This window comes from Mustela erminea, chromosome 12 (assembly GCF_009829155.1).
Source record: "Mustela erminea isolate mMusErm1 chromosome 12, mMusErm1.Pri, whole genome shotgun sequence".
Lineage (NCBI taxonomy): Eukaryota > Metazoa > Chordata > Mammalia > Carnivora > Mustelidae > Mustela > Mustela erminea.
The window spans coordinates 24,876,342-25,138,175 of record NC_045625.1 but is presented as its reverse complement, the minus strand read 5'-3'; the positions used below and the strand labels follow the sequence as shown (position 1 = coordinate 25,138,175).

General features: G+C 43.3%; 1 protein-coding gene, 1 long non-coding RNA gene and 2 pseudogenes across 6 annotated transcripts; 2 read left to right on the top strand and 2 right to left on the bottom strand.

Annotated features, from left to right (window-relative positions):
* Positions 1-29,509: 29,509 nt before the first annotated feature.
* On the bottom strand, positions 29,510-29,667 carry LOC116571196 (annotated as a pseudogene).
* Positions 29,668-51,248: 21,581 nt separating this feature from the next.
* Positions 51,249-199,658, bottom strand: LOC116570197. 4 transcript variants are annotated; one of them, XR_004277317.1, is made up of 5 exons: positions 198,299-198,386; positions 195,524-195,553; positions 182,763-182,876; positions 181,856-182,061; positions 168,760-170,029 (listed from the first exon to the last, which is right to left on the bottom strand). It is a non-coding gene; the product is annotated as an uncharacterized LOC116570197 (long non-coding RNA). The 4 variants fall into 4 exon arrangements; XR_004277315.1 differs by lacking the exons at positions 168,760-170,029; positions 195,524-195,553 and adding an exon at positions 51,249-51,340 and having other exon boundaries at positions 198,299-198,383; XR_004277316.1 differs by lacking the exons at positions 195,524-195,553; positions 198,299-198,386 and adding an exon at positions 199,383-199,658.
* On the top strand, positions 141,192-141,376 carry LOC116571290 (annotated as a pseudogene).
* On the top strand, positions 198,642-245,204 carry RAD23B (RAD23 homolog B, nucleotide excision repair protein). Of its 2 annotated transcripts, XM_032306949.1 has the most exons (10): positions 198,644-199,095; positions 216,986-217,067; positions 217,386-217,465; positions 220,387-220,655; positions 226,051-226,106; positions 230,813-230,940; positions 233,621-233,753; positions 235,716-235,843; positions 236,599-236,769; positions 242,715-245,204. In XM_032306949.1, exons 1-10 carry the CDS (start codon positions 199,030-199,032, stop codon positions 242,826-242,828), a joined length of 1,227 nt encoding a protein of 408 aa, XP_032162840.1. In that variant the 5' UTR covers positions 198,644-199,029; the 3' UTR covers positions 242,829-245,204. The 2 variants fall into 2 exon arrangements, with proteins under 2 accessions (XP_032162841.1, XP_032162840.1); XM_032306950.1 differs by lacking the exon at positions 236,599-236,769 and having other exon boundaries at positions 198,642-199,095.
* Positions 245,205-261,834: the final 16,630 nt, after the last annotated feature.

Here is a 261,834-nt window from a genome sequence, read left to right as displayed (position 1 = left end):
CTTACTGTACATCCTGCACTGGTAATTTTTATCATTAAAATATTCTTTGAGCTACCCTGTTATAAAAACAAAGGAAAAATTAATAGGTCATGAAAACTAGAGGAAGAGTAAATTAAAATTAGCACCAGCTGTAAAACTCAGCTGATTTATAATGTCTGTCTTCACCAGGGTTAGAGGAAAGGTTCATTGATCTTTTGTCCAGAGCACATTCTAAAAATGTGTTCCTCACCCATTCTTTGTCCCCTTTATCTCTTCCACAGAGGAAAATTTTTAAGATAAGCGTATAAAACAAAATGGGAAATAGATAAGTCAGAACCTAAAGGAAAAAGGAGGATTGAGTAGCAACATAATTAGAGAACTGGCAAAAGTGCATCCCAAGAGACCATGCATAAGCCATGTATTTGGTTCAGAGCTTCCTGGCAGGCAAAGCAATGAAAGATCAAGAATCACATTTCTAGTAAATTTATTACCAAATGCTCAAGAGATACTCAACCTTTTCTAAAACTAAAAGTTAGGAAGTTTCTTCTATGTTTTTCTAAAGAAAGCAATGTAAAACTTGTCCCCTGCAAAACAGCTCTTATGGTCACCATCAAATATTTAATGAACAGTGTTTTTACTGAGTTGATGTCTAATCCATATTCCCACTTTGTTTTGTGGAAGTGAAGTGGAATTTGCTGATAGGTTAGTCATGGTAGTGGCTACAGCAAGGCAATTCCTTGGAACCATATAGGTATACCTCCATCTGATATTGCCATCTGAACACATGAATCCTGGGATTATTGTTGAGAGCTTTGGGTGATCTACTTCTGTGCCTCACCCAGGAAGTAGCACACCTCACTTCTAGTCTTGCTGCAAGGGCTAGATCTGTTCTAGCCTTGTCTACCCGTGTCCCCAGGAACTTAATAGATGTTTCCTTTTTAAACAGTAGTGGGGGACAGAAACCCTCTATTCTTAAAGCGCAAGATACTGGTCTCGTCACCTATGCCCTTAACCGGTATTTTTTTTTTTTTTAAGATTTTATTTATTTATTTGACAGAGAGAGATCACAAGTAGGCAGAGAGGCAGGCAGAGAGAGAGAGGAGGAAACAGGCTCCCTGCTGGGCAGAGAGCCCGATGCGGGACTCGATCCCAGGACCCTGAGATCATGACCTGAGCCGAAGGCAGCGGCTCAACCCACTGAGCCACCCAGGTGCCCGTTAACCGGTATTTTTGAGCAAATATTTGGTGGTGGTCACTGCATAACAACAAATGACCAACACGGCACCTTCTCCTGATACCTCATGAATGATGAGGCCAGAGGGACAACGTGGGAAAAATGAGCAGCACAGGAGGTCTGGGACTTGCAAGACCACTAGCTACCTCTGTGGGTACTGGTCACCCTGGGGGAAGATGGCCTTGACTATGAACGCCTTTTCTCTGTCTAAAAGCTCACATTTGATTTAGTAAAAGCATACGAGAAATTGGTTCCCCATACACATTTGGAGGGTCTTTAGCCCTGGGTTTAACAAACATTACCATAGGACGTGTTCTTCCCTTGTAACTCCCTATTTCAGGGCCAGGGGTGTGATAGGGGACAGCACTCGGTCACAGACACTGAGATGCTTGGAGGTATTGTGCTCATTATTCCGTGAAAATGCCAGTTCTTTTCCAAACACCCTGCTCTGCACATGCCGTTCCCTCTGCCTTCAGTGAACTCTTTATTACCCGAAATTACCTGCCCTTTAAGACCTAACCTCAATATAACTTCTGATGTGATGCCTTCCCGGACTCGACTCTACCACCGTCACCCTACTTATCACCTGTCCCCTGCCTTAATAAACACTTATTGAAGACTTCTCCTCCCCACCCCACCCTCTGCTCAGACTTTAAGTAGCTGAGACACATTGCTGTCAGATGCAGCTAGCCTTTTTAAATTCAAATATATTCCTGTTGATACCAAGTGTTACTTCTCATCTGATTTGGCATCGATGTTACATTTTCTTTCAGAGCCTGAGATTGCTTTTTTAAATATCTAAGTAAAAATATGCAGTTTGGTAGATGAAAAATGTCTTTGTCTGAAACTCTAGGCTCTCTGAAAAAGCATCAGAACACAACACCAGCAATCCCTCTCAAGAGGTCACTTTGGCCATCCCCCTGCTGTCTTGCTCCGATGTGAAGAGGAAAGGGATGGGGAGGTCCGCTTGGTCTGAAGAGGAGGCATCGGTGGTGCCTGACAGGGGTGTGGGGTAGGGGGAGCAGAAGCCAGAACTGGCAGTGATGGTGGCAGAGATGTGTGGCAGTGACAAGGGGGTAGACTGGGTGAAGAAGCAGAGTGGTGAAGGCAAGCCTCAAGGAGGAGGAGGGTAGCTCCAGAGGCAGGGTTGAGGAAAGACGTTTTCTTGGAATGGGAGACAGTTGGACACGTTTATCATCCCGAGGGAAGGCAGGGTAACTGGCAAGCGGACTCATCCGGGGATCCTGGCCATAGGAGAGGAATGGGCTTCGCAGATGGAGAGGGACTCTTTCCTCCTAGGGGGTTGGGGGGAGGGAAGGAGGAGGAAAGGAACGCGCTCTCCGTGTGCATCCACAGGTGGAAGATGCAGGTGGGGACTGGGTTCATGCTGGTGAACCCAGTCTTTGAGGCGGGATCCAAAGTGGCAGGTGGGGGGTGAGTTGGCAGAGAGATGGCGATTTGGAGCTTCTACAGAGGGCCACGTAGAACTGAGTGGAGGGGACAGGGAAGCAGAACAGTTACTATATGCTCCATAGGACAGAAACGGCATACTCCGAAGCTCTGGGGTAATAGAGCTTTCTCTAGGACTTCCCTCACCACCACCCCCCCTTCCCCCGTACACACCACAGCCTCCATCACCACCTAATAAAGAAAGGAAATGGACAGACAGGGAGAGCCAGAGCTCTTGGAATCAGAAGGGATACTTCCTTTCTCCGCCTACTTAATTATCTGGCTTTTTGAATTACCAGTGGAAAGCAAACTTGCCTTGTTTCTATTCAGTTTCTCTCTTGAGTTTGCTCCCATTAATGAAACAGCTTAGTTTGGTTTAGCTAACTGCATGCATGACTTCCAAAAACCACATCACAATGCGGGAGGAATGCAGCCTCTAGCAGTCCTACAGCAGCTTAACCACACTGTTTAGAGAGAGGAGCGGGGCAGTGCCAGTGGCTCTGAAATCCATTTAAGATGTGTGAAAACACAAGATTGAAATTCTGACCTTTTCCCCAAGCTGAAAGAACCTACTCCAGGGGGCTGTTTGGATGACTGTGGCTGCAAGCCTGGGCCCATCCATGGCTCCCCAGGACCCTGGCTGCCAGTGGCCTGTCCAGCTGGGAAGCCCTGCCTCTCTGTGTCCATCTGTCCCTGACGAGGGCACCGACCTGAAGGCTGCTGGGCACTTTGGACAGGGAGATGCTGCTAAAACAATAGCACTGAGGCCGGAAGAGGTGGGAGGTTGTCAAAGGGCAAAGAGAGGAAATCCTTATCTAAACCCTGTGGGTCCAGGTCAATGGTCACCCACAGCCTTTTCAGATTTGCATCAGAGAGGGAACACTACCCCATGGGCTTGCTGCTGTTAACCCAGATGTCAAAATGTTAGAGGCATCCTGGGGCAGGAAGAAGGGCATGGAACTTGGAATTAGTCACATACATGGTATAATGATTTCATATACAACTAGCACTTAGCACAGCTCATTTTTCATATTCTGTGCCCAATTGATATGAGCCACCATCATCCTTGTCATGTGATCAACTCCTTAATGATCTGGAATCTTTGCTTCCCCGTCTGCCGATGCCAACGAAGTCTTTTCCTTGAAGTGGCTTCAGATGAACATAGGTGAGAAAGAATGTGACATATTTGGCCCCTGAATCTATGAGCTACTGATTCTTCTCCTGCTGGGCCCTACAAAAATGTAAAGGGTATGGTTTCTTTAGATGGAATGTGTCATAACAGAAGATCTTTAGCTCACAGTACAGGCTCTGGGGTCAAACAGAGCCGGGTTTGAGTGTCAGGTCATTTTCTTATTTGCTTTGAAAGGTTTGACAAGTTTTCAGCCTTTCTGTGCCTCGGTATCTTGATACAGTGAAGACAAGCAGTGTGTACTGTGAAAAATGCAAGGGGATGAGGCAGAGTCTAGAGCAGAGGAGGTCCACACGATGAGAAATACTGCTTCTTGAGAGCAGGGGCTCTCTTCAACTTCCTGTGGTATTCCTACACTTCTGAGCACACCCGGCCCATTGGAAAGGGGCTCAATAAGAATTTATGGCCTGACTGAGGTGTGAGGCAGGAGAATATCGGTGCCAATTTCTGAAAGGAGGTGTGGCCCAAGGTGACCTCTGAATTTTACTAGTAGCTCAGCTGGGTCAAAGCAGTCTTTTCACACTCAAAGCCTTTGGTATATGCCTGAGTCTTTTTATTTTTAAATGCAATTCTTTTCAAGCTTTCTGAAAACAAAAGTATTCTTCTGCAAGCCTGTGTCCCACAATCTACCCAGCTTGCTTCTCAAGGAAGTGGTAAGGGCAGATGGTAATACAAACCTCTGGTAATACAAACCTCTGAGGGGTCTTAGAATGCTGGTTCCACTACTGACTAGAATTAGAACCATGGGAAAATCACTCACCACCTCTGAGTCTTGTTTTCCTTACCTATGGAATGGGGTGTTCATAAATAAAGCAATGGCAGGGACTAGAGCAAGACGGTAGAAGAGTAGGAGATATAAACTTCATCTGGTCCCAGGAATTCAGCTAGATAGTTATCAGACCATTCTGAACACCCACCAACTCAACAGATCGAAGAAAAGAATAGCACCAACTCTATGAACAGAAAAATGACCACTTTGTTAAAGGTAGGTTGTGCAGAGAAGAGAATCTGAGGTGATATTTGGGAAGATAGACTGTGAAGGGAGGGAACCTTTGTCAGCCAGTTCCTGGCAACTGATAGAGCAGTGGAGCACAAAATTGGAACTTTTAGAAGTCTGCTCCAGTGGCTAAGTTGGGGGGAGGGGAGTGAAACCCTTGCTGGAACAGTGTGGTCTCAGGACCCTTGGGTGTGTGGTATCTGACTCAGGTGCTTGAGTGCGGCAGAGTCCCAAGCATCAGAGTGGGGAAGCCAGCTGCAAAGACAGAGCTGAGGAGTGAGCTCTCAGCTCAGGGTTGCCGTAGACCATGATCTGTGACACAGCTGGCTCACTGCTCTTTGAGAAGCAAGCGGCAGATCCGGAGATACTCGCTTTCCTCCCCGCCGGAGGAGTGCCACGGGAGTGTGCTGCAGGAATCTGCTGGGTTTGCAGGCACTGAATGGGGCTGTGTGCTAGAGAGAAATGCTCAGTCACAAGCTGGGTGAGCACAGAGAATGGCCGGAGACCAGAGAGACAAGAGTGATTGATTGCTTTTCTCTGAGGGTACACTGAGGAGGGGGTTCCTGAGCTCTAGGTTTCTCCAGGCCGGAGATCGGGAGGCCACCATATTCATTCCCATCCTCCAAACTGTACGGAAAGCTTTCAGGGAACAAAAGCTACCAAGAGCAAACCTGAGCAGATGACTTAGCCTGGCCCCTGGCAAGGGGAGTGCAATTCCAATTCAAGCAAAGATATTTGAGAATCACCGCAACAGTGATTGTGGAGATTGCAGAGAATCACCACAAGCTCCCCTACAAGATCAACCTCCCCTTACACATCAATGAGAACTGTAAAACTCCAGTGCTAGGGCAATATAGCACATAGAATTCATAGCTTTTTTCCCCCATGATTCTTTAGTCTTTCAAAGCTAATTTTTTTTATTTATTTTTCTTTTCCTATTTCCTTTTTTATTTTTCTTCTTTCCTTTTTCAATCAACTTCCTATCAATTCCTTTGTAAAAAATTTTTTTAATTTTCATTTTACAGTCATATTCTATCCTTTTATTGTATTTGACTTTATTTTTTGTATACATAAGTTTTTCTTTCTTCAAAATTTTAGGATGCAGTTTCTTCTAACAAATTAAATATACCCTAAATCTGGTGTATGGCTTTGTTCTATTCACCCACCTGATCACATTCTCTCCCCTCCTTTTTTTTTTTTTTTAAGTTTTCTTCCTTCTTTTTTCAACCAACTTCTTATCCTATCAATTCCTTTTTTAAAATCTTATTTAAGTTTCATTTTCATACCTATATTCCATCCCTTCATTGTATCTACTCTTATTCTTGTATATATATGTTTTTCCTTTTTTAAAATTTTGGGAGGCAGTTTCTTCTAAAAGACCAAAACATAACCCCAAATCTAGTATGTGTGGCTCTGTTCTATTCACCAGCCTGATCATATGCCTTTTTTTTTTTTTTCTCCTTTCCTTTCCCTGGTTTTGGGTATCTTCTGATTTGTTTAGTATATATTTTTCTGGGGTCATTGTTACCCTTTTAACATTTTGTTCTCTTGTGCATCTATTCTTCTCTGGACAAAATTACAAAGTGGAAAAACTCACCCCCCGCCAAAGAAAAAGAACAAGAGGGAGTACCAACTGCCAGGGACCTAATCAACACAGACATTAGATGTCAGAACTAGAGTTCAGAATGGTGATTATAAAGATACTAGCTGGGCTTGAAAAAAGCATAAAAGATACTAGAGACTCCCTTTCTGGAGAAATAAAATCTAACCAAATTGAAATAAAAAAGACTACTAATGAGGTACAATAAAAAAAAAATGGAGGCACTTCTTCTAGGATAAATGAGGCAGAAGAGAGAATTAGTGATATAGAAGACCAAATGATGGAGAAAAAAGAAGCTGAGAAAAAGACAGATAAACAACTACTGGATCATGAGGAGAGAATTTGAGAGATAAGTGATACCATAAAGTGAAATAATATTAGAATAATAGGGATCCCAGAAAAGGAAGAAAGAGAGAGAGGGACAGAAAGTATATTGGAGCAAATTATATCAGAAAACTTCCCTAGGGGCACCTGGGTAGCTCAGTGGGTTAAAGCCTCTGCCTTCGGCTCACATCACGATCTCAAGGTCCTGGGATAGATTCCTATATCGGGCTCTCTTCTTGGAAGGAAGCCTGCTTCCCTCTCTCTCTCTCTCTGCCTGCCTCTCTGCCTACTTAATGATCTCTGTCTGTCAAAAAACATAAATAAAATCTTTAAAAAACAAAAACAAAAACAAAACTTCCCTAACCTGGGGAAGGAAACAGGTGTCAAAATCCAGGAGGCACAGAGAATCCCCCTCAAAAATCAATAAAAATAGATCTATACCCATCATCTAATAGTAAAACTTTCAAGTCTCAGAGACGAAGGAGAAATCCTGAAAGCAGCTCAGGATAAGAGGTCTATAATCTACAAAGGTAGAAATAGTAGATTGTCAGTAGACCTATTCACAGAGACCTGGAAGGCCAGAAAGGACTGGCATGATATATTCAGGGCACTACACGAGAAAAATATGCATCCAAGAATACTATATCCAGCTAGGCTGTCATTGAAAATAGGAGAAGAAAAAAAGCTTCCAGCACAAACAAAAACTAAAAGAATTTGTGGCCACCAAACCAGCCCTACAAGAAATATTGAAAGGGATCCTCTAAACAAAGAAAGAGCCTAAAAGTAACAGAACAGAAAGGAACAGAGACAATATACAGTAACAGTCACCTTACAGACAATACAATGGCATTAAATTCCTATCTTTCTATAGTTACCTGAATGTAAATGGTCTAAATGTCCCAATCAAAAGACACAGGGTATCAGAATGGATAAAAAAAAACAAGACCCGGGACGCCTGGGTGGCTCAGTTGGTTAAGCAGCTGCCTTCGGCTCAGGTCATGATCCCAGCGTCCTGGGATCGAGTCCCACATCGGGCTCCTTGCTCCGCAAGGAGCCTGCTTCTCCCTCTGACTCTGCCTGCCACTCTGCCTGTGCTCGCTCTTGCTCTCTCTCTCTCTCTCTCTGACAAATAAATAGATAAAATCTTTAAAAAAAAAAAAAAAAAAGACCCATCGATATGCTGTCTGGAAGAGACTCATATTAGACCCAAAGACACCTTCAGATTGAAAGTAAGGAGGTGGAAAACAATTTACCATGCTAATGGACATCAAAAGAAAGCGGGGGTGGCAATCCTTGTATCAGACAAATTAGATTTTAAACCAAAGACTATAATAAGAGATGAGGAAGGACACTATATCATTCTTAAAGGGTCTGTCCAACAGGAAGATCTAACAGTTTTAAATATTTATGCCCCTAACATGAGAGAGGGCAATCATATAAAACAGTTAATAAAATCAAAGAAAGACACTGACAATAATACAATAATAGTAGGGGATGTTAACACTACCCTCACTGAAATGGACAGATCATCTATGCAAAAGATCAACAGGGAAATAAGGGCTTTAAATGACACACTGGACCAGATGGACTTCACAGATATGTTCAAAACATTCCATCCCAAAGCAATAGAATACTCATTTTTCTCTAGTGCACATGGAACATTCTCCAGAATAGATCACATCCTGGGTCACAAATCAGGTCTCAACTGGTACCAAAAGATTGGGATCATTCTCTGCATATTTTCAGACCACAATGCTTTGAAACTGGAACTCAGTCACAAGAGGAAAGTTGGAAAGAACTCAAATACATGGAGACTAAAGAGAATCTTACTAAGGAACAAATGGGTGGGTCAACCAGGAAATTACAGAAGAATTTTAAAATTCATGGAAACAAATAAAAATGAAAACACAACTGTTCAAAATCTTTGGGATAATGCAAAGGCAGTCCTACAAGGAAAGTATATAGCAATACAAGCCTTTCTCAAGAAACAACAAAGGTCTCAAATATACAACATAACCCTATACCTAAAGGAACTGGAGTAATAACAGCAAATGAAGTATTAGCCCAGCAGGAGAAGAGTAATAATAAAGAACAGAGCAGAAATCAATGAAATAGAAACCAAAAGAACAGTAGAGCAGACCAACAAAAGTAGGAACTAGTTCTTTGAAAGAATTAATAAGAAACATAAACAATTATAAAAACATATTAGGAGCAAATACATGCCAACAAATTATACGATCTGGAAGAAATGGATGCATTCCTAGAGATGTTTAAACCAGTTTGGGGTTCAGTTCACCAAAACTGAACCAGGAAGAAATAGAAAACCTGAATAGTACCATAACCAGCAAGGAAATTGAAGCAGTAATCAAAAATCTCCCAACGAACAAGAACCCAGGGCCAGATGGCTTCCCAGGGCATTTCTACCAAACATTTAAAGAAGTAATACCTATTCTCCTGAAACTGTTCCAAAAAAAAAAAAATAGAAATGGAAGGAAAACTTCCAAACTCATTTTATGAGGCCAGCATTACCTTGACCCCCAAACCAGACAAAGATCCCATCAAAAAGGAGAATTAAAGACCAATATCCCTGATGAACATGGATGCAAAAATTCTCATCAAAATGCTAGCCAATAGGATCCAACAGTACATTAGAAGGATTATTCACCACAATTAAGTGGGATTTTTTCCTGGGCTGAAAGTTTGGTTCAACATCCGCAAGTCAATCAATGAGATACACATTAATAAAGGAAAGAAGAACCAAATGATACTCTCAACAGATGCTGAAAAAGCATTTGACAAAGTACAGCATCTTTTATTGATCAAAACTCATCACAGTGTAGGGATAGAGGGTACATACCTCAATATCATAAAAGCCATCTATGAAAAACCCACAGTGAATATCATTCTTAATGGGGAAAAACAGAGACTTTCCCCTAAGGTCAGGAACATGGCAGGGATGTCCACTATCACCACTGATATTCAACATAGTACTAGCACTCCTAGCTTCAGCAATCAGACAACAAAAAGAAATAAAAGGCATCCGAATCAGCAAGGAAGTCAAACTCCCACTCTTTGCAGATGATATAATACATTATGTGTTAGCCAAAAAAACTCTTCTGCCAAACTGCTAGAACTCACACAAGAATTCAATAAAGTGGCAGGATATAAAATCAATACTAGTTGCATTTCCATACACCACCAAGACAGAAGAAAGAGAAATTAAAGACTCGATCCCATTTATAACTGCACCCAAAACCATAAGATACTGAGAATAAAATTAAGCAAAGAGGCAAAGAATCTGTACTCAGAAAACCATAGAATACTCAAGAAAGAAATTGAGGAAGACACAAAGAAATGCAAAAACGTTGCATGCTCATGGATTGGAAGAACAAATATTGTGAACATGTCTGTGCTACCTAAATCAATCAACACATTTAATGCAATCTCTATCAAAATACCATCAACTTTTTTATGTGAGACAGGAATCCATCAAAATTGTTAAGGAGAACACAGATAACAACCTCTTCGACCTCAGCTGCTGCAACTTCTTCCTAGAAACATCGCCAAAGGCAAGGGAAGCAAGGGCAAAAATGAACTATCGGTACTTTATCAAGATCAAAAGCTTTTGCACAGCAAAGGCAACAGTAACAAAACCAAAAGACAACTGACAGAATGGGAGAAGATATTCGCTAGTATCCAAAATCCATAAAGAACCTATAAACTCAACACTCAAAGACACATAATCCAATCAAGAAATGGGCAGAAGACATAAACAGACATTTCTGCAAAGAAGACATCCAAATGGCCAACAGACACATGAAAAAGTGCTCCACGTCATTCGGCATCAGGAATATACAATTCAAAACCACAATGAAATACCACCTCACACCAGTCAGAATGGCTAACATGAACAAGTCAGGAAACGACAGATGTTAGAGAGGATGCAGAGAAAGGTGAACCTTCCTACAGTGTTGGTGGGAATCCAAACTGGTTCAGCCACTCTGGAAAAACAGTATGAAGGTTCCTCAAAAAGTTGAAAAGAGAGCTACTCTATGACCCAGAGATTGGGTATTTACCCCAAAGATACAAACGCAGTGATCCGACAGGGCACATGCACCCCAATGTTTATAGCAGCAATATTCACAATAGCTAAACAGCCAAACTACAGAAAGAGCCCAGGTGTCCATACACATACATACATACACATATATGCAATGGAATATTATGTAGCCATCAAAAATGAAATCTTGCCATTTGCAATAACATGGATGGAGCCAGAGGAGGTATTATGCTAAGTGAAATAAGCCAATCAGAGAAAGACAATTATTATATGATCTCAATGATATGTGGAATTTGAGAAACAAGACAGAAGATCATAGGGGAAGAGAGGGGAAAATGAAACAAGATGAAACCAGAGAGGGAGACAAACCATATGAAACTCTTCATCTCAGGAAACAAACTGAGGATTGCTGGAGGGGAGCAGGGTAGGAAGGATGGGGTGGCTGGGTTATGGACATTGGGGAGGGTATGTGCTATGATGAGTGCTGTGAAGTGTGTAAGACTGATGAATCACAGACCTGTATCCCTGAAACCAATAATACTTATATGTTAATAAGAAAAATAAAAATAAATAAAGCACTGCCTCCCCTAACTAAAAAAATGGGCTTCTGAAAACTGCCAGAGTAGAATTGTGGTTTGGAGAAATAAAGACCTCCCAGAGAATTGGGGAGAAGAAGGAACCACATTAGCCACAAACCTATGAAAAGTCTTACGAATATAGATTTTTAACTTTTTCTAAATAGAGTAAAAAAAGATACAAAATGTCAGTGACATTTAACACATATTAAAACACTAATAGCAAGTGCTATCCAATTAATTTCTATTTACCATCCCTTGCTTCTAAGAAGATTTTCAAGAGCTCCTTCCCCTCAAGTTTTGAGGAGGATGCTGAAAACTCAGATGGCAGTTCAGAGACCACAGAAGGGGAGAGTCTGTTGGTTGGCCTGTTGTTCTCATGTTCAGGTCTCTATACATACATGCATTGTCTTCTCCTGATTTCCCGGGGCATTGTTCTCTCTGTTCCCCAGAGACCCCGGGCTCAAGGCACCTCAAAGAAAAAACCCCAGGCACCATCTGTGCACACAAGGTGTGCTCCTCCCCTGGGATACCCTGCCACCCAAGAGGAAGTCTGTCCACTGGCCCTGGCTCCCCCCTCACACCAGGTCTTCACCTTCAGTCCCCAGGCCCAGTCATCCACAGCCCAGTACCCCTTGAATCCATCTGCCACTTGAGCCCAAGTGCTATAGCTTAGCTGTCCTTATTTATTAAGACTGCTGTGACCACATCCTGTCTGGTTCCCTCCAACCAGGCCACACGAGGCACCCAGAATGGGAAGCAAATCCCACTCTGTCACTTCCTTTCTTAATACCTCTCAAACCCCTCTAGCTCTGTCAGCCAGGCCACTGCCCCTCGACGCCAGTCACAACCAACACCATGCAGTTTCCCAGCTCCTGCTCATGCTCTATGGATGGAAGCTCCTCGACTTCCCACATGTGGCTCCAGTTGCTGAGAACTCCTCTCTCCACCTCCAAACTAAGTCCTCTTGCCGTTGCGTACTCAGCTCAGGTTTAACCACTTGGGGATTCAGGGTTTTTAGTCCCATTGAATGAGAATAATGGTACCTACTTTACAGGTTTTTGGAAGGAATAAATGAGTCAATCGATAGAAGGCATGAAGATCTGTCCCTGGCAGTTTGACAAATGCTAGTTATCATGTATCCTTTCTGGGTAGCCTTGACCCTGAACCACACTCCCCAGGTTATGTGTTTCCATATAGCCCCACACTTCCCTCCTCACGACCCCTAACAGATGGAACTCAAACTGATCACTGGAGTTAACATTCCTTGAGATCCCACCTGGGGTCGTATTTATCCCTGTCATTGTTCAGAGCAGGGCCAGCAGCCTTGCAAGGATGTTGTGTTACTCAATGTCAGTTGAATGAACAAATGTTCAGGCCAAGAGACCTTTTTACCACGGCCTGAAAGTCACCCAGGGTGACTTACAGAAACCACTTCTCACTAGGGCTTCTGAAAAATACCCTGCCCATGCTTGAGCTCCTACCTGGCTCTCCCTAACCACAGACAACCCCGTCAAGGCACTGCATTGGTGGCATGATAGGTGTTACTCTCGCTTTCACTTAAAAAAGGAAAAAAAAAAAAAAAAAAGAAAAAGAAAAAAACCAAGAAGAGGAAAATGACTTAGTCATCACTGTCAACCTTGGCAAATAAACATTGCTATTACATACTCCAGAACTCAAGGAGCAACACATAATTAGGCACAGGTTCAATCAGCGGCGAGAGGCAGATGGGTGAGCCCGGAGGGTGAGTGGCTCATTTGCACCGCAGAAGAGGTGGGGATGCTGATTTTCATGCAAACACTGTCTCTACGATTCCCAATTAAATAAGCGCATTAATATTTTTAAGGCCCAACGCAGATGAAATGCTTTTGCTGAGAAAAGCAGCAAGAAAGTTTGGGTGGCTGTGTTTCTGAGTGGTGGCAGCAGATTTATTAGGACTTTACCTGTTTTCTCATTATAAAAGTAATATATTTTCATTGAAAGTACCTTTGAAAATGCGGAACCAATAAAGAAGAAAATAAAAATCTCTAATAATCATATACTTATGGTCCTATCATCCATTCGATTCACTCTATTTCCATTCAGTAACTCACTCAGCAAATGGTCTCATTAGTCCCATGGCTTTAAATGCCATCTTTATGTTCATGATTCTCAAATTAATATTTCCCGCCCCATTCACTCCAACCAGCTCCAGGCCTAGATGTCAGAGAGACAGAGCCTTGTGGATATTTCATAGCGTCAGAAGTTCAGATGGTCCACGGTAAACCTCTTTTATATTTTTTTAATTTTTTTTTAAAGATTTTATTAATTCATTTGAAAGAGAGAGCATGAGCAGGGGAGAAAGGCAGAGGGAGAGGCAGACCCCCCTTCCCTGCCCCTGCACAGATCTGGGAGCCTGATGTGGGGTTTGATCACATGACCCTGGGATCATGGTGGATCTGAAGGATCATGGTGGAACTGAAGGTTCATGGTGGAACTGAAGGCTGACGCTTAACCGATTGAGCCACCCAGGTGCCCCTCACAGTAAACCTCTCGCCTGCTCCATATCAGTAAATGCCACCCTTCTCTGCCTGGGTGCTTCAGCCAAAAGCTAGAAATCTCACTGAGGAAAAAACAGGTAGGGCGAGATAGGGAGAGAGGCACAGGGCCGTGGTATCAGGCTCACAAAATTCCAAAAATGCAGAGGTGGAAGGAAACCAGAGATAAGGAAACAAACCAGACCATCCTGTTCTAGGTGTCCGAGGCAGGGTCTTATTTTAACAGCAGCTTGTGACCAGCAAAAGAATGACCCCACTCTAAAAAGCAAGTAAGCCATTAAAGGTGTTTAATCACTCATTCTTGCTCAATGGTGATATCGATAGAGATGTTTAAAGGATTTAAGTGCCTTGGTTAGCTTTCACTGAAAGACCGACCCTAAAAGCCCCCAGTGGCAACCCTGTCAGGACCCCTCACCCCAGAGAGCTCTTTCTGTATCCCTGAGGAATCAAACTCTATCGCTTGACTCACCCTCGCTTGTCCACAAGATTCACTCTTCCACTCAAGGGACAAGAACCTCGCTCTCCCACTTCGGCGACAACCTACTCTTCACATCCAGTTGGCCCATCAGAAAGTCTTTTTTTTTTTTTTTTTAAAGATTTTATTTATTTATTTGAGAGAGAGACAGTGAGAGAGAGCATGAGCGAGGAGAAGGTCAGAGAGCGAAGCAGACTCCCCATGGAGCTGGGATCCTGATGTGGGACTCGATCCCAGGACTCCGGGATCATGACCTGAGCCGAAGGCAGTCGTCCAACCAACTGAGCCACCCAGGCGTCCCTAGAAAGTCTTAATTGTAAAAGGACACGCCAATCTCCCACGTACCTTCTATCTGCACTGCCATTACCCAAGTGCCAGAGGTCAGTATTTGGCACAAGGGGTAGAGTGTGAACAGAGCCCTAACTTGTGTCTCCGCTTTCTGTTCCTTATATGGCAGTCAGAATGGTATCTGGTTATTTTCTAAAGCCGGATACCTAAAAAGCAGGATTGCAAAACCAAATAATTTAAGGTCTTGATTCTCTATGTATAGCTATCCAAGCAGACTTACAGAAATCACCTCCCAGTATTGGCCACTCCTGCACAGTCTGAGGGTCTGGATTTTAAGATCATGTCCATCCCCAGATGGACCCCACCCTTGGCCAAGAGCAAGCTTGGTTTTTTTTTCGTTGCTTCACATTTCTCTGTTACTGATGGAAGTCATGATTAGCTCTTTGATCATGTCCTATCTACATAGGTACAATCTATGGCACAAGAGAATCAAAAATTTCACTTTTAAAATATTTCCCCTCATAATCAAACTTAGCATCTGTCTGGAACCCCCACATTGTCTAGTGGCACAAAACTCAAATCTATTTAATTCTAGATAAGCTCAATCACTTGGGGGTTTTCTCTCTCTCCTCAGGTTTAGATGCTGCCGGTTTGGATTTTCTCCAACCCCTTCTTCTGTTCATGACCTGGGATTTATCTAAATCAGTTGGGATCATCGGCTGGGGAGGGGCTTTATAGAAAAGCCCCAGACAGGAAGAAAAAAAAAAGTGGGGGAAGGGTGAACTGGGTACAGTGGTCATTTGCCTTTGCTGGGATCTACTAAAAAAATCTTTACATTTTGTGATCTTTGGTGAATCCCACTTTTATCAGCTGAAATGTCCCCTTCACCACCATCAACTCCCGTGTCCTTTGGCCCAAGAAGTCCATGCCTGAGTCTCTTCGGGTCACAGCAACTTTTCAGACATTCCCCCACGGCAGTCTGGGGCCATGCCAAGACAGAAGGAGCTATCTGGGGCTCTCTATGCGTCCTGTAACCATTTTCTCTTTACTTCTAGTCCACCGTACTGCCTCTCTTGGGTGGAACATGGGCTGTTCTGCCAAACCTCTCTGGCTGTTCTATTGTCTCCTGGCCTGGGGTTAAGCTCAGCCGGGAGAGGAATAGCATGGTCGATGTGGAGACCCACAGCTGCCCTGATCTTCTTTATGGAAGGACCAGCTGCAGGGAGTGAAGCCAGATGAAGACATCTCCAGCTCTCAGCTCCTCTCAGATCCTCTTCCCACCTGGTACAAGGTCATGCCTTCTCAGAGCAGCTTGCACCAAAGACTGAGTAAGGTGGAGGGTGTAAGGTCTGGCCATTTCACCCAGCAGAATCCCCTTAGTGAGTAATATTTGCTCTGGAGTTCCCTACCAGCAAAGGCTTGTCTCTCGGTTTAACTTCTCCCTCTGCAATCCTGCTTTCTTTCCCTTCCTTTCTTACAGTGCTAATTCCTAATCAGCATTTTGCACCCCAAACTTCATCTCAGAGTCTACCAGAGAACCCAATTAGTAACGTTTGCTAAGCTGAGCCATGTGCAATGTCCCTTGTCAGAAACACTCACGGAAACTCTGATTCCCCATAAGAACCACCCCCCACTTCTTAACTCAGCCCCTGGAATCTCTACAGATTCTACAGAACTAGATCATTCCCTTCAAAAATATTTTAATATATTTTTGTATTTTAAAATTTTATATATTTCTTTGTAGTTCCTATATTTTTACATATCACACATTCTCCCCAAATCTATTGTAAATAGCATAGCATATGGCTTTTGGCACAAGAAAAGCCAAGCTTTTGAAACTCAAAAACCTTTTCTATTAACCTGTTTTCTTTGCCAGGACTTTGAAAAGGCTCTTTTGAAACTCAAGATTGAGAACTGATGCCTTTGTTCTCTTTTGTTTGGCTGTGGCCTCCCTTCCTTGAGGCAATGAATTTAGAGGGCCCTAGCTACAAGGATAGAGGGTTTCCAGGGTCTAGTAGAAACGCGGAGGGCTGTGTGTGAGGAATATGGAAAATACTTGGGTTAACTCAAAAGTCTTATCCTAGCGTAGTTGCCAAATACCTGTTGTCCTCTAAACACCACTGAAAACAGCTGGAGCTCAAGTCTGTGCTGGTTCTGAAACCCAAATATGGAAGGAGAAGCCAGACACAGCCAGAGAGCTCTATCATCACAGGTGTCAGTAGTCAAAGCTAAAAGATGTTCTACCAGAAACTTGGAAATAAATTTTCTCCCGAAAAAAGATATACGAAGTCACCTGGAAGGGACAACCGCATTCCGAAGGGTAGGGCTCTGTTACAACACAATATAGATAGGACAGAGAACTTGGAAGATGGAGTTAGAAACGTGACAACAGTATCCAGAGAAAGAGTCTGAGAAGCAGTTGTGGACATTCCTATTGGAAAGCCCTTACCTGCTGTGTGAGTCAATGGATGTAAAATGTTCGTAGGATTCTGTTATCGAAGGGTGGCCCTCAATGAAGCACTCTGGTTCGCCCCTTCCCTTGAATCTGGGCTGGTCCTGTGACATGCTGTAACTCACAGCCAGCAGAAGTGATTAGGCGCCAGCCGTGGACTTAAGCCTGAAGATCTATCAGCGGAGCCCTGAGCCCCCCAGGCTAGGGGTCTGGCAACGCTGCTGGGGAGACCTATGGAAAAGCCACATGGAAGGAGGGGTCCTGAGATCCTACGGAAAGAGGAGGTCGAGTCATCCCAGTCTCCCAGCTCAGTCAAACCCCCGCTGACCAGCAACTACAGCCACCTGTGTGACCTTCAGTAAGACCAAGAGAAAAACTGCCCAGCAGAGCCCAGTCCATTTTGAAGAACTCAATGAATCGATATCATGAGCCAATTGTTGTGGTACTTTGCTGTGCAGCTTTAGTCAACCGCAAGGAAGCGGTAGCTTCCTCAGGTCTTGAGAATTATGAAGTGGATTTATCAGGCGCCTTAACTAATGCCATTAAATAATCAATTCATCTTACTCGCTCTGTGCTAATTCCTGGTTCACCCAACAACCTTCCACTGCAACCCCAATACCCCTAGTCCCTGCCCTGCAAAGCAGTTCTGACCTAGGGGAGAGAAATCACTGGGTAAAGACTGGTGAGAGCTCTCTTCCTGGCTTGTGGATGGCTGATGTCTGTGTCCTCATGTGACCGTTCCTCAGTGCGTGCTGAGAGACAGAACACGCAAGCAGTCTCTCTGGTCTCTTCTGATAAGGACACACTCTTATTAGATCAGTGCCCCACCCTGGTGACCTCCCTTAATCTAATCACCTCCCCATCACCCCTATCTCTAAATATATCCATCCTCAGCATTAGGGGTTTGACAGACGGATCTTGGAGACCCACATTCAGTTCCTAACAATGGCTCAAGACCGGGCCGTTGGGAAGCAGAGAGAAAGGGAGTTGAAGAAGTTTCTGTTTGTGGCCATTATTTTCTGTGACCCAGGACGCAAGAATGTCTGTTGACAATAAGGGGTATCAGGAGATGGAGGCCAGAGGGAAGGAACAGAGTGTTGGAATAGAGTAGTGGGCAACAAGGGAAGGGGGAGTCAGGGAGGGCTGAGAGCCCGCTGGCAGGTGAAAGTATGGATTTGAAATGACCCCGAGCATCACTAAGCACTTTAATTTGGGAGCAGTCAACAGTTCAGATGCAGGAGCAAGGTGAGAGAGTCCTAAAGGTATCTCAGAAGAGCCACTTGCGTGCGCATGTGCGTGACTGGGGTGGAGGTGGGGAAAGAACGAGGGGGTTGAATGCAGTTGAAATACTGCCCCCTGGGATCCAAGTTGGGTTAGGAAAGGAGCAAAAGTCTGGGTGGGATCAGAAATAGTGGGATAAGAGTAAGTGCCTGAAAAAAGCCTCTTATTTCACAAGAACTCAGGAAAGTTAGTGGTTCCCTTTGTGTCTCCAGTGGACCAAGCTGGGTCTGGAAGCTGCTTGGTTCCCCGTTCCTACTCTGTGCCTTTCTCTCCCAGGACGGACTGCTGAGCCTGCACCCTCAGGCACTGGATCATTTTTGTTGCAAAGCTAAAGAGCTAATGGGAGATTTGTATGAAATTGTATTTACAAAAAGAGGCTCCTCAAAAAGAACAATTCTTGAGAATTTCACCAAGTCAAAGAGATACGTTTCTTCAGCAGAGAGAGAGGATCAGTTGAGGTGTTTGTGATCTAATAATTATGGGTTAGTGGTAGGAGAACTTTCCCTGGATTGCCCCCCAGTCATGCCCAGAGCCGTGGCCTCATTTAAAGGCCACCAGCTCTCCCACTCTAGACAGGTGACCTTGGGTAAGTCGAGCAAATTTCCTAAGTGTTTCCTCATCCTGGGAATGACTTCCCTCCCAGGGCTGTCACAAGGGCAGAATGAGATAATATGAACTAGTCCAAGGGTGAGTCATGATTACTTTGTTCAAGTGGCCAATCCTTATAGGTTTCCTTGAGGCTCACCTTTTTCAGAGCAGACGTACCTAAAAGGATGATGGCGAATGGGTTCTCTGCTTTAAATGAAGTGGCTTCATCTCCCATCCAGATCCAATGAGGACTGCCGAAGTGTAGTAGAGTCCGTGAAGGGACAAAATCTTGGTACCCCTGTCCGAAGCAGCTCCTGGGACGAAAGCTGGGTTCCTCAAGCTTTAACAGAATCATTTGGAAGGCCTAGTAAAACGTCAGTGGCTGTCCTCCACCCCCAGAATTTCTGGGTCAGTGGTGCCGGGGTGGGTCCCAGGTATTTCCACATTTAACAAGTTCCCAGGTACTTCTGCAGCTGCTATGCAGGAGACCACGCTTTGAGAATCACAGACCTAAACGAACTACAGATCTGAAATCCTGTGTTGCTTCCCATGCTGCCCCTTTCCACAGCAGAGCCAGAGAGACACGTGTTTCATTTCATGAATTAGTGAGAACGCTGGCTCCGTCTCTCCCAATCAGTGGCCAGAAGTGAAAGGCACTGGCTCTTGTTTCTGGAATGATTGTGTTGGGGCCCCGGTCGCACGGCACAACGTAGGAGGAGGTGAGGAGTGGTCTTGTTTGCTCATGCTGGGTTCAAAGGGGCTTTGGGAGTCACAAACTGAGGTGCACAGAATAAACCGGGTTTTTAAAGTAGGGAAATCAGCACTACTGACAGGTGACGGTGAAGGAAATATAAAGCGTTGCTAAGTTGGCCTCTAAACTTCTTTCTCATGCTTGAGAACTACCACACTTGTGAAGCTGTGTTCAATTCCCACAAAACTAAAAATAAACAGCACTTCCCTCCTGGCTGTCCCTGCATTTAGGAGACCCGATGGGGACTCTGTCCATCCGTGCACTAACTTCAGACTCCCCCAGAAGTTAAGGACCCAAGAAGTAGGAATCATTGAGAACCTACCTGCCAATGGGTGGGACAACTCTACTGAGTTTCTAGAAGCATCGGACAGCAGTCCCAGAGGCATCACAAGGCATGTTGGTGGTTTCAGGTGTGCGTGCCATGGCCCCGAATATCCAGGGAAAGCTGCACCTGTGCCTTCACCAGGCCGGCGCTAGGACCGCTTGGGCGATGATATTCCTGCCTAGAGAGTGCCAAACCCTCATGCCAGAACTATTTAGGGTTTTTTGTTTTGCTGTTTTTTTTATTAACTTTTGCAGCTAAGAGCCCTATTCAATTCAGAACATGTTCAAAATAAACTCTGAATTAAAAAACCTAGCTTTGAATTCTCCTTGTCCATTTGGGGGCCATTTTGTGCAAATCTCTTAGACTATCTGAGCCATAACCCTTACACAGTAATAGGGAAGAAGAGGAGTTTTTTGCCTATAGGTAGTGGGTGAATAAAATGAGATAAATATGTGAAAATGCTTTGAAAACCAAACCACGCCGTAAAAATGTGAGTCAGTATTTATATAAATATGGCCTGACACACATGACCTCTCTGATACTTTACTTTGGCCCTTCCTCAAAATCAGTGGTCCTTTGGTCTCTGTGTGACCTCCATCCCTCCAAGTGTCTCTACCAGAAGCATTTCCACAGTGAGTTGTTTATATCTGTCATCCCACTACACTATGAGTTCCCCACGGGTAGAGTCTTACTGATCTCTTATTTTCCCTCTGCTGTCTATGGTTATATAGTAGGTTTACAGTAATTGTCAATAGGATGAAAAAACATTTTTTTAAGACTTGCTGGGGCCTCCATGCGTGTACCAGGAAGTTTCCAGCTCAAGAGCAACACTCACTTTCTTCTTTTGCAACACTTTGAATCTGTCGCCGAGTGCCCCAGAGGACAAGGGAGCGATCAGATGGAATATGCTCCTGGCGAGGCGACCAGTTGTCCTACAGGTGCAAGTGACGGACACAGCAGAGGAAACGCGTCTTAATTGGTAGCGTGAAAAACATTTCCCAGGTGCTAGGCTGGGTTGTAAGTGCCATCTGTCCTGCCACAGAGGACTAAAGGGAAGAATACCTTTCTCTGGATGCTGGGGACAGTGTAGGCATCAAGATGAGCTGTTGATATTAACTTGTCTGTGCTTCACCTGGATAATTGCGGGCGAGGGAATCTGTCTGGGATTTCCATTTTGAAATCAGATGGATGATGCGGTGGCAGGTCTCTTGTTCCCAGGTGTTGGGTTGCATGTGTTAAAGGGTTTTCTGGGGAGAACAAGAATTAAACATTTTTCGGTCTGTCCTGGAAGGTTTTATGTCAATATACTCCACACTATTTGATGTTTGATCTCCCAGTGGCAGAAGAAATGAAATGTACTTCCTCATTCTTGCTCTGTCTTTTCTTAAACAGCCCTTTTCTTTCATTTTATTCACCCTACTACCGCTGAGCTCCATGAAAGGGCCAAGCACTGTGTTGAGTCCTGTGGTCACTGAGGAAGATATGACCTTGTTTCTAAGGCCAGGACATTCACTGTCTTGGATGTTAAGAAACAAAACAGATGAACACGGGGAAGGGAAGGAAAAAATAAGACGTCAAGGGAGAGGGAGGAAAATCATAAAGAGTCTCTTAACTTTAAGAAACAAACTGAGGGCTGCTGGAGGGGAAGAGATGGGGATATGGGGTAACTGGGTGGACATTAAGGAGGCACTTGAAGTGATGAGCACTGGGTGTTAAAGACAACTGATGAATCACTACATTCTACCTCTGAGACCAATAATACAGTATATGTTAATTAAATTGAATTTAAATAAACAAATTTCTTTGGAAAAAGGGTCCCTGTGAGATTGGCTATAAGGGCACTGAGAAAGAGAGGGCTGCTCTCTACTGAGACCATGCCCTGTAGCTGGCCATAGAAACATGGAGCTGCTGGAGGCCTTCTGTGTTAGGCAGGTCTGGCTACTACTATGCTGTGGTAACAACTTCCAAATCTTAGTAGCCAATAGCAAAGATTTATGTCTTGTGCATACGACTGGTTCACTGTGGGTCAGCTGAAAGCTCTGTTCGAGTTCCCTTACATGGGACTCAGTAGCCTTTAATTCAGGTTTTGCTGGTCACTATAGCAGAGGGAAAAAAGATCACGAGGTGTCATGGGCTGCTAATTAAATGTTCTAGCCCAGAAGTGACACATGTCCCTTCTACTTACAACTCATTGGTCGGAACTATTTTAATGCACCCTGTCACAAGGGGTGCAGGAAATGTAAGTCATCCTTGTTCCCAAAAGGGGGGATAATCAGAAATACCTGGAGGACAGAAGAACTCATATATGGGACTCTGTGTGTGTGTATATATATAAATGTGCATGTATATATAGATGTGTATATTTGTGTATATGCATATGCATCTACACATATAAATAAATATGTGTGTGTGTGTATATACGGGGGGAGAATAAGAGAGAAAGAGAGAGAGGTGTGTATGTACGGATGGATGTAAGAGGGAGAGAGGTCCCTGTTGGCATTATAAGCTAAAAGATCCCTTTCAGCTACTTTGGCCAATAAATCCTCTCTTGTCTAAGGTAGTTTGCTTTTGATTTCCTGCATAGACAACTCAATGAGTCCCGACAAACACAGGAATTGCATAAGGTGCTCAGATCAATCCACATCTAAGCTTTAGTTTCTCACCTGTTGGAGGGCTGGGGCTCCAGAAACGGGAAGGGCACAGCAGCCCCATGAGAGAACAAAGGTGGCTCCCGACTGCGGAGACGCTAGATGCAATGGCATTTCACAGCACGGTCTGGATGATTCTGAACACGCACGAGTTTGACAACCTCTGCTTTAGACAATACCCAACTCCTCGCATCTTAACAATCTCCCGACTCTGCTACTTCATTAGAGCAATATTCTAGAACCTTCATGCCCATCCTCCATCACACTGGCCCTGGGAATTGGTGCCTTTTAAACACATTTAATCACATATCCTTAGATTTCAGGGACTGTCAGCTTCTTGAAAGAAGGGCTAAGCAACTTATTTCATTGTTTTTCCTAAATGAAGGGAATTCCTTTCCTGAGACTAAGGCTGGCACCTGTGGTTGGGCTAATGCGTCTGCCTGAGAGTCGCAGGTGGAGAGTCAATGAATAATGAATCTGCACACACAGACATCACTGCTAAGTTGTTTCGGTTTGCTTTTTGGTGGGAGGAGGCGCCCTACACTTCCATAATCAGGATGTTAAATACCCCTTGTCTAATCTGGGTGTGAACTATAGTGCCTTACACTGCATAAAGTAAATAAAACTCAGTGAAGTTTTATTTATTTCAGAAGCAGCCTCATCTTCAGTAATAGTGATAAAAATAATACCATCCATTTATTATGTAACTTCTCTGTCCAGCTCTATGCTGGGTGTTCACATGCTTGATCCAATTCTGTTTTCAGAACACTCTTGTGATAATTATGGTCATTCCCATTTTAGACGTGAAGAAACTGAGGCCCAAGAGAGTTTAAATAATTTGCCTGCAGCTTGGGGAAGTCAGGATAGGAATCTAGGTGTTCCGATCCAACACACCTCTCTGCCTGTCCAATTCCCCAATTCTCTAGCTCCAAAATCCACTCTCGGTGCACAATGCTGGGGGCGTGAGTTTCTGGCCCTTGTAGCTTCTGCAGTGGGAGGCGAGCTTCCAGCAAAGAAGCTGGGAAAGGGAGAGGGGATGGCTGTTAGGAGGATGGCCAGCAGCAGCTGCCCCCCGACCCCATGTCACATGGGACAAGGCTGAAGATACTCAGAAGTGTTTACTCCAGAGGGGAGAATAATGAAGAGGCTGTGGCTGTCCTCTTCAACATCTTCAGTCTGTCCTACAAGCACTTAACGCTAAGCCTAGGACCATGGTGATGATGCAAACGAGCATCTTCTAGCACCCATGGTGAAGAGAATAGGCTTGAACAGAGGGGAGGTAACTCGGGGTGTTCGGACAGATGGAAAGGGGACAGGCTGTGGGGAAGGGAGAGCATTTGGTGGTCAGACATGGAACATCTCAGCTCTGCAACACAGGACAGATTATAAACTTCTAGCCTCTCTTCATTAAAAATTAAGCCCAGGGGTGCCTCGGTGGCTCAGTCGGTTAAGTGACTCTTGGCTTCGGCTCAGGTCATGATCTCAGGGTCCTGGGATCCCGCCCCCTGTCGGGCTCTCTGCTCAGCAGGGAGCCTGCTTCCACCTCTCTGCCTACTTGTGATCTCTGTCTGTCAAATAAATAAATAAATCTTAAAAAAAAAAAAAAAGAAGAAGAAGAAGAACCAAACAGGAAGAGTGCAATACTAATATGTATTGCAGTAAATAATACATTTATTATGCATTATAGAGAACCCACAAGGTAAAACGTCTTTATTAATCACGACTTCCCAAAACGGAAACAATTTTCTTGGTGATTCCAGGACACTTTTGAGAGTCGATGGGTAAGGGGAGGGAGTCGTCTTTTTACAGGAACTTTTTTCTTGGTGTGTGTTGTGGGAGGGAGTGGAGAGGTTCCCCTGTTCTGTAAACCTTATCTCCAGTAAGGGATCAAGTTACTCTTGGACATAACCGCAGTGAGCCTGTTATCTAGCCTTGATCTCTATAAAATTCTCACCACTGAGTTTAACAGTTGATTGATTGTTCATTCCACATACTATAATTGCTTCATTAGCGGCTTCAGATGGTTCATTGTGTTGGCAACTTCCTATCAAACTGTCTGCACAATCAGGGCCAGACACATGCCACTTGAGTCATCAGAAACCGAAGCTGTTTGTTTGTTTGTTTGTTTGTTTGTTTGCGTGCATGTGTGTTTATTTCCAAAAGGCAGCCTATTAAATGGGATTTCATTCTAAGGCCGGGTGGGGGGTCCCACCAGATGGGGAGCAACCTGTGGGCAAACAGAGTCCCTCTCTGCGTGATCTCAGCCACTGAGGAGTGGCCGCCACCACTCACTTAGCGGTGACTTCCTGATTCCCAGCTCCAGTCCCCGTGTCTCTCCCGAACTTCACACTGAGATAGGCACATACGTCCAGACACTGGACCCCCGTCACTTGGATTACCCCGCAGGTGCCATCTACTCAATATCTGCACTACTGATTACATCCTGCCCTCCCCCCCGCCTCCGAAGACTGTCTCCTCTCCAGTTCCCCATCCCAGGGAGCTGAGCTGTCGTCCACATGGGAGCACAAGCAGGTGTCTGCTCCTGGTCTACACGGCCACCTTCCCCTTGGCTCTGCGTCCAAGCGCCAAGCCCTGTGAACTACTTTGACTCCATTTTTCTCAGTGGGTCCTCCTGCATTTTCACAGTCACGTCCTTGGCCTAAGCTACCACACTTTCTTCCATGGACTATAGTGACAGCCTCTTCCCCTCGGGCTGAGGAAGGCAGAGCCATCATGCACAAGCTCTTCCAAAACTTTCTGACGTCCTTAGCACAAATCTGAAGAGACCGTGTTATACCAGATGATACTTCTGTCAACACTGAGCATTCCTTCCTCTCCTTCCTTTAAAAAAATTCTGTATTTCTCATAACCCTCTCTACCCTGATATTGGGGCTGCGTCTTTCTCATTCATCTCGGATTAACCTCTGGATTAGCAGGCTTCCCGCCACCGACAGGGAGCCAGAGACCTATCCATGGACCTGTGGTCGTGAAGAGGAAGCGGGCGGTATTCCCGTGAGCTGGCTGCACACCCCCTGTGCCAAGGTGACCTCGAGGAGGCAGAGGGGGACACTTTGCAAATCAAGTAGGCAAAACATAACAAATCAGCCTACTCTGAGAGTGGGACACAAGGCCCCTCACAAATGTGTCTCTCCCACCTCAGCACCCCCGAGTCCTATCTCTTCTCCCACATCTATCACTGTGTCGTGTGTGCTCATGCGACAGGAGTGTTCTCTGTTTCACAAGCATGCCCCATGAACTCCTCACACTCCTGCTTTCACAAATGTTGTTCCTCTGCCACGAGGGCCTTTTCCCCTCTTCCCCACCTGTGAAAATTCTACCCATGCTCAAGATGTCGGCTTGGTTCTCCTCAGGCATCTTCGTCAGCGTGGGCTGCCAGAAAAATACTACCATAGATACCACAGATACTTATTCCCCACAGTTCTGGAGTCTGGGAAGCCCAAACTCAGAGTGTGGGCATGGTGGGGTTCCAGTGAGGACTCTTCCTGGTTTGCCTCGTCACTGCCTCCTCACATGGTGGGAGGGGAGAGATAGCCAGCGAGCTCTCTGGTGTCTCTTGTTATTAGGGCACAAATCACGTCACAGGGGCCCCTCATGCCTCATTTAACTCTAAATCCCACAGGCCCCACCTACAAATATCATGACATTGGGGTTAGGTCTTCAGCATATGACTTTGGGGCGAAACACAACAACCTTCTATTCTACCTTCACGCTCTGCTACGTACAATCATTCGAATGCCTGTGAAAATCGTGCCCTTGCTATGGGCTTCATGTCCTTTATTTCATTTAATTCCCACTGCTATCCTAAAATGTGGTGTTTCTGTCTCCATTTTGAAAGTGAGGACCAAGTTTCCAGGTGGATAGACCACTTTCGCAAAGTCACACAACCACCAGTGGTGGCTGCAAGCCTGGAATCAGAAGCTCCTGACCCCACAGCCGGGGTTCATCCACTCTCCCCTACCGCTGAGACCAGGAGTCGGTGACTGTTTTCTGGAGAGGCCCAGGTAGATGATATTTCAGGCTTTACCGTCCATACATTCCCTGTCACAACTACGCAGCTCCGCCATTGTATGCAAAAGCAGCCACAGGCAATAAATAAATGAACAAATAAACATGGCTGTGTGCCAATAAAACTTAATTTATGGACTCTAGACTTTGAATTTCATATAGGTTTCATGTGTCATGAAATAGTCTTCTTTGGATATTCCCGCCAACCATTTAGAAACATAAAAACCACGCTGAGCTCACAGGCTGTACACAAACACGTAGCTCGCGGATCCCCGTTCTAAACAACGACAGGGAACGTGAATAGTAATTATTTTCTGAACCACGTCTCTCCTCTCTAACATCTCTTCATCCCCTCAAACAGGGACCCATATTCTCCTGCCATGTCTCCAATGGCCCTCTTAACATTTCCGACCTCAGGGCCTTTTCACTTGTCACTCCTCCGCCTGGAATGTGCCCCCCACCCCATGCATCAGGGCTCCTTCCTCCCCTCCCCCCCTGTTCAGAGTGGCCTTCTCCGCGAGGCCAGCTGGCCGCGCTGTCTAAAACTCCGGCATCCCTCTCTGTCATTCCTTGTCTCCCTTACCCCACGTCTTCCTCCTTAGCCCTTACCATCATCTAAGCAAGCATATATTTTCTCCATTTGTCCCATTTATTGCCTCACCCCCATTAGAATGGGGGCCACCTGTAGCAGGGCCCTCTGCTTTGTTCCCTGCTGTAAAAGCAGAAGTTAGAAGAGTATGGAGCCCACAGTAAGAGCCAACAAATATTTCGTTAATCTGCTCTGCATCCAAGCCATTCACGAACATCCGACATGGACTAGATTCTCAAAAAGCTTGGATGAATAGATTGATGAAGTGTACATCAAGTTTCTCCAGAGATCTTACAATTTGGGTTTGTAGACAATCTCTCTCGTTGTCCATGGAGTCTGTACAGGGCAGAAACAGGCTCTGGCCTTATTTCTCTGGCCTCCCCCTTAAGCAACGATCTGTGCTGAGATTTCTTTGAGGTGTGAACTCCTGACCCTGACGCTTCTGGAACGCGGAGCTGGAGGCTCTCAGGGAGAAGGCAGGACGCGGCTGGAGCCTGGGCATCAGCCTCAGACGGGAGCAGCAGATGGAGCTGGGGACAGCTTGGTGAGGGAGGCACAGAATTCTGGCAGAAAAGGAAAAAGGTGTGTGCCAGGGCTCCTGGGCGGGCTGGCAGAGGAGGACGGGCTTCTTGTTAAGTTAATTGAGGTAATTTTTGCTGCCACCTTTTGGATAGTAACAAAATTCTCCTTCTACCAGCCACTGATCATACCTCTACCTCCTGCCACATTCCATTGTAAAGAGACAGTGCTCTAAATTTAGCTACATTTATTTAGCTATTCCTTAAAACTTTGTCACTTAAAAAATAATTATAGGATTTCTCTGACAGACTGTAATACATGGAGTGCACCAAATTACAGGTATAATTTGGAGATCCAGCTGGGATCACCAAATAAAATTGACAGCAGCAGACTAATTCCAGAGTAATCCATGGGGCAGCTGGAGAGACTTTGTTCCTTGGGCCCCTCTCCTTCATCTGCATATTGAGCCAAAAGGTCAAAAGAATTGGAAGAAACTAAAAGGAGGGGTGTCTAGGCCAAAGAACGGTGCTCAGGCATGGCCAGGCTTTGTTCCGCTTACCAGGGCCCAGATCACTCCGGCCTCGGAAATTCAGATGTGCTCACCCTGAGGGCAGAGAGAGTTAGAAACCCTCTGTCTTTCTACGTAGCCAAGGGGCTGACATAGATGACCTCTAGGAGAGGAGAGGGGTTTTTTTGCTTTTTTTTTTCTTCTTCTTCTTTAAAAAAACAAAGTCTTTTGAGTTTTCTATGATTGTTAACTGCAGAAAGCAAAGTCAGTCTCCCAGGGGGGAAAAAAATGATGCCCAGGAGAAAAAGAATGGGTCCCTCTGGGAAGTGATAACCCCACTCAGCAGACCCCTGGTGAACATAAAAGCCACAAGAAGATAAATAATTCTGTTTCTGATTCATCCCACAAACAGCGCTGAGCCCCTGCTGGGCTCCCACTTGCACAGAGCCCCTCTGCCCCCAGACCCCCCAAATCAGAGGGATAAGGGAGATCCATTCAATCTGAAACCTTCTGTAGACTCCATGGAGGAAGGGTTCAGGAGGGCCCGAGAGGGCCCAGGGAGTAGTGCATAGGTGAGCGGTTGGGTCTAGAGACAAGGAATTGGCAAGGACCGCACTCCCCTGCCGGTGATCAGTGACATCTGTGGATTTCCCTGAAGTGAGACTCCTTTGGTACATCGTGGCTTGCTTTGGGGGTAGGAGGAAAGGGCTCTCTGGCCAGGTATATTTCTTGCGGTTCTGGGTGGAGGCTAGGGTCCAGGGCTCTAACTAGCCTTTCTGAAGTTACCCCAGGAACGCGTCGTGACCCAGAGCGCCCCCAGCATTAAGGCTGCCGGCTAGGCCAGTTGGAAGGAATCTTCCAGGTTTTCTAATCCAAGCTCTGTGTTTGGCAGGGTGGTGGACTCAAGCCCAGAGCAGTTAAGAGCCTTGTGGGGCCACAGAGCGAGATGGTGGCCACATCTGAAAAGAAGGCAGCTCTCTGCATCTACTCTTTTATTTTTTAGTTTTATCTAAGTTACCTCTGCGCTCAGAGTGGAGCTGGGACTCATGACCCCGAGGTCTGGAGTCGCGCACTCCTCCAGCTGAGCCAGCAGGGCCTGGGGCCGCCTTTTTACAGCAAGTCCTCGGTTTGCAGAAAGAGCACCGACAGCAGAGCTAGCTGTCCTGAGGTGTAAATCCAGACCCTGCCACCCAGGCTCAGGCAGGTCTTCCAATTAGCAATAATCGCGCCTCGGATAAACCTCATTGGCTACGATACTGCCACTTCCAAAGCTGGGGCTTCCTCATCTGTAGAGTGGGGATGTCCTCCCTGCTGAGCCTCCTGCAGGTCCAGGTGTAAGGATCGAATGATGCAGCCCTACAACCTGTAAAGCGCTGAGCAAACACGGCTCACCGCTGTAGTTTCTCATCCCTGGCTCCGGTCCCCAAGGGACCCAACCTGCTGACTTCAGCCAGAGAGAGAACGACACAAGGTAGCAAGGTGTGGCCGCTGGGTGCTGAAGTCGCTAGAGAAGCAGAAGGCAGGAAGGAAGCCCCTGCGCCGTTCTGTGGTCCGTCCCTCCCTCTGCCCGTCCCTGTCTCTTCCAGACAGGGCAGGTGAGGGAGAGTCCCAAAGCTGTCCACTTTCTGGAGCAGCTCTGAGCCCCTGGCTCGACAGGAGCCAGGAGGCAGATCTTGGGCATTTGACCAGTTCTGCTGCTGTGGATGTCTCAACTGCCAGCCTTCTCCTCCCGACTTCCTGAGGGTTGAGGACATGCAGAGGACCCCGTCCCCAGCTATCTGACTCCTATAAAACCTGAGGCTCTCTGGATTCTACCCTGTATCCTGGGAGGGGTAGCAGCCGCCCCAGCCAGCTCGGAGAGTCCCAGGCGGAGGTGGCTGACGGCTGGTGACAGGCCCACAGATTTCCCCAGCCCCAACCACTGCTTCCACAGGCTGTGACCAGAACCACCAGCCCTGCTTGGGGGAAGGCGGCGAATGGCAGAAATCCCAGGACTCCGCATGGTCACACGCTCTTCAAGTATCTGACCAAGCAGAGAAGCCTTGGGCTGCCCCTGCAGATGACCTCCTAACTGGCGACCACCTCTGAGCCCAAGGTGCTGCACTAACTTGACACAAAATTAAAACTCACTGAGCACCAACTACATGCATGACCACATGGGTCCCCCAGTACCTGCTGGGAGGAGGCCACTGTGAGTGACTGAAGAGTAGCATAAAAATTAGGTCAAGGTGAGAAAAATCAAGGTTGCTAGGTGGGGGATGGGGAGTTAAAATTTTTAATAGGAAGATCAGGGTAGTTACAATGAAGCTGACAATTGAACAAAGGTATGGAAAGGTGATGAATTTGCCCAGAACTATCAGCAATAAGGTCACTCCAGACAAAGGAATTGGCGATCTTGAAGGCCATAAGGTTGGATCGTGCCTGGCATATCTGAGGAATAGCAAGGAGGCCACTGTGAGTGACTGAAGAGTAGCAGGGAAAGAGGTCACAGAGGTTAAATGAGTGGCTAGATCATGTAAAAGCTTAGATCTCCCTCGGCGATTCTACAAACGGGGTTCTCAGGCTCCACCCCAAAGAGTCTGATTCCGCAGATGTGGGAAGCCCCCCCCCGCCCCCCCCAGTGAGGCTGTGTCTGTGACACACGCCCCAGACACGACGTTCCCAATTGCTGCCTGCTGCCAAGGTCTCCAACTTCGAGATCTGGTCGGTGTCCATCTTCCATCCCCAACTTCTGTCCTCACAACCAGAGCTGTCCTCGCCTGTGTCCCCTGGTGAATCTGGGGGCCTCCCCTCTATCAGCCTCACGAAGGCAGCCAGCACCACGGACCATGTCTCCTCAGTGAAACTTTCTCTAGAACATCCCTCCTCTCGTGGTTTTCCTCCGACCACGCTGGACCTCCCCTTCTTAGCGTTTTTTTTGTTTTGTTTTGTTTTGTTTTGTTTTTTTACTTCTCTACCTCCTTCTATCCCTTCATCTTGCTGTTCCCAGAACTCTGTGCTCAGCCGCCTTCTTTAGTCATCTTCCTTGCCCAGGGTGACCTCATCCACCCCATGGCTGCAGGGACCCCCTTCGTGGTGCTGAAGCACCTCACCTGCTCAGAGCTTTCCGAGCGCACCAAGGCCCGTGAGCGTCTGGACTGTCCACCTGGCTGTGCCACAGGCCCCTGACAGGGCTGGAAGCGAATACACAACCTTCGCCTGCTCCTCCCCATGCCTCCTCTCCGTGAAGGATCGTTCATAGGTCACTGAAGGCAGAAAACTGTTGGTGTTTGAGGTGAGGTACATCCCCATCTCCTCCTATATCCTGTTATTACCACGATCTAGAGGTTGTAGCTTCTAAATATCTCAGAAGCACCCCAGGTCCCCATCCACATGGCCGCCAGCCCACGCTTCCTCTCTTCAGTGGCCTGGTGCATGACTCCGGTGTCTCCCTAACCAGGCTCGCAGCCACCCAAGCCACTCTCCAGCCAGAAGCCAATCAATCGGGCTGTCCCACTTCCTTATTGAAAAGCCAGTGTAAAATCTGAGCCTTTGATGCCCCCCCACCCAAAGCACTTCCTGAGGGCTTTCCTTTCCAGCCACATCTTTCCAGCAGGATCTATGCTCAGGCACTTGGGCCTGTGCACAGTTCTGGGAAAGCTTTGGGATGTTTTGATTTCTTTACAGAGGCTATTCCTTCTGGAAAACTAGATCCTACTCTATGCTCATTCTGCCCATCTCCCTAAGGAGGCACCTCCTCCAAAAGCCCTCCCTGACTGCTGGCTTAGCACCAACCCTGAGTCATCACAGTTGGCCTGCCCCTCTCACCAGACCAGCAACATCCTATCTGCTGCCCCTTCCAATCTCCAAGGCCCAGAATGGGACCAGAGGCTCTTAATGAATGTCTGCAGACTAGTAATGATAGAAATAAGAACCGCACCGTTCATTGAGGACAAGACTGCGATCCTATGCCCATTCATCATATCACTGAACCTGCACAACAACCCTAGACAGTACTTATTTTTTTTTTTCATTTTACAGACAAAGAAACTGAGGTGTGGGAATGTGAAAGCATTTTCCCAGGGTCACATGTTTGGCCAGTGACAGAGTAGAGACCAGACAGCCCAGAGCCCAAGTGAATGAATGAGTCCCAGACTGAGGAAACCATGATTTCAAGAGGCAGAGTGATAGAGCCTCTGCTTAGAATTTAGATAGGACCACATTCCAGGAGTAAGTTAGCCATGTAACCTTGAGTACATCTGTAGGAAATGAGCTCTGAATTCACCATGGCAGAGAGAAGATCATAAGCTCTTTAAAACTGATCAGTCAGGGGCGCCTGGGTGGCTCAGTGGGTTAAAGCCTCTGCCTTCCGGCTCAGGTCATGATCCCAGAGTCCTGGGATGGAGCCCAGAGTCCTGGGATTGAGCCTCGCACCGGGCTCTCTGCGCAGTGGAGAGCCTGCCTCTCTCTCTCTCTCTCTCTGCCTGCCTCTCTGCCTACTTGTGGTCTCTGTCTGTCAAATAAATAAATAAAATCTTAAAAAAAAAAAAAAAAACTAATCAGCCATCCCACAGCTCTGAGGGCCTGAAGTACCCATATTCCTACGAGAAGCCAGGTAAGAAGGCTCTTCCTCACCCGTCCCCTTGCCTGCCACAGCCCAGTCCTTATCCTCCTGCCTGTCCACCGAACAATTCCCAGCACCACGTGACTTCTTGGAAGCAGCACTGGCTGTGGGCTGAGCACCACAGACCCCATCGCTCCCTTCAATTACCCCCAATTCCAGGCTATGCCGGGAACACACGAGGGCAGAACAGTCTTGAAATCTGTGTGCGGGAGAGGTTGGGAAGGTTGAAGAGAGCAATTTTTGTTTCACATCATTCCTTTGTATAATGTTGTATCCTTCTGACAAGTCCGCATAATACAGTTTAACTTCACCAATTGCCGCCTTAAGAGAAAACAGTGAAGACCTATCTTTAATGTCAAATGAACAATGGGCAACCTTCCAGAGGAGGAAAATGACTTGCTTTGAAGGAGCTGGAGAAGAAAAGTGCACAATGTTCCAGCTTAACGTGAGGGGGGAAGAAAGTCAGCAGCTGTGTGTTGGCACGTCAGCTTCCCGGCTGCAAGACAAGGGCGGCCTCCGCCAGCCTCATCTGTCTGTCGAACCACAGGCTGAGGAGGAAGCCTTCTAGCATGGGAGGGTCTAGACAGAGGGTGTTTATTCCTGGGGAAAGTCGAGCTAGCCCCCTCAGCCCAGGTGTGTCCATGGGAGCATACAGGGAGCCCCTGGGGACTTGAGCCCCTGGTTCTTCTTCTGCCAGAGCATTTTGTTTGCACCTGATTCTCCTCAAACGTGGCCACTCTCCAGGAGGCACTGAGATGAGGGTAGATTCTCACCAACCTTGGCACAAGGGCTTGGCTGACCAAACAATATTTAAGTGATTTAAATTCTTGAGGCTTTTCTCATGAGATAGAGAGTATCTCAGGATGGCTTTCCAGATTCAGATTCCATAACTGATACTTCAGCCACAGCAAGCTTCTTATAATTCCCTGATGGTGCAGTGTCATACCATCTGCTGTATGCCACAGTGCCTTTGCACATGTTGCTGTTTTGGGTCTGAAGTTCCCCTCATTCTTCAAGCCTCAAACTCCTTTAGAAGTTCTAGCTGAGCTCCTCGGTGAGTTTGCCACCCACCTTCTTTGGGCTCCATGCTACCTCTATCAGATCAGACATAACCTTGTATGAAATTTATCAGTGTACATGACTTCTCCTCTATCAGGTGATGTCTGCTGCAGGAGCAGAGACCTTTAGTCATATATACAAGCACATATGCATATGAATTCACATATCTATGCATAATCATGCCCCGGACCTAGCTTGGTGCTTGGTACATAGTTTCTTCTCAATAAATGCTTATTAGATTAGAAAGTCTACAATTGAGGTTCTCAATCCCAGCTGCAGATTAGAATTACATGAGGAATTCAAAACAAAACAGAACAACTAGCATCCACAACGACTTGTTAGAAATGCAAAATCTTGGGTCCAGGTCAGACCAACTGAATTAGAAAGTCTGGGGTGAGGCTTAGCCATTTATGCTTTTATAAGCCCTCCACATGATTCAGAATAAATTTCCTTTGTCTAGACACTCAGGACTAAATAACGTATTTCTTCACCCCCAACACATATGATACACAGTGGTAAAGAAAGAAAAAGGTAACAATTAAAAACTCCTTGGGAAAAAAGGGAGAAGGGAAGCAAAATAGTGTAATCACTAGCGTACAGCATGTACACAATAGCATGAATGGGTGGGGATAATACAGAGAGGACAGGGGGATAACCAATATGTCTTTACCTGGTGATGGAAGACGTTCCTTGGCCAGACTCCTCTGGTTCTATCTTTTGGCAGAAACTCTCTCATCTATTGAAACTGTGGCCATAACTAAGGGGGACATTGGGCAGCTTTCCCTGCTTAGGGATGCTCACTTTCTCTTAGTGTGTTCATGGGTCTGGGATGGCCCTTGGAGTTGATCACTTAGTTTCAGATTATCATGTTGTCAGACTTTGTGTTTTTCAGGCATGACAACTTTCTAGAACCTTAAGAAGCTCTTGGTTGCTTTGTATCCAGTCAAACCCAAAGTCAGAATTAGGAGTCCTTGAATTTAGACCACTGTCTGAAGGTTTCTGTCCCTCAGCAGCAGGCAATTCCTGTCCTGTCTATTGTATTAACAATGCACTGAGTTGGGGACAGGGGTGCGTGCATGGGGTGGGTAACACTATAATTCCTTTGGCTTCTCTCCACATCCCAGAGGATGGTTTTTTTATGCTGTAAAGATATTAGGAAATGTTGGCACATCATGCTACCTCCAGGTTCCCATCTTTCCCCCTCCTCTGTGTTTTCACCTCCCATCACTTCACTTAGGCCAAGGTTAGCATGAATATAGAATTTAGCTATTCCTACTCACAGCACTCCTCTCAGCCAACCTGAACAACTGACGGAGACCATGTGGACTCCCCTCAGAAAGGCTGTTTCCATTCCACTCAGCCCTCGTTAGCCTTATGGGCTATTACTGAAGGCCATAAGAAGTGGCCAATCTTCTCCAATATAATCGTATTTTCTATCTCCAGAATAGAACATAGTTGGAGTGTCAAGATAGCACATGCGACAGTTCATCCCAACAGCCATGGAAGACATGACTGGGATTTCTGACTTTTCAGACAAGAACAGAGGAGTTCTTGGTGCTCTACACCCCACTGTGATTCAGCCAGTCCCACATTTTAAGTTATCATGTGTCAAACGCCACTTCCAGAAGCCAATGTCATTATTATTTAGTACATTTCATTACAAGTGGAAGAAACCCAACTTTAAATGGCTTAAGCAAAAAGGGGGAATATATTGGCGCACCTGAATAGAAAATCCAAGATGTCTACTGCCTTTAGATGTGGTTATACCTAAGGCATGGAATTAAGCCATTGGTCCACTCTCTCTTGTTCCCTTAAAATCTCAGCTCTGTCTTCCTTTGTATTGAGTTCACTCTCCACTGTTAGTCCCAGGTTGCTATTTAGGCAACAAAAAAGAAAGTACCACCTTCGTGCAAGTTCCAGGAGAAGTGCCATTGCCGACTCTCATCAGCCCGATGTTGTCAGAGGGCCATCCGTAAACCAGTCACTGGGGCTAGAGAGCATGTCCTACAATGACAGATCATGTGCCCAAACTTGGAGCCAAAACATGAGAACAGGCCCAACCTAAAACACGCAGTCTGAGCGTGGGAAAGATGTTTTCCCATGAGAAAAGAGTGGTTCTGTTAGCAGAAGAAGAGATGGCAAACAACAAGGGCAAACAACAGAAGTTCACTTTAAGGACCATGACTGTTTGTGCTGGTTATTGTGCCCCCAAGAGTTCAGTACAATGCCTGACACTTAGGACATGCTCTTTCAGTATTTGTAGAATGAATGAATGAATGAATGAATGAATGAATGAATGAATGAGTGAATGAATGAATTCGGACACTATCTTTATATTCCATTTCCTCCTGGGAGAGTTCAATGGAACACGAGTTCTTTAAGAGCTTCCAGGTGTTCTAGTGGATAGCCTAATGTTAACGATCCCTAGATTTGCTCAGTTGGAGAAACAATCCTTTTCTCCCCATAGGGATCCCTTTTCCCGATGTGGTCTCAGAAGGAAATCTGGCAATATTCCACCAAACTTAAAAATACAGCAGATAGAGGAAAAAATGAAACAAGATGGGATCAGGAGAGATGCTAAGCATAAGAGACTCTTAATCTCACAAAACAAACTGAGGGTTGCCAGGAGTAGAGGGGTAGGGAGATGGTGGTTGGGTTATGGACATTGGGGAAGGTGTGTGCAATGGTGAGTGCTGTGAAGTGTGCAAACCTGGCGACTCACAGACCTGTACCCCTGGGGCTAATAATACATTATATGTTAATAAAAAAACTAAAATTTTTAAAAATACAACAGATATTTCTCTGAAGCAGCAGAGCAGTACATTGATTCTTTTCAAAATTCATTTATTCCGTTAACATTTACTGACCACCTATTATATGTCATACACTATGCTAGGTACTAGAACATAGGTATAAAAATTCATAACCTCTTGCTTCAAGAAGCTCAAGCTTAGTGGAGACACCAAGTGACCCATCAACTGGAGGTAGCCTATGGAGTAAAAGATTACGGGCTTTGGGTCTGACCTGGATTTGAAATCTGGCTCCACCACCTCATGACCATATAACATCAGGAGAGTTATTCACCTCTTCAGGCCTCTTTTTTCCTTATCAGTTAAATTAGCTACAACAATATTACCAACTCCACAGAGATGTCATGTGAATTGAATGGTAAATACATGTGTACAACATGTAGCTAGAGTCTGGAACAAACGAGAGTGCTTCTAGTTGATGCAGTAGAAGTTCTGAGAAAGAGCAACTCATCCTGGAGAATTCAAAGGGCTGGTGGCAGAGGTAAGATTTGAGCTGGAGATCACAAAGCAGAGGGCCTAAGGGGAGTGCATTCTGAGAGAGGGAATGGTTTATTCAAAGCTTTAAAAACCCAAAGAGAGGGGTGCCTGGGTGGCTCAGTGGGTTAAAGCCTTTGCCTTCAGCTCAGGTCATGATCCTGGGGTCCTGGGATTGAGCCCTGCATCGGGCTCTCTGCTCAGCGGGGAGCCTGCTTCCTTCTCTCTCTCTCTCTCTGCCTGTGTCTCTGCCTACTTGTGATCTCTGTCTGTCAAATAAATAAATAAAATCTTTAAAAAAAAAAACAAAAACAAAGAGAATTGGTCATTTATAAAGCAACAAATATTTCCTGATGCCTTGTAGATTGCTGGAATAGTGATGGTAGTGGAAAGATATGAAATACTGACATTCAGAGAAAGAATAAGGATCCTGGGACTTCTTTGTCCATTGGGAGTATAGGGCACCTGGGAATCCTTCCCAATTACGGTAAACCTTGGTGTTCCAGGTAAATGGGTGTCAGAATAGCCATTATCTCCTGTACGCACATGAAAATGATGCCTTTCAGATGGATGGAAAAGTTGAGGATCCACTTACATTTCCTTCCAGATGACTTGCAGTAATTCACAGTATTTATTATTGAGAATCTGAGTGAAGCAGAGACAGTGAGTTGGTGGAAGTTGGGGGACTAGGGGATGGCTTGACTCCTTTGGGGGGGGTGTTGGGGGGTTTAATGAGATGATATCCATAAAGCACCTCTCCCTGAGGCGCCATGCTGTACCTCCTATTCGGGAAATGTGAGATCTGGTGAGAGAGTGTTTCTAAGTAAAGATGCCAGAGTACAGGAATGCTAGACAGAAAAAAGTGGGAAAAAGACTTGCTCCTTAAGTAGTTTCCCTCAACAGCATCAAGGCTGGAACCAGCCATCACAGCAAGCACAAAGAAATGCCAACTTGCCAATTCGGGGACTCACGTCCAGACACTCAGTCCTACACAGCTTCTTTCACCAGAAAGGAGCCCACCCCTTCCTGCCCCAGGCCAAATGCCAGGCTCACATCAAACAGGGCTCCTGAGCCTTCCTCTCAGCTGCGGTCCTGACCCTTTCTCTCCAGCCCAGCTCACGTCCCTCGTCCCCACCTAATTCAGATTGCCAGTTGTGACAGAAGGAAAGAGGGCCAGCTTCCAGAATTCCAAATTTCTGACTAGCTGCTAACTGATGCCAGAGGTCCCTCATGGGCGCATACCATGCAGAGGATGGGTGGAGGAGGGTAGGGCTGGGCTGTGTGAGGTAATGTTCTTCTCTTCTCTTTCCCTGCTGCGTGCCTCCTTTTTCTAGATCATTCCCTCATCCCTACCTGGCATTACAGAGACACAGGAGAAGCTCCAGTCCCATGAAACTCTAGACGCTCAACTGTGTGCCCTTTAAGCCAGATTTTCCCGTCATGTTCCACATGAATCCTCTTAGATCCATATCAGGGCAACTGGTTAGCTCTTCGTCCAACCTATTCATGTGTCCTGGAGAGAAACCCAAAAGGATGAAACAGATAAATATTCACAATGAAGGGAGAAGTTTAATTCTCTTTATGCCCTCGCCCAAAGTTTGCCCCCTTTCACCATGACCCGGTTTTAAGACCCTGATTACTCAGTTTGAACAGGATCTATTTAGAATTTCTTCTCCTTCATATTTCTATCAGAATGAAACTAACTGCTGCAACAAATGGACTCTAAAATTTCAGAGGCCTGACTTTGTAAAAAGCTTATTTTTTATTCACGGTCAATGTGTGTGTTTTTCTGCCATGATAGGGGCAGGGAGTGGGGGTGGTATCACCTAATAGGTCCTCAGTGTCAAGGCATTAGGAGATGGGATTTCCTGTGGTGATAAGGTCATGAGAGCAGAGACCCCAAGAACAGGATTAGTGCCCCAACAAGTGACATAAGAGAGAGGACCTGATTCTCCACCATGTGAGGACATTACAAGAAGGAATCTATCTGCACCCCAGGATGTGAGCTCTCAGTAGGAATCACATTGGCCAGCCCCTTAATCTTGGACTTCCCAGCCTCCAGAAACATGACAAAAAGATTTCTGTTATTTAAGCCACCCAGCCTATGATATTTTGTTATAGCAGCCTTGAAGTGACTAAGACAGAAAGATCATGTTTCTTTCAGAAATTCAAGTTGTCACCTTGAATAGCTCTGCCATCTTCATCAGGTGGCTTTCAAGGTCATCCTGGGTATCAACATTCACTTTACAAAGGGGGAGTAGCATGAAGGATTAGAGGTTAGAGACCATGGCAGGCCAGGCCTTGAAAGGGTGTAGCTCATGTCATTCACATCCATGGACTAGAAAGCAGTCACATAGCCCTCAGGTAATCGCAACAAAGGCAATTCGTTGCTGTAGTTTTGCCTCAGCAGCAGGAACAAGAGTCAAGAGATTGGATGAAGAGCTAGTCAGTTGCCCTGATATGGATCTGCAAAGATCCATATGGAACATTAATGAGGATCTGGCTCAAAGGGTACACAGTTGAGGTGTTGGAAGGAAAGCAGCAGCACTTGAAGATCTGGGTTAAACCAGTGGTAACCGGCGAAGATGTAAGGAAGATGAGATGTTAGTCCCAGGTCTCGGAAGCTGCTTGCAGGAAACTTATGCGCTGGGGAGTTGGACACAAGGCTGAGGTCCTAGAAGCCCAAGGCAATGAATGCATCCTTGCATATTCTAAGCCTTTGAGGAAGATGAAGGACACGTGGGAGGAGAAGAGGTCTGTGAGTCAGTATAAAAACACTCCACGTGAGAAGGGAAATGGCACTGGGATTGGTAACTCATGTCCCTGGGGTTAGGCAAAGAGCAGTGGGATTGCCTTAAAGAAGGAGATGCAGAAGAAAAGAGTCAGATGATGTTCTGGACAGGTGAGTAGGGAGGTATGGGTATCCTAATGCCACTGATGGTCCTGAGGTGGAAGGTGTGAGAGGGTGAGCAGCCTTCGCTTGAGAGGGCCGTGGAGCAGGGCAGCTGCCCTGGGTCTGGGTTCGGGTGAGGCCGTGGAGGCTCTTACAGAGGTCTAGCACAGAGCTCCAAGGGGAGAATGGCCTGGCAATGGGCCAGGGCTGAGCTGGTTGGGACTTGGAAGGACTAGGAGAATACAGGTCCCCAGGTGAACCTTGGGCTGAGGGAGGCCATGAACCCGGTGGGATGATCAATGCAATCCACCATATATCAATTACACCAATTTATTTAAAAATGGAGTAAAAGCTCCCAAGGGCAGTTTTTCAAATTACGTAAAATTTCATAGAAAAGTATCAGCCACTTCCTCCCAAGTGAAGAGGTTTGTGTTATATAACATTTTGGTAAAGGCATAAACTATGAAGATAAAATTACTTTTAAAATGTATATAAATGGCTTATAGGTGAACAATAATGAATATTTTATTTATCTGTTTATTTAATTTTTAAAAAAGATTTTATTTATTCATTGGACACAGAGAGAGAGCACAAGTAGGCAGAGAGGCAGGCAGAGAGAGAGGGGGAAGCAGGATCCCTGCCGAGCAGAGAGCCAGACTCGGGGCTTGATCCCAGGACCCTGAGAGCATGACCCGAATTGAAGGCAGAGACTTAACCCTCTGAGCCACCCAGGCACTCCTGTTTATTTAAGTTTTTAGAGATTTTATTTATTTAAGAGAGAGAGACAAAGATGGCCACAGAGAGCGTAAGCGAGCACAAGCGAGCACAAGGGAGCACAAGCTGAGAGAGGGAGAAGCAGGCTCCCTGCCGAGCAAACGAGTCCGAAGTGGGACTCGATCCCCGGACTCTGGGATCATGACCTGAGCTGAAGGCAGACGCTTAACCGACTGAGCCACCCAGGTGCCCAATCATGGGTATTTTTAAAAAGACCCAAACTCAGAGAAACAAACCCTTCTGCTGCTCTTTCCCTCACTCACATTAGGCTTATCGGAGCCGGCGAATGTTTCAGCTCAGGTTGGAAAGGCCCGACAGAGAAGTAGAAAGCGACTTTCACTGGGGGAAAGAAAAGGATGGATTCTACTTTAAAGGTTAAATTTCGATCTGGGAGCTGTAACAGCACTGTCAAATAATTATTATTGTTATTTTTACAAATCTATTTCCCTTTAAAACAAGTTGGGAAATTTGTGACTTAGTTTAAATGAGACCTCAATTCTCCCAGGCCTGATCAGCCACCTGAGGCAGGGTCTCCTGCTGGAAAAGTGCTGTGCTGAGTCATTAAAATGGCAGCTCCCACTGAGAGAAATAACGGAGCCAGATTCTCCGGGCAGAGCTGCTGAGCAGTAGGGGGAGGGAGCGAGGGAAGCTCATTTTTCCAGGCAGATCCGAACGCTCCTTTTTCTTAGGCACTCTTAGTCAATATTTATCTAGCTATTCACGGAATTATAACTAATCATTTATCTCTTTTCCTTTTCATTATATTTCTCTGCCTCTTTGTGGTATGCTGAACTTGAGCAACAGAAGGAAGCTGTGGCCTCTCCGCTGCACATCTGAAGACGTCAGAAGTTAAGCTTCTGGCTGAGGCATGATCAAATTGTGAAACTCAGTTGGGGCAAGACCTATGAAAAATAAGCCTTATCCAGCCCCCCCTCCTTCTGTGTGTAGATTTATAGAGAGTTAAGTTTTAGGAAGTATGATTTGTTTTTCTAGAGTCTTTTTTATTTTTGTTTTTTGCCACAGTACCATTTTGGGGTGTTACTGCCCAGTCGTCCTCCGACTTGGGACATTAGAGTGGTTTCCCTGGGAGAAGAAACGTTGTTTCCCATTGTGAAGTGCAGGGGGATGAACCACAGAGGTCATCTCGACAGGAAAAGGTCTCAACTTGCATTTCTATAAGAATCCTGGGAGGAGCCAAGGCCTTCCACAGAGCCTTTCTGATGGGAGGGGGACCCCCGGAAGTGTCTGATCACAGTCCCTAGAGGACAAGAAGCCAGAGCATAAGAAGTTAAAGGTCAAGGTCCCTGGGAAACACTGTGAAAAGCCATTTGTGCTCAGACGTTTTCCCGGGAAGGAAGTGAAAGGAGAAGGGCTGGGTGAGTGGAAGGGACGGTCAAACCGGGAGGCAGCTCCAGCGGACCCCGGGGGAACTCTGAGGTGACTCTTCGGTGAGGTCCAAGACAGGTGACAGGACTGGGCCCCTATGTCCAAAACTCCTTATCTAGGCAGGCAAAACTGCACCAACCCTGTCAGCACCTTCTGACTCCAACACAAGGCATCTCAGATGGATCCCAACACCATCTCTTCTCCTCAATGAAGCATTCCTGGAAGGATCTCCCAAGACTATAACCTCTTATATCTTCCTGCATGGACTCGGGGCCTTGGGTTGGGAGAATGTGTGGAAGGGATCCCTTGCCTCTGCCCAAGGAGAATGAATCCGATCATTACCTATGGGGCAAGGCCCACGAAGAACATTTCCTGTGGATCTGCAGATCAGTTCTGCCTGGATCTCCTCATGACAATGGTTATGTACCTGACCTTGACTTCACATCAGTCCCAACTCCCACACTTAGTTCCAAAACAGGTCTTAAATCACTCAGGAGCCAAGCCAAGCCAGGCTCAGAGAGGAAACAGCTTTGGCCAGGTCTGTGTTCCAGCACAGTCTACAGACATCAAAACAAAGACAGGCTAAAATCTAATGAAATCACTCTCAAACAATGAAAGCAAGATGTTGACATCCTCTTCAGGGTCTGGCCCAACTTAAGATAGTGATGTCCATGGATAAGATAGGCAACTGAGTCAGAAGCCTTTGGGGGGCGGTCTAAGACATGACCACAGTCTTAGCAGCTAAATCAGATGATGGCAATTACTGGACATTACAAATTTGTGAGTTAAATGTTTATCTGCTTTGGGATGTCTGTTTTGACACTGTGAGGCCACCCCCAGAATGATTAACTTAACAAAGGCCTCTAGGGTGGCCACACCCACTTGTATCGCCTATATTAGCTTTTCTGTACACACTTCCCTCTAAGAAAGCAGCCTTGAACCTGACTCTACTGACTGGCTGAGGTCTGGTAAGCATACTTTACCATTGTCTTTCTGCTTCTGCATTCATACTCAACTTCCTATAGAGGAAATGTGTTTTAGTGCTGGTGTCAGATCCAATCTGTTAGCTCCAGGCTACAAGGAGACCAAATTAGTCACTCAAATGCTGAGTCTTCATCACCTCAGTCCCTCCCTTCCCCCCATCATTTGATTCAGGTAAAGTGGCTTGCTTAGTGTTCTGCAAAGATCCTCTGCAGATTACATCACCAAGAAAGGACAGAGGTCAGACTTGACCAATGTTCTCTGAAGAGCTCAAAAGCTCTTTTATGAGTTCTGTTCAGAATTGGACTTTAGAAATGTGGCCAATATGTATTAAATAACTTGAAATTGGCCAACTTCAAAAATTTCATATTATCTTAAGAAAACCATCATGAGAAGTGTCTATAATTTTCCCAGAATAACCTATCCAAGATTCTGATGGTCAAATATTTTAGAAGAACTATAACAATAAGTTGCTAGATCTCTTAAGGATCTTACAGTCCCAGACCCTCCTATTTTCACATCTAATATCAAACTTTTAAATGGGTATCCTTGTGGGGAATGTGATTGAGAATTTGAATTAAATGGAATCTGGGTAAAATGTTCTGACTATAGCAGATTATCCCACTCAACCCTTGGCTGCTTGGTGACCTGCAGAGCATTTATTTATTTTGTGCTGCAGCAAGATTCCTTCTGTGCATCTTTAAGGAGAAGACCTTGTCTGACAGATTACATTTAGTTGGCAAGTCTTTCTCAGAATCACAGGGCTCTGGAAGCTAGAGGTATTATAGGACATTCGTAAAGGATTATTTCTGGATTGCTAAACCACTTAGTGACCTATTTTGAGGTTATCCGGTTAAGACTAGGGTACTATCCTAAGAGGAAAAGGAAGCTCCAGGGGTAAAGATAACCCAGACATCCCACGCACACCACTGTCACCCATCTCTCAACCCTTTTGAGAACTGGGGAAGGGAGACCTGTGACCAGGTATTGGAATTTTGCCTTCACAAGAGTCTGCTAAGTCCTTATTTTATACCCAGAGGTCAGCTTTGAGGGCCTGGGTATATAGTATAGTAGGGTAAAAATGAAGAGAGAAGTCTACAACTCTCGCTATCCAAGGCCTCTATAAATGAGAGAGCAGGTCCCCAACCCACAAATTGGAACTCCTGGCCTTAAGATGGGCAATCCGTCATAAGTTTGGGGAATCTGTGTAGTGGGTCATGGGGCATGGTGACTCAGAAAGGGAACCTGTGCTGGACTGCACATCCTCCTGCTTATGTGTCCACTGGCTGGTAGAAGCCAGAAGCCAACATATAGGAAATACGTGGGTGATGACAATCACTGTGCCCGCTATGTCAGGCTGAGCCCACCGTCCGCTGTCACCCTGATTACAGGAGGGAGATTGTTTTCGGTGTATGAGTTTGAACCAGAACGCAGCCAATGAAGGGAAATTCTGAATGCCACTTGCTGGGAGAAAGCTGTCAACGAGAGGAAGTACAGAAGTCTGAGAAAACCCCAAAAGTGGAGATTGTGGCTTCTGACTGGCAGATACAACTGTGTTGGGCTCTGTGGGGGCAGTTCTCCTAACCAGATCTCTGGACGATCCAATATTTCATGGCATCACCGTGACTCTCCCTGGTCTCATCTCCTGCGCTTTGAAAACATGCAAGGGTCTGAGTCTCTCTCACCTGAGTTAGGGTGTGGCCCTTGGTAGTCAGCTCTTTTGCACTTTCTGCATTACCCCAGACTCGGCAGCAGCACTAGGTCCCCTAGTTGCCTTAGTTTGGGATCCTAACGTGAACAAAGGTCATAACCAAGAGCTCTGGTTGACGAAGGCACTGACCATGGCCCCACAGACTGGCCAGGGCAGGACGGGCCGTTCTGGGAGTGTAGCCGTCATCCAGCTTGGCAATGTTTTCTTCCCCCTGAATGAATATCGCCAATACCCAATCTGTTTGTAGACCTTGCAAGACAAAAATCTAGTCACTGCCTGAGGACACCTCCAGCCACACCACAGGGCACACATTCACTCTGAGGGGCGCTGCATCAACTCCTGGTATAGGAAAGAAGCTAAACTTTGGAGCTGGCCAGGTTCGCCCAAGTGGCCCTGAGTTTGGAATGGAGGGAGTGGACATACCTCTGACACAGCCTGAAGATGAGAAGGCAGATGGAGAGCAGGGCAGTTCTGTGGCTTTACAATGACCGCAAGCCTGTGTCGAGTGCTTAGTATGGGGTAGGCATTGTCTAAGCATGTAGGATGACATCATTGGCGCCTCCCAACCATCAGACAAGGTAAGTACTCTTTTTGTTCCTACTTTATAATAAGAAAAGGGAGACACTGAGAAATGAAGGAATCTGACGCGGATCGTGAGGGGTCCATTGGGGAGTCAACCCCTGGCTCGTGGCTCTCATACCCCTACTGCTACACGACCCAGACCCTGGAAGCACTCTATTTCACCTCTATCTTAGAGTCTTTCCAGGTACCCTAGAGCTTTACTAACCCCACTCCACAGAGAAGAAGTTGAGTCTCAGAGAGGTTAAGTAATTTGTCCAAAAAGCACAGGGTTAGCCAGGACCCAAGCAGGGATTTTAATCCCTGCCTCCAACGCCCATACTCCTCCCCCCCGACCCCCCACCCTCATCCATCACACAGCACACTCAATAGGTTCATTTTCCAGAAATTTTGAAACCAATGAAGATGAGAGAGAGAGAAAGGGGGGAGGTGGGAGAGAAAATGAGAAGGGAGGGGGGGAAATGGCTATGTAGGGAATAATTAAATTAATGAAATGTTTATTTTTCAGACATGTTCTGGATCTGGAGTTATATCGCATGAGGTTCGGCACATAAAAATATATTATGTGTTACTTGTTTGGAAATCAAATGTCCATGCCTCGTTCGGTTAATGACATAAAAGCCTAGAAAAGGATTGAAACAAACTGGGACAATTTAAAAATAAACAAAAAATAAGCCCCTTAGGGGATGCAAAAAACCCCAAAACACGTTTTCCGCTCATTTAAAAAAATGGTCGTGGTTTCTGCTCTCTGGTTGTTAAGGGCTCTGCAGCAATCACAGACAATTTGCAGTTGACCGTTTGGGAGAAAGTATTCTGGCCCCACTGTGCAGCCTCCCTGCTTCACCCACAAAGGGTGGCACACTCCGGGGAGCGACTGCCATTCATCAAACGGGCTCGGCTTTTAGACTCAGCTTTTAGAGCCACCCCACGGGGAAGGGCAATTGTTCCCCGTGGTCTCAAGGGAAGACATCAGTTTGGCGGTGACAGTCCCCAAATCGCATGCATAATTGTTCTGAGGGAAGTATTATAGGACCAACAAAAAGAAATCTGTGCTGTATTATTTTGCAGGTTCCAACTGGTTGGATATAAAACAAAACAAAAAAGAAATTACATACTCGATGGGAAATTAGAGCATTTAACATTTCTGTTTCTTTTAGACATTTTAATCTATTCCTCCATGAGGATAGCTAATGGTTGTCTAAAAAGCTTTTGCCACTTTTCTACTGCATGTTAAGATGCCTATTTTCTTTAGCGGGTCCTTCCAACAAAACCATGTTCATTTTGTTCTTAGGATTTATTTCCAAGGATACAGTTCTTAGAGTAATTTAGGAATTATCCAAAGAATTATTAAAGGATTTAAGAGTCTTAATATAGCAGTATTAATTTACTAAGGGATCCTTCAGGAAATTTTTTTGAAGGTCTCATGGTGAAAAAAATCTTAGAAAAAATATCAGAGCCATAGGCTTCGAAATAATAAGAGAGATGGAGAAATGTAACTGTTCTAAAAAGAAGTTTTTTCATATATAAATGTCTATGTGTATAGATTACACTTATATCAGGCATATTCCCTTGATTGTGTTGGGCTAATATTTTACCCAAATACATTATATTTTTCCATCATCATGAAGAGATACATGATGTGTAAGCTGATCTACAAGGAAGGGCGATGGGCTCGTTCATGAACGCTTCTTCTATTTACAATTCTACTTCTAAAGCTAATTCAGTCCTCTGATTCTAGACCTAATAATAAGAACCATTTGGGTTTGAAAAGTCATATTTAATATCAGAAAACAAGTCCTTGTAGTATTTCCTTGTGCTAGCTACTGCTGAACGGGCCAGATGGTTTAAATTAAACAGTCCACTTCAAGCCTAGAAGCGTACACAGAAGCACAGTCCGAGACTCTGCCCATTCTTCCTACTCCTTAGGCACATTTGCACGTTTTCATTCATTGTGTATGAGGTGCTTCGCCGTCCCTCCCATATCACGCAATAATGAGCAGGACATAGAAATTCTTCTCCACAGAGCATTTCTATAATCTATGGGCAAAAGCCATGTATGTGGGAGCAAGCGCCCAGAAGCCGTGCTCCGGTGTCAGGGAAGAGTCATGACTCGCCTTAGAAGGTGGCAGCTCTGCTACCCGGCCAGCCTTCTCTTTCACGGAACCGGGGCGGGGTGGCGGTGGGGGGGGGTACTTTAGAGAGAGCATCTGGGGCAGAGCTGAACTGTGGGAAGGGAGAGGGTGGCTACATTTCCCTTGATACCAAAAGAGAGGAAAGAAGGACCCCTTGTAGGTGGGCAATAGAAAGAGAACCGAAGGCAGGGGAGATGTCTGAACTTGGGGTTCCAGGCGGAATGCTGCTTCATGTATGTGCCAACCCCCTTTGTTCGTTACACAAGGAGCGGACTGCTCACACGTGCTGCTGGGCGTGTGAATTCTATAGAGGAATTCAGAGAAGAGGACAGAGAGCGAATGTCCTGGTTATGTTCTCACAAAATCCATACAAGTAGCCATCCCAACCCCTCAAGTCTGCGAGCTTAAAAATGAGTTGAAAAGTTGGAAATGGTGTTCTGCTTTCTCGGAAATGAATGGCGGAGTATTGACCCCAAACTCCTTCCCAGGTAACTCAAGAGGAGGATCTATTTTATAGTGAAAGTGTTAGAGATTAAAAAAAAAAAAAAGTATATCATTATAAATTTGTTGAAACCCTAGAATGTATATCACAGAGAGTGAACTGCAGTCCAAATCATGGACTCTGAGTGGGAATGATATTGTCAGTATAGGTCCATTATATACACCACCCCGATAGGGATAGTGGCCATGCACCTGTATGAAAAATCTCTGTATTTTCTGCTCACTTTTGCTGTGAACGTAAGACCGCTCTAAACATAAATTCTAATTTTTAAGAAAGCAGCCTCAAGAGGCACCTGGGTGACTCCGTCGTTAAGCATCTGCCTTCAGCCCAGGTCATGATCCCTGCTCAGCGGGAAGTCTGCTTCTCCCTCTCCCACTCCCCCTGCTTGTCTTCTCTCTCACGCTCTCTCTCTCTCTCTGTCAAATAAATAAAATCTTTTTAAAAAATTAATAAGAGAGTAAAAAGCAGCCTCTACCTTTACCTGAACTAACTTTGTTTCAGACTATTTCTCATAGCATTTCTATTACAAATGGCTGTTTTTTATTATTTATTATCTGATTCGTTTTTCTCTCTCTCACTACAACATAAGAAAGGGACTTTATCTTTTTTACCATTGTATTTCCAGCACTTGAAAGATGCTTGGTATTTAGTAGGTGCTCAACAAGTATTTTTTGAGTAGACAGACAAATAATAGCAAGACCGTAAATATATGTGATCCCAAATGAATGATCTTTGGTAGAATTCAGTAATTTGGTAGGCATATGACCACAAGCAAATCATCTCCAGGACTGATTTTCCAAGTTGTCCAATAAAGAGTTTTGCCTAAATCAGTAGTGAGCGATCCTTGGTCTGAAGAATATATGTGGCCCACCTAGTTATACATATGATCTAATTTGTGTGTTAATTTATGATAAGCAATATCATCCTTGATCTAATTAGAGCATGAAGTTAGAAACTAAAAAGCTGCTTCCTTGTTGCAATTTCTCCAATATGCACAGAAATTAACATCTTAGTGACTAGAAGGCAGTGCCAAATTTTTCATTGGCATTTTTCTATTTAATAAGCAGCTAGCTTGAGTGGTTAAAATATACATTTCTCCACAGGAATCATTAAAACTACTTTTTTTCTCATTCTGACTGACAGAAAACCTGTGCATACCTTTTTTTTCCCCCTCAGTTGGTCCTGGTGCAAAAATAAAAAGGTTGCTCATACTTGGTAGGCTCTCTCTTTTCGGAGATAAATGACTAAGGCTTATCAGAGTGGACTTGGAGGTGGTATGCAGCCAATACATCTCAATTAGTCTACAGTAACTCTGTACTATCATTACAAATCAGGGGCTCCTAACTAAATCCCCTGGAACAATTGTGCCTCCTACAATTCATTAACTGTAACGTAGTGGTAACACATCTGTTCTTCTGTAGGGTGATAGGAAGACGGGTAAAGGGGAGCAGCTGGCAGGAACTTGTGTCTTTGTTTTAACTCTGTATCTGAAGACTCTTGCTCTGTGAACTTTCTTTATGGATTCCGAACTTCACGTGTAATTAAATCTCCGAAGACAAGAAGGATGATTGGCAAGTTACCACTCTAGAAAATACGATCGATTGAACAATGCATTTCCATTTGTTCTCTCTGCTTCCACACTGTTCCTCTTCCAAGTCATACTAAACACAGCCATCATGATATCCTACCTAAACCCAGATCTTATCGTAATGCCTGCCTGCTCAGATACCCATGAAGTCTCCCCAACACCTGGAAAAATCCAACCTGGGATTTTAGCATGGCCTTGACGCTTCTCGTCTTCACAGAATGAATGGTCTCCTCAAACTTCATAAGGCTCTGAATGGATCCTAGATGTTCCTCCTTCCCTATGTCTCCTCCCTTCCCCTAGACTAAACTTTCCTCTCTGTCCCCCACCCTGCCAATGCTCTAGAAATTCATTGCAGTGCCCTCCTTTTCTGGAAATCTTCCTGTAGACCTATAATCACACATTCACTCAAGTGTTTTCTATCTCTCAGATGGACAATGACACATTTTGTCTTATAATAGATGTAATTACTTATATTTTACCCATTCAAGACTATAGGCTTCCTAAAGTCTGGAACAAAGTCTCATTCATCTGGTTCCCAAACTACATTCTTTCCACAGCTTCAGATTGCTTCTTTCCTTAAGAGGAGCATCTCAGCCACATGGCAGGAGTATGTCTCCCCGAATAGGAAACATTCCACCAGTACTGTAACTTCTCTTTAACTTATAGGTGACCCTTAAGTCTGTCTTCTGTCACCCATTAAAGAAAGACTATGAGTCGTAAGAGCAAGACCCCTACCGTCCCACCCCCTACTGTGAGGCCAGCACATGGTAAGAAAGCCCAGTAAAGACTGCCTACACCAGCCCACCCCCCTAGCTAAGCCAATACATTTGTAATCCAGAGAGGGCTGGAGGGGATCCCCTTCTCTTTGGCAATTGTATAGTTTGTATGGTTGCTGTAAATAATACTATGCACTGGGTGACCTGTAACAATAGAAATTTGTTCTCTCACAGTTCAGAGACCAAAAGTCCAAAATCAAGGTGTCTACATAATCTCTCTGAAGGCTGGAAGGGAGTCCTTCCTTTTGTCTTTCTAACTTCAGGTGGTTACAAGCAATCCTTACTGTTCGTTGGCTCATAACTGCATCAGTCCTACCCTTGACCCTGGCATGGTGCTCTCCCGGCATGTCTCCAGCCTCTGTGTCTCTTTTCTTTTATAAGCACACCTGTCACACCAAATTGGACCCAACCATCTCAACTTGATTACATCGGCGCAAACCCATCTTCCACATCTGCACAAACCCGTCTTCCAAATAAGCTCACATTCACAATTCCTGGGGGTCTCGAGCATACTTTGGGGGGGACACAATTCAACTCACCACAGCATCCAACCCCTTGCCCCCTTGCACAGATTACTATTCACCGAGAATGACATGTATCATTGTCCGTGGTCCTGTGAATGAGCTTCAGTCTCCCACTCTCCACTTTCCCGCCCAGAGACGACACGAAAACCAAAACCTTTGAAGAGGAAACAACGATTCCTTTTTTAAAAATGGAATTTTCATTTTTTACATTATTATCTTTAATGTATCTTTAATGTGGCGAAAAATATATATAACATACAAATTTACCCTCTCCACCATTCCTAACTGTCCAATTCAGGGGCATTTAGGAACGTTCGCGTGTCTGTGCAGCCATCACCACCATCAACATTCAGAACTCTTCGTTTTATAAAACTAAAACTCCGAACCCATTCAACAACCTGCCGTTCCCCTCTCCGCTGATGGTGCTATTAAACACGGAATCGATTACGAATGCATGATCCTTGAGTTGCTTTAACCCAAGGTGTTGATTATATAGAACATACACAATACAGTGATTTATAATGTTGTAATACACACACATATACATTTGTGTACACACACATACAGTGATTAGAAGTAAAATAATAGTCTGGTGATAAAGTCGCCACTAGAGGAAGGTAAGCTAGTCTGGTGCAACTGAGAAGTGTTTTCTGCTGCTTGTCCCAGAATGTGACCCAATTCCCTTATTCGACTGATGAAATTATTGCCTAAGCAAAAGTGACGAGAGCCCCTTGGGGATGTTTGTGGTAAGCCCTCGTGGGAAGGTCTCACTGGTCCCATTTGAAAGTGCATTCAAATCAATGCTACATTTGTTTATAGCTCTCATCTGTGCCAGACGTTACTCTAAGCACCGGGACACGGAAATAATACATTCCCAACTTTAAGAGCTCAAGTCCTTAGGAGCTAGAGATAGTCAATACCAGGAATATCCAGTATGTTTCTTTTTTTAAATACAGCTTTTCCATCTTTTAAATATTTTTTTTCAAAGGATGCTACATGTCAAATGTACTTTAATTAAAAAAAAAAAGGGGGGGTATTAAAATCTTCCTTTGGGCAACATCCTCTTCTTTACTTCTCTGCGTCATCAGTCCCAGACCCCTGGTATTGTACTTTTTAAATATTTTTCAAGGAAGGACGAGGCCTCTGTGGGCATTAAGGAGATGCTGGAAAACACAGATCTGAAGTTCAGGAGAGGTTTGTGTTGGAAGAAAGGTTTCAAAGCAGTTAGCCGGAACTGGTCAGAGGACTGCTGGTGGAATTTCTCCCCACAAGTGTCCTATCTAGGGCTTCTGCAGTCTTGCCTGGCCCGAGAGAGTGCACACTCCTTCACAAAGTATACTGCCTGCCCAGAAGACTGTGGTATACCCTCTTCCAGGAAGCTCTTGGACATCCTGAATCTTCTCTTTGCCTGTTCTTAGCTGTCGATATTCTGTCCTCAGTCCCTTTTTGATGGTCACTTTATACCGTCTTCCTGGTTCATCGAATATAATCCCGGAGCTGGAATTACTGTATATAACCTGATTAGTTCAAAACGTAAGTTACCAACACAGGCTTCATTCCTCAACCTTAAAACCACAGATCCAATTCCTAGGGGCATTTTCACTTAGAACTTCTACTGGCATATTCCTTGAGCAGGTCTAAAAGTTACCTATCTCCCACTGCCAAATTTCTCCAAGCCATGCTGTGCTGTGTGTGTGTGTGTGTGTGTGTGTGTGATCTTGGTGAACTGCACTGGCATCCATGCCTTTTTCCTCCTCTATCAGTGAGACATGGAGAGAAAACAACATCACTCAGAGTTCAGTGTTAATGCTTTTGGGATTAGATCATCTTAAATTCAGGGGTATGTAAGAACACATTAAAGGTTAACAACACACTCTCCAATTCCCATGCCCTTAATGTTATGTTCCCCAATTGCAGTAGTGCGTCAGAAACTAGGTAAGATTGGAAGGAGCACAGACTACCATTCCAAGAATAGGTACACTAGGAAAAAAACAAAACAGATCAATATTCTAAACTCCAAAGCCGGGATTTTCAGAGCTGTTCACTCGTGAGGCAGTGACTTTTAGTCCTTAATTTGATTAATGGGTTTTAGCGACTATCTATAGCTAATGAGAAGACCAAGAAAAAATGTCTTTATATAGTTTGTGGGATTTTGTCAGTTTGATTACTTATACTTTTAAGTGTTGGATAAAAGAAAGCAAGCAGGACAAGGGCTGATTTACTTGGATGATGCACTTGTTTCTGGTGAGATCTTGGTGGAATATAATACTGGAGGGCTGGACTTTTGAAGAAAAGTATATCTAATATTGCTCTGATATTATTCTGTTTGATCTCACTCAATGTTGAGTATTACGTGTCAAGAACTATCTTAGGTAATTGACTTCACCCTTCCTACATTTAAAGTTCTTGGAGTTCCACGGAGATTTTGAAAAGTCATTCCAGAATTATGAAACCATAAATGAATTTATTCAGAGCTATCAGGTCAAACACCCAGAGGCAATGAGATCCAGGACAACTGGACCTGGGGCCTGGCCTCTGCATTATCAGACAGGAAGGTTATGGCCAGGCCTTCAGGCCCCTGGTGGATCATTTGAGCTTCGTAGGTCCAGGGTTTCCTGTTAGGATAATAAAAATATTTTGGAACTAGATGTGACATTATGAATATACTAAGTGCCTCTTAATTGCTTACTTTAAAATGGTTAATTTTATGATGTATAAATTTCACCTCAATTACACATTCAGAAAGGCCTGTCAGTTGATAGTGGTTGAACTTTCCTGCTCCAACAACTTCCTAGTTCTTTTGCAATAAATCCTCCATCCATTACCATGTGTTATAAGATGCTACAAATCCGGGCCTGCCTACTTCTCTCACCTCTCTTTGCACTCATGGCTGCTTGCTGTATGCGAGTCACACAGTCTTTTGGGTTCTTAAACACAGCAAGGTTGTATTCTTTTCTTTTCTTTTTTTTTTTTTTTAAGGTTTTATTTATTTATCTGAGACAGAAAGAGAGCGTGCACAAGCGGGGGCAGGGGGAAGAGCAGAGAGAGAGGGACAAGCAGACTCTACACTGATCACGGAGCCCAACTAGGGGTTCAATCTCACGACCCTTAAATCATCACCTGAGCTAAAATCAAGAGTCACACACTCAACTCATTGAGCCACCCAGGCCCCCCTCAGCAAGTTTGTTTTCACCTCAGTGTTTCTGCACGAGCTCTTTCCTCTTCCCAGGATACCTATCCCTTGGCTTTGCACAGGACCACCATTTTCTTATCGTTCAGGTCTCAGCTCAAAGCCACTTCCTCAGAGAGTGTCCTCTGATGATCATATCTAAATCTGTCTGTCCTTAGGCTTGGGTTTTTTCTTCTCGAGCACTTCTACCATATGAAATTATTTTTCATTCATTTTTTTACTCATTATTATCTGTTTCTCTCCACTAGAAAGTACATTTCATGTGAAGAGGAATTTTGTCGATTCTGTTCATTTGTCCACCCCTACTGCCCAACACATGAAGGCATCAAAGATTCTTTGCTGCATTGGGGAGCGTGGGTGGCTCAGTTGATTAAGTGTCCAACTCTCCATTTCGGCTCAGGTCATGATCTCAGGGTCATAAGATCAAGTTCCACATCGGACGCCACACTCAGTGTGGAGTCTGCTTTAGATTCTCTCTCTCCCTCTCCCTCGGCCCCACCTCCTCCTCCTGTCTCTCTCTCTCTCTAAAAAAAAAATCCTTTCCTGCATAAAGGATTGGAAGGAAGGAAGAAAGGAGGGAGGGAGGGAGCAATGAAGGATCCAATGAAGACAGACTCTTAGGTCACATCTAGGTAGAGGTGGTCCAGATTTCTGTGATAGATTAATAAAGTCTGCCATGAGTGTAGAACAGCACTAGTGAGTTACAGAGACAATGGTGTGCTCATAAATGTTTAATAACTAGCTCTCAGAGGTGAGGCTGGAGGTGGGGAGTGATGTCCTGACTTGGGGCATTTATCTGTTTACATGGTTTAAACATTCTCACTGTGGCTGATTTTAAGAAATCAGTAAGTTGTGACTTGGCTCATGAAATTCCTGAAAATTTGCTCATCAGCCCTTATGAGCTGGTACGAGCCAATTCCAGCACACCACCAGAGAAATGGCGTGCATCTGCCGCCCCTGAGATAGTCCTATACTTTCCTTTTATGGAGAGAGAACCTGAAACCTGGAGAAGAAAAACCGCTGGATCAAGATTAGATGGCAAGTACACAGCAGAGGCCAGTTCCTTGTTTAAAGGCTGTTTTTCTTTGTAAAGACCTTCAGATGCTGTCAAAAGAAAAGCCCCAAGAGGCACACCACAGATTTCTGCCTTGAGAGGGCTTATTGAAAGAGCTGTGAGGTTGTGTAGCTAAAACTTCTGGCAAGGACCCAAGCAGGTTGACAAACTCCTTGCTTGCCAGAAGTTTGGCTAGCCAGGGGGATTTTCAACACTTGCATTTTGCTTGGGGGAAGGCTCTGCAGTGTACTGTGGGCTCCCCCCACCACCCCCAAATCCAGTTGCTTCTTCGGGCCACATGAACCTCAGCAAAAGGGCTAAGGAACTGACCGGCTATAAATTCAACTTTCATATCTCTAGGAGTAAAACTGAGGGACATTCTTAAAAATTGGCTTTTGTTGTTCAAGACAGAACTTAATTCGGAATCCAAAAGAACACCTAGGGAACACACACACACACACACACGGAAAGAAACACCAAAATTCACCCCTCTGCAACTATGTCCCTTTTCAAGCCATGCCCCCTTCTATTGTAACAGTGAACATGATGTTCGTTTCCCAAGGATATTCGTGTGGTAGACTGTTGGCTCTTCAACCATAGAAAATTTCTCTCTCTTTGTTTCTTTCCTCAGTTTGAACTCTGAGAATCTCCCAGATATCTAGCACAGAACCTGGCTGATTGACTTGTGGAACTGAGAAACGTGGAACCCCATGAGCAGGCAGAAGGACACCGCAGGTGGGAGGCCCGAGCTGCAGCCCATGCTCTCTGACCTGAACACTAGGGACTGAGACAACCCATTTCCTCTCTTAGAGCCTCAGTGTTCTCATCTGTAAAATGAGGCCATGGGACGGCAGAATTACCAAGGTCTCTCTTGTTGCTCAAAATCTCGGAGAATAAGTGATCCGAAGGGGCACGTGCACCCGAATGTTTATAGCAGCAATGTCTACAATAGCCAAACTATGGAAAGAACCTAGATGTCCATCAACTGATGAACGGATAAAGAAGATGTGGTATATATACACAATGGAATACTATGCAGCCATCAAAAGGAACGAAATCTTGCCATTTGCAACGACGTGGATGGAACTAGAGGGTATCATGCTTAGCAAAATAAGTCAATCAGAGAAAGAACTATCATATGATCTCCCTGATATGAGGAAGTGGAGAAGCAACATGGGGGGTTAAGGGGGTAGGAGAAGAATGAGTGAAACAAGATGGGATTGGGAGGGAGACAAAACATAAGTGACTCTTAATCTCACAAAACAAACTGAGGGTTGCTGGGGGGAGGGGGTTTGGGAGAGGGGGGTGGGGTTATGGACATTGGAAAAAAAACAATCTCGGAGAATAGCACAGTTTTCAGATTGCATTAGTATATTCCCGGAGATAGATAGGTAATGAGCTACTTCTGAATGCAGCCCTGTGCTCATCTGCGAAATGGAGTTAAGCAGCATGGAGTAGTTGAAAGCCCACGGTCTGTGGAGCCAGGTCGAATCATACTTTTAATCTTGCTCCTCTCCATGCTAGCTGTATGACATCTTGCCAATTACTTCACATCTCTGAGCTTTGCACCCCTCATTTGTGAAGAGAGGCTCTGAACCTCTTTATGGGGTGGTTGTGAGGAGTAAGTGGGGAAAGACAAGCGAAGTGCCCAGCACCTAGTAGGTAGTCTGCAAATATTCACTTCTTGGCTGCTTTACTTTTCCCCCCTCCATGTCCAAGTTCAGAGTATATAAAAGCAAAAGGGATACTCTCACTGAAATATTTTTGGAATAACTACATCTGACATTTGGGTTGGATTTGTATAAGATAAAAGGTCACTGAAACTCCCCCTGATGTGGCATGGAAGCTTGCTATAGTGAGAAACCGCGCTCTTCTCTTGGCTGCTGAAATCGATTTCTCCATTTGCTAGTTTGTTAGTGCCTTTTCCACCTAGCAAGGCTTGTCTGTAAAATGGAAAGTTCCATAGGTTAAAAAGAAGGAGGGGAAGGAGGAGGAAGAGGAGGAGGAGGAGGAACCAAGTGGAGAGTTGCGGGGGACATGGCTGCATCCGGCCCCCTCTGAGGGTTAATGTGTGCGGAAACATGCCGAGAAGGAAGGATCTAAGCTGATGACATTACTTGAGTGGTCTCTGGTCATTCATGCTTGTCCTTCAAGGTCAGCAGTTAGAAATTTCATCTAGAACTAGGGTCTTTTTTTTTTTTCCTTTTTAAAGTTCTGTTTCATGTGGTCTTAAAATTATGAGACCATTCACCATGATGAAGCATAGGAAAATAAGAGAAGGAAAAAAATCCATCGTTTGTTTACAATATTATATTTGCTTTTCATTTTTACTCTGCATTTAGATAGCATTACATTGACATCAGTGGGATTACACTCCATGTCATGTTTAATGACTTGCCTAGCCTCACTCAATTAGGAACAACAGTTTCTCTATCAGTAGAAATCAACATTGCCATCCATTGTGCGGTGACTTATTATGATGTCATGGGGTGTAGAGATAATTACTTAACCAGTCCGCATGATAGGACATTTTGATGTTTTCACAACTGCGCAGGCCCACGGGAGCACTTTGAAAGAAGTCAGAAGTCAGTCCAAGCCCAGGGAACAGTCTCCAGCTGCAGTGGCCCTTGGAACTCCGCTCTTCCGAGCATCTGGCCCTCTAACTACAGAGTGGGAGAGGGGCAAACGGAGTTTCTGCAGCTGCCAAAAATTCTGCAAGAATTTTCTCCTTTTCAATGCCATAGACCAGGACTTGACCAAATCCAGCCCTCCACCTGATTTTGTACAGCCTGGGAGCAAAGAATGGTTTTTGCAGTTTGTTGTTGTTGTTGTTGTTTTTAATGGCTGAAAAAAATCAAAAGGCTAATACTTTGTGACACATATGAATTATGGGGTTCAAATTTTGGTGTCTATAAATAAAATTGTTTTTCACCTTGCGTAGTTACCAAAGTTTTATGGGGACAGGGTCAGGCTCATTCATTTATGTGATGCCTATGGTTGCTTTGGAGCTGGGATGGTAGAGTTGAGTCTTTGCAACAAATATTTTATTGCCTCTGGTACCTCCTACACGCCCTTTGCAACAGTCTGCCAATGTCTGCCAGGGTCTATTTTGTATTTAACATGACAACTTCATGTGTTCACAGTGATATCTAATAATCATTAAAATCTGGGGCTTTATAATAAGTTCTAAGCTTGAAGAAATCTTGGGCTGTCGACCTGCTCTGGCACTGATGAATTTATGTGACTCGTTTCTCTGCTCCATGCCTCAGGTTTCCAGTCAGGGAAATAGGCAGATTGAATTAGATCTCTAGGGCACTTCATTCATTTCTCCCTTCAGCAAACATGTTCTTCATGCTTACGACATGCCAGGCTCCATGAAAACTCTGGAGCTTCCTGGTAATGTTGATGAAGTGGGAAAATATTTTGTGGTTCTCACTCAGTAAATGACTACTAATAAGAAAAGGAAGTATGAAGTCTACCAGGAAGAAATCCAGGAGGGTCCCTTGCTGTAAAGGCAAGCAAATGACTTCTCCCTGAAATTAAATTTAGAGTCTCAAGGAATTTCAAATGCAATAACTTCTTGTAGGCGACTCTGAAGAGAAAAGGGTGTGTTTTGTGCCAGGACCCTCTCCTCTCTTAGCCTTTCTCCCCCTCCAGTCTGCCAGGGGAGCTTTTCCAGAAAATACAATCATAAGACTCAATCATAGGACTCTAAGGGACTTCTTCATTTGAAGGAGAGGAGCTAGAGCAAACCTCTTTTTCATCAATGTTTCAGATCTTTGTGACTTTCTGATTCAGCAATCACTCAGGGAGCTCCTGCTGTTGCGTACCTCTGTGGCTTGGGGCGTGCTGGGTCTGCGGGGAAATCCTGATACGGCGTCAAAGCCTAAAGTTTCTAAAACATTGATTCTCTGTATCCAAACTGGACTCCTCAGCGGACAGCAGCTCAGGCTGACTTTCTAAGAGAGAAAGGCTGACCTTTTCTAGATTTCTCAGGCATTATAAACCAAGGACCTTTGAGGCTGTGAATGCATTTTTATAATTATTAATATAATGTATTATATATAATATGATATTATATATTATAATATATAGAATATAATTATAATGCATCTTTATAATTAATAATATAATATATTATAAATAATATAATAATCATAACAGCTCATGTTATTAATTAATTAATTAATTATGTTCTAAGCTCTGCATTATGTTATATGCATTTTTGCATTTAATCTTCCTAATAGCCCCCAAGGTCAGTATTATCCATTCACTTTCCAATGAAGAAACCAAGGCTCAAGGAGCCTAACTTAATAGGTAACTTGTTTAAAGATGCGCAGTTAGCTAGAGATACGCCAGAACCAGAAGTCAAAACCCTCCGGCTCTGAAATCCTTGTTTTTAGTACTAGAGCATATTACAGTTTTATTACCCTCATTCCTCTGAATGCATACACTCCTGATTCCTTCAAATTGCCCCCACCTTTTGCAATTTGATTCAATTCAATCCAATGATATTTAAGTTTTGACCCGAGTTTCCAATAAACAGCACATTTCTGATTCCTTTGAACAATTTTCTGCTAAGCCTTTTCCTGTGTATGCTTTGACTAACAGCTGGTCTGCAGCAGACACACAGAAGATCTCAACTCAATGATGGTCTAGCACCCCGCATCCACTAGACCATGCTCCTTAACTTCAGGGACCCCCTGGACTTCTCTATCCACAGAGCTTAGCCCCCTGCAGGTGTCCTGGACTAGAAAATCATGGTTACAGTCACATCCCTGAGCCCCTCCTGAGGGATCTTGGACCTTCCGCAGACCCTGCTGAGAGCTCACCCTTGGGCTGCCATGTTTTATGATGGGATCTTCTCTCTTTTATTTATTTCTTTTTTGTGGGGGGCTTAACGACAGAAGTTTATTCCTCACAGTTCTGAAGGCCGGCCAACTCCATCCCTGGTGAAAAGCCTCTTTTTGCTTGTCCTGCTGTACCCCTACCTGGCACCTTTGCTGTACAGCCACTGGGAGGTTAGAATAGGGTTAGAAGATGGGGAGGAGGAGAGAGAGAGACTGAGAGGAATACCCTGGAGATAAAGGTGAAACTTAGAATGACAAGACCTAAATTGGATCGTTTATCCAAAAGATTAGATGGAGAGAGGGAAACAGCATAGCCTCAGAATGCAGTTAAAAGGCCTGCTTGTCTGTGAGTGAGAAGAACCGGGCAGGGCCCACAGAAGGGGGTCTGGGGAACCCCTGTGGGGAAGGAGAAAACCACTATCTATAAGGCCCTAGAAGAGGTGGGCACAGAGCAGTCAGGCTCACTCACAGGGGACAGTGGAATGCACCAGAAGGAAGGGGGACTTGTCATGTAATGACAGCCCCATTAGATGGATCTGGAACACTGGATCACTCTGAGCCTCTGTTTCCCTCCTCTGTCAAAGAGCTTCTAGTAATAGTTGCTTGCGGGGTTGCTCTAACAGTTGAGAGAGAAAGGGCTTGCACACTGTATACATCTGGTTTTTGCCCTTTTTTTTTTTTTTTGAGGGAACAATCACAAGAAAAATTCTGATTTAGATGAGGAACACCCAGTCTCCTTTCTTCATGGTATTGTGAGAAAGAATGCTTTTGCCTTTGGTCGCACTTTGCTTGCAATTCCCACAAATGCTTCCATTACCAAGCACTCAGTGGTTTGGTTTCCGTGTCTACTATCTGCATCATAACAACCGTGATGACTATGGTCTTAGACTATCGTTCTTCTATAGATTCCAGAAAAATGTGCGGGCTGGGATTTTGAAGAACCTTCATACAGACTTAGAGAGAGTTGACACTTCGTATATACTTGATACTAGTATTAAACTAGAAATGTGAAATGGAAACCATGAGAAAGAGATATGCTATCTTGCAGCTTAGTATAGTTACTATAGGTAGACTTCAGATTTGTCTCTGAGTTTCCTGGCAGCCAAGTCGAAAAGGTAAGTTTGTTGGATTACTTAATTCTCACTGCATGGGAGAAGGTATACCAACTCTTTTTTCTTTTCTAAAGATTTTATTTATTTATTTTCTTTTTGAGAGAGAGTGAGAGAGACAGAGAGAGAGCACAAGCTGGGGGAGCAGCAGAGAGAGAGGGAGAAGCAGACTCTCTGCTGAACAAGGAGCCCAATGCAGGACTCTGTCCCAGGACCCTGGGATCATGACCTGAACCAAAGGCAGATGCTTAACAGACTGAACTCCCCAGGAGCCCCAGGCATTCCAATTTTTAAGACAAATTCTAAAACAAATTTATTATAATGAAAATAATGTGACATCTTCAAAAATAATTTTATCCAAATACAGAAATATTTTGAAGGTGGCTGCTTCTCAAATCTGCCCTCAAATCTTTCCTCAAAGGGAAGATTTTAAAGAATAATTCCAAACCTTTTGATCATTAAGAAGCTAAGGTCATTATCAAGGATAATATGGCCCAGTAGCTTTTACTGGTCCAGCTCCCTACAAGGGCAGAACTCGGAATCTGGTACAAAACCAAGAGTGTGGTGCCATCGTTAATTAGCCATATCCTACCCTGGATACACATGTGAAAGGTGGGGCCTGGAAAGAGCATATTCTCTGAAGATTCTCCTAGCAGTGCTGATGTGAAGCCACCTTTAAAAACCTGGCAAACTATCTTTGCAAAAGAGTTAAGTAATACTCCCAGGGAGGTCAGATCCTCCCAAAAGGACCATGAAGCATTTACTGTTGGTAGCTAACCTTTTAAAAAAATATAAACATACTCTTGCTTATCCAGATCATTTCAAAAGTGTCACTGCCTGCATTTGATGAGCCTTGGTGCCCCTTCTTTCCATGGTTTTTCAAACATGAGATGATTGTGCAGTTATGGACTTAGAATCCCAGCATCGGAGCAGTTATGCTCGTTCATCCTTGAGGACTTCATTCATGCTGCTACTCCGTCGGATACCTCCTTTCCCTGCTCACCTGACTTCACTCCATCCATTCCAATCCCCCACCTTCCCAACTCCCACTCATCCTTGTGACCTCCATTTATTTTTTAAAAAGACTTATTTGAGAGAGAGGCGGGGGGAGGAGCAGAGGGACCGAGAGCCTCAAGCAGACTCCCTGCTGAGCATGGAGCCAAACCCAAAGCTTGATCCCACGACCCGGAGATCACAACCTGAGCTGTAATCAAGAGCTGGACGCTCAACCGACTGAGCCAGCCACCCAGGCATCCCGTGACCTCCATTTAAATGTCATTTCATACAGAAGGCTTCCGTGGATGCATATTTGGACAAGGTCTGCCTACCAGTGGCTCCCTCCTGACCGTCCTAAGGATTTGGAACCTCCTGTCTCTAGACAGGTATCTTCTCTACTCTATTGTAAGCTCTCCCAAGGCAGACCCTGTTTGGTCTTCTTCACCCTGTTTCTCTGGTGCCCAGCACAAAGCCGGGTTCATCATAGATATCTAATAAGTATTTGTGGTGGGAATGAATGAATATATGGCCTGCCATATTGTATACATGCAGAAACCGAGGACCAGAGAGGCACTCAAAGTTCAGCCGAACATCAGTCACAGAACCTGGATGAGAAATAATGAAGACGATAAAAATGCACTGACCCTTTGCTAAGTTCCTGGCACTGGGCTGAGTGCTGTTTATCCATTATCTAGGTCAATCCTCATCAGATGACTATGAGGTAGTTCCTAAAACCAGGTGCCGTCCTGGATTCTCTCCCACACCCTCTCATCTAATCCCTCATCAAAATCCTCCAGCCCTACAAAATACATTTGTGTCTGACGTCTTCTTTTCACCTCCACCATACACAAAGCCTCCGTAACCAATTGTCCAAACTACTGCAACAAGCAGCCACCCACCGATCTCCTGGCTTCTGTTCTTGGCTGCTCCAGAACTATTCTCCAGCAGCAGCCAGAAAGGAGCTGCCATTGCCAGGGAGGCCACACTCTTCTGCTTAAAACCCTCTGGTTTCCATCACACAGGATTGAGAGAGAAGTTCTTTACTGTGGCCTGTGAGACCCACAAGGATCTGGTCCCTGCTAGCTTTCTGACCAACTCTACTACTTTCCCATCAGCTGCTTCTCTCACCACACTGGGCCCCAGCACCCTGACTTCAAACATGTGTTTCCTTCTAAGTCTGTGCCCAGACTGTGCCCTCCACCTGGAGCTCTCCTACTGTCTCACTGCCTGACTTCAGCCCTCATTAAAATGTCACCTGTTCTGAGGAGTCATCCCTAAATTTCTCCAGCCTAAAGGAGCCCTTTACCCATCACATTACATTGCTGTTTTTGTTTATAGTACTCACCACTATCTAACATCTTTCTTGTCTAATTTTTTATTGGCCATCTGCCTCCACTGTCAAATTGCCCCCCTGAGTTATTATCAGCCCCCAAGATCTCATCTGTGTCATTGACCACTCTACTCCCATACCTAGAACTACAACTGTTCATTGCTTATTACAAACTTTCTGAATTAATGGATCAACACCCATTTTTCAGATGCAAAAACTGCAGCTCAGAGAAATCCAGTAAGTTACTCAAGATCATGCATTTATAAAGGGGCAGCACTGGGATTCAAGCACAGACAGCTTCCCACCAGAAACCTCACTCAACCCTAAAATCTAGATTCTGTAGCTTTGAGCCCAGTGTCCAGTTCTCTCCACTATTCCAGATTCTTAGAAGGGAAGGCCTATGTGGTTTTTCCCTCTAAGGTGGCTGAGATTCCCAGATGAATCGGGCTTTGAGAAACCATCCCCCTTACTATGGACTTTGAGAAGCATGGGGACAAGGCTCTAGCAACTAATCCCTGCTGCCCAACCCATATATGAAAACACTTTGATGGTCCCCACTGTGCCATTCAGGGAAACAGTCCTCATATAACCCCATCCCTGGGCCTTGGACGGTAGATAAGCCCATCCCTGGGCCTTGGACGGTAGGACTATTTCCATTCTCCCTGCCACAGAGCCACTGGGGAGACGGTGACGTATATAAATAAGACATAATTGTATCTGAGGTTGCAGGAGAGCTCTCCCTCTAGAACATTCAGGTGTGAGAGGCCTGGAGGTCACCAAAACAGAGAGGTGAAGTGGAGTGGGGAGTGAGGGCAGTCCTGGGGACGAACCTTGAGTTCCAGAATCCAGGCTCCATTTCTGCTGTCCTGGGACTCTGTGTGGTCAGAACAGGTGACAGAGAAAATGCTGGTTCTACCAAACACTGCATTTATTAGCTCAAGAAAGACATTTCGCAAAGCCTCAGCTTACTCATTTGCAGAATAGTGATAGCAATCCCCACTGCACAGCCCCGGATGGTGGTTCGTATTCTAGTCACTCAGGTGATAAAGCTGGTAGGGAAGAGACAGGAAGGGAAGTTATTGCTGAGGATATATTTGAAGGGGAAGAGAAGATGAGGTGGCAGGAATTTGAATAATAATATTCCATTCCCTGGTATTGCACTGTCGCTTTACAATGTACTTTCGTGTCTATATCTCTGCGACAACTCACAGCCTTCTAATACGCACATTACTATTATCATAATTACCCCTAACTCACACAGACAATATCCTCCAAAGAGAAGATACTGAGCCTGATATATAGAATCATGTAGTAGGAGGAAGCCATAAAGAGAAGATATTTGTAGTTAAAAGATCTGTATTTAAATTTGCACTCTACCATTTCGATCCTTGTTAAAGTCTCTGAATATCAGTTCCCTCCTCTGTAAAATGGGGACAATCGTTTCTCCCAGAGCTGTGATCTTGTGGGTGAAATGCTTTAAGATGAATGTCACAGTTCTATAAAGTAATGTTATAACTTATCCCACTGGGGGATGGCGCTGGCTTCCCATTTCACCCTTTTATGAAGGAGAACTGATTCTTTTGGAAAGCGCAGTACTTCTTGGCTGCCTTTCAGGATCCGGAGGAAGGGTTTAGCATACTCTGACTTAGGCTGCTAGTCTTGGGGCAGTTTAGCATAATTGCAGCCTTGAGAAGACACGAATGTGAGATTTCAGAAGCTTCCTAGCTATTCGCAGAGGGCCCTGAGTCCCCACTGGGCCATCATCCATGGGTCAGCCGTTGTCCACTTTTAGAGAGGTCTGGGAAGACCCAGGGCCACAGTCCAGAAAGCATCCAGAGAAGGATAGCTTTGCCACAAAGCCAAGGGGCTGGGCCTGCTGTGGCAGAGACCGGGGTTGCCTCTGTGAGCTGATTCTGCTCATTGTCAGACAGAAGGGGCCAGAATCACTTCTCGTCCACCCATTGCCTACCTGCCCCCGGGGCTGAAGGTGCTGTCTGCTGGCCCCACAGCAGCTGTTCTGTGCCCAACCTCAGGCCCAGTGCACAGTTGCCCCTGGCCTCCTCATGCTGGCAACCCCTTTTTGTGCTGTTGAACAGCAGTGAGAGGAGCTGTGGCCTGCCCTGCCCTGGGGAGTGTGTCTGCAGCAGGAGCAGGCCCTGAATTGATTTTCAAGATTAACTGTCATCCCCAGCTGTGAAGCAGCCCTCACAGGAACTGAGCAATCTTTCTGGGTTTTCTCCTGCTTCAGAAATCACTTTCTCTGCCAGGTATCTGGGAAAACAATAGATTGGTGGGTCCTAGGAGGTCTTTTTCTGGCCATTGAAAGATAAAGCCCTCCGAGGATGAGCAGGAGGAGGCACTGAGAGAGTCTCCAGTAAGAAGGGCTCCCCCTGTGCACGGGACTTTCATCTTTGCTGTATGGTCCTAAGCGGATTGCTTAACCTCTCTGACATGTCAGATCCTCACCGCCCCCCACCAAAAGAAAGTATTCACACTTATCTTATCACGTGCTTATGAAAATTAGAGAAAACAGAGATGCACAAAAGTGCCTGGCCCAAGAAGGCCCTCAATAACATGAATGGTGGTCATTTTACAATTCCCACCTCACCCAGGGCTGTTCTCCCAAACTGGGGGGGAAATTTTCAACAGGAACTCCACCAAATAATAAGGGAGGTCAAAAAGGAAATGAAGAGGGGGGCCTGGGCCGCTCAGTGGGTTAAAGTCTCTGCCTTCAGCAGATAAATAAATAAATAAATAAATAAAATCTTTAAAAAAAAAAAAAAGGAAACGAAGAAATAAATATCTTGTTTGAATTAGAAAACCATAACATTTTCATAGTCCAACTTTCTGCTGGTTTCAGACCTTGGTGGCTGAGATCCACCATCCCCACCAAGTTCACTTGTCCATCTCACTTCTAAATAATCCCCAGGTCATTCTAGGTCTCCCAAACAGATCTAGGGATTTAGCTCATCCTGTTTCTTGGACCAGTGCCAAAGCTCCTTATGAATTTCAACCCATTCCCCTTGGAGTCTTGCATACCCCAGGAAGGCTCCCTCTGGTACAAGATCCCTGGTGCCCCCCGTTACTTGCAGGAGTCTGAGGTCCAACTGTTGAGACCCAATGTAGGTCTGGGCTATTAGCCATGCCTGCATGGGTATGTCACAGTGTGCTCACTCCTAGGAAAACCAGCTTCCCGGACCCCACTCATAACTCAGCCCTCAGTGCACGTCACCTAAATCAAGATCACACCAGATGCTTGCTAAAGATGCAAAGTCCTAGGCCACATCTGTGCTGACCCACAGAGACTCTCTAAGGGTGAGGCTAGGAATCTGCCCATACAAAAAGCCTCCAACTTATTATCATGCCCATGAAAGTTTGAGAGCCACTCAAGCACAGGAACAGGAAGGGACTTATAAAATTTCGCAGTCCTCTCTACTTTTATCTGAGAGGAAGAGGGTGTAAACATCTGAGTGAGGCAATCCAGCAGGCAGAAACACCTGCTATCTGTGAGGTGCCCCACATGTTTAAGGAATCGTGAGGACGAATCTTAGGGCAATAGACTAGTTCCATAGTCACTTGATCTTTAGTATCATTTCATGTAGGGCAGTGCTGGCCAGCAGAAAGTGCGTGCTGGATGTTGATTTACGTCCGTATGATGGGGAAAGGGGATGGAGGTGCTCGATTTTTATTTGAATGTTGCCAAAATGAATTAAGTTTTATAATACTACAGATGACTTGATATCCACAGAGAAAGGATTTGTATACACACACACACACACACACACACACTGGCTACCAGAAACATGCCTAGCATTTTTATAAAATTTTCTCATACAATCCTCCCAATTCCCTTCGTAGGTATTATGAGTTCTATCTTTGGATAAAAAGCGTGGCACACAGAGCTGAATAATTTTCCCTCTTTCCTTTTGCTATGAAGTGGCGTGGTCCATCTTCAAACTGGAATCTGACTGAGTTAAAACCTGTACCCTTGGTCTTTACCCCTTGCTTCTTTCTTAATTTGTAGTTGTGAGCTTCTTCATACTTAACAAAGTATGCCTAAGGAGATCAGGATCTATGAGGGAGTATAAAAGAAAAGGATGAATATCTATATTAGGAGGTTGACCTGGATTTGTAGAGAGATGTGGTGTAGCAGGGGTTCCAAGGAGGTGGCACTGGCATCTCATTGCCAAGATTTGGGATTGGCCTGGAAGCACAGGAAAGACTGCTCCAAGGGAGAGAGAGTGAAAGGGTATATCAGCTGGCAGGAACAGTCTGAGTAATTGTGTGGGGGTGGAAATAGCAAAGAATCAAGATTGACTGGAGCAGCAGCTAAGATCTGAGGAAGGAAGAAAGCATGGGCTTATAATATGGCCACGGGGTGTAATTTTATACTTCTTCAGCAGTACCCTGCAGCCCAGCAGACTGGAGGCAAAGGAACAACATTGGGACTGTTTAGGCAAAAATGACCAAATGGCAGCCCATCGCGGTTGACCGGCAGTGTCCTACTATTGCAACAGTTGACTCTGGAGCCCTGATAGGGCTATAAAAGCAGGAGGAGATTGGGATGGATCATGAGAACATGACGGACTGATGATTTCAAGAGTAGGCACTCATGAGGTGTTTAGCAATTTGTATGCTTCTAACTGCAAAGAATAGAAAACCCTAATCAAGTAGGCTTATATAGCAAGGGAATATCTGAGTTAACCCACACCACGAGAAGTCCATAGGTAGGGCATCACTAGATGAGGACTGTGAGGGCTTTGACTCTGCTTCTCTTACAACCTATGGACTCTGCCCTTCTCCAAATACTGGCTCAGCCTCCAGCCAGTAGCTAAACAAACCCCAGCAACTGCAGAGGTCAGCTTCACAGAGGACAGTATCCAGAGGAAAATGAGGATTGTCTATTTCTTGCATCTGTTATCAGAAAGAAGAAAAACTCCTCCAAAGCCCCCCAGTCGACTTCTTCTCATGTCCCATCAGCTAGGATTAGGTCACTTGTTTGTGCCTCAACCAAACACAGCAGAGGGTTGGATTTCTCATGACTGACATCACCTGGAGCGGAATAAGTGTTGGGGACTCGACTAAGCAGCCCCTACAGGGGAAAAGGAAGGAACCCACAAGTTCCTTCTAAACCCCTGGATGTTTCTCGAACATCCCCTCTTTTAATTCTCTCCTCCACTCTCCAGACATGTGCTGTTACCTTTTCCGGGTTAATAAGAAAACAGAGGCTCTGGGAGTTGTCACTGCCCAGGGTCCCACGTCTCTACTGCGCTCCAAAGCCCCTGCTCTTTGTATTACTCTACACTGCAGACTCAGAGTAAAGCGAAAGACAGACGCTGTGCTCAGAGAGGGGATTTCAGTGTTAGACACCTTACATGTGGCAACATTTCTTTTGAAGTACTACACGCTTGGTTGGCTTCAATGAAGACCTCTAAGACTGAGGACTGTGAGGGTGAGAGTTGAAAACATCATCAAAACAGACTCCTCAAACAGGGAGGCTTCCCTGGGGAATAACCCCGGAGACACCCAATCAGAGTGAGGAGGGTGGGTCAGGTTCCAGACGCTGAGAGGTCCCCATGAGGTACCACACAAATTGAACAGTGGGTGAGGGAGGCTGGATGAGGAGCCGGCCGGCCTGATTAGGTTGGCTCAGACATCAATTTTCTTTTCCTCCTCCTCTTACATCACACCAAATACGGAAAAGGACACTCGCCTACCATCTGTCTGGGAAGAGATACAGATCTACAGTTCATCCTCTGGAGGTGGGACCCAGATGGGGTGACGTTTTTGTTTTTTCCTGGGCATTCACAGACTGGGAAATCTGTGAGCTGGAAGCAACATGAGAGGTCATCTAGTCATTTGGAAGTGGAGAAAAGTTGGGATTCAGAGAAGATAAATTACCTGTCCTGCGGTGGTAGCAGAGCTAGACTTGAACCAAGTCTTTCATCACCCAGACCCATGCCCTTTCTACTGTACTCTGCTGCCTTCCATTGACTAGTTGACGATCAAAACTGAGAGCAGATGTCATTTTTCCTGAGAGATTCCCAAGCTCACTGCAGTTGATGTCCCAGTCTGGATGAACAATCTCCCAAAGTCCCTACTGTATTGACCATTAATACTTCTTGGGGCTGATAATGGCAGAACATTCACCATCTTTCCATATTAGCATTTATAGAGCAGGATCTGTATGGAGTGCATTTCACTTTTTACTCTATAGTTACTTCCTGTGTTGTGCCAATAGTGTTCCTTTACCTCTAGGAACTAAATATAATTTTGTTCATTAGACATTAAATTTCCACTGCATATTAACAACACAAGGCTAAGCCATGAGGATTTATTAGGTTTGAAAACATGCAGTCAGAAGGAGCCTGGAATGACAGCTGCTCTTTATTTAGGGGCAAAGGTGACCATAATTCCTAAATGGCAATGAACTGCATTTTGAACTCATAGTCAGTCAAAACAATGGGAAGATTGGAAGGATACCAACCCCCATCTTGGATTCTAAAACTTAGAAAGTTATAGGGGATGCTCTGCCATCCTACACTCATCCCAAGCAGTTGAAGCACCTACCTAGCTTGACTTTGAATCCTAGTGGGTCTTGGTGATCAAAGATGAGACTCTGTTGTAGAAATTACCAGAACTAGCCTCCAGGACAATTGTACCAGATTCTGGGACCTATTCAACAGGAAGAAGCAAATAGAATTAGTAAAATCCTATCACTCATTTAAGAAGACTTTCAGAATGCTGCCAGGAGTATCTGATGTTGAGTTCAATGGAGAGTGACAGTAGAAGGACTTGGGCATAGTTTGGTTCTTCTCTTCTCCCACAGGAACACTGACAATGTCCAATACTCCTAAAGTCACTTCTTCAGTCAGTGCCCTGTGTAGGGGTTAATTATAACTCTGTCTACTCTCTTCCCCTCTCCTCACAGCTCATCATACTTTAAGGGTGCTGATTCAAATTGCATCTATCCTTTACTTTCCCAAAGCACCCCTCAGGGTCTGGAGTAGGATGAGGCAAGCCAGGCAACTAGACCACAAAGTATAGGAAGTAGTCATTCTGAGTGTCATTAAATTCTAGGTGTCTGGCATGCCTCACTCTATCCCTTATGTGTTCACCCTCATAAATATGCAGGAGATGAGTAGTGAGTCTTTGTTTGCATAGTGCTCACTTCTTTACTGGTAATCCTCAGATGTCTCCCCAGCATCTGTGGGACATACTTCAAACTACCAAATGTGGCCTACATAGCTCTTTCTTTGTGAGCTGGTTCCTGTCCCCATCCCTGCTTCAGAGACCTACACTCTTTGCCTTATATTACTCTCCAGCAATCCTCAACCCCTTAAGGTCTAGAACAGACATGGTACCCACAGAAAGAATGCCAAATGAATAAATATGTGAGGCCTGAAGAACCATGAATACACTGATGCTGAATGGTAGAAGAAGTGGAAAACCCAAGGAAGAGGTGTGATGGTGGCTTAAGAGGGCTGGCTCTGATGTGACCTTGTCTTCATCGGAGCTGTGACCATGGACGACTGATTTTTCTCTACGCCTCGGTTACCTTCTTTAAAAAGAAGAAAAAGAAATAAAGAAAAGATAACAGAAAAAATGCACCTATTTCATTGGTTGCTGTGCAGATTAGGAAAAAACGTTCACGTAAATCCCATCACAGTGGTTGACACCTATAAGTGCTCAATAAGTGGCCGTTAATGTTCTTACAAATTGGAAACAAAATCCAATCTTAGAGAAGTATTTATAAATCTACTGACTGCAGCTGAATTTCAGGAGGTGACAGTGACATATAGGTAGCACTTAGATGCAGCCAGTCATCCTGAGAAGTCCAAGTGCTCTCTCTAACAGGTGCTTGCCAAGACCAGGATAGAGATACCTTTCCAGACTGCAGACTTGTTCTGGAAGGTACCACAGAAGAATAAAGGTACAGAGTCTGAGTTTCCATGTATCGGGAGCAAGACCCCACACCAGAATTTGTTACCTCATTACTTAGTGTCTGAGCCTTGAAGAAAACATGTAAATTATGCAGAAAGGCACCATATTGTTGGAGGCAAATGAGACCTTCATTATCCCTGTGTGAGTATGGCTTAGCCAACAGAGCAGAGAGAAACAGTAAACCCATCAAGGTCTGGCAGCACAGATGGGCGCTCAAAAAGGTTCCAGGGACCCTCAGAGGAGGGCCAAATGCTGTCGTTATTCAAGCAGTTAACACATGGCTAGGCACGTGGTGTGTCCCTAATGATTCTGTTTCTCTGCAGTCTTCTCTAGAGGAGGCTGTTCATCTGCCCACAGTCCTCACCATCATGCCCTTAAAAACACAGCCTGCAACCCAGGGGGCTACTATTCTCCCAGTCACCCACTGCCATTCACAGGAATTTCCATTCCCATGTGATTTAGAAATGCTCCTGTCTCCATGGTCACACTATTAGGCTACACCATTATCTCCAACTCCCTTCCCTTTTACACACCAACTATATTCAAATTCATCCCTTGTGTTCAGTGGGTACCATGGCATCCAGTGCCTGGCGTGAAGTAGATACTCACTCAACATTTGCTGACTGTTGGCATTGATTCAGAGCCTTACTCTTCACCCCCAATCACTATTGCTGTCTCAGATGCCCTCAAGTTCTGTTGAAGGATTCTTACAGTATCTCCTTCCAGCGTCTAGCTTTACCTATTTCCATAGCCTTCTCTGCCAGTCCAGGAACTTGGATTTATGGCCTGCCAAGATCTACCTCTAAAGTCTTTACCTCAAAAATTTATCTATCAATCAATCCTTTAAATTAATTAATTCATCTTTAAAATAAATCTTTTATTTTTTTTTGTCTTCCATTCTACATGAACTTGATCCAAACCACCACTGCTCTTCTCAAGTCCTGTGTTACATCTATTCTCCTGTTACCCCAATTATCTGTCACTTCATCCAGTAATAGTCATCACGTATAAATCCCTCCCAGATCCCTTCCCATTCACCTCCAAAATTAAATATATTTTCATCTATTATTATTTCCTCTCCTGTGGTCTCTTAGGAAGGAAACTTCTTTGAAAACGAACCCCTCTACTCTCGCATTCTATCATTATCTTCCTGAAACAGCATACATTTCAGCAACCTGACTTTTTCTTCTATCACTCTATCTTTAAAGTTACCTCCTATTTGTCAAACCCAATGAACTATTAGTTCTAAACCGTAGGTGGTTAACCTGAAGCATTTGAGAAAGTTGACCACATCCTTCTTTGGACCCTCTTCTTTTTCTTCTGATCTAGCACTCACCATGGGTTTTTCTCTTTCCTCTATATTCAACCTTGCTAGTAGATCCCCCTGGATCCTTTACCTTTATTCTCTAAATTTTGATGTTCCTGGGGCTTTGTCCCTGCTCCCCTTTTCTTCTTAGTTTGTATCCTCTTCTTGGGTCATGGTACCCATTTGCATGGCTTCTACTGAATTTGAGCCCATATCATGATTCCCAAATCTGTCTCCAGCCATTACATCTCCCTTGAGCTTCAGACCCATATACCCAACTATACACAGAAGCCTCCGCCTGGTTGTCTCTCTAGACCTTGACACCCTCAAGACTCTGGGCAGTCTCTTCCCTATCATATCCACTCTGTTCCTGAATTCTCCATCTCACTTATTGGTACCATTGTCCATGTAGGTGAGACTCAGACATGTGAGTGACCAGGCCACAGTCTGGTCTAGTGTTTTTACTTCTCTCCCTGATACTGGGTGAGGAAGCACTGGCCTGCCCTGGACTGACTGCAGCAGTTAGCTATAAAGTGGCTGACCATCAGGTCAGCTTTCATTTAAACAGGGAGATAATTTCAGCCTGGATAGAAGGGAGGCTGTAACGAAGATTTTGGCTGGGACATAGGGACATCTTTGTAGAGAGAAAGAAGCAGAAATTGAGAAGTGATCCCAGCATCTAACCAGCAAGAGGCCCTTGTTATTGACTACCATCACCGAAAGCTATTGTTTTAAGAAGTTCTATCCAGTTTGGAAGATATACTTTATTTTTTAAAGATTTTATGTACTTGAAAGAGAGAGAGGGAGAAAGAGTATGGGCAGGGATGGGAAGGTCAGAGAGAGAGAGAGAGGGAGAAGCAGACTCCCCACTGAGTGGGGAACCTGGCATGGGGCTCAATTTCAGGATCGCAAGATCACGACCTGAGCCAAAAAGATGTTTAACCAACTGAACCACCCAGGAGCCCTGGAAGATCTATTTTAAATGCCTTAGTATTGAGCTCTCAGGTCAGGGAAAACCAAATTGTGGTCAGCTTCTCCACAGCCTCCCACCAATCCCGTCCACTTACCAGATACAACTTGTGAAAAGCAAAGAAAACTTCCCGTTTTTACATGAAGATCAAAACTAGAGCCAAGGACATCGGCAAGAAAGTCCTATGCTAGCAAGATCCATCTTTCAGACCCTACTTCTGTATCTTTGAATGGCTGACTTAAATGTTCTGCCTTTGTCGTGTTGCAGGTATTTCTATAAGGATTCAACAGGATTTATGTAGCATTATTAGTTTAGAGATGAAGATAGCATTATTATTTTAGTACTCCATATCAGTCCTAGGTCATTCACTTCTTCAAGTGAGCAATGATGCATATAAAGCGCCACATCAACTTGCTGTGCCGCCCAGTTTGAGGACTCTGAGAGCAGCCTCTGCATGTTGATAGAACTCTCTGAGTTCCAGTTGACTGAACTTCCTCATGGTCTGAGTGATCCAAACATCAGGCAGTGATGCACATTTACCAGAGTGCAGGTTATCATGACTATTTCTGCTGTGATGACATGGTAGGAGAGTTATGTATCAAACAGAGCACATATTTTTTACTTTGCTTTAAGCAAATAGCCAGCTCAACAGATTATGCAAATGAAGAGTCCCAAACACATCTCCAAGTAAAATGGGTAGGCCTATGCATGACAGCCGAGGAGGTACGACTCTCATTTCACATATGCAAGGTTACAAGTGATATTACATTTTTAAAAATGTCTTTTAACCAATGATCTTAGTCTCTGCTCTTCCAAGCTGTGGAGAATTCAACCTCAATCTTCCTTTCAGAGGGCAGGGTGCAGGGATTGTATGTAGTTCTATGGAACATGGGATCCTCTCTTGCCTAAAATCGTTAGCTAGCAGTTCACACTGTTAAGTCTAAGACACCCGTTGTCCAAATGCGCATGGTCCCTTTGGGTCCATTGCTTCTGCTGCTTCTGGGGCAAAATAATATTTATCAGGTCTGGAAATCATGCAGCCATTCTCCTCTGAGGCTTACCCCGTTCTCATGAAACCCACTGCCCTCTCTTTCCCTCATTTCCATAGATCCCTTCTTTGGGCTGTCTTTCAGGGTTTCATGGATAATAGCACCTCCTTGAACTCTCCCTCAAGGAAACAGGGCATAGTCTCCTCAGTGGATTTAGACTCTGGAAAACAAAAGCCAGGAAGGGAGGTCTCTTGCAGGCCACTCCTGCTTTCTCTTCTATCACAAACCTCTGTTGAGGCAAGAAAACACAGCTTCCTCCCTGTGTAACTGAAGGGAAAGAAGAGAACACACAGGAGAAAAGTATCATTTTGCATCTCCAAAGCTGACTTCACCATTTAGAGTTTCCACTGGTGTGTACTCCGTGTGACAGGTCAGTTACCACAGGACAAGTAAGATGAGATCCTTTGGGGACCAGCTCTTGGACAGGGTCAGGGTGGGCTGTTACCACTACTGGTGAACCTACTCCTGTAGGCTGGCAATAAAAGTGACATCCTGCCTTCTGTTCCAATGTAAGACCTGTGTCTTAGAGGAGGATTTTTTCATGTATATTATTTCACCAGAGCTCTGATGGCCCCACTGTGAGAAAAGCTGAATTATCCCCATATCCCTGATGGAAAGACTGAGACTCCAAGAAGTAAAGCCAACTAGCAAGTGTGAGGAGATGGGATGTGAACCTATGTCTGTCTGACTCCTGGATTCCCTGCTCCTTATGTTCCCTGCATATTTATCCCTTTTTGTCTCCCCCATAGTCGGCAGGGCTACTCATAGCAAAGCTTAAAGCCCAGAAAGCCAGATGGTCATCACTCCACCATGTGAAGTGAAGCAACACATCTTCCCGAAGCCTCCTGAGAATCCTTTCCCCACCCAAGTCCAGCTCAATGCCTTCCCCCTTGATTCACCTTCCATAGGTTGTGAGCTCTGTCTCCCTACATACCTAATTTAACCAACCATTCCTCCATAGTGATCTCCTTTGTATTTTGGCATTTATACACATATCTCATGTCCTCCAGGACATAATTGACTCTGGAGTGACACCACTGTATGATTCATAGCCACCCTCCCAACACAAAAGGCCTGACCCCAAGGAGATACAAAAGAAATCCCTGTGAAACAGAAGGGTGAACTGGAGATGAATGAATGTAGGAGGAAAGGAAGGAGTGAGTGGATGAACTAAAGGACTGAGCTGCAAATGAAAACCCATGGATGATGGCAAGAACCCCAAGCAGCCGTTATAGACAGTGATGAGCTAGTATTCGCTACAAAACCTGAGAGAAGAAACACCCCGGGATCGAGATGGTGCCAAAATGCAAATATGATTCAAGGTCTGTGAAGTGGGAGAAACACACCTCAGGCCCCAATAATTCCATAGTTCACTCTGGATTCACTTTATGGGTACTGGTTTCTGGAACTATTCATGTTTATAAGGCCCTAAACCCTCTTTCAGATCATTAATAAATAGCCACGATGCAATAATGCTGCAGTGGAGAATAATTTTGGTGAATTCACACTGTGCCAGGCATTTTTTCCAAGTATCTCATTTAGTTCTCATAACAATATGAGACATGTACTGTTATTTATCCCATTTTACAGATGGGAAAACTGTACAGGCTTAGAAAGGTTAAGTAATGTTGCAGGCGACTCATCTAATAAATGGCAGAGTCAGAAGGCAAACAAACCCATGTCATCTGATTTCAGTGCCATCCCTCCGAAGGACTCTCCCATCTAGCTCTCCAGCAACATGGCACCACGGCTGGGTATGACAGCAAGGTTCCATTCATGGAGCACTTGCTATGTGATGCACCGAACACTCTGTGGACTATGAATTCATAGAAATCTCATGGCCAAGACACTGTTTTGATCCCCATTTTATAAACAAAGATCCTCAGGCTTGTGTGACTGAGTGACTTACTAGAAAGTGACAGAGCTGGAATTCAAATGCAAGTTGTTTATTCCAAAACCCATTTCTTTACCATAATTATTATATCCCTGAGGAAGCACTCTCTCTCTCTCGTTTGGTAGGTGGTCATGGGGTCCTAGGAAGAGCACTGTATTTGAAGTTGGGTTTTTTATGTTCTCATCTTGGTTCTTCCACTTGGGTTTGTACTTTGGCCCAGACATTTCTGGGCCTCAGTTCAGCATCCATAAAATGGAGCCAATCATGCCTCATGTAGAGTTATGATGAAGGTTAAATATGGAGTCAATGCTGATGAGCACACTGTGCAAACCTCTATTTCTGTGAAGTAGAAGGGGGTCAATAGATATGATTATACTTGTCCTGGAAATGGATAAAAGGTGTCTCACAGAGATGAAGTGCCTGGTCTAACGATCTCACAGAGAGTCCGTTCATTAGGCCAGGAACAAAGCCCAGATGTCCCTAGGCAGTAGTCCATGTGCCCTTTGCTAGGTGGCTAAGGATCATTATTTGCACGGATGAGATTCTGCCAGCCCCACAGTGCCTATTTGGTTTCAGTGCACCTCATCCTTTCCCCTCCCACACCACCCAGCTCTTTTGAGGCCCCTTGACATTCAGGGAAGAAGTCTTTTTCCATCATTCCTTGGCTTAACAGTTGAATTAAGTGGTCTTGTTCTGTGAAAGGGGTCCACCCAGAGTGAGCAGTTTGGAAAGAAGGCAGCATGAGCCAGGTCAGGCTTGCTTGTCAAGTGCTTGAGCTCCTCTGCTAATGAACACCGTTTTGGAGCTGCTCGGGATTAAGCCATTATCTGTGCGATCTTCACCTGACCCTTTTTGGACCAAAATTCATTCATTCCAATTTCATGCTTAACTAGGAAGGTTTTACAACTCCTTTCTCCCCTGGTATCATTTCTCTTCAATCTCCGGGACCCATTATGCAGCAATTTTGCTTCCTCCAATTTCATTTTCACTTTCAAAGTGAATGTCATTTGTCAGGCAAACCACATATTCTTTGGATCCCTATCTGTTAAATTATTTCTGAACTTGACTTTTTGGGGCCCCATTCTGGCTGACCTAAATTCTTCTCTGTCTTCTACCATTTCCCCCTTCTCTCTGAAGACAGCCATTTGAGGCTTAGTTGCCTGAAGAGGCTGTTTCTGGAAGCACTTATCTGTTACCCCAGTTGGATAGTTATCATTCCTATCTAAATTAGCTAGCCTGATCTTTTATCTGAACTCCAGGCAGAACCAATCCTTTGTATGAGAACTCCCCATCAGGTTTCAGACTCATCTGCAGCATCATTCTCAGATGATTCTTCTTGGAACTAAGATTTAAGTCCTCGATGTTTCGAATGCAATGTTCGTCTTTGTAGCCACTTTTCAAAAGGACATGCCACTCTTGCAGGGATGGTGCCTAGAATCCCAATTAGGCCGTCTCTTGCCCTAAGACCATCTCAGAGGAGGTGCCCTGCAAGGATCCCTGGTCTTTTCTGTCCTGGTGTTGCCAACTGCAGAGAGAATGTGCCATGGTGGGGAGGGGGATGTGAAGAGGAACAGTTACAGAGTGGCCGAGAGTGACTTCCTACAACTCACCCTCGGAGCAGCAGCAAAGAGATTTTGCAGTGAAACCATGACTGTTAACACATGTTGAAACTGATCTTATGAGGAGATGGGCAGCCCTGCTCTACCCCAGGTGGCCCGGACCATGGATAGAGTATTGGGCTGGGTTTGAAATGCCCTAATTCCAGAGGACCTGACTACATGCAAATTGCACAGAGAATAACCAAGCTTGTGAAGAGGCGAAACGGTGTGAAGGATGGTTAGAAGAACTGAAATGTTTAGCCTGGAAAGGAAAGCCTTTTGCGGGGATAAGCAGGGTGGAAAATTCTATCTCAGACTCCTGTTTTACAAATTAGAAACCTGAGACTTGGAGAGCACAGACCCAGGGCATAAGCAGAGTGAACTTTTTAAAGAATAAATGAGATCATTTTGCTTTGCTGTTTAAAACCTGCCAAAGACTCCTGCTGCTGTTAATAAAAGGGCCAACCCCAAGCCATGGCCTCCAAGACCCCACATGATGGTGCCCCTGAACAAGGGAGAAAAGCAGCTACACTGGAACAATGAAGAGACCCCCTCCCCTCCCCAAACCATTGCTTAACCGAGGTAGAAGCTTATTTCTTTACCTTGCTATAAATGATACCACAAGTTGCAGACCAGACCATGACTCAATAGGGGCCAGTTAGCAGCAATTGTCAGCGGATACTTCAGGAATATACCCATGAATGGAAAAGAGACCCCTGCCTGCTTTGTCTACATGGTGAAGAGAAACAAGAGGAGACCGGGCCAGAAATTGGAGGGTGGCCAATAGCTCGAGTGAAGACGAAGCACATCTTAAAGGAACAAAGTGTAATGATGATGCTAATGTACTCTGTGCCACAGTTAAGCCCATAAAGACTGCTAAACTGTACTATAAATTAGAGTTTGAATGACGAAGAAAGTCAGATAGGAGCCGGCAGGGGCAGGCAGGGACACTCTGTCCTCCTCAGTGTGGTGCTTCTGTGTCTGGGTGCAGGATGGCACCAGGAGCCGTCACCTTTCAGTATCTGCTTCAGTGGTGGCTCTTCAGGAAGCCACTCCCTGCCCACCCTCTCTGAAGGAGCTAGCCCGTCATATAATTTACCTCAGCTCAGGACCCCGCTTGCTTCTTTCAGAGCACTTATCACAGTTTACACTTATTTATTGACTTGGCTAATTTTCGTCTATTGTTCCTCTTCATCCCCATTCCACTGGACTAGAACCTCCACGAGGGTAAGAGATCTTGTATGTCCAGCTCACTCCCATATCAGCTCTCTATCCCTGCCTAACAAGGAACTCTACAACAGAGTAGCCTAAAATAGTAAACATTTATTATCCACCACATCTGTGGGTGAGGAATGCTGAAGCAGCTTTGATGGGTGGTTCTGGATTGAAGTCTTTCATAACATTGCAATCAAGCTGTCAGAGGGTCTACAGCTATCTGAAGGCTTTGCTGGGGCTGAAGGATTTATTCCAAAATGGCTTACTCATATGGTGCTGATATTGTTGGTAGGAGGCCTCAGTTTTTCCCACTTAGGTCTTCTAGCTGCTTGAGGACCCTTATGACATGGCAGCTGGCTTCCCCCGATGCAAACAATCCAAGAAAAAGCAAAGCGGAAGCCTCTGTGTCTTTCTGACTTAACCATGGATGTCACAGACAATCATTTCTACAATGTTCTATTGGTTACATGGGTCAGCCCAATTCACTGTGGGAGGGGACCACACAAGAGTGTGACTATCAGAAAACAGGGATCACTGGGGGCCATCTTGAAGGCTGATTACCATAACTACTCTATCCCTCAGCAGAAGACACAGAACTGACATACAGTAGGCATTTAATGTATGTTCAGTGAATCAATGAAGGAAGGAAGAAAGCCCAAATAAACTCAGAATTATCAAGATTAGAGTAACAGAACTCAGTCTTGACATCAAGTCTTCGGTCTCCTGCTAATTGTTCTTTTCCTATACCACAAGGACTTCTCTAGGACTTGGCCAACCATGCTTTTTTTTTTTTTTTTTTTCCTAGTACTCTAACACACAGCTCTGGCTCTCCCAGCCCATGTCAGCCTGTAACTGACCTTGGTGATGGCCTTTCCAGTAAAGCCACTGGATATTTGGCAAGGAGAGAGCAGGAATCCTGGAAGGCTGAGGGGATGTGAGGGTCTGTCAGATTCATAAGCAGCATTTGGCAGTCTAAGGCCATGGTTTAGAAACTTTAATTTGAAGAAGATTCAGCCGGGGAGTTGGTGACAGTCTAGAGTGGAACGCAGGATTCTGTCGTTAGGCGGTCTGGTGAGATGTTCTCATTACCCATAGTTACAGAGCAAGCACCCTCATTTTTTGGGTTCCTTTGCACCAGGAGCACAAACTGCCAGAGGGTCCATAAAGGGTGGGTGGGTGGGCTTGGGGAGGGGAAGCCCAGCCTCAGAGCTGCCAGGGTAAGAAGATTCAGACAAGTTCAGGACAAGCTATCACTTCCTGGCCAACAAGAGGACAAGAAGTTCCTTAGCAATTTATTTGTATGTAACACATGTTGGGTAATTGTGGTTGTTTCCCTCCCTGACACTGCAGGGCATGTGTGTGTGTGTGTGTGTGTGTGTGTGTGTGTGTTAGCTTCTTCTGGTATCCAACTGGGAGCTTGATTCATTTAACTTGTTCAGCGTCAGTTGCAATAAACCAGGTGGTTTTGCATTGCTCATGCAAATCACTTTCTCCCCACACATGGCTACAGTCCCAGCTGCCAAAATGTTGTCATGTTCTTGTCTCCAGAGCCTTAATAATAAGAAAAAATACAGTCTGTAGCACGTATGTGTTCAACACTCTCCCTAGCTATCTCTGAGCCTGTGTGGCCACTGCTAGCCCTGTCAATGAGCCAGTTCAAGCCAGGAGAAGAGGTATACATATGCCGGTGAGCTGAAGAGCCAGTGCTCCAGCTCCTCGGGTCACAGATTTTGCTGACCTATTCAGAGTGTTCCTTATTAGAGCCAACAACCTTGGGTATGGAGGCTGAAATCCCAAATTCCAATCCTGCCTTTGTATTACTGACTAGATTTGGGATCCACTTAATAGTGCCTCCATGCCCTAATTCTTGTGGGGAATAAGGTGAGACAATCAAAGTCAAGATTTAGTTCATGCTGCAGAAACAGATAAAGCACACAGGGATAAACATGAAAGGTTGCTCATGGCCAAAGATAATCTTTAGAGGGTTTTGGTTACCACAGCCTCTGCCCATCATTCTTTAGCTAAGGGATCAATGCCTCATGGTAAACTGACTGGCTGAGGGTCACTCAAATTAGTGGCTCTCCTAGAAACGTATGTGGTCTTGTGTCATGCTTTAGTTAATGAGATGGAAGCAGAAGTGACATGCCACTTCCAAGCAAAATCTTTAGGAGTCAGTGTAAAACTCTGCCTTGCTCTTTCCTCCTATTACAGTGATCAGCAACTTGTAGATCATCTTAAATACCAAAGTAAAGACTGTATGGAGCAGAGTCACAGCAACCAGGGTTGCTGGATGAACAAGGAATGAACTTCTTTTGTTTTAAGAGATTTGGGGATCATTTGTTACTGCAGCAAAACTTTTCCCATCCTGATCATGCCATGGCACACCTGATGGGACCATTTGATCTCAAGAAATGCTCTAATTGGAGAGTTCCAGACAAATGTTAGCCACTCACTGATACAAGCACCAGTGGAATATAAATCCTTTGATTTTTCTATCAGTTTGTCCTCTGGGGGTTCAGCTTTATCCCCAAGCTTATAAAGAGATGACTGAAAATTCCAGTTATCATACCCATACAAAAATGAAAAGTATTTGGGGATTTGTTACCTCGGCATGGCCTAGCATAGTCTGACTAATATATCTGCCAAAGCCCCTGTCAGGCACTCTCATACCTATTCTCTTCATTGAGCCATCCCAATGAGCCTATGATAAACACAGGGCTTGGGAAGGAGCTTACAGACATGCACATAGTTTGTAGGTGACATAGATGTAACTTGAGCCAATGGGTATGGGTCCAAAGCCCATGTGTTTTCTATCCTGCCATACTGGAGCACATCCTATTCCCACCACAAAACCTAAAGTATCTGGCCATGGGCGGATAAGAAGCATTGACTTCTTGAAGCATTGGGAGGGATACAGAATTCTAACTGGTCAAGGTCTTCATTGGGGGTCCAGGGCTTCAGATTTGTTGCTCTGACCTCTCCTTCAATTTCTTTTTCCTTTTAGTTCTGGAGGCAAAGTAGCCCTGTCATTGAGAGCATAGATTTTTTTGGAGCTCTGTTGCTCATAAGCTGTGTGACCTTGACCAACATACTGTACCTCCAATTCAGCTCCAATTTCCTCATTAGCAAAAATGAGGATAGAAGCATGTACCTTATAGGGTGCTTTTAAGGATTAAGTGAGATGCTGTCTGTCTGCAAAATACTCGGTGTGGGGTCTGACACATTGGAAATACTTGGTAAACAGTGGCTAATAAATGTGATGGCCCAAAGCAGCCATTCATGTTAAGGTATAATGGATTATTTTTCCAACAAATGCTTTCTCCAGGAGCTAACTGTTTAAATAGCCTTGAGACATAATGGGACCCTAGTCCTAGCCTGAGAGGCAGGGGACATCTTTTCAGTTTGCTTTCCTCTCCCATGCTTAAATTCATGCCTACATTTTATTCCCATTGTTAGTTTCTCTGCTCCTAAAGAGCTCTGGACGTGGAATCAAGCAGGCTGTTCCAGGGACATCTGGGTCACTCAGTTGGTTAAGCATCTGCTGTCAGTTCAGGTCATGATCCCAGGGTCCCAGAATCAAGTCCCCCTTGGGGCTCCTTGCTCAGCAGGGAACCTGTTTCTCCCGCTGCCTGCTGCTCCCCCTGCTCGCTCGCTCTCTCTCTCTCTCTCTCTCTCAGAGCATCTTTTAGAATAGAAGTTCCATCACAAATCTCAGGAACCTCAGAATCAGTTCCTCGCCTACAAAATGGGAATGCCAATATTCACTTTACAGAGTTTATAGGAGGATTCAAGAAAATCCCATCAAGGAAAACTTGTCACCCTGTTCCTAGTAACAGACATTTAGTTAACTGAGCAATACGAGTCTCCTCACCTCAGAAGGGAAGTACCCTGGAGATAATGGTGAAAGCTCAGCTGTGTCCTGAGGAACACACATGCCTTTATTTTTTATGATTAGCATTTTTTAACTGTAGTAAGAACACTGAACATGGGGGTGCCTGTGTGGCTCAGTGGGTTAAAGCCTCTGCCTTCGGCTCAGGTCATGATCCCAGGGTCCTGGGATCGAGCCCCGCATCAGGCTCTCTGCTTGGCAGGGAGCCTGCTTCCCTTCCTCTCTCTGCCTGCCTCTCTGCCCACTTATGATCTCTGCCTGTCAAATACATAAATAAAATTAAAAAAACAAAAAGAACACTGAACATGAGATACACCCTCAACAAATTTTTAGGTGCACAATTATAGTAACGTAAGCTACAGGCACAAGGTTGTACAACAGATTCTAGAACTCAACCATGTTGCATAACCAAATACCAACTCCTCATTTCCTCCTCTCCCTCCCTCCTCTTCAGCCCCCAACAGCTACCATCCTACTTTCTGCTTCTGTGTGTCTGTTTTTATAAGCCTTGTACAAGTGATGCCATACAATGTTCATCTTCCTGTGAGTAGCTTCTTTCTCTTAGCATAGTGACGTCAAGAGTCATTAATGTTTTGAATCTGGCAGGATTTTTTTCTTTGTGATGCTGAATAACATACAGTCTTTTGATAGTGATGACAGAGAAATTAGCATTTTAATATTTAATAATTTTAACTTAAAATTGTTTGTATAATTTATGCTAACTAGAAAACTTAGGAAAATTCAAATAAACCCCAAAGGGGGAGAAAGGAAGACATCCCATAATTTTGACAGTAGAGATCCTTAGATACCTTCCAAGCATTTTTTAGGCACGCATTATCGTTTCTGGGTAATCATAATGTATATTGCTTTATAACCTACTTTTTGCCCTTAACTATGTTTTGGATCTATCTTTACACATTGGTAAGTGTCCATAACCAACTGCTGCTTACTACAACAGCTGTATAGTATTCCCTTATATGGTTGTAGCTTGGACTATAGGTGGTTTCCAACATTTTGCTATTGCAAGCAAAAATGTGATTCTCAATGCTGAAATAATCATAAGGCAAAGCACCCCACTCCTGACTCCCTTCCTTGTCCATATTATAAATAATTAAAACGTTTTCCAGTTAAACCTACCTAGTTACATATTAATGGTTCCTAAGTCAAAAGATCATTGCTGAGATTAATTACAACAGAGACACTTGTTCACAAAAAAACCCAGTCCTTATTTCATATCAGCAACAACACATTAATCTACAGACTGAATTTCATAGACCATAATGATCTTTTACAACAAACAGATGTCAAGCAAGGCCTTTTTTGGCAAGGTGGGAATTACATTATTACTTAATAATCCAGACAGGGAAATGAATTCCAAAATAAGGGAATTTGCTTATGAGAGCAGTTTCTAAATTATAAGTGATGTTGCAAAGTGGACAGTCCAAGAGATGGGGTCAAATAAAATGAGGTTAACATTGGCATTGATCTTTATTTACTGTGTGCTCTTGAGCAATTTACTTAACTTCTCTGAGCTCCTTCATGTATAAAATACTTAACTTCTACTGTAGATGTTACCCCTCCTGGACTGTTAAGACAGAGAATAAATAGCTAGAGTGAAGTCTCTCTACCACTTAGAAGAAACTGTCTTTGGGTCCAATTCTATATTTGATAACTCAGGCCAAAGGAGTTCTCCATTAATAGGGTGGCCAAAGAATTTACATCCACACTGGGACACTTTTGAGACTTAACTGGGGCACTATAAATAGTTAGCAAGGACAGCAGGTGCAAACTTGAGCTCCCCCAGGCAGACTGGCAACCCTACTATTAACTAGATAATCACCAGTCTACATGAAGCAAGTAGGAAAATCAGGTCATTTCATTTTGAAGTTGTCTCAGTTGTTCCCCATGTGATCAAGAAAAATTAATCCACTCACAGACTGAGTATGCACAAAGTTTATTTGTCCTGTCCAGAATGACCCTTTTGAAACCTTCTATTTGAATTATCAGTTCTGTTATTAGTCTTCTCAGAGCTAAGAAAACTTATTATGGGGAACCCATAAATCTTATTGTGCAATTTTATATGATTTTTTGTATAGTTTTCCATTTATTTGACATTTTTTTTCCACATTTATAATATGCCAAGCCCCAGCTTAAAATTAAGGGAACTAAGGAGATGGCTGAACCATAGTCTCTGCTTTCAAGAAACCCACAGTTAAGACAGGGAGACTAACACAGAAGTCATTCATAAAAATGTACCACATGAAAAATTCCAACATGGAGGTGTGTGCAAAGCACTATGGGACATAGAGAAAAGGGTGATTGATTCTCCTCTACAAGACAGAAATGGGACCATCTGAGACATCTTAAATAATATTTTCTAAGTAAAGAAGTGTGGGGAGTCACGTGTAGGTGCAAGTTTAAGGAAGCCGGAGTGTGGAATGTGTGAGGAACTGCTCAAGACAGAGTGGCTGGAGGCTGCTGTGAAGTAGGGAGAGTGCTTGGCCTGCAAACTCCTCTCTCTGGGGTTTCTACAACCTTCTTCAGCTGTGGAAATCTAAACTAAGCAGTCTTCCAGCTCCTGTTGCCTCTCTAACAAAACTTCCAATGGCCCCAGAACTTCTCAGAAAGCTCCAACACATTGTCTTTGAACTTATTTAACAGTGATGCTACTGTCTCTCAATTTCTTAAAGTGTGTGTGTGCGCACGAGCGTGTGTGTGTTTGTGTGTGTGTGTGAGAATGTTACCAGATTTTTGAGAACTGCCCACTAAATGTTACCAGATTTTTTTTTTTAAATGTGGAGCAGGCTCCCTGCTGAGCAGAGAACCCGATGCGGGCCTTGATCCCAGGACCCTGGGATCATGACCTGAGCTGAAGGCAAAGGCTTTAACCCACTGAGCCACCCAGGTCCCCCAGTGCTACCAGATTTTTGCCACCATTTTGTATTTTGTGAATAGACTCCACACACTGATTTTTAAGACACCTATGTAAGCGATTGATTTTTAGAATCACAGCATTCAAAACTGGCCTATTCATATCAGGAACCAATGTGAGACTGAGACTCTCCCTATATTGAGCTTACATCATTTTGAGGTGGGTTTTTTGTTATCATTTCTGTAAGGTAGGAAAAAAATCAGTGTGATTCTAAATAATTCTGACCTCTTTAGAGGCAACAAATGTTTCATTTGATTCACAACAATCCCTATGCTTTAAAAAAAAAAAAAAAAAAAAAAGCAATTGAGAAGAAAAGGCACACTCCAGCCATATGGAGGTAGGATGGCTCGAAGGCAGCCCTTTTCAGAGGGGCCCATTACTCACCAACCCAGGGAGTGCTCTCGTGGAGAGTCGAGCAGGTATGTCCAGATCATTGGATTTGAGGGTAGACGGAAGGGGTGAGAGGGTGTCCCAGAGTCTTACAAATGGGTCTCCATTAAGACACTTGCTTCTAAGTGACAGAAACTCAATTCAAACTGGGCTCAAGAAAAGCAATTTTAAAGGATTTATTGGATTTCTTGGTCTAAAAAGTCTGGGGTAGGACTGATTAGACCTGAAGTCCATTACTGAAAGGTACCTCTTCCTACCTCAGCCTTGCTTTCTTATTTGCTATCTTCGTTCTCAAGCATACTCTCCCATCATGCATACAAAATGGTTGCTCACTGCAAGACAGTTGCCCTGGTTCATAACTTTACAGCTCAGCAACCCTGGTGGAAAGAGAGGTTCTCTTTGCCACTGAAGTTCTAGTGGAAATCTAGTATTGACTCTCACTCAACTGACGTGGGTCATGTGTCAGTACCTGACCCAATCATCATGGGCAAGAGGTGAAGTGAGCCAAGTGAGGTAACTTATTGTTATTATCCAGTCTGATGATCCTGGATCTTAGATGAGGGGGATGGAGAATCAGAAGCAGGGAACCCTATCTGGGCCTCGTGGGCTGAGAGATAGGGAACAGTGGTTCCCCAGTACTAAGACAATGCCTGTCTTTTTCTTTCCTTAACCTGTTTTCTTCCTATACACACATTCTAAGTAATGTTTCCAGCATTCTTTAGAGTGGGTGTGTCCATGTGACTGAGTTCCAGCTAATTGAAGATGAGAAGTAATGGGTATCCCTTCCAGGCCCATCGAAACCACACAGCCAACTTTGGAAGCTGTGACTAGAAGACCATGGATGCACAAAATGGAAGGAGCCCAGTCCCTAAATCTCTACCACTTAGAAAAAAGCTGTACCCCAAATAGGAAAACACGTTGTAGATATTCCATCATGGTTAAAACATTAGGGATTTGTTTGTTACAGGAGCTCATATTAACTAACAAAGGTGCAAATATAAAAACAGGGTGGGGGGGGGTGCACAAACTGAGCAGCAAAAACAGTTCATGTCTGCTACAAAGCTTCTTTGTGCTCGGTGCTGGAAATTTCAGACAGCCTGATGGGTCTAATCAGTCAGTAACCATGGCCAAGGAGTCAGAAGACATGGGTTCAAGGACAGACTCTACTAGTGATAGCTGTCTGGCCCTCGACCTCTCACTTCTCTCGAACCCTTAGTTTCTTCATCTGTAAAATGGCAACCATGATATCTGAGGGACCACCCAGCTGCGGCAATCAGATACAATTATGTGAGTTAAAGTGGGGTGTAAGTTATTAAGTCCTGGGCTAGCCTTTATACAAACTGAAAATCACGGTCATTTATCCCACTGGTTAGAGTAAAGCTTTAATGAATCCCCTGGTCCTCACAGAAAAAAAAAAAATTTTTTTTTTTCCATTCAGAACCATAAAGATTAGCACCAGGAAAAAAAAAAAACCCTTGAGTCCAATATACATCCTGTCCAAGGACAGAGACCAGTGCTGCTGGGTGGCCAGGTCTGCTGTAAGGCAAGCTTGAAGCTTCTCTCCTTCCGTCTTTCCTTCCTCTCCATTCACACAAATCCAATCCACTACTCAGCCGAATGCTTGTTTCTGTTTTCCAACGCTGACCAGTTCTCAGGTCTCTTCTTCTCTCTCTTGGACTAGTAAAATCCAGACCAGTCCACCTTCCTCAGGGCTGCTCCGTGATCCTTCCAAAATGTAACTGTGCCATTTCTCTGGGACCAGAAACCTCTGTTGTTTATCCTGAACCCAAGACGCATGAAGCCCCTTCTGCTGGGGCTCACCATCAGCTCTCAACCTATACTTTGGAGTCTTATCTCCAGTTCAGACCTTCTTTCCATTCCCTGGGTGTTCCTGCTATTTTCAAGACTCGCCTCTGCCTGTACAGAGGTGCAGGGCACAGATGAAGAGTTAGATGGGCAGAGTCTCTAGAGAAGGAAGAGCTGGAAAGCTGAGGCTGTGAGGTAAGCAGGCAGTGCAGGCAGAGAAGAGAAGGGGCATGGGGAGTAGAGTGCAAGGAAAGAGGGAGAGGAAGGAAGTTCTGCGAAGACCAGTGTTTGGGGTAGGACTATGAGCTACAGGAGGAAACCACAAGGCAGAAGAAAAGTCAGCAGAGGCTGGTGTCGAGGAGAAGCAGAAGAGAGACGCAGAAGGAATGAGAAAGAGAAAGTGACAAGAGGGAGGGAAGGGTCACCAGTATCAAGTGCCCCAGGAGAGGTCAGAGGGACAGGAGTAGGAAGGAGGAAGTCACTGGATTTAGGCAGGAGGGAGCCACAGAGTGTTCTCAGTGGAACGGCTGTGGTGGGAACCCATCTGTAGTGGGTTCAGGGATGAGGAAGAGGGGAGGAACTAGAGGCGAAGCTTTTGGAGAAAGTCTGGAAGTAACCTGAGCCAGCTCCCTAAGAGGTAGCCCACTCCGCCCAGCCCCTGGTGGTGAGGAGCCGCTCTCTGCGCCACCAACAGAGACTTGAGCGGCCACCACCTGTCCCCGGTGGCCCCGCCAGACTGCTTGCGCAGGAGTCGGTTTCCACCCTGGCTTGAAAGCAACCGAAAAGCCGGCTGAAAACCCATCGACTTCTGAGCTCCGCCCTTCACTCACCTGGCTCACAAACACCGCCCACCCCCTGCTGCCGGGGCCACGCCCCACAACCTGCTAACAAAGAGGCCACGCCTAGGGATGGCCCTGGACAGGACGCACGCTGAGCACAGAGCCAAGGGAATCAAAACACGCTTCCTCTAAGTAAGCAAGGCCAGTCCCAGCCTCAGTTTCTTCCTGCGTCACAGGACAACAGTTCTTACTCCCGAAGGCAGATGTGAGGATCAAATCAGAAACCGGATATTCAGCCTCAAGGGAAATTGTAAAGCTTTGCGCGAATATTCATTGTTAAGAGTGTCCTGATGGTGGAAATGCACATTTACCGGGAGCTCCTCAAGTGTTTCATCCTGCATTCCTCTCTTTCCCTCTCAACACACATCCGAGGCATCAAAACTCCCACCGGCTCGACCTCGAAAACATACCGTGAATCTCAGCACCTCAGTGCTCTCTCTGTAGCCAAGCTGGCATCAAGGCTCTCTCGGGAAATTGCAAGAGCTGTGCCATTGGTCCCAGACCTTACACCCCTGCCTCTCCTTCCTACTGCCTCTTCTCTCAGAGCAGCCGGAGCAGCCTTTTTCCAAATGCAGCTATATCTTGCCAGCCTCCCCGTCAAAACCCTACGGTGGTTTCTCCCTGCATGTACAAAACTAGTCCACAGTCCCAACTGTGCCCTGCCTCCCGCCATCCAGTGCCTTCTAGCTGCGCCCTGAGCACGCCACACTTGTTCCCACTTCAGGGTGTCTGCTCTGAGCTATGACTCACTCCCGTATTTAATTCAGGTCTTTGCTGCAACAGCAGCTCCCTGGGGAGGTCTCCTGACTATTCTCTTTCAAAGGGCCCCCTTTCAGCACCCAGTCCTAACCTCGCTTCTGCTCATTCTTTATTCTCCTACCTGCTGCATCTGCTTTTGTAAAAGCCAGAACCCCTGTTCCTGTTGGTTTGTTTACAATCCACTCACCCCCATCCCCCAGTTAGCTGCAAGTTTTGTTAGGACCGTGGCTTGTCTCTGTCTTGCGGTCCTCAACACCCAGAAACAATGTCTAACAGATGATAGTCCCTTAATGCCTATCTGTTGCATAAAGAATGAATGAAGAAAGGTTCTTCCCGCCTCCGTCTCGGTCAGCCGTATGCTCAGTTCTGTCCAGCCCCCTCCGCACAGCCCAGCTCCACATCCACACAGATGACTTCTGCTAAACCCCTGATGCTGGCCGCCTTGACTCCTTGAAAGGGAAGGAGCAAGTTGCTTAATTTGATCCATGGAACAGTTTTTACCAGCACTGGTTTAACCTTTTGAGTGTCAGGGAAAGGTGCGATCTTCTACTATTTTTTTCTTTTTAAGGACTTTATTTTTTAGAGTAGTTCTAGGTTCCCAGCAAAACCAAGAGTAAGGGGCGGAGACTCCCCCCTAGTTCCCTGGCCCCCCCACATGCATAGTCTCCCCATCATCAGCAGCCCCGGCCAGAGTGGTCATTTGTCACAGTCGATGAACTTATGCGGACACATTATAATCACCCGAAGTCCATTGTTTACATCAGGGTTCACTCTTGGTGATGTTCATTCTGTGAGTTTGGACAGATGCAGAACGACCTACCTCCACCATGAAGGCCTCATACCCAGTACTTCCGTTGTCCCAAAAAGCCGGCCAGCCACTATTCATCCCATCCTGCTGAACCCCTGGCAGCTCCTGGTCTTTTTCTTTTCTTCATAGTTTTGACTTCTCCACTCTAGTAAGAAGTGAAAACATTCTCGTCGACAAACAGTCCAACAGCACATTCCTACAGACAGTAAGTGATGAAAGTTCCTTCCCTTCACCTGCGCTCTTCCCATCCGACTTCTCATCCCCCACCAGAAACGACTGTCGATGTTTTGATGTGTTTCCTTCGGGAACTTTTCTATGTACTGACACACACATAAATCTCCCTTTCTAAAAATGGTAGCACGTTGTGCATTATGCTGCAGTGTGCCCTCTGACTTTGCAATCCATCTTCTGGATCTTTCCATGTCAGTTCACATGGGTCGTCTGCATCCTTTTTAGTGGCTGTATGGTATTCCCTAGTATGGATATAACCGGACTGCATTTAATGTGCTGTGAAACATATAGGTCACCTCCCAGTTTGGGTTATTCCAAACACAATGAGAGCCAACATCCCTATACATACCATACAGTACACAACTGTATTTCTGTAGAAGAGATGCCTAAAAGACAGAAGGCCATTCTCAATGACATGCATGAACATTTAAAAATGGAAATAATGATACCATAATCTTTTATTAGAACAATAACACCATTTCTCAAAGACCGAACATAAAATGTGATCAGGGAGGAGGAATTACCATTTCATCAAGGCTCGTGGAATGCCTGAGCACTTGACAGGGTGGGTATCTCTGTTGGAAGTGAGGAAGCCGGGGCTCGGGGAGGAGACCTGCCATGCCCAAAGTCCCCCGAGGACTGAGTGTAGCGCTGAGACCCACGCACAGTCCCGTGGTTTTCTCTTCACCCTCCTTTCCCTACTCAGTAGAAAGGAACACATTTTGCTTATGAAACTGGCTGATCTGCAAGCACACATTCCAAGTTGCTGGTCTTCGAACCTAGAAACCAGCCTCCTGCTTTATTTTTTGCTCATTACAGGAACAAAAAGCACCAACTGAAGAGTCCGTACCTTCACAGAAAAAAACCTCTCCAGGTCCTTCCCTGGGAGGGAGGAGAAAGGCGCTTCTGTGAGGCTCTCTTGACCAGGGGAAGCTATTAGCAACTCTCCTAGCTTTGATGGGTCCATGCCAGGGGCTTCTTGTAGCTCCGCCCAGTCCTGGAGAGGGTGGAGCCCTGAGGAAACGGATCCCACAACCTTGTGTGGAGCCAAAGGAAGCACTTTCATGGTAACAAAGGAGGCTCCAAGATGTCTTGATAGCTTTGCTCTCGAATGGCAAAAGAAAGCCAGAAAAGGCAGTGGGGGTGGGGGGGTGGGGGGCAACACGCATCCATGAAGACATCCAGTGTTGGGAGTTTGGGGACCAGAGTGGTGTAAAGGGAAAAGCTGAGAAGTGGTCGGATATGCAGAAGCAGAGGCCCTGAGTCAGAGGGTCCCCGCAGAACAGGGCTGGAAGGAGTCTGGAAGGTCTGCTGGTCTAGCTGCCCAGCCAAGCCATGGGCATCTCCTGCAGCTCTCCCGCCGGAGAGTCAGACCCCCCAGCTCTTGCCCTGCTCACTTCCACGGACATCACTGCCCCAAACATCAAGGTCCATCTGCGCACGTCTCTGCCTGTCAGAGAGCTCTTCCTAACAGCATTTGGAAACCTGCCTCCCGTTTCCTTCCACCCACGGGTCCTAGGTCTACTCCCCCAAGACTCCAGAGAGCCCAGTCCTGCTTCCCAGAGTCGGCCCTTCCAGCCCTGAGAAATGCCCAAATTCCCCAGCGGCTGTGAAACCTTCACAGCAGGTCTGAAGGGGGCTGCAGGACAGAAGCCTTCTCTTCCTAACAAACAGGTCTAGCCTTTCTGGTTAGGAGAGCTGTCTGGACAAAGAAAACCAATCCTGCTTGTCTTTTGAATCTGCAGCCGGATGGGAAGGGAACAATAGCCCTGGGAGAAGTGGGGGGAGGACCTGACTCTTCACATCTTAATGAAGGTGTGAACTTTGAAGCTTTATTATGAGCACTTGAAAGCCTACCCCTGGTTAAGCTCCTTTCAGCTCCTCACAGTCACCCTGGATAATGAGGCCGCAGCTGTGTGGGAAGCGCTGGGGCAGGAGAAGGGGAGGACCAGGGTTATCTGGAGGCAGGAGCCTCGCTGGTCCTGGCAGAAAAGCCACCCTTGGCTGCAGGCTCTGCCCCGTGACAGGCTCTGGTGGCTTTCAGGGACAAGGAACTCTCTGTTCAAGCCTAAGGAGAGCAGTAACCCTATTAAGGAAAAAGAGTACTGAAGAGTCCTTTAAAAAACAAAACGAAAAAAAAAAAAAAAGAAAGAAAAAAAAACCTTCCTAGGTCATAAAATAATGACTCACACCTGGATAGTATCTTCCATCACCACACCATCTTGATTCACACAAAAGGCTCTGTGAGGCAGAAGGGACGGTGGCTCAGAGAAGTTGGTGCCCGGGCATGAGGTCACTTGGCCTGTCGATGGCAGGCCAACCCAGATCTCTTCCCACCTCCCAACCCACACTTCCCTGGAAGCCTTCAAATCAAGTCTCAAGGGGTCCGCTAAAGGTCACATCATGAGCTTAGGCAAACATGACACAGTAACGGTCTAACATTAATCAAGTGTTTCCTGTATCTCTAGCCCTGGACTTCACCTCCCTACAGACATTACCTTATTTAATCCCCATAACAACCAAACGGCCAAACAAGTTATTATTAGTATTATTATTGGTGGGGAACCTGAGGCCTGGAGAGGGGAAGCAACTGATCCAAGGTCATATGGCCAGCAAGTGAGAATGTATTTGTAGAAATCTCAACTCAAGCGGTTTAGAAGTTTATTTCACATGTCCCCATTTGAACTATAATACCTGTTTATTATGGAAACTGGAAACATCTGTAGAAAAAAAATCCAAATACAAGTGCTATATTCACACCTTGGCTTTATGCACTTGTGTTTTACATGTACTCATTCAAGATGAATTTATTGAGCATCTCCTGTATGCCAAGCACCATTCTGAGTACTGGGGATCCAAGGGTGAACATGACCAGAGGGTCCCTGTCTTCCAGGTGTGGACCCCTGGGAGCATCTGCCTGGGTGTTTCAGTGACCCTCATCATCTGCCTGGTGCACGGGTCTCCTGCATCAGCACTCCCTCACCCAGGGTGCCAGACAGTGTGTAAAGAATACAGTCACAGGACAAAGAAGCTGTAAAGGTTATTTGAATGCTCATGTGACTCCCACCTAGTATCTCTGTGCTCCGTACCTCTCTGCTAATGGCCAACCTGGGAGCAAGTAATGAAAGTGCTGGATTTTTCCCACTCCTGGTCTCAGTCCCCGCAGAGATAGAAAGTTACTCTGCTGCTCTGAAGGGCACAAAGTAGTATTTCAGTCTTGTGATTGTAAGACAGCAATTGGACTATAAGACACCACCGATCCCTTGGGCAGAGAGGCTCAGTGTTTAGCATGTGGAGGCAGGCCTGCCCTCCCAGCTGGGGCAGGAGAATGGCCTCCTAAGTATTAACCTCCCATTCTCTAAATAGGTAAACTGAGGCTTATAGAATAAAAATCCATTTTCCCAAAGTCACCTTGAGCTGGGAATCAAAGTCAGGTCTATATAGCCAGGCCAGCTTTAAAAGCCAATAGGGATAGGGATTTTCTGTATCTGAGGCACAGGGGACCTAGTAACCACCCCAGGATGGAGAAATCTCCACTGAAGGGATCTACTCTGTTAGAATCCAGTCAGCAGCTGACCCTTTGGAGTGTGGCTCTCAATTTTTTTTTTGGTTCTCAGGACTCCTTTAACACTCTTAAATTTTACTGAGTCTCACCACACACACACACACACACACACACACACACACACATCCACACACAAAGGTTAACCATGCTAACTTGGTAAGGTGATAGATGTGTTAATTAATCTTGCTCGTACTAATGATTCCACAATGTATACATGTGGTATATCAAATCATTACATGGTACACTCTAAGTATATACAATTCTGTTTGTCAATTATTCCTCCATAAAGTTAAAAAAATTATTAAGGTCCTCAAAGCATTTTTGTTTATGTAGATGATATTTATCAATACTGACTGCAGTAGAAATTAAAACTAAAAAGTTTTTAAATGTTTGTCAGTTTATATTAAAATAACAATAATAAGCCCATACTGATTAACATATAGCATATGTTTATAAAAATGACAATATTTTCTGAATCCAAAGAATTTGGTGAGAAGGATGGCCTTGTTTTACATTTTTGCAAATCACTTTAATGTCTGCCTTAACAGACAAAAGCTGGTTTCCCGTTTCTGCTTCTGCAGTCAATCTGTTGTAATACATTGTTTTGGTGGAAATATATGAAGAAAAATACAGCCTGGCACAGATATGTATTTGGGAAAGCGAAAAATGTTTTAAGAGTTTTTTCAGGTAATTGTTGTTATTCTTCATTGGTACCTCACCAAAACTCAATACAGAGTAGCCTTTTAAAGATGAATTGCATTGTAGAATCTGAGAGCAAGTCAGAGAACTTTCCATATTCAGGTACATTAAAATCCATTGGTCTATCTTGGGTTTTGAATGGCTCTTTCACACATGCATGTTTTGTAACATCATGCATTGGTCATTTGGAAAATAATGGTTTGCTGAGTTATGTAGATCTTCCCAGATGTTGACACATTTCATTATAATAGCCTCTGGAAAACCTCACTGTATCTCAGGAGAGAATGAAAATGGAAAAAAGACAATATCTTAGCATTATTATGAACATAGTTTTGACCTTGGAGATCCCCTGAAAGGGTCTTAGTGACCCCCAGAGGTTCACAGACCACTTTGCAGAACTACTGCTCTGGCATAAGGAACAGTGAAGACCACTGAGAAACTCAGGTATGGGTGGCAGAACTCCAGCCCTCTGAAGGCAGGAAATACTGGGAAGCTGAAACCGAGACGAAGGCCAATCCCTTTGCTGGGGAAAAACAGAGGAAGAGTGCTTGGACAGGTGTTCAAAGGTCATTCCACATGAGTAGCAAAAGATATTTGAGAAGCTGCAGAGGGGCCCAGCAGACAGGATACAGTCACTAGATCCCAGCCAGAGAGTTCATTTAAGCCCCACAGAAGGTACTGATCCACCTCAGCTAGACGGTGTCAGGGAGTGGAAGGGAATGCCAGATACACAGAGCTAGCTCAGCAGAGGCCAGGAATGAAGTGTTCAGGGTGGATGCCAGGGAAGGTGAACCTATGTGAAAAGAACACTTCCAAGTCCAATTTTGTCTTTGGGGTTGGAGTCAAAATAAGAAGAGTCCAGGGGTGACTGGCTGGCTCCTTCGGTTAAGCAACCAACTCTTGATTTCAGCTCTTAATCTCAGAGTTGTGAGTTTGAGCCCTGCTTTGGGCTCCATACTGGGTGTGGAGCTTATTTAAAAAAATAAAATAGGGGCACCTGGGTGGCTCAGTGGGTTAAAGCCTCTGCCTTCGGCTCAGGTCATGATCTCAGGGTCCTGGGATTGATCCCCGCATCGGGCTCTCTGCTCAGCGAGGAGCCTGCTTCCTCCCCTCTCTCTCTGCCTACTTGTGATCTGTCAAACAAATAAAATCTTAAAAAATAAAATTAAATTAAAAATTAGAAGAGTCTAGAAAAAATAGGATCAAGAGATATGGGATGACATGAAAGGAAGAGAGAAAGGGTGATTGGGAGCCAGTAGGCGCCCCGTTTCCCCTGTCATTTTTGCAGTCTTCTGTGCCACAACACAGCCCTTCCCAGAAAGGGTCTCTTGTCTTCATTCTCTGTCACATCCTCTATCAGGATCTCATCATCTTCTTTAACTGCTTTCTCTGCTTTTAGGACCAGCTCTCCAACTTATGCCCAACTGTCAGTCGGAGCTATCTTTCTACAATACACATTTGCTCATGTCTTCCCCATGCTTAAAACCTTAAGCATTCCCTCTGATTGTCCACAGGGTCAACTCCACATTCCTTAGGGTAGCACAGAAATCAGGCACCACCTGGCCTCTCTTATCCTTCATGCTCATTCCTTCTGTTCGACCACTGACTGAACCCTTTGTTCAGCCCTCAGCACCACCCCTCAAACACACCAGCTTCCTCCTCACCTTTTGCCTTCAAATACATTCTCTCCAGGCTGTGGAGGTCCTTGTCCTCTAACACCCAGCTCAGTTACCACTACCACCAATACCTTCCCAAATTCCTTGCCAATTCATGATGTATCTGTAGAGTATCCTCTGAGATTTGGGGGTTGTTTGTTAGTGTGGCATGCCCTAGCCTGACGGAAGTGTGATTAAAAATGGCCGAACTGAGGCACGGGGCTGGAGGACAGGAAGATGGGAGGCTGAGTCCTGACCCAGAGAAGAGAGGGCTTTAGGCTTACTCCATTCAGGCTTAGGAAAGGCTCTCATATACCAGGCTGCTGTTTCTCATGTAAGCTTTTGGTGTCTGTCTGAACTTTGTAAACTGTACTTGTATGTTATTTTGAATAAGAATGGACATTAAAGGGTGCCTGGCTGGCTCAGTCAGTTGGGCATTTGCCTTCAGCTCGAGTCATGATCCCAGGGTCCTGGGGTTGGGTCCCGCATTGGACTCCCTGCTCAGTGGGGGGCCTACTTCTCCTTCTCCATCTCCCTCTGTTTGCATTCCCTCTATCACTGTGTCTCTATCAAATAAATAAATAAAATCTTAAAAAAAAAAAAAAAAAAGAATTGGCTGAACTACCCTGGTTCTGAAACAAAGCTGAACCAGTCAGTACCCAACAAAGGAGTATATGCTCCAGCATAGTGGAGGCTGGATGGCCTGCTTTTGTCATACGAAATCTGTCTGCTTCCCTGATTTAGTCCTGAATTTCTAAAATATGAAGGTTTTGCTTGTTTTCCTAAATGATCTCATGACTCTGACTGAGTTCTCCAGAGCCACTGTCCATTTAACCAATAAATAAAAAAGGAAAGCCAAAGCCATAGCATCCAGGGTGCCTGCCACATCTGTCCCCTCTCTGTTTCCAAGATGGCTGGGGGACTGGGATTAAAGGTGTCCAAGGAAGAGGAACAACAGCCAACACAAACGTTGGGAGAAAGCAGGGTTTGAGATTTTTTTTTCTTCTTTTAGATTTTATTTATTTATTTGACAGGCAGAGATTACAAGTAGGCAAAGAGGCAGGCAAAGAGAGAAGGAAGCAGGCTCTGAGCAGAACAGAGAGCCCCACTGAGCAGAGAGCCCGATGTGGGGCTCGATTCCAGGACCCTGGGATCATGACCTGAGCCAAAGGCAGAGGCTTTAACCCACTGAGCCACCCAGGTGCCCCAAGGGGTTTGTGATTTGAATGCTAACTCTGATATATCCTAGCTGTGTGACTTTTGGCTAGTTGCTTAAATTTTCTGAGCCCCGGTTTCTTCATCTGTAAAATGTAGATGGTAATGCTTACTTCCAGACAAGATCACGTACAGAATGTTCCCAATACAGTACCTGGCATACAGGAGCATACAAACAACAGCATCTAGTGTGAGTGGAGCACAAAGGAACACAGCATATAAATTTCATGTTGGCTACATACTCTAACCACTAGGGGTCACTCAAGAACCCCCTTCATTTCATCCCCAAGGTAGAGACTCTTAATCTTTGTTAGACCAAGAACTCAGAAGGACATCATGCTAGGGTATGAAGTCTTGGGGGGGGGGAGGGGGAGCGGGCGCGAGGCAGGAGACAAATGGAAGAAGTTAATGCTCCTGTGTCAAGAGTTGATTTTCGGATCTCTTGTTCTTGGTAGCGTTTCTCTCCTTCTCTCCATGGCTGGTCTAGTCAGGTGGTCCAGGGGTAATGGTGTACTAAAGCCTAACCAACTGCTAAATTTTCAGGAATTCTGCAAGCTGGTTGCCAAACAGCCATTAGTAAATATCAAATTATATAAGTTTGCAAATAAATCATATTAAAAATAAAGATAGTATTGAAAAAATCATTACTTCCTAATTATTTTATCACATTCTACTATTAGCTATGCTCTTGAATTATTTATGTCTATTGTTATCCTTACAGAGGAAATATAACTAATGCGCTATCACACATCTCTTCCCAACTCAGCATTCAGTGATGTCAAGTTGGTAGCTTGAAATCTACCAAGTGGGGGTATTTGTACCACATAAATGGGCAAAGACTACCAATCTGGGCTTGACTTACTGTTCTGTTGATAGTCCAGAGTAGAAGTCAACAAAGTACAGTCCAGGAGCCAAAACCAACCCACTGCTTATTTTGTACAGCCTACCATGAGCTTATAGGCTAGTATGGTGAGTTACAGAAACCAAGCTACACATCGCCCTGTGCCCAGTGTCCCCCTCTGCTCCCAGCACCTGCCTCCCTGGCTGGTGGCCACACCTTGCCACTCCCCAGATCTATGCCGGTTGCCCTGACACACTGGCAACTCTGTTGTTGGAAACTGCTGAGCACTTAGCTGTAGAATCTCAGTCTAGGAGTTGGTGGCTTGGGGAGTCACTCTTCCTCTTGTCAGCTACCCAAGTTAAGAAGGCTGGGCTCCCTAGGAGAAGACATGGGTGCCTCGGGATCTAGGTGTCCCTGGGAGTAAGACTGACCTTGGCACTCATCATGAGCTGCTGCCCTTCTTCTGGGCATAGTCCTTGTGACAAAGCATGGCTCCTGTGTTGGAGGACAGCCTCTACCTGAGAGAAATGTAGTGCCAGAGGTGATAATAGCTGGTTTGTCAAGCTGGAGACCAGCTCAGTCTAGCAGGCAAATATGCAGTTATAACCCAGCTAGTGAGTACCGTAGGACTGAGGCATGCAGGTAACTGGCTGGATCCAAAAGTATGGAGAGAAGGGGTGATATAACAAAAGGAAAAAGCTGTAAGGGAGCATGAATACTGAATTGTCCATGAAGTTCTGCTCTACACCAGTTGGACCAGGCCCAAATGTTCAAAGATGAGCATCATCTCAGAAGGAAGATTCCTTTATCCTCTTTGGGGGTTAGCACATTATACTAGAATTTGGCCAAATCCTGGCTTGCCTCATCTCCCAGAATTAATTTTAATGGCCTCCCCGAAAGATTTTCACACTTCTTTAACAGGAATTCGGAAGTTCCCCAACAAGAAGTAGAAGTGGATGCCCTCCTTCTAACTGAGGGTGTGTTGGCTGGGAGAAAGACACTGGGTGGACCCACATTCCTTCTGAAAGGCCCCAGAGCAAACCCTAGGTCACTCAGGAGGTAAGAATCTATGCTATCACCTCTCAGATAAGGAGTACTTCACTTCAGGTTTGTAATATGTTCTGGATTGCCCGTGTATTATCATGGTTACCCAACTTGGCATGGAGGAATGAACACAGCTTCTAAGAGTATGGGTTCAAATCCTACCTCCGTCACTGACCATGAGAACCCTTATAAACAAGTCCATACGTTAGAACCTCGTTTTCTTCATCCATAAACTGGGATTCATGATAACTCCCCAAAGGCATAGCTGTGAGGACAAAATGAAAACACTTGTGAAGACTGAGAGAGGACATAACAGACCCCTACTAAATGGTGCCCATGTGTGCTGGAACCAGCAGGCACACCACAGCCAACGATTACAGATTCTGAAAACTGGCCAGCCAGTGATTAAGCCATTAGTAGCCTGAAATCATTCACCATGTTAGTATTTACACCATAGAAATTGGGGATTGCCACCTATCATGGTTTTTTCATTTTGGGGGAGACTTAGTTTTCCAACACACCGTTGTTTTTATTATTTCCTTTCTCTTCCTTATGTCCTAGAAAAATCCCTGTGAGGTAGTATCATTATCCCCAGTTCACAGAGAAGAAAATGAGATTTAGGCTAAATGACCTGTCCAAAGTCAACAGGTCATAAATATCCACTTTTTTGGTCTACAAATCTAGGTTAACCTTCGTTCTGCCATAGCAGTGTTAAGTCTCATTTTGAGGACACCCAGAGTCTATCTTGGCTCCTGGTACCCTTTTTCCAGCCATTTCAGAGGATGCGACCTGTCAGGGGCCAGACCTCCCTGTAAACAACTTGGTTTTACCTTCACAACAGAAAGCCAAAGCTCTGTGCCTACTGTAGATAGATCCCACTTTGCCTAGAAGGTTTCCCATTTGTTCATTTTACTGTGTATTTATCACTACATTTCGACAGCCACTTTAGTGTCTCTATAGCATCCTTACGCTAAGTGTTTTCAGGGGCTCCAGAAACATTATCTCATTGTCCCTTTACTTCCTAATGGAGAGGGTTGGAAACTAGAGCCCTTATTTCACAACGGAGAAAAGTGACTTGTCCAAGGTCGCCTGAGAAATAGGAGGCAGTAGCAGCCACCTGTCCTTTCTCTCCTGCCTAGGCTGCTCCACCCACCAGCAAAGAGCCTTGTAGCAGCTTCAGCCTCTCCCGTGAAGGAAGAGAGAATGTTAAGGGCTATCAAGACTCTAGCTGCAGGGGACAAACTCATTACCACCTAGGGTTAAGGGTAAAAAAAGAGAAAATCCTCTGTATGATATACTACTGTCCCATTACGAGCGCCAGCCAGGCTTGAAGCAGTTGTCATTGTCCACAATCAAGATTCTAAACCCCTTCTGAGATTGAGTCTTTTATGGTTTGTCTCCCTCCCGATTCCAACTTCTTTCATTTTTTCTGTTCCTACCCCCCAAGCCCCCCACATTGCATCTCCACTTCCTCATATCAGGGAGATCATATGATAGTTGTCTTTCTCCGATTGACTTATTTCGCTTAAACCCATTCTGGATGAGGATGTGGTCTCCATTTGCTGGCCGTGGGATGATATTGAAGTAGGTCCAGGACAAAATAAATACCATGGAGAGAGATAGGTTTATGCTGCCAGATTATTCGAGCTGACATTATTACTATCATGCCCAGTGGTTAAGAAGAAAATAAAAGACAGCGTCCCACTTGCCTAATTTGATTATCTGAGAAGCTCTGCATTGATGACCAACGTCTGCTTGCAGTTGGGGCCAGAGAAGAGGTATCCAACCAGCTAAGAGCTGGGAAATCACACACAGGAGCCCGGGGTCTGTGTAAATGAAATTTAATAATAAATGGATGTGCTCCCAGGTAAAGAGGTAAATAACAGAGAAAAAGGAGACTCAGATGAGATAGGTGGGAAGGAGATTCCGGCCAACCTGACCTATTTGGAGAAATGGTCTGTGTTGAGAGAGGAAGACAGGCTCAGGGCAAGAGTAAAGTGAAAGAGGCAAAGGAATGAAAAAGACAGTGAATCAGATGTGAAATTACGGTGTTGGTCTCAGGAGAGGTGATTATAAGTACTGTTGCAGGCTGTGTACAAGAAGCCTTCAGTGTATCGAGAGAAAAATGTGGCCAAATAAGAAGGACCCCAGAGCCAAGCAGAGGAAGGTTGTAAGATGGGGGACTCGCTGAGCATCTGCTTGTAAACCACTGGCAAGGAAAGAAGGGGGCAGGCTCAGAGTATGACCTGTCCCAGCACATTAGGAAAGAGCTCACTCAGCCAGGGAACTGTCCTGGCTGGGCACCTGACTGCAGGGGTGGCCACGCCGTCACTTCAGGATACTGACCACATGCGCAACCTCCACTTGAATGGCCCAAGCAGAACACTTCACACTGATGAAGAGGTGCTGATACGAGGGGAAATGATGGGCATGAGGTCCAAAGACCAGGCTCTGTCCCTCCTCATCTGGAAAAGGGGATAACAATATAGTTCGGACTTGGGAATGGAGAGATTGTGAGGGAAGAAGGCAACTTAAAATCAGGGGAAGGAGGTAGCCGTCTCAAGATGAAAACAGTAAAGTCGGCATTTACAGGTCCAAACACTAACAGGCAAGGTTACATGAAAGTGATGGAACAAGTCCCCACACTGAGCAAGATTTTGCAACCAAAGGGGGCTTGGTGGAAAACGGAAGCATGACGAGAAGGAGCAGCGGGGGCCGTGCCCCTTCCAGGCGTTTCCTGTGGTATCTTACCACAGACGTAGAGAATTGTGGTCTCAGGGACAAGAACACACCTACTGTGGCCATACTAAGATGAGGCTCTCAAATATCCCAACTACCCAGCTCTATGTCTTGGTTCCAAGTTCAAGAGTCCGTCTTCAACTTGGCTTATTCTGCTGGGGAACCGCTCTGCTAATTTAAAAGATATTTATGTATGTATGAATTTAGGTAGGGGTGTGTGTGTGTGTTTATTTGAGAGAGAAAGACTGAGGGCACGACCAGGGCCAGAGGCAGAGGGAGAAGCAGGCTTCTTGCTCAGGAGGATCCCAAGACCCTGGGATCATGACCTGAGCTGAAGGCAGATGTTTAACTGACTGAGCCACCCAGATGCCCTCACTCCACTAATTTAGTTTCTCCTGGGTCAGGCCTAGAAGAATGTGTTGGCTTTACTTGGAAAGCAAGACCACTGTGTTCACTGAGCGTTCCCCCACGTGAGCAGATGGAGGAGGAACCCTGCTGCCTGACCAGTGCTCTCCCACACAGCAGTGAGGTTCTGTTCTGCCAGGAACCTGCCGGGCTCCGAAGGTACAGAGCTGTACCAGTCATGGTCCTTGCCTTTGAAGAACAAGCTGATGGAGAAGCCAGGCATACCAAAAATAGAATGTGGAAAAGGCCAATAGAGACCTGGAGATAAAGGATGCTGTGCCTCTGCGATCCTCGACCCTAAAATGGGATAATGGCATAAATGAGTTGATATATGAGAAGCACTCAAAACAGTGCCAGGAACGTAACAAGCTCCCAATAAATGTTAGCCATGAGCAATGACTGGGTACAGTGGCATGGGTCTCCACTCCGCTGGACCTACTGTACAGCCTCTTGACTTTGGAAATTTTTATTCTCTCATGCCAATTTTACAGCTGTACTGTCCTTTCTCATTATTAATATTATATGATTACCAGGATATAAACACTATGGTACATGCAAAAGAGAAAAAAAAAAAAACAGCTTTGTTCAAGACTGAAATAATAATTTATAAAGTAGGGAACAGAAAGATCTTCTAACACATTCACAGGTTATTTTAATACTTTCCAAATAAATGTCAAGGAAGGCAGTGTTTATAAATAGCATTCAAAACAGCCCCCTCCACTTTCTTGGTGAATGTGCACCAGCTTGTCAATGTCCCCATTGTGCAGGGCCCAGAGCTGGATATAATTAAATCCTATTACCCAGGAAACTTGCAGCATAGTTGGTCTGACACATTTAATGATCTGTTAACTCAATCTGCAAACATAATTGGAATAACTCCGTGCCTGGGAGAAGAGGGATGAATGTGATGGTAGAGCGCCACGTCTGCCCTTAAAGGGCTTATAATCCAAGGGATGGGCTAGACATGGGAATGGCTAAATGGGATCTTGGGCAGAAATAAATGAACACTAGGTCAACATTCAGCAGCTGGAAGCACCAATCTCTGAACTCTTCGAAGGCAAGGTTTTGTCTGTACCCCTTCATCTGCAGAGAAAAGAGGACTTAGCACAATTACTGGAGCTCTCAACTCTGAAGTCAGCTCAGCCAGGTGTAAATCTCAGCACAGGCTCTGGCCAATTGTATGAACCCGGTTTCAGGAGCTGGGTAACTTCTCTAAACCTCAGTTTCCTCATCTTTTTAAAATAATGATAATTATAATAACTATCTCACAGGGATATCTCATTAGGTTAATAACTCTTATCTCATAGTAACTAACTCATTAGACGAAGGTTGAGATCATGGGCATGAAACGCGCATCACAACACCTGCCACATAATACATTGGTATTAAAATTATTCTGCTCACTTCCCCAGCCCCTAGCATAGAGCTAATTCATAGCAGAAACCCCCAGGAAATGTTGGCAGAATGGAAAATCTAAGAACACCATAAATAAAGAGTAAATAAATTATTCAATTAATGAGATAAATTATTGTGTGGGAATAAAGGTAGAAAAGTAATTCTTCTCACTCAGGGAAATAAGGAAGTTTCTTAGATAATACAGCATTTGAGAGAGCCCTAAAATATGGACTAATAAGGAGCCCAAGCCTACATGGTGTCTGTAGAACAGGGTAGATACGCATGGAATGAGGTTGGAATCTTGGAAACAATCTACCTATAGCGGAGCTTCTTTCTGGGGAAAGAAGGGGCAGTGGAGAATTTAGTAGAGGGGGTTCCTAGAATACCTGCTTTTTTAAAGTGCCATTCTGGCCATAAACAAAGAATGACGTCACGGGAGAAGAGAGTAGAAGCCAACACAAGAGCTCAGGCAACAGACATGGGAGTCTGACCCAGGGCAATGGCAGGGGGAACAGGGATGAGGCAGAGAAGGCTTACGGGAATGCATGGGATGTGAGGGGTAAAGGGGAGGGAGCCAGCAAATGAAGATTTTAAGGTGTCTCACCTGGCTGATTAACATAGCCATTGTTATCCAGAGAGATTATTATTAAGCCACAGAGAGAAAATGGTGCCTAACGGTCAGTTATTTCTTCTGAATCATATAATCCTAGATTATCATGGTGGAGGAGACCAGCCCCCCAAACATTCACCATCTGCTGCATCAATTTCACTCATCTGTGTCCTAATTCCAAAGCAGCTTCAGGACATCTCTTACTCTTAGAAAGGCTGGACTCATACTGAATTAAAACCTGCTTTCCCACAATCTTTGGTTTCAGTTTGGCTTCTGGAAATACAGATCAGATTTGGACCTTCTTCTCTTAGACCCTCCTTTAGATTCAACTGGCCAAATCAGAATTCCATGTTCATTGTTCTAATTTGTCCACTGAAACAGCAGGAGGCATTTCATCAAATACTTCGCAAAAATCAAAATACGCTGCTTGCCTCCCTCTACTATTCTACTAAACCCGTCACAAGATGCGGAGAGGGTCTCGTTATGCTAGTGCTTACAAACTAGACACTAATGACCATCAATTTTTGTATAGGTGCCCAACAATTATATATTTAATAATGTATCCTAGAATTTTCCTCCAGGTCACCAAGTTGACCACCCAAGTTCAACTGTAATGAAAAAACTCCTCTGGAATCTCCCAGTGTCCCCGTCACTTGAAGGAAAAGCTGATGCTACTTTTGTGATCTTGAGCATACCAAACCAGATTTACCCAGCAGACATTTGGGTTTGCTGGTCCTTCTCAGGACACATTCTGGTTGTTTCCCATCACTCAGATTTCGGTTTAAATATCCCTTCCCTATCTACGTTCCTCATTACCCGACACTTTCCGATTCCCCTATCTTCTTGTTTGTGTAGCATTTAAAAACCATTTGCAATGACTTTGTTCATTGGTTTGGTTGCCTCCTGAGGATAGGGATGTTGCCTTGTGACGTAGGGTAATCCTAGAACCAAGAATCATGCTGCCTAGCACGGAGCCTGTGCTCTATAAGCGGAACATGTGTGTGAATGGCCAGTCACTGCCTTTGAATTCTAACTGTCCAGGCTCCAGCTTTCACAATCCCCAGGATCACATTGTTGCTTTCTCCCAAGGTCCCTGTCACATCCACTTTCCCAAGCAATTTTTCCTAGTTGGTCAGAATTAGGTCCAGAACAGAAGTTCCCCAAATCTCTTCCGCTTCTGGCTGAAAAATGAAATTAGCGGCCAAGTCAAGCAAGGCAAAATGGATCAGATGCCCTGCGTGAGGCCAAAGGAAGCTCCCGGCAGCCCCTGCCTGCACACTGCTCCTCAAGTGGGGAGCGCTCACCCCCCAACGTCTCCTGTTATTGTACACACCCCCAACTTCAAGAAGAGGGTGGGTCTGCTCTGTCACAGCAGCATCACCCTGACTGGCTGACTGCCTTCTCTTCCCGACTCTGGCTTGTGCTTCTTGGCTTTACTGATGGACGTTAGACCAAACTCTGACAGCAGCTCTGACGGCGAAGTTGCAGTCAATGTCATTATGTCATGGTGGTGTGGGTCAGAAACCACTCAAACCCCTCCAGAAGTGGAGTGACTGAAGATGAACAGAGAGTCTCGGGGCACTGTTGTCCCTGTCTCTGCCTCTCCCCTGTCTCTGGGGTCACATGCTCTTGCGTCTCTCCTTCCTTCTACAGGGCTAACTCGTGCTCCCTTTGCTTACAGACTGGCTTCCTCTCCTTGATTACGGTTTCCGCCTTCTCCCTAAACTCTGATCCACGTGTGCCGTGGGTTTGCTCTGTCACTTTGCAAACTTCATCTCAAGTCCCGTATGACCCTCCAGCTCAAACGCACACTGCTGATTGACTAGCCTGTGTCTAGCCTTTTGATTCAATTACTCAACAGAAAAACATCTTAAAGGTCACTAGACAGCCAATGAATTATCTTTTTATTTCAGGGGTTTATCTTTTTATCTTTGATTCAAACGGGTCTGGGTTGAGAGGCCATCACCTGGTTCACAGGGGCGCTTCTCACGAGGGTGGTACGTGGGGTTTCCTAAGGGGAGGGGTGGGTAGAGGCAAGGGAGAGATCCCCAAAACATCCTCACATCCTTGTTAAAGGGACTGTTTCTTACTCAGCCCTGCTTTGTCTCTCTGGGTTGGAACCCAGTTCAAACCTTCACACCATCCTAGACCTGAACCTCTTTCCCCAATGAGGAAGAGGACCCCATCTCTGCCGTAGTTCTTTGTTCAGCCCTTATGCTGCTCTGAAGCTGCATAGTGTCAGCCAAAGCGCTGTCACATCCCGGTGCTGACGTTCCCTGCACTGGGGCAGCTGGTCTCAACCATGGGAGGCACCACCACCACAAACGAACGGAGCTTTTGGGTTGATGCGGATAACTGCCGCCCTTTGGTGGGCAGAGGCCAGGGGTCCTGAACTTCCTTGAGCATGCAGGGCAGTCCCTCTCAACAAAGACGTCCTGTCCAAAGCGCCAGCAATGCCTCTATGGAGAAACCCAAGTAAACGGACAAATCCATGTAATCATCCACGGGGATGTTCAACATCGTTACTGCCAGGCTTCTCTGAGAATGCAAAGATAAATAAAGGACAGGTATATTTATTTATATATGATAAATATATATGTTAAACATAATCCTTGTTCTGGAGGTTCTCAAGGCCCGAAGGGGAAGAGAGTCCTATAAAAATAAAACCAGAACACCTGGGTGGCTCAGTGGGTTAAGGCCTCTGCCTTTGGCTCAAGTCATGATCCCAGGGTCCTGGGATCAAGCCCCACATCGGGCTCTCTGCTCAGCAGGGAGCCTGCTTCTCCCTCTCTCTCTGCCTGCCTCTCTGCCTGCTTATGATCTCTGCTTGTCAAATAAAATGAGTAAAATCTTTAAAAAATGATAATAATACCAAATGGAAAAATTAGGAAAAACACAAATTTTAGATTTAAAAAAAAAAAAATACAAAACACTCCCTAAGAAAGGAAATATAATCATGGTATACTATTTGATTCAGCAGGGAGAGATACGTAATCAGAATCACATAAACTCTCTCAATTTAACAAGAAATGAAGATGCAATTATTTGGGGAGGATAAAGAAAATAAGAAGCGGGGTGGTGTTTGTATAAGAAAATCAAATCCTCACCCACTATAAAAGGAGGTCAATAGATAATTCTAATAAATTGTAGCATGGCTGTATAAGCACATTATTTAGAAATATGGAAATAAATTTCAAAAGACAACATGGAGAACTGGATTGGTTGTCTCTGGGGAACAGGGTGATAGGGCAGAGGTCAGCTGGTTTTTGGTAATAAGCCTAGGAGAGAGAGAGAGATTTTTTTGATCTAGGTATGTGCATTATCCTTTGACATAATATTTAATTTTTAAGTTATTACAATATAGGCTATGTAATTATTATGAAGCCTACCTTGGAAGAACATACAAGATGCTATGCATTTATTCTTAAGGTTATAATGTCTGTAATTAGTGAAGCTGTGAAAAGGTTTCGGTAGGCTAAGTGTGCAGGTCTGTGGAAACACACCAGCAATCCCCAACATATGGTTAAGGCATGTTCCAAAGGCTTATATATATTTTCTTAGCACCTCTGTTGGAACATTCTCTGATCAGCCCACCTGGGGCAGAAAGCGGAACCTCCGGAATTCCAGCATCGGCTGCCACTCAGGCTGTGGAGGAAAGGGTAAGCTACAACTCATACCAGGGGGAGAGGAATTAGGAGCCTAGGAGAAATCCAAGAGAGAGAGGTTGAGGAGAGAGGAGAGACCAAGAAAAGAGACCCAAGAGGCAGCAGGCAGGGACAAGGACAGGGCTGTCTATGAGACCTCCAGTCCACTCCAGGGTTTCCCAGTTTCCCCCTCGCAACTGGTCGTTTATCTGCCTCCTCCTCCATCTGTAAGATCCTAGCCAGCAAGACCCACACTCAATCAGCTCTGAATCCCCTGCATCTGACAGGGACCCCCTGCACGTGCTTCCTAAAGAGCAGAGAGTTCTTGAGCATTTATCCCCGCTGGGTATTGTTCTAATGTATGAGATGGGTGAGCATATAATACAGATGCTGTCTCCGTATACAAACACATTTAGTCTTGACACACATCCAGGGCGGGGTAGGCATTGTTAATTTCATTCAACAGAGGAAGAAACTAAAGCCTCAAAGTTCAGAAACTCTAAAGGAAACACATTAAGCTCATCTGAAATCCTAGCTTTTTTTTTCTTCTTTGTTTGCATTTTTAATTGGAGTACAGTTGACAAACAATGCTACAGTAATTTCAGGTATATTACATAGCTATGTGTTAAGTTGGGTTCACTACCAATGCAGCTACCATCTGTCACCATACATTGCTACAACAATGCCATTGATATATGAAATCCTAGCTCTTAATAAAAAATTACCCTCATTTTTGGGAAACTGCCACACCAATATAGCTCCTTTCTTCTAGTTGTAAAAATGCAATAGAGGGCAAATAGGAAAAAAAATTGAGTTAATATTTATTAAGCTTTTTTTTTTTTTTTTTAACGTGCAAAGAACTTTGCACTTGCTATCTAATTGAAACTTTACAATGATCACTCTAAGCAAGTGTTATTTATTTCTCATGAAGAAATTGCGGGTCAAAGAAATGAATGAGATTTTTCTAAGATCCTATTAGTTGCAGAAGCAAAATTTGAGCCCAGATCTGTCTGATGACCATGTTTTTCAAGGCAGCTGGCCTCCTGCATATCCTGGTGGCAAGTCAGGCCAACCTTGCCAAACCAAGGCTGGGAGATCTCAATGCTGGTGATACGGGCTTGGGAAGGCCAATATTTGGGGATCTCTTCTCGCCCGTGATTCACAGTCTCTGCACATCAGTGGAAGGATCACCTCACCATTTAAGATGTTTCTTCTGAATGTTATGCAGTTCTGGGCAGTGAGGACCATCTCTGAACCCACGGAACTCTGGTGTTCCGCAGGGTGGATGAGGTGTCAGCTGCCAAAAAAGCAATACAGTGGGCATTTCCCCATTCATGGGAACATGTTAAGCCAATGTTTGGAAATTTTTCAAGATGCTCGTCCGTGCTAGCATCTGGTATTGAATGATGTCTTACATACTTAGCTATTTTAAATTTCATGTATCAATCTTTTCATGGTGTTCCACCAAGTAGCCCAATTCAAGACATAGATATTGTCAGCCCCACTGCCTCTCCTGTCCGTCTATGCCTGCCCACAGCTCAGGATACATAGTAGTTGTGAAATGAAGACACTGACTCATACTTTTCTTTCTTTAAAGGAGGAAAAAAAATTGTTATGTCCACATTTCTATGCCCAGCTCTTCCACAATGGGTCCTATCCAATCCTACATGCTCAAGGACCTCACTCATTTCCAACCAATGCCTGTTTTTCAGGTACTCTTTTCAGAAAATCTCTTCAAAGTTGCCATCCAGGCTTGTTGTCACCTCTTCATCTCCTCCCGTTCTCTTAAAGTCACTCTAATCAGGTTTTAGATCCCATCATTCTGCTGGAAGACCTCTTGCAAGGTCACCAATGATCTCCACGTTGCAAAATCCCAATCCATTCTTAGTTTTCTTTCTTAAATTCTCAGCTTATTTTACTCCCTCTCTCCCAAAATATTTTCTTCACCGGGTTTCTAGGACATCATTCTCTGTGGTTCTCTCTCTGCCTCACTATTACTCATCTTCAGTGTCCTTCCCTTGCTGACCCTTGTGCCCCAGAGCTTGGTTCTTGGGGTCATTCTCTTTTTTTTTTTTTTTTTTAAGATTTTATTTATTTGACAGAGAAATCACAAGTAGGCAGAGAGGCAGGCAGAGAGAGAGATAGAGAGGAGGAAGCAGGCTCCCCGAAGAGCAGAGAGCCCGACGTGGGGCTCGATCCCAATCATGACCTGAGCCGAAGGCAGAGGCTTTAACCCACTGAGCCACCCAGGTGCCCCGGGTCATTCTCTTTTGTATCTACTTCACTCCCTGGATGATATTCTCACCCTACTCTGTCTTAAATGCCATCTATCTGAAGGTAAAGCATTCTAACAAAAACGTCTGTAAGCCAAAATGGCATAAAGCAAAGAAGCAATGACCATTCATCTATACAGAAAAAACTTTTTTTTTTTTTTTTTTAAGATTTTAAGTGATCTCTACACTCAACGTGAGGCTCCGACTCACAACCCAGAGGTCAAGAGTCCTGTGTTCTTCCAACGAAGCCAGCCAGGTGCCCCTCTATTGGAAAAAAAAAAAAATGTTTACTGTTCTCAGACCCCCCAAAATAACCTCTCTGAGGCTTTTCTGATATTTTAGAACAAATCTTGCTCATGGGTGTGAGAACTAAATCAAGATAAGGCACCAATGTTCACAAACACAGCTGACCCTTCCAAGCTTTGGGGATTGGATGCTGCGATGCTGCGTGTCTTCCACGGGACAGAGCCTGGCGGGGCTGCCGCGGCTGCTCACAGCGGGCTGCCTCGAAATCAGCTCTCTGCAACGCCAGCCCCGAACACCGTGCTTGCTTTCCGTTTTCCATAAAAGTAAAAATCTTCAGATTTCCTTCAGTTAGTGGAAACGGGTGCTGATGTAGGTCTTCTGTAAAAGGGGAATGGCGTAGCATGAACTCTCCAAAAGTGGGGGATACCTGCGCCTGTTTTATGTCTCTGTTGTTACCTATTTGTTGTCTCCCAGTCCTAATGCTTTGCCTTTTCCACTCGCTACCTTATCCCTAGCACCTAGAATAGTGCCTGACTCAAAACAGGCCAATATATTCTTGGAGAACAAACGAAGGAGCTCAGTTACAAGAAGGAAAATAGATGCGTGAACGCAGAGCGGGGTGAGATCCTCCGTAGAGTAAGAACGAGCCCGAGTAGCCTTGTCAGACAACGTGGCACGATGAGCTTTCTAGGACAAGTTTGAGAACTACCATCTGCTAACGAAGGAAGCACCATGCCCACTGAAGCTTGAACTTGACTCCAGTTCAAATATCACCACCCACAGGCATTATCTCATTGGTAAAAGAGTCACATGTTACTCCCATCCAAACTTCTTTCACGTAAGAGAGATCCTGACTTTGGGGCTTCTTTCCGGCACCCAGCAGAAATGAAGGCCGACGGCTGTCAGGGCAGGGCAACTTTCCTGTCCCTGGTCCAGCCCACATTAGAAGATGAGCAAGAAAGAACATTTCCTCACATGTTTAAAGGACACACTGGGCCAAACCCAACTTGCAGGAGGCTTAACATTACTGGGACTGTTTTGTTCCTCCACTGGAACGGAGGCAGGGTAGCACTTTGAGAGAAAGGAGTCCGGCCAGGATGCAGAGGGGGCACTGCCGGGGCTCTGAGAGACAGCAGGTTAATTTCAGCCGCTGCCACTAGAGGTCTATTCGCAGCCAGAAATCAGAAGAGCCTTCATTCCTGCAGCCGGTTCTGGACTCCTAGGGAGTCTCCTGCCCTAGGGTCGACCCCCCGAGTCTGCTGATCTCACCTCCCAGCTTCTAGTCCCTCCACTGTGGCCTTTTTATCAGCTCGTGTTGGGCCCCATTGCCCCCAAAACCATGGGAGGAAAACACTTAGAAGTGCTGGCTGTGGGGAGTCCCTGGTGAGCGGGTGGGCAAATGAGGAGGTGGCTCCTGTGAAGAGAACGCTGCTCCATTCGGTCGGAGCCACGCAGTTACCCAGGGCAGGGCTGCTTCTCACGTTGCGCAAGAAATAGTTCCCGAAAGATCTACCTAGGAATAGAGATGCAAAAGAAATGAGTGCTTACAACCTGAAGGAGTCCTGCCCGACTCCTGAGTGGTGAGAGGGTGATTCTGAATGATCTGTTTGGTAGATGAACGCCTCAGGACTGCTTTACGTGGCTCTCAGGTTCGTCCGTAGGTGAATTAGAAGTATCGGCCTTGTGTGTGTGAGAGGCTAGTTCCACTTTTCGTGCAGACCTGCTCTGTTTTTGAACGGAGGTAAAACTTACATGACCTAAAATTCACCATTTTAACCAACGCACCAGGACATTCATGATGTTGCAGAACCACCACCACTAGTTCCAGAACATTTTCCTCATCCCAGAAAGAAGCTGTACCCATTAAGCCATCATGCCCTCCTTTGGGCCCTGGCCGTCATTCATCTGCTTTCTGTCTTTATGAATTTATCTATCTGGGCATTTTATAGAATTGGCATCATACGGTGCATGGCTTCTTGTGGCCAGCGTCTTTTACTTAGCATAGTTTAAGGTTCCGCCAGGATGTGGCAGGTGTATTTTGTTCCTTTTATAGTTGAATAATAGTCCACTGTATGGACATACCATGCATTGTTTATCACTCACCAGTGGGTGGGCATGTGGGTTGTTTCCACCTCTTAACTATTATGAATAAGGCTGCTACAGGCATTTTTGTACAAGGCTTTGTTTGGACATCTATTTTCAGTTCTCTCGGCTCTATACTAGAGTGGAATGCTGGCTCATTTTTGCACTGAACACCTAGTCTCTAGCAGGCACAGGAGCACAAAGAGGAATAAGACGTGGCCCCTCCCTCCCACCAAGTAAATTCCCTCCATCCTCTTTGCTGTTCACTTGTTCAACAAAGGTACACCAGGCACCGCAAGTACATCCCAGAACAAAAGGCACTGAAGTCCCAACTCTTATGGGGCTCACAGTCAAGTGAGGAGATAGGAACAAGAGCAAAACAAAAAAACAGATGAGCAGACCATTACCAGATGAGGGTTGACAGATATTTTAAGTAGCACAAAGATTCAGTTGTGTACTGGGCAATTCTCAATTGCCACAAAAACACTTGATAATTAGCATGTCTAAAGTTGGACTTCACATCTTTATCCCTCTTTGTACTTAACCTGGTTACCTGCCTGGTTTCCTTAATTCTCCTATTGATCTATCTAACCAGGGATTTAAGCCACCATCCTATAGTCCTCAACTGTCCCCTCTCCCAGATCCCCACATCTAAGTGCTCCCGAGTTTTCTGCATTTCCCCTTCCACATCTTGAGTCAGTCTTCCTAGCTCTGTGACCCTTGCCTCATCCTGGTTTAGAGAACTATCATTGCTGAGTTTCTGAATGGTTTCCCATTCCCCCTCCCCCGTCACACCACCATCAAGTCTTCATGCCCAGAATTATCTTTCCACCACGCAAAGCCAATCCTGCTGTCCTCCAGTGTAAAATCTTTACTAGTTCTCCATTCCACACAGTGTCAAGTCGAAACTTCAGTCTGGCACAAAAGGATTTCCATCAGCCAGGCCCTGCCTACCCCTCCACCCGTCTTTCCTGCGGGTCCTCACATCACCTTCTCTCCCACAGAAGTAAAATCCTTTGCTGTCTTCAAATCCTACCATAGTTGTATGCTGTTCTTCTCCCTCTGACCTGACCTTCTGTTCTCACCCACCTCGTCCTGTTAGAAGCCTCCCCACCCTCCCTGCCCCACCCCCGCTGCCACCAGACTGAATTAAATTCAGCGCTGTCTTCTCCAAGCTTAAACTGATTAGCAATTGCTTTTGTTAATCTGCAAGGGTTGATTTTCTCATAGGAGAGGCCCATGTCTGGTTACTTCAAAGGCCCTAGGGCTGAGCACTTCCTACAAGGTATACAATTTAGCCCCTCTGAACCTCAAGTTTCCTTTTGCAGAAAGGAGTCAATACTATGCACTTTACATGGCTCTTATGAGGATTAAATGAAAAACACTTTATAAAACAAATTAACAAGCAAACAAACAAATTAAAAAAAAAAAAATGCCCAGAACATTAGAAGGCACACAAGCCTTGTCACTATTTTTGCCCATCACACCACATCAAGAATTTCTTCCACCGTCCAACTGCTGCCTCAAACAGCCTCTCCCCAAGGCCTTTATATTTCCAGCAGTGAAAATACTATGCAAATCACTTAGGCTCCAAACTCCTCTCTCTTCCATTTCTACCTGCATTCATTTGTTCATAGGGACCTGTTGAATTTTCCTTTCACAGTATTTCTAGCAACAACACCTCGCTCTCCGTTTCCAAACTCAACCTATCCTCGTTTAAAACCTGATGACCTCACGTTTGAGTTATTTCTTGTGATCTCCACTGGTTTCCCTACTCCCACCCCTACCCTCTTCAAGCCTTCTCTCCCTCCTCCCTCACCCTCTCCAAAACCCCCTGTACTACAGTAACCAAAAGGGCACGATTGCCAAAGTTTCCCATTCTACCCATGCACACACACGGGTGAAATGTGGACTGCTTAATCATATTAAAAAAAGTCCAAAAACCATATCAAGAAAGTGTTGTTGATGACTTCCTGAAGCTAAAGGACTACTTCTTCTTCTTCCTCCTCTTCTTCTTCTTTTTTATTTAAAGATTTTATTTATTTATTTAAAGACAGAGATCACAAGTAGGCAGAGAGGCAGGCAGAGAAGCAGGCTCCCTACTGAGCAGAGAGCCTGATGCAGGGCTCAACCCCAGGACCCTGAGATCATGACCTGAGCCAAAGGCAGAGGCTTTAACCCACTGAGCCACCCAGGCGCCCCAAAGCTGGAGGATTTCTGTTCCTCTTTGCCTCTGTCCTGTTCAACTTTTGGTCAGTGTGATGACTGAATTACAGAGAAGACACATTAACCAAATTGTAAGTGACAGAAAAGTCAGAGGGATTGCAAATATGATAGGTATTTTTTTCTAACCATCTAGAATGTGGAGTGAAAATGAATAAGCTATTGTAAGAATCCATGAGGGTTTTTTTTTTTTTTTAATCCAGGAGTTTTCTATTAAGATTCCAAAAACCAATTGCATACACGCCCAGCCAGGGTGCTCTTGCTTAAAAGTGGCTCATGTAAACAGATGGGGTGATGGGACTGCTGGGAAAAAAGGTGAGTCACAAAAGCTCGGTATTGCAAACGCCCATTGTTTTTAGCTTCAAGCACAGGATATTGGGAATGTATGGGACCATATTTGGGGAGGAACATGAACCACTTCCACAGTGTCCTTGAAGGAGCCATCAAAATAAAGAGGGGTAAAAATACCAGCAGTGGAAAACAGACATCACCATTTATTTCCAGGCTGTAGATGGAGCCTCAGACATACGTCACATCATTATACTAAAGGCCAATTTCGTCCAATGTCAGTAAAAAGCAATAACCTAAAAGACAAATAATGTGAAGGATCGTGTTGGCCAAAATGGTGTCTCAGTGTTGCCTGTAAACCTCCAGAGCTGCTTCTACATTTGGGTAAAGTTAAATATTCATTACTGTTGTTGCTGGTTTTCATCTACCTGAAAAAGTGGAAATCAACCCTGCTGTCCGTCAAACTGTGATAAATTGTGTTTCTAACCAAACAGAAGCAAGGCCATACTGGGGTTGAAAAAACTTACTTACTTCTGAGAGATTGTTGCTTTTTTACCCAGCCCTGTTTTGCTCTTTCTAATTCCCAAGCAAGGATTTCTGAGATACCAAGTTGCCGACTTACCCTCGGGTCCTAATAGCATCCAATACAAAACTGGTTCCTGTCTCTCTAGTCTTTCCTTAGCATCATCCAAATCCTTTCATAAACCCCACCAACACTCTCATATCAAGGCACCATGTGTTCTGCCGCACTGCAGCAAGCTAAATAAACCTAAGGTTGTTTAACTCTAGACGTGTTCTTGGAGGTCTCTGACTGGTGGACTTTGATACAACAAATATTTGTGGAGCACCTTTTAAGTGTTAGGTGCTGCACTAGGTGTTGGAGGAAAGCAAAGAGTTGATTATCAATGAGAAGGAAGAGGAAGCTGGGTCAATGCCAGAGCTACGAAGATAAGAAGGAAAAAAAAGAAATCAGGAAATAAACCACAGTAGCAGAAGTTGGACTGACTGTGTATGTGTACCAGAGTCCCTGGCCTGCCCTATCTCCCACCGCAGGTCCCTGCTGAACAGACATAGTCAGACTCGGTACCAGGTGGCACAGAATAAGGGTGAGCACCAGCCCCCCACAGGGACTGGCCTCTAGACTAGGAGCCTAGGACTTGTGTGGCCTTGCTCAAAGAAGATGAGCTAGGCCAATTATATTCCTATTTCGGGATGTTGTGCTAAAATTCACATAGGCCAGTTCCAGCTGGCAATGAAGTCAAAAGAATTATCAAGAATCACCCCATTGTATAGGGAACTGGGTGGTCATTATGGACCATCCGCTACTGAAGCCAGGAAGAAACTGATACTAGACAGGTGAGACTAAAGGTCATGAACAGAGGGCAGCAGGGTTGTCTTAAGTGAGGCCTTGAAGTCATCAAGAGATAAAGCGGCCTTTTTGTGTGATGATATCCCCATTCAAGTCCCCACCAAGCCTGGAAGAACTTGGGCTCCTGTCTTGGATTCTCATGAGCCTTTCTTTGCAATTGATGCCCCTCTTGTTAAGCTAGCTTTATTACTACAATTAGAGCACGAAGCAGGACAGGAAAGAAGGAACAGGGGATCCTTAAACAACATCCCAAGACGAGTAACCTAGAAAGCAAAAAGGCAAAAGAAGGGAATCAGAGTTCGCACAGTGGCTTCTGAATTCAGCACGGGACCAGACAAGGAGATGCATACATAATGAAGGAGTGTGTGTATGTGGGTGGGTGTGGGGGTTTAAAGAGATATATGTATGTAAAGAGATTTGTTATAAGGGATTGGCTCACATGATTACAGAGGCTGACAAGTCCGTACATCTGCAGGTGGGCTGCCAAGCTGAAGACCCAGAAAAAGGCAATGTTTTAGTTCAAGTCCAAAGGCAGGAAGAAAGCCAATATCCCAGTTCACAGGCACTTAGGCAAAAAGAGTTCTCTCTTATTCAGGGGAGGGTCAGCCTTTTTATTCTATTTCAGGCTTCAGCCGATTAGATGAGGCCCACTCACATAGGGAAGGCAACCTCCTTTACTGTCTACCAATTCAGATATTATGCTCATCCAGAAACACTGTCACAGACATAGCCAGCATAATGTTTGACCAGCTATCTAGGCAGTCTGGGGCCCAGTCAGGTTGACACAGAAAACTAACCAAGGGGTGGGGGGAGGCGGGGTTGGGATGGAATTTCTCTTGCTCGCTTTGTGTTTAGGAAAATTTTATGGTAACTGGGCAAATAGGTTGTTTTTTGGTTTGGGTTTTTTTTTTTTTTTTTAACGACTTAGGGAGTTGTCCCAACTTTGCCTGGGCTCAGCCTTCATCTCTTGCCTGGAAGGAAAGAGGAAAGAACAGAAAGAATGGGGTGAAATCCATCCATTCTGGTTCAGCACATGATTCTCCTCGTGGCACAGTGAACACTGCCGTTGCTGCCGGGGTGCTGGGCTTCCACTGACTCACTCAGATACAAAGAGGCGGGTGGGAAGAGACCACGAGGACTGGAGCTGCCAGGCCCTCGAAATTCTAAACCACACGAATCTGGGTCCTTGGTTATTCCTAGATGCGGTCATTGCTAACCCTGAAATTGCTGTTTTGCATAAGACTAAATGTCTTCATAAACAGATGTTTTGCTATTTCAAAAACTCAGACTCTGGCCTCCCAGCTTAGAAAACTACTATTAATTCCGCCTCTGGTAAGATGCTCACACTCTTTGTGCCTGGGACAAAAGGACTGTGGCACGCTCCTGCCACCTGGTGGCAACATGTTGAAAATTGCACAATCGCTTTAACCCTGATGTTGGGATTTGGGCAAAATACAGGACAGGAAGGACATGCTTTGAGACTTGCATTAGTGAAACCGATTTATAGGTCAATAAAACAATCAACCTGCGAGGGAACTTAATGATTACGGAGTCCAACTAGCACAATTTTTGGATGACGACAAGGCAGAGAGATACTTTATGATTCACTTAAAGATAGATAGGCAATAAGGGATCAGAGCCACCTCATTGTCTCTAATCAAGTGTCATTTCCCCTCCAACCCAACTCTCAAAAACTATTTTTTTTTTAATTTGAGGCAACTGAAGACTTGAATAAGTGGCAGAACGGTGAGAAATTAAGTATGAATATACAAAGCAAGCAAGGGGACACATTTCTATTGTGAAACCTCTTTTGTAAAAAGCACCGGTCTTTGTACAGAGACTATCTTTTCAGAAGCAATGAGATTGTGCCAGGGCTGAATTCTGAGCTTGCTTTCTCAGTTTAAATGAACAGAGATGGGGGTGACCGGGTGGCTCAGTCAGGTGAGCGTCCCACTCTTGATTTTGGCTTGGGTCGTGATCTCAGGGTCTTGGGGTCAGGCTTTGTCCGCTCCACACTTGGCATGGTATCTGCTTGGGATTCTGTCTCCCTCTCCCTCTCCCCTCTCACTCATGCATCCTTTCTCCTTGTAGACTAGGTAAATAAATAGGTAAATAAATCTTTACAATAAATAAATAAATGAACAGAGATGGGTGTGTATCAGCAAAAGCAAGTGAGTGTTTGCTTCTCTATAGGAATGGGGTATTGTTTTTTCCGTTTATGCCTTTGTTTATGAAATTTGTATCAAACATCACTATGTGGTATTAGGTGCTGTGCTGGGCACTGGGGATACAACGAGGAGAAAAATGATGAGACTTCTGCTCTTGCGGAGCTCACAGTCCGGTCAAGGAAGACAGACAAGTTAACGCTCAAATACCGTGCAAGGTCGTAACAAGGATGTTGCACCTACGGTCAGGGCGAAGCAGGGATCTAGGACCACGGGGGTAGCGGGCGACAGAAACAGAAGTAACCGCAGCTGCTGGTCCTGGAGAGGAAGCAGGGTCTGATGAGGGAGCCAGATTCCGAAACTGCTCAGGGCCACGTGAGCCAAAGGAAGGATAAAGATGGTAGCACTGTGAAAACTAAAGAGGCAAGTGAGAGTAGACAGCAGGTAGAAGATCCCTATGGTCTAGTATGCCTCCTTGGCTAGGGAGAACTCAGCTCTGGAATGTCAAGTTCTGGATGTGATTGTCACGACAAACAGGAGGAAAGGCAGAGGGAGGCGGTAACAGAGGCTGGACTGCTGAGCCCCAGGTTTCAGAAGACTTGTCGGGACAAGCCTATGTCAGGATTGTCTCAAGGACTGGCGTTAGGCTGAACCAACCGGCAGTGGGGCAGCCAGCACAGATGGCTTCTGGGGTGAGGGTGCTAGCAGGCTCCAGATGGAAATTCTGACCATAATGCTAATTCAGGCCTCTGTGGTTTTCTGTTCAGACAAATGTGGGCCTCTCGTGGGTTTAGCTTAAAGCCACTGGCTGTGTGGGGCCAAGGCCCTAACTCCTTGATTTGCTTTAATTTCCAATTCCTTGATAGTGAAATTTAAAGGAAGAGATGATCAAGAGTCCTGGCTACTGAGAGGACACCTCGGTGCTTTGGAGAGCAGTTGGGGAAAACACTAGTAGGTCCCCTGGGAGCTGAGCTACATCCCAGCCTGGGAAACTCATTCTGTCCTCCTCATAACGCAGCACCAGTCTGTGAGGCTCTAGGGCAGGTAGGCAGTGAGCCCACACCCTTTAACATGTCCAGTCCGTTGTCTCTGGGGATGACTACCCACCCTTCCCTGAGGAAAGCTGGCTTGCAGCAAAGAAAGATGGAAGACGGAGCTTGGTTGATTCACGGCGTCATGTTTTGTCCACCTGTTAGATTGGGTCCTCCTTGAGGAACTCTCTACACCCCGAATCTGCTCTGGGACATTGAGTTGGGCCCTTTGAAGTGCACTTTGGCCCCGTTGGCAAGAGATTTGTTTCTACCAGGGCTTGGTCACAGACCAGTCCTATGACTCCAAGATAGTTCTCACTCACTGACTCAATCTCCTCAGCTACTCCTGGGATAATTTTTAACACCGAGGGGAAAAAAAAAACCAGTGTCAGGGCCAAAAATAAAAACGTTATGCTGGATATTAAATGTCGTCCAAGAGACAGTAAATTTAATGGCCCCAAAGTGGTTTCAGGCCTCCGAGAGAATTTTACTTCTGGAGCATGGGAGAAGCTAAGTGCAGCCTTCTATTTCTGTTCTGCATTCGCAAAGTCATAAATAGTTAACTGTGTGAGTCCTTTTTTAAAACCTCCCAGGAGCGTCTAAAAATAGCCTCTGGGGGCTCAATGCATACTTCCTCAGGTCCTCCTCTTAATCTTTCAATATTGGTGGTGACGATTTACTGTTCCTGTCACCCACGAACTTGCACAGACAAAAGCAGCTAGGCTGGAAGGGAGAGGGAGGTAGCTTGTCGGGAGGCTCCCTTGGGAGTGGAAAGCTAGCATGGATGCGCTAGATGCACACCGGGGGTGAGAGATGTCACCTCTCCCTGACTTGGTTTCCCTGCTAGTAAAAGGGGAGCGCTGGGGAAGGCTCCGTCTTCCCCAGGGTGCGGCAAGACCCTACCCTTGAGTGGGGAGTTTCCACAGCTCCAGTAAAGCAGGGCCTGCCAGCAGCCAAGTGTTATTATGACAAGTCAAGTCCACACTCATTATGTGCCTTTGCACCGCATGTCACCCCTGCCGTTTCCCATCTTCAGACCAGAGTGGGGCTCTCCTGCCAGATTTCCAGCCCAGTGGCATGACCCGAGGCTGACTGTCCATCACAAGCTTGATGGACAAGGGCAGGAAAGCCAAGCCCGACAGAGCCGCCTGCCTTTTCTTTGCAGCCAGGCCTCTGTTTTCTTCATGCTTCATCACAACGGTTAAACACCGCTTCTCTCCAACTCTCAGCCTATCTCCTTGAGGAAGGCACCCCTTGCAAACAGACCACCAACCCGGAGCACTCCCGTCGCCCCAGAAGGAACAGTAGGGCAGCACATACCAGGCGGCCTCCGTGCCCTCCGTCTTCTTTCCAAACACTCCCGACAATGCACGGTGATTAGCTGCGTGCCGGGTCCCCTGACACCCCTTAACCTGGAAAATCAGGCAGACTTTTCGCGACAGCAATCAGCTCCCAGACACATCGAACCGTAATGTGATTACGCCATTTACCAAAATGCAAAGAGAGATACTTGAGGCGTTTCTGATTAGGGCTGACATTATCCCTCTAATGGGCCACCGCATTAATCAGAGCTGTTGCTATGACTATGGCGATGGTGGGGAAATAACCCCAGCTTGATTCTGGGCCTACCAAATGCCGCCAAGGAAGAGGTCAGCTTTTGTCAGGGACACAGCAGAACGGCTTCTTCCTGCTCGAGAAGGGCTTTCTATTGAAATCATACCAGCAGCCAGAAAGAGGGGCCTCTGTTTTCTTTCACTACGTTGGGGTTTTCTGGTTCCATTGCTCAAGATGACTTGATAGCATTGTCCTAGGAGGACCAGGAGGAGTGGGGGTTGGGGAGGGGGCATGGAGGCTGATTTGTGGGGCTGTCAGAGCCTTCTGTTTTCCAGAACTGTGTCTTAATTGCTGGTGGCCCCCTGGGAATCATGTGGGGCATGAGAACCTGCAGGCAGGGGGAGGGATGATCTGTGCAAAAACCCAGCTTTTCCCATGGTGTAAACACTCTGGGCTCATGCTGCTCTCTCTCTTCCAGAGCCTCTGAAGCATTTGGCAGAGGCAAGTCCCTACCACACACCCTGTGACAAGGCAGATGGAAAAACAGGCGGGAATGCAATGGATCTGACAGGCCCGTATGGAAAACCCCTCAGTGTCTGCTCTGTGCTGCAGGGAACCCAGGAGTGGCAGGGCTGGGCAGAGGAGCCGGGCAGTGGGTGCTGGGGACAGAGCCGTTGGAAGCTTGTTCTGGCTAGTTGGCAGCAAACTGTTCCATGGACCCACGGCAGCCTTCTCCCAGGCACAGATACGCTCTGAAAGGGGAGCCTGCAAGGCCAGCAACATGGCATGGCCCCATCCCATAGTATCGCAGGCCCAAAGCACTGGAACAGAATCAGGAAATGTGGTTTCCGGTCCAAGTCCTTCTAGAATTTTCTCTGAGCCTTGGTTTTCCCATCTTCAGAGTGAGGGCAATGAAATCGACTCTGCTGCCTTCACAGGGGAGTAAAATTCAAATTACTTCATTTGGGGGAAAGTGTCATGTAAACTCCAGAGTACAGATCTTCAAGCTTGGCCGCATTCTGGAGCCACCTACGGAGTTTTTTCAAGTTCCAATGCCTGGGCCCCAGCATCTGACACTCCAGTTTCACTGGTCTGGGGGGCAGCCAGGGCAGGGAGACTTTGCAGAGCTCCCGCACGCAGCCAAGACTGAGAACCATTGCCCCCAGGTGCTGTGGGGAGCGGTACCCCCTTGGAGGCTCATTTCCAAAGCTAACCTATATATTTTTTAACGAGGATGAAAATTTTTATAATAAAAGGCTTTTGTGGGTTAAAAGTAGAAAATATATGAGAGTGCATAAGGTGGTGTATCCCAGATTCCTAATTAATGCTGAAGGCTCTCATTAGAGGCCACTGTCTTCACTTCAGGGGAAAAACCCTTGTCCCCAGGGCTGAGACCCCAGCCAGCACCTCACACCTTAGCAGTGTGACAGCAGGCAAGTTACTGAATAACAGGGAACATCTGCAACACCCATAGCCCTCCACAGGCTTGATCTGGCTTAATTATAGCAATCACCTGGTGAGGCGGGCTCGGACCGTTGTCACCAACCGTCTGAAGCGACATCATAGGTGATTCAGGCAGTCAGTGGTGGAGCTGGGATTTGAGTCCAAATTTGTCTTGTTCCGAAACTGGAGTTCTTTCTACGACCTTCTTGGTTAGAACTGACCCGAGTCAATTTTGTCATTCACCATGTACATGCATGAGGTCTTCAGGCCACAGGTCTCTGTATGTTCTAATGAAAGCAGGTGTCAGGTAGAATTCTGCCACACAGACTCTCATTTATTAGCAAGCAGGGGCACACACAGGCCTGTGGCTTGCTGTGTGAACTCAGTGATATCCAGAATCATTGTCCTTTTAGGTGCCCCAGCAGAGCCTTGCATGAAAGCCTTGCTCAAGGCAGAGGTGACATTTTTAGCCCCAGGATTCAGCTAACCTTGTCGTTGGGTCATGAAAGAAAAATTCTCTGCTAATCAGCCCAACAAACACAGGATCCATTTGGAGTCCTAAACTCACGGCGCTGCTCCGTTTAGCTAACGCGGCAAGACCGATCAGAAGGCCACCAGAACATTTCAGCCCAGGGTTGACAGAGGCCTTTCCCAATGGCTGTGAGGAAGGAAGAGAAGGGGTTAGAGCATTCATTGAGCCAACCGAGTGTGTGGGGCACTGGACAAGTTTCCTAGGGCTGCTGTCACTAGTACCACAAATTTGGTGGTTTGAAACAGCAGAATAGATTTCCTCACCATTCTGACAGCCAGCAGTCCAAGACCCAGGTTTCAGCTGGGCCATGGTCCTGTTGAAGACTCTAGGGAAGGGTCCTTCCTTGCCCATCTCATAACATCTGGTAGATGCCAGCAACCTTCGGCATTCCCAGGCTTGTAGCTGCATCACTGCCATCTCTGTTTCTGAGGTCAAACGACGGTCTTCTCTCTGTGTGTCCTTTCTTCTTCTTCTTAGGACACCCATCATGGGGAATTAGAAACCCACCCTACTGCAACGTGACCTCCACTTAACTAATTACCTCCGCCAAGGCCTCATTTTCCAATGAGGTCCTATTCTGAGGTTCTAGGTGGACACATCTTGGGGGGGGTGGGGACACTATTCAGCTCAGCTCAGGCAACTACATCATGCCAAGTGCTGAGATAAGACAACGGTGAGTAAAACCACCCCGCACGTGCGTGGCTCGCCCTCCAGGGAGGGCGAACGGCAGGTGGCTGAGGGCTCTCAGAGCAGTAAACACATGCAGCTGGTGGGACATGAAGGAGGCATCGTCCCCGGCTTCGCAGGGTGAGGGAGGTGACCGCTGAAGGCCTGGCGGGAGGAGGCCGGATGGAGGAGGCTGGGGGGGGGGGGCGGCACCGGCCACGGGAGGGACGTGGAGCCCAAAGGTCTGGTTGTAGAGGCAGGAGGACTCGTTCCTGGAGACAGGAATGTGGGTTCTGACACAGGCGAGAGGGGCCCAACGAAGCCAGACTGTTGGGCAGGGGCAGGTCAGGAAGGGCCTCACAGGCCAGTATGAGACCGCTGGATTCGCATCCTCCGTAGCTCAGGAAGCCAGCGGCCTCTCTTAAGCGAGGGAGAAACGCAGTCACACTTGCACATTAGAGCAATCACGCTGAGGCAAGGAAAGGGATACACTGGAAAGGTTAAGATAGGAAATGGGAATTCGACAAAAGAAATGACCAGGTTCTGCCTCTGGCAGCAACTGTGGGGATGTGGAGAAAAGAGAACTGATTTAGGGGCGCCTGGGTGGCTCAGTGGGTTAAAGCCTCTGCCTTCAGCTGAGGTCATGATCCCAGGGTCCTGGGATCGAGCCCCGCATCGGGCTCTCTGCTCAGCAGGGAGCCTGCTTCCTCCTCTCTCTCTGCCTGCCTCTCTGCCTACTTGTGATCTCTGTCAAATAAATAAATACAATCTTTAAAAAAAGAGAGAGAGAGAGAGAGAACTGGTTTAATATTTATTCAGAAGAGGAAATTGGCAGAACTTGCTGATCAATGGAGTGTTGGTTGTAAAAAAGATGGAGTTGGCAATGGCATCCCAAGGTGTTCTGTTTGGGTTTTTTGTTTTGTTTTCCTTTTGGTTCTTGAGGTCGTCCACAAACTATTTGGGAATGGATCAAGGGCTGAATCCTGGAAAACTTCCACATTTAAGGAGCGGAAGAAGAAACCCAGCTAGGAAAGGATTCAGAGAATAAAATAGTCGAGTGACAGGAAAAAGCCAGAACCACACTTGGGGAGCATCAAGCAGAGGGCCCCTGGGACCCAGCTGGAGCTGGTGTTGCCGGGCAGGACTCGCTGAGGGGAGGCCCTGGGGAAGAAAGGATGCTGGGAGGTTTGGAAACCCAGGTGGGAGGGTGCAGTGCACACTAGGACTGAAGAGCTTCATGTTGGGAGACTTGGCCAAGTCTTGGTGTCCCCAAGAACAGCTGCATCAGGGAAATTCATTCATTTGGTTAGTTCACTAAGGTGACCTGGTTTGCCCAGGACTGTTCCAGTTTTAACACTAAACACCTACATCCCAAAAACCCTTCTGTCCCGGGAAAACCAGGATGGTGGGCCACCCTAGTTAACAAACATTTCCTATGCATCTGCCACATGCCTCATACTGCACTGGATGGTATAGAGGTTACTAACCCTGGGAGCAGGTGTTTCCTTGCCCCACAGCCTGGAGGGGAAATAATGGTTTAGAAGAGCTTAAAATCGGGGGCATCTGGGTGGCTCAGTCAGTTAACTATTGGACTCTTATTTCTGCTCAGGTTATGATCTCAGGGTTGTGCGATTGAGCCCTGTACTGGGCTCAGCAATGGGCATGCAGCCTGCTTGAGATTTTCTCTCTCTCCCTCTGCCTGCCCCCCCCACCCCTACACCCCCTCCCCTGCTTGCCTGCACGCTCGCACACATGCATACTCTCTCTCTCTCTCTCTCTCAAAGAAAGAAGAAGAAGTACTTAAAATCTGTCCAAGGGGGCACCTGGGTGACTCAGTGGGTTAAGCCTCTGCCTTCAGCTCAGGTCATGACCTCAGGGTCCTGGGATCGAGCCCCACATTGGGCTCTCTGCTCAGCAGGGAGCCTGCTTCCTCCTCTCTCTTTCTCTGCTGGCCTCTCTGCCTATTTGTGATCTCTGTCAAATAAATAAAATCTTTAAAGAAAAAAATCTGTCCAAGGGTAGGTTGAGATTCTTCTCTCATACTGCCAAGGGCAAGTTCAAGAAAGGTGGTTTGAAAAGAACTTAGTCCAGAGATAAAAAAATATTCTTGGCAAAATAAGGCTATGAGGTGAGTTCATAAGAAAGTATGTTAATAGGAGAAATATTAATTTCTTGAATAAACTTGAGGAGGACAGAAATTATGCTGATTCTGTGTTTTTAATCCAATAAAAGCAGTGTGGGTTTTCAAGATAATAACTACATTAAAATGAGGAGGAACTTCTCTTCCCAAGCTGGGCACAGCCAGGGTCAGAAGGAAGGGAAGAAGTCCACACAGGATGAAATGTGCTTGGTTTTAGGTACTCCAGGAGAGGACCAGTGACAATTCGGAAAGGAAAACTGTCAAATCTTGCCTTCAGTCCCCTACATTAGCTTCCTGTTGCTGCTACAGCAAATGACCATGACCCAGGTGACTGAAAACAGCAGGAAGTCATTCTTTCCCAGTTCTGGAGGCCATGAGCTCCAAATCGGGGGTCAGTAGAGCTACACTGCTTCTGGTCCTGGTGGGGCAGGGGTGAGAGTCTATTCCTTGCCTCTTCTCGTATCTGGTGGTTCTTGGTGAATCATTTGGGGGTCCTTGGTTTGCAGGTGTATAGGTCTCTGCCTCCATACTGACATGGCTTTCTCCCTGTGTTCCTTTCTGAGTCTTACTCTTCTGCCACCCCTCTGCCTTACTTTTACAAGGACAGCTGTCATTGGGTTTAGGGCCCACCCAGGCAATCCAGATGATTTCACCTCAAGATTCTTAAGTTATAACTCCATTGCAAGAATGCTTTTTCCACAAAAGGTCACATTCACAGGTTCCCAGGATTAGAACTTGGACATATCTTTTGGGGGGCCACAATTCAACCCACAACACCCTCTTCCACCCTCATTAATATAATCCAAGCCCACTGTCCCCACCTGTGTGCTGGGAGGGACAGGGAGAGCCCCCCAATCCTGACAAAGAGCCCACCCTTCCTCGGCCCAAGCTGTATGTGAGAATAAAAGCCAATGATAGGACCTCTATGTATGGTTGTCCAGTTTGTGAACTGCACAAAAACCCTTGAGTGGGGGATAGGGAAATACAGCATGCTCTCTGCAGTCCAAACCATATGCCTTGTCAGCACTTCACCCACGGGGAGTAAGGAACACCTTTCTCTCTCCCACAAAGATACTGCTCAGGTCCTAAGCATTGTGCCCACTCAAGGGGGCTACTTTTTCTAATTTGAAAATAGGTACTGTATAGGCCAGAGAAGAACCTGGCCATTGATAAGCATTACTTCAACTATGTTTGCCAATGGCCAATTAGAAGTGATGGTACCATCTAATTAACTAGAATCTTTCAGGACAATGTGAAATCTGCCAGACATTAAGAAAGATTGAAAAGAAACTGGTCATTTTTTTCAGAAGCAGCATCACAGAGGATTTGAAACAATGGAGAAACTGCCACAGGTTGTGAGTTAAAGGGAGACAGTCATAAGCAGCACAGGAAGGGGATGGGTGATCTGGGGAGCTTTCCAGGCCAGAACAGACTCCATATAAGGATATTCTTATCCTCACCCATTGCCCCTAAGCAGCGAGGCCTCATCCCCTCTGTGATAGCAAGGGGCACTGTAGCGAGGTTGAGATCTGTTCCCCAAACCCACCTCTGCCTGCCCCATGTTCTGTAAAATTCTGAAGTAATCACCAGGACACCCTGCAGTAAAGACCTGCTTGAACATTCATTGGGAACCCACGCACTTTGCTTTGAAGACAGCTGAGCACTGTGGGATCTGAGCCTGACAGAGAAGAGCAGTGATGTCCTCATCGTGGCTGACTGTGCGTCTAGCAGCAGATTCCCACAGGCAATGGACCTCCTGGAAGAAGAGCAAGACCCATCGCCACCTCGGTCTGCCCAGAGACCAGTCAGACACCCATCCGGTAGAAGGGGACAGGAAAAAAGGAGCTTCTCCTTCCAGTGACACTGCCATCCCTTAATGTGTACAACTCCAAAGCCTTCCTTTTTTTTTTAATTTCAAGATTTTACTTATTTATTTGAGACAGAGAGAGAGAGAGAGAGAGAGAGAGCATGAGCAGGGGGAAGGGGCAGAGGGAAATGGGGATGCAGACTCCCTGCTGAGCAGGGAGCTGGATTCGGGGCTCGATCCCAGGACCCCGAGATCATGACCTGAGCCGAAGGCAGACGCTTCACTGACTGAGCCACCCAGGCGCCCTACCCCACAGCCGTCTATAGCCACAATTCACTGGATCCTCCCAACAATGTCCTACTGATAAGCCCATTTTACAGATTTGGAAAATGAGGCTCAGAGAGGTGATAGTCTTGCTCAGAGGCCAGACTCCCTACTTTTGTCATTCAGGGTAGTGATTTTCCATTCCCACTCCTTCTGTGTCAGAAATGCTGAGAATCTTAAAGCTAGGTTCTAATCTAGACTCTCCCTTGCAGAGGTCTTGGGGACTGCCACTTAACCCTGTGGCACCATTTACTCTGTAAATAAAAAGGAATAACAATTATCTTCCCCATGATGTCACTGTGGAATAGCCAATAAAAAATGATTAAAAAGCAATTGCCAACAATTGAAATCAAATACATAAGAGAGTAAATAGCTGTGTTCTACTAACTTCCATGGGAATTTAGATATAATTAAAAAAAAAAAAAGACCAATCCCTAGATATCCATGCAAGTTAGAGGGAAGCATTAGTGAGATGGAAAGAAAAGTGGATTTTCCTGATGGTTTTATTAATAAGAAAAAGGGTAGATGTGTATTGTTTGTCAAAAAAATGAGATTTTCAGGAGCATATGGCAAATTAATCATTAAGACTCTCTTATGGCTCAGACCCACTTAATATGTTCTCTGTGGTGTGTGTACAACAAACTTGCAAAATTACATTATGGTGGCTATTAAATGATTCATCAGGGTCACTTCCCCAGTAGATTTAGAATCTGGTGCTTATTCATGCTTCCCCCTCGGTAAGCTTTATTATCTTAATTGTGTTTGCCAGTGGCTAATTAAAGGTGATGGTACAAGCTAATTGCTAAAATTTTTCAGAACCACGCGAAGTATTTATTTTGAGAGGAGAGGGAAATTACAGTTCCGTCTTTGGCAGCAGAAGGGATGCACTGTGATTTTAACAAACGGTGTGGTTTGCTGTTCCTTAAGCATTCAGCATCGGTTTCATGCGCAGAGTGATTGGCTGACAGTGTGGACTGGAGCCGAGAGCTATTATCACTCCCCCTCTCCAGGAACATTCAGGATATAGCTACGCTCAGGATAGCTTGACATTCTCATTGCCTGGGTTTGGTCCATGAGGACTTTTTCTCTCTCATAACCCTTAACATAGTAAGAGGGGACAACCATGGGTCTGGCAAATTGAACTAGGCTCATGGGGAATGTCACAGGCAGGATAGACCAGAGCAGATGAGCTCCGGGTGATAGGAAAAAGTACAATCTGGAGGTAAAGGGCACACTTCAAAGAGTAGAGGAAAGTTCTTTGGCAGCAGGATGCAAAGACAAGAGAGCCAGGAAAGGCAATGCATAGAAATTCAGGTTGGCAGCCCTGAGAAATCCGGCACCAAAAATCAAGTCTCACCCTAGAATGGGGGTTGGGATTGAGACTGGTCCCTAAGGAGGAAGGGGGTGGAAGAGGAGAATGAAGGCTGGGGTTCAGATACAAAGAGTCCCCTAGCAGCAAGAGGGCTAATGTCGAATGCTACAGGAAGGGAGCAGGATCTCTCGTTCTTGATCTACATAGCTACATAGCTACTCCTACAGCAACCTTCACTGTCATGACATTTTGTTGGGCTGAACCACAGCCAATGCTCTCAGCATCATTTCCCACTCCTAGTACACTTTCCCTTCAAAAGAGGCTGGAAATCAACATTTCCACTCCATGGCTCGCTTGCCGTTAGGGTTTGCCTACAAATTAGGTTCTGCCAATTAGACACCCACAGCCAGGTGTGAGTGGAGGAAGTGAAGTGAAGACCATTTTCCTGCTGTATTTACTCTCTCTCCAGACAAGAAAGATCATGAACGTAGAGGACTGGGGAAGCCAGGAGAACGTGACTCTCACTTCTCCACTGCAAAGTCTGGGAATGACCTAGCTCCCTGCTACTGGGCTCTGCAGTCCACCTTCACATCACACCCGGAGGCCAGGCTTCCCACAGGCTGAGAATGATCTCCTTTGATTGATTCATTGATTCATTGATATAGAGAGATTTTATTTATTTTAGAGGGAACGTGCACCTGCGTGAACTGGGGGAGGGGCAGAGAAGAGGGAGAGAGAACCTCAAGCAGACTCCCTGCTGAGCTTGGGGCCTTCCAGTACCTCTATCTCACGACCCCGAGATCACAACCTGAGTCAACACCAAGACTCCATGCTCAACCGACCACACCACCCAGGCAGCCCGTATCTCATTTTATTTAATTCTCACAGTGAAGCAGTTCTTATCATTAGCCCCATTTCATATCTGAGGATATTGTAGCTTCAAGAGATTATGTCATGGGGGCCTCTGGGTGGCTCAGTGGGTTAAGGCCTCTGCCTTCAGCTCAGGTCATGATCCCAGGGTCCTGGGATCGAGCCCCGTATCGGGCTCTCTGCTCGGCAGGGAGCCTGCTTCCCCCCCTCTCTCTCTGCCTGCCTCTCTGCCGACTTGTGATCTCTGTCTGTCAAATAAATAAATAAAATCTTTAAAAAAAGAGAGAGAGATGACATGTTACCCATGTCATGCTACATGGGTAATAATGGGCAGGTTCTGCTGCCTGATTTATTGTGCATGTACTACATGTCACGTGCCAAGCCAAGACCTACACGTCGGTTATTTCACACGCTCCCCACTATAAAGGCAATGCCAGCACCAGGATTTCAGTAGGGGCAGGCTTAGAAGGATCTCAGGAAAGGTTTATTGTTGACTTTTTTTCTTTCTTTTTATTTTTTTTTTTTAATTGTTGACTTTCTTTTCGATGCTGTTGTCACATCTATAATAATTAAGATTGCCAGGTAAAATAGAGAACACCCAGTTATATTTGAATTTCAGATAAACGATGAATAATTTCTTTAGTGTAAGTATGCCCCAGGCAATATTTGAACACACTTAGACTAAAAAATTATTTGTTGTTTATCTGAAGTTCAGATTTACCTGGGGGTCCCATGTTTATCTGTCAAATCTAACAAGTCTAACAACAATGAACAAACCCGTACTAAAGAGACAGGGAGAATGCTGTCGAAAGCTATGGGGTAAGAAGAATTTCTAAGCGTTTTCTAAGATGCAGAGTCAGCCATTCTTAGGAGAAGGATAATAATGGAAGCAATAGTTATTTTGTTGAATACCTTTCTCCTTGGCAGCTGCCTTACTTTCATGAAATAACTCACTCTGAACTCACAACAAGCCAGTGGCATAGGCACTAGAGTTCTTCCCATTGACAGACAACCAGGACAGACAGAAACTTGCTCAGTGGGATTCCAGCCATCATGGTCAGTTTCCAACACCACAAGTTAAACCACCACCCATTGTCATAGACAGCAAGGCTCAGTTTGCCAAATTATACAGAGAATATTTGATTAAGGGCTACATAAACATCCTAGATTTCCTCTTCATTTGTTTGTTTCCAATTACCACCAATTTAGGCCCCGTTTTCCTCCCTAAAAGATACCATACCCGTTCTCCCCTGGTCTGATAGCAATGTAACCAGAGCTTGTTTTGTTTTGTTTTTTAAGATTTTTATTTACTTTTTTTTTTTTTTTTAGAGAAAATGAGTCGGGGGGAGGGACACAGGGAGAAGGAGAAGCAGAATCCCGGCTGAGCAGGGAGCCCGACATGGGACTTGATCCCAGGATGTTGGGTCTGTGACCTGAGCCAAAGGCAGAAGCTCAGCTGACTGAACCACCCAGGTGCCCCAGGGTTTATATTTTTAAAATACAATTTTCTTATTTAAAAAGTACTGCAGGGGCACCTGCGTGGCTCAGTAAGTTAAGCTTCCAACTCTTGATTTCAGCTCAGGTCATGAGATAGAGCTCCACGATGGGCTCACACTCAGAAGGGAGTCTGCTTAAGATTCTGTCACTACCTGTCCCTCTGTCCCTCCCCCTGCCTGTTCTGGCATGCGCGCATGTCTCTCTCTCTCTCTCTCTCTCTCTCAAAAAATGAATTAATTAATTAATTAATTAAAAATACCACATGTTAACCTTTTAAAATTTTGGAATACAAAAGATTACTGAAAACTACAAAAAGTATAAAGAATTAAAATCACCTTAATTTCTATTTTTTAAACATGCTGTCTAGTCTTCAGGTCTTCCTGTAGATGCATATGTTTTCTTCTCACTTGCTTTCTAGACAACATCTGAATCATACCATACACACTGGTGGTGGCTTCAGTTACCAATATATTGTGTACATCCTTCTTCTCCACAAGCGGTCTTCAAGAATGCTATGGGCTGAATCCTATCCTCCCAACATCCGTATGTTGAAGCCTTAAACCCCCAATGTGACTGGGTTTGGTATAAGGCTAAATATGATCATAAAGGGAGACCCTAGTCCAATGGGATTAGTGTCCTTATAAGAGACACAGGAGAGCTGGCTCACACTCTCTGCTTCCTAAGGACACAGCAAGAAGGCAGCTAGCTACAACTGAGGAAGAGACCCTCCCCAGAAATCAATTCTGCCAGGTCTTCCTAGATCTGAGACTTCCAGCCTCTAGGACCACTAAAGAAGAAAATGAATTTGTATTGTCTAAGCCACCCAATCTGTGGTATTTCAGTAGGGCAGCCCAAGGTGACAAATACAGGGAACATGAGTTTTTAGGACTAAAATACTCCATCTGATGCATACACCAAAATTTGCTCAACAGATTCCCCATTGCTAACTCTGTAACTTGTTTCCAAGTCTGCACTTTCAGGATGAACACCTCCTATCCAAAACCTTTCCAGACTTGTTTAACCTGGGGACAGATATCGAGAGGCGGAGTCACTGGTAGGTATAGTCCACTGTCCTGGTTTGCCCTGGACCATCCTGGGTTTTGCAATGGAAACGTCAAATCCCGGGAAGCCCTCAGTTCCGGTAAATCGAGATAGTTGGTCACAGTATGCCCCGGTCAAAGGTAATACGCGTTCCACGGCCTTCCTACACATGCTGCTGGACCACCCACCAGACGTGTGCTAATTTCCACCCCCAGCACACCAGTGCTTTCCCTTCTGAAGTATAGTACCTTATCTGTCATTGACATCCACATGCCTCAGCATAGATACTGACAAATATGAGGTGTAAATTAAAAGTAATCTATACCCTAGAAACAGTTAATTAATATGTGAAGTACCCTAATCAAGAATCCACATTCCAGAGGTGTCTGGTTAGCATTTGAAAGACCCTAATCAGGAGCCCCCGCTCCAACTCCAGCTACAAGCACCGTGACAAGTGCTTGCTTTAAATACCACTATCTGAAGCAGCACATTGAGCTTGTTAATTAGCATGACGGATATTAGAAATAATGTTTCAGTGGCAAAATGTGAGCTATTCAAGAAGCATTCTGCCTTGCATTAACGGAATATTTTGACAAATCTGGTCTCAAAATCCTGCAACCTAACACCTTTGGAGTGAGACTTTCTGTAAAGAACCCCATTTGATCCCATTATCCCTATATTTATCAGATTACAGAGATGTGGAATTGTGGGGGCAAGGACATTCCGGGATCATCACAATGACTATGGGATAGTAGTTGTGGGGAGGATTGCTAAGAGAACGTGAATCCCAGGTTGCAAAATATCCTATAATACCCAGGGAAGTCCAGCACCCAAAATACCAGGGATGCTGGAAAAGTCTAGCCAATGATCAGAACCTTGCGGCATTTTTGCCTCAAAGCAAGCCTTTCAGGTTGTAGAACCCCAAGGCCAGAGAGACCACACTTCAGTGGGCTCACCAAACAGACTGATCTTTGTATCTATTTTCTGTTCTGGTTTTGATTGTTTATTTTTTTGTTGTGGCTTAATTTAGCTCAAGACTTGCTTGCTTCATAACACATCAGCCAGAAGCAAGGTTTTGGGCAAGGAGACCTACTGCCCTCACACACCTCTAACCATTGGAAACCAGGAGCATTCAACAAAAAGAAGCTAATCATTTTGACAGGCAAATGAGCCTAGGTCAGCTCACAACAATGGATAACTTTAATGTTTGCTTAATTATGTCAAGATCCCTTTTAGTGCTTGCTATTAAATACCAAGAAAAATGAAAAGCAAAGAAAATAAAGCTGGTAAATTCCTCTGTTTGATTTAAAACAAAGCATAAGGCAAAATTGTCTGATGCTACTGTTTGCTGAAAACTATGCCAGATGAAAGTGAACACATGTAAATGTGCATTCTTCTTGGTTAATCCAGTTATGCGTGTGTCCATTTTCTTTAAGTAATGGACCAGCTTTTTAAAAAATTTTTCTTATTTATTTGTTTGAGAGAAAGCACGCATGAGTGTGAGCGTGAGCAGGGTGAAGGAGTCAGAGGGAGAGAGAGAAGCAGACTCTGCGCTGAGCAGAGCTCCATCCCAGGACCCCAGGACCCCAGGATCATGACCTGAGACGAATGCAGACACTGAGCCTAAAGCAGTCACTTAACTCACTGAGTCACTCAGATGCCCCATTGTGATGGACCAGCTTTAAACTTGATCCTCCAATACGCAGGCTGAAACTCAGGAGCAACACCATTACTGAAAGGAAAAAGGTCCTCCCCCCCAAAAAGAGAGGTCTCCCCATAGCCAGAGAGCCAGCAGAGGCTTGTGTGGTAGAGGGCAGGTTCTCCACAGTAGCAGATCTCAAACTCATAGCAGATCTCAAACTTGACTGAGCACCAGAATCCCCTGGAGGAATGAAAAGACATCACTGGGCCCTGCCTCTCAAAATTCTGATTCAGGAGGATTGGCATGAGGCCTGAGAACCTGCATTTCTAACAAGCTCCACTGTACTGTGGATGATTCTGGTCATATGACTACCTTTTAGGAACCACTGCCCTGGTTCTCAACCTGGGCTGCTCACTAGAATCACCGGTGAGATTTAAAACAATCAAGACTCAGGCCACACCCCAGAATGATTGTGTCAGAATCTCTGGAGTGGGGCCCAGGCCCCAGAATTTTTTTTTTAAAGATTTTTATTTATTTATTTGACAGATCATAAGTAGGCAGAGAGGCAGGCAGAGAGAGAGAGGAGGAAGCAGGCTCCCCACTGAGCAGAGAGCCTGATGCGGGGCTCGATCCCAGGACCCTGGGATCATGACCTGAGCCGAAGGCAGAGGCTTTAACCCACTAAGCCACTCAGGTGCCCTCCCAGAATTTTTTTGATACTCCTTAGAATAAATATTCCAAAGTAAAGCCAATGTTGAGAACCGTGCTTCCAGAAGGAGACCAGAGTCAAGCTGGAATTCCCAAGCTGGATAATAATAGCAGTAACAATAACAAAAATGTAGTTTATTAAGTCTGACTGTACGCCAGTTTCTGTTCTAGACCTCCTACATGGAACCATGAGTTAATCTGCACAAAAACCTATGAAATTAGTATTTTTGACCTTTTTATTTTAAACAGATGAAACTCGGGCTCAGAGAGGTCAAGTGGCTGGCCAAGATCACTTAGGAAACAAGTGGTGAATTCAAACCCAGGAGGATGTGACTCCAAAGTCTGTTTCTTAACAACCCTGTGATACTCCCTCCTGTCACCCCTTTAAAGGGGTAGGGAGGAGCCAGAGCTACACGAAGTATTTAAAGCGGGGTGGGGTGGGGGTGCGCCTGGGTGGCTCAGTGGGTTAAAGCCTCTGCCTTGGCTCAGGTCATGATCCCAGGGTCCTGGGATTGATCTCTGCTCAGCAGGGAGCCTGCTTCCCTTTCTCTCTCTCTGCCTGCCTCTCTGCCTTCTTGTGATCTCTGTCTGTCAAATAAATAAATAAAGTATCAAAAATAAAATAAAATAAAGCAGAGGGAAGCAAACAAGAGGAGGCTGGGGCAGTTTTGGACGTGGTGTTGGTGCCCAGGGTGCTACACTTAACCATCCTTGTGTAGACTGCATAGCCAGACGGGGTCCATTTGAAGGGCCAAGGTACACGGCATGTAAAGGGAGAAGGACTGGAGATGGGGATCTTTATGCTTCCTACCCCATGTTCCAGGTCATGTGGAGACATCTACTCTAACGGAGGTCTGGGATGAGAGCATAATGAGGAACTAACCGGTTTAGGGAGAGGAGAGTTGGCACTGGGATACTGGCAAGATACCCCAGCATCTAGAGTCTGGGAGCCTGCAGGGAGCTAAGTCAGACCCTGCCAACCACAGGAGATGTCCCTCAAATCACACAAGTGGGAGCAAGCTACTTTTCTCTTGAGGTTCTTCCTTTCCTGAAGCCTACAGTCATCCATACTTAGCCCATACAACAGACCCACACAGGCTGCATATTAGAGCCACTAGAAACTACTTCAGGTGCTAGTGTTCAGGCCCTCACCCCTTAACTCTAACTTCACTGGTCTGCGGTTAGATCAAAGCATCTTTTTTCTTTTTTAATGCTCCCCAGGTAATTCTTGTGGGCAGCCATTTAAAGACATTCATAATTTACTTGACATCACCACAGACAATGTGATGTTATGACATCTTTGGATTAAGACAATGGTTCTTGACCTGGGCTTCAGGCTGAAGTCACCTGGGGGAAATTTTTAAAAACACCACTGCCCAGATGCCACCTCCAGAGAGTCTGATATATTTGGTCTGTAGGAGGAGCAGCAGCACAGATGGCTTAAAAAGTTCCTTTAGGGGCGCCTGGGTGGCTCAGTGGGTTAAGCCTCTGCCTTCAGCTCAGGTCATGATCTCAGGGTCTGGGATCGAGGCCCGCATCAGGCTCTCTGCTCAGTGGAGAGCCTGTTTCCCCCTCTCTCTCTGCCTGCCTCTCTGCCTACCTGTGACCTCTCTCTCTCTCTCTCTCTCAAATAAATAAATAAAATCTTAAAAAAAAAAAAAAAAAGTTCCTTTAGGTGACTCCAATAGATGGTCAAGAATGAGAGCTACTGGATCAAGTTCTAGCCCAGAAACTGATAGTATCCTGAAGTATACAAAATTCAGGGGTGGCCAAATGTCATTCTAATCTAGATACTCATTCTTCAAGATCTTCTAGATACTCATTCTTCAGGTGGGAGGTACTCCATGTTCTACATCCAATCTTAATAAAAAATAACTGAGATGCTCTAAGTGTCTCCATTTTGTTTTGTCTCCCTTGTTGCAACGAACCAGTTGCATTAGTTTTCTATTACGTGTTACCGTATAACATGTTGCCATAAATTTAGAGGCTTAAAGACAGTAGAAATGTATTATTTCAGAGTTCCTCTGAGACAAGAGTCTGGGCATAGGCTAGCTGGGTCTTCTAAGTCTCTCACAAGACTAAAATCAGGGGTCAGCTGGGCCTGTGTTCTCCTCTGCAGGTTGGGGTCCTTCTAAGCTCACCCAGGTTGTCAACAGAATTTGTTTCCTTGTAGTGGTAGGACTGAAGTTCCATTTCCTTATTGGCTTTTATCTGTTAGCTATTGACCGGGGGTCATTTTCAACTCTGAGAGGCCATTTTCACATCTTAGCTACATGGTTCCCTTCCATAAGCAGTTCACAACATGGTTGGGTTTCTTTCCCAGCCCAATTGGATCATCTCCCCAATGTTTCACTTTCCTTCGGGGGCTCACTTGATTAGGTCAGGCTCACCCAGGATAATCTGCCTTTTGACTGATTAGTAACTTAATTGTAGGAGTGACATTCCAACATTTTCACAGGTCTCACTTAGACTGGGGTGCAGCGGACTGTATAAGGCTTGTCCACCAGGGGGCAGGAATCTTGGGGGAGCATCTGCCTGCTACACCAAGAAACCTAACTTCAACTACAAATGTAAATGTGTTCCTGATGATCTTTGGCTGAAAGGTACCAACACTTTCCAGCTATCATTTTCTACTAAAATGAGCCTAAAACATGTCCATGATCAGACTACATCCAATCAATTCCTAATGACAGGATGGGATACCAAGGCGCAGACTTCCCAGGAGACTTTACTGAGCCCCATCCAAACCATCTGGGTGAATCACAACCCTTTTTCATTGGCAAAGACACTGTAAGCTTCTCCACCAAAAGGCACGTAGAGCTGATACCCAGAGGAGTAAAAAGAAGCCTATTTGTTCAATGATCTATTTGCCAAATTTGAAATGCTTGTGAAATGATCTATTTCACAATCTATCACAATCTATCACGATCACAATCTATTTCAGGATACATTTACTAAAATGTATCCTGATGAATATTCCTGAGTATAGTCAATAAATAATAATACACGCACCCCCTTTTATGTGGGGAATTTGTTCCAAGACCCCTAGTGGATACCTGAAACCACAGGTAGTACCAAACCCTTTGTATGCTGTTTTTTCCTATACGTACATATCTATGATAAATTAGGCAGAATAAGAGACTAACAACAATGACGTAACAAAAGAGAGCACTTCTAACAATATATTACAATAAGAGTTACGTAAATGTAGTCTCTCAAAATACCTTATTTACCCTACTCACCCTTCTTCTTGTCCTGATGTGAAATGATAAAATGCTTACTTGAGATAAAGTGAGGTGAACGGTATAGGCATTGTGCCTAGCATCAGGCCACTACTCACCTTCTGACAATATGTCAGAAGGAACATCCTCTGCTCCCAAATCACAATTGACCTCAAGTACCTGACACCACTGAAAGCAAAACTATGGTAAAGGGGGAACCATCTTATATACCGTTAGATACAGGAATGACTAGCAATGCTTCCCTTCTGTTAGGAGCAAATAATACTTGCTTAATGAGTAAACAAATGGTATATCCACGATCTATAATTTTTAGTACCTCCTACCCTAGAAGTCCAATTTAAATGATCCCTATGGAAGAAAATACCAGAATGGGTGGGCACCTGGAATTCACATCCAGTTGAAATATCTCTATGAATTACAACAGGCTGATTAACCCTCTAAAGAGGCGTCCTCACAACCCCCATTATATTTTAGTTTAGTGAATCCTCCAATTACCCTCTTTTACTCAACTATCAGGATTAGTCATATATTCATTTGTTGAATAAATCTAACCTGAGCACCAACTATATGTTAGGTGCTCAATATGGAGATACAGCAGCAGACCACAGAAATGTCCTCCTCGACAAACTATAAGTGACTCTTAATCTCACAAAAAACTGAGGGTTGCTGGGGGGAGGGGTGTTGGGAGAAGGGGGGTGGGGTTATGGACACTGGGGAGGGTATGTGCTATGGTGAGTGCTGTGAAGTGTGTAAACCTGGTGATTCACAGACCTGTACCCCTGGGGATAAAAATATATTATATGTTTATAAAAAATAAAAAAATTTAAAAAAAGAAATGTCCTCCTTCATGGAGTTTCCAATGTAGCAGAGACACAGATATTCAACAAATATTCAGCAGCAACAATAACAAAAATCCAAAAATTATCACACACAATTACAAATTCTGATGACTACTGGGAAAGAGAAGTGTAAGAGAAAAATAAGACCATGTGGTTGTGCTATAGTAAATATGTAGTAAAATCAAGTTTGGACATGTTCTCATTTCTCTTTTCTCTACAAAGACTGATTAGAGAGAGACGCCCAAGAAAAGGAAATCACTATTTCAAAGAACGTTCACTGCAGCATCATTCACACTTGCCAAGACATGGAAATAACCTAAGTGCCCTTCAATAGATATATGAATAAAGAAAATGTGGTACACAGACACGCACACTGGAATATTGCTCAGCCATAAAAAAGAACATCATGAGAAAAAAAGGGGGAAAAAGGACATCCTGCCATTTGTGACAATATGAATATGGAATGAAAACAAGGGCATCATTCTAAGTGAAATAAGTTAGAGACAGACAAATATTATACGACCTCGCTTTTATGTAGAATTTTAAAGGGCTGAACTCATGGAAACAAAAGAGACTGGTGGTGGTTGCCAGGGGTTGCGGGGTGGGGGGGGTCAATAAGGAGGGATGTTGGTCAGAGAGTACAAGGTTCCGGTTACAAGCTGAGTAAGTTCTGGGAATATAATGCACAGCGTGGTGACTATAGTTAACAACACTGTATTATATATTTGAAAATAGCTAAAAGCGTTGTGCAGTGGCAGTATCATAGCCAATGATGTTTATCCAAGGTGCGATTATTGCTAATTAAAAATAGCTAAAAGAAGAGATTTTAAATCCTCTCACCACACACACACAGTATAATTATGTGAAGTGATGGATGTGTTAGGTAAACTCACTGTGGTAATCATTTTGCAATATACACATGTATCAAATCATTACATTGTATACCTTCCACATAACACAATCCAATATGTCTATTATATCCCAAGAAAGCTAGGGGAAAAAGCAAAAGACATCCACTCTTGGAAATGTGAAAGACAATTAGGAATGTGCCTACCTGTCCAAGGAATAAGGGATCAACTTCATCAAGTTTATTTCAGGAATGGAACAGGTCAACTGTGTGACCATGACCTTCTACTCACCTCATTTCAACTGGAAAAACTAGAACACCCACTCTTCAACTGAAAGGTCTCCACTCCTGATACTACTTGCTCCATCAATCTTTGTTGTCAAGTCAGCTAAGTGAGAAGTGCTTATCCCGCTAATGGATTAAAAATATAAAGACACCTATTCTGAATATATTTAATGCCCATTAAAACTGTGTATGAAAACCAGGAATATCTCATGTTTAAATATTTACCAAACACAGATAAGTCTTGGGTCTTAAATAGAATGGTATAATTTAGTTCAGTTTCATTCATTCTAAAATAAGGATTTTCCACTGTAATTATCCAGGTAAAAAGTCAGTTACTCTAAACCCTTCCTGGATTCCCCCAGGCACAGTTATTAATAGCTACGTCCTTCCTTATTTTCCCACAAGACTACTATTATAACTAATTTTTGCACTGTACCATAAATATCTTGAAGTCTTTGAAATTACTTTTCTGGCTCTCTTACTCAACTGAGGCCCTTGAGAAGAACAACATAGTTTTATTCATCCGTGCACTTTGGTCCCTGGCAGAGGGCCAGGTTCATAGTAATAAACCTCAATACAAGTTTGAGTAAATAAACAAAAAGTATTGTACAAATCTCATCTTATTATAACCAATGCAATAGGATGACACTTGACTCTTGGCTTGGGCTCCGTATAAGGAGATGGCCATGCAAAGATCTAGTCAGGAACAGCATTCCAGAGAGAACTGCTGGTGCCAAGGGGTGGGGAGGGAAGAATACATAGAAAGAAGGCTACTGGGTAGAATGAAAGACAACAGAGAACATGAGGTTAGAGCAGAGAGATAAAGAAACACCGAACGAAGAGGCCATTTGCAGGTAAGGATAAGAAATTTGCATTCTATACTATGTATTACAGGATTCATTGCAGCAGGATTACATCCTACAACTTGAATTATCCAAACACTGCTCTGGCTATTGCTTGGAGAACAGAGTGTAGAGGTGTGTGCTTGGGAGCAGGGAAACCCTAGAGCCTAGTGCAGTAGGTCAGGCAAGAGACAATGGTGGCCGGTTCTGGGGCAGCAGCCACTGAGGTAGATGGAAGGTAGCCAGATGTGAGATACTTTGGGATGTAAAGGCAACAGAAATTGGTAAGTGGATGTGGGCAGGACAGCTATTTAGCTCACACAAGTCTTTGGAGAGTCTTCCCAGTGGCCAAAATATCGAAATATTTCTATACCAGTTGGTAAACAGTCACAGCAGAGAGCTCCCAAGTGGTGCCCCCAACCCAACACCCCAATACACCCAGACTTCCTCTAGAACCAAGAAGTAAAATATCAATGCTTGGCATGGTAGGGACCCCACTAGACAACTCTACAGTCTGAATTTGTTCTGATTGGTGGTTCCCATGCTGCACTGTTTGCTAAAGATCACAATGGTATTTAAAATTTTTTAAGTTTGAATTCAATTTAATTAACATAGACTGTATTATTAGTTTCAGGGGTAGAAGTTAGTGATTCATCAGTTGCATGCAACACCCAGTACTTATTCCATCAAGTGCCCTCCTTAATGCCCATCACCCAGCTACCCCATCCCCTAACCCACCTCCCCTCCAGCAACCCTCAGTTCATTTCCTATAGTTAAGAGTCTCTTCTAGTTTGCCTCCCTCTCTGTTTTCATCTTATTTTATTTTCCCTTCCCCATGTTCGTCTGTTTTGTTTCTTAAATTCTACATATGAGTGAAATCATATGGTATTTGTCTTTCTCTGACTAACTTATTTCACTTAGCATAATACCCTCTGTTCCATCCACATCATTGTAAATGGCAAGATTTCATTCTTTTTGATGGCTGAGTAATATTCCATTGTGTGTGTGTGTGTGTGTGTGTGTGTATAGCCTCTTTTTTATCCATTCATCTGCCAATAGACATCTGGGCTCTTTCCATAGTTTGACTATTGTGGACATTGTGGCTATAAACATTGAGGTGTATGTGTCCCTTTGAAACAAACACTATGTTTGTATCCTTTAGATAAACACCTAGTAGTTCAATTGCTGGGTCATAGGGTAGCTCTATTTTTAACTTTTTGAGAAACCTCCATGCTGTTTTCCAGAGTGACCGCACCAGTTTGCATTCCCACCAACAGTGTAAGAGGTTTCCCTTTCTCTGCATCCTCACCAACAAATGTTGTTTCCTGACTTGTTAATTTTGGTCATTCTGATCGGTGTGAGGTGGTATCTCATTGTGGCTTTGATTGGTATTTCCTTGATGCCGAGTAAAGATCACCATGGGATTTAAAGGGCAGGGAAAATAGAGGAATTGAGTGCTCCTAGGCTTTTGGCTTGAGCTGTTGGATGGATGCCTTGTCGTTTACAGACATGAAGGAACACGGAAGGAATAAGTCTGATGGGAGGAAAATAATTATGTTAAATTCGATACTTATTAAACATCTAGGTGGTCAGGACCAATAAACTAAGTAAAGGTACCCGGTCATTACCCATGCCAGCAAAGTTCAAAGCAACAAAACTCTAGAATGATGGAACTTGGAAATAACCCTGAGGACCATAATTGTGAATTAATGTCAATAAATCTATAAATAAATCTATAATGTTTGGGATTTGATTGATTCCATGAAGGCATCCAATTGCTTTATAAATCCAGGCTCTTATGATGCATTTGGCTGGCTAGAAGTAGGCTGAATAATGGCCACCCAAAGATACGAGGTCCCAGTCCTGGTACCTGTAAATATTACCTTTTTCTGAAAAAGGTAATAAAAAAGGTAATCACATCTGAAGATCTGAAGATCTGAAGATGTGATTAGGTTAAGATTCTTGTGATGGGTGTATTATCTTGCATTATCCAACTGATCAAAAATGCAATCACACGTGTTACAAACTGAATTGTGTACCCCTCAAATTCAGACACTGAAGCTGTAATCCCCAGTGGGACTGTACTGAGAGATAAGGCTTGTAAGAAGTAATTAAGTTTAAATGAGGTCATGAGGATGCAGTCCCAGTGTGAGAGGACTAGTGGACTTCTTTCCTTCTCTCTCTCTCTGTCTCTCCCTGCACCTCCCACACACACACCCTATGTGAGGACCCAGGGACAAGGCAGCTGTCTGCCAGCCAGGAAGGGAACTCGAACCTGAAATCAAATCGGCCAATACCTTCTCTTCACTTTCCCAGCCTCCATAATTGTGAGGAATACCCCTTCTGTTGTTTAAGCCACCCACTCTGTGGTATTTTGTGAGGGCAGCCCCCGCCAGCTAACACATATTGTACTCATATAAGAGGGATGCAGAAGGAAATTAGAAACAGAAGACATTCATCTAAAGTCAGAGAGCGGAGCAATGCAGCCAAAAACAAGGAATGCCAGCAGTCACCAGGCATCAGGAGAGGCAGGGAGGGTACTCTTCCCAAGGACCTTCAAAAGGAGTCCAGCCCCACTGAGGCTTTGATTTTGAAGGAGCTGTAGAGATCTCAGACTTCTGGCCGCCAGAACTGTGAGAGAATATTTCTGCTGTTTCAAAACAATGTTCTGGTACTTTGTTGCAAAGGTCACAGGAAACTCATATGCCCACCAAGGTGGTTGGAAGGAAAAGAGGTGTTCTCTCCCTCTTAAAAATGAAAACCCCAAGACAGGAATGTTTACATTTTGCCAAACGCTTCCGAACTTCTAGGGCAGACACATGCTCCACGCCTGCTTTTCCAGCTGGAGTACACCAATGGCTTCCAGCAGCCGTCTTTCAGAGGCTCCGTCCTATGTGAGAAGAGAGAGGTGGCAAAAACTCTCTCCTTGACCAAATCATAGCTGGGCTCCTCAGGGCCCTTTTCTCAACTGGACCTTCCATCCTGTCCTGGCCACCATCCTGTCCTCAGTCTGCCTAGCCCAGTTTTATCATGAGTCCTGCTGTTAGATCTAGTGAGAATCCGCCCCCCCCCCCCACGCCTTTGTAACTATGGTACAAAGTAAATGGGTAAATGCTCTTGGAGATCAAAGAATTAAAAATAGAAAGGAAGAGGAATATTGTGCCTGGTACATGCTAGACACTTGCCTTTACATATCCACATACATAATCTTTTCATTGTATTATGGCAACAATATTTAACACAAGATCTACCCTTGATATCTGATCAAATTCCTCATTCCCCACCTTTGATGCCTCAATCCTTGACCTTCCTTTAGCAAAAATCCTGTTGGGTTAGTTTGGCAAGAATTCCCCTACCCTTGATGTCTGTCCTTAGTAATTTTTTTTTATCTCCTGACCCCTTCATTCTGTTCCTTGGCTAGAAATCCCTTTGTCCTTGCTGTAGCCAGAGTTCAGCTTGATCTCCCTCCTCTGTTGCAATAGAGCTGACCCATACCATAATAATCTGGAAAAAAGTCTTCCTTACCACTTTTGCAAGTATCAAAACAATTTTTTCTCTAACAGAGATGGCATTGCTGGTGTATCAACTACTGACTTGTAGAAGTTAGGAGCTTTAAACGGCCCTCCCTTTCAAATTGCAAGGTTGCAGCTGCTGTTGAAAATGTTGCACAGGCTTAGGAAAAAAAGAGATATTCCTATTCTCTTTGGAGATGCTTGTCTTTGAGTTGAAACCCCTCAACCTTTTGTATTAGAGAGGAAACTAAGAGGGCTAGTCCTTCTGTTTTGTCTTTAACCTTCCTACCTTCCTTCCTTCCACTCATTCGTTCATTCAGGAAATATTTACTTAGCCTGACTGTGCACCAGGCTACATGCTCTGTGCCATAGAGTCACAAACATGTAGACACTGCAGTCACCACCCTCAATAGAGAAATAAAACCATTGTAGGACTCGGAGCCCCTACCATGTATCTGGCAGCATGCTAGACCTTTTCCCATGTTTTGTCACATTTAATCCATCCCTAGGACCAGATAGATAGTAATTCTTTTTCTTTTTCTTTTTTTTTTCCCCTAACACATGATAAAACTGATTCTCTAACCCACTGAGCCACCCAGGCTCGATGATAAAACTGATTCTTAAAGAAACTTAGCAACTTACTCAAGACAACACAACTATTGAATGTATACAACAATTAAGACATGCACACAAATAACTATGGTACAAAGTAAATGGGTAAATGCTCTTGGAGATCAAAGAATTAAAAATAGAAAGGAAAAGGAATATTGTGCCTGGTACGTGCTAGACACTTGCCTTTGCATATCCACATACATAACCTTTTCATTGTATTATGGCAACAATATTTAACACAAGATCTACCCTCTAAATAAATCTTTAAATACACAGTACAGTATTGTTGACTAGAGGCACAGCGTTGTACATCAGATCTCTAGAACTTGCCCATCTTTCATAACTGAACTTTTTACCCATTGAACATTAACTCCCCATTTCCCCCTCCCCTCAGCCTTTGGCAATCACTCTCTGCTTTTATGCATTAATCTTATTCAATCCTTTCAACAACCCTGTGATGAGAGACATCCCACTCTCAGAAAGAGAGTGAAAAAGTCTTCAAGGAAAAGGTAATGCCAGCTCTGTACATTGAAGGATGACAGCAGAGCACGGGGAACCAGAAAGAAGACACATTCTAAGGGAGGAAACTGGATACTCTACGAAAAGGGAGGACGTGATCACAGAGCAGCTGGTGGTGAAACTGGCTGAGCAGGAAGAACACAAAAGAAAAGAACAAAAGGTAGAGGGCCTACAAGGGCATGCTCAAGCACCTGGCCCTTACTCAGTGAGCCATGGGGGCTCTTGACAAGTAGGCCAGAACCGGCCTTTGGTAAGTATGTGGTGTGAGGGGTGGATTGAAAAGGATGGCAGGAGGGGTGCCTGGGTGGCTCAGTGGGTTAAGGCCTCTGCCTTTGGCTCAGGTCATGATCCTGGGGTCCTGGGATTGAGCCCCACATCGGGCTCTCTCTCTGCTCGGGGCGGGGGGGCACGGGGGAGCCTGCTTCCCTTCCTCTCTCTCTGCCTACTTGTGATCTCTGTCTGTCAAATAAATAAATAAAATCCAAAAAAGAAAGAAAGAAAGAAAGAAAAAGATGGCAGGAGAGTTCAGGGTTGAGAGAACCTCATGAGTGGTTATGAGGCTCTCCTGGGGCAGAGGCTGGAGCTGCAGAAAGGGAAGAAGCACAAAGTAAGAAGGACATACACACCATTTTTCAAAAACAACACTGACAACAGGAAAAGCTACGGCTCAGAATAAATAGCTCTCTTTGGAAACAGAGACAGCCACAGGCCTACGATGTTTTCACTTAAACCCAGGTTTGTTAGATAGCAAGGCCCGGCAGCTGGCTGGCAGCAAACTGCCTCTTATCTCCAAAGCCAGGCCATTTCACTCTTCTGCCCAGAGTCTGAATGATCAATTTTCTATTTCTCCAAAGAAAACAATGCCATTGAATGAGGGGGAAATATCAAGAATAGGATGGCTTGATTTTACAGACAGAGTTTCATAGGATATATCATAACTCACCTATTTCTTTCCCGGTTGACCCAACAGCCTGACTCACTGACCTTGGAAAGATATTTTCATCCTCTTGGCAGTACAATTTTAAAAACTGAAGTGTCTTTAGAATTGGATAGACAAACCTAGGAATGGGGCTTACCAGCAAAGAAAGGATAATCCGTCTGTTCCAGGAATCAGAGTTCTTCTCAGAAGACTGAACAGGAACAGCTAGAAGCACACCCAGTGAAGATTCTGGCTTATGCAGTGATGGGGAGGAAAGCGGACTCACTGGCACCTGTTACTTTTCCAATACTGAGTTTCGTGTTGTGGAACTAAAAATTAACAAGACAACCACTGACCTCATGGTGCTCACAGATATAGAGAGAAATTCCCATACGTTGTGGTGGAAACAACAATATGGGAAGTAGAGGTTCAGGGAGCGGGTGAAGTTTCCAGAGACCTGAATAAACAGGCACCATCCAAGGAAGAGTCCATCAGCCCTAAACCAATGTCTCCTAAACCTCCACATTATACTTCCTGGTTTCAAACTACACTACAAAGGTATAGGAATCTGAACAGTATGGTACTTGCTTATAGACACACAGACCCACAGAACAGATTCAAGAGCCCAGAAATAAACCTTCACTTGTATGATCACTAATATTTGACAAGGGAGTCAAGAATACTAAATGGGGAAAGGACAGCATCTTCAATAAATGGTGCTGGGGAAACCGAATAATCACACGAAGATGGAGGACACTGGCTCCCCATCTTAGATCGGTCACAAAATTAACTTGAAATGGATTCAAGACTTTCACAGAAGAGCTGAAACTGTAAATCGCCCAGAAAAAAATAATGGGGAAAACCTCCCTGACGTTGTTCTTGGCAATGATTTGTTGGACCTGACTCCAAAAGCAAAGGTAACAAAAAGCAAAAATAACCATACGATGACATCAGACTAAAAAGCTTTTGCATAACAAAAGAAACGATCAGCTAAATGAAAGGCCTTGTTCAAAAGGGAGTGAACTATCTTGGGAAGATGTGAGTCGTCTTATTTCTGCAGATATCAAACACAGGTATGCTAAGCATCGGGAGGCATGTGGCAGAGGGGCTCAAAATAGCAGGAGGGGGTCACTTGGAATAGACGACATCGGGCTTCTTTCCAAACCTGACATTCTATGACTCTACGCTGGAGCTCCACGTAAGGTTTGCTCCAAGGCTCCCATCCCTGCAGAGCTCCAAGCCGACGGACTGTATGTTAAGAAGTGGTAAGCAACACCGTGAACAAACAGATTTCATGGAATGAAACCAGATAGTGGCTTTTTATTTTTGTCTCCCACCTCCCCTTCAAATTGTATTCAGTGGGGTGAAAACTCCGGCAATCTCATGATTTTGGGATCCTTTTCGGATCAAGTCTGACAGTCACTTTAGGTTGTAGATAGAGTATAAACCTGGTGATTAAAAAGGTGAGGCTCTTGTGATAATAATAAAAGCTGCCAATTCATTTGAAGGTATGATTTTGCCCGCCTTCCCAGCGAGGGCCTCACTGGGAGGGCGGGGCTGGAGGAAGGGGAACAAGTGTAGTAGCTTCTTCCACCTGCCAATTCTCCCTTCTCCCAGCTTGTCACCTGCAGTTTCTGATCCCCTCGGGGTTGGGGTAAGGCAGGATCAGGTGGGTATAGGTGGTGGGAAAGAAAGGTAAGAGTGGCAGAAAATGCTTAACCTGACTATCATAAACGGGTTGGGCCCTGGGGATGGGAAGATGTTAAAGTCACGTTCAGGGACAATTTGCCAGGAAGCAGTCACAGGTCATTCCCTTGACCCAGGCAAAAGGTCCATTGGTCTAGCATTGCTCACTCCTCTGCCCCTAAGAATCCAGAAAAATTTGAGGCATAGCCTCTATGGAGGCCATTTCTTCCACTTTGATAACTCTATTGGACAGGACGGATACTACAAGATGGCCCGGCCCAAGTTGCCAGGTAAACACACGGTCTTTGACCTGACAGAATATGGGAGTGAAGGTCAGTAGCCCAAGAAAGAATAATTCTCCTTTGCTTTGCTGCCACAGCAGCGAGATAGTTCAGGAGTCGTACTGTAATATCCTGGGTGGGGAAGTGGTGTGGGGTCAGGCTACAGGCCTGCGTGTTCCCCTAACTGTTCTCTGGTCCCATTAGAACTCCTTTCCCTCAACAAAGTGAAAGGGGAAGCTCTTTTGAATGGGGAATGAGGACTCACAGCACAGCCACAATTCTCTCTAAAGAAATCCTCATCAATTTTGTCTAAATCTCCACTTTTTCAACCATTTTATATTCTTGATATGGCTGTGGGTTTGGTGAGCTGTGGTTTTCAATTTACCTTCTCTGTAATCCCTGCATATGGCTTAATATGGTCTTTAGACTGTCTGATGTTGTACCAGTAGGAACCTCCAATACAACAGCCATTTAATTTTCAGTGACCAAGTGGGGGAAATCTATAGAATTTATTAATAGCTAGTTAAGAGCTTGATAAGGTGAGTCAAGTGGGTGCATGCTCCAATGCAAAGCCCTTGTAAGAGAAGAAAGAATGAAGATGAGGTCTAAATCCTCTTGCTTCCCACTCATTGAATCTCGGCGTCTTCCATTCCCCAAACCCAAGGGTGAGATGTTATCACTGATGTGAAAGGAAAACCAGTGTGAAGCAGCACCAACTACCAAAGGAAGCAGAGCAAATCAAACCACTAAAAAGACCACACTTGATCCCAAGCCTTGGGCTGAGTATTCCAGGCATATTTTTATTTATTTATTTTTTTTTAAGAGAAAGAGCACAGGCGGGGAGAGGCAGAAGGAGAGAAAGAATCTTAAGCAGGCTCCACTCCCAGCACTGAAACTAATGGGGGGCTCAATCTCAGGACCCTGACGATCATGACCTGAGCTGAAATCAAGAGTCAGACGCTTAACTGACTGAGGCACCCGGGCGCCCTGAGTATCCCAGGCATCTTAGTGTGAAAGGAGAATAGTGGACAAGGTCAGATTACCATCTGGGAGAAATGAAAGCCACATGGAGATAACCAATGCTCTTAACCAATCCTTTCAGCAGGAAGTAAAAGAGGAAGGAGGTAGGAGAGCCCACCATGCATAGATTCAATAAGTAACAGAGGAAGAGCATGGCTTGGTTCCTGCCCGAGTAGTCCAAAGCTTCCCACCTGGTCAAATCATGTGCCATGAATGAGTTACAGGTGTGCCACAAGAGCTTAAATCCCCAAGTCTTTGGGCTGCCAAAGATCTTGTACGGGTCATCTGTGCCCAAGAGCAGCCTTATTTGGGGCTCTGCAGAGGATGGCCCCAGATGAGTGACATTCTGTATACCCCACAGTCCCTGCAGACAGAAGTGTAATGAATACCACTGGGCACTACCGGTTGAGCCTCAGCAGGCTGAGCAGAGCTAAGGAGGAGCCTTACCACCATACTAGCAGCTAACGATGGACCCAGACTGCCTGCTGTAGACACATGGCCACAGAGCTTCCAGAGGAGCTTGTGTTCCCAGTGCCCAAGGAGCACAGTGCATAGCCCTAGGTGCCACCTGTCTATGTTGAGAGAAGGAGGAGCAAGAAGGTTGAACTTCTGGTGGTGGCCTTCCCTAGGTGTGGAATGTCTGCCTATTTGTAATTGATGTGTCCTTTCAGTGAGGGCTGATACATGAGAGTTCTGCAAACCAGAGCCACATTATTATCATTTTGAAGTAACAGATATGAAAAAGTTCAATTAGATTTGAAGAATATTTGCATTTTCACTAAGAATTGCAACATTAACTTTGTTGATAAAAGGATGGAATGTTGCAGTCGTTAACTATAGTTTTAACAACAATGAATTTGGGAACAGTTGTAAAACAGTTTAAATAATTTTTTATGATCTTCTCATGCAAACACCGATCATCTTTATTGATAGCGAATATCCAAAATTTGAAGAAATCATTATTAAAGATTTTTCATCGGGAATTGAATATAGCCATTTTAGGCATCAAACCTGATATAAAAAATTTCGAGAAGCAAATCTTCTTCTCATGTAAAAAGTTGACAACACTCAATTTGAATATTTTATGCAAACTTACTGTCATCTTCCTCAACATTTAGTTTTCCTTATAATTTCATGACGTAAAAAATGATTTTGTTCACCTTGTCTTCCATGGATACCCCCGAACTCTCATTCTACCCACAATGTGCTATAAAAATATGACCATTTTCTGTATGTGCCACGATGCAACAGTAACCCCTTGTGCCTGAGCACCTGATCTCATAGTCAGCTTAGGTAAGGTCTTTTTCCAACACTGTCTTGAGTTAAGTGAGGAAGCTTTGAGGGAAACTTTCTTATGAGAAAATTGCTTTGATGTACAGATTTTTAAGTTTTCATGTTCCATCAAAAGCATATTTATTGTGTAGTAGGTCAAGAATGTTTTTTAAAAAATTTGATCTTCAACTATGGATCTCAGTTCTCGAGATTCTTACATGAATCCCATCTTGGGAGGATTGCTTGTGGCTACCTCATTCCTCAGGATCCTCCCTTCTCTGGGAAGATACAGAATAATCTGCGCCCTGCACTCTCCCAGTTGTTTGATATTAGCAAGCCACATCTTCTTCTTTGGTCATTTGGCCACTTAAAAAAAAAAAATGTAATCTGGGGCACCTGGGTGGCTCAGTGGGTTAAAGCCTCTGCCTTCAGCTCAGGTCATGATCTCGGGGTCCTGGGATCGAGCCCCGCATCGGGCTCTCTGCTCAACAGGGAGTCTGCTTCTCCCTCTCTCTCTGCCTGCTCTCTGCCTACTTGTGATCTCTGTCAAATAAATAAATAAAATCTTATTTAAAAATGTAATCTAATTTTAGTATATTCTTTGGCTAATTCCATTATTTTCCTTATTTTATTTTTTAAAAAATTCTCTCCACTCCTTTAACTTAGTTGTATTTTCTTCTTCCTCCTAGTCTTAAGCGGTCATGGAAGGGGAAGACTGGACGGATGAAGGTACTCAGACATTTCATGCAGCATTTGTTTATAGTCAGGCCCAGTTCTCAGGAAGCCAGGCTGAGCTCCTCCTACACTGTCATCACTCACATTTGTGTTAGGCACATTCACATGCTTTTGCCAGTCACTGCAAGGATCCTACAGTACAGGAGTGGATGCAACTTACGGACAAGGACACCAAGCCTCAAAATGACTTAGCAGTTGCCTCAGGACACATCTCTAGTGAGCAGGTGAGTGTATCAGGAGTTGCAGAAAGATCTGTTTGATTTTGAACCTGTGCTCTTCCTACTCCCATGGTGTCTGGCAAACTTTCCTAGGCTCCTAAATCACAAGGCATCTTAAAATGCAGGTTTACCAGGTCTGGGGTGGGGTTTGAGAGTCTGCCCTTCTGATTCTCGAGTCAAAGACTGCACAGGGTCTCCGCCGGGCTCCTCCGCGTACACGGGCATCAAGGGGATGGCCCAGATAGAGCCGTCGAGGTTATCATTCACAGCTGATTTAGCCTTCTCTCGCTCACTGGCTTTTGATCAGGGTTCCAATGGATGGCTAGCAAGAGCTAATTACAATCCCGACTAATTCACTGTCAGTTGTTATTCATTAACAAATTATGTTCCTGACAAACTGCTCTAGTGTGGTACCCTAAGTACTGTAATTAAAATCTTAGAAAGTTGCATGTGGGCTTAATTGATTTCCTTAATGTATTACTCAGACTAAACATTGCATTATTTTGTGTCTTGATGTTTATGAAGGGGCAGAAGTCCTGCTGCCACCCAGGCAGCAGAGAGGCAGGCTCTGGGTTAACAGGGAGCCTGCCTGTTTTGGGGGGCCTGCTCTCTTCCCCAGCAGTGCTGCCTGAGTATTCAAACGACAGTGGTGATTGGTCTCCCCAGAAACATTCACAGAGAAAGGGATGGAGGGCAAATTGACTTGTGTCTTTAATTAATTTGTGTCCTTGGATTTCCAGACTTTGAGAATGTTTTGATGACTCTCTGGTGTACTGATGGAGAAATGGAGAGATGTTTCCCCAGGCTGTCACAGCCCCATGTCCTCTAGGCTCCTGCTTTTAGCACCGAGTACCACGATGGAAAGGGAGCTGGGAACAATGTCTACATTTCATCTAAAGTCAACTGTGATGCAGACAAGTCCAAGTGTATTTGGCAAATTTGGAATGCTATGGATGGCCAACATGGATACTACAAGCCATTGAATTTGACTGCGTGTATTCATTCATTCGGGTGTTTGACAGCCTCTTAGTGAGAACCTAGTATGGGCCAGGGCCAGTGTGAGATTTAAAACAAAAACAAAAACATGTAAAATATGCACAGCTTTTATAGTGGCAAGCACTTACATATTAAATGCTAGGCACTGTTCTAGGAACTTGAACATATTAAATCATTTGACCCTTACTCAGATCTTATGAAGTAGGTGCTCTTATTATCCCTGTTTTACAAGTGAGAAAACTGAGGCAACAGAGAAGGTAAGGAACTTTCCTACAGTCACACAGCCAGGATTCAAACCCAAACAGTCTGGCTCTGACTCCTTGCTTGAACCCCTGTGCTATACTGCCTCTCCTTACTATAATACCAATAGCTAATGAGGACTTAGTGTATCCTCATGAGTAATTTTTATACTCACAAAAACCCTAATGAGAAAGGCACTGCCATTATCTCAGTTTTGCGACTGAGGAGAATGAGACGCAGTGAGGTCGCTGAATTACCCCAAGGTCTACAGGCTTGGAAATGGCAGAGCCAGGATTTGGCACAGGCTCAGAGCCTGTACGCTTAATCTCAATACATCTTAGAACCAACAGAGATCTGAAAAATCATACAGAGATTTGGGGCTTGCACAGGCCAACCCACTTAAATAATTAAACTCCAGGTGACCCAGCTCTAGATTTCTAGCAGATGAAGGTAAGGCCCAGGTTGAAAGTGCAAAACAAGGACAGGAAGACAGATGGTCCAATGCTCAAGGCTGCCCTTGGCCTCTGTATTTCCACGTCTTGCATACCTTCAGTTCTCTAACTCTCTGCCCTCTGCCCTACTCACCCTCACTGGGCATCCACACACGCCTGGTGGACCACATCTGCCTAAGGATAAACTTGACAAGCTGACAATATGTTACATTATTCCTTATGCATTACATGTAGAAGAAACTAAAATGGGAACTTCCCTTTCATTTTTTAAGAGGGTACACAAGAAAAAAAAATGCAAATTATAAAAGAGATATTTGTCACATTTTCCCAATTCCGAAAAAAGAAGCCATTGGTTGTGAGGTCATTTAAAAGAATCTGACTATTTTGTTCGCGGAAATAGGAGACAGAGGGTTTCAACAGGTGATTTGTCAGCCGCACGGAGGAGCTGAAGGCGGCCTCCCATTATCCTCCCGCTGCCCTAAGCATGACGTGCTTCCTTTGTTCACTTGTGCCTTCAAGCTCTCTCCTTGGTTCTGGAACCACAGCCATGACTCATCCCCACTACCCTCTGAGTCACTTCCTGGGTCGCTTGTCACAGGTTCCCTCACAAACGGTGTCAATTCTGCGTCTCTCCGACAAGTGCCTTTGCGTACGCCTGAACCCAGGTCTCCAGATCATTTTACCCTCAGACTTGTGGCCCAGGCAACACAAAGTTCTTTCCTTCAGTATCCAGGGGCGAACTGACTGTATAACATCTCACCTTCCTTGATGAGCTGCTTTCAGTGGTTTCTACTCATTATCCTGTATGTTTTTCTCTCAGGCAAACCATCCGTGTGCCCTTCCGTTGGACTATCCCACTGGTAGAATAAATAAATAAATTTTTTTATTTATTTAAGATTTTATTTATTTATTTATTTGACAGAGATCTCAAGTAGGCAGAGAGGCAGGCAGAGACAGAGGAAGGGAATCAGGCTCCTTGCTGAGCAGAAAGCCCGATGCGGGGCTCGATCCCAGGACCCTGAGATCATGACCTGAGCTGAAGGCAGAGGCTTTAACCCACTGAGCCACCGAGGTGCCCCCACTCATCGCTTTTAACACAAGATATTCTTCAACTGGTTTTTTTGTTTGTTTTTTGTTTTATTTTGTTTTGTTTTAAGATTTTATTTATTTATTAGACAGAAATCACAAGTAGGCAGACAGAAAGAGGCAGGCTCCCTGCCGAGCAGAAAGCCTGATGCGGGGCTCGATGCCAGGACTCTGGGATCATGACCTGAGCCGAAGGCAGAGGCTTTAATCCACTGAGCTACCCAGGTGCCCCTTCAACTGTTTTTTAACGGACACATACACATACGTATAACATACGTTTCTATTTTAATCCTCTAAGCCCAAACCGTACATTTCTATCATATTATTAAACAAAAACTGGGTTTGGGTTTAAGTTCAAAGAATCATGTAGACATTATTCATCTCCGCAAACTCCATTTTCAATTTTTAAGCAGGATCCTGGAGCATTGATGACCTAGCTAATAAAAATACTGTCGGAAGTTAAAAATTGCTTCTGGGGTAGTGCTACCTTCCAGTAAGAGAGTTCTTAAAAACATTTGACAGAACTTGGTTGCATATGACAGATTTTTCCCTCTATACAAGTCACCGTATAAGAGCCAAAGAGGCAATGCGATCCTCAGAAAAACTTCAACCATTCTTTTCAATTTATTTGATATTAAAGAAAACATCCGGCTTAGGGTATGTGTCTAGATACAAGTAATTTGCAAAGCAGGTGTGATGTTGATACCTGCGAAAGGCAGAATTTCTTTTTCTTTTTTTTTCCTGGAACTGCCAATGGGAGGTTTCTGGCAACTTTTAGTTTGGGGAGGTTGAGAAAGCTTTCAGAGTCTTTGGAACAGATTCTTTTTGTCTTTGGAAAATTTCCAGGCTTGGCCCTGAAGTTATATAAATATAAAGAAAGTACCCACCCATTGACCTTGGCAAAAGCAGTGACGTCACCATACATCTGACTGCTGCCACAGCAGAGGAAGCTGCCTGTCCAGTGATGTAAGTGGGGTACCTTCAGCCAGAACCATGCCCTTGAAGAAGGTGAGAAATGTTTTGCCTAAATATGAATCTAGAGTAGGAATGAATCTATTTATAGATTTATAAATCTTTATAGAAATTTATAAATCTCTTTATAGATAAGTAGAAAATGAATCTATTTACCCCTAAAGGGTAAATAACACCAATTTTGTGAAATGTATTTTCAACTATTTGGTTGTTATCAACATTTTTTATACAGTTAAAAAAAAAGACATTTTAAATTATTTATATTTTTTGAAGTATTTTTTTTTAAAAGAGAGAGAGTAGGGGGGTGGTGCACAGGGGACAGCAGGGAGGGGGAGGGGCAGACAGAGAGAGAGAGAATCTTAAGCAGGCTCCATGCCCAGCCCAGAGCCCATGTGGGGCTCAATCTCCCCACCCTGAGATCATGACCTGAGCCAAAATCAAGACTTGGCCACTTAATTGACTGAGCCACTCAGGGACCCTCAAACAAGACATTTTAAATGACATTTTATATTTTACAGAGTGTACCAGTAAACACATGTCACAAATACTTAACATAAAGTTTCAGAAACAATCCTGACCTTTATTATACTTAACACTGATATTTCTATATATTCTATGTCATTGTTTTTAACGTTGCCTATGTCCCACTGAATTCATATTATGATTTTTAAATGGGTCATAATCTGCAGTTTGAAAAACGTTCAGCTACCGTGATTGCTTCATTTAGATCCAGTGATCAATCTGCAGAATCCCAGAGATTTAGGGCCTTAGACTTTCAAGTTCAGGGACCTACAGAGATGGCAGTAATTTACTTTAAAACATGTCAACACAGCCAGTGAGGTATTACACACACCATCTAGTTTTGTTTTTAATGCTAGGGGTAGCTGGGGTGGCCATCTGGCACTCTGATGTGGAGTCAATCCACCAATGCTTTTGCTGTCTGTATCTCAATCAGTGGTCAAAACTTGCTCATTCGCACGCGGAATGTCAAATATGGTTCTTTATTGTGCAAAATGGTGTCTTGTTGATCAGCACTACAAATGTCAGAAATGGGCTCTTATTAATGAAAAGCATTTTTGTCTAATCTATTTCAATTAAAGAAAGGTTTTTAAAAGTTTTTAAAAAGAACACTTGTAATAAAGATATTTCTAAGAATGTGGCGGGGGAAGTATTCTTAATATGTAGACTGGAAAAACTATCTCGACCCTAGCACAACCAGGGTATCAGAATCCAGACAGCCCAGGAACTGACAACCCCAGGGACATCTGATTGCTAAAAGGCCTCCATGCATCCCGGTGTATGCCCCTTGATGTGGAATATCATTGTTGTCTGATACTGACTGAAAGGGTGACAGAACACTACCTCTGCCATCTTGGCTTTTGCCTGCAGTGAACAGAAGTTCATGCAAGGTGTTCATCAGACCACCCAAAAGGCCAGACAGAGGCTGTGACTTCATCAAGCTTCCAGAATAGACAGCCATGACCTGTTCTGCGCCTGCTTGCTAGTGAATATGTGTTTAGCAAGGGTCTGCTTGGGTGGCAGAATTCGGTCTGAGACTTGCTCTCATTATAACATAGTAGCAAGGTTATGTGGGAATGGCAAACTATTACCCACCTCAAACTTCTTTCACTGACTACAATTACCTTTTTTTTTTTTTAAAGCCCTAAGAGCTGTGATAACCAAATTGATGAAATCCATCCAGTTCCTAGGCCCCTTCCCTACTTTCAAATCTCTGTGGAGCATGAGGAATCCTGGAGAAACAGGTTACTTTGGGTGAGAATGTCTGATAAACACGACCAGCAGAACAGATCTGCAGACCATGTGACTGTTCTCTTGACTTCCAGAATTCAGTTGGTGAGGAAGACTCAGCAGAGGAAGGGTCTTCACAGGATGGGGACTTATGATTGTATCATTTAGATCAGAAAAGGAAATATGGCCTTATTTGGTTATCAGGCTGGGGAGGCCTGGAAATCCATAAGCCACATTTGAAATCTCAGTATATAAGAAGGATTTTTTGACATTCAACTCCCCTTAAACATTGGTGTTTTAGTTACCAAGCTCCCTTTCTCAGGATAATATTGTGGGAGCAGCAGCAGCAGGACTTAGACCATGCCGAGTTTCAGACCTTCCTGACAAATCAAACAAAGGCTAAGCCATAACTGAGTAACCGCGGAGGAAAGGGCTTTCTGAATTACGGGAGAATCTGGAAGGAAGATAGTGGAAAAAGTTTGGAAAGTGTTTGAGAGAGATAAAGATGAAATGAAGGATTTGGGATCTGCCTTGTACATTGCTCCTTGGCCCAGCTCATGAACTAGGTCCGAGCTCCCTGGGCTGCAGGAAGAATTAAAAGGATTCATGAAGATATTGCTCCCAGTGCCCTGGACCAGGGGAATTAAGTGTAACCCAGCCAGGAAGAGGGATCTTCTCTTCATTGCTGTATGGATCCAACACAGAGAAGATGCAAGGGAGTGCAGAGCCAATTGCAAGTTAGAGAGTCAGGGTCTGCATCTTGGGTATCACTTGGAGAACACAGACAACAGTGTTGTCCTCCAAGGCGCTGGCATCAGCGACAGTCCCAAGGCATGACCACTGAGGAGCTTTCCAGTTGGTGGACAGCGACTGTATAAGCCAGAAAGAATGAATCAGTGTTCATAGACTCAAGCAGTTTGGGACAAGAGCCAAAAACATTCGGTTACCACCCATGCTGAGCTCCGTGATACTTACTTATCCAAGACTTGAGGAAACTTGAAATAAATTTGGGGATCTCATTAGGATTGTAGTGATTATAGATTTTCCTTCAAAAACAGAGCCTGAGACGAGGAACTGTGTACAAGCAGTTTACTTGGGAAATGATCCAGGAAAGTGAGGCCAAGAAGAAATGGCAACACAGGAGTATATTATCCAGCTGGTCACCACTGTGTTACCAAGGCTTGCCCCACTAGGACCTTCCGAGGAGCCATATATAACATGCCTCATTTACTCACTAGCTCTCATCCCCCATTAGAACAGGGATGCCCCACTGGGCTTTAACTCCCTTGACCTTTTAGGTTGTGTGTGCCTGAGTGGATTCCCACAGCCATTTCACAGCACAGCATTAGACAAGTCCCAGGGCAGGAGGACATGACGCAGATGAAGCGAGGCACTGTCAGAATAGGTTTTTCGCAAAGCTCACTGCTACAGCGGTGACTGGCGTAAAATGTGGGCTGAGAAGATGCGAGGCTATAAAGTGGTACAGACCCAAGTGTCTGATAAAGTCCATCTCTCGCACTGCTCACGTCCATGCTGCCCTGTGTGAAGTCCCATTCAGCAGTCAGCCTTCTGTGTCGTGGACTGCAGCAGTCTCTATAAAAGACTTCATATGGGAGTTTTCCCAGACAAAGCTACAGACCCTACCGCTGTAACTGGCATCGCAGGAAGGTATCTGAGTCCATCTGCTACCAGGTGTCTGGCTGATACCTTCCCCATACCTTCATTAGGAAGGGAAATTATTAATTATGGGAGTTGCAATTCAATTTCAAGTACCAGACAACTGACCCCAAATGGTTTAAACTGAAAAAGGCACTTATTGGCTCATATAACTGAGTAGTCTGAGAGTAGAGATGGATTCAGATGGGGCTTGAGGCAAAATGCTTGTGGTATTGTTGCCATGGAACAGAAGGAACTGACGCAGGGCAGTGGGGGGAAACAGGTGTGTATTTCATCAATATTTTTAAATGTTTGCCAATATGAGAAATGAAAAAAAAATATTTTTTATTTGCATTTCCCTAACTGCTGCTGGTCTAGTGGATGAAATGAGATTTGAACACAAGTCAGCCAACCCAGAAATTCATATTCATATTATTTTATTAATACCTTATATACTTCTTATTGGCTTCATTTGGAATCCTGAACTAGAAAAAAGCAAGAAAGACAAAGAACACATCTATCAGATCCATGAAGATGACAAAAGGTTAGAAACTCTACCTGGGAAAACTTACAGGAAATGGGAATTCTTTTTCTTAAAGCTAAGGTTTTAAAAAATTTTTTGTGTGTGGTATTTTTTTGTTTTTGTTTGTTTGTTTTTGCTGGCCTGTACAGGAAAGAAACCTTCTAATTGTTAAGTCTACAAAGGCAATGAAATACTGCAACTTCTCAAGAAGTTTTATGGGTTTACCTACTGCCTTTTATTGAGGGAAAATCATAAAAAGATTCAGTTGACCAGTTGACAGAAGAGGAAAGGGATTGAACTAGAGCCAAAGGTAATCTACTTAGTTACAATTACACCTGTCGAGTGTGGTAGATGGGTATGTTGTTTGTTTACCCTCATCCTTCCCAGTTCATGTGGTCCCAGTGGAACTATGAATAATGATGCCACCTTTCTCCCCACTCAACAGTAGTCAGGTTGACCAATGACTAAACAATGCACTCATTTCTCTGGTCATGGTGAATGGCTCCAAGATGGACAAGGGATATAAGCAGAGGCATGATGAGTCAAATAGAAATAGAAAACATATATTTAAGTGTATATACAGATCCATACCCAGATCACAAAAAGGAAGGCAAGAAAGAGAAAAGCAGAAAATAAAATAGAAGCCGTATCCATCACCACGTGACTTTCGCAGTGAATAAGAGAATATGACGTGCAATAGTGCACGCTCTTTCCCTAGTCCAACAATGCTAGTCTAAGTGCAGTCCTCCCTAGGACTCGGCTTCTAGAATAATCAGAATACATCTTTTCTATTAGGGTGGATAACCGGGCAACTGAAGCCAGCAGCATCCCTGAATTTCTAAGTCATGTGAGCCAATACATTTCCTACTTTGCCTGAGCTGAATTGCTCAGATTTCCACTTTTCCAACAAGAAGTTTTTAACCAATATGTGAGCTCACTCTCAAGCTTATTGGAGATCCTTCTTCTGAGTCTGTTTATACGAGATGCCTTGTGTGCAAAAGGAAGATGGCCAGTTGACTCCTCGAGAGATGGGTCCCCTCTCATCAGAGATCCTATGGTGAATGTAATGGACAGACAAAGGAATGCAGGGTGAGTGTGATTCTCACTTCAGATTCTGGGAAGTACTTTCATCACTCCCATGTTCCTTACGTATGATTCCAGGGCACACAGGGGAGAGACATTTAGGTGATTTACAGTGTGTAACAGATAAAGCTAGAATCCTTTTTCCTTTGTAGCATGAGACATGAAAAGTTGATTCCTACTTAACAATCATTCATGCAAACCAGGTTCTGGACCAAGTGTCGGCCGGGGTGTGATCAGTCAAAACACAGGGCTTTTTCAACAGTCCTTTCTAAGCCTCAACCAGTAGAGCCATTTATCAGTCAGGATGTGAGTTGGAGGCAAGGCTGTGATGAATAAAGGCCAACCGCAGCCAACTTTCTGAGAGCCTTTGTAACTTGGGGCTTCAAGGGAACGGAAAAAGAAGCAGAACTGAGTCTCTGACTCTCAGGTGTTTAGGTTCCGCGGAGAAGGGGAGTAACATCAAGCCACGGGAAGAATGGGGGCCATTTGTGGAGCCGCTTCCGCAGGCCAGCCGCGCTGCCCGTTTTATCTCACTTGATCCCTACAAGGATGCTGTGAAGGAGGTATTTGTAATCCAGAGACACTCATGCGGAGACACTGAGGCTCACAGAAATCAAGGTTTGCCCACGGTTGCATGAAAGCACACAGAGGATCCACAAGTCAAGCTCAGTTCTAGCTTGTCCAAGGCCTGTGCGTGGCTCGAAAGACTGTGTTTTTCCCACACCGTTATATGGCCAGCCACGGTTGTGTTCATTAACACCTTTGTATTTATTTATTTTAGAGAAGAGGGAAGAGAAAGAGGGGCAGGTGGGGGACAGAGGGAGAAGGAGAGAGAAAATCCATGGCTCCATCTCACAACCCTGAGGTCATAACCTGAACTGAAATCAAGTCAGATGCCCAACTGACTGAGCCACCCAGGCATCCCAACAGTTTTGTATTTAAGTCATTCTTTTTTTTTTTTTTTAAGATTTTATTTATTTGTCAGAGAGAAAGAGCACATAAGCAGGCAGAGAGGCAGGCAGAGGAGGAGAGAGAAGCAGGCTCCCTGCCGAGCCAGGAGCCCGATGCGGGACTCGATCCCAAGACCCTGGGATCATAACCTGAGCTGAAAGCAGCGGCTTAACCCACTGAGCCACCCAGGCATCTCATTAAGTCATTCTTTCAAAAACGAGAAATCCACGCAAGAGTTCCAAAGGAATCAAACCACATCTACAATTATTGCAGTACTGCTTGGTTTTCTCTTCTAAAACGCTCTTCTAGAGGAACTGTTCATTTACTCCCTTGAAATGCTGCCTTACTAAATCTCAGTTCAAAGGCTGTGTATGTCCCAGTAAACATACACCTTTATTTTTTTTGCCACTGGCTTACCAGTGCCTTACCGTCATGAAAAGTAGCATCCTGATCTCTGGTCAATCACGTGATATACTCATTTTGTGTTATAACTATTGCCCTCATTATCTGTATCCTTAACGGAAATGTTTAGGTAGCTGTGATGGAGTCCGTTTTATTAATTTTATAGTGTTCACAGATTTCCCCTCTCCCCCCATTCTGCCAAAGAGATCCTGTAATTAATTGCCTGCCCAGTTTTCTTCCTTAGGAGACCTGAGAAAATAAAAGAATCCCTCTTAATTATGTTGTGCTTATTTGTGCCTCTGTAAACCTGACTCTTCTCCAAGACAAAACCCTGGGACATAGCTTTTTGAGAGCCGCATCGTCACACCTGTGAAAAGTTAGCAGGGGCTCCTGGTACGGAAGCTCATGTGCCTGGTGGCAATGACAAGGTGGGGTGATTCCCGGAGCTGGACCACCCCTGATGTGCCCTCCATGATTATATGTATCCTTAATGGAAATGTTAAATGGGATTTCATGAAACAACAGACGTGAAAATTCTTTCTGAATTAGAAACACTGTGCAAATGGGAGTTTTTATAACCAGGTGGTGTATGCAATGGAGATTACCTTTTGCCAGGGGTAAGCATTTCTGTTTATATAACACTTTTCATTCCAGGAGCCCTAAACCCTTGTGAATATTATCCCAAGAAATATCACTTGAGATAAGATGCACATAAACAGAGTCTAGCAAATGAAGGCATCAACGATGATGACGATGATGAAGGTCTTCAATGAGAACATCAACATTTTGACATGCCAACTCTCGAGGATGTCGCCACTGTAGTCACAACACCTTCTGAGGGGAAAATCAATTCTCAACATGAATGTTTCCCATCAGGGCTGACTGTTTGCAGTTGGGGGGGAGGTGAGTGGAGGAACGGGGGTTGGGGGGGAAACGGAAGTAGAAAAAACATTTCAGAATATGAATTTAACTTCCCATAGCAGTACATCAGAAAATTCAACTATAACTCCACAACTCTTTCAAGAGTTTCCTTTTTGTTTTCCGACGGTAAACGGAGAGAGAAAATAAGCTGTCATTATGAGAATGATCAAACGTGGAGAGAAAAGAAGCAGAGGTAAGTAAAACACCAAATACAGCGCTGCCAATCTGTGTGAGTTGGGCCCCTTCCAAACAACAGTGCAAATGGATCTGAGGACATGGGGAAGGGGACTGTGGGGGTAGGGAAGAGAGAGCTGCCAAAACCCAAACCCTAGCGAGCCGGGGAGGCGGAGAGAAATCGCCCCCTGGCGCTCTGGCAGCAGTTTAATCAGGCAGAGCCCCGTGCATTCCCATGCACCAATTCCATTCTGTGTGTTCACTTGCAAATCTGGCTTCTGGCTCACTCTCTTTGTTTGGGTAGCTAGGCATGAAAAAGAATCATCCGCAACCAGAGCTCAACTTAATTCCCAATTCCTCTCTGGAAACTATCTGTTGGCAACGCAGAGTGTTCTGTGTAAAAGGTCATGCTTTGGCTGGTCCAAAGAGGAATTTCAGGCCCTTCATCAGGGTCTTTGTGGATAAAGCTAAGTCTTGGAAATTGACAGAGGAGTCTGTACCTCTGGATTAATTTGTGTTGTCCCAGCATCTCGCTGTTCTGGCCAATGACACGCAGGAACCCGTGACAATTTTTCCTCCTTCCTGGCAAATGGGATGATGGCAGCTGTTTTCTCTCTATAAAAAGACAGTCACTCCTCTCTGAACCTCCAGCCTCGAACAAAGGTCAACGTATGTTAGTGACTGAACTACCACACAGCATATGAAGAAACACAAAAGAAATTCACCAGGAGCGACTCTAAGATTTCTAGTCATTTTATCCATATCCCAGCACCTAAATCTGAGTGCTCACCAAGTTTTGAATGAATGCAGGAAAAGAAAACTGGGCTAAGTTTTCAGAAATTTTCATGCAGGGTAATTTTAATCTCTGCTCTTTTTTCCCTTTGGGTCAGGGAAGCCACCCTTACCGTGTTACAACTACTTTGACGTGTTTCAAGTCCCTGTGGGGTTCAAGACACATTTAGGAGTGCTCTGAGGGAGGTAATAAAAATTGGAAAAAAGAGTAAGTGAACAGATTTCTAGTAAACATGAAAGATTATACATACAAATTTGCCCTTCCTTTCCCAAACTCCTCTAAAATGACAGTAACACTTAAAAGAAAAAAAAATAGAACATGAACCCACAAGAAAAGAAAAAAGGAGATGGCAGCAGATTATTAAACAGTCACAGTACTTTGGGAATGGAAATCCAAGGAGGGGAAAGAAAGGGGGTGCAGGAGGAGGAGCCAACGAGAAGCAAACCAATTCATGTCTCAGAATCCCCAGAGCCACGGGAATTGAGGATGCCAGGTGCATCCAAGGGCAGAAATGCTGAGTGGGTTTGAAAATGAACAACCGATTGCAAGGTAACTAGGAAACTGGGACCTGAGCTCAGGTGATCAATTAAGTTTAGTTTGGTAGATTTGGAATTCGCTTAATTAGAGGATAAAGTTAAAGTCATAATTAAATGCTCTGGCCCAGAAGTGACAGATATTGCTCCTGCTCATAATTCAAAGGCCAGAACTCATCATACGGTTCCACCCAACAGCAAGGAAGGCAGGATGTGTCGTTCAACTGTGTGTCTGGAACAGCTGAGTGTTAAATTAACACTCCTAAGCCACGTGAATGATTCTCCGAAGGCCCAGGACAGAATCTGTATACGTGGTGCTCCAGAGATTTAAGAACTAAGAGTCAGCATGGAAAGAAGACAGAGAAGAAACAATGAGATACAGAAGGAGGGCCAAGAAAGCAGCAGTCAAGGATGACCAGGAGGAAGGAGAGAGAGAGAAGAAGGAAGAAAGTGATCAGGGCAGAAGTTTCTGATAGCAGGGTGCACCGTGCATGGGGAGGCAGAGCGGTTTAATGCAAGAGGCACTTCAAGAAAGCATTCATTCCCTTGATGAATTTCTCTGTCACAATTTCTGTCCCTCATCCTAACCCTAATCCCACATCTAGCCTTAATTATAATAATGCATACATAAGGCTCCCTTAGCCTGTTGCCACTGAACATTCTAAATGTCTAATCCCAAAACCCTTCCTCTGATTTCGTTCCTATTAAGCAAACTTCTTATGATTGGGCTTTGCTTGAAGGTCTTCCTTCAGTAAGGGAATGTGTTAGTCATATTAGAGCATTTCAGACCACATGTCAACTCCATTTCTTAATAGGTAAACTCAAAAACCAGTATTCTGGGGCACCTGGGTGGCTATCTGACTCTTTTTTTTTTTTTTTTAAGATTTTATTCATTTATTTGACAGACAGAGATCACAAGCAGGCAGAGAGGCAGGCAGAGAGAGAGCGGGAAGCAGTCTCCCTGCTGAGCAGAGAGCCCAGTGCAGGGCTGGATTCCATGGATCCCATGACCTGAGCCGAAGGCAGAGACTTTAAGCCACTGCGCCACCCTAGCGCCCCAGCATCTGACTCTTGATTTCAGCTCAGGTCATGATCTCAGGGTCGTGAGATCAAGGCTTGTGTCAGTCTCCATGCTGGGCATGAAGCCTGCTTAAGATTCTCTTTCTCCCGCTCTATCTGTTCCTGCCCGTTCATGCTCTCTCTCTCTTTCTAAAATAAATAAATAAACATTATTAAAAAAAAAAAAAAAGCATTCTGGTTTTATACATCAGTGGGATGAATTTGGTATATATGAATCTCTCACCAGATGGTTCCACCTTTGATATGCAGGTAAATATATACTTGCAAATGTAAATATACAAACGTAAGGCCTACCAGCCTTATGTGCAGTATCTAATTTTTTTCTACCTTGAACCTTCAGAAGGAAAAATCCAACAGAAATAAGTTCCATCTTAAAGAGAGACAGAGGAAGGAGTAAAAATAATTCAGTGGGTGGGGGGAAGCTGGATAATAAAGTATTAGGAAGTAACAGAAAGGAGGAAAGAGATACCATGAAGAGAGGCCACAATTTCAGAAACCGAAAGATCTTGATGGCTTTCCTACTTTGGCTGAATTTAACAAGACTACCATTGTTTACTAGACTAGGAAGTGTGCAATCTGGCAAAAATCTAAATTAAGGTTATTGATGGTGGAATGAAAATACCAAAACTGAATATATGCTAGAAGCCAAGGATGTAGATTTTTCTATTTCTAAAAATAAGTAGGGCACCTGGGTGGTTCAGTTGGTTAAGCAGCTGCCTTTGGCTCAGGTCATGATCCCAGAGTCCTGGAATTGAGTCCTGTATGGAGCTCCCTGTTCAGTGGGGAGTCTGCTTCTCCACACCTCTCCTGGCTCATGCACTCTCTTTCTCTCTTTCTCACTCTCTCTCAAATAAATTAATAAAACCTTTAAAATAAATAAATTAAATAAATAAAAATAAGCATGTTGGGGATTGTTAAAAGAAATTATAATAGGACCAGATTACATATTAGATGACAATAATATAATAAATTATAACATTATAATGTGATAGAATATGATTCAGTCACCCAAACCAGGTTGTTAGAATACTCAAGAGCACAGAAAAAGGATGGCCTCAATATAATGTTCCAATGAAAAACAGTAGGGTTTTAAAATATGTTGGCATTCTCCTATGTTTATTTCAACATTGTTCACAATGGCCAAATTATGGAAGCAATATAAGTGTCCATCAATAGATGAATGGATAAAGAAGATCTGGTTTACATATACAATGGAATATTACTCAACCATCAAAAAGAATGCAATCTTGCCCTTTGCAACAGTATGGATGGATCTAGAGAGTACAATGCTAAGTGAAGTAAGTCAGTCAGAGAAAGACAAATACCACAGGATTTCACGCATATGTAGAATTTAAGAAACAAAACAAAGGGTTAAAAAAAGGGGGAACAAACCAAAAAGCAGACTAATTATAGAGAACAAACAGTTGGTTACCTGAGCAGAGATGGGTGGGGGGATGGGGGAAACAGGTGATGGAGATGAAGAGTACACTTATCATCATGAGCACTGAGTCATGTAGAGAACTGTTGAATCACTATATTGTACTCCTGAAACTAATACAATACTGTATGTAAACGATGCTGTAATTAAAATAAAACAAAATAAATAACAAAATGTGTATTCATTATTATACCAACTTTAAAAACTAGAAAAGACTGAAGATCTCAAAAATGAATGTGAGAGTGGGGGTGTTTTTGTGGCTGATTTTTATTTTATTCTTTCTACTTTCCTGTGATTTTCCAAAAATTTCTGTAATGAACTTAGAATTCTTTCAAATAATGTAAATTACTTTTATAGAGAAACGTGCTTCCATTAGCAATTCTGTTTTTCAATTATTTTTGTTAGTTATATTGGAATTAAAAAGTCATTACATACATTAAATGTAACATTTTTAAATGCTTGGGGTATATGTGCTCCCAACTGCTTTTAAAATGAAATTGTAATTAGATGGAATAAGAGAATTGAGACTGGAAAAGCTCTCTGAGGGTGAAGGCAAAGGCATGAAATGCCCTATTTCAAATATTGCAAAATACTTACCATACAAATGGTAATCTTGTGGACATATTTTGCAGAATGCAATACAAATAAATTAAAACTTGACTTTTAGATCTTCTCGCGTATTTTAATATAAATGGAAAAAGTTTTCAAATTTCAAATTGAGCTAAAAGTTTATTTTTACATTATACGAAAATGAGAAGATAGGCAAGTTGATATTGAGAGTAAGATTATGGAGGAAACAGTCCATCTGCTTAAGAGAATACACTATTGTTAAATAGTGGAACCATCCTTTATATATTTACAATATATGTGTCAGTTAACAATTAACACTCTAACTGCAGTTTAGCTCCATTTAGTGATGCAGAAGAAATGGAGAGAATTTCCTCCCACCTGACGGATTCTCTCTTCTCTGCACAGAGTAAGGCAAGATCATCTGAGAATAAGGGGCAGGTGTGAAGTTCAGGGATCAAGGAAGACAGAGAAGCATAAGTGCAAAGCATAACTTTGCAAAGAATAAGACAGTACGTCCACCAGAAGTGTTATACTGCCATGGCCTCTGAGATTACTTCAGTGATATAAATTGAAAGGTCTCACTGAGCAAACTGGACTCACAGGCTGCAAAGAGAAACAATTTTATTCTTCACCCTCAAATGCCCATTTGAAGCCTCTCTTTTGCACCTACTCTTCTCCGTCCTTCAGATGAAACATTAGGAAGGTCTTCTGACTGTGATCATCTCAGATAACAAAATGTCCTCTGGTCACTTCATCGCCCAAGAGCCTGCAGTGGGGAATGTGCTGTTCATCTCTATTTCCCTGTTAATGCTACTTCTCCCTGACCCCCTGCTCTGTTCCTCCACCACTTGACTTCTAATGGACCCTCCAGGATGGGAGTAGAGGAACCGAATGGTAAGAAGAGGGAGGGCCTTATTTGACTGGCAGGTATAAGCTGGTGTAGTTTCCCTTAATGGAGGTTTCTCTCATGGGAGCATCCATACCCTCCTCAGATGCTCCCCTGCTGGACTCTTCCATCTGGAACTCCTTTGTCTCAGGCGGTCCTCTTCTCAAATGAGCCACCTATGATTCCCTTCAGCCTCTCTACCCAGGGGAACCCCGGAACTCTTTTTGCCAAGTACACCTTATCGATTGCAGGAAGGCCTCTGGGTCAAGATTCCTTTCTAAACAAGGCAGACTCATATTCCCACCGTTGGTTTGACATTTGGTCCCTGAAAAAAAAAAAAAAATGCAGCTTTGACCTGGCAGAGGCCAGAATGTGGTTATTTCCTAAATGCAGCCTCTGCTATGCTGACACACAGTTCACTTTAGCCAACCTCTCATTAAAGACTTTTTTCCCTAGGCATGAGTCTAAAGTCTGTCTGTATCCTCCAAGCTTCAAAAGCTACCTATCAAAGATGGCTAGGGGGGTAAGGAGGAGGGAGTACCAGATAGGAAAAATTCACAGCTCAAGGTAAATGAAAGATAAAGATCATAAAGGCTGTTTCATCCACCTTCTTTAGGAGTCATGCATAGGGAGGGGCCAATAATTTGCTCTGGAATGTGAGAGATTTGGCATCCCTAGTCTTGGGACTTCCGTGAATACTGGAAGAGAGGCTTCTACTTTATCCTTCCTCTGTGCAATTTTTTTCAGTACCACTCAGCCTCCCAGGTGAAGGGCAAGAAGATGGTTGGCTTCAAGTCATGTCAAGGAGGAATGATGAAAACAGAGTGGCAAGGGGATTTGGGCCCTGGTGAGAGGGACGGAATTGATACACCATGGAACCAAAGCTGGGTAAGGAAGATAGTAAAGAAGAGCAGTGGGCTAAAGGACCCAGGAGGTTGGGGACTGTAGAAGAATGTTGAGCAAACATTCTGGAAAGATACTGTTAGCAGCTGACTGGCTAAAGGGAATAGAGATGAGAAAGGGTTGAAAAGTCTTTGGAGTTTGCAGCCTGGCACACTAGCTGCTGGTGACAGAATCGTTGGCAGGTGCAGAGCATCACAGACGAGAGCTGCTTTTCAGGGCATAGTGCTGAACTCCACCTTGACCGAGCTGAACTTGAGAGAACAGGGAGACATCCAACTGGAAATGGCCCTGGAGGGCTGGAACTCAGAACAATACGGTTCAAGAGAGGCCTTTGAGAGCCCAGAACCAGAGGTATTATTGGCAGTGACAAGACTCATTGACTTCTCTAAAGGAGAAAGTAAAAGGCAGAATGCAGAGGCTGAGGACCACTTGGGAAATGCACTTTGTTAGAAAGAAGGGGTATAAAAAAGAACCTGTTAACAGAAAGGAAGCAGAGCTCTCTTCCAGCTAAGAGAAAGAGCTGCATTTGAGAGCTAAGCTAATCTGTTCTGAAGAGTACTTTATCCAAAAATACCTCTTCTTCCTCTTCCTTCCTAATTCCTAATTGCCTTTATTGCCTGGTTATGCAGCTAAATCTCCTCCTACCTCTTAAACTTGGTTTCCACATCCATAAAAGGAAGGTAATAATTGTATCTGCCTTTTAGGGCTGTGGGTGACATGCGGGGTACAGAGTGCACACCCAACAAGTGTGAGCTGTCCTTGTGATTGTTGTTATTTTGTGTACTTGCCTCTAATCAAAGTCACTCCTTTACAAGGTAAGTACACCAAACTTATTTCCAGAGGCTTTGTCTTTTGTTTGTTTTTTTGCCTCTCACTTAGCTCTTCCCTCCAATGCGAACGGCACTGGGAAGAAGAGACTAACTCAAACGTGCTGAGACTGCTAATACTCTGGCACGGTTAAATAAATATGTTGTCATCATGACACTGGTTTGATTTTTAAGCCTAAGGTTCAAAGGCTACTAATTCCTCTGACAGACTATGCCTACAGTAGAGAGACATTGCCACCAGCGGGATGATGTTGCTTAATTATGTCATTTATTTACTGTATTAGTCTTCTACTGCTGTGTAACAAATTATAACAAATTTAGTGGCTTCAAACAATATGCCTGTATTAGCTCACAGTTCCATGGGTCTGAAATCTGGCCACAGAATGGCTAGATTCTGGGCTGGGAGGAGGCTCAAAAGGCTGAAATCAAAGGGTCAGCTACAGTTCTCATCTGGGGCTCAGGGTTCTTAAAAGCTCACTAGCTGTTGGTAGAATTCAGTTCTTTGTGGTTTCAGGACTGAGGTCCCTGTTTTCTCTCTAGTTCGTTTGCTGGGGACCTGTCTCAGTTTCTAGAGGCTGCTCCTCTCCATTGGCAGTTCACTACACAGGTGTATATATGCTTTCTTCTAGGCTGGCCAGGATGTTTCTCTTTTAAAAGATTCACCTGATTAGAGCAGGCCCACCCATATAGTCTCCCTTTTGTCATATAACATATCCTAATCAATCGACTAATATCTCATCACGGTTATATGCTCCACCCACACTCAAAGAGGAAAAGATTATACAAAGGCAGGGATTGCTGGACATGATCTTAGAATTCTACATGCCACATTTTCCTATGGAACAACACTGGTTTCAGGCATTGAACAAAGCACTGTGTCCCACACAGGAGCCCTCAGCCACATGTGTCTATTGAGCACTCAAAATAGGGCTAAGCCAAATTGTGATGTGCATACTGGATTTCAAAGAATGGGTACCCTCCCCAAACTGTAAAATATCTCCTTAATACTTATACTTTAGTTATCTATCAAAGTCACAATATTCAGGATATTGTGGTCTCAATAAACTACATTGTTAAAATCACTTTCACCTGTTCCCTTTTCACTTTTTTAAGTGTCTACTTTAAAAAAAAAAAATTTTTTTTAAGTAACAAATGTAACTTGCACGATTGGGCAGTTCTGGTCTAAACCAAGAAAAAGCCAAGCGCTTCCATTCGTACTGGGTGTCACGAGAGGAGAAGCCAGTGAAGTTGGAGCACAAAGAGGGAGAGGTCAGCTTTGCTGGGCAAGAGAGGGTGGACAGGACAGGCTTCCCATTCACAGCAGACAGAGGGAGAGCATGCTTCTCCAGCAGTCCTTTTCCAATATTCAGGGATTCTCTATATAATGCTGCAAAGCAATAGCTAGTGACTTTTTCATTTCATTTGCATTTTTTGACTTCTTTATTTTAGAAGACACAATTCAGAGTTAGATTCTGAAACCAATACAAATGAACGCTTGCCTAACTAACCCTTTAACTGTTCTCCATCCACCTGGACCTTCTCCCTCTTTCTCTTGGACCCCCCCAGACAGAGCAACACTGTCTGAACTACTTCGGAGGGTCCAAAACTCCAAGGCTGTCATAGAGAGAAGCCTGTCTTCAAAAGTTCTCCCAGGCAGTGTTTCTCTGGCCTTTGATCTCACCAATAGAGGGCAGCTATTACCAGCTTAATTAGAGAGTAGTTAATACCTTCTTGGCCCTCCCAATTAGTTCAAAGAACTCTCTTTGGCTTCCTTGACTTTTGACAAATCACAAAAAGAAAGATTGAAATGGGATCTATAAAATGTTTTCTGTAATGGCCTTTTTTTTTTTCCAGTGGGAGATTCCCTGTCAGTTAGTCTAGTCTAGTCTAAAATGTTAGACTCGGGGCGCCTGGGTGGCTCAGTGGGTTAAGCCGCTGCCTTCGGCTCAGGTCATGATCTCAGGGTCCTGGGATCGAGTCCCGTATCGGGCTCTCTGCTCAGCAGGGAGCCTGCTTCCCTCTCTCTCTCTCTCTGCCTGCCTCTCTGTCTACTTGTGATTTCTCTCTGTCAAGTAAATAAATAAAAAAAATCTTTAAAAAAAAAAAATAAAAAAAAAAAAATAAAAAAAAAAAAAATAAAAAAAAAAATGTTAGACTCGATCCCACTTCCCATAAAGACCCATGTGAATAATGTTTATTCTTCAGACAAATACCTTTATGTGCAAACAATTAATACCTGTTTCACACATGCCACGTATTAGATGCTGTGCTCAGTATTTATATCATCTCATTTTATCTTTACATCTCTAAAAGGTAGTAATATAATTGTAACAATTATTGAGTGCTCCCTATGTGCTAGGTACTTTTTTTTTTAAATATTTTATTTATTTATTTGACAGAGAGATAGCACAAGTAGGCGGAGCAGCAGGCAGAGGGAGAGGGAGATGCAGGCTTCCCACTGAGCAGGGAACCCAATGAAGGGCTCCATCCCAGGACCCTGGGATCATGACCCGAGCCAAAGGCAGCCGCTTAACCAACTGAGCCACCCAAGCGCCCCAACTTTCCTAATCTTTATTTGTGAGGAAGTTAATTTCAGGATTACATGAGATAAAATGTAAAGTGCCAAGAACAGTGCCTGGCACTGGGAGATGTGTTCCATAAATGTTAACTAATATTTCATCCTCACAAAGATTTTGTGTCTTGATGATTATCATTTCTGTTTTACAGATAAATAAACTGAAGCTTGGAGGGCTCCGATTCGTTGCTTTAGATCGGTTGTTCTCAAATGCTAGTGGGCACCAGAGTTAGCCACAGGACTGACTGAAGCGGATTGCTGGGTACCACCACCGAGCTTCAGCTTTAGGGGATCTGAGGTGGGAGCCAGGAATGTGCGTTTCTAACAAGCTCCCCAGTGATCCCCGCGATGCTGCTCAGGGATCACCCTGCTCGAGATCATACAATTAATAAAGACGTCACCCCAGTGGTTCATGCTCTTTACCACAACTCAGCCCTCCCTCTTAGTCTTCTTATGTTAATGGAGCTTAAAGTGTCTACAAATCAAGCTACTGTCAGAACTTAGACAACTTCAAACAAATTATAAAAGAATTTTAAAAAACAATATAACACAGTTGGTTCACACTACATATTGGGAAATCCCAACCCAAGCAGAGCATCAGTTCCGTTTCTAAGAAGCAGGCCATTCATAAATCCTCATTAGGGAGGGTCTTTTGCTCACTTCCAGCCAGCATCTATGCTGGCAAAGATGAGTAGTATCTCTTCTAAATATACACATAGACGGACCTTCCCAGGCAAATTACGGCTTCTTACATGGAGGAATACACACCACCTTTGTGTTTAGAGTTTTCTCCAGAGAGGAGAACATGGCTACCGGACTGAGAAGAATTCACAAGGGGTTTACTCAGAATACCACTGTTTTTCTTCTTTAAAAATGTGAAACAATTCTGGCGATATGTTGAGGTTAAAGCTGGTTGATAAAGTATACAGATGCTTATTACCTTCTTCTCCGCATTTTCCTGAATCTGTGGACTATTCTCTCAATACATAATTTAAAAGGCCCTATGTTTTCTAGTTAGGAAAGCACATGGAGGAAAACCAGACAGAGCTCCGCCTCCCATGGGAGTCCCTTTCCTGGGATAAGGAGGTGACCCTGAGTCAAACAATCATAATCGGCACAGACTTACAGACTACGATCTGCCTTACAAGGCCAAGGGTGAGCGTGTAAGGAAGGCTTTTAACTTTTGTACGTGACCTAGTCTTGGAGTCTAGGAAGGTTACCCTGACGAAGTTGAAATTCAGCTACAAACTGAAGGACATGCACGTGAGGAGCAGATGGGTTGCAACCTAGAGAGCCCAAGTGTGGGGAAGGAGCAAGAAGTTTTCAAAGGAATGAAGGGGTGCCTGTGGGTCTGAAGAACAGTGAGCAGGGAAAAGGATGACCTAAGTTGGAGATCCAGAGTTTCTAACCAACATGAATTCTCAAACTGGTGCTTTAAATTATCTCTCTTTCCTTTAGTGATTGCTTTAAACTCTTGGACTAGAGGAAAATTATCAAAGGTCAACTATCAAAGGTCTTTTACTCAGACTTCTCTTTCTCATTACACTATTAACCTTATTTTGTTGTCATTTCCAGTGTCTCCCTGACTAGTGCCAAGACTCCTTCACTGCCATAACTTCCAGTTGACAGACGATCCCTTCTACTAAAGGAGGTTCATCTTGGTTGACTGTGTTGGATTCAGCTGCCTCCCCATTTTGTAACTTCTCCATATGTTCCCCAACTGACCAAAGGTGACCTAGAGGTAATGATAGCTCTACTCCCCTATTCAGCAGTAAGATTTTACAGAAGATGAGACCTTCCACTTTCAACAACCTTAAAGATTAAAGGGTCAAAATTGTTCAGGTGGCAAATGAGGGAGCAGAAGGCTAGCTGAAAACAAAGCACAAGGTGACACTGCTGGGTGGGACAAATATGACATTCTTCTAGGAATCTCCCAACTATTTTTTTTTAAGATTTTATTTATTTATTTGACAGAGATCACAAGTAGGCAGAGAGGCAGGCAGGGAGAGAGAGGAGGAAGCAGGCTCCCCATGGAGCAGAGAGCCTGATATGGGGCTTGATCCCAGGACCCCAGGATCATGACTGGAGCCAGAGGCAGAAGTTTTAACCCACTGAGCCACCCAGGTGCCCTTCTCCCAACTATCTTAACGTTAATACCTTGCTAGAGGGGAAAACAACATTGACCATGGCAAGGCCTCATGGTATTTTGTGGTTCCTCTCTAGCATTATCTTGTAGGTCCTCTTTAGCATATGAAAACCCTTTGAAACCTCCCTTTTCCTTACTTCCTCCCAACTCCAGAGTATATCATCAGCCACTCCTCAAGACCCCCATGCAGCTGCTCTTTCTGCCCACAGGTCCTGACCCAGTGTTTTAATAAAACCACCATTTTGCACCAAAAAAAAAAAAGAAAAGAAAAAAAAAAAGAAAAAAAGATGAAGTTCCAGACATGGACAAGGGTCAGATCAGACTGAGGATTCTGGGCTTGATCAGTACCTTAGCGGAATGTAATGCATCTTCATGGTCATTTGTAAATGGACTGAAACTACAAATATTAAAGCCTCAGCTATTAAGCATCTATTGTATATCAAGTGGTGTACAGGCAAACTGGTTCTCCCAATTAAAAGAAAAAAAAAGTCCTTGTTGCGCGTGTGCCAATTTCTGCAGTGTAAACACTCCCACCATGCCTGATTTCAAGCCATCCACATGATGTTACAGAACACAGAGTTGGGAAGAGATGTGTAGACAGGCTCTGTGTGTCTGATGTGTTGACAGAGGCACTGGCTTCTGTTCACCATTGTATTATATCTCAATCCTAGACAAACTAGAAATAGCAATGATATTGTGTACATTGGTATTAGTGAGAAACAAGCAGTTGGTGGTGGCAGACAGAACATAATCCATCTTTTCACAAATATTATAAAATGTGCTCTTATTTTATGAAGGAAGTGGCCAGACGAATTTTAGATTTTGCCACTTGATGTCATTAAATCAGAACAAACCATGATTTCAATCTAACCTTGAGTTTATAAGCCTCATTCACCCTTTGTTTCCTTATGCATAAAATGAAGAATCCCTTGAAGCAATGGAATCTTTATTATTTCATGAAATGAGGTCTTTTATAATTGAGATCTAATTTATGTTCATTAAGGGTTATAGCTTTCTAGTTTCATTGTCAGGGTGTGGGAGAAGAAAAAAAATCAGCCATCTGCTTGCTGGTGGTTGCTGACTCAAACTGAAATATCCCCTCTTCTTTGTATGTCAGAGAATTACCACTGAGGTTGGTTAAGTGATTTAACAAGAGTCGAGTGATTGACTCAGCATTTTCAACACCTAGTTCTTAGCCAACTAAGAGGAAGCATCTAATAGATCAAGGATCTGTATAAATAATATAATCATCCTTTATATCTATAATATATTCCATGAACATCCCAGAACATGGGATTGATCTACAATTAAAATTTTAGACACCAACTTTTGGAGCCATTCTAGGTGATGGCCTACAATGTATGAGGTCTTTAAGCATCCCTGACTTTCAAAATAAGTTTAAAAGAAAAAAATTCAGTATTAACTCATGAATCCCAGCTTGGTATACCATAGGTGTTTTCAGTACCTTTTATAAACCAGATTACACAGAAAGTAGAATTTCCTGATTGTGAAGGTTTTTTTCTTAAAGACTACACTGTAAGAGTGCTCTCCTTGACAGAGGATATAAGGCAGAATCCTCTGGTGTCACTGACAAGGGGCTACAATAATTTCCCTTGTAAAATATTCCTGTATGATTCATTTATTGCATGAAATAAAAGTGAATGGTAGCACAAGCTTGTGTGGAATATCATTTGAAATCTCTCCAAGGACTTGTTATTACTTTAAAAAAAACCCATTACAGTAATATATTGTGAAATCTTATTCATGTTTGCCTCAAGGGCTGTACTTGGGAGCACCAAAGAGCCACCCAGGGGCACAGGCCATGGACTGGCCATACTGCTCTGGGAGATCTTCTAAATTTTTATTATGGACATGAATTTTCACACATTCTCCAAATAAGGGAAAATAGAATGAATTACTGTGTACTAGCTTCAATAATTACCCATTCATGGCTGATCTTATTTTATCATTACCCCTACCCCCTTCTATTCATCCAACCCCACAATGAATTCCTGAGAGCTTTCAAAGGAAGTTATGGAATTTTACCCTGCGGCAGTAACAACTACTCACCTTCCCTCCAGGAGACTAGACTTTCTTGAGCATAGCCAATCAAAGAAAGAGCGAACATATTTTCCAAGGCATTCCGTCTACATGTTCAGGGTTTTTCATCAATCATATGAAAGAGAGTGACATTTTCAGTTCAAACTAAAGTGACTCATCAAGCCAAAGGGGTGGGTCATTGAGGACACATGACACCTTCCAGTGTAACCTGCTCTTTGACTGTCAACACCTGTAGAGTTACCTTGCCATAAATCTCTTCCTGACCCTTCCATATTGAAAGATTGTTTACCAAATCCTGAACCTTAGCAGTATAGAAAGAAATGGTTTCAATATTTACTGCAGGAATCCTCAATTTTTCGAGAGTTTGAATTTAAATCAAATTCAAAAGCAAGTCCATACGTTACATGAGAAGTAAAGCAAACCATTGGAAAAAGCACAGGGGGAGAGAGAGAGAGATACACACACTGATTCTTTCAACCAGGAATTCTGCATGTATCAATCTTTCTTAAACAATTAAGCAAATCCCCATAGATGTATGTGTTAGGGTATTGTTCACAATAAATTGAATGATACTGGTGACAGTTACTGAGTAACTATTGGTGTCCAAATATTGGGCACAATTAATTATCTAACAATAGAAGGTTGTGAATATAAATCATGGAATGCCCGCATGACAGAATATTATGAAGCCTTAAAGAATGATGGGGAAATACTTGTGATTTAGTAAGTTACCAAAAAAAAAGTTATCTTTAATAAATAAATTACAAAAACAAAAGTAATGATAGGAGAACCTACAGATTAAGACACTTAATTGACATATTAACCAACTGCAATACACTGTATCACCTTTATAAGTCCAAGTATGCACACATGTTGGTGCACACACACATGAAAGTTGAGAACATTTGAACGATGACTGTATATTGAATGATACTATGGCATTTTTATAATGATTTTTTAAATGTGATCATGGTGTATTATTATTTATTAAGTTCTATATTTAGAAATGAAATGTCATATTGATGGTGTTGTAAAGCGATGGATGAAACAAGATTCAGAGTCTGAGGGTTCATTATACTCTATTCTCTACATGTTTAAAATTATGTACTGTCAAAAATATTTTTGAGTTATAAAACAGTATGTGTACTGTGATCCTATTTATTCATTTAGTTTAGATATCTTTTCTCTTATTCTTCCCTATAAAAGATGACTTAGTTTTTTAACATAGACATAATATACTGTTTGTAAAAAATAAATTATTTAGGAACTTGAACTAATTTATGTTAGACATTAATCACCCACAATTTGCTGTTTTCCCATTATTTCTAATATATCACTGAACTTAACAGTTCATAAACTGTTAAAAATAACAAGGTAAGGGGGCGCCTGGGTGGCTCAGTGGGTTAAGCCGCTGCCTTCGGCTCAGGTCATGATCTCAGGGTCCTGGGATGGAGTCCCGCATCGGGCTCTCTGCTCAGCAGGGAGCCTGCTTCCTCCTCTCTCTCTCTCTCTCTGCCTGCCTCTCTGCCTACTTGTGATCTCTCTCTGTCAAATAAATAATAAAATCTTTAAAAAAAAAAAACAAGGTAAGGGCTCCTGGCTGGCTCAGTTGGTTAAGTGACTGCCTTTGGCTCAGGTGATGATCCTGGAGTCCCGGGATCAAGGCCTGCACCAGGGAGTCTGCTTCTCCCTCTGACCTTCTCCTCTCTCATGCTCTCTCTCACTGTCTCTCTCTCAAATAAATAAATAAAATCTTATAAAAAAATAATAAGGTAAGATGTATTATCTCAAACTAAAATTGCTGATCTTCTGTTAACCTAAGGCCTACACGTCAATATGAACTGACTTGTCTTCCATGGCCTAGGAGCAATTCATGCCCGAAGCAAGCGAAGAGATAAATACAACTCTTTTGAAATCCTGGGCTTTCAGGTTTTAGGACAAAGCTAGACCTTCATAAACAAAACAAGGAAATAATCTAACAGGGGAATGTAGAGAAAAACTTTTTATAAATGATTTGTACAGTTTATACAATTCTAAAGACCATTTTGCCTAAATTAGCAAGAAAATGTGATTTTTCCAGGTACTAGTTTTGCTTTTGCTCTGTTCAGTTGGCTAGATTTATTTTGGAGAGGGGAAAAAGTAAGTCACCAAGAAACTACATCTTCAAACTCCTAAAAGAGGCATTTAAGCCTTAAGTGGGGCTTTTAGAAAATGACTGTTAAGCATATGAAATGGAATTAGGATTAAATATCCAGTATTTTATCATATCACAGTATCTGCTGATGGATGTGTTGTGCTACAGAACTTGCCCCTGCTTAAAAACTCAGCCACAGCTCCTAAGTGCAGGAAAGAATGCAGTTTGGAAATGGATTTCTGTGATTCTGCTTGTGTCCCTCATGGCTCCAAGTGTTTTAGCAGACTAGAAAATCCTGCTTGACTTCTAGTGTTGGTCTCCCCTCCCTGGTCTTCTCAACCACAGGCCCCAAACTCCATTTCATTTAATTAACTTCTGTCTCACTCAAGCTCCTGAGCCCCAAGTACATCTTCTGTCCAGAGTGAGTCTTCACCTCACTGCAATCGGCCCTCGTCCCGTCCTGTCCTGAAGCCAGATGGGTGCTGGGAACAGGAGGATTCTCTCCTGATCCCTTCTCCAATAGCAGCTCAGGTCATGTGTTTTGGTTTCCAGATTGCTCCCCTGGTCAGCACCAAGAGAGAAGCCCCAAGTCCCTCCAGTGGTGGTGCTTGTCATTATTCAACCAGTAACCACAGGCTGAGGTCTGGCTCCCTACATAAGGGACCACCTGGACCCACACTGCCCCCTCGTGGATGCTGTTCTTCCTGCCTGGCAATCCCTACAGCCCGCCTGCCCCTTGCTCCACCTCTGGCACCCCAGTATCTCCTAAGGTGGGGGCTGAACACAATTCGGACTGTGGGACACTCCTCGATGATGTGCTGACTGATACATTTTTGGGCTTTTTATAAGTTGGACTGTTAAACACAGCTATTATTAAAATGTATATTATACAAACCTACAATTAATTTACATTAAAAACAAAGGTCATGAATATGCAAACTCATCACTTCTAAATAATCTTACTACATTTTGCTATTGTCTATGCCTGTAAGTTATTCACATCTATTGTTATCTGGATGGTGGAAATGACTCCATTTATCAAATCATGATTGAATTGCATCCACAGGTTGGCTATGGATAAAACATTAGAGCAAAAACCAGTGAAAATATTCAGTGAGAATCAATTGGCTACATGGAATTTAGAAGAGAGTAGTGTGCGTTTTATTATCATTTATAAATTGTGTGCTACACACCCTTTATACCAGTAAAATTGATAAATGGGTATCTTTATTTTTAACCCTAGAGAACTCATTGTTAACAAGTTTGAAGCACACTGTAGTATCCCTTCCTCCCACTTAGGGCCAGTTCTATAGACTGGTGAAATTCTCTGAGTTCTGTCACTACCTACGAGACAGCTGGAGGCTGAGACTCTCACAACCAACCCCCTCTCGTTTTATCTTGTCCAGGTCAAAGGACATCCACTGGCGGAACACACCTGGCCTCTTCTGTTCCCTTACACATTCTTCCACCCCAGCACCCCTTCCCGGGGAAGTGAACTGAATTACCTGGTTGGTGAGTTTAGGAGAAGAAGTCATGCATGGCCTAGCTCTTGCTTCCTTTCCTTTTCTTCAGGAATACCCACAGAAAGGCATCTTTCTGCATGTGGGGGAGGTTGCCGTGTTCTAATGTTGCCTGAGGTTGATGAGTAAGTTGGTCAAATGCCCAAGTTTGAGGCTGAGAACTCCACTTGCTCCAAGATAGCAGTCAAGTTCTGTGACGTAGCATTGACCAGTAATGAGGGCCATATATTGGCCTCCACTGATGACTCCTTTGTCTTAGATCTCACATGGTTCATATATTGAATGGGAAACAGGAGGGCTACTTTTTGGGTCCCTTAGAAACTCCAGACACGTCTTCCTCTGCCATCAGCAGAGTGCTGGAATGCCCTTGTGGTTCTGCCCATATCTACTGGTATGCATAAGCCTTTTCTAAGATTAGAAAACTTGGATGGCAAACTTACTTGATTCTAATTCCTTTTATTACCAATATGTGATGATGATAATAATACTGACACAACTGGGCACCTTTTGTATGCCAGATACTGTAAATATAAAGATAGACCCTGTCGAACAAGTCTTTTAATGACCTAGAGTGTTTAAATAACTTTCCCAAGGTCACAAAGGGACCAGACTAGTCGTCCGATTGCAAGGCCCTTGCTCCTTTCTTTACACTTTCTCTTCCTTTTCTTTCTTCCTCCCGTCCTCATCCCTCTAGTCTTCTGGCCTCTCCTCTCTCTCTCCTCTTTCCCCTATCCTTCCATGACGTTCCCTCATTTCCATATTTTCTAGCCCCTTGACACAGAAAACTAAGACAGCATTTGAAACCTCAGGTTGCAGTATGTGTGTGCTTTTATTTTATATATACATATATAGATAGATTTCGTATGTATATATGAACTCCTACAAATCTTACCCCAACAGCTGAGCCCTCAAGAAACTTGGCAGCAAGCAGAAGGAAAATTGTGGCTGTCTTTTCAGTGTCCTCCTCAGGTTTCTGATGAGGAATGTTCAGCATCCTTTCAAGGTCCTGGGGGAGGAAGTCACAAAGAAAACAGTATGTGAGAAAGACCACAGGATTTCATCAAGCTGGGGTCTGTCCAGGCTTGACCTGAGGGTTGGGCTCTATGGAGAAAATGCAGCCTTTCCTTAAATGGAGTGTTCTGAATTAAGGTTTCTTTCCCTGGGGTCAATAGTTGTGTAGTAGGTTCAGGATTTGACACAGTTTGCAGATTGCTTGGGGAATGACTGAGGGAAGGGGAGGAATACACACACACACACACACACACACACACACACACACATATTCTCAGTGGGGGTAATATCACCCTCAGGGGGGTGAAAATTGGTTCTTGGGGGAGAAGGTAAAAAGATCTCACTCTCTTCCCATATAAATCACACAAATTACCTACATATATACAGTTCCTAAATAAGCACACAGTGTTATCTGTGGTATTAAAATGTCATAGAAGGGCTATTAAGAAAAACATGTCTAAGAATGGGGAGCAATTCTTAGGAGAGCAGTAATTTTTAATGGTTGAAAAGCACTGATGTATAGAAAGAGCCTAACAAAGTATGGACACATGGCAGGGATTCAATGCATGTGACTTTAGTTGGTACTATCACAGTTGGTTGCTATTATGTTGGTCCTACAAACTCGCTAGAGAACCATGCCATCCCATCATGGTTAGGGTGGAGAAGGGGGTACTATGGCATATTCCCAGATGAAGTTAGCTTAAGTTGGATCCAGCACAAGCCAGAGGTCCAGCGTTCTAAAAATGAACAGATTCCTGCACACCACTGGGCTGACTTCCAGGTGCCCAGAAGTACTTGATGAAGTGTTAAAACCCAAAGAACAAAGAACATGGCACAGATAACTGTAGGAAGCATACAGGCCAGCACAATGCCCACTTGAATCTTCTGGGGAAAGGAAACCTTCCCGAATTCAGTTTCTTCCTGGCCGAGTATTCACCACCAAGTTTTGTGCACATGCCTTGTTTCTCCTTATAGAGGACCTAGCTTCCAGGAGGCACTCAATAAATGAGTTAATATGGGGTTGGAGCCAATGTTGAGAGACTTCTCATGAATGCTTCATGTGCTCTTCAGAGTGGAGGAATACTAAATAATCCAATGATTACTTTTAAAACCTATGTTTGTGCTACTTTTAGTTTATAAAGTGGTTTCATTTGTAATATTTTATTAGATCATCACAATAACTCTATAAGGTAAGTATTCTATCCCCCACTTGGAGGATAAAGAAGCTGAGTCTTGTAGAATTCACTTATTTGTCCTCCTTAGCTACCAAGTAACAAGTAGCTTGGAACAAAAGGAACAAAATTCCTTTCTACTGTACTATACCACTTGTAATAATGCTCTCTTACAGAGGAAGAAGACACATGAAATGATAAAGTTATGGAGGAAAAGCCAAGCACTGGGACTGACCCCCTTGTGAGGAATATGGTAATGTCTGTGAATTGACACAATCAAGTCACGCAAGAACGGGTGTTATCTTCATGAGTATAAATCTAGCACATGTCAGAGCCTGCTGAGGTTGGTCAAAGGTATCACTTGCCAAGTTCAGAGAAATGAAAGCCCATCAAAATAGACTATGAAAATATCTCAAGATGATGTGAAATTTGGGACATAAAAGACTTAAAGGCAACTGTTTAGAATAAAAATATGATATGAAAAGTGAACCACTAGGTACACACTTGGTAAAAATTTTTATTTCAGAGCCATAGCTTCAAATGTAGGAATGATGGATATTTGACCAGGAATGAAGAGAATTTTTCAAAGACTGAAAAGAATGTGTTTAGTCAGATACCAACTCATCTGGCCAAAGGGGCTGTAAATGGAAAACAGATGGAAAGGGAGAAAAAAACACCTAGATTAAACTGAAATGGGTTTCCATGAATGACATTAAGGAGGGGCTGGGAAGAATTTCAACAGTAAGGGAGGTGCTGAGTGATTCAATAAGAAAACAACCAGGAAGGACATCAGAAAGAAAACGTAGGCAGCAGATGTCCAGATATCATGCACAGAACATAAGCAACACAGCAACTTTGATATTTAGCATAGGGTGACAAATAAGACCTCACAGATACCACTGAGAGCTGGTGAAATGGAAGAGATCCATGGGAACACAGTAATAGAAGGGTGTGTGTGCACAAAGACCTGTTGGAAGGAGACAGAGCAGCACTGTAGGCTGTGATAACAATAGATTCAGAGGAGTCTCTGAACGCTTGGATGAAGATGAAAGAGGAGAAGAACAGAAGCAATGTTTTCATGGAAGCAGAGCTGAGCCACATGGAGGAAAGCCACAAAATTGGCAGAGCATACACAATGCAGATAACATTTGGATACTTCATTCAGATAAAAGCAGTTTTTCACTTGTCTTCCTAACAATTCCATGTCCTAGAGGGTAAAGGAAGTAATAGAAATAATTGTGCTCTGCTTCCAACCAATGGGAAGAAGCCATTCTTCAGAGTGGAAGGGATGGGAACCTGGAAGAACATGGCCACATCATCTTCAAAGTAGGGCAAGCTTATGTACAGAAGACTTTTTAGGAAGCTAGACCTCAACATATTTTTTAAAATACAGGCATAATTTCACAAGTTTCCAAAAGAAGACAGAACCAAGAAGTCTTGGAAATATGACCTTGGACAACTCCAGTGAGGAGAAAAAGGTGGGGAGATTCTTAAAAAGAAATTTAAGTGTTGACATAGAGCTCTTTAAGTTAGGATACAGAATGAACAATGAGAAAGATGGAGGTAAATGACAATGCTACGAGAGTGACATGGAACCACACAAATAGTAGCAGAAATGTTTAATTCCTGGAAGAATGAAAACATGCACAAATGGTAAGGACCAGAGGAAGTGTTATGGACCCAGGGAATTACGATAATGGATAGTAGAAAGGATGTACTATTTCTCAAATGATGTCACATTCCTCTAGGCTTCGAAAAGGACTGCTACTGTGGGGCTGAAAACGCAAAAGTGTGTAAGACTATGGTGAAATCCAAGTTTGGGGAAGACGTTACCCAATCCTTTTTGGAATCTAATCTAGGACCAGACTTGGTATTCCACAGTCTGTGAATCAAATGGCATATATTTGCCTATCTCCAAACTTTCTTCCTACAAAGTATTATTAATTGTATTTCAAAAAGTTGATCTGAAAATTCTTGCAGAAGCTACACGATATCATTCTTTAGAGTCAGAAAAATTTCTTCCAATTGCATTCTCTCTTTTCCTATCAGAGTATTACAACTTGGATACATTAAAGCTGCTTTTAATTGAAGGCTTAACTGGCTACAGAAGGATAGTTTGTAAAGTCCTCAGCAGAATCCTGTTTATACCTCTATGCAAAGAACTCTTAATTAAGGAATTTCACCTTTACCAATGAAAACTGAAATATGTTGGAGTTTCTTAAGAGTTGTCTGGAGTAGTTTCTCTTAAAATAACTTGGAAAAATGAGTGTCATCTTTTATAACAACTATGGGGTTAGCTCTTAATCAATATACCATTTTATGAAGTTCAAGATTAGGCAAAACTGATCTGTGGGGATGTAAATCATAATAGTGGTTGCTAGTGTACTTCCTAGGATAGGATGATGGCATATTCTATTTTTCAACTGGAATGTTGGTTACATGGATATATGCATTTGTCAAAATTCATCAGACTGTCACTGTATACAATTATCCCTCTATAGAATACATAAAAAAGAATTTAATAACTCTGGGCAGTGATATGAAGAGAAAAAGGAATGATTTTCTATGATGACTTGACAGTAATTAAAGAAAGCTAACATAGTCAAGGAATCAAGAGAAAAGCAGAGGCTCAGAGCTTGAAATTAGCAGTGTTCTCAAAGCAGATTTAGAGAAAAGTATGTCTTACCAACACCCTTGAGTTGTTAATTTCCCATTGTGGAGAAAGTGCATCACCACCTTTTAACCAAGTACCAGTGGTTTACAAACTTCCATGCACATAAATAACACCTTGGGTACTTGTTAAAAATGCAGTTCTGGGGTCCATACCTGGAGATTCTGATAAGGTAAATCTAGGTTAGTGTTTGGGAATCTGTACTTCATAAACACCCTTGGTGAGTTTGACGTAGGAAGTCCATGGACCTACACTTTGAGAAATACTTCATTTGATAATCAAATCATAAAACAAGCTACCACTTCCTTTAATTTCAGGCTCTCCAGGCAATCTTCTGATAATAAAGCATTTTTCCATGACTTCACAGAAAAAAATGTTGCTTACACCAACACATGTATTCCAGCTGACATGACAGCACTCTTTAAGTAATAAACAGACATTGGTTTTGTATTGCAGTTTGAGGAGTTTGGTAAATATTGGTTTGTCCCTTATAAATGGATGTGTTTACCATGGGATACTAAAAAAACTGTGCTTCCGGAATTGTGAGAAAGAGAACTGTGATTTGTGCCAAATTTACTGAGATAAAGCATATTTCCAAAATTTCCTCTTTAAAGAAATTCTATGCTTGACGTCATTATGGCTGTTGTATTAACTCTCTGCTTTTTTAATTAATAAACTTTATTTTGGGGGCACCTGGTGCCTCAGTCTATTAAGCGTCTGACTCGTGATTTTGGCTCATGATCTTGTGGGTCATGAGACAGAGCCCCACATCAGGCTCTGTGCCCAGTGGGGAGTCTACCTCTCCCTCTGTCCCTCCTCCAACTCATACATGTGCACACGTGCACTCTCTCTCCTCAAGTAAATAAATAAATCTTTAAAAAGAAAAACTTTATTTTTTAGAGTAATTTTTGGTTCACAGCAAAATTAAGTAGGAAGTACTGAGAATTCAAATATCTCCTATCCTCCACCCTAACACCATCTTTCCCACTATGGACATTCTATACCACGGTTATACCTTTATTATGTGCCATGATACTACACTGACACATTATTATCACTCAGAATTCATAGTATAAATTAGGGTCCACTCCATGTTGTACATTTTATGGGTTCTGACAAATGTCATGTTCCTTTAAGCAATTAATAATAAACTTGTATTAAGTTCATAATAATGAACTTAGTAATAAACATGTATAAATTAGTGTTTTCATTTTAAACTTAATTCTATGGATTTTTCAATGATTTGTGTGTGTTGTGGCTTTCTGATTCTAATAAATGTTCATTATTGACAATTTGGAAAGTGGGAACATATAAAAAAAAATTACCAAGTATTCTCCTACTCTGGGCTAAGCACTGTGAATATTTTAATTTTTTTCCAAGTCACTATTCTGTCCTTATGGTACATGTACTTATTGTGGTGGTAAGGGTTTTTGTTTATTTCTTTATAAAATTAGGATTACACTATATAAACATCTCCTAACATTATATCATGATATCATATTTTAACAGTAGTAACTCTCCTGTGATTTTATTTTTCTTCTTAGCATTTTTCACCACCATACATAATATATTTGTTTGCCTGTTTATTTATTTTTTTTTTCTGTTGTCTCCTGAATGACTGTTCCAGGGGAGTAATTGTTCCATAAGAGAGTTCTGTTCACTATGAAAACCCAGTACCTAAAATAAGGCCTGACACACACTATTTACACATTATTTGCAGAATGAATGAATAAATGAATGAGTGGCATTTCATTGTCAGTAAATATGCTCCAAAATCATTACTTCCAATGACTAAGCAATTTTAACAAATGTATACAACATAATTTGTTGAACCATTCTTCTAGCATTCAACAGTAGGCCTATGTCCACCTTCCAATTCTTATTATTATAATTCACAATGATATGTAACTATTATTTGTAAAAGGGAGTTCATATTTCTGAATGCTCCCTTAGGAATAATACCTAGAAATAGAGTTATTATGTAAAAAATTATAAAAAATCTTAAAGACCTTTTCACATATTGCTAGCTTCTAAGAGTGTGTAGGGGACCAGAATATGTCACCCCAAAATATGCCACTTTGTCATAAGGATTATTTTGAGCTGGAGGCAAAAGAGAATTGACAGATGCAGAAAGAAATCTACCTAGAACTTCCATATCTGACCAAAAGCAGGAACTTCTGAGAAATGAGGACTGCCATAACTCCTCTCTCGCAGGGAATTTTTATAGCCATGAAAAAAGACAGAAAGCCAACACTGAAATGGACCTGCACAAACCAACCTACTCCATTAGTTTCCCCCAAATGTTTACCTTCCCATAGTTTGCCTCCCTGAGAAGTCTATAACCCTTTTCCTCTGTCTTGTCACTTGTCTTGGAATTCATTGTGCTTGGCTAAGATACTATCTATGCCCAAGTTCTAACCACCTTTTTGAGTTACACATCACTGAGTTCTCCTATGTATATAGCAATGCCCAGTTATTATTAAATTCTTCTGTTTTTCTCTTGTTAATCTGTCTTTAGTTGGTCTAATCTGCAGGGCCCTAACCAATGAACCTAAGATGGATAGAGGAAAAAAGCTATTTTCCTCCACAATAAGTGTAAAAGAGGAAACCACCAGGACTTTTAAAGGCTTAGATTCAAATGGTGCAGCATCACTGTCACTTATCTACTGGCTATGTTCCAGCTTCCTTGCGGGAGGGGACTATACAAGGATGTAGTGCCAGCAAGCTTTGTTCATTGGGAACATTTTTATGCAACCATCACATCACCCTTTTTGGTTTTCCGGAGTTCTTATGGCTTTTCTTTTCATTGGATTATTTCAAAAAGATTTGGAAGAGAGGAAAAAAATAGTGAATTCTTCATTTTAATTCACCATCTTCAAAGGAGAAGTATGTGCTTTGAAAATGGCTATGTACAGTATTATTTAGAGTATTTATATCATTCTCCTTTAATATATATGTATCATGTATTACAATGTTTACAATAATCCCCATTCTCCAATCCTGTCAATATCACTTAATTGAAAAAATATTTTTTCTTTGACAATGAAATTCCTCAGAATAAGTATATTCAATCCCATAATTCAATAAACATTTTTAATTGCCTATTATGAGCTGGTCCTACAATTAAGGTACAGAGTAATATTTTCAATGCAGTAATCAGTAACTACAAATAAGTAGTTATTTGTATTTAAAAAAATAAGTATTTTTTTAAAGTGCACTGAGCTCTTATTAAATGCATGGTATTGCAAGGGATATAAAGGATTATAAGACACAGTGCTCTTCAAGGGGCTTTGCAATACAGAAAATTATCAAATGTAATAAAAATTAACGTCTAGTATCCACAGGCAAAAGAAGGAAATTGGCCCCTCCATAACACCATAAACAAATTTGACTCAAAATGGATCAAAGACCTAAACATAAGATCTAAAACTATAAAACTTTTGGAAGAGAACATAGGGGAAAACTTCATGACATTGGAAGTGACAACAATTTCTTGGACATGACACCAAAAGCGCAGGTTACAAAAACAAAAAGATTGTATTTCATGAAAATTAAAGAGCTTCGTGCATCAAAGTACACTACTATGGTCTGAATATTTGTGTCCCATCAAAATCCGTATGTTGAAATCCAAACCCCAAAGATGATGGCATGAGGAGACGGGGCCTCTGAGTGGTGACTGGGGCATCAGGGCAGAGTCCTCAAGAATGAGATTACTACCCTTATAAAAGGGACTCTGGAGAGAGCTCGCAGCCCTTCCACCACGTGAGGGCATAGTGAAAAGACTGCCATCTATAAACCAGGAAGTAGACTCTAACCATGAACTAAATCTTCCAGTACCTTGATCTTGGACTCCCTAGCTTCCAGAGCTATGGGAAATAGATGTCTTTTGTTTATAAACTACACAGTTTACAGTATTTTGTTATCATGGCCTGAGTAGACTAAGACAGATAATATTAATAGAATTAAAGGTAACTCACAGGAGAAAATATTTCCAGATCACATATCTGACTAAGGATGAACAACCAGAATATGTAGAAAACACCTAAAATTCAACATCAAAAAATACCCAACTCAAAAATGGGCAAAAGAATTGAATAGACCTTTCTCCAAAAAAGACACACAAATTGTCATGAAGCTCATAAAAAGATGCTCAGCAGGATTTGAATTCTTGAGAGGCAGAAGAGATTTGCCACGTTGGCAAAAAAGGGGAATTACAGAGTGTTGGCTTGGGTTGGGGGAAAGTGATCATCTCAAACCGTGTTGATGGGAATGTACATTGACATGGCAATGTGGATAGAATTTTGGTAAGACCTATTAAAAATAAACAATCTCTACAGCCCAGCAACTTAACTTCTTTGCATTTTTCATAGAAAAATTCTTAGACGTGTGCACAGAGGAGGGAAACTGAAGCACAGGAAGTTAAGTAACTTGATCAGAGTCATCTCATAATTGACATGAGGGCTAAAAGTCAATCTATTAGGCATTTAGAAAAACACCTGGGTACATAATAAGCACTACTAATTGTATTTTTTCCATGAATTTTCTGTACAAACCTCTTATGCTTTTGCTTAATTGGATCACAATGCTTTTCTTTCCAATTTCTGAGTAATTTATATATTAAGGATATTAAATTTGTCACATGTTGGAAATATTTTCCAGTTGGTTGCATGCTTGTTATTCTGTTTACATTGTTATTACATGATGAGGTCATGAAATCCTGATGTAGTCAATTCTATTAATTATATGTAATTATATATATGTCTACATATAATTATATATATAACTAGTTTATATATAAACTAGAAAGTATAAAAACAATTTCATATAACAATAAATACACAAGAAAATATGTATCGGGGGCAATTGCTATCTAAACTTCAAACACTTTGGGTCCTGGGGTTCTTCTTAATTTATACATAGTGTAACCACTCTGAAAAACACAGGCAGGCAGATATTGCAAAACCAGAAATAATCAACATGGGTCCATGGAAAAGGAACACACACTTTCCATTTAAAGTTTAAAAAAGATGTTTTTTAAATGCTCTAAATAGAGTTTCTTCAGAGAAGCTCATAGAATTGTATTAATTTATTCTTAGTTTCCTTTATGACAAGATAGCATTTTAATTCTATTACAATTTGCAGAACATTTGGCCAATACATAGATTAGATGACCAGCTGTGGAAGAGAGATAGAGCTGAAAAGATGCTGAGTCCCTGTGTCCATCTCCCACCCCACCCAGAGTTAATCAAGCCTCACTGTTTTCCTGGAGCCTGCCCCAATCCCAGCACACCACACAGCTATTTGTTTGTTTCTCCTACTAATCTCTTGAGGGCAGAGGAAGCCCAACCTATGTAGGGCCTGGCATATCACTGCTTCCCAATGAATACTGGAGGATAAATGATAATAAAGTAATTAATAAACATGATTCCAACAAAAAAAAACAGCTATGATTTTTAGCTCCAAAGATAAGTCAGGTATACTTGAAATAAATCATGAATTAAAATCAACTTTAGCTGGAAATGAAAAAGGCTGTCAAATTAGAAACAGAATGTTGAGCTGGGAAAAACGAGAAAACAAAAGAACCAAAACTGTTAAACATATTGAACTTTAGCAAAAGATCTATTTCATAATTTATTGCTAACAGTTTTCCTAGTCTTGCAAAACTAATGAGAAAATCAGTTCAAATGAGAAAAAGGAATGTTGGGGTTGTGTAAATGATACTGTTTAAACATAAAACATGTGAATGCCAGGCCTTTGCCCCACTGGCTGGATGACTACACCATTAAATCAACTTTTCAAGTCATAGTTAGATAACTATGCTGAGGAAAGTAGTTTCGGAGGTATTCATGTAGAGTGTATGAGAACTGAAATTCGAGAAGTTAAGAACCAGCTATATTGCTAAATTGCTTTCCAAAAGGTTGTAAACTCACTAGCAAACTATGGAAACATCTTTCCCACACACTGTGGGTATTTGGGGAGGTTACAGAGTCTTAATCATTAATTTTAACACAAAAGTATCACCTTGTTTTAATTCGCTTTTATCCATGGGTGGCTCAATTTTCCTTTCATTATTAATTGAGTTCTGTTTCTGTTTCCAGGCACTTTTCCTGGTGCTTAAAGTATGTGAGGGGGCAAAACAGACAAAGAGCCCTCTCTTCTGGCAGGGAAGACAGACACTACACAAGCAACACAACAGATAAATAAAGTAGCATGTTAGAAGACAGTAAGTTTAATAGGGGAAAAAGGAAAGCAGGGTAAGGAGCGTAAGAATGCTGGGCAGAGAAGTGTCAGGCATTTTGTCATATTAAGTGGGATGAGAAAGGGCTCAGGGCAGGTTTCACTGAGAAGGTGAAGTTCAAACAAAGACTGGAGGAGGTGAAGGAAAGGGTTTATCTGTCCGCAGAAGAGTGTTTCAGGGAGACAACAAAAGACCAGGGTGGGAGTGGACCTGGCCAGTTCAAGGGACAGTAAGGAGGCCAGTGCAACTGGAACACCGTGAACTTGTGGAAATGTGTAGCTAAACCAGTCAGGAAAATAATGAACAGGAGGAAGGAGGAAGGGCATTGTAAAGACTTGGGATTTTACTCATTGAAGTGGGGAACCATTACAGGGTTTTGCATGTAAATGAATTGATCTGACTACTGTATTCAGAACAGACTTTAAGGATGCAAGAGTAGAAATATGATGGCCACGAGTGGAGAGACCACAGTGGCAGAGATGGAGACTAGGCATAGTCTCTTGGCAGGAACTCTCAGTAAGACTGATCTAGCTACCATCACCTCTGAATTTCCAAACTGCCAGAGAGACCAGTATTGAGTTATCAGTATAGTACTATTCCTTGAATGATCAACCAGCCACTTAGCGGGAAGTTGACTACATTGGGCAATCTGCATACTGTAGGGCCAATTTGTTCTCACAAGAAAAGACATTTATTCTTGGTATAGGTTTACATTTCCTGCCAGGGGAGTTTTAGTCTATATCACTGTACAGGAGTTTACAGAGTACCTGATCCACAGACATGGAACCCCACCCATTGTAGCATCCAATCAGGGGATCCACTTCACAATGGAGGTTTGGGAGTGATCCCATGATCATAGGATCTGTTAGTCTTTTCAGATACCGCTCTCTCCAGAAGAGCCAATCTGAGAGAGCAATGGAATGGCTTGCTGATAGTACAGCTGAAGTACCACCTCAGAGGCAATACTATACAGGAGGGTTTCATTCTCTAGGATACAATCTACACGCTGAATCAGAAAACCCTATAGGGCACTCTGTTGCCAGTAGGAAGACCAGTTGGATCTATGAAGCAAGCCAAGGAAGCAGGAATGATTCCATTTACCACTCCCACTGACTCACTGGGTACCTTTCTGCCCCCTTGGAAGGATACCCTACAGAAGCAATGACCTTGTATCAAGGGTACAAAAAAGAATAAATTCCCTAACTTCATTCTTTTTGTTCACTCCTATCTCCTGCCAGGACTCCCCAGGAAGCCAGTTGTGGTAGTCCATACAGGTCAGCCTTCTTTTTTTTTTTTTTTTTTTTTTTTAATTTGACAGACAGAGATCACAATTAGGCAGAGAGGCAGGCAGAGAAAGAGGGGGAATCAGGCTCCCGGCTGAGCAGAGAGCCTGATGCACAAGGCTCGATCCCAAGACCCTGAGATCATGACCTGAGCCAAAGGCAGAGGTTTAACCCACTGAGCCACCCAGGCGCCCCCATAGGTCAGCCTTCTTGGAACCCACTGCTGGGCAAAGAAGAGGGGAAAAAGAATGATGGGGAAAAGAATGAAAGATGTCTGGCACCATTCTCTGTAGCAACCCTATTTCTTCTGAGCACTACTGATCCTCTTCATGTGCTTTTTAAAAAATAGCACTTATCACCTGACAGATTATAAATATTTTTTTTATTTTTAGTTCATTATCTATGTATCTACTATCCCACAAGAATATAAACTCCATGAGGACAGGGACTTTGTTTTTTTCCCTATTGTATTCCCAACACCCAGAGGAGTTCCCAGCATGGAGAGTCTCAATAACTATTTGCTGAATGAATGGCTTGAAGTCTGGCATTTTTGCCCTAACATTTTCTAAGTCAGCAGTTGCTGTATCTCAGCTTGCTCATCTTCTTCCCTGAAATCATTTGACTGATTTCCAAAAATGCAAGCAAAATTACCTGGTTTGTTCCTAAGTATTTGGAATCAATTACTCCCATCCATCTTTTCATCTTGGCCCAACAGCTCATGGAGAAGCCCAAGGCCTATCCTACAAGGCCTTGCTCACAAGCATCTTGGCCCAATAGCTCATGGAGAAGCCCAAGGCCTATCCTACAAGCATCCTCATGTCCTCAACCTGTGTTGGGAGGGCCAGGGATGGGGTCCTATCATCTGTTATATGAACCATGGGACTCTAGGTAATGGCAACTATATCTAACAAGGAGGCATACAGCCTGTCCAACCTGAGATATTGGGCCCAGAGTGATTACGTCTGGCCTACAGTTTTTCTAGAAATTAAAAGAAAACAAAAACAACTTTTTATTCGAACACTGTACTTTAGAAAATGTATCAGGTGAATCTTTCAATTGGCATTTAAAATCTACTGTTGCCACATCTATTTGGGGGGGGGATATATTCTTGTATATATTTAAAATATGTCTAAAGACTCTCAAAACAATTATTATTTCTAGGGGCTGGGGAGGGGGATGTATTTCCAATCAATCCCTTCCTATATTGTTTATTTATTTTGCCATGAGCAAAAGATTTTCTTTAAAACATACACTAATATATGGAGAGGCATCTCTCACCTCCTTTTTTCTGCAGATGGATAAGAGCAGCTGTAACAGAAAAAGGTTTTAGTATTATAACAAATAAATATAATTATAATGAATACACTTAATGTTATAAAAATAAATTCTAATTATAATGAATGAATTAAATTTATAACAAATTATAAAATGGCTTCAAATAATTTCTTACAACTGTTAAAATTTCAACTAAATCAACTCATTTTAATTAAAGTGACTTCACCATTTTTTCAGTCAATGTATATTAAGCATTCACATTGTGCTAGACTCTAAGATACCATTCTGAACAAGACCGACATAGCACCTGGCCTCATGCAGCTTGCAAGTGGGTTGGGATTCAGTCAATATAAGCTACTGAGCACCTGTGTTCCAGGCACTGACCTAGATGCTTGGGAAAGAGCCGTGAGTAAGGCACGTGAGTTCCTCTCCCCAAAAAGCAGAGGTGGGAACTGAGTAGTAATGTGGACGACTATAAACAAGTTGAAAAATAGTAATTTCAGGTAGATCCATGAAAAAAATTGAAGCCAGGGTAATGTCGTACCTATCTCATGGAGTTTTGTTGGGGCTCAAATGAGATTATCCACATAAAGTAGGTAGTGTCTCACCTAAAGAGTTAACATTTATCATTTATCATTGCAGTTGTTGAAGAAGTCCTCTCTAAGGGAAGTATACCACGACCTGGAATTTGAAAGAGGAGAAGGAGTTAGACATTCGAAGATGTAGGAAGAGAGGGTTTCAAGCTGAAGTGACCTCATCTGCAAAGTTCCACAGGTTAGAACCAGTTCAGCCTGTTTGAGGTATGAAAGAATCGATGCCAGTGAATGAGAGGCAGACAGAAGAAAAGAGGTGAAGCCAGACCATTTGGCAGGAGTCAGATCATATGAACGCTTCAAAGCCAGGTACAGACTTTGAACTGTATTCTGAAGTGTAATTAGGTATTAAGAATAGATGTGACCTGATGTGAATTATGGCTGAAAAAGATTACTCTGACTGCTAGGGAGGCTGGTGGGGGGGAAAGAGAAGCGGAGAGACCAGTTGGGAAGCAGGTGAAGCATCATGATTAGCTTAGGGTTGGAGAAATCAGAAATGGTGAAAATGGCTGAATTTGGGATATAATTTGGAGAATAAAATTGATAGGACTCAATAATGGATTACATGTGGTGGGTGAGGAAATAGGAACAGAGGAGAGATTTACCAGGGATGATGACTAGATTTTTGGTCTGAGCACCTGGGTAGATGGTGGTGCTGCCATCAATTATAGGTGGGGGAAAACTGGTAAAGAGGCAGGTTTCACCCGGAAGAGAGGTCCAGAGGAAAATCAATGGTTCTGCTTAGCCATAATAGGCTTCAGACCCTTGTTATATTCTAACTGAAGGTATTGTGTAGGCAACTGGCTAACTCTATCTACAGCTAAGGGGACAGGTCCTGGCTGGAGGTATTTCAAAACCACGTACAAGATGAGATCACCTGGTGACTAACAGTAGATATACAGAAATACAGAGGGCAGAGGATTAGATATTGAATTACAATACAGGGACAAACGGGCTGTGCAAGGGGAAATGCCAGGTTAGTGGAGAGGGAAGTTGGTGAGGGAAAAGTTCCATGGAAGAATTGTATCTGAGCTCTTAAATACAGGAAAAACCAAGCAGCGACACTGTATCCGTCAGGATGATGGCACAGAGATGTAATCTGCAATTGGCCACATGGTTAGTGGTCTAACTCTAACTTTCCTTTATACTCAAACGAGCTTATGTCAAATTTGCCACATGGTACCTTAGTAAGAGGCAGAATAGCCTGGCACCTAGGAGCACATGCTCTAGAGTCATTCTGTTCCGGTTAAAATGCTGGATCTGTCCCTTCCTAGGTGAGTGACACCAGGCACATTACTCAGCATCTCTGTATTCACTTTTCTTATCTGTCAATGGGCATGCTACAAATAGCTAACTCCTTATGGGATTCTCACCTACATTCCTTGTCTTTACGTACATTATTCAATACCCCCCCTCCAATAATCAATGGAGTTGAGTGCTATTTTTCCTTCCCTACTGCTGAGGAACTGGGAGCACATTCACCCATTCCACTAATACTTATTGTGTGCCTGCGGCCAGGCACGTTTCTCCACGCTAGAGACACGTCGGTTAACACAACAAAACCCTCGCCTTTGTGCCGCTTCAGTCTGGGGCTTGGAGGAAAAGACGACAAAGATATTATCTCTGTTATGCAGCAACTGGAAGATGATAAATGCTATGGAGGTAACAGAGTAGGCTACTGCAGTTGGGAAGTTGCTGCTCTAAGCCGAGGATTAGGGTCGACTTCACGGAGAAGGTGACATCGAGCAAAGATCTGAAGGAGGGGAGACAAGTGAGCCACCCAGCTATCTGGGTAAAGAGGGCTCGTACAGGGGCGCAGCCAAGGCGAAGGCGGGCCTTTAGGCGGGAGCCTAGTACCCACCAACAACCCCAAGAACCAGGGAGGGGAGGGGGATGAGGTGAGAGGCAGGAGCTATGAATCCAATTCCAAGAACTCGGACTTTTACTTCTCGGTGACAGGAGCCACTGGACCGTTCTATCCACGGAGGCGTTGGAGAGCTTGACCTCCTCTGTCTTACTCAGGCCCAAGGTCCACCTAGGCATCCGGCACTGGGGTCTGCACTCTCAGGAGTGAGGAATTCGAGTCGCCACCACAAAGGCTCATCCACACCGAAAGCGTCCGGTAAGCGCCGGCCCCGTACCTTGGTTACCACGAGCCTTTCTCTCAAACCCCGCCCCAACCTACCGCCCTCCAGCTCCCCAGCTCCAGACTTCGGCTTCCACTTAGCGCGGTCTCCACGTAGCGCTTCCCCGGCTACGGGTTGCGCAACTCAGGCAGCCGGGAGGAGTCTGGACGTAGGCGGAGCAGCAGCGGGCGGCAGAACGCCCCGGTTGCAGACGCCACAAGGAAGCCCCGAGAGCCCTCCAGACGCCCACTGACTGCGCCTGCGCACGCCCGATCCAGGCCGCCGGCATTCCAGAGCCGCAATCCGCCCCGCCCCAATTCCGGGGCGGAGTTCTTGACCGCGCCTGCGCACAGCCTCGCCGCACCCTACGCCTGCGCGCTTCGTCGGCCCGGCCCCATCCCCCAGATTTTTTCAGGTGGGGGAGGGGGCGCGTCTCGGCGAGTCACGTTGATGGCGGCCACCAGCCTGTGGTGAGCTAGCGGATTCTCTGCTTGTCTCGCAGAGCCCCTCGTGCCTCCTGCAGACTCAGTAGCCGGCGCCGGGAGCGTGAGGAAGCACGGCGGCCAGAACTCGTGAGGAAGGCCGCAGTCGCGGAGGTAGCGGCGCGGCCCGGGCCCAGGGCTGGGGGACAGGCCGCTCCGCAGGGCGAATGTGACAAGCCCCCACCCCCACCGCCTTCCTCCCGAGTGCGCGAGGAGCGCGGGCGACCCCGGGGCCCCGCCAGGCCACAGACCCCGCCCAGCGGCCAGCACCCGGAGCAGGCCCGGCAGCGGAGCTGCGCGCCGGCACCATGCTGGTCACCCTGAAGACCCTCCAGCAGCAGACCTTCAAGATCGACATCGACCCCGACGAGACGGTGCGAGCCGCGGGGAGCGTGCCCGGGCAGGGCGGGGGCGGCCGCGCGCGGGCCGCGGGGAGCGCGAGGAGCCCGTCGGGCCTGGGCGGGGGGCGGCGCGGCGCTTCTGTGCGCCCGGCAGGGGCCTCAACCCGGAGCGGGGCCCCGCAGCGCAGCCGAGCGGGGAAAGCCCTCTCAGCACACCCGGGAGTGTGCGGCGAGCGTGGGGCTCGGGCCCCGGGCGCTGGATAAGGCCTGCTAGCCCTGGGCAGGGCCCGGGGTCCCGGCCCCGGCCGTGTACGGCCCACCCGAGCTTTCGGAGTTGGCCGCAGGCTTTGTGGCAGGAGTAAGGGGAAGCAGTGGCTGGACGCCGAAGCCCTGGTGGCATATGGCGTGGAGCACACGGCCGCGGGGCACGGCAGGCTTGGGCCTGGGAAGCTCTCAGTAGTGGGACCGGAGGGGGAGGGGGAGGTCAAGGCTTCCTCGGTGATGGAGTCGGCCTCTCTGGGTCCTTAGGTGCGGGAGGGAGATGTAGGCGTCGTCACTACTCCTGCGTGGACCCGGTTAGGCGCTGAAGTCTGGGAGGTGGTAACTGGAGAGAATGAGCTTTAAAAAAAGATATCAGGTTCCGTCAGCCGCCCCGTGAAAGGTGAGTGGAGAGGAGTGTTGAAAATGAATCATTTGCCCCCTCCTCCCCAGAATTGGCGACCCTTTTATTGGCATATACTATCTTGAGTCCTGTAGCCTCAGTTCTCCCGCCACCGAGCCCACACCCATACGTAGATTGCACTTCCAGGCCTCTTTGGTGGTGATTTTTTTGTTTCACATCCAGGCTCAAACTCACTTCCAGATTGACTCCTCTTGCGTTAGAAGTCTTGTAATGTAGGTACTGGAAACCTTGCACTCTTCTCCCAGCTCTCAAATAATAGCATATCAAGGTAGGAAAAAAAAAAAAGAAGAGGAAGAAAATAAAAACTTTGGATCTTTCTGCAGTTGAACCCTCGAACACTGCAGAAGTCCACGTGGTAGATTCTCGTGCCATCTTCTGTATTTGTGACTGCAAAAAGAGCCACAGTGTTGAAGTCAGTACAGCTTTATGCGAAGAATCTAAATATGCCTCCGGTGTGAATTTGCTGTTGTTTTGGAATTGTGCTTCTGTACATCATTAAGACTGTCATGTTTAGTTTAAACCAGCTGTTTTCTGCCCATCTGTATTTTAAAAAATAGTTGACTCTGGTTTTGGTGAAGGTCAGGGTCTGGCTGTTAGATCAGTCCCATTTGTGCTTTCTGTCTTATTTGCTACGTACCTGCCTTTCGGAGATGTGAGGTTATTAAATGGCGTTTAATTGGTGGTCAGTAAATGAAATCTGTAACGGATACCTTTGGGTGAGGATATAGTTATATGTTTTACCTGTCTCATTTAATCTGAAGTTTTGCACCTCTTCAATTATTTAAGAAACATAGTTCCCAATCTTTTTAGAACTGTGGCACAAAATAATTTTATTGCAAGAATATGTAAAAGTATACTTTGTGATTAAATTCTTAAAGGTACAGGAGATAGCAATTATAGATTAGAAACTGACGCCCTGTGGATTGATGTGAGTAATAGAAGTCAAATTTTTCTTGAATTTTTCTTTATTGCTGAGTGTGTACTAATAAGTTAAAGGATGAAAGTTTAAAGTGCAGCTGTATAATGTTTTCAGACAAAACTTTTTATAAAACGTCTATTTGATTTTGGTTCTTTGCAGTAATATTGGTGCAGCAGGAACTTTACCAGCTTACAATATTCAGAATTAACTCCAGAATTATTGAAACCTAAAGGAGGTTTTTGTAAATACCTGTGGGTGTATTGAAGTTATGCAGTAACTTTTCTACAGCTCCACTGAATGTTCTTTGATATTTGAATAGCTCTTTCTGCACTTTGTGCATCTTAGAGCCAATATTGTTTTTGTATATGCTCCTCACTATATTAACTATTTACCAGTTTACTTCCAAGATATGGCTTGAGTTATATGATTTATAAGTATTGTTCTAAAAGTGTATTTTCAGAAGGACCATTGTTACAGAGAGTGGCTTCAGCTTTTTGTTCCTATTTGTTTAAATATATCTTTGTTTTGTTTATATAAACATAAAAACTAACATTGTTAATCTGGAGCAAGAAATGAATACATTTAATCAGTGGTGTGTAGAACATTTACATTAAATGACGTGTAGGATTTCTTTCTTTTTTTCTTTTAAAGCTTTATTTTTAAGTAATGTCTACACACAATGTGAAGCTCAAACATAAAACTCTGAGACCAAGAATCGGTGCTCCACTCGCTGAGTTAGCCAGGCCCCCTTTGTAAGATTTCATTTTAATGAACTTAAATTTCAGAAATGTTTATAGTGGGTTTTTTTTTTAATACCTATTTTTGATACATTATTTAGGTAAAATTCCTGTAAGAAAAGAAACAGTGAAAGTTGTAATAATATAAGGAAGCTCTAAGTGTCCTGTTTCTAATTTGTTTTGAAAACTAGGTAACCAAGGTTATTAGAAATAGGTCTAAAATAAAGGAGGAGAAAATAGGATTTTAGTGAGACTGGTAGGGAGATCCACATAAAATGAACAGTTTTTGTTCTCAGAGACCTTGATTTTGGCTACTCAAAGATTTGTCCTTGTTTGATTTTTACCTAGAAGTAAGAAAATTAAGTAAGCTTGAAGTTGCCAGTACGGAAACTCTGAACTTGAGATGAGCAGAACAAAAATGAATGCAAGACAAGACTGAGATAAGAGGAATCATGGGAGTGAGTCATTTGTTGAACATGTATATGTTTGGTGGTTTGAGTGTCAGCACTGGAGTACAGGCACATGTGGACTGTGGTGGGTCTTTTGGGAGCCTGGAGCCTTCATGACCTAGTAGCTCAAAAGCTATAGAGTAGATGTACAAAGTGAGGAAAGCAATGGAATTTGTTTTTATATTGTTTGTATTAGCCTTAGTTTTTGAACTGGGTTATTAACTTGACCATTCCCGTGCACTGTCTTTAGTGTAATCATTGCAAGTTTTTACTATAGTAAGTAATCTGCCTCCTCTTATAGTCAAACAGTACAGAAACAAAATGAGAAGTTTGGATGGGAAGACCATTGCTAAAAGAGAATATTCTTAATTGTGTGAAGTTTTATTTTAAAGATATTTACTGTAAAAGAAACAGATTTAATCTATATAAAGCATTCTGATATCTAATAGACTGCTACATGTATACAATTTTTAAAAATTTGAAAGTTGATGATGTGATGGATGGACATACAGAGGAAAATGGAGTTCATAGTTTTTCTTAAAGCTCAAATCAAAAGTCATTTTGTTTTGTTTTGTGGTTACTTCAACCATTAGTTAAGAACAGGTATATTGGGGTGCCTGGGTGGCTCAGTGGGTTAAAGCCTCTGCCTTCGGCTCAGGTCATGATCCCAGAGTCCTGGGATCGAGCCCCGCATCGGGCTCTCTGCTCAGCGGGGAGCCTGCTTCCTCCTCTCTCTCTCTCTGCCTGCCTCTCAGCCTACTTGTGATCTCTGTCTGTCAAATAAATAAATAAAATCTTTAAAAAAAAAAAAAAAAAGAACAGGTATATTAACAAAAACTGACATGATTGTAATACATTGCAGATTTTATTGTATCACTAGTAATAGTGACAAGAAAAAGTGTGACATTAAGATTTAATTCTTCAATATGCTAACCCTTGTCACTGTTGTGTGCTTTCATTAAGTGGAAAAAAAAGTAAGTTTGAGATTAGATTTTAAATGAACAAGCTGAAATGCAGTTATAATAGTACATAAATGACATCAAAGCTGTTGTATGTATATGTTGGAAGTTTTGGATAAAAGAACTGTAGAGATATAGTTTTAATTATTATTGATAGCATGTTTAATGTACCACACAGTATTGTGTAAAGAATTACCTTGTTTTTTGATTTATTTATATAGTATTGGTGTTTATGCTGCAAAATATTGTTTAGTACTTTTCTGTATATGGTATTTATTAGCCATCATTTATTAGCAGTTTGTTCCTGTTGTGGTTTATTGTATATTAATATAGTTGTGCTGGAGATAATACTTTATTATAGAAGTTTCCTAGATTGTTAATATATTAACAGTAACAAATGTATAAAAATACTGTATCACAGGGGAGGGAGCTCCTGGGTGGCCCAGTCAGTTGAGGGTCTGACTCTTGGTTTTGGCTCAGGTCATGATCTCAGGATCCGGGATGGAGCCCCATGTTGGGCACTGTGCTCAGCAGGGTGTCTGCTTGAGATGCTCTATTTTTTTTAAGATTTTATTTATTTATTTGACATAGAGAGAGATCACAAGTAGGCAGAGAGGCAGCGGGGGTAGGGGGAACAGGCTCCCCGCTGAGCAGAGAGCCTGATGCGGGGCTCAATCCCAGGACCCTAAGATCATGACCTGAGCCGAAGGCAGAGGCTTAACTCTCTGAGCCACCCAGGTGCCCCGAGATGCTCTCTCTTTAAAATAAAAAAGTAAATCTGAAAAACTGTATCACATACATGAAATTAAGGTTTCTTGGCATATTGGTAAAACATAACACAGGAAGTACCTGGGAGATCAGGTATGGTTTCTTCCAGACTTTTTTTCTTCCTATACCTAGCACATAGTGGCATTTAATAAACACCTTCTGAATTAATTTAATACATTCTTTTAGTGATCCTCAGTATTTGCATGTTGATTCATTTATTTAATGTTTGTTGAGTACTTACTAAACATTCAGTCCTACTGTCATAGTGCATATATTACAGTGGAATAAACCCGTTAAAAAAAACAAATTTTAATAACCAGGTAATGCTAAGAGCTATGTAGAGAATTGAAATAGGGTGAGGTAATGTGATAGTGTATGACTGGGTGGCTACTTTTAAATTGACTAGTCATTGAAGGGCTCTTTGAATACAGTGACATTTAAACTGATATCTGAATAATAATAAGTACTCAGATGGGGATGAGTTTTCTGTAGGGAAAGACCTTTAAGAGTGTGGAAGTAATAGAGAAGTAATAGATCAGAGTTAGGCAAGGGGCCAGAGCCTATAAGGACTTTATAGTAAGCTGGGGGGTTTTCAAGGTAAAATAGGAAGCCTTTGGGAATTTTAAGCAGAAGAGAAATTTTTTTTTTTTATGATTTTAAAGGTTACTTTGCTGGTTGGGAAATGGGGTAGTAGGATGAGCAAGAGGGATAGTAGGGAGACAAGTTAGGCTTGCGTAGTAGTCGTAAACATTCAGGGCCTAACGAGGGAAGTAGGAGCCACAGACAGATAGGAAGAAAAATGGATGGATTTGAGATGTGTTTGGGAAGGTAGGGTTGAGAGAATTTTTGTTGGGTTGGAGTGGGGAAAATTGAGAAATTGAAGATTAAGCCTGGATTTTGATTGTATAAATTACGTGAATACTTGTGGTCTTTCCTGAGATGTAGGCAGCTGGGAAGGGAGCAGGTTTGGGGTTGCAGTGGGAACCCGAGACTTAAGTCTAAAATGCCTACTGAACTTTGAAGTAAAGATAGCAAGTAGATTTCTTACGAATCTCTATTCCAGAGAGAAGTTTGGGTTGGAGATAGAGCCCTGACAATAGGCAGCATTTGTGGTTGACTTCAATCCATGGGTTGGGATGAGATCATTTAGCAGTCTTTTTCAGTGTCCATTGCTTGTGTAATTTGAACCCTAAATTACCCACTATATGTAATTGTATTCTACTAGAATTGAAGAATCATGCTGAGGATGTACCTAGGTAATAGGATGGGGCCTCGGGTTGAAGCCTGGATTTGGAGATTTCATGTGGAGATTGAGTAAAAGAGGTCAGTCAAGGAACAATCTTTGAGGTCGGAAGAATCCAAGAAAAGAAAACGTTTCAAGGAGAAGGAGAGGATCAAATGTGTCTGCTGCTTGAGAATTCAAGAGACATACCCTTTGGTTTTGACAGCTTGGAGATCATTGGTTACCCTGACAAGTAATCTCCATGGGATGTTGGAGCCAAAATTTGTGTTTGAATGGACTGAGGAATGAATGGGAGATGAGGAAATGCAGATAGAATTATGAACTTGTATTTATGTTATCTTGACATTGTCATTTCCCCTGATGTAGCTGTTTTTATCTCTATGTTAAAAACATGTGAAAATGATCACAATTCTGAGCTTCACAGCATGTGATAGACATTGTTTAAAAAAGACATCCACACCAGAATTGTGGAAAATAATGTAGTAGTGTATATTTTCAAAAGAAGAAATGAATGCCAATGTGACTAGTAACTTGCTGCCATCACCCAGTTAGTGGCTTTGGTAGTTTCATTATCTATGAAAGATGGTCTTGCTCAGACACCAGGCCTTGCGTTCCTTAATCTCTCATCCAGTATTCTTCCTTCTGTGCTACCTCAGTTACTTACTCCGTGACTGGTAACTAGATCTTATTACCAGTAACTGTAGCTATTCCCCCGTTCCCAGTAATCTGTTATTAGTATCCTGCTTTACCTTCTGGTTCCAATTGTATTGAGACCTATAGTTCATTTGATCCACCCTTTTTTTTTTTTTTTTTTTTTTTTGCTGGCCCTCCCTTTATGTTATTGCTTCCACTCTTACACAGCTAAAACAGGCTCAGTGATGATAATTACTCTCTTACAAGGGTCAGCATAGCAGGCTTTCTGAGTTTTCAGTTCTGGCTATAGCACTTGTTCTGTCACCTTGAGCAAGTTACCCAATAATGTGCCTGTCTGCTCATCCAAAAATGAGGATATTGCCACTGGAACTACCAACCTCATATGGTTGTTTGGAAGGTTTTATGAGTTTCAGAGCATACACATAAAACCGTGACCACGCTTGACAATGTGGTCCCACTCTCACTTCATTGTTTTAGCTTGGAAAACCCCAAATGTGACTAAATTCAGTTTTGTTCGTGCACGCACTATGTAGCTAGAAGACAAACACATACCCACATTGATTTGTCTCACTTAAAACTCCTGAACATTAGGGGCACCTGGGTGGCTCAGTGGGTTAAAGCCTCTGCCTTCGGCTCAGGTCATGATCCCAGGGTCCTGGGATGGAGCCCCACATCAGGCTCTCTGCTCCTTGGAGAGCCTGCTTCCTCCTCTCTCTCCCTGCCTGCCTCTCTGCCTACTTGTGATCTCTGTCTGTCAAATAAATAAATAAAATCTTTAATAAAAAAAGAAACAAAAAAACCCCAAAAAAACTCCTGAACATTAATTGGGCACTTTGTATTGCCTGTTAGGTGTACTTCACTAGTACACTAGTCAGTCCATTCACTCTTCCACTGTCCTTATTTTCAGCCGATAACCCTAGCTTTTAGATTTTATTGAGATTTTAGATTTTATTGAGAATATAGAAGCAGTTGGGACAGAACTTTTGCAGAGTCCTACCACAACTACCTACTTCCTCTATTCTCCTTTAGTTGGGGTTTGGTATCTATTTGGGTGGTACTAAGGCTGGTCCCTCTCCTTTGCCACTGTACCTTGTATGTGGTCATCTGTGAAGGACCTCAATCCATCTCTTCTTTTCTCTTTTGCCTCATTCATTTTTCCATTCTAGAATATTCAGACATTTTCTCCATCTTAAAAAATTCTCACTTGTCTCCATATCCCTTTTGGCTGCTCCATATCCCATTCCCTGCTGCTCTTCATAGCAACTTAAGGGTAGCTGTTGACTCTTGTTTTTACATCTTGCTCTCTTTCAGATACATTGTACTACTGCTGAGGGCTGAGTTTTTTTGCCCATTTTGGATTTGTCCTATGTCCTTGAGCTCTTAAATCTCTTTTCTTGGTAGTAAAATAGAAGTAATAATAACTTGCCTGCCTTTTAGAATTGATACGAAAATCAAATGAGATCATGGATCTGAAACTTTTTAGTGAATAAAAATAAATGTATGCCAATTTTTTTAAAACAAATCCCGCTCTTTCGTCGATTTTCTGTTATTTTGATCAATGCTTTCACTATCTTTTCTTAAAAAGGATTATATGGATGTGGTATTCTCTCATTGTGTCAACTTGATATAATCAGCAATTTCAGTTTTTAAGAGTGGTGTTCTACTTTTTTTTTTTTTTTTAGAAATTATGAGATATTTGATAGGTAATGTATAAAATTTCTGTTACTTTTGGAAAGAAATGTGCTAAATTTGAACCTGTCACAGCACAGAATGCTGCTGAAGGACATCACACCATCTGTTCCTGTAAGTTTGTGTAAATCCTTATGTAGTGTCTCCAAGAGCTAATTTTGTAACAGTGAACTTTATAAACCCTTTAAACATTATATAAACCTTGTCTAGCAGGGGAAGTAGACTGGCTACAAATGACTAATATATATGAGCAGATCCTAAATACTTCAACAAGTAGATAAAAATTATGTGTCACTCCCTCTTGGGAGTTGGTTGAACCTAGTTGGTTGAACTAGGTGGGTGGCTTTTTTGTAGTGTGTAAGATCCTTTCTCTGCCTATATAGAAACTTTAAAAGTTATAGGTATCTTGAGATACCTACTTTTCTACTTAGTTTTCAAAATCTGTGTCTGTTTTAATCTTGTTGAAATCATACTGTTAAGAATATATTTTAATATATATTAATTAAATTGGCATGAATAGTTCAGCTTAGGAGCCTAAATATCATAGTTTCTGTGGGATAGATAGATTCTGGATTTCAAATTACATTTTTTCAAAGATTATTTATTTATTAGAACAGAGAGAAACATCAGTGGTGGGGGTTGGCACAGAGGGTGCTGGAGAAGCAAGCTCCCTGCTTCAGAGACACTGAGGCAGGAATCATGACCCCAGCGGAGCCACCCACACATCCCCCAAATTATATTTAAAATCATAGCCTTTTAGATCATAATCATAATTTGAGAATTGATGGCTTTTATTTACTTGTCTATTCACATTATTAATACTGTACTCTCGGTAATAAAAAAAATCTCTTCTGCTACATTCTTTTATTCCTTGTTTCTAGTGGGAAGGTTTTTCCTGTTTCACTAAAATCAGCTGATTCTTTATAGTCAGTTCTATTTTTAGAATTAGCAGGAGCCTAGTTGAGGAGTAGGCTCATCATGAGGAGTAGGAGGAATCCAGGAAATACTCCTTGGTGCCTGCAACTTTCTCATATGGAAGGATACCACCCAAAGAATTAAAAAAAAAAAAAAAAAAAAGTGGGGGGGACGCCTGGGTGGCTTGGCTGGGTCATGATCCCAGCGTTTTGGGATCAAGTCCCACATGGGACTCCTCGCTTGGCAGGGAGCCTGCTTCTCCCTCTGCATCTGCCTGCCACTCTGCCTGCCACTCTGCCTGTGCTCCAGCGCTCTCTCTGACAAATACATACATAAAATCTTTTAAAAAAAAAAAAAAGCATTGCCCACAGTGTAAATCTGTGAAATCCTTTTGCTTAGGACTCCCCTTTTGCTAATGGTTAATTGCCAAACTTTGGTTGCTCTTTTGTTTTTCAAAATTTAGCTAGGTATTAGACTTTCTCTTTTCTTTTTTAAATAACCTCTGTGCCCAGCGTGGGGCTCAAACTCAGGACCCTGAGATCAGAGGTTGCATGCTCTACCAACTGAGCCAGCCAGGCACCTCAGACTTTTCTTTTCTAATGAAGATTCCTCTCAGAATTGTAATGCACTCTTGTATAAGTAAGTACAAGTGTTAGTAAGCAATGGTTGGAGGGAGGATGCAGTGATTTTTTTTTTTCTTTGCTTTTAAACTTTTTAAATTTTCTTGTAAATTACTAAAATAATCCAGGCTTATTATAGTTAGTAAGTGTTTAGAAGAGTGGAAGGCTTTTATGTTCCTGGTCCAAATAACCACTATGGACTCCATATGCTGCTAGACATTTTTTTATGTACATGTAACACATAAACATAACTACACTATGTTTTTTTAAAAATCAACCAGCTTTTGCCCCTGAAAGATAATTATAAATGTGTCATTTATTCTTATGTACACGCATTCAGTGAATATCTTGCATGTGTGGTGATGGTACTTGTATTGCATTGTATTGAAATGAATGCGTGTACAATAATCTATTTTACCATTGAATGTTTAGGGCTTTCAGTATTACAAACAGTAGTGTGGTACACATATTTTGTTCATGTATCTTTGAAGTATTTGTGTGAACATGTCTTTAGCATTGATTTCTAGATGTAGAATTACTGTATCAAAGGCGTCAGTTTGCTTCAGAATTGCCTGCATCAGTGCTCACAAATATCAACTTCCACATGAGTAACTAGCCAGGATTCAAATAAGAGATGTAGCACAGATTAAATGAGTTACGTTTTGTGAAGCTCTTCATATACTGCCAGACATGTGGTAAGTACATAGCACCCATGAGCTGTTACTCATTCAGCCTCTGTATTTCAGGGCTACCCATTAAAGCTTGCATAATTTTTTTTTTTTTTTTTTACTACTTACAACAGTAGTAAGTAACAACACAATTATAGCAGAAATAAGGAAAATACACTGTAACAGTTAGGAAGCTGGCTTATCATATGATATTCGGTTGCTAACCAAATCAACAAGCTGTAGTCCTAGAAATCTCGTGTGGAAGTGCTATGTAAGAAGGCTGAGGTGCAAAACATTATGTTACTATGGTGGGGATATAATTTGTAAGACATTATTTTGATATCTTAAGTTTGTCGAATGGAAAAGACTGTTAATGGTTATGGGCCTGAACTAGGGTAGTGCCAGGGAATGCAATGTAATACTCACATTGGGAAATAATTAGATGTAATTTGGAACCACTGGATGAATGATTTGGGGTGAGGAATGTGGAAGAGACAAGCATCTCATGGGAATGGGATGAAAAAGGATAACTGATCAGCTTTTGTGTTGGCAGCTTTTAATACACTATTACTATTACTGTGATTGTCTCCCTTTTGTCGGGGGGAAGCCATGTCAACCATGTTTAATGTTAGATAAAGAGTATGTTTTTCTTTCTTTTTTTTTTTTTTTTTAAGATTTTATTTATTTATTTGAGAGAGAATGAGACAGACAGAGAAAGAGAGCATGAGCGGGGGAGGATCAGAGGGAGGAGCAGATTCCGCACCAAGCAAGGGAGCCTGATGTGGCCCTGGGATTCCAAGACCATGACCTGAGCCGAAGGCAGTTGCTTAACCAACTGAGCCACCCAGGTTCCCAAGAGTATGTTTTTCTTTTAAAATGCACTTCTTTCATAAGAGAAGTATGCGACTAGGAAAAATGTAGGAAAAATGTTTGATTCTTGATTGTTAACAGTGCTTTATTGATGGTTGGGTTGATGATAAACTCATTCTTAGGGGGGAATAAACAGCAAAATGAAAGGATAGCCTTGGTTATTTACTGGGACTGTGGTGATCAATTCTTGATCCATCCTATTTACTACTTAATGAAGTAGCACTGGCATGGGGCTCAGCACAGTTAAAGGAGTCATAGCTGCATCCGTTGCTGGTCATATCTTTCCCAAGAAAAGCCATGTGCAGAGGTGCTACCTCTTCTTTTTTTGCCACATCCAGAAAGAAGACCTTTCTTTATAAGCTGTTTTAAAGTGTGTTCAATTTGATCAGGTTAGGATTTAGACTAATTAGTATATAGACTATCTTTCAGCAAATGTATTAAGGTTGAAATGCTTGCGGCATTCCAGTACAGGTGTTGAGTAGAGACTTAGGTATGCATGGCTAAAGTTAAGGAGAGGGCTAAGTGACACCTGGATGGTTATTAAAACTAAAGGAGATGGATTATCTGGGAACTTTATATAGAACAAAAAGGCAGCCTTTTATAACACTGAGCTGCACTTAAAGGGCTAGCCAAGGGAGATGATTTCACAAAGCAGTGAACAGAAAGGAGGAAATCCAGAAGGTATAGCTTTATGGGTGCAGCAGGAGGGCAGTGTGAACAGGAGGGACAGGTCAGTATTGTTTAATGTGAGAAGTCAAGTAAGGTAGGGAAGGACTAAGAAATGACTGGTTATGATTTTTGCTGAATTTAGTGATACTGGAAAGAAGAGTTTTATGGAATTGTGGGGATAGGGAGAAGATATGCAGCAGAAGGAGAATAAAGTCCATTTTTCTGTCAGCACTATATGGTTGAATAATAGGTGTCGTGTTAAGAGTAAGTACTACAGTGTATGTGGTTAAATTTTTGAAAAATGCCTGAGACTAAGGGGAGGAGAGTGTAGCTACCAAGAGATATGAGGAGTTGGGAAGTTTTTGTTTTGTTTTTAAGAGGATAGAAAATTGGGTCTGTTTGAATGGAAATGAACTGGCTTTGAGGGAGAGGTTGAAAATACAGCTGGGGGAGGATAGGAAACAATAAATCTAGCAAGGTACTGAAGAACACTGGAAGGAGAACAGGGGAGAGGTGGAAAGAATTAGGTTTGAAAGAGAGGGATGCCTCTTTCACTTGATAAGTGAGAAGGAAATTAGGTGGATCTGGATGCAAAAAAAATAAAAAGAAAAAAGTATATCCCTTTGGTGGCAGAAAGTGGAAGGTGATTTCCTCTGACATCTGCTATGTTTTGAATGAAGTAGAAGATGGTCATCTGTGGGGAGGAGGGTAGTGTTGGGAATCAAATTTAGAGAAGACTGCAGGTTTGAAATACCTCTTGGGAGAATGGAGGAGAACCAGAAGAACAGAGGATTTAGTTATCTTTCATTTTCTATAGCATTTAGAAGACTGGATATAAATGGAAAGGTAGGGGTTGGATAGTTAAAAGTAAAATTTATTAGCTAAGTAAGGTAGGAGATACCACAGAGTGGTTGAACTAAATCTTACATTAAGTACTGATAGAAATGAAATCAGTTGTGTTGGTCCAGATAAAGAGCTTTGCCTGGCAGAAGCAGCAGAAAGACAAGAAGGTCTGACAATAGGAAGAAAAGCGATAGAAACAGTGGCATTGCTTGTATGTGCTGAATAGTGCTGGCAGTAAAGATCACGATGAAAATAGGGGCTCTGAAGACCAGAGTCTTAATGAGATGCAAGACCAGGTGTAGTGAACGGTTATTGAGAGCTGATAGGAAAAGGTGATTTGGTGCTTATAATTTCAAAGATGGGGACAGTTTTGGAATGACAAAATTCAGCTTGTCTCCTGTAGGTAATGACTTAAGTAGATTGAAGGTAAAGATCATGTTCTGTTTGGTTTCATTTTTTAAGTATGTAAAGATCATTGTGTTAAGGTTAGGAACAATGCCAAAATTTTGGACAGGTCAGTGCACCTGGTTCTAAAGTCTAGTTCAGTTGTTTTCTGTGATACTTAACCAGAAGTGGTAATGCTGGAGTGAGTGGCCAACCCCTGAAAAATGTTGACCTTTGGTGTATTGCCCTTAAATACTTCATTGTTTGATACTCTTTCTGAGAGTGTATCTCCTCACACTTAACACCGGGAATTGTTCAAGGCTGTCTTTTCTAGCATCATGGCACAGTGGGCTAATTATATCTGACTAAAAATTGTGTTTTGGTTAGTAATGACGTTGACCTTTTTATTGACTACTTGTGAATTGCAGCCCTGTTGTCTCATTTTTCTGTTGGCAAAAGACTATTTCCTTCCATTTCTCTTTTCTTAATTTATTTTCATTTTTCCTTGTTTTTGTCTTATTTGTATTTAACTTGCATGCTTAGTTTATTAATTTTCCTTCTTTAATAATAATAAAGTTTTTTTTAAGATTTTTTTTTATTCGACAGAGAGAGAGAGATCACAAGTACACATAGAGGCAGGCAGAGAGAGGAGGAAGCAGGCTCCCTGCTGAGCAGAGAGCCCGACATGAGGCTCGATCATGAGGCTCGATCGCAGGACCCTCGATCGCAGGACCCTGATCATGACCTGAGCAGAAGGCAGAGGCTTAACCCACTGAGCCACCCAGGTGCCCCAACAATTTTTTTTTTTTAAAGAGAGAGTGCACATGACGGGGAGGAGGGGCAGAGGGAGGGAGAATTCCAGGCAGGCTCCACGCCCAGCACAGCTCAGCATGGCACTTGATCTCAGCACCCCAAGATCATGACCTGAGCCGAAATCAAGTTGGATGCTTAACTGACTAGACACCCAGGTGCCCCAATAATAGACTTTTATTTTAGTATTGGGTTTTGTGGGTTTTTTTTTTTTTTTTTTAAGATTTTATTTATGGGGTACCTGGGTGGCTAAGTGGGTTAAAGCCTCTGCCTTCAGCTCAGGTCATGATCCCAGGATACTGGGATCAAGCCCTGCATTGGACTCTCTGCTCTCTGTGCCTGCCTCTCTGCCTACTTGTGATCTCTGTCAAATAAATAAATAAAATCTTTAAAAAATAAAAAGATTTTATTTATTTGGGGGAGACAGAGAGCACATGAGAGAGAGCACTGGCAGGGGTGAGGGGGAGAAGCAGACTCCCTGCTGAGCAAGGAGCCTTGCTATGGGGCTTGATCCCAGAGTCCTGGAATCATGACCTGAGCAGAAGGTGGGTACTTACTGAGCCACCCGGGTATCCCTAAACACCTTTAGTGTTAGTCTGTGTGATTACTTTTTTAGCAAATTTTACAGGTAGTGTCTATAGAGTGTATAAGGAGTTCTCATTGTTATGTTCTTAAAATGCTTTAATCACTTGTTTGGTTTCTTTGGAGCTAAACAATTGGAGGTGTTTGTTGTTGTTGTTGTTCTGTTTTTTTAACTTCTAAGGGTTTTTGGCCCCTCCTCCTTCTTTTTGAGCTAGGAAACTAGAGAGTGAGTCAGTCCATTATTTACTTAGGCTTATGGAAATAGTGAAATAGTCTTTGTGGCCTAAGTTTTTAAAGTATATATATTCTATGGGTGCTGGAAATAAAAGTACAATTTTTATTGGATAGAAACTATATATATATATATATATATATATCAATTAAGTCTATCTTAATTACCCACATCCTGACCTGTCAGAAATGAAATTCCTGCTTATTTTTCTTTTGTTTTTTGCTTCATATATTTTTTATTTCCTTTTTCTTCGCATATTTCTGTGCTATATTAATTTATTCATTCAGTAAGTATTAATTGAGCAACTGCTGTGTGCTATACCATTATGTGCTATTCTGAGAACTAGATTCACTCCTAGTAACATATGTGGTCTGTAATTCGTGATTTTTTAAATTTTTTTTTTTTTTAAACCGAGCAACCACAGTTGATCTCTTCTTTGAAGAAACAGGTGTGTGGAAGGAAATTTATTCACCACAGAGTGCTCTAACTGAGCTCTGCCATCACTCAGTTGACTTTGGGCAAGTCATTTAGCATGTAAGATAGCAGTTCTCAAAGTTTTTTTTTTTCCAAGACCCTTTACACTCAATTTCTTGAGGACTCCAAAATAACTTTTGTCGTTGTGCTTGTGTTTACCATATTAGAAATTAAACTGAGAAATGTTTTAAATTTTCATTTAAAGATAATGCAATAAATGTTATATTTTTATGTGAAAAGTTTTTTCCAAAACAATAACAAAAAAAAAGTAATGAGAAGACATTGTTTTACAAAACTTTTTTTTTTTTTAAAGTAGGCTTCACTCCCAGCGTGGGTCTCAAACTCACCACAATATGGGAAAACACTAATTTGCTTAGTGCTGTGTATTAAAGTTCATTTCCTGTCATTTCTATTTCTTTTTAAAGTAGGCTCCACACTCAGTGTGGGGCTTGAACTCACAGCTCTAAGATCAAGAGTCATATACTCTACCAAATGAACCAGCCAGGCACTCCCAAAACTCTGTTAATGTTTGGCTTAATAGAAGGTAGATGGCTTTTCATCTGCTTCTGCATTCAGTCTTTTTGGTATTACATGCTTTGTAACTTCTGGAAAACTCAAGTATATACTTGTGAGAAAACTAGAATGGAAAAAGGCAAATGATGTCTTTTGACCCTACAGACCACCTGATAAGGTCTTACAAACCTTTTTGGCTCCCTGACCACACACCTAGAATTCTCTAGGCCTTAGCATCCATATCAGTGCAGGGATTTTAACCAAATGATCTTTCCCTGGGTAACTCAGTCTTCACTGTCTGCCTTTGGCTCAGGTCATGATCACAGTGTCCTGGGATCTAGCCATACGTTAGGCTCCCCGTTCACCAGGAAGCCTGCTTCTCCCTTTCCCACTCTCCCTGTTTGTGTTCTCTCTCTCTCTCTGTGTCTCTCTGTCAAATAAATAAATAAAGTCTTTTTTAAAAACATACTTTATTTTAGAAATTTGGATAGTATATTTTATTTCCTGCTCTTATCATGAAGTGCTAGCTGAATGTATAGGTAAAACCAGAACTATAATCATTAATTTAAAGCAAGGACCAACTGTAGAGTTATTGAAGTTGTAAAGTCTTTGTACTTTTTTATTCTGAAGCACACATAGCAGTGTTTATCATCTGATAAAGAACAGTATATGAAATTGAATAAGGCCATGGAATTTTATAGCCTGAGTTTACTGATGTTAAAATCAGATTCTCTGAGTGTTTTTTTTTTTTTTAAGTTGTTATTTGTGTTCATTTAACCTTTGAAATTCAGAACAATAAAAGTACTAGGCTTATATTGTGATGGATTTCTGCTCTGGTGATGCTGATGACTCATTTCAGGAAGATCAGTACAGCAAGGGTAATTTTTATGGTGTGTGCAAAATACTCTACTTTAAAGCTTGAAGTCAGAAAGGTGTTTTGGGTTTCAGCTACTAAGTAGTAGCTGTGTGACGTGGGGAGAAGATTTAAACTCTCTTCTCATCTGTAACATTGAGTGGATGATATTCCCATTTGTCCCAGAGTTTTGAGCATTACGTGAAATTGTGTACGTCAATGTACTTAAAGCTGTATAAGCATTATTGTCTTTTTTTCCTTTTGGAAGATACACTGTTGCTTTTTAATTGTACAGAGGGACCTTCTCTTTATATCTCAGACAGACGGTTTTTCATCTAAAGCTCAGAACTATTCAACTTAGACAATTTTCAGAAGTATTGTGGGAAATTGAAGGAAATGGAATTTTCCCCTTTGATTCTTGTGTCTTTAATGAAACTAGTACTCTCTCTTTGTATCCCTATCTGGCAGTCTTTCACCTAAAGCTCAGAACTATCAACTTAGACAATTTTTAGAAGTATTCTGGGAAATAAAAGGAATAGAATTTTCCATCTTGATTCTTGTACCTTTAAAGTAATGAAACTAGTTCCATTATGTCTTCTTGCCTCTTTTATTCCTCTGCCACCCTGCTTTCTGGTCAGTTTCAGAAATTGATTGGACTCATTTTCAAAATATTTTATAATGAGCCTGTTGTCAGTAATTTTAGGAATTAAAGAGACCGTAAAGATTATCTATTTCAGTCCCTCTTTGTAGATGAGAATGATGAGAGAAACTAAGCTACTTTTTAAGATCATTTAAGTGGTACAGTGGTCCTCAGCCAAGGCTGAACTTTGGAACCACCTGTAAAGCTTTAAAGAAAACACAGATGTTCACACCCATCCCCAGAAATTATGTTTTACTAATTGGTCTTTATGAAGCCCCCTTGGGTATGATTGTAATGAAACGTATCCCACTTTTAAAGTGAATCATTTGCATTCAACATTCATATTTAACTTCTATTATTGTTATAGATATGACTATTTTATTTCTTAGAACTTTTAGGTTAGAAAGTTTTTGTTTACTTTTTTACTCTGGGAAATAAGCTCATAAACTATAATGAGAATCAAAACTTTCTGATGTTGAATATTTTGAATGGATTTATTAAGTCAACTGGTAAAGTTTTTTTTTTATCTTTGTGTAGCAACTGTGGTAAAACAAACTTCATACCTATTATGCCTAATGATATGCATTAAGAATGAGTCTTTTTTGAAACAATATTGTAAAGACATCTCTAAGTTTTTGGAATTATTGATAATTAATATGCATAAAACCTTACCTTGCATTGTTTATTCAAATTTTGGATTGTCATTTGTTGTTTAGACTTTTTAGAAAAAAATCTTTATTTTTCCTATAGGTAAAAGCACTGAAAGAGAAAATTGAATCTGAAAAGGGGAAAGATGCCTTTCCTGTAGCAGGTCAAAAATTAATTTATGCAGGTATGAATTAAATATTAAAAGTAATATGCTATCTTGTTTACAGTGACATTCTTTGGTTTTAGAAATTGTCATCTTATAAATTGTGTATACAAATTGAGTCTGTCAGAAACATAGGTGGTTTTTGGTGTTTGATATCTTTTAGTCAGATGTTAGTGCCTTTTTACCCAAGTACATTTCTGTTTATATTTATCTTGGCTGATTAGTTAATGTTTTTCTTATTGATAGAATTGACGTTGGTGATTGTTTGATCTTCAGTTGTGTGTAAGACAAAGGTTATGGGGCTTCAAATAATGTGTTCTTTTTTTCTTAATGTACTAGGCAAAATCCTCAATGATGATACTGCTCTAAAAGAATATAAAATTGACGAAAAAAACTTCGTGGTGGTTATGGTGACAAAAGTAAGTTTGAGCCTTGTTCTGTATATCTTTATGCATGTGAGAGTTTTTGTTTTGTTTTGTTTTGTTTTTAAAATAATGGTCCTAAGCCGTTATACTTTAAGTGAATACAGTTTATGCACATCCATATGGCAAGTACTTAACTGTTGTTAAAACACTGTACTTTGAGTCAGCCATAAAATTAATTATTTCATACATATATATAGCTTAAACATGATTTTCTTTTTTTTTTTTTTTTAGATTATTTATTTATTTATTTGACAGAGATCACAAGTAGGCAGAGAGGCGGTGGCGGGGTCGGGGGAAGCTGGCTCCCCACTGAGCAGAGAGCCCAATGCGGGGCTCGATCCCAGGACCCTGAGACCATGACCGAAAGCAGAGGCTTTAACCCACTGAGCGACCCAGGCGCCCCTATATAGCTTAAACATGGTTTTAAATGAAACAGTTAAAAAATGTCATGTGAAAATTGTTAAGTTTTGCTGGAGCAGTAAAATCAGTAATTATGTAATTAACAGTGTGATTCTTAGTAATTGAGTAAATAGTTATTTTGTGGTTTTAATAGGGGTGCCTTAAAGGGACTTGGTAAATTATGTACTAGATCTGACCAACTCCTCCGGCAGAAAAGGCATGTAAACTCCTAATTTCAGTGATGCTCCTTAGTTGAGGGGGTAGATTTTTAGACACTGGAAAGGGAATAGGCAGCTTAAGAAATGGTAAAATGATTGTTATGAGAAAGGTTTTGGTTTGGAGGGGTGTTTTTTAGATGGTGGGGCAGAAGGAGAGAGAAAATTTTAAGCAGGCTCCATGCCCAGTGCAGAGCTGGGCATGGGGCTCAATCTCAGGACCTTGGAATCCTGACAAATGAGGATTCAGACACTTAACCAAGTTGAGCTGCCTGGGCTCCCCTTGAGTTTTTTAAAGGGAATTTTTTGGAACTTACTAGAGTGAAACGTATTTGGGGCATTTATAAAAGTCAAAGTTTTCCTCTTAAGTGAAGAATGAATTTGGGTTCTTTCAGAGATACTGTTACATTTTTGTTTAAAGATACATGAGCATGCAGTGGAGAGTTAAAACAAATAGAGATGTGGTGGTACTTGTGACAGGAATCTTTTGGATTGAGTTGTAATCTGAGAAGATCAGTGATACTTGTGACATTGAAAATAAGTTTAAATAAGTAATTGGAAGCCAGTTTATCAAAGACTGAAAGAATAAATGAGAGGATTTTTTTTTCCGAAGTTTAAGGTAATATATGCAGTAGAAAACAGTTAAGCAAGTAAATTGTTATTAACTGAATATTTTGTTCTGAGAAAAAGCAGCTAAACAGTTTATAGGTGTTAGATTTAAAAGTTTTTAATACATTAAGAACCATAGTGATTTTGTTATATCAAAGCACTTATATTCACTGAGTGTTAAATACAGGAACAGAATCGTGTACTCAGTCCAGTATTGTTAATTGTAATAAAATATACATAACACAGAATTTATTAGTTTAACCATTTTTAATTGTACAGTTCAGTGGCATTAAGTACATTCACATTATGCAACCATCACCACCATCCGTTTTTATAACTCGGCACCCCCTAAATAGTGACTCCTATTTCCCCCATCCCCCAGTCACTGGTAACCACCATTCTGCTTTCTATGAGTTTAGCTACTCTACATACTTCATATTAAGTGGAATCAGTGTGTTTTCCTTGTGTGACTGGCTTATTTCTCTTAGCATAATATGTCTTCCAGGTTCATCCATGTAGCTATATGCCAGAATTTGTGTCCTTTTAGGGCTGAATAATACTGCATTGTCTCATCTAGTTTTATCACAGATAGTATATAGTGGAAAATGTGGTAGCCATATATTTGGATGTCTATGTTACTGATCTTATTTCATTTGTATTAGAATAACCTTGATTATTTAGAACATTACTAAGAATTAAGCAGGATAGGTCTCAGAATAGATCCATACATTTATAGAATAGCTACTTAAGCCAGGCCTTTTCTTATTTTACATAGGCTTCTACTGGTATTTGCAGTTACTTTATTTTCAAGTTAATAAGAGAAGCCCCCTATTAGAAGGGAAAAAAAGTAGGCATTATGGAAGCAATGAGAAATGACTTTATTATAAAGAGACAGGAAAAAGATGTTTAGAACAGAAGTGAGCAGAAAAACTTCAAAAAGCAGATGGGTTTGATTCCATTTAGAATGAGGCTTAAATAGCTCTGTGGCAACAGAGACCTTGAGGGCATGGAATGTGACTATATGATACTGACCACAAGTAATCTTAAGGGAAATAATAAGTGAGCATAGTAGTACATTTAAATTTCACTTCATTTAGATTGGAGTTTTATGACATTAATAATTTGTAGGGTATTGGCAGTTTAAAAAGTTACAGGGCTAAACACAGGACTCTTAGAATTAAAGAAAGAAGAGAATGAACACTGCTAGTATTTTTTTTTTTTTAAGTCCCCTGCCCTACCTTGCACAGCCACTCTTTCTCCAGTGTGCTTTATATTAGCCAGATCAAACAAAAAAGTTATTTTGGTGATGTTTTAAATGACAATAGATACTTGAAAGTTATAACCAAGGAACTTAAAGTGTAATGTTTGGGAGTGGTGGGACAATAATTACATGGTGTTTGTTTGTTTGTCAGTATACATTGTGTATATTTCTGAGTAGTGGCTGCTTCTGGTTCTTCTTCATACTAACTTGATAACAAAGACTGAAACTATTAGCTAAAGCTAATTATTTGAGAGAGTACATAAGTAGTGATTCAGATGGCTAATATTGATCACTTGTTATGTTGCTTTATGAAATTTTCAGGTTGCAAGTTTTTATTGGTGTTATGTTTGTAGCCTCCTGTAACAGTACTGTCTACTTAGAAATTGGGTATTTTATCATAATTCATTGTTTTACTCTTTTAATGTGCTTAGCCCAAAGCAGTGACAACACCAGCACCAGCTACAACCCAACAGTCAAGTCCTGCCACCACTACCACAGTTAGCTCCTCCACAGCTCCAGCTGTGGCTCAGGCCCCAACCCCGGCTCCCACTCTGGCTCCTACTCCTTCCCCTGCATCCATCACTCCAGCACCAACGACAGCATCTTCTGAACCTGCACCTGCTAGTGCGACGCAACCAGAGAAGCCTGCAGAAAAACCAGCAGAGACACCAGTAGCTACGAGTCCAACAGCAACTGACAGGTGAGACCTGCAGTCTAGGAAATCGTATTTCAACACAAGTTCATGACAAGAACTTCATCCATGTATTTATCTTGATGATTGTTTGGCTCAAACTTTGTTTCTGCTACATTAAACTTTTTCTAAACACTGAACTGTAAATGACCTGTAGAAATTATAAAACTATAACTTGCTATTTTATTATAGTTTGACATAAATAACTTGACTTTGTTCCCTAATCATTGTTTATATTTGCTCTATATTCTTCTCTGATCATTGTCATTTATATTATAAATATCCTTCCATGCCACTAAATATTTCCAGTTGCCGCATAGCATTGTGTTTAGATCTGACATTTGTTGGCACTTAACCTTAGAAAAGTAACATCTTTGGGTACTTTCCTTATCTGTAAAATGTGGATGACAATAGGACCTATATCCTAGAGTTGTTATAAGTATTAAATGAAATAATGGGTGTAAAAGCTGTGAAATAGCACATATTCACAGCAGAGTTAAATACCAGCTATTGCGCATAGTTAACCTACGACCTTTTGTTGAACATATGAATTGTTTGAATTGTATAGTTTAATCCATATTTCTTGTGAACTTTTGTAGAAATTTAAGTCTTATAAGTGTAGATCTTTAAAACAAAAGAAAAGGTGCAGGATATTTGAGGAACAAGAAATAATTTCTTGTGCAAAAGTTGGCAGATTATTGAATAGTTTATGACAAAAGTTTTTTTCCTCCCAAGGATAAATAAACAACCATGTGCTTTGGTTCTCTTGGGTGGACTTGTATAGGGAATTTCTCTTTTACCTGAGAACATGGGTTATATTTAGTCCAGTGTGCAACGGCACTGAAGCTGTTTGTATTTTGTGACTTTAGTACAACTTGGGACCTCAGTGGCAGTAGTTCTTGGAATCAGAACCAGATGGAACAGAGATCTATACAGGATATGGAAACACTTACTGATAGGAAAGCATATTTGTGATAAATATAGTAATGGTTAGAAAAAATTTAATTATGATCCTTTATTTTAGTGTTTTGCTTTTATGTCTGTTTACTGTGTCTGACCCAGTCCATGGTGTTTAAAGGGGTTTGAGTCATCCTGATTAATTGCTCACTTAGGGCTTCTTTCCAGGGAATTCATTCCCTACCAGGAGAGCATAGGCTAAGGTAATAAAATATTTCCCCTATGCCTGCTTGCTGAACTTTGCTTTAGGCATTCTGAGACACTGTTGCCTAACTTGATGCTTCTCCTGTGTATATTTAGAAATGCATTCAAACTCTTACCTGGTGGGAGACAACCCAGACTCAGGTTAAGCTGTTCTGTCAAAAGTTGTAAATCAGTTCTGTCTTTGGGAGAGAACTGAACAAATTTAACACATTGATTTCCCAGATCATTTTAAACATTGTAACTGTAAATATGTCTTCATTCAGTGTAGTATACTTTATTTTCTGATATGTTTTCAGCTCTTTGAAAAGCTCTTTATGGGGCGCCTGGGTGGCTCAGTGGGTTAAGCCGCTGCCTTCGGCTCAGGTCATGATCTCGGGGTGCTGGGATCGAGTCCCGCATCGGGCTCTGCTCAGCAGGGAGCCTGCTTCCCTCTCTCTCTCTCTACCTGCCTCCCCCTCTCTCTCTCTGCCTGCCTCTCCAACTACTTGTGATTTCCCTCTGTCAAATAAATAAATAAAATCTTTAAAAAAAAAAAAAAAAAGAAAAGCTCTTTGTGAGAATTTCAGAATCGATTGATACATTTTAATGTGCTAAGAGCATTTATCCAAATTTCTTTATTGTTAACTTTTTAAAATTTCTTCCCGGGGCTACAATTTGATTTCCCATTCTCAAGAGTCAGTATTACTATGTTTTCAGAGGTACAGAAGTTGCATGAGTCAGTAGATGATCAGTGATACAGAGAGCAGATGCTAGAGTTACTTGATTGGGCCTTATACACCAGCTATTTGTTTGTTTGTTTGTTTGTTTGTCAGCAAGGGAACCACAAGCAGGAGGAGAGGGTGAAGCAGACTTCCTGCTGAGCGAGGAGCTCAATATGAGGCTCCATCCCAGGATCCTGGGATCATGGCCTGAGCCAAAGGCAGCTGCTTAACAGCTGAGCCACACAGGTGCCCCCCCCCGCAACTGTTTATTCTTATTTCTCCAAATGATCACCTTAGAGAAGGATAACACAGGAAAGGTAGGATGAGAGAAGCTCAGAAAACTACTTAAATGTGCCTTAGTCCTTTCATCTGTATTGTAAAACATGGAGTGTCCTGTAAAGTACAAAACTTAAAATTATCAGGAGAAATGTTGGTATGAATTTGAGGGACACCACTGGCATGACATTTCATTATAGGTGTTTGTGTCTTTAGGCCAGTTTTGTTCTTGAGAAACCACCAATTAAAATGCATATTCTCCTTGTTTATCTCTACCTTAGAGAAGTTGCGCATGTGCACAAGACTACGTTATTCATAGTCCAAGGCAAATAGGAACCAACTTAAATACATTAGTAAGGGAATGACTCGACCTGTAATTTATTCATATTAGAGAGCAGTGCTAGTCAGAGTGATAGTGGGCAGCATCAGCATCACTGGGAGTTTGTTTGAAGTTAAACCCTCACCTAAATCAGAATTATCTGGGGGTGGATCCCAGAAATCTGTATTCTTGGGCTTCCTGAAGTGCCACCGGCGAATTAAAGTATGTAGTATATATCATATTGAGTGAATGTGTTTTTAAGGCTTTGTTATCAAGTGAGAAAAACATTACAAAACAATGGGCAATAATCATAAACCAAACAAAAGCTACAAAACAACATCATATATTTTCTCTTCTGTGGCTGTGTATAGCAATGTGCAGAAGAACAGTAGCAACGAGACGGCACACTAACTCATAAGTGGTTTCCTCTGCAGGTGGGCAAGGAGAAGTGGTGAGGTAGAATCAAGGTTGAATAATGGTGGTTCAGCCGTCCCTCACTCTTATCTGAGATATATAAAAGGAAATTTTAAAGCATTGTGCAGAACAGCACAGATTGTTCTGTAAGTGAACTGGAATGAAGGAGATTAATCCTGTCAGGTAGTAAAATATATTATACATGGTGGTAATGATTTCAGTAATTTACAATGGCTCTTACTAAAAAGAGTGCTTAAGTAAATAGATGGTACTCTAGAAACAGACCAGAACACATACCAGGGACTTAACATAAGATAAAGATGTAATTTGAAACCACTGTGCGAAGATGCTGTTGGGATTAATGTCTAGCCAAATGGAAGGGGGAAGATGGGTCATATACCTTATACTTCTAAAAATAAATTCTAGCTAGATAAAGAATCAACATAAAAGGAAACTAAACTATAGAACATAATAAAAATAAAAATAATCTTAATCAAAGAAGTCATAGAAGGAACAGTTGGTAAATTTGACTACAGAAGGAATTTAAAAGTTGAGAACCAAACTGAAAATTGCCTTTGAAGAGCTTGGTTTGGTCAATTAAATGGAGTACTGTATGTCTGGGGAAAATATGAGGTCATTGTGGTTTTGCTGACATGAGATAATTAAGTTAAATAAAACACTCCCAAAGGCAAGACACAAGTCATTATTATATAGAAACTGGTAGTAGTGATTATTCCCTGGGTAGGGGACTTGGGCAGGAGAATTATTTGTTCTATATATAACTGTATATAATTCTTTTCAAAGTTTTGCCTTCTATGTAAGTTAGCTTTGCTATCTAGTTAAATGAAGATCATTTAAAAAGTTACACCAGAAAATTAGTTTAATCATATCAGATGTTATGATGCCAGGCACTTTGCGAAATACTTTACCAGTAGAACCCTACATACACCACTTTGGGATACATGGATATTATTATGGACTTCATTGTATTGATGAATAAACTGAGGATTAAAAAATAATTTATGAATTCAGACTTAGCGTATTTCCCTTGTTCTTGCTGTGCATAGGTAGGGGGAGGAGGGCAGACGAAGAGGGGGAGAGAGAATCTTAAGCAGCTCCATGCTCAGTGCAGAGCCTGACATGGGGCTCGATCTCATGACCCTGAAATCATAACCTGAGTCTAAATCAAGATTTGGACGCTTTACTGATTGAGCCACCCAGCTGCCCATACTGTGTTTTATTTATTTTTTTTAATTGAGAGAGGTGTAAGTGTGTGTTTTGTTGTATGTATGTTTAAATCTAAACTGCCAACTGCTACCTTTACTAGTTTGTAAACTTCAACTTATTTTTCTTTGGCCTACTCTTCATGGTCTTTCATAATCTTGTTTTCGTCTGCTTTGTTTTCTAGACTCACCTTCTGCAATTACCCAGCAGAAACTTAGTCCTTTTAACCTGGTTTGCTTTTGGTTACAACTTGGATTTTAACACACCTCTCCATTTTTTGTTTTTTTGCTATGTTCCTTGACTTGAATGCCTTATCAGCTCCTGCGTGAAAAACTGACCTATAAGACCTAACCGAAATTCTGTTATGTAAAGATTTCCCAGGCCTTCCAGCATAATGTGGTTCCTACGTTACCTCTTTATTCTGTACAGGTTTCCCCCACTGTTTGAAAATAGAGTATTCCTATGAAACCTTTTGTAAGCCAAAGTGGCATAAGCAAAGAAATAATTGCAAAGAAGCAGTTACCATAAATTTATGTGGAAAAGTTTTGAACATTTCCAGACCTATAAAATAACCTCTCAGACTTTTCTGAACACACACACACACCTTGGTAATGGAGGCACAGAATAAATTTAGATGAAGCGCAGATGCTCACAGACACAGTTATGGCAGCTTGATGCTGAGATGCTTAGTATGGTTCTGGGGAAGGAGCTTCGGGGCCGCGCTGGCTTCTCAGGGTGTGTTCCTCTGTAAAGGCTTGCTGCAAAACAAACAAAACACTATTTTCACTTTTCTTGTATAAGCAGAAATCCTCTTTAGAGAAAATTCTCTTCAGATTTCTTCTGGTTAGTGAAAATGGATACTAATGTAGGTCTTTGGTAAAAGCAAAATGTGGTGGAATATGGACTTTGGAAAACTGGAGGATACTTGTGTTGTCTGGTATTTCTTCTATTGTGACTTGACTTACAGGTTATTTAACTTATAAATTCTTTTAGGGAAATAGTTGTGCATTATCTTTTTTTGTATTCCTTAAATGGTAAACATTCTGTTCAGTTGTTATTTTCTATCTTTGGACATTTAAAATGAGGCATTTGTAGAACAGTATGAATATTAAGATTGAAAATTCTTCCCAAACCATAAATGTTATGGATAAAGCTTTGGGGTTTAATGTAGAAGATGGTTTAAAAACTGTAGCCAGACTTATACATTTGATTAAAATCAAACAGTATCTTTACAGTTTGGACCATTACTAAACTTCAGTGTAAGTTTTATGTACTTTCTGATGTACAATTTTCTGAAAACCTTTTGCAGTACATCAGGAGATTCTTCTCGGTCAAACCTTTTTGAAGATGCAACCAGTGCACTGGGTAAGTATCTACCTTATAAATAACCTTACAAAAGGAAGGGAGGAGGTTCTAATTTCATTTTTCTAGATCATGAAAATGTTCATTTTCATGGTTGCTTATTATCAAGCTATTAAATGATTTAGATAATTATTTGATTAATATATTACTAAAGACTGTAAGTTTGTGTGTTACGTATTGAATTCTTTAAATTGTACTATTTAAAGTATTATTAGAGTCAAGCATATTCTTTTGGTTAAAGCAGGTTATTTTCTATTTTTCAAATGTGAATTTTAAATGAAGTCTTAACAGAGTTTGAACTGTTGACAGTTTTATTTAAAAATATTTATAAAACGGGTATAAAATGTTACTAAATCTTCCTTGCACATCTTTATTCCAGTTTGGAGCCCTGTCATGTCCCATCTCTGTCTTGTTGCTTTTATGGTACTGCAGTGAATGTACCTTTTTGTCCCAGCTTTAACTATTGAATAATGCTTTTTCATCTCCCCTTCACACTTAGTCTGTCAAAATCAGTCCCCCCTCCCTCATTTTCCCATTGTGACACTTCTAGTACGTTTCCTACTTTCCTGCTAATTGTTGGTCTGTTGGCTGGCAACTCCATCCCTCTCCTTCTGTTCTCTATTACTGGAAATGGTAGGGAGGAGGAAGACTAGGAACAGCAGCTTCAGTGGTATGGGCTTCTAGCTTCTTAGTTGCTGCAGCAGCAGGGTTCCAACAGCAATAGTACCTCATATGATCTGGGGAGTTGGCCTCTGACCTGATGACTTGAACTCCATGATCCTTTCATTGCCATGGAAATGGCATCTTGGTTGTCCATATCATGTAGGGTCAGAATGGTTGTAAGTAATCAACGTAAGGTCACCTGGATGTACCATACCCACATTTACTCTTTTACATTTACTGTGTTCTGGGACTAGTCTGCTGTCAAATGAGTCTGAGTTAGTGTCCAGTCAGCAAAACAGAAATCCCTTTCAGACGGGGAAAGGCTTAATCCTAGGAAATTATTAGTGAGATACTGGAAAGACTATAAGAGGTGACCCAGAAATCAGTCAGGTGCCGTCTGCCTACAGAGCTGGAACCACCTGGCACTTGCCCCTGGTGCTCCTGAACTGTCTGGCTGACACCACTGCCACCTCCGTTGGAAAGCACGGTGTTGCCGAATTCTAGCTGCCGCTGTTAGACGCCTAGTCCTCTGAAGGCAATGTTGTACCTTTATGTCTCTGGCTCGCTACACAACTTAGGTCATAAGACCCCTTTACTCGTTAATCCTCCCAGTCTTTACATTGATACCCTGCTGCTTTAAACTTTCCTTCTGTGGCTATGACACTGCTCTTTTCTTGATCCATGCCTCTTGAGTATTCCTTTGCAGGCTTTCTAGTTAACTCTTCATTTTATCTGACCCTTAAGTGAATGGATCTTCTGTGGTTCTGCTAGAGATCATAGTTCAAAGTTCAAACTATGGGACTGGCAAATATCACCCATATACTGTAAAGATCCCCAAAATTATAATTCCAGTACACATCTCCCTCTGAGTCCCCAGACTTATTCTTTAAGCCACCATGTGGGAAGCCTACAACCTCCATAAACTCCTCAGGTTCCAAATGGAATCCTATTTTATCCTCCCATCTGATTCTTCTTTGTTCCTCGTTGCTTGCATCATCATCTCTACCATATGTTGGCATCGTTCTTGACCTCCCCGCTTCTCATGGGCCATTTAGGTCAGGGTCCTGACAACCCTCCTTCCTGAGGTTCCTGGAATAATTTGTTTTCGCTGCCACTTGACTACTGTAGTTCACAGCCTTATCTTACGGATAACTCCTGCATTATTCGTAACTGGTCAGTGCCGTGTCATAGTGGACTTCATAAAAGGCAGATCTAATGAGGTCGCTGTTAGTTCCTTTCACAGCTCTGTGTGACCTGGAAGATAAGACCACAGCTCACTCTTAGTGACACAATAAGGTTCTTCATCACTACTACACTGTAACCTCATTAGCTCTCTATTGTGTTGTCCATTGTCTCTAGTTTTTCTGTGAGTCATTTGCCCTTGTACTATTACTATCTGGAAAGTATCACACTGCTTATAGGCATCTCTTTCTGAGTTCTATAACTTGATTAATTAGGAGGCATAATTTTAGGAGGTGTAGCTTGATGCCTAGGTGTGGGACTCTGGACTCTTAACAGCTTGTGTTAGTATCTGTACCATGACTTACCAGCCATTGTTAAACCATGATCATAGTAAACCTTTCTCATGGAGTTATTGTGAGGATTAAATGAGAAACGCCATGTCATAATAGTGTAGTTCAGCTACTCCACAGTTCTTAATTTTGTTTATATTGATGCTAATTTCTGTACCTGGGAACTTGATTACTGAAGGGATATTGACACTTAAGTGGCTTTGTGCTAGAGTCATTTGAATGGATAATTAAGAACAAATATATTAACAAGTCCTTTATGGAAGGGGAAAGGAAAAGTCATTATTCTAAGCAAGATCATGAATGCTACATTTGCTCAAGGATATTTAATTTTTTTAAACTATACTTTCATAGCTATTAAATGCCTTTATTGAAAATTTTGCAAAAAAACAAAACAAAACAAAAAAGCACTCAACTGATGAGTGTCACCTGTGCCAGGGAAATGGCAGTGTAAAACGACAGGGTCCCTTGCACAGCTGAACTTTTTGTTCAGATGGGGGAAAGAAGTGGTGAAACAAAGTAAATTGCAAATCACGATTAATGATTTTAAGGAAACTAATGGCTCCCATTAAGAAAATAGAAGGTACTTTACTTGGGATAGTTAGGCAGTACATCTCTGGGATGTATTCTCAATTTAAATTGAGAACTGGAGCTGTGAAGGAACTGACCCCTCAGAGAAGAGGGGTGTGTGTGTGTAAAGGTTCTAGGACTGATTCTAAAAGGTATGACTTGTGAAGTAAGCTGGAAAACAACAGCGTGGTTGGAGTGTGGTGTGTGGAGATTGTTGAGTGTTGGGAACCCAAAATGAGATGAGGTTTCTTTTTTAAAAAGCTTGCTTTTCCAGTCGGCCGAAGAATAGATTATAGGCTTGGGGGCAGGAGAGGAAGCAGGGTGTTATCCAGATGAGAGATTGTTGTGGCCTGGTCTTGAGTGAAGGCAGTGAAGAAAGTGGGAAGTAGGCAGTTTTGCGCTGTATTTCAGATGTAGGACCTAGCAGATAACACTGGTAGATAAGTGATGGAAGGGAAGGGAGAGGGAACTTGCAGTCACCAGGGTTCCTGGTTCTTGGGCTTGGGTGGATAGAGGTGCTGGTTATTGAAATGGAGAAAGCAGATAATTGTGGGACACATCTGAGGGGGAAATCTTACAGATTCAAAGTCACAGATCAATATTGGCTAAGGAGTGAGTGGAAGGTGAAAAGTGGACACAGCCTGTGCCGTTAGCTATGGCTGGAAAGGGAAGGCAGCAGACAGATGGACCAGTTTCTGAAAGAGGAATTGGGATCCGACCAAGGGGGTTGGCTTCTGCTTTTAGGATGACATTGGATATAGTCAGCTGCTGATCAGGATGATTAAATGGAGAGTGAAAGATGGGAGGTAGACAAGAGAGGATAACCAAAGGGTCCAGTTCTTTAAGGAGACAAGAAAGGGAATGGTACCCAGAAGAGAAGTGAAAGACAAGATGGCTTAAGTGAAGTAAGTTTGGTGTAGAGCTGGCTTTCTTTTCAGACTGTTGTCTGTGGTCTGACATTTCCATGAAAAGCAAGTTTGGGTTGGCGGTAGCCTGTGGGATGTGACTTCCTGGGATAGCAGCGCTTGGGGCATTACACAAGATCTGTATATGAAAGCCTAACTTTCCTGCTTCTAACCTCCTTTTTTCTTCAGCTTTGGTAATAAAAGATGTCGAAGGAAAACTGAAGTTGTTACAGTAGAATTGATTGCTTGAAATATCCCTCCTTTGTGTTTTCAAAAAATTAGTTCATCAGTCTCTTCCAGGTTGCCTTCTCTGACCTGCTAATTCTCTCGTATATTTGTATCTGATGTTTTTATTGTACTTACTAAGCATACTGTGCTAGTTTTCTGTTGCTGATGTGATAAGTTTCCACAGACTTCTTGGTAGGAAACAACAGATGAGCACCTATCTTAAGGTGCACAGTAGGTTAGAAATCTAACATAGTCCTCACTGGACTAAAATCAAGGGGCTGAATCACTGGGCTACCATCAAGGCAGCAGTCCTTTCTGTACATTTCAGGGGGGGATCTGTTCTATGTCCTTTCAGTGCTTCTGGAAGCTGCCCGCATTCCTTGGCTTATAGCCCCTTTTTCCTGTCATCAGGCAGGAGCATAGCATCTGCAACCTTGCTGCTTTGCTCTTGACTTTAGATCTGTTTTTCTGACCCTCCCCTCTGTTTTCCTTCTGCTTTTAAGGACCCTTGTGATTACATCAGGCCTACACAGATAATCTGGGATAATTTCTCTTTCTTAAAGTCAGCTGATTAACAACCATAATTCCACTTTGCCTCATAACCTAACACATTTATAGGTTCCAGGGATGGGCAGGGGGGCATTATTCTACCCATACACATATATGTTGTAGTTTGTTCTGTTACTCATTTTTGTACCCCTAGTCCTGTAGTGCCTGAAATATTGTATATACATTCAAGAAATACACGGGAAATGCATATTTATTAAATGTTTTCTTTCTTTTCCTTCCTCCCATGCCACACACCTTTTCTTAGTGACAGGTCAGTCTTACGAGAATATGGTAACTGAGATCATGTCAATGGGATATGAACGAGAGCAAGTGATTGCAGCCCTGAGAGCCAGTTTCAACAACCCTGACAGAGCAGTGGAGTACCTTTTAATGGTGAGAAATATTTCACTTTATTTATTGTAGTTTAATGCCAAAGTCTCAGAGACTTTTAAGGAACAGTAATAATTCACAGGAGAATGAGAATATATGCTAGTAATTTATGTAATGTTTGTATTTTTCTTAATTTGCTAACATTTTGTGTTGGTAAAATGTAACCTCTTCTAAAAGATTTTGATGTGATTTTTATTTAGGAAACACCATGGCTAAATGAGTTGTAAAATTGGCTCTCCACTTAGAGTAGTAACTTCTACCCCATTCATGTTATCCTCAAAGGATGACAGTTTGTTTGGAGTGTGGGATAATTTTTTAAAATCTAATCTACCGTTTTAGTGGCTTTTTTGATGGCCAGCATACTCCTGGGTATACTTTTTTTTTTTAAGATTTTACTTTTATTTTATTCGACAGAAAGAAAGAACACAAGCAGGGGAGCATCAGGGAGAGTGAGAAGCAGGCTTCCTACTGAGCGGGGAGCCCGAAGCGGGAAGCCCGAAGCGGGAAGCCCGAAGCGGGAAGCCCGAAGCAGGACTTGATCCCAGGACTTGGGGATCATGACCTGAGCCGAAGGCAAACGCTTAACCAATTGAGCCACCCAGGCACCCCTTCTAGGTGCTCCTCCTCTACGATAGAGGGCAAAAGTAACAAGTTGGAAGCCCGCACCCAATTTTATTTGTCTTATACTGTGTACATTTTTATAATTAGTTGCCAACTTTTAAAAATGAAGAGATTTCACTTACAAATTTAGATAGCTAAGAAAAAGAAAAAAAAACTGACATCCTAAATAAAAACTTGAAAGGGGTGACCATGTGGCTTAGTTAGTTAAGCATCTGACTCTTGAGCTCAGCTCAGATCTCAGTCTTGATCATGAATTCAGGCTCTGAGTTTGGCTCCGAGCTGGGCATGAAGCCTAGGTTAAAAAAAAATAAATAAAAGACTTAGAAGATAGATAGGTAGATTGATTAATTAATTCAGAGAGCTGGTTTGTCTGGACAACTTGGATTCTGGATTTTTGTAAGGGTTTAGGAAAAGTTTTAGGAAAAGTTTTAGATCATAGACTCTTTAATTCATTATCTTCCCATCCATTCCCTGGTTCCTGATATAATAGCGTGCATTTAATTCAATGTATGATGTTATTTACCTGGTTCCATTCACGTTTGAATTGTTAGCTTATTTATTGTCAGTAATAGTCAAGGGAGTCTCAAAAACATTTGTTTCTAATGCCCAGAGTGACATCTCATGCTAGCAGCCATTACCCTTCATGTGGTTCATTATGCATAATTCTTTATAAGTTTATGGTTTCAGCTTCTGATTTATTGGGAAATGGAAGCATTAACCATTATCCTCTTTTACCCAAATGTAATACTTCCTTCTTAATTCTTCTCCTTCACAATCTATGTGGATTTCATAAAGACTTTTTTGATATGTTGTATATGAAAAGTCTTGTAAATCATGCATCAAAATAGTGCTCCAGAAGTCTCAATGCAGTTTAAATTATAATAAGTTCAAAAGACAAATACTATAACTTAGAAAATATTGAAATATTTAAGGTTCTTACATCTACTTTTGTAAATTTTGAATAATTTAATTTTTTGTATGTGATACTTCCTGGAGAATGCTTTCTCAGAACCGTGGTTCAGTAGAGGAGCTCCTCCTTGCTTGGCCACTGTTGCCACCTGCTCTGTCTCCATTAGATTTTTACCTGCCTCAGGATTCATTTCAGAACTGCACGTGTCAAAACCTGTTTCTTTGGATAATTTTCAGGCTAGCTTTTTTTTTTTTTTTTTTTTTTTTTTAAAGATTCTATTTATTTGACAGAGAGAGATCACAAGTAGTCAGAGAGGCAGGCAGAGAGAGAGAGGGAAGCAGGCTCCCTGCTGAGCAGAGAGCCCGACGCGGGACTCGATCCCAGGACCCTGAGATCATGACCTGAGCCGAAGGCAGCGGCTTAACCCACTGAGCCACCCAGGCGCCCTCAGGCTAGCTTTACAAATGCAAACCTTGCTACCATACAGCTGGTGAAAGTTTCTGTGAAATTCAAAAAATAGAGTAATGCATAGCATAAAAAACAAATGTCCAGTTTTGATAAGGTTTGTATTGATATTTTTAATATTTATTGATATTATATACAGATTTAGGATCTTTGATGTTAGATGTAATATGTTGCTGTATGTAAACATCATTTTATGACTTATGTTTTAAATTACAAATCTCTTTATATCTTAGATCTGCACTGTCTAGTAAAATAGCTATTAAGTAGTGTTAAGTACAAATAGTTATTTGAATTGAATAAAATTAAAAGTATATTAAAAATTAGTTTCTTTAGTAACATTAGCCACATTTCAAGTTCTCAGTAGCTTTGTGTGATCAATGAATATTTTATTAGCATAGATACAGAACATTTTTGTCATCATGGAAAATTCTGCTGGACATGGTGCTGCCTTACGTTACTGCACTATGGGTTCTTCTGTATCATGCTTAGGTCGTTTCTAATCTAATCCAAATATACACAGCTTTTAGATAAGTCTTAATCTTTTACTTTTAATAGAAGCAGATATCTGTTTGATGCTTTTGGAAATTAGACAAGCACATTAAATAGGTCAATAAATCTTTTTCTTTGTATAGTATTGAACTATCTTTGAATGACAAGATATTTTAAAGCTGGGAAATTGTATTGTAGGGGATCCCTGGAGATAGAGAGAGTCAGGCTGTGGTGGACACCCCTCCTGCGGTCAGCACTGGGGCTCCTCCATCTTCGGTGGCGGCCGCTGCGGCGACTACGACGGCATCGACAACCACAGCGAGCCCTGGAGGTTAGCATGGGCTGGTGGGGGTGTGGGGGCACAGTCCTGAGTTTCTAGTGTGAGGTGAGGCTTGTTCCTGGAGCATCTGGAGGACTCTTCATACAAGTTCTCTATCCATTAATGTTAAAAAAGGGCCCAAAACAATTCTCCCAAGTGGCAATTGCATTAACTTCTTGCTGAGACCTCAGTGCTGTAGTTTTGGCAAAGGGCACATTCTGTTTAGCCTGTTCCGAGGAAGAGAGGCTTCCCAGTTTGCATTTTGTGTTAACATTCTGAAGTCATTCAGAATGTTTGCTCACCTTGTCTCTTCTCTTCCCCTATGCATATCATAAACTATGTGTAATTTCAAAGCTGGGACAATCTTAGTCGCTGTTATTACCACCAAAGAAATAAAGCACTGAGAACTTTGAAGACATGTATCTAGAGCTGAAAGCCAATCTTGAATTCACCTCTGTTTACTGGTCAGCTTCCACCCTTCCATTGATGAAGGTGTGACTACAGAGGAGGCCCTAGAGCCTGTGGTGGGCTCAAGTTACTTTGTTCTCCTTCAGGCTCCGTTCTGTACACAGTAGTGATAAAGTAATTTAAACTTCATTTTGAAGAGGCCCTTCTTGATGCTTTTCCTAGCTCTATGTAATGACTGCTCTGGTTGACAAAAAGCCATGAGTATTTTGTGTACGGTCTCCCAGAGAACAGGCTTTCCTTTTTGTGTACAGTCTCCCAGAGGACAGGCTTTCATTTATGCAGAGTTGGCATAAGAATGGAAAGAAGAGGCCACAGCTTTGGTTCAGGTAGGGACTGCTGTCCCATTTAGCAGTCCTTAGTTAATTTAGTTCCTGAGTCTCATTTTCTTCATCTGTAAAACCGGTGTCACAGAAGGAAGGTTACTTCTCATACTCATTTGGCCATTTTAATTTGAATGATTTTCTTGAATAATTAAGGAAATAACATCCAAAAAATGCCCATAATTCATTAGTAACGTCAAAAACATAGTTACATGCAATTCTTGGTTTCCTGTAGTATGATCAGAGCACAACCACTACCCCCCAAAATTGGCAAGTTCTGTCTTATTTGGCATCCTTAATATTTATGATTGCCATGGAATTTTGGACTAAAGAGTTCTAAATGTATTAGGACTAGATTGACCTGTAGCTTATTTTATTCTCTAAAGATTATTTATTTGACAGCAAGCACACACAAGCAGAGGGAAGGACAGAGGCAGAGGGAGAAGCAGGCTTCTCTCAGCAGGAAGCCTGATGTGGGACTCTATCCCAGGACCCTGGAATCATGACCTGAGCCAAAGGCAGATGCTTAATGACTGAGCCACCCCAGTGCCCCTACTTGTAGCTTATTTATCTCGAGCTTTTATAAATTAGAAATGTTTGAAGCTTAATTGTAATAACCAAAATTGTCTTCCTAATTATAATTTAAGTTTGTATTAATAAAACTTCTGATCTGCATATCTCAACTCTTAACTTTTAAGTATTATCTTTCACTTCTTTGGTTTAGAATTTCCCAGGAATTCGAGCTCAGATTGTTTTGTTTTGTTTTGTTTTCTTAAAGGTTTGGGTTGTATTAGAAAGTGGAATATTTGGTTTTGTTAATCCTAGATAAATATTTTTCTTAGGAACAGTGTTAGTACTTTTTATTTTGATAGAGTGCATGCAGATCATAATTTCTCGTTGTTTGATGATACTAACTACCTCTAACAGTTGTAGGAAAACTTCCTTCTTTCAGTGTTCTGTACTCTACCTATACCGGTAGGAGTAATTTCTATAGTATAAGATTTGCACGTTGGTATAGTTGAAAGATTTCTGTCATTATTTACTCCCATTTTTATATACATCTGAGAACTCATCAAATTTTTTGCTTGTCAGTGTTTGCTGTCTAAAATTATGATTGAACCACGTATATGTATATATATTGTATACATAATTACTGCTTTTGTTTATAATGTTATGTGATTTTTAGGACATCCACTTGAATTTTTACGGAATCAGCCTCAGTTTCAACAGATGAGACAGATTATTCAACAGAATCCTTCCCTGCTTCCAGCATTGCTACAACAGATAGGTCGAGAAAATCCTCAGTTACTGCAGGTAACTATTTAATCAAAGTTAATTTCAAAAGTGGGTTTATGGAATATATCCTATTTTTTTTAAAGTCCATGTGACTCCCCTTCCCCTCCATAAGCTCTATAAACTTTTCTCTTGAGTTGCAATCAATGGTATGTGTGCTATAGATTAGATGTACTAAAAAAAGAGTTGGAGGGTGGAGGTAGGTTAATTTAAGTTGGTCAAATAATTTGATTATTATAAAATAATCAAATTATTGATTAAAATTATTAAAATTATTGATTAAAAAATCTGAGAAGCTCTTTGTGAAAGAAATCATTTATAAAATCTTTTTTCCCCAAACTTACTGTTAGTGGAGCACTGCCTCTTAATACCCATGGGCTTATTTAAACCTCAAGTTATGAACCTCAGCATTGTACTGCGTACTAGTATGGAAGATACAGAAGTTCTCTTTCTTTTTATAATCCCCAAATAGTTTTTTTTAACATTGATTTGGGGAAATGGGACCCATTTATGAAAGAGAATTTGAATTCTCTTAATTCTTCACTATTTACCTCACTGAAAAGTGCCAAGTTTTTTTAATAGTATATAAGAAATCACATCCTTCCAAAGATGAAATAATTCAGAATCATTCTAAAAATAAAGCAGTTACAAAATTCTAGCTTTCTCTGCTGTTTGAATTTAGAATTCTTAGTTTCCTGAAGATACTTTATATCATTGTATTGTTTTCTTGTTGTTTTTTGTTGTTGTTGTTTTTTCTGTCCTTCAAATTACCACAGCAAATTAGCCAGCACCAGGAGCATTTTATTCAGATGTTAAATGAACCAGTTCAAGAAGCTGGTGGTCAAGGAGGAGGGGGTGGAGGTGGCAGTGGAGGAATTGCAGAAGCCGGAAGTGGTCATATGAACTACATTCAAGTAACGCCTCAGGAGAAAGAAGCTATAGAAAGGGTGAGTTGAAGTAAAACTGAAAATTTAGTTCCTTAGTGTCACTAGCCCCATTTCAGAGGCTCAGTAGTCACATGGGGCTGGAGGCTGCTGTGTGGGGTAGCACAGATAGAGAATATTTCTGCCACTGGAGATAGTTCGGTTGGACACAGCCAAATACAGCATTGTCCTAAGGATTGCAATAAAGACCGTGTATTTTCATCCCCGCTCTCACATCTTGGCCTTTGTGCTAGCCAAGGAACTGCTAAGTGAATGGCAGCTTTATAAAATAGTTATAAACATATTTTAAAAATTAAAAATTTCTTTTTATGTCTGAAAATTTATGAGGACAATGATCTTAGGGAAACCACCTGGGTGGCTCAGTCGGTTAAGCATCTGCTGTCAACTCAGGTCATGATTGAGTCCTGCGTCAGGCTCCTTGCTCAGTGGGGAGGGGAGTCTGTTTCTTCCTCTTCCTCTGCTGCTCCCCCTGCTTGTGCTCTCTTTTTCTCTCTCTCAGATAAATTAATAAAATCTTTAAAAGAAAGAAAATGATAATAAAGTAAATGCCTAACTCAAGATTATCCACTTTTAAAAATTTCACTTTCGTACTGTCACTAAAATGTAAAATAGATATGTATATGAATTATATATAAAAAATGTGTACATTAAACATCAGAAGCTGGGCGCCTGGGTGGCTCAGTGGGTTAAGCCTCTGCCTTCGGCTCAGGTCATGATCTCAGGGTCCTGGGATCGAGTCCCGCATCGGGCTCTCTGCTCAGCAGGGAGCCAGCTTCCTCCTCTCCTCTCTCTGCCTGCCTCTCTGCCTACTTGTGATCTTTCTCTCTGTCAAATTAAAAAAAAAAAAAAAAAAAAACACCATCAGAAGCTGATACCGTGATTCATCCTTACTAGGTCAGCCAGTTCATGTGAGGCACTGCAGTGACTTAGTTTGTATGATATTATGACAGGTCATTCATTTTTCTCTAGGCTCCATTGTTAATATTTATAAATTAGAAATCACTATACTTAACCTGTCTTATCTTACAAAGTATTTTGAGGTGGAAATCTGATAAAAGTTCATTTTAACTTAGTACTTAGAAAATCATCTGTAAGATAATTTGTCCATATTTACGATAAACATTTTTTCAAGTGTTCAGCTTTTATAATTACGTATTTCTTAAAAGATCTTTTATGTATCATGCTACTATTTCTCCCCCTTAAATAAGGCAAGTGGGTGAATGAATGACACTTGCCTCAGTTGTTCTATAGTGTTTTGTTGTTGTTGTTGTTGTTGTTGTTGTTGTCGTTTTTGTTTTGTTTTGTTTTGTTTTAAATGGTTAGGGGTATCAGTTCTTGATTTCTGTTTTGGAGAAGAAATTTCTTCTTTTGTTATTTGTACTTTTAATGTCATACTTAAAAAAAAAGAAGAAGAAGTAGAGAAGCTGCCTAATCCACGACCAAAAGATTTACTCCTGTTTTTCCTCTGGGGAGTTTCATAGCTCTTGTTACATTTAGGTCTATGATCTATTTTGAGTTACTTTTTGTTTATAGTGTGAGGTGTAGGAGTCTAGCTTCCTAATATTTTGCTTGTGGATATCCAGCACCATTTACTGAAAATTCTTCTCTTTATCCATTGAATTGTCTTGGCATCCTTTTGAAAATCAACTGGCCATGATTTTGAAGGTTTACTGGGCTTTCAGTTCTGTTCCATTGATCTGTATGTTTGTCTTATGCCACTATCTCATGGTCTTGATTACTGTGGCTTTTTTGTAGTAAATTTTGAAATCTCCAATTTTCTTTTCTTAAGATTGTTTTGGCTGTTCTGGATCCCTTGCATTTCTGTATCGATTTTAGGAGCCACTTGTCTGATTTCTGTAAGAAAAGAGAAAAAACTGGGGTTTTAATACTGTGTTTTTTTCCTGCAGATCAGTTTGGAGACTATTGGCATGTTAGCAATATTAAGTCTCACCAAGCCATGAACATGAGATGCTTTTCCATTTATTAGATTTTTTTATACTTTCAGAAATTCTATAGTCTTTGGTTTATGCTTTTGTTAAATTTATTCTTAAGTGTATTTTTATTTTTGATGCTGTTATCAGTGGAAATATTTTCTTAATTTAATTTTTGGATTGTTCATTGCTAGCTATATACAAATACAACTTAATTTTGTGTGTTCCTCCTACATCGTGAAATCTTCCTGAACTCATTTATTAATTCTGATAATTCATGTGTGTTTCTTAGGATTTCCTAATTGTAGAATATTATTTGCAAGTAGTTTTAATTCTTTTCCAGTATGGATGCTTTCTCTTCTCTTCCCCCTTCCCCTTTCTTTCCTTACTTCCCTTCTCTTATCTTTCTCCCCTTGTATCTTTTTTTTTTTTTTTTTTTAAGATTTATTTATTTATTTATTTATTTGAGAGAGAGAGAGAGAGCGCGCGTAAGCATGAGAGGAGAGAGGTCAGCGGGAGAAGCAGACTCCCTGCAAAGCAGGGTGCCCAATGTGGGACTTGATCCTGGGACTCCAGGATCATGATCTGAGCCAGAGGCGGTTGCTTAACCAACTGAGTCACCCAGGCGCCCTCTTTTTTTTTTTTTTTTTAAGATTTTATTTATTTATTTGTCAGAGAGAGAATGTGCACAAGCAGAGGGAGAAGCAGGCCCCAAGAGCCCAGTGCGAGACTCGATCCCAGGACTCTGGGATCATGACCTGAGCCACCCAGATGTATCTCTTTCTCTCTCTCACCTAATCCTTTCTGTGGCCTTCTGTGTATGTGTATTTTTGAATAGAAGTGGTGAGAGCCAAGATCTTTGTCTTGTCCCTGATCTTAGAAGAAGACAGTCTTTCACCATTAAGTATGATGTTAGCTATTTTACTAGATTTAGATTCTCAGGTTGAGAGTTTCTTTCTGTTCTAGTTTATTGAGTGGTTTTATCACAAAAGGGTCTTGGATTTTTGTCAGATGGTTTTTGTGTGCTGAGATAATGTGGTTTTGTTCCCTTTTTTATATGCTTTATTAATAACATTGATTTTTGTATATTGGACTAGCCTTGCATTCCTAGGATAAATCCCACTTGATTGTGGTGAATAGTCGAATAGTCCTTTTTATATGTTGCTGGATTTTGTCTGCCAGTATTTTGTTGAAGATTTCTGCATCTGTATTCATAAGGAGTAGTGGTCTGTGGATTTGGGTGTGTGTGATGATTTAGTCTGGTTGGGTATTGGTAAGATTGGCCTCATTAGAGAATGAGTGAGGAAGTACTCCCTCCTTTCCTGTTCGTTAGAAGAGTTTATGAAGAAAAGTTTTAATTCATTCAACAGTTGGTAGAATTCACCAGTAAAATTATCTGGGCCTGGCTTCTCTTCTTGGAAAATTTTGTGGTTACTAATTCAGTCTCTTCATTTGTTGTAGGATTATTCAGATTTTCTGTTTCCTGAGTTAGTTTTGGTGATTTTGTCTTTTTAGGAATTTGTGCATTTTATCAGCATTATCTAACTTGATGGCTACAGTTGTTCACAGTATTTCCCTAAAATTAGATTTTTTTATACTTTCAGAAATTCTGTAGTATAGTATTCTATAGTATTATTTCTCTAAAAAGTAGTGTTCCCACATTTCTGATGTTAGTAATTTGAATGCGATTTTTCCCCCCATTAGTTTAACTAAAACGTTTATCAGTGTTGTTACTCTGAATTAAAAAAGAACCAACTTCTGGTTTTATTGATTATATTTTTCTAGTCTGTAGTTTTACTTGTTTTCTTTTTAACCCTTACTTTTTTTCTCCTTCCATTTGCTTTGGATTTCGTTTTCTCTATTTTCTAGTTTCTTAAGCTAGAACCTTAGATTTATGTATTTAAGATCTTTCTTACTGCAGATAAAGCTGTAACCGTCCCTGAGGCACTGCTACAGCAGCACCCTATCAGTTTTAGTGTGTTTGATGGTGTTTTCATGCATCTCTCAAGTGTTTTCTAATTTCCTTTGTGATTCCTTCTTTCATCATTGGTTAAGGATTATGTTAACTTCCACATATTTTAAATTTCCCAAATTTCCCTCTGTTGCTGATTTCAGAGTTCATTGTGTTGTGGTCAGAGAATGTACTTTGCACACTTATAATCCTCTTAAATATATTGAGGCTAGTTCCGTAGCTTAACATTGTCTTTATGGAGAATGTTTGATACATACTTGAAAAGGACATGTGATCTTCTGTTGTTAAGTGTTCTGTAAATGTCTGTTAGGTCAGGTTGGTTCATAATGTGGTTAAGATTGGCTTCCTTGGGGGCGCCTGGGTGGCTCAGTGGGTTAAGCCACTGCCTTCGGCTCAGGTCATGATCTCAGGGTCCTGGGATCGAGCCCTACATCGGGCTCTCTGCTCGGCAGGGAGCCTGCTTCCCTCTCTCTCTCTCTCTCTCTGCCTGCCTCTCTGCCTACTTGTGATCTGTCAAATAAATGAATAAAATCTTTAAAAAAAAAAAAAAAAAAAAAGATTGGCTTCCTTGTCAGTCTTCTGCCTGGTTGTTGTATCCAGCATTGAACGTGGGGATAGCAAAGTCTCCAACTATTGTTGAATCACCCTTTCTTTCTTCAGTTCTGTCAGTTTTTGTTTCGTGTGTTTCAGGTTTTCTTGTTATGTGTCTTTATAACAAGGTCTTCCTGATGGTTTGTCATCATAAAATGTCTTTTGTTTTTAGTAACAGTTTTTAATCTTAATGTGTATTTTGTCTGATACTAATGTATCTACTCCAGCTTTCTTTTTGTAACTGTTTGCATAGTATGTATCTTTTTTCCATTCTTTTACTTTCAGTGTATTTGTGTCTTTGAATCTTAAGTGTGTATCTTATAGAAGCATACAGTTGGATAGTGCCCTACCTTTTCAGCTAGGCAAGCTTTAATCTGGACAAGACTTGGTAACAAAATCATTCTTGTCTTATTTCATGGATGAATAGTTAATCATGCTGAATTGAGGCTTCTGCTCATGTTTTTTAAGGTCATTTCTTGATAATAGTCAATGCAAGGTGATTTAGACAGTTGAACAGAGGGTTCATAAAAAATACTTGGTTAACAAATATACAGTACCTAGTGAACTAGATAATTGACCTGGGTGCTTAAAAACACTTTTAAAAGCAGATTTTTGAGTCACGGGGTTATTTATTTATTTATTTATTTATTTATTTATTTATTTTTAAAGATTTCATTTATTTATTTGACAGAGGGCGATCACAAGTAGGTGGGGGAGGGGCAGGGAAGCAGGCTCCCCACTGAGCAGAGAGCCTGATGCAGGGCTCGATCCCAGGACCTGGGATCATGACCCGAGCGGAAGGCAGAGGTCAACCCACTGAGCCACCAAGGCATTCCAATCACAGGGATTTTTAGCAGACTAGGAAAACAAAATTGAGTGGCTGATACCACCATTTAAAATTCTAAAAGTTAAGCAGATATAAGTAAAACACCATATGTCTGATCTCAAAATATATCGTGTAATATTAATAATTGATCACCTATTTTTCTATTATGAAGTTTTTCATAAGCCAAAGAGATGGAGAGTGATACTTGATCTGACTGACCTTCATTACAAATAACTGGATGAAGTAGTTAAACTCTTCTCCTGTTGCTCTCATCTGTATCTCCCCCCACTTCCATACTAAAAGCTGTTTGACTTACACATTTCTGTAGGCTGTAGGGTCACTTATTTTTAAACCATCACAGTCAGCAACTAATTTTTAATATTAATGCCAGTGAGTATTAGCAAAGGAACTGTTCATCTAAAAGCTTCAACTAGGAACACTGGGTGGTTGATACAGGAAAGGGTCTAGGCTCCATCTCGCTGCTCAGGTTGGACAGTGAATCCATACTTAGGTAGGCACGTGTTCACATAATGTCTTCAAGAGGTTTTTTGTGCCTTTCATGTTTTCTAGTGCTGATCTGCCCCTGTTGCTATGCTGGAACCCATGTGTGTTTTCTCTTTTCTTCCAGTTAAAGGCACTAGGATTTCCTGAAGGACTTGTGATACAGGCATATTTTGCTTGTGAGAAGAATGAGAACTTGGCTGCCAATTTTCTTCTACAGCAAAACTTTGATGAAGATTGAAAGGGACTTTTTTTTTAATCTCACACTTCACACCAGTGCATTACACTAACTTTGTTCACTGGATTGTCTGGGATGACTTGGGCTCATATCCACAATACTTGGTATAAGGTAGTAGATTGTTGGGGGTGGGGAGGGAGGGATCTAGGATATAGGGCAGGGATAAATACAGTGCATGTCTGCTTCAATTAGCAGATGCCGCAAATCCACACAGTGTGTAAAATATTATACAACCAAAAATCAGCTTTTGCAGGTCTTTATTTCTTCTATAAAACAGTAGGTAACTTTTCCTAGGTTTCACTCTTTTTAGTGTACTAGATCCAGAAATTTAGTGTAATGCCCTGCTTTATATTTCTTTGACTTAACATTGGTTTCAGAAAGAATCTTTGCTACCTAGAATTTACAGTCTATTTCATGGCAACACTGGATAATGGCTTTGTGAAATTGAAAAAATTTTGCAGCAACCATAAACAGAAATGCCAAATTATTGATGGTTATTGTTGCTGCTTCAAATCAGATTGAATTAATGTGTAAGGAAGCCCTTTCTTTCATGTTAAGTACTTAGGGTGGGGGAGGGAGAAGGGGAACCTTTTCTTAAAATGAAAATAATTACTGCTATTTTAAAATTTCTTGATGATCGAATGTGAGACCCTTCTAACATGATTTGAGAAGCTGTACAAGTATAGGCAGTTATTTTCCTGTTTACATTTTTTTTTTCCAGTTTGTTTTGGGAAAAAAATTGGTAGGTGTCTAATTACTGTTTACTTCATTGTTATATTGCAGTAAAAGTTTTAAAACCACCATTGCATGTTTGCTTTTGATGTATCCCTTTGTGAAATTAGCACTTTGGGGCCAATGGAGAAATGCAGCATTCACTATCCCTCTCTTCCCCATCCCTCTGCAGAAATGTGTTTGTCAGTAAGTCGTGAGTTCAAATTGCTGCCTTTTTTTAAACCCACAAAATGCTGATTCAGTTCAAAATTAATGCAAATGTTTCAAAACTGGGTTTCTGATATTTGTAAGTGTTTTCCTTATTAGATAAGAATGTATGACCATTAAAGTCATTAGGACTATATTACTTTCAAAAAGAGAAGGTGGACAAAAGTATAATCCAGCATCTTTTACTGAATTGGAAAGACTGGTGGAATCTTCTGGAAGGGTTGGGAGATGCAGCTGGAAAAGTACTTTGGAAAATATACAATCAAGAATATCTCATGGCATATTAAAAGAAAAATCTTAATAGCAGTGTTGGCTTTTATTTGGATTTTTTTTCAACTTTTTTTTTTTATTAAACTCCTTCATTGGCATTATTATTTGATCATAAAAGAGGGGGAATATGTCTACTTGTTCAGTTTTTCAGATCTTTTTTCCTACATATAAACAAGACTGTTTAAGGAAGACTTTTTCCCCCTACCATCTGATACTGAGTAAAGAAAATGAATTTGCACAGATTTCTCCCTGCGTAATCTCTTACAGTAATTCATAGCAAAGTTTGGGGATGACTTTTAATCTTTTACATCATGCACTCGTACCTGTCACTCATGAAAATAAATGAAACCATGATTTTTCCCCACAGTGTTATCATGTAGTTTAATCTTCATGTGTGTACCCCTTAAAACACAGCACACCTTTGGATTTTGTATTACCTGTATGTTTTATAATGGATCATGCAAAATGTCTCAGGAGAATAAAATGAGGATTTGTAAATATGTTCATCCTTCAGGGCAGAGCAATGAGTTGGGAGGAGGGTGGCATTTTTGGTCGAATAATGGAATATTTTCATTTATTTTACGTCATTCTGTCTGCTGCCTAATTGCTCAGCATAGCGAAAACTGGAAAAGAGGAAAAAACAACACAAAAACAAAACCCCAGCAGCAGCCTCTTTTCTCTGGAAAGTGACATCAGAAGTTGATGGCCTGGAATTTTTGTCCTCGGACAACCAAACCACAAATAGTGGGATTAATCATTACGAGAAGACAGTTGAGGCCAAGTTTTGACCATTCTTTACCATGTTTTATCCGCTTAAAGAATTAGCCAAGATGCTGTGGGGGTGGGGGGAACAGGCTTTTTATGACCCTTTTGCTGTTATCTTTTAATTTGCAAACCGTTTTGGTAAATCTCTTAATGTAAGTGGCTCTTTGACTTTGGAATTTTGTGTTTGAGGTATTCTGTCATCTATTTCTTGAAATATTATTGTTTAGTTGCTCTATGGAAAATGTGAGGAAGCTTAAGTTTATATTTGTTAATTCTTCTTGCCATCCTCTAGTCAAATATGTCTTTACATTGTTTACAAAATACTGAAGTGTTCCACCATATAATTTTTTCCTGTACTACGTGGCTAGGATTCTAGAGAATTAATTATAAAATATTTTCAATATATCCACCATTGCATTTCTCATTTTTTAAAATGACCCTTTTGCCATATAGAGTCTTAGATTGAGAGTTGACAATGCCTCTGTCACCCATAGTTCTGTTTTCTTCAGTGATTGGCATGTGGGGGGCCAGGTGCTAGATCAATTTTATTGGTTCTCCTGTTTTTGTTTTTGTTTTTGTTTTTTGCAATCAAAACATCAACACAGAGATGGAATACTGGATGGACCCTAAATCAAGATTCATAAGGGCTTTTAGAAATTTTGGTTCAATTCCTATTTTTCCCATGCTCTTGTGTTATAGTAGCCAGCCTAATAAGACTGCTACAAAATATTCAACCAATATTAAGCAATTTCAGGTTATCAGTACTTCCTGACAAAGTCTGTTCTGGTGATTTCCCTGGCCATGAGGCTTGAGTACAACATGGCCCATTAGTTGACCTTCCATGTCCATTTTGTTCTAATTTGGTCTTCTAAGCCAGGGGCTGGCAAACTTCAGTCCCATGAACTAGGAATGGTCTTTACATTTTTAAGGGTTTGTTTTCAAGAAAGGATTCCACGATGTGAAGATGATTGAAATTTTAGTGTCTATAACTTTATTGAAACACAACCATGCTCATTTATTTACATATTGCCTATAGTTACTTTTGTGCTACAGAGGCTTGCTGTCAAATAGGAGCTGAGACTGAGGCCTACAGAGCCCAAGTAATTATTATCTGGCCCTTTCCAGAGAAAGTTGGCCACTACTGTTCTAAACTGTGACTAGCCCATCCCATATCAAAGTATATGATGCTTTCTGTTGCTTTTTGGCATCTTGGCCTCTTGACTTTGGGTCTTAGCTTCAGTGTGGTTTACTTGTGACCATCACAGGTTCTTTCCAGAGGAGTGGTATTAAGCAGTGTGTGCCTTATATGCTCTCCTAACATATGTGATGCCCTAGGGTACCCACCTTGGAATGACTCATTCTGTTGAGCTGTTCCTTGCTCTTACACTCAGATAATGCCATTCAGCATTAAACACTCAGAAGCACCTGATATGGTGCTGAATTGGTCAGAACAAAGCAATCAGATGAATACATCTGGGAATCTTTGGGCCCTAGGGTAAGAGTTGAGACAGTTGAAGGAAGCAACTTAACCATGGCTGAAAAAGAGTGGGTAGAACCCTAGAGGGGGAGTGTAGCTGCTGGACCTGTCTGGGTGGCAGACGAGTTTCCAGTGCAGTGTATGGAGTTTGGGAATGGGAGCCTGGGAGGGGCGGTGACAAGGAGACAGGGAGAGAAGTCCTGGGCTTGCTAGGGAAGAGCTCAAGCACCGTAGCAGTGCCTGGGGAAGCACAGGGACGGTGGTGGAGACAAATTGGCTGTAAAAGGCTTTCTCCGGATGTTCAGTAGGGATGGCAGTCGTTCCCCAGGGAGGGTATTTAGTGGAGAGGAGTCTGGGATGACTGAAGAAACAGTGGTGACAAGTTCGCTTCATGTGCCTGGTGCTGCTGATAGAATGAATGGAGACCAGGACTCTGCCATTGAGTTTTAAATTCTTTGACAGAACATTTAACTAGGAATGAATTCTTTTACCAGATACGGCGGAATTTGTCTGCTAGGAGTACAGATGAGAAAGATAGCCATTGCAGACTTCTGGCTCATGTTGCACTTAAACTTTGTTTTCCATTCTTCGTAACCTGGGCCCTCATCCTTTCCCAGCCGGTTTGCCATGAGTTATTGATGTTGAAGGCACGTAATCCTCTCCAGGCAGTGAGGTGGTCTTCAGAGCTCCTGGGAAAGCTGTTCTCAACTCTGGCTGCCTCTCAAGCAACGTCGTGTTCCCCCCACCCCATGTTTTGGACAACTACATTTGCTGTGACGGGAACGTTGGGAGGCTTTATCCTGTGAGCGAGCTCTCCAGATGGGCCTTCTACATGGAAGCCTGTGGAACTGACAACTTCGATCTCTTTAACAAAGTCCCCAGTTGTCTCAAAACTGCTCCTAGGGGCGCCTGGGTGGCTCAGTGGGTTAAGCCTCTGCCTTTGGCTCAGGTCATAATCTCAGGGACTGAGCCCTGCAACAGGCTCTCTGTTCAGCAGGGAACCTGCTTCCGCCTCTCTGCCTGCCTCTGCCTACTTGTGATCTCTCTCTCTGTCAAATAAATAAAATCCTTAAAAAAAAAAAATGCTCCTAAAAGTTTGGCTGTAAATTGTAGAAGCCAATCTGGGTTTTAATTTCCCTGCAATAGTGGATTAGAAGGATACTTGGTAAATTACTCAAAAGTGATGGACAAAAACTGGATGGAATGATTGGGGCTGGAGGTGCTATGCCTTAGAACAGCTCAACTGGAGGTCTTGAACAATGTTAGGAACCCTGGAGTGGTTTTGCAACTTTTAGGAGGTCTTCAGGTAGAGAGGGTTCAGACTTATTTTTGGTCAATTAGGCCTGCCTGTGCTGGTTTGATAGCTGTTTTGCTAATTTTTATTTTGTCTCCAGTTCTAACAAAACTAAAGGAAAGTTCAATATTTTCATGTCTTTAACTTTGGTGTTAAAATTTTTAGACCATGTTTGCATTTTTGCAAGGAGCATTAACTTTTCACCTGCAAATAATTTCACATGTATTACAGAAAGTCCCAGGGACAGTACAAAGTGCTCCCATTCACCCCCACCCCACCCCTGAACCTTTTTCAGTGTGCGGGAGTCCTAGTAAACGTCTTTGTAGTAAAGGGACCTAATCCAGGGTAACAAACCACTTTTATACCTTCCTCAGTCCTTAATTGGTCTTCATGATCTTAATATTTTGTTTTATTTTAACATCACGGGACTGTTGCCTTCTAGAATGGCCCTCAATTTATGTTTAGTTGTTTCCCCATGACTAGATTCCAGTTCTGTGGTTTTGGAAAAACAAAACAAAACAACAACAACAAATGCTGTGCTTTTTTTCACTGCATCCCATGAGGGGGGCACAGAGTGTCAGCTTGTTCCACTTTGGTTCACTCTGGTTGTTCAAGGAAGGTGATGTCTGCCCAGCTTCTCTACTGAACAGTTACTCGTTGTTCCTTTGTATTTAGTAAGAGTTTTATGATAAGGTATTCTGAGGCAGAATATCCTATTTCTCCTGAAAATTTGGCCCATTCATTTTAGTATCCATTGATGTTTCTTGCCAAGTGATTTTCAGATTGCATAATTTCTACGTTTATCAGTTAGCAGTCTCCTGCATCCTGGCGTTCTCTTTTCCCCCATTCGGAATCTGCGTGAGTATGGGCTCGGATCTCTGTCTTACCCAGGGGTATTCGATCCGTTACTGTAGCAGGGTTGATGCGCACACTGTCCTAGCTTCTGTCATTGTGTGCCTTCTGAGGGCTGCCTTCTGTGCTTGGCCTGCTCTTATCACTCTTTCGAGTCCCTCCTTACTCTGTGGCACAACACTGTGTCCTTCTGTCCACAGGCTCTTGTCCTCCCTGTGCCACAGCCCTGGAATTCGCCATTTCTTCAAGGAGACCAAGTTCCTTCAGTGGGAATTGTATTTAGAAACCGCCACGGGGTGCTAGGTGTGCTCTTTGCTACCTGAGTCTCAACGTAGGGATTAAGCACACATGGCGTGCACACACAGTTGTGTCTGTTTCCATATCTGCATATAAATATTGATAAGTTCAGGCTGGTACTTTTCATGCTAGTCCAGCACCACAGGGCCCAGTCTAGCTTCTCACTGCCCAAGTTCTAATTCTTTCCTTGGTCAGTGAGCAGCTTGGCTCTCGTCGTGCTCAGCCCATAACCCGTCCCCTTAGGCATTCGGGCTCCTTTCTTGGTTGAGTGCCAAGCCGTTGGCTGTGTAGCCACTTCTTTCCACAGCTGGAACATGAATATTTTAAATGTTATTTTTCACTGGACTTAAATGGAGGTGATAGCGTATTTAGAGAAGTTCTGAGTTCAGCACTCCAGTAATAGCGCCTGTCTGCACTGGAGAAGAAGGCCTTATTCGTTGCCATTATTGGGCCACCAAATCAATCGCTAAATGCCCTGGGATGTCTTAGCACATGTTAGCACATGGAGTTCAAATGTGTGAGTTTTTCCAGTGTCTTCTCCTTGGGACCAGTGTGCGTTCTAGGTGCTGGCAATGGTCAGGGAGGTGGTAGGAGGGGTGGGCGGGCGTAGAGGTGTACAGCCCCCATGCTGGGCTCTCAGTGGTCTCCAGTCTCCCCATCCCCAAGAATTAGTCACATCTCTGTCTTGACAGAGATGCTTCCCTGATCCATATATACAGCAAATACACATCCAAAACTAGACAAGGCACCTCTTCTGGAAACCCGTGCCTCTCACCTCTGTATCCCCAGAACCTGGTGAAGGGCTAGTGCAGAGGAGATGCCCAGTCAATACTGGATACACATGGGCCATGAACACCTCGTTGGGATGTCTGTCCTCTCTCCTGGGGCTCTGGGCTCTCCTGTGCCTTCAGCTACCCCTTCTGTTCTAAAAAGCTAAAAAGTTGAGGGACAGTGAACAATATCCTGAAGGCTGCTCTGTTTTTGTGTCCTCACCCTAGGGACTCTTGCAGCAGATTCTAGAAGACCTGATGCAATCCATGAGCTGGTTGTAGACACAGCAGCGTTGGTGACATGTTCCAGATGGGGCTCCATCTGAGATTCAGGTGGAGAGCGGACCAACAGCTGCTCTCCTGAGAATCCCAGGCCAAGGCCAGGTCAGAGAGACGTGGGGGTCAAGACCTGGACTAATCCAGCCTGGATTTCTGCTTTCACACCCCACACCAGCTGTGTGACATCAACCATGCCTCTCTCCGTCTGTGTCTGATTTCCTCAACCAGCACATGGAACCTTTCTCGAGTGAGATGCTGGATGGGAGGGCACCCTACCAAGGCCAGGCCTGTACTCTGAGGCGGATGCCGACTGCCCACCTGCAATCTGGAAGAAGCTCTCCACCTTTCTCCAATGATTTGAAGGTTGCCACGAGAGGACTGAGTGTGGCTGAGTTGTTTCCAATAGCGCTGAGTGTCTGATACAGCGCCTTTTTCCTCCCTGCTTTAGTGTTCTCACTGTATTTGCACAAGGCTGGTGGGCTTCCCACTCAGCTGGGCAGCATAGCTCAAACATTGGGCATTTCAGGCACGGAAAGATTGAATTTCCATGAACTGTTTCTGAGCAATGCTGAATTTTCTCCTATCAGGTTCCAGGCCAAGCAACTAGCAGGTACATCTCATCTCCAGATAAAATTTGGCAGAGAATGCAGCCAACCTGCCTGACAAAACTATTCCTCTCACCCATCCCTAGGGACTCTCTCCTCCATATTTTCTTTCCATTTCCTCTAACAGTCTTTCCAGCCTGCCAGCAGCACAGGAACTCGGATTTGGAAGGGGTCTGTGGGTGCCCTCCAGTGATCAAGCGCAGTGCCTCATTCACGCCTGACCTCTAACCTCCACTTGAATACTTCTAGTGATGTGACCTTACTGCAGGCTCAGACTCCTTAAATTTTAGACACTCTAGTGGTTGTCAAACCCCTCTGCTTCCCAGCATAGGTCAGACTCAGGCTCTAGTCACTTCTGTGGGGTCGCTCTGTCAACCTTTCAAGCGTGATCATCTCTCCCGGACCACCTCTCACCCTCTAGTCAAGTCTTGTAGATGCTGAAAAAAAATCCTTCACCTAATGTATTATGGCAAGTCCCTTCCCCCCACTGTTGAGGGAAATACTTCAGGGAGGGGCAGTATGAACTGTAGGAGGAGTTCTCACCTCCCTTGTTCTGTGCCTGATACCTCTATTAATGCACCCTGAATTTGAGATTGATAGGTTTAACAGCCACATCACACCATAGCAGCTATGCTGATATACCAGAGTTTTCAAGGTTTTCTTTACATTTAGAGTCCACATCTGATCTGTGTTACAGAAGTAAAAGTAGCCCACCACAAACTCACATGTATTTCCTAGCTCCTGAACAAATGCTGTTTTTACAAAGTCCTATTCTGGCCCGAAAGGAAAGAGTTAACAAAACCAGGTGCGTTGCCCTGTGCTAAGTGCTTTATTTGTACTACTTGCCATTTTACAGATGGGCCAACTGAGGTCAGCCAGGCCAATGTGGCAGAGCCAAGAGGCATACTGATGTCAATTAGCTCCCAAATCACCCAAGGTAACACTGCCTCACATTCATCTCTTCTTTGTGTCCAAGACTTAGGTCTGTTCCTCCTGTGATGTTGCTTTATTTTGTTTTGTTTTGATTCCTCCTAGCTGTTCAGACAGCTCTTTGCTCCTCTGGTGACCTGCCTGGCTTCGCTGGACTAGCAGTTCTTCACGGGTAACTTGTGGGCCAATCACAGGGGGCATCTGTGAGGTTGGCAGTACTTCTAGAATAACCCTACGACTCTGCTTGCTGCTTGCACTCCCACTCTCAGAGGCACATAGTGGAGCTTGCCAGAGGCTCTGTGACCTGCGATAGTACCACAGATCGAAGGAGCAGAAGCAGCCATCCAACAGGCCTCCACTGAGCCAGACAACAAGGTTTGCAAAAACCAAACACAACACCATTCTTCTCACTCATGGTTTAAAAATAATTATTTTTCATGAAGACTTTCTTAAAATTTTGACATGTGGGTTTCTCTTAAGTAAATTAATATTTTTTAGATTTCTCAACTTCAATTTCTGATCAAGTACATACTGATAGATAGAACACACATGAACAAAAAGTCCTGGGCTTCTCAACAATTTTTAAGAAGGAAAAGAGGTCCTAAGAGCAGGAAGTTTGAGGACTGCTCTAGGTGGTGGTTTTTCCACTTTTCACCAGTTAAGTGACCCAGAAACCGCTGGGAAGGTGCCTGGGGCACCAGTGAAGTGTTGTCTCTTGTCTGCTGGAGACATGGTTGGGCTATCAGACTTCTGGAACTTTCTGAGACCCCTCTGCCATACTGCCCTCCATTCCTAATTTCAGAAAAACAAACATGAGACTCTTCTGCTTGACTTCCCACACCTTTTTCAGTCCAGCTTGCTCCAGTTTATACCTTCACCTTGTCTCCTTCCTTCTCTACCACAATACAGCCGGACCTCAGCACCCATGCCTTCCCACCCTTCTACATGTTTACATATGCTGGGCTCTCTCTCTGCTTAGAAGGGTTCCTCCCTCCTTGTGGGAACTCCTGTCCAACCTGCAAAACCCACTTCACTTTACATGCTCTACGAAGGCTTTCCTGCCCAGGAACCAGCAGAGGATTGCCTCCTTGTTCTACTTTCTGAGCATGTAGCATACAGAAGGTGCCTCTCTGAGCATAATTATTACTTATTTGAACATTTTGCTTTTTGGACACTGTGTCAAAGCCAAAAACCCAAAACTTGCCATACTAATCAGTGGCTGTAGGAGCTCAGCCTCCAACACTAACAAAGGAACTGTTAGAAATCGTGCATTGAAGGCTTGGCTATGGGGCTGGGGTGGGAGGAGGGAGGGTCCGACATCGTAAAGGAAAAGTAAAATGAAAAGCCCAGGTAAGGGATGGGAGAATGCCAGGACCTGACAGAGAACAGGCTGGAAAGGTGACCACCCTCCACTCTGCCCTCACATGCCCCCTTGTGGTGAGGGAGAACCATCCTGTGTTTCAGGTAGGAGGGCAAAGTGGGGCTTGCCAGGCAGGTGAGGAGGAACTGGCACCTCTGGGTCATGGAAAAGTCGAAACGAGCTGTGGGGAACCCATCCAGAGAGAGGAGGGGAAGATGCCAGGCTAGAAAACCCAGCCCTTCTGGACTTCTGGTGCCCACGCCATGCAGGGGAACAGAGGGAAGGGAACCAGACCTACTGGCAGGACCGTGGGCACAAGCCTTACCGCACTGATTCATTGAGTCCCCATGGAGAGCTGCCGGGCAGATGAGGAAGTCAGTCTCCAAATGAGCCATCTGCCAAGTTCCCATTAGAACATAGCTGAGGTCCTTGCTCAGTGGGGAACATGCTTCTCCCTCTGCCTGACGCTCCCCCTGCTCGAGCTCTCCCTCTCTCTCTTTGTCAAATAAATAAAATCTTTTTTAAAAAAGAAGAAAAATCAGGCTGTTCACCTTCAGAACCCAACCAAACAAACAGCTGGCCCCTCCCAGGGGCTATGAATCACCCGAAACTCCCTGCTCCTTGTGTCTGTCCCTGACCTGGTCCAAGAGCCACCTTCCAACTGGAAGTGGAGTGACCCTCACATGACCATGTGGCTTCTCCAAGAAGATGCCCCTACAGCCCCCAGGTAGAGGTAGAGAAGGGTGCCTGAAAGAAGTGAACAGACAACATTTCCAAAGGGCCATTCTTTTCCTATGGCCTGGAATGCTTTTACAACCTTTTAGTGTCCCTTTCTTTTCTTTCTTTCTTTTTTTTTAATATTTTATTTATTTATTTGACAGAGAGAGAGAGAGAGAGATCACAAGTAGGCAGAGAGGCAGGCAGAGAGAAAGGGGGAAGCAGGCTCTCCGCTGAGCAGAGAGCCTGATGCGGGGCTCGATCCCAGGACCCTGAGATCATGACCTGAGCCGAAGGCAGAGGCTCAACCCACTGAGCCACCCAGGCGCCCCTTGGTGTCCCTTTCTTTACAACTTCACAAAACTAATCATCTCAAGTTATACAATGCAATTCTGAGCAACGTTGGGCTTGCACAAACCCCAGGAATTGACTGAGGCCTCATAAATTATCCACTGTGGGCTTGGAACATATACACATACACCGATAGCTGTCTGTCCACCTGTTCTCGGGGCCTACAGAAGAGGCCTGGCCTCCAGACCTTAGCTCATACTGCTCTAGGGTCTTCCTCGCACTTCTTCCCTTGCTTTCCCATTCAGCCTTCTAGATTCAGCCCAGATATCCCCTCCCCCACAAGCCTCACCAGATCTCCTGCACTAGCCCAGGAATTTCTCATGATGCCCTCACTGGCTGGAGAGTCTCCCACACCCTCCACCCTGGACAAAGAGTTTCCCATGATGCCCCCAAACTGCCGTAGGAGCTTCCCATGATCCCCCATGGGAATGGAGAGCCTCCTGGGGACTGTCCTGTCACACTTGCCACTGATACAAGCTTTGCCTTTGTCTGATTTTTTTTTTTTTCCCATCACTAGACCCTGTGCTCCTTCAGAGAAGGTCTGTATCTTATTCTAAGTACTCTTAGTGCCTGACATCCAATAGGTGCTCAATACATTGTGGTTGAATAAATGAACCAATGTTAAGGAGTTTCATAACGGCTCAGTTAAGGATCACACCCATGAAGGCTTCTCTGATGCTTCTCTCCGCCAAGAAAAAAGCCAACCAAACAACCAACCAACCAGGGAATGGCCTTATTTTCAAGGTTCCTACAGCAGAGGGATGTGGGTTCTGATAGCAGTTCTGATATTCACTGAACTGTGAAACTTTGGGCAAGTCATCTTTCTTCTGTAAGCCTTAGTTTCCTCATCCAAAAAATGGGAATCTTTATACTTGCTCTTCAACAGTCTGATGAGCCAGACATTACCACGTACCACAGCAGCTAGTGTCTGACATCAGGCTAGTGCTTACTGAAAGCATACCCATGTATACAGAGACCACAGTGTCGCCATTTACTATTGTGTCCCCTTGGAGTGGAGCTCCTCATGATTCTGTCCCTGCCCCAGGGCTGGCCAGAGCTTATTGTTGGTTTTGGTGACCTTTCTGTGTTCCCACAGATCTGTTGCTTTGTTGATATTCATTGAGCCTCTAAGACAAAGCCCAGCACAAGGCCTCCCATGGACCAGCAGAGAGAATGATTAATAAGGCAGGACCCAAGACCTCCAGAAGGATCACTGTCTGGGAAGGAGCCTCAGGCAAGTTCTCCTGGATGAAAGGAGCTGTTGGTATCTGCCCATGAACAGCCAACTCCGAGATGCCCAAGGAAACTCGGGACTTAGAATGAGGAAGGGGCTCTTCCCCAGGACGATCCAGAGGCTATGAAGGTAGAAGTGATTGCTCTATGGCCCAGGTCTGGGATGAACAGAGAGGGGCGTGTGGGTGCTGGAAGAGAGGAGCCTTCAGGCAGGAAGAGGCCCCTACCCCTGCAAGAACCGACCCTTGATTGGCTGCCACTTCACAGCTGTAGTTGATAGGAACCTAGCCTCATAGATTCCTACCCCTCCCGGCCTGTGACATAGCTACAGCCACCTTCTTGGGGCTTGCCACACATTGCTGGGTGTTGACCCCCGCTGGTCCTTCTGCGAGGGATGTCCTGGGCTGGATCTTCCCATGGCAGACCTCCAGTGGGTTGACTGGTGTCTCCATATTCATGGATCAATTCACTCCTTCCTTCATTGATTCACATGCATTTTTTGAGCACCAAGAGACCGAATGCTAGACTGCAGATGGGGACAAAGGTCCCGAACCCTGCCCTGAGGGGTTGTGGGACAGAGTTCTGGCAGCCATGACAAGTATGACAGCAGGTGCACAATCAGCACAAAGATGGGGCTTCCAGGTAGCTGGCAAGAAATCAAGGAAGGCTTCGTGGAGCAGGGGATGTGTGAGCTGGGTTACGAAGATTTGGTGGTTCACAAAGCAGGAGACATGGGAGGAAAAGACACTCCAGGCTGAGAAAACCGCTTTTGCAAAGACACAGGTACAAGAAAGGACCGGGCACGTTTGGGCATGGTGAGCCGATTAGCATGGCTCCTGTGTCGGTCTAGGAGATGGGAGGTTAAATCAGGACCAGGCCAAAGTTAGGCATTTACATGCCGTCGTGGAGGTTCATGCTTGACTTCAAGGACGGTGGATGCCAAATGGGTTCCATGGACAGGTCCTCAAGCCTACTTGTCAAATCCACACATATTTACTGAGCACCTACTGGGTGCCAGGCCCAGGAGGGAGCTAAGCAGATCCACACTTTAGGCTTGAAACAGCTACACTTTGGGTGCCTGGGTGGCTCTGCCTTCGGCTCAGGTCATGATCTCAGGGTCCTGGGATCGAGCCCCGCATCGGGCTCTCTGCTCAGCAGGAAGCCTGCTTCCCTCCTCTCTCTGCCTGCCTCTCTGCCTACTTGTGATCTCTCTCTGTCAAATAAATAAATGAAATCTTTAAAAAAAAAAAAAAAAAAGCTACAATTTTAGGCAGCTCTTTCTGCCCATGCATGCTTTAATAAAACCAACTTTTTGCAAAGAAAGAAAAAGAAAGAAGAGAAAAGAAAATAAAGGAAAGAAAAAAGAGAAGAAAAGAAAAGAAAATCTACACTTAATAAAGCCACACTTTATTGTTTTACATTTGGGGCTCCTGCATGCAATTCTATTATGGAAAAAAAAGATTTATTGACTAAAAAGAAACACAAACACTAAAGAGTCTACAACTGGGGCTCCTGGGTGACTCAGTGGGTTAAAGCCTCTGCCTTTGGCTCAGGTCATGATCCCAGGGTCCTGGGATGGAACCCTGTATTGGGCTCTCTGCTCTGCAGGTAGCCTGCTTCCCCCCTCCCCCACGCCACCGCCTGCCTCTGCCTACTTGTGATCTCTGTCTGTCAAATAAATAAATAAAATCTTTAAAAAAAAAAAAAGTCTGCAGCCTATTGCTTCATTGAGGAGCCATGGCGGGTTTTGTTTTTTCTCTGTGGGTGGTGGTAGGCGGGTATGTAGTTTCTTTATTTTGTTTTCAGCAGGGGAGATAGATATGGTCAGATCTATTTTCAAAAAGATAAAGATAATTCTGTGGTTTCTCAGCCCTTGCTTGCAGCCACAGGAGAGGAAGCATGAAGCCCACTCTCTGAAGGGCTGTTTCTCTGGGCCCCGAGATCTAGGCTGCTTCTCTCTACTCTACTGGGTGCTCTCGGATAAGCCTTCTTATCCTTTGGTTCCCGGAGCCAAAAAGAAATGTTCATTCCTTCTGGGAAGAAACGTGACCTCCTTTGAGGCCAGAAGCATGAAGCCAATGTAATCAAAATACTCACCCAACCTCTTCTCCTACCCAGGGTGAAAAAACAGCTCTGAGGACAGCCTGGAGGAGTGGAAAGAGCCCAGTCTTTTAAATAATGCAGATGTGATGGGGCACCTGGATGGCTCAGTGGATTAAGCCTCTGCCTTTGGCTCAGGTCATGATCTCAGGGTCCTGGGATGGAGCCCCGCATTGGGCTCTCTGCTCAGCAGGGAGCCTGCCTCCCACCCCTGCCCCCCGCCTCCCTGTCTACTTGTGATCTCTCTCTGTCAAATAAATAAATAAAATCTTTATAAATAAATAAATAAATAAAGCAGATGTGGGTTCAAATCCTGGTTTGGGCACTTACTAGTCATGTGATCCTTGGTCAAGTCACTTAGATTGTCTGAGCTTGAGTGTCCTCATCTGCAGTGATAATAATGATCACTCACTCACCTCCCTCGCCAGCTTTTAAGACATATTACAAAGCCAGAGCCAAGGAAGCAGGCAGGCGACAAAGCAGAAAATGGAAGAAAACATGACATTGTGAAACAGATTTCACAATCTACGAGAGCTTGTTGTAGGAAAAAAGTGACATCAAGAACGGACGGACAAAGGATGGAATCTGTAGTAAATGGTGTTGGGAAGCTAGCTTCTCTCCAGACAAAAATAAAGGTTCCTAATCATGTGTGTGTCTTCAGTTCTCTTTGGCTGACTAACGACCTAAATGAGAAACATAAAACTATAGAAATAATAGAAGGGCTTTACGGACCTGATTGAGCAGGAGGCACCATCCTGGGAGAGGACATCCACCACAATGGGGACCAAAAGGTTTGGCCCAAGAGCCCAAGAGCCAGGACATCTACTGAGGCTGTTGGTAAATCTGCACACATCTCTGGCAGAACAAACCAGCTCTGCCTTCAACCGGTTTGTGCTGAAGAGGTTGTTCATGAGTTGCACTAACTGATGGCCTCTGTTCCTTTCCTAGATGCCCAAGAAGATGAAGCTTGCTGCCAGGAAGACAAAACAACTGTGCTTGTAGGATCTGCAGTGGGGGATGTGCGCGTCCCAGAGGTCCCCAAACTAAAGGTGTATATGCCACACACATGAGCCACATCAAGGCCAGGAACAAGATTGCCACCTTCAACCAGTTCGCCCCGGACTCCCACAAGGGCTGTGCCACCCTCCTGTTCTCTGATCCTCGAAAGGGCCCAGAGGTGTACAGGCATTTCAGCAAGGCCCTGTGAACCCTACACAACCCCACCAGCCCCTGTGAGTGCTCCAAGGACCAGAAGTCCAAGTGCACCAGAGACCAAATGGCCCATTGTGGCTACAAAAACTAAGCTCAGATCCTGCTTTGTTATTAAAAAGATTTTGGATGCTGGGAAAAAAAATAAACTGATAAGAGGAATATAAACAGCTCTCTTTGCCAAATCTCCTGCAAGAATGAAGACCATTCTCAGCAATCAGACTGTCTACATTCCAGAAAATGTCAACATCACTCTGAAGAGATGCACGTTCCTGGGAAGCCTCCTGAAAAAGGGCTTCAGTCCTATCAATGTAGAAGTCATCGGAAAAAAGTCTCCTTGGAAAGAAAAGGAAGAGGCTCCTAGCTGACAAACGGTGGGAAAAAGAAAAGAACTGGCTACTGTTCACACTATCTGCAGTCACGTACAGGACATGATCAAAGGCGTGTTCTACTGGGCTTCCCTTACCAGATGAGGTCTGGGAATGCTCACTTCTCCATCAACGCTGTTATTCAGGAAAATGGTTCTCCTGTTGAAATATGTCCACAGGGCTCAGATGAGGCCAGGTGTTGCTTGTTCAGCATCTCAAGCCCAGAAAGATGAGTTAGTTCTGGAAGGAAATTACATTGAACTTATATCAGAATCAGCTGCTTTGATTCAGCAAGACATAGCAGTTAAAAACAAGGATATCAGAAAAGTTTGGGATGGTATCTATATTTCTGGGTTTTTTTAAAGAAAAAATTTTTAAAGATTTTGTTTATTTATTTGACAGAGAAAGAGAGAGAGAGAGCGATCACAAGTAGTCAGAGAAGCTGGCAGGGAGAGGGAGGAAGCAGGCTGCCCACTGAGCAGAGAGCCCGATGTGGGGCTCGATCCCAGGACCCTGAGATCATGACCTGAGCCGAAACCAAGTCAGATGCTTAACTGACTGTGCCATCTAGGTGCCTCAACACCGCTACATTTTCTAACAATTGAAAAGCACCTTTCCCTAGGGCGTGCCTGCGCTTCTCCCCACAACCCAGTGGTGGGTCCTCCCTGCCAGCTGAGGGGGGATAGTACAGCTCCCAAGCCCCCATTCTAACCACCTGCTTTCTTGGACCACTCCTGGCACCAGCTGCAGCAGGTAAGGCTCTTGGCAAGAAAACAATGAAATGGGGTTTGGATGGAGGTGGGGGCAAGATTGGATCAGGGATCAATGACTGTGAGGAACTGGGCTAGGGATGTCCCCTGCCATGCAGGCCTGACAAAACCTCGGCTTGTCCCCTGGGAGGCCTGGAGCAAGGCTCGCTGGGCAGAGCTGTCCCCCAGTCTGGCCTAAGTGATGGAGCCTTTACACCACCCCTCCTCCCATCCCTCTGCCTCGGGGAGGACATGACCTTGGGAAGGAATACTCACTGAAGCTAGGCAGCAAGTCCTTCCATGCAGGGGGCACAGGGAGCCATCCCCATGTCAACCACAACCCAGGAATGCAGTTACATTTGAAAGCAGACCTTACTGATAATAATAATAGTTAACACTCATTTCTAGGGCCGGATGAGGCTCAGTGTCATGGATCCTCGAAGGCAGGGACTGTTATCATCCCCAGGCTTGTGTGCACCAATGAAGAAACTGAGGCACAGAGTGCTTCAATGACTCAGTCAAGATTGCATGGCATGGGACAGAATTGAGATTCCGTCCGGAGATGTAAAAAAAAAAAAAAAAAAAAAAAAAAAAAGTTTAATATAATTATTTTTTAAACTTTTTTTAAAAGATTTTATTTATTTGTCAGGGGCGCCTGGGTGGCTCAGTGGGTTAAAGCCTCTGCCTTCGGCTCAGGTCGTGATCTCAGGGTCCTGGAATTGAGCCCCGCATCAGGCTCTCCTCTCCTTGGGGAGCCTGCTTTCTCCTCTCTCTTTCTGCCTGCCTCTCTGCCTACTTGTAAACTCTGTCTGTCAAATAAATAAATAAAATCTTTAAAAAACATATATATGTAACTTTAAAAAATTTTTATTTATTTGTCAGAGAGAGAGAGAGCAAGCACACAAGCAGGGGAAGTGGCAGAGGGAGAGGGAGAAGCGGCTCCCTGCTGATCAAGTTGCTGGATGCAGGACTCGATCCCAGGACCCTGAGATCATGACCTGAGCTGAAGGCAGACGCTTAACTGACTGAGCCACCCAGGCGTCCCAGTTTCATAAAATTCTTTTGGAATTTAAAATTTTCAGGAATAGGTAATACAGAGATCTCCTGCATACCCTCACCCAGGGTCCCCTGATGGGAACATCTTGCACAGATGTTCTACGCTTGTCACAGTTGAGAAATTAACACTGGTATATTGCCATTAACTAAACCACAGGCTTTATGTGGCTTTCCACTAATATCCTTTTACTGTTTCGAAATCAAACCAAGATACTATGTTGCATGTAGTGTCCCACAGATTTGGACTCTCCGGTGTAAACTTTTGACCTGTCCACCTCACTGCCTGCTGTTCCCACAAAGGCTCTGTGGAGATAAATCCCTCAGGGGCCGCTCACCGCCCCAGGTGTGTGTGGGCAGCGCCAGAATGTGACCTACTGACTGGCTCACTGTTCTCCGTGTGTCTCCTCTCTGCTGGCGTGTGGAGAAAACTCCCGCCTCCGCTCAGTCATGTGCTTGTTTTGATTTCACCCATCAGACATTTCCTGGTGCTCTCCTGTGTGTCTGGAGGCGGGTGCCGTCTTGGGGCACCCGGAGCTTCCTCTAGCTTGGCTCTGCCGCCCAGCAGTTCCCGGCTCGCTGCCCCCCCTCCTCTCTGACCTGCCCCCCACCCGGGCTCCCTGGCCCTGCAGGTTTGGTGTGAAAAAGAGTGAAACAGGGGCCCCCTGTTCTTGCCCCCACGCCAGGCAGCCAGCCACCTCACAGACCACATAGCCCCCTGTCATGTGTCGTGTGTCTGCTCTGGGTCCTGAGTCCCAGGGGCAGCTGCCCACTGAAAGCACATGACCTTTCTGCTCTGGAATGACAGAGAGAGACCGAGCTTTGCTGGCTCAGAATCGGAGAAGATCTGAATTATTGCCTTCCACTCCCACCTCTGCCAATTACCACTTACTTGGGAGACCTTTGTATGATTCCCTGTCCAGTTTTCTCACGGAACCAATGAGAACAGCATCTCGCTTCATGGTTAAAGAGGGCTCACCGAGGTGACAACCTGGGACTCTGCTGTTTGCTGTACGACCACTGTCACATGTTGCTTAACGTCCTAGCCCTCAGCTCCCTCATCTGTACCTACTTTTTAAGGCTCTTGTGAAGATGAGGGGAATCATCTTTGAAGATAAGGCATCTAGAGTTGTGTCTGGCATGGACACACTGTCAATGAATATTAGCTCTCCGGTAATTGACATGGAAGTTTAGAGAGAATCAAATGAGATCGTTAATCGAAAGGTGCATTGTAATGGGCAAAACATGCTGAAAGGTGGTTAGTGTTATTGCCTTTAAAAACCACTTTATTATATCAGGGGACGCAAGCCATCCCTAGGAAACTCTTACCTGTCTGGGTCGATTCCCATGGTCAGTACAGCTAGAAAAGGGATGAGTTCATGAAGTCTACA

What these genes read in the sequence shown, in the direction of transcription:
- RAD23B (XM_032306949.1), top strand. Translation starts at nt 199,030, where the DNA reads ATGCTGGTCACCCTGAAGACCCTCCAGCAGCAGACCTTCAAGATCGAC. An exon ending in TCAAAAATTAATTTATGCAG is followed by an intron (nt 217,068 to 217,385) that starts GTATGAATTAAA and finishes TTAATGTACTAG; the next exon opens with GCAAAATCCTCAATGATGAT. An exon ending in AGTCCAACAGCAACTGACAG is followed by an intron (nt 220,656 to 226,050) that starts GTGAGACCTGCA and finishes AACCTTTTGCAG; the next exon opens with TACATCAGGAGATTCTTCTC.